Source organism: Macaca mulatta, chromosome 2 (assembly GCF_049350105.2).
Source record: "Macaca mulatta isolate MMU2019108-1 chromosome 2, T2T-MMU8v2.0, whole genome shotgun sequence".
NCBI classification, from domain to species: Eukaryota; Metazoa; Chordata; class Mammalia; order Primates; family Cercopithecidae; genus Macaca; species Macaca mulatta.
Genome location: NC_133407.1, coordinates 15,409,181 through 15,626,201, shown reverse-complemented (window position 1 = coordinate 15,626,201; position 217,021 = coordinate 15,409,181). Strand labels below are relative to the sequence as shown.

General features: G+C 44.6%; 3 protein-coding genes and 2 pseudogenes across 5 annotated transcripts; 3 read left to right on the top strand and 2 right to left on the bottom strand.

Annotated features, from left to right (window-relative positions):
* Positions 1–46,235: 46,235 nt before the first annotated feature.
* On the top strand, positions 46,236–49,610 carry CCR4 (C-C motif chemokine receptor 4). The gene is given in 2 exon segments (NM_001266020.1): positions 46,236–46,371; positions 48,066–49,610. A coding segment is annotated over 1 exon segment (1,083 nt). The 5' UTR covers positions 46,236–46,371; positions 48,066–48,116; the 3' UTR covers positions 49,200–49,610.
* Positions 49,611–94,690: 45,080 nt separating this feature from the next.
* GLB1 (galactosidase beta 1) lies at positions 94,691–204,985 on the bottom strand. 2 transcript variants are annotated; one of them, XM_028843605.2, is made up of 16 exons: positions 204,850–204,985; positions 179,987–180,156; positions 176,347–176,497; positions 175,758–175,818; positions 172,972–173,066; positions 165,643–165,823; positions 160,713–160,771; positions 158,503–158,624; positions 158,378–158,418; positions 152,764–152,876; positions 122,726–122,800; positions 119,731–119,820; positions 116,570–116,683; positions 114,853–114,984; positions 112,218–112,472; positions 94,691–95,302 (listed from the first exon to the last, which is right to left on the bottom strand). In XM_028843605.2, exons 1-16 carry the CDS (start codon positions 204,922–204,924, stop codon positions 94,988–94,990), a joined length of 2,049 nt encoding a protein of 682 aa, XP_028699438.2. In that variant the 5' UTR covers positions 204,925–204,985; the 3' UTR covers positions 94,691–94,987. The 2 variants fall into 2 exon arrangements, with proteins under 2 accessions (XP_028699438.2, XP_077847486.1); XM_077991360.1 differs by lacking the exon at positions 204,850–204,985 and adding an exon at positions 204,558–204,661.
* LOC709270 (protein SEC13 homolog pseudogene) lies at positions 140,880–142,085 on the top strand (annotated as a pseudogene).
* On the top strand, positions 184,391–184,924 carry LOC114676218 (small ubiquitin-related modifier 2 pseudogene; annotated as a pseudogene).
* Positions 197,459–204,985, bottom strand: TMPPE (transmembrane protein with metallophosphoesterase domain). 2 transcript variants are annotated; one of them, XM_015132384.3, is made up of 2 exons: positions 204,850–204,985; positions 197,459–202,141 (listed from the first exon to the last, which is right to left on the bottom strand). In XM_015132384.3, exon 2 carries the CDS (start codon positions 202,031–202,033, stop codon positions 200,672–200,674), a length of 1,362 nt encoding a protein of 453 aa, XP_014987870.2. In that variant the 5' UTR covers positions 202,034–202,141; positions 204,850–204,985; the 3' UTR covers positions 197,459–200,671. The 2 variants fall into 2 exon arrangements, with proteins under 2 accessions (XP_014987870.2, XP_001099016.2); XM_001099016.5 differs by lacking the exon at positions 204,850–204,985 and adding an exon at positions 204,558–204,661.
* Positions 204,986–217,021: the final 12,036 nt, after the last annotated feature.

Sequence of the window (217,021 nt, the reverse complement as noted above, 5' to 3'; positions counted from 1 at the left end):
CCATTGGTAAAAACTACTTTTGCTTGACACTTAACATTTCAAAAGTGCTATTTGTGGTCCCGAGATCTAATGCTGTCTCAGAACATGTGCCCTGTTGTGGCTGCAAGTGGCACTCAAGTTGACTAGAGCACAGTGACCTGGGCTGTACCCCAAGTGCACTAACTCCTCAATGCCCTTTTAAGTCTAACTTACTTGGGAAAACACGTAACAAAGGGTACCATAAACCGAATCCAGATTACGTGTTGGGCCAAAAATGTTGCCAGAATTGAGGCACTTTGTGATGGAGTTGCAAGAGAATAGCTTGAGATCGGCTCAGTCGGATTTATTCTAGTTAAGCCAAAGCTTAATTATTTGAGGAGGAAAGTCCCTTAGGCTTGAAGCAGCAAAATACTGTTTATATATATGTTGCCTTCCTCATTGGAAGATTCTAAGATTGCTCTGTTCTGGTAGGTGGTGAAAGATATGCCAAAGTTTTAGGCTTGTTTTTCTGATTTTATTTTATTTTTTAATCCAGTGGTGCCAAAAAGTATTTAGGGTATATTTAAGGTATATTTAAAACATCACTCTGAATGAGTTTCCAACAGTCTGGGGCTGTATAAAAGTCACACTCTTGTACTTGTAGGTGATGGTGTCACAGGGCCAGGCCTCCAGAGCTCTACGGCTTTCTCTGGCTTTCTGTAGGGCCAAGGGCATAGGACACAGCATTCCAGACCACACTGACTGCTTTTGTTGAGTTTCTACCTCACTTGTGGCAAGTCATCTACCTCATGTTAGCATCTGACAGGTCTCAAAAAGAATAGTATTAATCCAGTGGGGAGTGGGTGGGAGTGGGAAGCTACCTCTAAAAGAAATGTTACTATAAATCTACAACTGATTTCTCCCAGGAGAAATGTTTTATTTACCTTGAAAGAGAAATGTCAGGCAAATGTAGTCATAAATCCAAGTAGTTCTTCTCAATCTGGCCTTTTCCCCCTCCAAAAGAATTACGCATACCGTCACTATTGTTCAGTATTATGAAACTACTGGTTAATCTGGCCTATTGGAGGACTTAACTACAAATAAAGTTCTTTAGGTCTCTTTCTCTTCAAGAGAAAAATATTTTATCTATATTTCAAATGTCTGCAGATAATACCCTTTAGGAGCAATTCTAAAGGTCTAGTTCTTGGAAACATCAAATATTTGAAGGGAATGAGAATCCTCTTGACTTCATGATTGTATTTGTAGCTCTCTGGACCCAGCAGGACGTTCATCACCATGATGTTGCAGCAATCACTGTTTTGACTGAGCAGTGACTGTTGAAGTATGTATTGCTCTTTTGTTTTGTGTTTTGATTTTTTTCTACCAAAGGTAACATGTTGACGGGTTTTTTTTTTTTTTCCTTGTTTATTAAATACTTGATAAAGTTGAGAAGCACATTACCAGGATATACTGTATTGACCTTCCCACCTCTCTTCTGCCCTAATTTTTGGTTGGTTGGAAGAGAGGAGGGTCCTAAGACCACTGTCATTATCATGAGGGGCTTATAAATGTCATGGTGAAGAAATACCTCAATGATGTCTATTTTTAAAACTGATCTTACGGGTTAACAAGCCAGCCTGGTGGGATGTTTTCCATCATCATTTAACCAATAATGGTTCTAAAAGTTTTGTGTATCCACATGGTCGTAGACCTCCTTTTAATGATTGTATTAACTTGCAAGCTCAGGTAGTATTTTTCTGAAGACTCTTATCTCAGAGCACACTGACTGAATGTTGATGTGTGTAGCGAAGTGTTTACTTTCTTTAAATAACCAGCTCTGTAACTCTGTAAGTTCTTTGTGTTTCTAGCCGTCTGTGTAGTTGTCTTCTTCAGAGGAAGATTTTTCACATTTCTGGGATTTTCTTGCTTTTAGGGTGGTAAGATTCCTTTCTTTTTTTCCCATTTCTCCTAAAATCGATGCAGGTGAGGGTGGGTGGGTAAGGGGTGTTGTTTTTTAACTAGCATGTTAGTTATACTTGGGTGGGTGGGAGGGTTGTGAAACTGAATCTTGCTTAATACTGTCCATTAGCTCTCATGCCGGGTCAGCAAAATGCTTTAATTTTTAACTGTAGAACATATGACTCGGTTGAGTCTTTTTGTCTTTTTTTTTTTTTTTTTTTTTTTAAGTAAACACAGAGTTGGGGGAATTAGCCTGGGCATGTTGCCTTATGTTAGAATGACTAAGTTAAACCTCTTAATTTGTATTTGTCCAAGGCAGACATGATATAAGGAATATGCACTACCGTAGTAACTCCCCTGGCTGCAGAAACCACACTGCCAGCCCGTCCGGGGTGGGGTGCTGACTGCCGTTTGCCACTTTGAAATGGGCATTGCCATGGTAATGTGAATCCCATCAATTCAGTAGATGGGTGGGGAAATGAAGATTTCCCCCCAAATCTTTAGGCAAAAGTGAGTTTTTGTTTGGTTGGTTTTGCTTTTTCCCCCCCTCCTCTTGGCTTTCACATTTTAAATCTTAAATGTTAACTGTTGCAGGCCGCAGGCATGACAGGCAATGAGCAGGTGAAGAACCAATGGAAAAGTATTCAGAAACTCCTGTGTAAGCTAACAGGCTTCTGAATGTATCGCTGTGGTCCACAGAGAAGGCTGGAGAAGGTAGCAAGGAGATGCTGTATCAGCTACTACAGCCTTAAAACAAAGTTGGTGTCTCTTTGGACTTTAAAATTGTTCCTATGCAGCTTATTTTATTTTTGTTTAATCAAATAAACAAGAGGGTTTTTCCATGGCTACAGTGTGTCTGTGTGGTCCTTTAATCCATAGTAAATAAGGGTGTGTGCACTGTACTGGAGGGAAAGGGAGTCTCTGAGGTGGACAGTTCAGGGGCTGCACTGTGACTGCTGGGCCAGATTGGGCCGGTGCAGTGCCTTCAAAAAACGGTGATGGGAGCATTTTTAAATAGAGGAAATGTTAAAGAGCTTAAAAGTTCTGGATCATCACGGAATTTCAGACCTGGAAGCCCTGTGTGTATCTTCTCCCAAGGAGCTGGGTAGCAGATGTCGCCCTAGAGGCAAGTACGTGATTCCCAACTGCCAGCGCCCTGTCCCCCTTTTTCTGGAAGGTCTTGGCCTTATCACCTCTGCCTGAGTAGGGATACCAGAGAGCCATTTGGGGTCTAAACTGTGGCCGCAGGAGATGTGAGCAGCTCGTCCAACTGGCTTCTCCCTGAGCGGGGGGATACTGTAGATGCTAGGTGGGTCGACACTCTTCTCATGAGCTTAATGTGTTCAGAATTTATTTGGGGATTTAATTTTTCATTGGATTTCATTTTCCCAACTTTGCTCACCTATTTTCTTTCGAGTCATACAGCCTCAGGCTTGACTTTTGAATGCAGTATCTGACAAACTAGAGAAACCAGCACCCTTAGGTTCTGCTTTTCCTGGTTTTTTTTTTTTTTTTCCCTGTCCTGTGTTCCTTTCCTTCCGTGAGACGTTTACACAGGTTCTAATGGTGCTGGGTCTTACACTACAGTACAGGAAACACCCTCCTAAAAGTGCAGCGCCTCAGCACCTGGCTTGGGAACCACTGCTCTTTCCTTCACTCGTTCCCCTGTTGGTGTTGATACCTTCAGCTTCAACATTAACACATCCTGAGCAGTTGGAAAAAGACCCTGAAGTGTAACTTAATGGACTCCAAATTCTTGTCTCCATGATTCCATCTTCCATCTCACTTTCCCTTTTACCCATAGCTGGACACGGGAAGTGTTTTTTTGTTGAATATAAAAGTTGGGTGGATGCACTTTTTCTTTTAAATAAGGAGTCTTTTCTCTTTAATCTGTTAAAGACCTAAGAGAAGCTAATACAATGAAGCAGGACCCATTTCTGAAGGAAGTGCAGGGAAGGGAAGCATACAAAGAACACCGGATCTTCAGCCTCCCTGATTTCACAGCCTCTTCGACAGGGTGAGATGAGCCTTGAAAGGGCTTAAACTTTCTAAGAATGCCTATACCTCTTTGTAGCAGGCCGTTAGGCTTCCTTTCTTAAAGGTTAACAGCCAATAATAATACAGTAGTGAGTATTGGCAAGAATGTGGAGTAATTGGAGCCCTCGTATACGGTTGGTGGGATTGTAAAACGTTACAGACACTGGTTGAACACTTCTTGACTGTTCATCATAGTGTTAGACATAGAACCCAACAATGTCAGTCTTAAGCACATATCCAAGAGGATTGATGACATGTCCACACAAAAACTAGTATATGAATGTTCATAGCGACATGATTCATAATAGCCCAAAATGCAAGCAACCCAAATTTCCCTCAACTGAAAACTGGACAAACAGCAGTATGTCCTTTCAGGGGAAATATTATTCAGCCATGAGGTACTAATGCATGTTACAACGTGGGTGAACCTTGAAGTGCTAAGGGAAAGAAGTCAGGCACATAACTGATTTCACATGTGAAATGTCCAGAAGAGGCAAATAGTTGCAAATAGATTTGTGGTTGCCAGGGCCTTGGAGGTTGGGAGGAATTGGCAGTTTTCTTTGTGAAACTCCATGGCAGCCATGGGTGATGCAAGTGCTCCGGAATTGGATAGTGGTTGTCGTTTCACAACTGGTGAAAATACTGGAGATTCCTGAACTTTACATATTAAATGTAAAGTGCATTTTATGGTATATAGATTATGAGAAGGCACAGCAACAAATCAAATTTATATCTGACTGCATTAAAAACTTCTGTTTGACCAGGTACGGTGGCTTATGCCTGTAACCCCAGCACTTTGGGAGGCCAAGGCAGGCAGATCACGAGGTCAGGAGTTCAAGACCAGCCTGGCCAGCATGGTGAAACCCTGTCTCTACTAATAATACAAAAATGAGCCAGGCGTGGTGGTGGGCACCTGTAATCCCAGCTACAATTCAGGTGGAAGGGGAATTGCTTCAACCCGGAGGCGGAGGTTGCAGTGAGCCGAGATCACGCCACTGCACCCCAACCTGGGCAACAGAGCAAGACTGTCTCTGGGAAAAACAAAAAAGGCAAAAAACTTCTGTTAAGTGAAGAGGTTTGATTTTCTTTTCTGACCTCCATGCAACTAGTGTGAGCAGCAGTGCAGTTGACCCTTGAACAACACGGGTGCCGCATCGGCAAACAAACGGACGGAAAACATTTGTGGGATGTGAAACCGACCTATGTGGAGGGCCGAGTTTGTATCTACGGGTCCCGCAGACCATATGGAATACCTGTGTTCCACAGAGTAGCTGCATGGAGTATATGCAGGTTCCACGGAGTGGCCGAATGGAGCATGCGCCGTTTTTGGTAGCTGTGAGCGGTCTTGAAAGCAATCTCCCGTGGTGCTGAGGGATGGCTGTATTTCATTGCATCCAAGTGAACTGTTAGATCTCTCTTCACCTCCCATGACCACAGGCAGTATTCTAGTATTCCTGGTGGCAGGAAGTGTCATCAGCCTGGATCTGGGAGAGGCTGACACAGCAACACACCAGGCAACCAGGAATGCACATGTGATAAAAATATATACTCTGGTTGTGGTTTTATGTTTTAAAAATCAGTTCAATGAAGTACAGTAGGGAAATTATCAATAATGTATCGTAAATTTCAAAATAGAAGAGATTTGTGTTGTTCCTAGCACAAAGAAAAATGTTTGAGGTGATGGATACCCCAAGTACCCTGATTTAATAATCACACATTTTACAAGTTCAAAACTCATATGGACCCCCAAAATATGTCCAGCTACTATATATCAATTTTTTTTTTTTTTTTTTTTTTTTTTTTTTTTTTTTTTTTTGAGACAGAGTCTCGCTCTGTCACCCAGGCTGGAGTGCAGTGGCCGGATCTCAGCTCACTGCAAGCTCCGCCTCCCGAGTTGACGCCATTCTCCTGCCTCAGCCTCCGGAGTAGCTGGGACTACAGGCGCCCGCGTCCTTGCCCGGCTAGTTTTTTGTATTTTTTAGTAGAGACGGGGTTTCACCGTGTAGGCCAGGATGGTCTTGATCTCCTGACCTCGTGATCCGCCCGTCTCGGCCTCCCAAAGTGCTGGGATTACAGGCTTGAGCCACTGCGCCCGGCCCCTATATATCAATTTTTTTTTTTTTTTTTTTTTTTGAGACGGAGTCTCGCTCTGTCGCCCAGGCTGGAGTGCAGTGGCCGGATCTCAGCTCACTGCAAGCTCCGCCTCCCGGGTTGACGCCATTCTCCTGCCTCAGCCTCCCGAGTAGCTGGGACAACAGGCGCCCGCCACCGCGCCCGTCTAGTTTTTTGTATTTTTTTTTAGTAGAGACGGGGTTTCACCGTGTAGGCCAGGATGGTCTTGATCTCCTGACCTCGTGATCCGCCCGTCTCGGCCTCCCAAAGTGCTGGGATTACAGGCTTGAGCCACTGCGCCCGGCCCCTATATATCAATTTTTTTTTTTTTTTTTTTTTTTTTGAGACGGAGTCTCGCTCTGTCGCCCAGGCTGGAGTGCAGTGGCCGGATCTCAGCTCACTGCAAGCTCCGCCTCCCGGGTTGACGCCATTCTCCTGCCTCAGCCTCCCGAGTAGCTGGGACAACAGGCGCCCGCCACCGCGCCCGTCTAGTTTTTTGTATTTTTTTTTAGTAGAGACGGGGTTTCACCGTGTTCGCCAGGATGGTCTCGATCTCCTGACCTCGTGATCCGCCCGTCTCGGCCTCCCAAAGTGCTGGGATTACAGGCTTGAGCCACCGCGCCCGGCCTATATATCAATTTTTAAATTACAAAAAATGAAACTTGAAAAACTAATGAGCAGTATTAAAGAAGCAAAAGCATAAGCCTCAGAATGGGAGAATATAAAGGTATAACTAATAAAGGATTGCCATCCGGAACATTTAAAGAACTACAATAAGGAAAACATACTCCAATTACAAACAACGAGGCAAAGGATGGGGTTAAGTTCTTTCCTGAGCTCAACTGCCCTAGAACTCAGGGAAATACAAACCAAAGCAACAATAAGATACAATGTTATACTCATCCTTTTGATAGAAATACCCAAGTCTAATTATAGCAACTGTTGGTGAGAAATGGGAACTGTCCTACACAGCCGGTGGGAGGGAAAAGGAGTACAACCTCTTTGCAGGGGAATTTGTCCATGTCCAGTAAAGCTGAAGATGTAGACACACACATGGATCCAGTCATTTCACCTACAAAATACGCTGTGGAGAAATTCTAGCACAAACAACAGCGTAAGAAGAAGTCGCTGCCTGGTCGTCTAGAGCAGGTAATGCCAAGTATCTTGTCAGTGGGGAAATAGAAGAGTACCTTTGATATATTTATTCAGTGCAAGTTAAAGTGAATGGGTCGCTACATGTGTGTAGGTACATCTAAAAATCGTATTGAGTGAAATAAGTTCTGGTAAGATTTTACAGTATACCTTTTACATAACGTTTGAAAAAAAGTACAAAAAAGACTACGTATTTGCTGTGGATTTGACTTGTTCGGCGAGCATTAAGTGGCTAGGTGGATGGCATGTGGTGGGACCTCTTGCTAGAAGAGGAAACTGTAAAAAAAAAAAAAAACCAAATTCTTTATGGTTACTAAAAATGGAGGTTGAGCAAGTAGATTAAGAAAGCCTCAGAACTTTGTTTTCCCTCTTCCTCCCTTTACGACTTGCTCATAAAACATGACAATAGGAGACAGAAATATAAAAACAATGAGGACAGAAATCGGTGTTTCTAGAAAGAATGGAATGGGTACAAAACGGGTATATACCAGGGTATGAAGCAGTAAGAAATTGCCTTTCCGGGACAGACAAGCAACTGCCCCCACCTCACCCCCACCAACACTTCCTTTTCTTCAAAACATGTTGTTTTCTCTACCTTTAACAACAATATTTGTCCCTAAGTATATAGCAATAGACAAAAAATGCGTTTCAGGCCGGGAATCTGGCTGGGCGCGGTGGCTCACACCTGTAATCCCAGCACTTTGGGAGACCGAGGCGGGTGGATCACCGGAGGTCAGGAGTTCAAGACCAGCTTGGCCCACATGGTGAAACCCTGTCTCTACTAAAAATACAAAAAATTACCTGGGTGTGGTGGCACATGCCTGTAATCCCAGCTACTCAGGAGGCTGAGGCAGGAGAATTCCTTGAACACAGGAGGCGGAGGTTGCAGTGAGCTGAGATCATGCCACTGTACTCCAGCCTAGGCGACAGAGTGAGACAACGTCGCAAAAAAATACAAAGTTTCATGTCTCCCAAGCGACAATCCGAGTTTTTAAAATTTAATTTCTTTATTTGTTGTTTTTTTTTTTTTGAGACGGAGATGGTTTGAGCACCAGAATAGCACACTTGAAGCATATAATTTGGTGGAATATTCAGGCAATTCAACTTTTAGAGACTAGCATTTTTATGGTTTAGGTATACTTTACATACAATAAACAACACATTTTAGAACACGGTTCTGTAAATCTTAACAAAAACACAATCACATAACCAACACAACAAGCACCATCAGGGCAGAAAAGCCAACTTGGCTTCCTAAAGGAGACAGAAGCGAATGTCTCATTAGTTTCATGGCCATTATCCATGAGATTGTAATACATGCTTAATCTGTCAAAATCTTAACATTTTTATAAAATAATTGGTCTTTATTGTTCAACTATCATTGTCAATAAGACAAAGAAAGTGTTCCAGATTTAAAAAGAGAAAGAAAAAAAAAAGACCAAAGAGACATGGCAACTAGTGCAATACTGTACATGATCTTGCTATAAGAACAATTTGCAAACTGGAAAATGATCAGTAGATTAGATATGTGTTCTGTCAATATTAAATTTCCTAAATTTGATGTATTTAATGGTTATGTAAAATATCTTTTTATGAAGATTTAAAAGAGCATAATGAATGCATCCTACTCTCAAATGATTCAGACGAGTGTATATAAATACACAGGAAGAGAGAGGGAAGAAGAGAGAAAAGAAGACAGTGATAAAGCAAGTATAGCAAAATGTTAAAAACTGGTACATCTGGATGAGTGGAATATTTCTTAATACTATTTCTGCAACTCTTCTATAATTTTTAAATTATTTTAAAATCAATCTTTTTTTTTTTTTTTTTTTTTTTTCCTTGAGACAGAGTCTTGCTCTGTTGCTCAGGCCGGAGTGCAGTGGCATGATCTCGGCTCACTGCAACCTCCACCTCCCGGGTTCAAGTGATTCTCCTGCCTCAGCCTTCCAAGTAGATGGGTTTAAAGGCGCCCACCACCACGCCCAGGTAATTTTTGTATATTTAGTAGAGACTGGGTTTCACCATGTTGGCCAGGCTGGTCTCAAACTCCTGACCTTGTTATCCACTGCCCTCGGCCTCCCAAAGTGCTGGGATTACAGGTGTGAGCCACCAGCCCGGCCTAATAAATCTTTTTTTAAAAAGAAAGTTTAATGCTAACTGGTACTTTTTAAAAATTTTTTTATGAGTTTTTTTGTTTTGTTTTGTTTTGCTTTGTTTTGTTTTTTGAGACGGAGTTTCGCTCTCGTTTCTCAGGCTGGAGTGTAGTGGCGTGATCTCCACTCACTGCAACCTCTGCCTCCCGGGTTGAAGCCATTTTCCTGCCTCAGCCTCCCGAGTAGCTGGGATTACAAGCACCCGCCACCACGCCTGGCTAATTTTTCTAATTTCTTGTTTTAGTAGAGACAGGGTTTCACCATGTTGGCCAGGCTGGTTTCAAACTGACCTCAGGTGATCCACCTGCCTCAGCCTCCCGAAGTGCTGGGATTACAGATGTGAGCCACCACGCCTAGCCCTAACTGGTACTTATATACCCTTCTCATTGGTGCCAGTTCCTTAAAACACTAACACCGTTAATCAGCCTTCTTTGACTTAGATATCTTTGTTGACTGTATTTTAATATTCTCTATGTTCTTAGAACCCACAGAACATTACAATTGTTTTAAACAGTCACTATCCATTTAGATCAACCCACATATTTACCTCATTCTTTTTTCTTCGTACCTTCCCGCAACTTTGAGCTGCCTTTTGGGATCATTTCTCTCTGCCTGAAGAATACTCTTCGTTATTTTCTTTAGCAAGGGTCCATTGATGATGAATTCTCTCATTTTTCCATGTCTGAAAATGCCTGTATTTCACCTTTAATTTTGTAGACATTTTAGCTGGAAATATAATTCTAGGTTGAAATTTATTTTCTTTCAGCCTTTTTTAAAATTAAATTTTCGGCCAAGCTTGGTGGCTCACGCCGGTAATCCCAACACTTTAGGAGGCCAAGGCTCATGGATCACCTGAGGTCAGGAGTTTGAGACCAGCCTGGCCAACATGGCGAAACTCCGTCTCTACTAAAAATACAAAATTTAGCCAGGTGTGGTGGTGTGCTCCTGTAATCCCAGCTACTCAGGAAGCTGAGACAGGAGAATCGCTTGAACCAGGGAGGCAGAGGTTGCAGTGAGCTGAAATCGCACCACTGTACTCCAGCCTGTGCAACAGAGTGAGACTCCATCTCAAAAAAAAAAATTAAGTTTTTATTGTGGTAAAATATACATAATAAGCTGGGCATGGTGATTCAAGCCTGTAATCTCAGCACTTTGGGGAGGCTGAGGCAGGCGGATCACCTGAGGTCAGGAGTTAGAGACCCGCCTGACCAATATGAAGAAACCCCATCTCTACTAAAACTACAAAATTAGCCGGGCATGGTGGCACACACCTGTAGTCCCAGCTACTTGTGAGGCTGAGGCAGGAGAATCGCCTGAACCTGGGAGGCAGTGGTTGTGGTGAGCCGAGTTGGTGCCATTGCACTCCAGCCTGGGCAACAAGAGCAAAACTCCCATCTCAAAAATAATAAATATATATATATAAATTTACCATTTTAGCCATTTTAACATGTACAATTTAGTGACATTAAGCAGATTTGCAATATTGTGCAACCATTGCCACAATCTTTCAGCATTTTGAAAACAGTTTTTCTTCAGGCTTCTGTTGTTTCTGTCGAGAAGTCTGTTGTCAACTTCAGTATGGCCCCTTTGAGTGTAATTTGTCTTTTTATAATGGGCTCTGTCCCTTTTATGATCTTTGTTTTTGTTTTTGTTTTGGACACAGAGTTTTGCTCTTGTTGCTCAGGCTGGAGTGCGGTGGCGTGATCTCGGCTCACTGCAACCTCCACCTCCCAGGTTCAAGCGATTCTCCTGCCTCAGCCTCCCGAGTAGCTGGGATTACAGGGACCTGCCACCAAACCCGGCTAATTTTTTTGGTATTTTTAGTAGAGATGGGGTTTCACCATGTTTGCCAGGCTGGCCAGGCTGGTCTCGAACTCCTCAACTCAGGTGATCCTCCGACCTCAGCCTCCCAAAGTGCTGGGATTACAAGGCATAAGCCACTGCACCCGGCCTTCTGATCTTCTCTGGTTTTCAGATGGGCTTACTTGTTGATTTATTTTTATTTATCCTGCTTTGGATTCTTTGTATTGTTTAATTTGCCTTGACATATTTCATCAGTTTTGGAAAGTTTTGGTCAGATTCTTTTCAAATGTTTCTTCTACCTTATTTTCTTTTTCTTTTTGTTTTTTGAGATGGAGTCTCACTGTGTCATCCAGGCTGGAGTGCAATGGCTTGATCTCGGCTCACTGCAACCTCCAACTCCCAGGTTCAAACGATTCTCCTGCCCCAGTCTCCCAAGTAGCTGGGGTTACAGGCACCCGCCACCACACCCATCTAATTTTTGTATTTTTAGTAGCGACGGGTTTCACCATGTTGGCCAGGCTGGTCTCAAACTCCTAACCACAGTTGATCTGCCCACCTCGGCCTTCCAAAGTGCTGGGATTACAGACGTGAGCCACCGCACCCAGCCTCCTATTTTCACTTCTATCTTTGGGACTTCTATTAAATATATACTGGACTTTCTCATAAATCATTTTTGTCTCACTGAATTTTCCATCTTTTCCAAAATCTACGTTTTTGAGTCAGTCTTGCTCCATCATCCAGCCTGGAATGCAGGGACATGATCATAGCTCACTGCAGCCTCAACCTTCTGAGCTCAAGCAATACTCCTGTCTTAGCTTCCCCAGAATAGCGGGGACTATATGCACATGCCACCATGTCCTACTAATTTTTAAATTTGTTGCTAGAGATGGGGTCTTGCCGTATTGTCCAGGTTGGTGTTGAACTCCTGGGCTCAAGGGATCCTCCCACCTCAGCCTCTCAAAGTACTGGAATTATAGGCATGAGATACCATGCCCAGCCCAAAATGTACTTTTGAATTTTCCACGTTTTTTATTTTTCTGAGCTTTATTCTTGGATTTTTCTTTTTCTTTGAGATAGGATCTCATTCTATTGCCCAGGCTGGAGTGCAGGGTCACAATCATTGCTCAACCTCCTGGTCTCAGGTGATCCTCCCACCTTTCAGTCTCCCAAGTAGCTGGGACTACAGGCTTGTGCCACCATGCCCAGGTAATTATTGTATTTTTTTGTAGAGAAGAGGTTTTGCCATGTTGCCCAGGCTGGTCTCAAACTCTTGGCCTCAAGTGATCTACCTGCCTTGGCCTCCCAGAGTGCTGGGATTACAGGGTGAGCCACCACACTTGGCTTCTTGGATTTTTTAAACCTGTTCCAGTTCACAAAAATCTCTCTTCATTTGTGTCTAATCTGCTGTTAAACCCATCAGTTTTTTTTTGTTTTGTTTTGTTTTTTTGAGACGGAGTCTCACTCTATTGCCCAGGCTGGAGTGCAGTGGCACAATCTCGGCTCACTGCAGACTCCACCTCCCGGGTTCACTACTGCCTCAGCCTCCTGAGTGGCTGGGACTACAGGTGCCCACCACCACGCCCAGCTAATTTTTTGTATTTTAAGTAGAGACGGGGTTTCACCGTGTTAGCCATTATGGTCCCGATCTCCTGACCTTGTGATCCGCCTGCCTTGGCCTCCCAAAGTGCTGGGATTATAGGCGTGAGCCACTGCGCCTGGCCCCATTCAGTTTTTAATTTTGATTTTTATATTTTTCAGTTATTGAAAGTTTAGTCTATTGAATGTGGCTTTTGTTGCAAAGAAAAGAATAAAAATAAATAAATAAGGAAGTTTAATCTGTTATATCGTTTTACAGGTTCAAGTTCTCTGAAATTCTAAGTTGTGTCTCTGATCTCTTTAAATGTATTAGGAGTAGTTATGTAAAAGTGTTTGATAATTTTTTTGTTTGTTTGTTTTTGTTTTTGAGATGGAGTCTTGCTCTGTCACCAAGGCTGGTGCGATCTCGGCTCACTGCAATGTCTGCCTCCCGGGTTCAAGTGATTCTTCTGCCTCAGCCTCCAGAGTAGCTGGGACGACAGGCACGTGCCACTGCAACCGGCTAATTTTTGTATTTTTAGTAGAGACGGGGTTTCACCATGTTGGCCAGGCTGGTCTCGAACTTTTGACCTTGTGATCTGTCCACCTTGGCCTCCCAAATTGCTGAGATTACAAGACTGAGCCATCGTGCCGGCCCAATAATTGTTATTGTTATTGTTGTTGATGCTGACAGTGTTCTCTTTCTTGTCCTATTTCTTTGTGTACATGGTCACTTTTTTTTTTTTTTTTTTTTTTTTTTTGAGGCACAGTTTCACTCTGTCACCTAGGCTGGAGTGCAAAGGCGTGATCTTGGGTCACTGCAACCTCCACCTCCTGGGTTCAAGCCATTCTTGTGCCTTAGCCTCCCAAGTAGCTGGGACTACAGGTGTGCACCACCACACCTGGCTAATTTTTGTATTTTTAGTAGAGACCGGGTTTCTCCACGTTGGCCAGGCTGGTCTTGAACTCCTGACCTCAAGTAATCCACCTGCCTTGGCCTCCCAAAGTGCTGGGATTACACGTGTGAGCCACTGCGCCGGCCCTATTTCTTTGTGTGCGTGGTCACTTCGATCGTGTTAGATATTGTATTTCAAAACCTCTTTGGGGGCATTGTTTGAATCCTAGAATAGTGTCATCTTTATCTAGACTAGGCTAGAGAGTCAGAAAGTCTCACCAGACGCCTTGGGCACTAACAGTGGGGATCACCAGGTTTTGGGGCTTGAGATGATTTGGAGCTGGCTTCAGATCCATGAGGCCTGGTCTACTGTAATGCTACAGGGCAGCTCTTCAGAGTGCAAACTCGAAGTTAAGGGTGTTTACCAGGCATACCTTCCTCTAGAGGCCCCGGACTCGGACTTTTGTCCTTTTAGCCCTACAGGTAGTCAAAAGTGCAAAGAGCCTGTTGGCTACTTCTTGAATAATTGACAAAGCTCCCAAAGAGCTGAGTTAAACTTCTGGATTCCTGTTTTTCCTAAGTTCTAATAATTCTTCAGTAGTTAGTTAACTCTCTACTGTGGGATGTTTTCAGTATTTTTTCACCTTTTTTAGTTGTTCTCACTAAGATTGTCACTTGTTCCACTGGGGGGATAAAAAGTAGAGGAAAAAATTAAAGTTCATGAAAAAGAAACAAAGAGAGGTCTCTATGAGCTCCTGGACATCCAGTGCGGGTGGCATGAACTCTGCATGCACCAAGCACCTGCCCTCCATTCCAGGAGCATAGGCTATTGACTGTGGCTAACATGGCCAGGCGTGGTGGCTCACACCTGTAATCCCGGCACTTTGGGAGGTTGAGGTGGGTGGATCACTGGAGGTCAGGAGTTTGAGACCAACATGGAGAAACTCCGTCCCTTTTTTTTTTTTTTTTTTTTTTTGAGACAGAGTCTCGCTCTGTAGCCCAGGCTGGAGTGCAGTGGCCAGATCTCAGCTCACTGCAAGCTCCGCCTCCCGGGTTCACGCCATTCTCCGGCCTCAGCCTCCCGAGTAGCTGGGACTACAGGCGCCCGCCACCTCGCCCGGCTAGTTTTTTGTATTTCTTAGTAGAGACAGGGTTTCACCGTGTTAGCCAGGATGGTCTCGATCTCCTGACCTCGTGATCCACCCGTCTCGGCCTCCCAAAGTGCTGGGATTACAGGCTTGAGCCACCGCGCCCGGCCAACTCCGTCCCTATTAAAAATACAAAATTAGCCGGGCATGGTGGCTCGTGTCTGTAATCCCAGCACTTTGGGAGGCCAACGTGGGAGGATCACTTGAGGCCAGGAGTTCACCAGAAGCCTGGGCAACAAAGTGAGACCCCATCTCTACAAAAATAAAATACTAATAAAGTTTTTTTTTTTTATTTGTTTGTTTTTGTTTTTTGAGATGGAGTTTCGCTCTTGTTGCCCAGGCTGGAGTGCAATGGTGTGATCTCAGCTCACTGCAACCTCTGCCTCCTGGGTTCAAGCAATTCTCTTGCCTCAACCTCCTGAGTAGCTGGGATTACAGGCGTGTGCCACCATGCCCAGCTAATTTTGTATTTTTTATTTATTAATTTTTGGTATGGAGTCTTGCTCTGTTGTCCAGGCTGGAGTGCAGGGGCACAATCTTGGCTCACTGCAAGCTCCATCTCCGGGGTTCATGCCATTCTCCTGCCTCAGCCTCCTGATAGCTGGGACTACAGGTGCCCACCACCATGCCCGGCTAATTTTTTGTATTTTTAGTAGAGACAGGGTTTCACCATGTTAGTCAGGATGGTCTCGATCTTCTGACCTCGTGATCTGCCCGCCTCAAACTCCCAAAGTGCTGGGATTACAGGTGTGAGCCACCATACCCGGCCCTAATTTTGTATTTTTTTAGTAGAGATGGGGTTTCGCCATGTTGGTCAGGGTGGTCTTGAACTCCTGACCTCAAGTCATCCACCTGCCTTGGCCTCCTAAAGAGCTGGGCTTACAGGCGTGAATCACCACGCCCAGTCATAAAGTGTTTTAAGCATTAAAACTTACCTACTGTTTTTTTCTTCTTCTTTGCTTTTCTCCTTTACCTGTTTCTTCTTCTTACTGCTATTTTTTTTAACTTTTTATTTTGAAATAAGTTTAGACTTACAGAATAATTCCAAAGATAGTAGAAGAGAGTCCCTGTATATATTTCATCCAAATTCCACTAATATTAATGTCTTACATAACCGTGGTACGTTTATTCAAAACTGATAAACTGACATTTGTACAATGCTATTAAGAAAACTATATGGATTACACTTGTTTTCCTGCCTCCCAAGGAGCTGGGACTACAGGTGTGTGCCACCATGTCTGACTAATTTTTTGTATTTTTAGTAGAGATGGGATGTCACCTTTTTGACCAGGCTGGTCTTGAACTCCTGACCTCAGGTGATTCACCTGCCTTGGCCTCCCAAAGTGCAGGAATTACAAGCGTGAGCCCCCGTGCGTGGCCTTCCTTCATCTGCTCCAGTCTGGCAGTTTATTTAGTCTTTCCTAGTTTTTGATGACCGTGGCACTGCTGGGGTGTACTGGTCAGGTATTTCTTCAATTAGAATTTGTCTGATGTTTTAAATGATTAGCTGTGTTATGGAGTTTTGGGATAGAACGCCCCAGAGGTGATGTACTCTTCTCATTGCTGTTGCTATCAATGTTTCTATTGCTATCAGGGTGTACATACTCTCAAAATGATTTATCGTTGGTGATGTTAACCTTGATGACTTGGTCAAGGTGGTGTCTGCAAAGTTACTATTTATTCCTTTCCAAAATCTATTTGTTTATGTCTTATTTCCCCTTTAAGAATTATGTTTTACTGGCTGGGCGCGGTGGCTCACGCCTGTAATCCCAACATTTTAGGAGGCCAAGACTGGCAGGTAACCTGAGATCAGGAGTTCGAGGCCGAGACTGGCGGTTAACCTGAGGTCAGGAGTTCGAGACCAGCCTGGCTAACATGGTGAAACCCCGTTTCTACTAAAAGTACAAAAAATTAGTCAAGCATGGTGGCAGGCTCCTGTAATCCCTGCTACTAGGGAAGCTGAGGCAGAAGAATTGCTCGAACCTGGTAGGTGGAGGTTACGGTGAGCTGAGATGGCGCCATTGCACTCCAGCTTGGGCAACAAAAGTGAAACTCTGTCTCAAAAATAATTAATTAATTAATTTTTTAAAAGAATTATGTTTTATTAAATATAACTGTTATTTTGTCTTGGCTTTACCCATCACAACTGTGTGCTGCCTATGATATTCTCTTTGGTACTGATTGTTTCAATTGTCCCTGATAACATTACTCCCTGTGTCATTAAGTCCTGATAGTCTTCATAAATGACTCCAAAACTTCTCAACATTTTAATGTACTGGGACTTGAAATTTTCGTATTATGGAAAAATTGCCGGTATATTTTAATTGGAAATGTGGTTGGAATCACCATTTAAGGAATTATATTTACATGACTTTAGAAGCTCATGCTTATATTAAGACTTACATTTTTCATGGTGTTTACATACTGATCACCAAACAAGTATTAGTAAAATCTTGAGCACAAAAGAAGGAAAGAAAGAAGCAGTCTAAATTTATTTCCTTTATACCATACTACCCAAAATATATACAACAACAACAACATAGCATGAGATTCTAGGGTCCCCAGTGGCTGAAGTTAAGACTCTCAGGGGGCCGGGCGCGGTGGCTCAAGCCTGTAATCCCAGCACTTTGGGAGGCCGAGACGGGCGGATCCCAAGGTCAGGAGATCGAGACGATCCTGGCTAACACGGCGAAACCCCGTCTCTACTAAAAACACAAAAAATTAGCCGGGCGAGGTGGCGGCGCCTGTGGTCCCAGCTACTCGGGAGGCTGAGGCAGGAGAATGGCGGGAACCCGGGAGGCGGAGCTTGCAGTGAGCTGAGATCTGGCCACTGCACTCCAGCCTGGGCGACAGAGCAAGACTCCGTCTCAAAAAAAAAAAAAAAAAAGACTCTCATGTCGGCCGGGCGCGGTGGCTCAAGCCTGTAATCCCAGCACTTTGGGAGGCCGAGATGGGCGGATCACGAGGTCAGGAGATCGAGACCATCCTGGTTAACATGGTGAAACCCCGTCTCTACTAAAAAAAAAATACAAAAAACTAGCCGGGCGAGGTGGTGGACGCCTGTAGTCCCAGCTACTCGGGAGGCTGAGGCAGGAGAATGGCGTGAACCCGGGAGGCGGAGCTTGCAATGAGCTGAGATCCGGCCACTGCACTCCAGCCTGGGTGACAGCGTGAGACTCCGTCTCAAAAAAAAAAAAAAAAAAAAAAAAAAAGACTCTCATGTCCAGGTGTGGAATGGCCTTGGGCTTGGCCTGGACAACTCAGAAAAATGGCCTATAGCCCTATTGCTGTCTTTCTCAGCATCAACAGTTTGCTCCCTAAAACTCACAAAATGACGTGTCATTAATTGTAAGAAGTCAATCATGAGTTAGTGGCTTTTCTGAAGAAGTTAGTAAGATACTCTTTTTTAAATTTTAGGACAAAAATATTTTGGCCCACTTTCTTGATTTAAAAGAAATGTTTAGGCTGGGTGCAGTGGCTCACGCCTGTAATCCCAGCACTTTGGGAGGCCGAGGCTGGTGGATCACTTGAGGTCAGGAATTCAAGACCAGCCTGACCAACATGGAGAAACCCTGTCTCTACTAACAATATAAAATTAGCTGGGCATGATGGCGCATGCCTGTAATCCCAGCTACTTGGGAGGCTGAGGCTTGAACCGGGGAGGCGGATGTTGCAGTGAGCCAAGATCGCGCCATTGCACTCCAGCCTGGGCAACAAGAACGAAACTCCATAAAAAAAAAAAGAAATGTTTAATAAAATTTATTTATTGAAGCTTAATTTTGTCTGTTCATTGAGGTATTGTTTCCCAGAGCTCTTTTCTGGACCACTCTCACTGAGGAGTCTCCTCAGTAGTTCTGCCTTTGATGCTATTGTCCTTTTCAGAAATCTATGGGCTTAATTTTCTCGTTATTTGATATGATTTCATAGTGTCCTCTCAATAACCAACATTTCTTGCATTCAGGGTGAAGGGTGAATATTAGATGGTGTTGGAGGTAAACTATGTTGATAGACATAAGCAAAGCCAGATGGTCCATTTGGAGACTGAACTTGTGGCTGACCTCTAGCAGTTTCACATACAAGCTGGGGCCATGTTCCTACTTGCAAAATGATTTGTGGTGTATTGGCTCATTCCTTCTAAATCTTCATATTTAGGAAGAGTGGTAATTTAGTTTGGGCATTATCTAGGACATTCTGATCATTAGATTTTCCAGTAATGGAAGATGGGGAAAAAAGTTCACTAGAGTCCATTTTGCTAAGTCTCTTTCTGACAATTTAAAACAAATTACTGTCTTCTCAGTTAACTTACCATTTCCAGTGTATCTTTATTTTTCTCTCAACAAGACTTTTTTTTTTTTTTTTTTAACATTTTTATACCTTAAAGAAAGGATGAGACACAGTCTTGCTATGTTGCCCAGGCTGGTCTCAAACTCTCGACCTCAAGCAATTTTCCTACCTCAGCCTCCCAAAGTGCTGAGATTACAAGTGTGACCCACCGCACCCAGCCTTTTTTCTTTTCTTTTCTCTTTTATTTATTTATTTATTTATTTATTTTTTTGAGACAGGGTCTCGCTCGGTTGCCCAGGCTAGAGTGCAGCCTTGGCCTCCTGAGCTCAAGCAATCCTCCCACCTCAGCCTCCCAAGCAGCTGGGACTACAGGCATGTGCCACTATGCCCGAATAATTTCTTTTTTCAATTTTTATATATGTGCTGCCAAAGTAAGCACTCTTTAAAATTTTTCTAGATACAGGGTCTTGCTATGTTTGCCCAGACTGGTCTTGAACTCCTGGCCTCAAGTAATCCTCCTGCCTTAGCCTCCCAAAGTGCTGAAATCACAGGCACGAGCCATCATGTCCAGCAGTTTTATTTTTTGAAAGCAGCGTTATGGCTTATATTTATTCTTGATTCTCTATACTTAGCCTAGTGACAGAAATGAAGGCTCTCCTGGAAGAAGTGAGGAGGTTGGGAAAGGAACTCTTTTGTAGGGAGGAAGAAGACATATGGAGTGGAGTTTGGGGCTGGGTTTGGAACCTGATACTTTCTGCAATGTTGACAAATGTGACTATGACCTTTTGAGTCAAAAGTCATACAGATACATGGTTTGGCTGGGTAGTCACATGCTTTTGCCTGTTGAGTTTTGTGATGTGAATGTATTTTCTGCTGAACCAACCCCTTGGGGCCTGCTAAAACAGGTGGCTCAAAAACAACTTTGTTTTCTTGGGTGGAGTAATTTCCTGGTGTTTTTCTCAAAAGATGTCAACTTTTATTTTAGTGATGGAGGCTAATCTTGACAACTTTTATGGTCAAGCATTCTCAGTATGTTTTTTTTTTTTTTTTTTTTTTTTGAGACGGAGTCTAGCTCTGTTGCCCAGGCTGGAGTGCAGTGGCCGGATCTCAGCTCACTGCAAGCCCCGCCTCCCGGGTTCACGCCATTCTCCTGCCTCAGCCTCCCGAGTAGCTGGGAGTACAGGCGCCCGCCACCTCGTCCGGCTAATTTTTTTTGTATTTTAGTAGAGACGGGGTTTCACCGTGTTAGCCAGGATGGTCTCAATCTCCTGAACTCGTGATCCGCCCGTCTCGGCCTCCCAAAGTGCTGGGATTACAGGCTTGAGCCACCGCGCCCGGCCCTCAGTATGTTTTAAAATGGGTTTCAGGCAAGGTGTAGTGGCTCATGCATATAATCTCAGCACTTCGGGAGGCTGAGGTGGGAGCATCGCTTGAGGCCAGGATTTTGAGACCAGCATGGGTAACATAGCAAGACCCCATCTCTTCAAATAAATGAAAAAAATTAGCGGGGTGTGGTGGAACAAGCCTCTAATTCTAGCTACTCAGGGAGCTGTGATGGGAAGATTGCCTGTGCCAGGAAGTCAAGGATACAGTGAGCTGTGATAGTGCCACTGTAGTCCAGCTGGGTGACAGTGAGATCCCGCTTATAAAAAATTTAAAAACAATTTTTTTTTTTTTTTTTTTTGAGATGGAATCTGGCTCTGTTACCCAGTCTGGAGTGCAGTGGATGGATCTCGGATCACTGCAACCTCCGCCTCCCAGGTTCAAACAGTTCTCCTGTGTCAGCTGCTTGAGTAACTGGGACTACAGACACGCGCCACTGGCCCATCTAATTTTTGTATTTTTAGTAGAGAAGGGTTTCACCATACTGGCCAGGCTGGTCTCAAACTCCTGACCTCATGATCCGCCTGTCTCGGCCTCCCAAAGTGCTGGGATTACAGGCGTGAGCCACCATGCCTGGCCAAAACAATTTTTAAATTTAAAAAATGAGGCCGGGCACGGTGGCTCACGCCTGTAATCCCAGCACTTTGGGAGGCCGTGGCGGATGGATCACCTGAGGTCAGGAGTTTGAGACAAGCCTGACCAACATAGAGAAACCCCGTCTCTACTAAAAATACAAAAATTAGCCAGGCGTGGTGGCACATACCTGTAATCCCAGCTATTCAGGAGACTGAGGCAGGAGAATCGCTTGAACCTGGAAGGTGGAGGTTGTAGTGAGCCTAGATCGTGCCACTGGACTCCAGCCTGAGTGACATAGTGAGACTCCATCTCAAAAAAAAAAAAGGGCTAAAGACAGTATTTTCTCTGGACTGAATTAACTGGCACTAATCTGAAAATTATAACTTTTTACACTATGTCCTAGCCACAGGGAGATCCTATTGTACAGGGAGATTTCAACTGCACTATGGACCACCTTCTGCCAGATGAGGCACTGGTTGTCTGTGTGAGGCTGGCACTGGGATGAGTGCTTAGTGAGAATGGGGTAGGGTGGGGTAGAGACTGAAACACGGCCTCTAATCTGGACTCAGCAATCTGCTTTTGAGGTTTGGCAACTCGGTTTAGGAATGTGCCCACAACTTTAAGGTTTGTGATGGGAATGAGAAGAGAAGGGGTGAAGGACCCACCCAGAACACACTGTTCCCTGTCCCTCATGCAAAGAAGGGCTGGGCAGGTGCCAGCATGTCAAGGTTCCCAGCCAATTCTGGCAGATTCTCTGAGAAACAAGCTCTGTCGTGATTCCAGCACCACCCATTATTGCTACATCTTCCACACAACATGTCTCCTGAAAAGATCTCCCTCCAGGACATTGTTCCAAAAGCAAGGCCAAGACGCAGGCAGAAGTCCGCTTCTGAGGAACGAGAATGTGTGCTGGAGACACAGCAAGACCCTGGTGTGTGCCTTTTGTGAGTGGGGCAATTTGCCCAGTTGAGAAACAGGCCAATTAACCACCCTTGGTATTTGAAGAGCCACTCCTTACTCATCTGGGTTCTTTTCTGCTGTAAGTATTTTTATTCTTGATCGTGCCAGACAGGCGTGTGTGTTTGCACCGAAAAGGTCATTTTTATATTTGTCAGTTCTCCAGGAAACCTCTGCCACTACCAAATTCAACATGCTGTCAAACTGAACCCATCTCCTCTCTTCCCGCCGCTGGCTTCCCTTAGAAACCTCCTCATTCCTCCCAGGGAGGGCTTCCTTCACTGTTTCACTCTCAGACTAGAGGCTTTAGCAATGCTCCTTTACTTATTCATGAGCTCATTCAATATTCAAATACATATTCAAATACTTACTGACCATTTCTTTTTTTTTTTTTTTTTTTTTTGAGACAGAATGTCACGTTGTCACCCAGGCTGGAGTGCAGTGGTGCCATCTTGGTTCACTGCAACCTCTGCCTTAAGGTTCAAGCAATTCTTCTGCCTCAGCCTCCCAAGTAGCTAGAACAACAGGCATGTGCCACCACTCCCGGCTAATTTTTGTAATTTTTTTTGTTTTGTTTTTGAGATGGAGTCTCGCTCTGTCGCCCAGGCTGGAGTGCAGTGGCCGGATCTCAGCTCACTGCAAGCTCCGCCTCCCGGGTTCCCGCCACTCTCCTGCCTCAGCCTCCCGAGGAGCTGGGACTACAGGCACCCGCCACCTCACCCAGCTAGTTTTTTGTATTTTTTAGTAGAGATGGGGTTTCACCGTGTTAGCCAGGATGGTCTCGATCTCCTGACCTCGTGATCCGCCCGTCTCGGCCTCCCAAAGTGCTGGGATTACAGGCTTGAGCCACTGTGCCCGGCCAATTTTTGTATTTTTAGTAGAGATGGGGGTTTCACCATATTGGCCAGGTTGGTCTTGAACTCCTGACCTTGTGATCTGCCTGCCTCGGCCTCCCAAAGTGCTGGGATTACAGGCATGAGCCACTGCACCCAGCAAACATTTCTTTTTCTTCCTCTTTTTTTTTTTGTTGAAACGGAGTTTCACTCTGTTGCCCAGGCTGGAGTGCAATGATGGGATCTCGGCTCACCACAGCCTCTACCTCCCCAGTTCAAGCGATTCTCCTTCCTCAGCCTCTCGAGTAGCTGAGATTACAGGCATGTGCCACCATGCCTGGCTAATTTTGTATTTTTAGTCAAGACGGGGTTTCTCCATGTTGGTTAGGCTGGTCTCCAACTCCCGACCTCAGGTGACTTGCCCACCTTGGCCTCCCAAAGTGCTGGGATTACAGGCGTAGGCCACTGTGCCTGGCCTCTTTCTTTCTCATTTTTATTAGCAGTTATCACTAGCTTGAATTATCTTGCTTATTATCTTTTCTTTTTTTTTTTTTTTGAGATAGAGTCTCACTCTGCGCAGGCCGAAGTGCAGTGGTGCAATCTCAGCTCACTGTAACCTCTGCTTCCTGGGTTCAAGCGATTCTCCTGCCTCAGCCTCCCGAGTAGCTTGGACTACAGACACTCGCTGCCATGCCTGGCTAATTTCGTATTTTTAGTAGAGACAGGGTTTCACCATGTACCAGGCTGGTCTTGAACTCCTGACCTCAAGTGATCCACGCACCTCGGCCTCCCAAAGTGCTGGGGTTACAGGTGGGAGCCACCTCGCCTGGCTTGTCGTTTTTTTACCTCTTCCTCATTGAGCTCATTCACTGCTGTACTCACATTGCCTAATACAGTGTCCAGTATGGAATGAACGCTCAACACATATTTGAAGAATAAATGAACAAATCTATGGAAGATATTTGTAATTTAGTAAGCAATACCAATTTAATGAATTCTGCTTTTATTTATTTTATTTTTAAATTTTATGTATGTATGTATTTATTTATTTATTTTTGAGACAGAGTTTTGTTCTTGTTGCCCAGGCTGGAGTGCAATGGTGCAGTCTAGGCTCACTGCAACCTGCACCTCCCGGGTTCAAGCAATTCTCCTGCCTCAGTCTCCCAAGTAGTTGGGATTACAGGCATGTGCCACCATGCCGGGCTAATTTTGTACTTTTAGTACAGACAGGATTTCTCCATGTTGGTCAGGCTGGTCTTGAACTCCCGACCTCAGGTGATCTGCCCGCCTTGGCCTCCCAAAGTGCTGGGATTACCATGCCCAGTCTATTTATTTATTTTTTTTTTTGAGATGGAGTCTCGTTCTGTTGTCCAGGCTGGAGTGCAGTGGTGTGATCTCAGCTTGCTGCAACCTCTGTCTCCTGGATTCAAGTGATTCTCCTGTCTCAGCCTCCTGAGTAGCTGAGATTACAGGTGCCCACCACCATGCCTAGCTAATTTTTGAATTTTTTTAGTAGCAATGGGGTTTTGCTGTGTTGGCCAGGCTGGTCTCGAACTCCTGACCTCAGGTGATCTGCCCTTCTTGGCCTCCCAAAGTGTTGGGATTATAGGTGTGAGCCACCGTGCCCATTCTTTTTTTTTTTTTTTTTTTTTTTAGAGACAGGGTCTTACTGCTTACTGTGTTGTCTAGGCTGGAGTGCAGTGGCTATTCACAGGCATCATCGTTATGCATCACGTCTCAAACTCCCAGTCTCCAGACTGCCTCCTGCTTCAGCCTCCTGAGTAGCTGAGACTTGGTGTGTAGCACTACACCCCACTTTATGATGATTTTTGTTTCATCTTCCATCGCGTCACCTTGTCTGCTCACATTTTTTTTTTTTTTTTTTTTTTTTTTTTTTTTTGAGACGGAGTCTCACGCTGTTGCCCAGGCTGGAGTGCAGTGGCGCGATCTCGGCTCACTGCAAGCTCCGCCTCCCGGGTTCCCGCCATTCTCCTGCCTCAGCCTCCTGAGTAGCTGGGACTACAGGCGCCCGCCACCGCGCCCGGCTAATTTTTTGTATTTTTAGTAGAGACGGGGTTTCACTGTGGTCTCGATCTCCTGACCTTGTGATCCGCCCGCCTCGGCCTCCCAAAGTGCTGGGATTACAGGCTTGAGTGCTCACATTTTTTGAATGCCTTTATGTGCCAGGCATTATTCAAAGTACTAAGGACACTACAGTGAACACCACCAATAAAACTCTGTCCTCATGGAGCTCACATACTGTATTCCCTGTTTCCAGTCTCTCACCAGATCATTTGATTTGTCTTCCTCAAACGACCCCATCATTGGCTCTTTCCTCTTTTTTTTTTTTCTTTTGAGATGGAGTCTTGCTGTGTCACCAGGCTGGAGTGCAATGGCGCGATCTCGGCTCACTGCAACCTCTGCCTCCCAGGGTCAAGCGATTCTCCTACCTCAGCCTTCCAAGTAGCTGGGACTACAGGCGCCCGCCACCATGCCTGGCTAATTTTCTTGTATTTTTAGTAGAGACGGGGTTTCACCATGTTGGCCAAGCTGGTCTCGAACTCCTGACCTCGTGATCCACGCTCCTCAGCCTCCCAAAGTGTTGGGATTACAGGCGTGAGCCACCACGTCTGGCCTTAAAAGTGTTTCTATCAGGAAGTGTTCCCAGAAAAACTCTTTAAGGAAGTAGTGACATAAGAAAAGGAGAGGCCAGACACCGTGACTCACACCTGTAATCCCAGCATGTTGGGAGGCTGAGGCTGGGATAATATGAACCCAGGAGTTCAATACTAGCTTGGGCAACATACTGAGACCCCATCTCTACAAAAAATTTTTTTAAAATTAGCTGGTCATGGCTGGGCGTGGTGGCTCAAGCCTGTAATCCCAGCACTTTGGGATGCCGAGATGGGTGGATCACGAGGTCAGGAGATCGAGACCATCCTGGCTAACACGGTGAAACCCCGTCTCTACTAAAAAATACAAAAAACTAGCCGGGCGAGGTGGCAGGCGCCTGTAGTCCCAGCTACTCGGGAGGCTGAGGCAGGAGAATGGCATAAACCTGGGAGGCGGAGCTTGTAGTGAGCTGAGATCCGGCCACTGCACTCTAGCCTGGGCGACACAGCGAGACTCCGTCTCAAAAAAAAAAAAAAAAATTAGCTGGTCATGGTGGCACATGCCTGTAGTCCCAGCATTTGAGAGGCTGAGTGGGGAGGATCACTTGAGCCCAGGAGGGAGGCTGCAGTGACCAGTGATTGCACCACTACACTCCAGCCTGGTGACAAAGCTAGACCCTGTCTCAAAAAAAAAAAAAAAAAAAAAAGAAGAAGAAGAAAGAAAAGTTACTTTCATATAAATTTCTCATTTTTCCCTTAACATCCACCTTTCAAGATAAATTACCACAGCTAAACAAAGGCAGAGAAAATCCAGGCCTAAGACTCCAATTCTCCAGACCCAGGGTTGGGGTTGCAAAGGAAAAATGGCTCTGGATTGGGAGAGACTCTGGAATAAGTGGGATGAGCTTATTACATGGGGGAGGTGTGGGTGAGGAGGAACCCAGTTCACTTGGGCCCAGATTCCTGCGAAGACAAACGGGTTCTAAGAGAAGGGAAGGGGCCCTGGAGCTCATTTTGGTGGTTTTGTTTTATGGGGCGGGATAATAACGGGGTCGGGATGAGTGAAGTGTTGGAAGACTGGTTCTATTATTATTATTATACTATATATTATATATATATTATACTATATATTATTACTATATAATATAATGATGTATTTTATAATATATTGTTATATTCTAGGGTACATGTGCACAACGTGCAGGTTTGTTACATATGTATACATATGCCATGTTGGTGGGCTGCACCCATTAACTCATCATTTACATTAGGTATATCTCCTAATGCTATCCCTCCCCCAGTCCCCCACAGGCTCTGGTGTGTGATGTTCCCCACCCTGTGTCCAAGTGTTCTCATTGTTCAATTCCCACCTGTGAGTGAGAACATGCAGTGTTTGGTTTTCTGTTCTTGTGATAGTTTGCTGAGAATGATGGCTTCCAGCTTCATCCATGTCCCTACAAAGGACACGAATTCATCCTTTTTTATGACTGCATAGTATTCCATGGTGTATATGTGCCACATTTTCTTAATCCAGTCTATCATTGATGGACATTTGGGTTGGTTCCAAGTCTTTGCTATTGTGAATAGTGCCGCAATAAACATATGTGTGCATGTGTCTTTATAGCAGCATAATTTATAATCCTTTGGATATATGCCCAGTAATGGGATGGCTGGGTCAAATGGTATTTCTAGTTCTAGATCCTTGAGGAATCGCCACACTGGGAAGACTGGTTCTATTGCAGGTGCAGGAGGCCAAGGTGAGGGATGAAAAGCCAGAGACAGGTCCAGAGGGGAGAGTGGGAATAAGTGGGAAGATTGCCAACTAAGAAAATCTGAGTGAGGGCTGGGCGTGCTGGCTCATGCCTGTAATCCTAACACTTTGGGAGGCCAAGGCGAGCGGATTACCTGAGGTCAGGAGTTCGAGACCAGCCTGGCCAACATGGTGAAACCCCGTCTCTACTAAAAATGCAAAAATTAACTGGGCATGGTGGTGCACACCTGTAGTCCCAGTTACTGTACTCGAAGGCTGAGGCAGAAGAATTGCTTGAACCCAAGAGGTGGAGATTGCAGTGAGCCAAGATTGTGCCACTGCAGCAGTCCAGCCTGGGCAACAGAGTGAGACTTCGTCTCACAAAAAAAAAAGAAAAAAAAAAAGAAAAGAAAAGGAAAATCTGAGTGAGGATGTTAGTGGGGATCTGGAAGGCTTAGAGACACAGGTGGAGTTGGAAGTGGGAGAACAGAGCGATTCTGCCTCTAGTTCAGTATCTTGCCCAAGGTCAGAGAGGGGTCCGAGAACAGGAGGGTCTGGTTCCAGCCTGTGCTGTGATCTTTCTATATTTTGGTCCGGGTCCATCAACGGGGAGCTTTTCTCTTTTCTTGCCCAGCTTTTGTCATCCATCCCACAGGAAAAGACCCCTGTGGGTTGTGGCCCAGAAATCTCAGCCTTCAGAGGACTCTAATTCAGATCCTGCTGCCTCCTCCCGAAGTCTGAATTTGTCTTAACTTTTGGCTCACATTTCTCATCTTCCAAGCAAACCAAGAACCTTTGTGCAAATCACCAAACCCTTCCCTGTCTTGCCCCACAGAACTGTGGTGGAGTCCAAACAATTCACTGTGTGGGGAATGTCCTAAAAATGGCCTCAGGCTGGGAGTCAAGTATTGCTATCAATCTGCTGCAAAGCAAATGACATCAGTAAGAAGGGAAGGAGAAGCCCAGTTCAGCAATGATTTCAAAATCATCACTTACTAGCAGGGTGATCTTGGGCAGGTCACCTCTCAATCTCAATTCCCTCACCTATAAAAATGGAGATTATTAGCTGTTGTGCAGGGTCATGGCGAGAAGAAGTAAAATAATGGATGGAAAGGGCCTCACTGAGTATCTGGCTCAGTGTAAACCCTTGGTGAATGGGAGCCAGCGTGATGATGGCGGCTGCCTGTGTTAGGAAAGGCATTGTCTAGCGCAAGGTGTTGGTAAAGGCATAACACACCAGTGTAGGTCTGAAATTCGCTTCACATAGGAAGAATTTTTTTTTTTTTTTTTTTTTTTTTTGAGACGGAGTCTCGCTGTGTCGCCCAGGCTGGAGTGCAGTGGCCGGATCTCAGCTCACTGCAAGCTCTGCCTCCCGGGTTTTTACGCCATTCTCCTGCCTCAGCCTCCCGAGTAGCCGGGACTACAGGCGCCCACCACCTCGCCCGGCTAGTTTTTTGTATTTTTTAGTAGAGACGGGGTTTCACCGTGTTAGCCAGGATGGTCTCGAACTCCTGACCTCGTGATCCGCCCGTCTCGGCCTCCCAAAGTGCTGGGATTACAGGCTTGAGCCACCGTGCCCGGCCGGAAGAATCTTTTAAGACGGTGTTTTTTTTTGTTTGTTTTTTTGTTTTTTTTGAGATGGAGTATTGCTTTGTTGCCAGGCTGCAGGGAAGTGGCGCGATCTCAGCTCACTGCAACCTCCGTCTCCTGGGTTCAAGCGATTCCCCTGCCTCAGGCTCCCTGGTAGCTGGGACTACAGGCATGCGCCACCACGCTTGGCTAATTTTTTGTATTTTTAGTAGAGATGGTGTTTCACCATGTTGGCCAGGATGATCCCGATCTCCTGACCTCGTGATCCACCCGCCTTGGCCTCTCAAGTGCTGGGATTACAGGCATGAGCCACTGCGCCCTGCCTTTTTGGAGACAGGGTCCCACTCTGTGATTCAGGCAGGTCACCCAGGCTGGAGTATAGTGGTACGATCGTAGCTCACTGCAGCCTCAAACTCTTGGGCTCAAGTGATCCTCCTGCCTCAGCCTCCGGAGTAGCTGGGAATAGAGGCACCCATCACCACACCTGGCTAATTTTTAATTTTTTTGTAGAGATGGAGTCTCACTATGTTGACCAGGCTGACCTCAATCTTCTGGGCTCAAAGGATCCTCCTGCCTTGGGTTTCCAAAGGGCTGGGATTACAGGTGTGAGCCACTGCACCCAGCTAGGATGGTGCTGGATTGATAGACTGGGGATCTGTTTCACCACTGACACTGGGTGGCTGCATCACAACTGATGAGGGCCATTCACTGGTCACTTTTGTGGTGAAAATAATCAGACTCCTAGAGTCCTAGAGTTGGGAACATCTGGTCACCAAAGAAGATACACAGATAGCAAATACCCATATGAAAATATGTTCAACACTGGTCGAGCGCGGTGGCTCATGCCTGTAATCCCAGCACTTTGGGAAGCCGAGGCGGGCAGATCACCTGAGGTCGGGAGTTTGAGACCAGCCTGACCAACATAGAGAAACCCTGTTTCTACTAAAAATACAAAATTAGCTGGGCATGGTGGCGCACGCCTATAATCCCAGCTACTCAGGAGGCTGAGGCAAGAGAATAGCTTGAAACCTGGAGGTGGAGGTTGCAGGGAGCCAAGATGGCGCCATTGCACTCCAGTGTGGGCAACAAGACTGAAACTCCGTCTCAAAAAAAAAAAAAAAAAAGATGCCAGATGTGGTGGCTCATGCCTGTAATCCCAGCACTTTGGTAGGCTGAGGTGAGAGGATCACTTGAGCCCAGGAGGTCGAGGCTGTAGTGAGCTGTGATCGTGCCACTGCACTCCAGACTGGGGGGACAGTGAGACCCTTAGTAAAGAAAATAAAAAATAAAAAAGATGGAATTTATTAAACTGTATACAACATTTTTTTGGATAAATGCTTTAATATTTATTTTTACTTTTTTTTTGAGACAGAGTCTTGTTCTGTTACCCAGGCTGGAGTGCAGTGGCGTGATATTGGCCCACTGCAACCTCTACCTCCCAGGTTCAAGTGATTCTCTTACCTCAGCCTCCTGAGTAGCTGGGATTACAGGCACATGCCACCACACCCAGGTAATTTTTGTATTTTTAGTAGAGATAGGATTTCACTATGTTGGCCAGGTTGGTCTCGAACTCCTGATCTCGAGTGGTCCACCCATCTCGGGCCTCCCAAAGTGCTGGGATTACAGGCATGAGCCACCAAGCCTGGCCAAATGCTTTAATTTAATAGTAATTCCAGTTGGTAGAACATTTAAATTTTTTCAGCTTAAAAAAATGACAGAATTGCTATACCAAGGCTGTTGCTGTTCTTAGTATTCTGGATGACAAAATGAGAAGTTATTTTGGGCTACAGCAATTCTGCATACAGTGTGGTCCCTCAGTATCCAGTAGGGGATTAGTTCCAGGACCCCCCGTTGTTACCAAAATTCGAGGAGGCTCAGGTTCCTTGTATAAAATGGTTAGTATGTGCATATAACCTATGCACATCCTCCAAAATACATAAATCATCTCTAGATTACTTATTTTACCAAATACAATGCAAGTGCTATTTTAATAGTTGTTACACAGAATTGTTTTTATTTGTGTTATTTTTATTGTTGTGTTGTTATTATTTATTTGTTTTTATTTCAATAACTTTTGGGGTACAATTGGTTTTTGGTTACATGGATGAATTCTACAGTGGTGAATTTTGAGATTTTAGGGCACCCATCACCCAAACAGTATACATGGTACCCAATATGTAGTATTTTATCCCTCACTCGCCTCCCAGCCTCCCCAACCCGAGTCCCCAAACTCCATGATATCACTCTATGTCTTTGCATCCTCATAGCCTAGCTCTTACTTATAAGTCAAAATATATGGTATTTAGTTTTTCATTCTTGAGTTGCGTCACTTAGAATAATGGCCTCCAGCTCCATCCAAGTTGGCTCAAAATACATCATTTTATTCCTTTCTGTGACTGAGAAGTATTCCATGGTGTATACATACCACATTTTCTTTATCCACTCTTTAGTCGATGGATACCTAGGTTGGTTATCTTTGCATTTGCAAATTGTGCTGCTATAAATGTGTGTATGCATGTGTCTTTTTCATAGAATGACTTTTTTTCCTTTGGGTAGATCCCCAGTAGTGGAATTGCTGGATCAAATGGTAGATCCTACTTTTTAGTTTTTTAAAGGAATCTCCATACTATTTTCCTCTGAGGTTGTACTAATTTACATTCTTACTAGCAGTGTAAATGTATTCCCTCTTCACCACCTCCATGCCAACATCTATTGTTTTTTGGCTTTTAATTATGGCCATTCTTGTAGGAGTAAGGTGGTATCTCATTACAGTTTTAATTTGCATTTTCCTAATGATTAGTGATGTTGGGCATTTTTTCCTATGTTTGTTGGCTGTATGTCTTCTTTTAAGAAATGTCTATTCATGGCTTTTGCCCACTTTTTGATGGGATTATTTGTTTTTTTTTCTTGCTGATTTGTTTGAGTTCCTTGTAGATTCTGGATACCAGTCCTTTGTCAGATACATAGTTTGCAAATATTTTCTCCCACTCTGTGGGTTGTCGGTTTACTCTGCTAATTATTTCTTTTGTTGTATAGAAGCTCTTTAGTTTAATTAGGTCCTGATATGGTTTGGCTATGTTCCCACCCAAATCTCATCTTGAATTCCCACATGTTGTGGGAGGGACCCAGTGGGAGATAATTGAATCATGGGGGCAAGTCTTTCCCATGCTGTTCTCAGGATAGTGAATAAGTCTCATGAGATCTGATGCTTTTTTTTTTTTTTTTTTTACAGTCTTACTCTGTTGCCAGGCTGGAGTGCAGTGGTATGATCTCGGTTCACTGCAACCTCCGCCTCCTGGTTTCAAGTGATTCTCCTGCCTCAAGCAGCTGGGACTACAGGCACGCACCAACGCCCCCAGCTAATTTTTGTATTTTTAGTAGAGATGGGGTTTCACCATGTTGGCTAGTATGGTCTTGATCTCTTGACCTCATGATCCACTTGCCTTGGCCTCCCAAAGTGCTAGGATTACAGGTGTGAGCCACCACACATGGTGAGATCTGATAGTTTTAAAAAGAGGAGTTCCCCTGCACAGCTCTCTCTCTCTTATCCCTGCTACCCATCCATGTAAGACATGACTTGTTCCTCCTTGCCTTTTGTCATGATTGTGAGGCTTTCCCAGCCATGTGGAACTATAAGTCCAATTAAACCTCTTCTTGTTTTTTTTTTTAGACAGAGTCTCACCTGTCACCCAGGCTGGAGTGCAGTGGCATGATCTCGGTTCACTGCAAGCTCCGCCTCCTGGGTTCACGCCATTCTCCTGCCTCAGCCTCTGGAGTAGCTGGGACTACAGGCGCCCGCCACCACGCCCGGCTAATTTTTTGTATTTTTAGTAGAGATGGGATTTCACCATGTTAGCTAGGATGGTCTTGATCTCCTGACCTTGTGATCTGCCCGCCTTGGCCTCCCAAAGTGCTGGGATTACAGGCGTGAGCCATCACACCTGACCGAGATTTGTGGAACTTTAAACTTGAGATAGATGATTGAGGGTACTGGCAGAAGAAATTTCTAAGCAGCAAGGCATTCAAGAAGTGACTTGGGTACTGTTAAGGTGTTCAGTTTTATAAGGGAAACAGAGCATAAAAGTTCAGAAAATTTGCAGCCTGACAATGTGATAGAAAAGAAAGCCCCATATTCTGGGAAGAAACTCAAGGCTGCAGAAATTTGCATAAGTAACAAGGAGCCAAATGTTAATCCCCAAGACAATGGAGAAAATGTCTCCAGGGCATGTCAGAGGTCTTCATGGCAGTCCCTCCCATCACAGGCCCAGAGGCCTAGGAGGAAAGGATGGTTTTGTGGGCTGGGCCTAAGGTCCCTGTGCTGTGCATAGCCTAGGGACTTGGTGCCCTGTGTCCCAGCCATTCCAGCTGTGGCTGAAAGGGGCCAATGTAGATCTCGGGCCATGGCTTTAGAGGGTGCAAGCCCCACCCTTGGCAGCTTCCAAGTGGTGTTGAGTGCACAGAAGTCAAGAATTGGGGTTTGGGAACCTCTGCCTAGATTTCAGAAAATGTATGGCAATGCCTGGATGTCCAGGCAGAAGTTTGCTGCAAGGGTGGGCCTCTCATGGAGAACCTCTGCTAGGGCAGTGCGGAAGGGAAATGTGGGGTCAGAGCCTCCACACAGAATCCCTACTGGGGCACCACCTAGTGGAGCTGTGAAAAGAGGGCCACCAGATGCCAGGGTCCTCCAGACCCCAGAATGGTAGATTCACTGACACCTTGCACCGTGCACCTGGAAAAGCCACAGACACTCAATGCCAGCCCATAAAAGCAGCTGGGAGGTAGGCTGTATCCCACAGAGTCACAGGGGCAGAGCTGCCCAAGACCATGGGAGCCCACATCTTGCATCATCATGACCTGGATGTGAGATATGGTGACAAGGGAGATCATTTTGGAGATTTAAGATTTGACCGCCCCACTGGATTTTGGACTTGCATGGGAACTGTAGCCCCCTTGTTTTGCCCAATTTCTCACATTTGGAATGGCTGTATTTACCCAATGCCTGTACCCTGACTGTATCTAGGAAGTAACTAACCTGCTTTTGATTTTACAAGCTCATAGGTGGAAGAGACTTGCCTTGTCTCAGATGAGACTTTGGACTGTGGATTTTTGAGTTAATGCTGAAATGAGTTAAGACTTGGGGGACTATTGGGAAGGCATGATTGGTTTTGAAATGTGAGGACATGAGATTTGGGAGGGGCCAGGGGCAGGATGATATGGTTTGGCTGTGTCCCCACCCAAATCTCATCTTGAATTACCATGTGTTGTGGGAAGGACCTGGTGGGAGATAATTGAATCATGGGGGCAAGTCTTTCCTGTGCTGTTCTCATGATAGTGAATAAGTCTCATGAGATCTGATGGTTTTAAAAAGAGGAGTTCCTTGGCCGGGCGCGGTGGCTCACGCCTGTAATCCCAGCACTTTGGGAGGCCGAGGTGGGCGGATCACGAGGTCAGGAGATCGAGACCATCCTGGCTAACACGGTGAAACCCCGTCTCTACTAAAAATACAAAAAACTAGCCGGGCGTGGTGGCAGCGCCTGTAGTCCCAGCTACTCGGGAGGCTGAGGCAGGAGAATGGTGTGAACCCGGGAGGCGGAGCTTGCAGTGAGCTGAGATCGTGCCACTGCACTCCAGCCTGGGCGACAGAGCGAGACTCCGTCTCAAAAAAAAAAAAAAAAAAAAAAAAGAGGAGTTCCCATGCACAAGGTCTCTCTCTTTGCCTGCTGCCGTTTGTGTAAGACATGACTTGCTCCTCCTTGCTTTCCACCATGATTGTTAGACTTCCCCAGCCATGTGGAACTGTAAGTCCAATTAAACCTCTTTCTTTTGTAAATTGCTCTATCTCAGGTATGTCTTTATCAGCAGCATGAAAACAGATTAATATAGGCCCCATTTATTTATTTTTGGTTTTGTTGAATTTGCTTTTGGGGTGTTAGTCATGAATTCTTTGCCTTGGCCAATGTCCAGAAAAGTTTTCCAATGTTATATTCTAGAATTTTTATGGTTTCAGGTCTTAGATTTAAGTCTTTATACATCTTGAGTTGATTTTTGTATAAGGTGAGAGATGGAGATCCAGTTTCACTCTTTTATATGTGGCTTGTCAGTTTTCCCAGCACCATCATTTATTTATTTATTTATTTTAATTTTTTTTTTTTTTTTTTTTGAGATGGAGTCTTGCTCTGTCACCCAGGCTAGAGTGCAGTGGTGTGATCTTGGTTCACTGCAACCTCTGCCTCCTGGGTTCAAGCAATTCTCCTGCCTCAGCCTCCCAAGTAGCTGGGATTATAGGTGCCCACCACCATACCAGGCTAATATTTGTATTTTTAGTACAGATGGGGTTTCACCATGTTGGCTAGGCTGGTCTCAAACTCCTGACCTTGTGATCTGCCTGCCTCGGCCTGTAATCAAAGTGCTGGGATTACAGGTATGAGCCACCATGCTTGGCCTTTCAGCACCATTTATTGAATAGGGTATCCTTTCTCCAATTTATGTTTTTATATGGTTTGTTGAAGATCAGTTGGCTGTATTTGGTTTTATTTCTGGGTTGTCTATTCTGTTCCATTGGTCTAAGTGCCTATTTTTATACTAGTACCATGCTGTTTTGGTAACTGTAGCCTTGTAGTATAATTTGAAGTCCAGTAATGTGATGCCTCCACATTTGTTCTTTTTGCTTAGGATTGCTTTGGCTATGCAGGCTCTTCTTTGGTTTCATGTGAACTTTAGGATTGTTTTTCTAGTTCTGTGAGAAATGATAATGGTATTTTGTTAGGAATATCATAAAATCTGTAGTTTGCTTTGGGCAGTATGGTCATTTTCACAATATTACCTTCCCATCCATGAGCATGGTATATGTTTCCATTTTTTTGTGTCATCTATGATTTCTTTCAGGAGTGTTTTGTGGTTTTCCTTGTAGAGATCTTTCACCTCCCTTGGTTAAGTATATTCCTAGGTTTTTTTTTTTTTTTTCAGTTGTGATAAAGGGGATTGAATTCTTGATTTGATTCTCAGTTTGGTCATCATTGGTGTACAGCAGTGCTACTGATTTGTGTACACTGATTGTGTAAACTGAGACTTCATTGAATTTATTAGATCTAGGAGCCTTTTGGATAAGTCTTTAGGGATTTCTAGGTATACAGTCCTATCATCATCAAGCAATCCTCCCACCTCAGCCTCCCAAAACAATCCTCATATTTCGGCCTCCCAAAGTGTTGGGATTATAGGCGTGAGCCACTGCACCTAGTCTATTTTAAATTTGTTGTTGTTGTTGTTGAGACAGAGTCTCGCTCTGTTGCCCAGGCTGGAGTGTGGTGGCCGGATCTCAGCTCACTGCAAGCTCCGCCTCCTGGGTTTACACCATTCTCCTGAGTAGCTGGACTGAGTAGACTACATCAGTCTCCCAAGTAGCTGGGACTACAGGCGGCCGCCACCTCGCCCGGCTAGTGTTTTTGTATTTTTTAGTAGAGACGGGGTTTCACCATGTTAGCCAGGATGGTCTCGATCTCCTGACCTTGTGATCCGCCCATCTCGTCGTCCCAAAGTGCTGGGATTACAGGCTTGAGCCACCGCGCCCGGCACCTATTTTTAATTTTTAAATTTTTTTCTCAAATATTTTCGATTCTTTCTTGGTTGAATTTGAGGATGCAGAACCTGCAGCTATGATGTCCTGACTGTACTGAAATATGATGGTTGCCTCAAGAAAAAGTTATTGGGGCCTGGTGCAGTGGCTCATGCCTGTAATCTCACCACTTTGGGAGGACAAAGAGTGGGAGGATTGCTTGAGGCCAGGAGTTTCAGACCAGCCTGGGCAACTTAGTGAGACCCTATCTCTACAAAAAGTAAAAGAAATTAGCTGTGCATGGTGGCATGTGCCTGTAGTCCCAGCTACTTGGGAGTCAAAGGTGGGAGAATTGCTTGAGCCTGGGAGGTCAAGGTTGCAATAAGCCATGAAAGAAAGCACCAGTGCATTTCAGCCTGGGTGACAGAGCAAGACTCTGAAAAAAAAAAGAAAGAAAGAAAAGAAAAGAAAAAAAAAAAAAGAAAAAAGAAAGAAGGAAGGAAGGAAGGAATGAAGGAAGGAAGAAAGGGAGAAAGAAAAAGTTATGGATAAGCTGGGCGTGGTGGCTGATGCCCGTAATCCCAGCACTTTGGGAGGCCGAGGCAGGTGGATCACAAGGTCAAGAGTTTGAGACCAGCCTGACCAACATAATGAAACCCCGTCACTACTAAAAATACAAAAATTAGCTGGGCGTAGTGGTGCGCGTCTGTAATCCCAGCTACTTGGAAGGCTGGAGTAGGAGAATCGCTTGAACTCGGGAGGCGGAGGTTGCAGTGAGCTGAGATCGCACCACTGCATTCCAGCCTGGACGACAGGGCGACACTCCATCTCAAAAAAAAAAAAAAAAAAAAAAAAGAAAAGAAAGAAAACGTTCTTGGATAATTTAAGTTGTGAGCTGAAGTAGCATTTATTTCGTGGAATTCTTTTATATAGTTAAAAACATTTTCTGGGCCGGGTGCGGTGGCTCAAGCCTGTAATCCCAGCACTTTGGGAGGCCGAGGCGGGCGGATCACAAGGTCAGGAGATCGAGACCACAGTGAAACCCCGTCTCTACTAAAAATACAAAAAATTAGCCGGGCGCGGTGGCGGGCGCCTGTAGTCCCAGCTACTCAGGAGGCTGAGGCAGGAGAATGGCGTGAACCCAGGAGGCGGAGCTTGCAGTGAGCCGAGATCGCGCCACTGCACTCCAGCCTGGGCAACAGCGTGAGACTCCGTCTCAAAAAAAAAAAAAAAAAAAACATTTTCTGAAATGAAATGCTGTCTGTGAGTTTTAAAGGCAAAACTAAACTTATCATGAAATCAATTTTCTAAATAATGGTCAATCTAAATTGGAAAATGCTGCTGTACCTGCTGCCATCTGCTGGCAGCTTTCATTTCCTTAAAACAGCAATTTTCAAAGTGTGGTCTATGGATCCTGTGGGGAATGAAGGGAAAGAGGTCCCTGAGATCCCTTCCTGAGTATCCATGATATCAAAACTGTATTCCTGATAATACTATAACTTTATCTTTTTCACTCTGTTGGTATTTGCTCTGATGGTGGGCAAAACCACTGGGGATCTTTGGAAAAATTAAGGCACAACCACCAAACTGAACTGAAAAATGTACTTTCTTCATTGCTGTGCACTCCCAGAACCAGTTTCACTTAATAATGTCCTTGCAGGGCCAGGCATGGTGGCTCACACCTATAATACCAGCACTTTGGGAGGCCGAGGCAGGAGGATCACTTGAGACCAGAAGTTCAAGACCAGTCTGGTCAACCTAGCAAGACCCCATCTCTATAAAAAATAAATTAAAAAAATTAGCTGGGTGTGGTGGCACGCACCCGTAGTCCTTAGCTATTTGGGAGGTTGAGGCAGGAGGATCGTTTGAGCCCAGGAGTTCAAGGTTACAGTGAGCTATGATTATGCCACTGCACTTCAGCCTGGGTGACACAAGACTTTGTCTGTAATAATAATAATGATAATAGGCTGGGCGCAGTGGCTCATGCCTGTAATCCCAGCACTTTGGGAGGCTGAGGTGGGTGGATCATGAGGTCAGGAGATCGAGACCATCCTGGCTAACACGGTGAAACACCATCTCTACCAAAAAATACAAAACATTAGCCAGGCGTGGTGGCGGGTGCCTATAGTCCCAGCTACTCAGGAGGCTGAAGCAGGAGAATGGCATGAACCTAGGAGGCGGAGCTTGCAGTGAGCTGAGATCGCGCCACTGCACTCCAGTGACAGAGCAAGACTCCATCTCAAAAAAAAAAAAAAAGATAATAATAATAATCTCTTTGATAAAGTAGGAAAAAGTAATTTTGTTATCTCTACTCTTGAATTCACATGGAACTCCATTTTGCTTGAAAGAATGACAAACCACATACGAATTTTTTTTTTTTTTTTTTTGATATAGGGTCTGGCTCTGTCCCCCAGGCTGGAGCGCAGTGGTGGGATCTTGGCTTACTGCAACCTCTGCCTCCAGGGCTCAAGTGATCCTCCTTCTTCAGTCTCCTGAGTAGCTGGGACTACAGGTATGCACCACGACGCCTGGCTAATTTTTGTATGTTTTGTAGAGATGGAGTTTTCCCATGTTGCCCAGGCTGGCCTTGAACTCCTGGGCTCAAGCAATCCATCTGCCTTGGCCTCTCAAAGTGCTGGGACTACAGGCATGAGCCACTGCACAAGGCCCCTTTATGATTCTTTAAACAAGGTATTTGGTAGATATTTTATTGAAAATAAATAAAATAAGCTTGTCATTTCAAGTGAAACAACTGATAATGTTTGTCACCAATGATAAAATTTGAGTTTTCAAGCAAAAATTATAATCTAGGAAAATTTGTATTTGTTACCATGAATATGACAACTTGCCAGGAAGAATTTTCTGATGAGATCGGTGTGACATTACTGAATCCCATATGGTAGGCAGAATAATGGCCCCCAAGGATGTCCATGTTCTAATCCCCAGAACCAGTGAATGTGTTTCTCTACATTCCAAAGGAACCTGGGCTAGATGTAATAACAAGCGTCCTTGTAAAAAAAAGGCATGAGTTAAGAGAGGAGAGAAGATGCTATACTGCTGGCTTTAAAGACAGAGGAAGAGGCCATGAACCAAGGAATGTAGGTGGCCACTGGAAGCTGGAAAAGACAAGGAAACAGATTCTTCCCTAGAACCTCTGGAAGGAACCAGCTCTACTAACACCCAGAGAAACTGACTTCTGATTTTTGCCTGCCAGACTGTAAGGTGGTAAATTCACGTTTTTTAAGCTGCTGAATTTCGTAGTGGTGGTTTCGTACAACAGTAACAAAAAACTCTCACACTGAGATTTTGATATTGTATAATGACATGTGAACAGTTTCACATTTTTCTTAAATCTCACAATTCAACTTGACTGAACCTTAACCAAATTGATGCCATTCTCAATTATATGCAAGAAGGATCATTCACCAGCACTCAGTAATTAATGACATATCTCTTTTCCTTTTTTAGTAAACCAGGGGACTCAAAGAAATACATCTTGGAATTTTTAACCACGTGTTCATGTCTCATACAGGAAATAAGCCTGGATCCTAAAACGATGATAGATGACGGGTTTTATAATTGAGATATACTGTTGTGCCATGGATGTATTTTATTACATGAACTGATTACATCTGCTTGTTGTGTGTTATAAATATTGTTCACATAAGTGATTTTGGTTCTCAAAGGTATGTGTATACTTAGGCACACACATAGAAACACACTGTGGTTTGATAAGATGTTCCTGTTATCATTTTCGTGGTATTTTGTTATATAAAGTTATAAATATTTTCAGAGAAAGAAAGTTATTTTGTTTAAGTACCATTAATATTACATGAAAAAAATTATATATATATATTTTGAGATAGAGTCTTGCTCTGTTGCCTAGGCTGGAGTGCAATGGCACGATCTCGGTTCACTGCAAACTCTGCCTCCTGGGTTCAAGTGATTCTCCTGCCTTAGCCTCCCAAGTAGCTGGGATTACAGTCATGTGCCACCATGACTGGCTAATTTTTTTATTTTTAGTAGAGATGAGGTTTTACCATGTTGGCCAGGCTAGTCTCCAGCTCCTGACCTCAGGTGATCCACCCACCTTGGCCTCCCAAAGTACTGGGATTACAGGCATGAGCCACTGCGCCTGGCCTTTGAAAATATTTTGAATCAAAATAAATTAAGTTTCAACCAGGCACATGGCTTATTACTGTAATTCCAGAACTTTGGAAGGCCGAGGCAGGAAGATTACTTGAACCCAGGAAGTCTGAGTTTGCAGTGAGTACAGTGCACTGTACTCCAGCCTGGGTGACAGAGATACTGTCTCTCTAAAAAAGCTTTTTAAAAACTAAATTTCGCATTAAGTATCACTTATCTTGGAATGTTCTTTGGAATGTCCAAATGTCCAAATGCAGTGAGAGAACCACAGTGACGATGTTCAGCCATTCATATTTCATTTCCCTCTCCACACTGACATCTGGCACTTAGGAAGGCTTAGTACTTCCCAGCCCTTAACCCTGTGGTGCTAATATTTAAGCAGGGTCAGTGGCTGAGTGTTGATGTGGGAGTGTCCAAGAAATGACAGGGGCTAAAGGAGACTGAGGGAGAGGGATGAGGGGAGGAAAAGGATATCTACTCCCAAGGGATGGGAGAGACAGTATTTGACAGTATTTGACACCTGAGGACTCTGAGGAAGGAGTAACCCTAAGGGGCTGGCCCTGGGTTTCTTCTACTGTTTCTGAACAGGTTCACTTTTCTTTGTTGAAAGCCTGGGTTTTGTAGTTCATGGCCCCACTATTTGGCTCAACATGTTGCTATTATTTTCTTTTTCTTTCTTTTTTTTTTTTTTTTCTTTTTTGAGACAGGGTCTCACTCTGTCACACAGGCTGGAGTGCAGTGGCACGATCTTGGCTCACTGCAACCTCCGCCTCCTGAGTCCAAGCGATTCTTATACCTCAGCCTCCTGAGTAGCTAGGACTACAGGCACGCCACCACGCCCAGCTAATTTTTTGTATTTTTAGTAGAGATGGGATTTCACCATGTTGGCCAGGCTGGTCTCATACTCCTGATCTCAAATGATCCGGCCGCCTCAGCCTCCCAAAGTGCTGGGATTACAGGCATCTATTTCTATGGCCCTATTTAGCTACCCACCACAACATTGATGAGTGATATTTTACTTTTATTCACTTATAAGTGTTTTCTGTTTTCCATTGTATCTTCTTTGACATTCGGGTCACATGAACATGAAAATGTCTTGTCTAATTTCCAAATGTGTAGGAATTTTTAGTTATCTTTAAAAAAATTGACTAGTAATTTAGTCATTTGCAGCCTTCTATTTCCTTACCAAAGGTTTGTCTGCTTATTCAGACCTCCTTTGTAATATAGTTGTTGTTGGTTTTTAAATGCTGTCTTGACCCAGTTTTAAGGTGCTGGCTAGAGGCCAGTCAGTTCCCCTTTTTGAACAGCTAAGTTCACACCCCAATCACTTCCCTTATCAGGCCCTCATACTCAGGGGCCATTGTGCATTAGCTCTAATTGCCCTGAGGCCAGATACCAGGCACTAGGGACAGCCCCATTGCTCTGAACACACAAAATTATTCAAAATAGCCAATAGACAGAAAGCCCTTGAAATCCAAGTAACCTCACATGCTTGCCATACATGAACTGCCCGTACAGCTCTGGCTCATTGTTACCTTGTCCCTGTTACTCCTGGTGTGGCCCTGCCTGGCAGCCTTCTCTCATTTTGAGCTGTAAATAACAGGTTTGAAGGCTTAATCACCATAGCTCTGCAGCTAAGTCCTGTGGCGCTCCTTTTGAAGGCACAATTTCAGATATGCTGGTCCCTGTAGGTTGGTATTGTGCCCAGAGCCTGGGCAATGTACCTTGATGTCTTTGACCCTGAAATAAGGCTTGGTGCACCAGGGGGCGCTGTAGTCTCATGTTCCAGCTTTCCTTCGTGTTGGAAGCATGCGCTGCACTGTGTACCACCATGGTTTGGGGTAGGCTTTGCAGTCTTTTTTGTTGGCCTGCTCCTCTCTGCTTAGGTTTCAGAAACTAAGCCTAACGGAACATGTGTCCATGAAAATGTCAGGAGTGTGAGTGTAGCCCTGAGAGTGTCGCTGACTGGCTGGGTTGCCTTGAGCATACCACCTCCCCTCTCTGTGTTCCTACTTCTCCATCTATGAAATGAAATGGGCATTAATTAAAAAATGATTCTGGCTGGGCGCCGTGGCTCAAGGCTGTAACCTCAGCACTTTGGGAGGCCAATGCAGTTGGATCACCTGAGGTCAGGATTTTGAGACCAGGCTGACCAAAATGGTGAAACCCCATCTCTACTAAAAATACAAAAAAATTAGCTGAGTGTGGTGGCAGGCGCCTATAATCCCAGCTACTCGGGAGGCTGAGGCAGGAGAATCCCTTGAACTGGGGAGCCAGACATGGCAGTGAGCCGAGATCGCGCCGCTGCACTCCAGCCTGGGCAATAAGAGCGAAACTCCGTCTCAGTGGGGGGAAAAAAAAAGATTCTTTTTTGGGGGCTGAGGTCCTTTTTTTTGGATGTTTAATTTTGAAACCTTTACTGAAGGGACACCTACTTAGTATTTCTCCAGGACAGTAATGTTGTTACTTTGCCAACCTGAAGACTGACTATCTCCGGGGCGTAACCTCTGCAACTTGGAAACCTGAAACCTGCTTTTTACCTGAACCCTGACTTGGAAATTGAATGTGGCCCAAAAAGTCTAAATCCAAATATTTCCTGGGATCCCAGCAATGGCCAAGGGCACGCTCTGGGCTCAGCTATTTCAAGAGAGGAAGCTATTCCTGTGTATTGTATTTATCCTACTAATTTCTTGTTTTTTCTTTTTTTTTTTTTTTTGAGACGGAGTCTAGCTCTGTCTCCCAGGCTGGAGTGCAGTGGCCAGATCTCGGCTCACTGCAAGCTCCGCCTCCCCATGGGTTCATGCCATTCTCCGGCCTCAGCCTCCTGCGTAGCTGGGACTACAGGCACCCACCACTATGCCCGGCTAATTTTTCATATTTTTAGTAGAGACGGGGTTTCACCTGTGTTGGCCAGGATGATCTCGATCTCCTAACCTCGTGATCTGCCCACCTTGGTCTCCCAAAGTGCTGGGATTACAGGCGTGAGCCACCACACCTGGCCTATCCTACTAATTTCTAATCACTGCTAGTGCGTTGTTGAACACCTGTATGTACCAGGCACTATGCTAAGTGTTTTACAAACATCAGCTCATTTAATTCCCTCACAATCCTCAAGTATTATCATCCCTTTTTACAGATAAGAAAATTTAGGTTTACACAGCTAGTGAGTGGTGGTACTGAGATCCAAACTCAGACTCAAAGCAAGTCCTCTCAACCAATGAGGCCACTGGAGCTCAAACTCTGCCTCACTCATGGGACCAGGAGGTGTGTCACATGGCCAGGTTCAGTCAAGGGAGGACTAACTGGCTCTCCAGGGATCATCTATAGACCCACATGAATCAATGCTCATTTATGATGATTTGGACCTCTAGATAGCATATGTTCTAGAACCTTAACATTGCCCCCACCCAGGCCAGAGCTCATGGAGATGTAGGTGGTGTGCTCAGATGAACTTGCCCAGGCCCCTGCCGAGGCATGTGCTTTCCTGTCCTTCACACTTTGCCCCCGGCCAGCTCTCTAACTTGTATCTCAAAGTCTATAATTTAATGGCAGAATCTTCTTCAGGCCCCATGTTTCTGGAAATACATTCATTTTATAAATTACTCTATATAATGGGCATAGATTAGCTAGTCAAATACACGTGGGATGCTTTTATTGCAACTCCTTCTTCCAGAGGCTCAACATGATATCAGCATTGGAAGGGCCCCCGGAAGCACTGCAGGATGGAACTGTGTTTATCTTGAACCCAAGCCTACCGTTCCCCAGACCTACCTGAGCACCTGTCCCCATTTCTCTTTTGCAGGCTATCTATGAATCTGGTTCCACAGTTCATACTCTGGGGAACACTGCTCTAGTTCAGGGTTTCTCAACCTCAGCACCACTGATCTTCTTGGTCAGATAACTCTGCTGTGGAGGGCTGTCCTGTGCATTGTGGGACTTTAGCAGCGTTCCTGGACTCTACTCATTAGAAGCCAGTAGCAGGCCAGGCGTGGTGGCTCATGCCTGTAATCCCAGCACTCTGGGAGGCTGAGGCAGGCAGATCACCTGAGGTCAGGAGTTCAAGACCATCCTGGCCAACATGGTGAAACCCCGTCTCTACTGAAATACAAAAAAATTAGCCGGACGTGGTGGCGTGCACCTGTAGTCCTGGCTACTCGGGAGGGTGAGGCAGGGGAATTGCTTGAACCTGGGAGGTGCAGATTGCAGTGAGCTGAGATCATGCCACTGTACTCCAGCCTGGTGACAGAGCAAGACTCCGTCTCAAAAAAAAGAAAAAAAGAAAAAAAAAAAAAACCAGCCAGTAGTAACTCCCTCCCACCCCAAGCTAAAATGTCTCCAGATATTGCAGATATTGCTATGCCTCATAGGGACACAGAGCCTGAGTTGAGTGCCTCTACTCTCTACTCTAACTCGTGCATTCTCAGTAGAGGCGATATTGCCCCCAAGGTAAAACTTAGCTCTTGGAGGGAGAAAAATTTCTTACTCATTTTATGTATAAAGCACAGATACACATACACTGTATAAATAGATATACAGTATATCTGTAGCATTAAAATTTTATGAGGGAGTGTTAGGAAAAAAAAGTCTCAAAAGACTCCTTGGGGGAAGTGATAATGAAAAAAAAAGGGTTCTCTAACTCCATTCTAGCTCAGTGTTTTAGTTCCTATTTATGCCAATTCCTCAGAAAGAATGATATTTATGGCTCTTTTAAGTTGAACCAAAGAGCTAAGCAACTGTTGAAACACAGGGAAAGCATCTGGAAGTTGCCAAAAGCTGAGGCTATGAGAGACTTAGGGCTCATGTCCACTCCTTGGCTATGACTGCTACCCACATCCAAAGTGAACATCAAGACCTCAGCCAAGACCACGGCCAGCGAAGCTCCGCAATCTCCAAGCAGAAGGCGCTTGGGTGAGGGTCTTCCTGTTGCAAAAGGACTTGAAGCTATTTTGCCAGGTCACTTCACACCGGTTTGAGGCCGTGTTAACTACTGAATCAAACAATGTGGTTGGCTAATGCCCTCCAAGTCACTCACAGACACATACATTTGGACAAGTTTTTCTCTTCTCTCCTCTTGAATATCCTTTTTCTTGACTATCTCTGGCCTTCCTTCTCACTCTGGCCTCTCAGATCCCAGTTGTCAGGAGAACATGGCACATCTTGATTGCTGGTCCCTGCATATCCATGATGAGAAACTAACAAACAGGTTGCTGATTCAAAATGTAGAGATTGTTGCTACAGCATATGGCCAGTTAAATGGAATTTTTTTTTTAAACTAAAAAGCCAAAAAGCAGTGGCTGATGCCTGTAATCCCAGTGCTTTAGGAAGCTGAGGTGGGAGGATTACTTGAGGCCAGGAGTTCAAGATCAGCCTGGGCAATGTAGCAAGACCCCTATCTCCACAAAAAATAAAATTAGTCAGCCATGGTGGCTTGCACCTCTAGTCTCAGCTACTTGGGAGACTGAGGCAGGAGGATCACTTGAGCCTAGGAGTTCGAGGTTACAGTGAGCTGTGATTGCACCACTGAACACCGGTCTGGGTGACCCTATTTCTTTAAAAACATCTCTTTTTTAAAAGCCAACAAATACATTTTTAAAAACTAAAAATTTTCTTTTTTAAAAAGAAACTGACTTCATTTTTTTCCTTGATCTTTTCTTAGCACATCTTCTTGGCCTTCAGTCTTGGGAAATGACTAAGAATCATTTTCTGCTTCCTACTTCTATCAAAAAACCCCACTTGAACTCAGTACAATTGGGTGAGGGAGAGAACTCGTGCTCACAGGAAGCCACGCACCCTTGAAAGGCACCGGTCCTTCTTAGCATCGTGCTTCCTGAGCAAGCCTGGCATTGCCTCACAGACCCTCACAGACCTTCCTCAGAGCCGCTTTCAGAAAAGCAAGGTAAGTGGGGATGGGGACATTCTCAGGGTCTTGGGTCGCACACTGCTTTCTGGACCTGGCTCAGACACTCAGGCCCCTCGCGAGTCTAGGGCTTACACTTGGCACCTACCTTGCAGCCCACACACCTTCTACCTGTCCCCACACCCTCCGAGCCCTCATGTGATGGGCATTCATTTATGTGGGGCTCTCCTCCTGCACACATCTGGCCTGAGTCCACATGCCCAAAATAAATAGATCATTTTCATTAAAAATATACACTTGTCTGCTTCTTGCTTCTAGCAAGACTCCCAGGCAAGAAATACCACACACACAAGACCTACAGAATAATTCCAGACCCTTACCAGCTCTGTCTCCTGGTTTTTTGTTCTCCTGATAATTTCCTAACTCCTCAGCCTTGTTTATGCCTTTCATTTTTACTGGTAAATGGTGGAGAAAGAGTAGAATTGTTAGTCATTCAACAAACTTTTTTGGAGACTCTGCGATGCAACAGGTGTTCAGTGTCTATTTGCATGAGTAAACCAAAATCTTTTTCTTTTTTTCTTTTTCTTCTCTTCTCTTTTCTTTCCTTTTTTTTTTTTTTTGAGACAGGGTTTCACTCTGCTGCCCAGGTTGAAGTGCAGTGGTGCCATCATAGCCCACTGCAGCCTTGAACTCCTGGGCTCAAGGGATCCTCCCGCCTCAGCCTCCTGAGTAGCTGGTACTATCAACACATACCATCACACCCAGCTAACTTTTAAAACAATTTTTTTGTAGAGACAGGGTTTCCCTATGTTGCTCACGCTGGTGTGGAGCTCCTTGGCTCAAGTGATCCTCCCTCCTCGGCCTCCCAAAGTGCTGGGATTATAGGCATGGGCCACCGCACACCCGGTTTCAGAAGCTCTTTCTTGAGAAACACAGTTTGGGCATTGGGTGTGTGGTGGTGAGGGTGTGGGGAGAGATCGAATGTGAATTTACTGACGAATGTGAAAAGGATTTTAACAAGGAATGTGAGGGCCCCACAAAAGCCTCCAAAAGGAAGCAAGGGAGTGGCCTTGAGTCGGAAAGTCCTTTAGCCCTGAGTCCCTCTGATAGACATGTCGTCAGCATATGATAAATTTTAAGAAGATTTCAACCTCTTTATCTACCAATTGAGATAGGAGTGAAGGTGGTTGGGGAGATAGAGGTTTTACTTCTGCCTGCAATATGTGTTTTCTAGATCCATCAGGCGAATTCCCACTCTAATAGGATTCTGTGCATAGAAATGATTTTTATATGCAGTTTGACGATGATCATGATCATGATCATGCATATAAAATACACCCAATTGAGAATTGTTCAACTGATTTTGTCATCCCTGAAAGTGATTTCAGTAACCCCAGACTATGAAATATCTTTTTGAAATACATCCTTGAAGAACACTTGCTTGAAAAGGAGGTTTTACGATCCTCACTTACAAACGAGAGAACTGAAGCTCCTAGCAGAGAGGTAAGAACATTAGTGAGGGCCCGAACTGGAATCTGAAACAAACCTGTCTGCCTCCAAAGCCCAAAATTATTTCATCTGGCTGCAGGGTCCTGTGAGTAATCGAGCCCTTCATCTTGGGAAAGGCATATACAGACCTAGAGCAAAACAGTACGCAGCTATGCTCTGCATTTAGCAACACTTTGGTTTATTTTTGTTCTCACAAAAATCTCCTTTGCTCTTCCCCTCATTAGCTTCTTCAGGTTGGGCCCAGACCTGCCTTGAGGAGCCTGTAGAGTTAAAAAATGAACCCCACGGATATAGCAGACACCACCCTTGATGAAAGCATATACAGCAATTACTATCTGTATGAAAGTATCCCCAAGCCTTGCACCAAAGAAGGCATCAAGGCATTTGGGGAGCTCTTCCTGCCCCCGCTGTACTCCTTGGTTTTTGTATTTGGGCTGCTTGGAAATTCTGTGGTGGTTCTGGTCCTGTTCAAATACAAGCGGCTCAGGTCCATGACTGACGTGTACCTGCTCAACCTTGCCATCTCAGATCTGCTCTTCGTGTTTTCCCTCCCGTTTTGGGGCTACTATGCAGCAGACCAGTGGGTTTTTGGGCTAGGTCTGTGCAAGATGATTTCCTGGATTTACTTGGTGGGCTTTTACAGCGGCATATTCTTCGTCATGCTTATGAGCATTGATAGATACCTGGCAATTGTGCATGCGGTGTTTTCCTTGAGGGCAAGGACCTTGACTTATGGGGTCATCACCAGTTTAGCTACATGGTCAGTGGCTGTGTTCGCCTCCCTTCCTGGCTTTCTGTTCAGCACTTGTTATACTGAGCGCAACCATACTTACTGCAAAACCAAGTACTCGCTCAACTCCACGACCTGGAAGGTTATCAGCTCCCTGGAAATCAACATTCTCGGATTGGTGATCCCCTTCGGGATCATGCTGTTTTGCTACTCCATGATCATCAGAACCTTGCAGCACTGTAAAAACGAGAAGAAGAACAAGGCGGTGAAGATGATCTTTGCCGTGGTGGTCCTCTTCCTTGGGTTCTGGACACCTTACAACATAGTGCTCTTCCTAGAGACCCTGGTGGATCTAGAAGTCCTTCAGGACTGCACTTTTGAACGATACTTGGACTATGCCATCCAGGCCACAGAAACTCTGGCTTTTGTTCACTGCTGCCTTAATCCCATCATCTACTTTTTTCTGGGGGAGAAATTTCGCAAGTACATCCTACAGCTCTTCAAAACCTGCAGGGGCCTTTTTGTGCTCTGCCAATACTGTGGATTCCTCCAAATATATTCTGCTGACACCCCCAGCTCATCTTACACGCAGTCCACCATGGATCATGATCTCCATGATGCTCTGTAGAAAAATGAAAAGCTGAAATGCACAGTCAATGAACTTTCCACATTCAAAGCTTACTTAAAATTGTATTTTAGTAAGAGATTCCTGAGCCAGTGTCAGGAGGAAGGCCTACACCCATAGTGGAAAGATGGATTCTCACCCTGCAGGCAACTTTTTCTCTCCCACTAGACAAGTCCAGCCTGGCAAGGGTTCACCTGGGCTGAGGCATCCTTCCTCACACCAGGCTTGCCTGCAGCCATGAGTCAGTCTGATGAGAACTCTGAGCAGTGTTTGAATGAAGTTGTAGGTAATATTGCAAGGCAAAGACTTTCCCTTCTAACCTGAACTGATGGGTTTCTCCAGAGGGAATTGCAGAGCATTGGCTGATAGAGTAAATCCCTACCTTTTGCTGTGGCAAATGGGCCCTCTAGATTAATTTCTTGCTTTTGTGGAACAATATAGAAAACTGTTTTTCTAATAATATATCTCAGGCATAGTATATTCCATTGAGCCAGATGTATGAAGAAACAATTAGCGAAGTGATGAAACCAGATCTCAATTCTTTATTGTAAAGGATTATCTGTTCATTGAAGCCAAACTTTTTATACTGATATAAGGGTGAGGATATGAAGACATTAGAATGGTCTGATTTCTCAACACAAACTACAAGGCATTTAAAATCCAAACATATCTGTGAAAATTCAAACACAGTTTCTCACTTGTTTGTGGCCATGTTTTGTTCTAATTATAACAGAGGAATATTAAAAAGTTTTAAATAGGCTGGGCACGGTGGCCTGTAATCCCAGCACTTTGGGAGGCCGAGGCGGGTGGATCACCTGAGGTCAGGAGTTTGAGACCAGCCTGGCCAACGTGGAGAAAACCCTGTCTCTACTAAAAGATACAAAATTAGCCAGGCATGGGGGCACATGCCTGTAATCCCAGCTACTCGGGAGGCTGAGGCAGGAGAATCGCTTGAACCCGGGAGATGGAGGTTGCGGTGAGCCAAGATCACGCCATTGCACTCCAGCCTGGGCAACAAGACTGAAACACTGTCTAAAAAAAAAAAAAAAAAAAAAAATTAAATAATACATAGGCCAGGAATACATTTATTTGAGGTCATTTACTTGTTTATATTTTATCTTATTTTATTTTATTTTTGAGATGGAGTCTCACTCTGTCACCCAAGCTGGAATGCAGTGGTACTAGGTTCACTGCAACCTCTGCCTCCCGGGTTCAAGCGATTCTCTTGCCTCAGCTTCTCAAGCAACTGGGATTACAGGCAAGCGCCACCACCCCAGGCTAATTTTTTGTATTTTCAGTAGAGACAGGGTTTCACCATATGGGCCAGGCTGGTCTTGAACTCCTGACCTCAGGTGATCTGCCTGCCTTAGCCTCCCAAAGTGCTGGGATTACAGGCATGAGCCACCTCGCCCAGCCAAGTTCTTTTACTTGTTTATAAACAATGCCTTCGTAATTAAAATTAAGGATTAATAAAGCGTGACAATATCTCAATCATTTTGAAGTGCCTGCTATCAATTGAAATAAAAATAATCAACTAAAAGTTATTGTTGACATTGTACAAATATGGTTGTTAAAAAATTATGAAATTTGAAAAGTATCATCCTCTCTTAAAATATTGGCCCTAGTTTTTTTGTTTTTTTTTTTTTTGAGACAGAGTCTCGCTCTGTCGCCCAGGCTGGAGTGCAGTGGCCAGATCTCAGCTCACTGCAAGCTCCGTCTCCCCGGTTTACGCCATTCTCCTGCCTCAGCCTCCTGAGTAGCTGGGACTACAGGCGCCCGCCACCACGCCCGGCTAGTTTTTTTGTTTTTTTTTTAGTAGAAACGGGGTTTCACCATGTTAGCCAGGATGGTCTCGATCTCCTGACCTCGTGATCCGCCTGTCTCGGCCTCCCAAAGTGCTGGGATTACAGGCTTGAGCCACCGCGCCCGACCTTGTTTTTGTTTTTGAGACAGAGTTTTGCTCTTATTGCCCAGGCTGGAGTGCAATGGCATGATCTCAGCTCACCGCAACCTCCGCCTCCTGGGTTCAACCAATTCTCCTGCTTCAGCCTCCCAAGTAGCTGGGATTACAGGCGCCCGCCACCACGCCCAGCTAATTTTTTTGTATTTTTAGTACAGACAGAGTTTTACCATGTTGGCCAGGCTGATCTTGAACTCCTGACCTCAGGCGATCCACCTACCTCGGCCTCCCAAAGTGCTGGCATTACAGGTGTGAGCCACTGGGCCCAGCCATTGGCCCTAGTTGTTAACTTTTGGTTAGTCATTTCTTTTTTTTTTTTCCTTGAGATGGAGTCTTGCTCTGTCGCCCAGGCTGGAGTGCAGTGGCGCGATCTCGGCTCACTGCAAGCTCCGCCTCCCGGGTTCACTCCATTCTCCTGCCCGAGCCTCCCGAGTAGCTGGGACTACAGGCGCCTGCCACCGCGCCCGGCTAATTTTTTGTATTTTTTAGTAGAGACGGGGTTTCACCCTGTTAGCTGGGATGGTCTCGGTCTCCTGACCTGGTGATCCGCCTGCCTCGGCCTCCCAAAGTGCTGGGATTACAGGCGTGAGCCACCGCGCCCGGACTGGTTAGTCATTTATTTTTTTTATTTTTTTATTTTTATTTTTTTATTTTTTATTTGCATTCATCATCTTTTTTTTTTTTTTTTAAATCCCTCTGAAGTATGTTTTACAAAACAGAAAACTGAGGCTAACAGAGAAAAGTAACATGCTCAGACTAACAAAGGAATGCAGAGCTAGGATATTGCTCTGATGCTAGAGTCTTGCTCTGTCGCCCAGGCTGGAGTGCAGTGGTGCCATCTCGGCTCACTGCAAGCTCTGCCTCCTGGGTTTACGCCATTCTCCTGCCTCAGCCTCCTGAGTAGCTGGGACTATAGGCGCCCGCCACCTTGCCCGGCTAGTTTTTTGTATTTTTAGTAGAGACAGGGTTTCACTATGTTAGCCAGGATGGTCTCGATCTCCTGACCTCGTGATCCACCCGCCTCGGCCTCCCAAAGTGCTGGGATTACAGGCTTGAGCCACCGCGCCCAGCCGGTTAGTCATTTCTTACAAGTCATTTAAATAATATAATTAATCCTTTCATACTATTAAGATAAATTGCTATCTCTGTCCTTACAGCCTTAATTAAGCAAATACTCCAACAAAATCTGGGAGACCTCCAATTCCTCCCAAAACAAAAACTTATCTTGCAAGCTATTAATTGAGTTAACCAGTTACAAATGCTTCTGTTATGTTTATACATTCTTGCACGCTTTACATTTATAAAGAATGCATTTCCAGAAAATTTATTTTCAGTAAAGTGATTTTAAAGAGGGAAAGTTGATATTGTCTTCATAGAAAATAAAATAAAATAAACTCGTTTAAAGCCCCAGGGAGCATTTTTTTCCTGATCGTGTCTGTGTTAAATCTCCTGACGTGGATGAGAATCAGAGCTGCTGATGAGCCATTGCTTCACCACATGCTGTAGATGTGAACTCACCCAAGGGGAGGAATCAAAGCATTCACTGTTGCCATCTCCACTTTGGGCTGTGTGTTGCTGTCTCGCTGTAGGGGACTTGGAGACGAGAGCGAATAAGTTAAGGGGTGGGCATGGTGGCTCATGCCTGCAATCCCAGCACTTTGGGAGGCAGAGGTGGGCCTATAACTTGAGGTCAGGAGTTTGAGACCTGCCTGGTCAACATAGTGAAACCCCATCTCTACTAAAAGCACAAAAAGTAGCCAATGTGCTTGCAATCCCAGATACTTTGGAGGCTGAGGCATGACAATCACTTGAACCTGGGAGGCAGAGGTTGCAGTGAGCAGAGATCATGCCACTGCACTTCAGCCTGGGTGCAGAGTGAGTGAGACTCTGTCTCAAAAAAAAAAAAAAAAAAAAAAAAGATGTTAGGGATGGGCCAGTTCCTAGGCAGTGTTTCCTTAGACAACCTCTGTGAGGCGGGCTATGATCTGCCAAATCCTAGCTCTGCATTCCTTTGTTAGTCTGAGCATGTTACTTTTCTCTGTTAGCCTCAGTTTTCTCTTCTGTAAAACATACTTCAGAGGGATTAAAAAAAAAAAAAAAAGATGATGAATGCAAAGCACCTATGTTCCTAGGTCATAGATAAAGGAAAGTTTTGGATATGCCCAATCAGAAGCCTCTTTTCCTGGTAGAGCTGTTAATTTTATTCATTTAATCATAGCAAGACATAAACTTTAGGGCACCAAAATACAAAAGCTGGTCAAAGGGGCTTTACTGCCCCTTCATTTCCATAACAGGCTGTACCAAGTCTGTGAGGTGCAAACCAAGTGGCTTCCATATCTCTGCCTGAGAATGGGTCTTTCATTTTCTCAAAGTCAGTGAGAGCTCCTCTTATTCCAAAGTTGGAGAGAATATTCCCTCAGGACAGGAATGTAGAACCTCTGGTGACATCCAAACATAACCCTCTTAGAACACCCAAAATAAAGTTTCTTCCCATTAAGCAAAAGAATCATAGAAAGAAAGCCAGCATGATTTCTATATATATATATTTTTTTTTGAGATGGAGTCTTGCTCTGTCGCCCAGGCTGGAGTGTCATGGTGCGATCTTGGCTCACTGCAACCTCTGCCTTTCAGGTTCAAGTGATTCTCCTGCCTCAGCCTCCCGAGTAGCTGGGATTACAGGCATGCACCACCACGCCTGGCTCATTTTTGTATTTTTAGTAGAGATAGGCTTTCACCGTGTTGGCCAGGCTGGTCTGGAACTATTGACCTCAGGTGATCCGCCTGCCTCAGCCTCCCAAAGTACTGGGATTATAGGTGTGAGACACCGCACCCGACCAGCCAGCATGATTTCTAAACAAAGATGGGTTTAACTATAAATTTTCAGACATTAGATTCATGTCTTTCTTGTTGCAACATACCTAGCCTAGGTGTAATTTGCTCAGGAACAATAGAAGTGGGTTTGCTTTTGGGGTGATGTAAATGTTTTGGATCTAGATAGAAGGGTGGGTTGTACAATGTTGTGAATATACTAAATGCTACTGAATTGTGCATTTAAAAATGGTTCATTTTATATTATGTGAATTTTACCTCAACAACAATAACAATAAGAGTGACAGGAACTAGTCCAGCCAATATCTGTCCCATAGTAGGCTCTCAAATTCTATAGAATAAGTAAATTAATTTCATCTGCTTCTCATGAGAAGGAATAATACAGGGTGAAGCCAAAGGGTCTTTAGACCTTTAGGGAGATTATTTGCAAGAGACTCTTATAACAATTTGGAACGATTTCTGTTGAAATAGTTGCCTATTTTGTGCCAAGCAGAATGCTAGTTTATGGAACTAATAAAGGAATAAAGAAGTAAGTTCTGCCATTCATGGAATTAACAATCTGATAAAGGAAACACAAACAGGATTAACTATACTGCAAGCAAGACAAGTGTGATCATCGAGCCACAAGAAAGATACTTTGGGACTCCAGAGAAAGGAGAAGTTGATTACATTTCAAATCTCATAATATGATTAACTTTTGAAGTAGACCTTGTAGGAGAGGCATGATTTTGATGAAGGGAAGGGAGAAAGGGCTCCCCAGGCTGATGAAATAGCCTCTGAGAAGGCAGAGTGGTGTTAAGAGGGCACTGTGTGGTCAGGGGGTAGTTGTAGGGTTTTCTTGTAGTTAAAGTGCATGGGAGTGGGGCAGTGGAGCAAAGTAGGGAAAGGTGAGACCAAAGGAAAGTACAGAGCCAAGAGGCAGCAGCCTTGAGTCACGGACTGAGTCAGCTGCCATCCTGCTCTGCGCTTGAGACTGTCAGGGTGTTAAGGGGTGCTGTCCACACACCCACCAGTTCAGGACTGAAGCACTCACTCTACTAGTCATCGGGAATGTTGGCCCTGATAGCTCTCAGCTGGTCTCCCTTCAGGACTCATCCTCCCTGGGGGCAGCTCATATTCAGTGACTGGATAATAAGGAGATGCAAGCACTTGCCCCTTGCCTAGATTTGGGATAACTCTCAAGGGCCATTGCTACTCCAGAGCTCCAATAAGATTAGCTGAGGCCTCTGTTGCAACTGTGTTGCAGTTCCACGTTTCCCACTTTCTAAACTGCTTTCTTCCTTTCTTCCTTTTTTTTTTTTTTTTTTTTTGAGATGGAGTTTTGCTCTTGTTGCCCAGGCTGGAGTGCAGTGGTGTGATCTTGGCTCACTGCAACCGCTGCCTCCTGGGTTCAAGCGATTCTCCTGTATCAGCCTCTTGAGTAGCTGGGATTACAGGTGCCCGCCCCTAAGCCTGGCTAATTTTTTGGTATTTTTTAGTAGAGATGGAGTTTCACCATGTTGGCCAGGCTGGTCTCAAACTTCTGACCTCAGGTGGCCCGCCCGCCTTGGCCTCCCAAAGTGCTGGGATTACAGGCGTGGGCCACCACGTCCAGCCCCAGTCTGCTTTGTTTATGCCCTTACAGGTGTGGTTTCCAAGAGGACTCCCTACTAAATCTCCTGCATGCTAATCTCAGAGCCTCAGAGCATGCTTCCAGAATCCCAGCCTAAAACAAGGACTTTCTGATCACACTGGGGACAAGTGAGCACCTAACATAAATGGAAACTGACCTAGGAGTGGGAAAATGAGGAGACATAATCTTTGCATCAGGGATGTGTTTCATTCATTGTCTTCTAACCATCAACCTCACTTAACTGTTGGCTCCTGTTTTCCTTTGGCCCCATAATTTGCCTGTCTCAAGCCCTCAGGCATCTTTTTCCTACACATCTTTTTTTTTTTTTTTTTGAGACGGAGTCTCGCTCTGTCACCCAGGCTGGAGTGCAGTGGCCGGATCTCAGCTCACTGCAAGCTCCGCCTCCCGGGTTCACGCCATTCTCCTGCCTCAGCCTCCCGAGTAGCTGGGACTATAGGCGCCCGCCACCTCGCCCGGCTAGTTTTTTGTATTTTTTTAGTAGAGACGGGGTTTCACCGTGTTAGCCAGGATGGTCTCGATTTCCTGACCTCGTGATCCGCCCGTCTCGGCCTCCCAAAGTGCTGGGATTACAGGCATGAGCCACCGCACCCGGCCTTTCCTACACATCTTATTCCTGTTATCGTTACAGCCCATCTCTACCCTTGGTCATGCCACAACCATCTGTCATTCTGTATCCTGTACCCTACATCCAGTCAGAGACTGTCCACTCCATCTCCAGCCTTTCTTGACTCAAATGAACTAGACCTAAACTCCACCTATTTTTTGTGGTCATAATACTTTACCCCTTGAAAGCTTACAATAGCTCTAAATTCCCCTTTCAGAAAATCAGAAATCCAAGTGCTTTTATATATTGACACTCATTTTACCCTCTTCTTAAAGTAGATAAGGTTGATTTTATTACTCCAAGAAATTGAGGTTCAGGAGAAACAATATTTTAATCATGAATTAGACTCACTCCACCAAAAATACCCACCACCTAACTGCCTAGTAAAATGGCTAGCACAAAGCTCAATTATTTTTTACTGAATGAGTGGATTTCCTTATCTCTTAATCAAGTACTCTACACTGGCAATTCAAGTTTCTGTTTAACTACACAAAGTTCGCTAGTCCTATCTCCAAAATCCCCATTGTATTTCTAATAAGACTTTATGTGACCAAGTTCAAAGATTGACTGAATTGTTCCAGAAATACTGATGGGCTTTAGGTCAAAAATTACTTTGTTAAGACTTTTCATATTGAATGTAACTGCAAAAGTCTGCATTTTCACCTTTTCTGAGAAACTGTGAACCAGCACTAAGAAGAATGCATTTTAAAACCCCCAAACTGCATTTGCACCATACTTGGAGACAGAGATCCTTTTCGGACTCCAAAATACCTGGATGGTCTGCCCAAAGCAGCTGAGATCAGGCGAAACCTGTGTGGGATAGGGTGAAGTGCAGGGCGGTGAGAGATGCAGCAGGCACAGACGTCAGCAACACACCAAAGGCATTTCCTGAGCAGAGGGTGCACGGTGCGCTGTAGGAAGAGGGGTGATCAGCACTTGGGTCAGAAGTCCTCCTGGCCCCAGTTTGGTTCAGAGAAGCAGAGGGGGCAGGTTGGCCAAATTTCAAATTCTCAGGAGGCAGACAGTCTGTGTCTGTGGCAGCGGAACAGAAGAGAGCCATCGGGTTGTGAAGCCAGCTAGCCTGGAAAACTGCTGCCATTCCTTTCCTCCTAGGCAGAAACACGAACATAAGCACATTAAACAATGCAAAGACAAATACTAAGAAAAATGACACCATTGACTGTAATCTGGAGAGGAATACTAGAGAAATATAGGAAAATACAGAAAAGATTTCATTATCTTGATAAAATATGTCTATCTCAGCTGAGAAGGCGTCATAGGCCACTCCAGAGGCATTCCAGCTAGCTAAAAATAGGAAAGAATGCCTGTGATCTCCACTTCTGTATAACATTGCTCTGGAGGTACCAGCTCCACAAGATAAGGGGAATAAGTTAGAGGCATAGAAATTGTCAGTGGCTCATGCCTCTAATCCCAGTACTTTGGGAGGCTGAGGCGGGCGGATCACTGGAGGTCAGGGGTTTGAGACCAGCTTGGCCAACATGGTGAAACCCCGTCTACTAAAAATACAAAAATTAGCTGGGCGTGGTGATGCATGCGGCTAGTCCCAGCTACTCAGGAGCCGAGGTAGGAGAATCACTTAAATCTGGGAGGCGGAGGTTGCAGTGAGCTGAGATCCCGCCATTGCACTTCAGTCTGGGCGACAGAGTGAGACTACATCTCAAAAAAAAAAAAAAAAAAAAAAAAAAAGCGAGTCTGAGAAGCTGTCACGGCCAAGAGGAGCCTAAGGAGACAACTACATGTCATTAGTTCTGGATCAGAAAGAGGACATTAGCTAAACATTAAAGAAGCATGAATAAAGAATGAACATTAGTTAATAATTATCAATATTGGTTCAGCAAGTGTAACAAATGTAGCATTCTAATGTATGGTGTTAATAATAGGGGAAATGTGAGGTGCGGTAAATGGGAACTTTCTGTGCCATCTTCACCAGTTTTCTGGAAATCTAAAACTGTTCTAAAATACAAAGTTTATTTAAAAAATTGGAAAGGGGAAGGGAAAATATCTCCAGCTCCAATGATACTGTTGAATAATCGGAACACCCAAGAGAATTACTTGAAAAACTATTATTAACAATAAGATAATTATGTAAGTTAATGAGGGAAGATGTTAATACATCAAACTCAATTACTTTTATATTTACAAATAACAGTCAGAAGATGTAGGATAACAGACCCACATTATGAAAGAGAATAGAAATAAATAATAATTAAAATATATATTATCTATACATAGTATGAAATAGATAGAAAATATATGGGAACAACTTACTCTAAAACACTATTACAGCACTAGGCCAGAAAAGGCCTTATACAAGCAGGCTCAATGGTATAAAAAACGCAAATTATTTTCAGTTAAATTATTAAATACAATGTTATTCTTCAAGACATATTAATAGCCTTTTAATAATTACATATACCAATTTAAAAGTTTACGTAAGAATGAACAACAACAAAAATAGCCCGGACCACTCTGAAAAAGAAGAACAATGAGGATATGCATATTATAAATTAATATGTATGTTAAATTAATTAGCTAATTAAAATATACAGCAATGTTGCAGAAAGTCAAGTGAAACAGAATGGGAAATCTAGTTTAGTATGAGATCAAAATACACGTGAGAATTTGGTGCATATTAACGATGGCAACTTAAATCAAAGGAGGACTACAATAAACTATTCAGAAGTGGGCCAAATGTATTGGCATCTGGAAAAAAAATTAAGCTTGATTCATATGTTACACTATACATGGCTTAATTCCAAACAGAAAAAATATTTAAATGTAAAAATTGGAAAAATAAAAGTTTTAAAAGAAAACATGGGACAATTTCTTCACAATTTGTGCAGCAGGCAAAGCCTTTCTAAAAATAACTCAAAATTCAGAAGCCATAAGGGAAATTCAGAAGCCATAAAGGAAAAGATTAATAAATTAAACTCTGTGAATTAAAAATATGCATGACAAAAACATCCCCAAAGAAAAACTCAAAAGACAAATGACAAACAGGGTCATTTGATGGCAGTTAAATGCAACTGAACTTTTTTCAAATTAGCAAGTGGCACATGGATATTTGTTACATTATTCTTGGTACTTTTCTATATGGCTGAAATGCTTAATAATAAGTAAATTAACATATACTCATACTATGAAATATGGTGCCATTAAAAAGAATAACTTTCAGCTATATACCTATACCATTCACAAATGTCCATAATATCTTAAGTGCATTTTGAAAACCCGGAAGTATAAATCCCAAACAGCCATTTTATAGAGGAAAAAATTATGCTTTGTATGTTCTAGGCTTCTTTAATTCTTTAAGCAAACATGCATTACTTTCATAATCTGCCAAAGCAGTAGCAATATTTCCATTTTAGGAAAAAAAGGAGAACTTTATGATGATGGAGAACTGACTAAAATAAACCACACAGAGATATTCTAGAATATAGGGCTCCCAGGTGACTTGAGCATGTGAATGTCATCCTGATGTAACACCTGCCCACAGAGATGTGCAGTGCTTTGAAGAAGATGCTGACATCAGTCCTGAGGATGGATAGCTGAGTTTGTGGTATGAGATAGGTACCAGATAGCATGCTGAAGCCTGCAGAATGTTTGAATTCTTTTGATCATACTTGATATAAACAGATGATCATTGGGAGGGCAGCAGGCAGGAAAAAGATCTGCGTCGAGACTAGACTGTACAACCACCTCTCCATGGTTACCTTGGTTAGGGAGATTCCTCCTAATTGTTTTGATGTCACTAGAAAAATGTCAGACGCAAATAAAGTGAACGATGGTTCACATGGAGCATTATGTGATCTAGTTGGGCTCCTCTTCATGGAATGACCAGGGAAGAATTTGAGGGAGTTCGTGCAGTGGACAGAGGGTAAATATATGAGGGAATGAATTTGAGTTGTAAATACAAGAGTTGTTTCTAATCTGAGTCCTTAAGAACTTCTTGAGGGTTACAGATCTGTTCATTCTATTACTAGAAAGACTTCAAATTAAGGTGCAGTAAAAAGTTCACAGTTTGGGGATCTTCCTGTTTTCTAAAACTAATTGAAATGTGATAGACAATATACAACAACAGAAGCCTGATTGATGTCTGGGTACAAATGCCACTTTGAAAAACTGTTAGACAACTCTGTGTAAAGTTGAATATATACCTATTTTATGATCCAATAATTCTATACCTAGGTATTGATCCAAGAGAAATGAAAACTTTGGTCCATAAAATGACTCATTCAAGAATGTTGGTAACATCATACTTGATATGATTTTGCTGTGTCCCCACCCAAATCTCATCTTGAATTGTAGCTCCCACAATCCCCACGTGTCATGGGAGGGACCCAGTGGGAGGTAATTTGAATCATGAGGTTAGGTTTTTCCCATGCAGTTCTTGTGATAGTGAATAAGTCTTATGAGATCTGATGGTTTTATAAAGGGCAGTTCCCCATACACACTGTCTTGCCTGCTGTCATGTAAGATGTGCCTTTGCTCCTTTTTCACCTTCCACCATGATTGTGAGGCCTCTCCAGCCATGTGGAACTCTGAGTCTGTGAAACCTCTTTCCTGTACAAATTACCCAGTCTCAGATATATCCTTATTAGCAGCATGAGAACAGACTAATACAGTAAATTGGCACCAGGTAGTGGAGCACTGCTGTAAAAACACCTGAAAATGTGGAAGCGACTTTGGAACTGGGTAACAGGCAGAGGTTGGACCAGTTTGGAGGGCTCAGAAGAAGACAGAAAGATGTGGGAAAGTTTGGAACTTCCTGGAGACTTGTTGAATGGCTTAGACCAAAATGCTGATAGTGATATGGGTGATAAAGCCCAGATTTAGGTGGTCTCAGATGGAAATGAGGAAGTTCTTGGGGACTGGAGCAAAAGTGACTCTTGTTATACTTTAGCAAAGAGACTGGTGGCATTTTGCTCCTGGCCTAGAGATCTATGGAATATTGAACTTGAGAGAGATGATTTAGGGTATCTGGTGGAAGAAATTTCTGAGTGGTAAAGTGTTCAAGAGGAAGCAGAGAATAAAAATTTGGAAAATTTGCAGACTGATGATGTAATAGAAAAGAAAAAAAATTTTCTGGGAAGAAATCCAGGCCTACTGCAGAAATTTGCTAAGTAACAGGAAGCTGAATGTTATTCACTAAGATAATGTGGAAAATATCTTGAGGGGATATCAGAGTCCTTTGTGTCAGCCATGGTCATTACAGGCCTGGAGGCCTAGGAGGGAAAAATGGTTTCCTGGGCCAGGTCCAGGGTTCCCCTGCAGTGACAGCTTAGGGACTTGGTGCCCTGCATCCCAGCCACTCCAACCATGGCTAAAAGGGGCCAAGGTATAGCTCAGGCTGAACTTCAGAGAGTGCAAGCCCCAATCTTTGGCAGGTTCCATGTTGTGTTGAGACTGCAGGTGCACAGAAGTCAAGAATTGAGGTTTGGGAACCTTGCCTAGATTTCAGAGGATGTATGGAAACTCTGGGATGTCCAGGCAGAAGTTTGCTGCAGTGGTGGGGCCCTCATGTAGAATCTCTGCAGTGCAGAAGGGAATGTGGGGTTGAAGTCCCCAAACAAAGTCCCCATTGGTGTATTGCCTAGTGGAGCTGTGAGAAGAGGGCCACTGTCCTCCAGACCCTAGAATGGTAGATCCACCAACAGCTTGCACTGTGTATCTGAAAAAGCTGCAGACTCTCAATGCCAGTCTGTTAAACCAGCTGGGAGGGGGCTATACCCTGCAAAACCACAGGGGCAGAGCTTCCCAAGGCTGTAGGAGCCCACCTCTGGCATCACCATGACCTGGATGTGAGAAATGGAGTTAAAGGATATCACTTTGGAACTTTAAGGTTTAATGACTGCCCTGTTGGGTTTTGGACTTGCATGGAGCCTGTAGCCCCTTTGTTTTGGCCAATTTCTCCCATTTGGAACAGCCGTATTTACCCAATGCCTGTACCCCCATTGTATCTAGGAAGTAACTAACTTGCTTTTGATTTTACAGGCTCATAGGTAAGAAGGGAGTTGCCTTGCTTCAGATGAGACTTTGGACTTGGACTTTTGCATTAATGCTGGAATGAGTTAAGACTTTAGGGGACTGTTGAAAAGGCATGATTGGCTTTGAAATGGAAGAACATGAGATTTGGGAGGGGCTGGGGCAGAATGATATGGTTTGGCTGTGTTCCCATCCAAATCTCATCTTGAATTGTAGCTCCCATAATCTCCATGTGTCTTGGGAGGGACCTGGTGGGAGGTAATTGAATCATGGTGGTGGATTTTCCCATGCTGTTCTCATGATAGTGAATAAGTCTTGCAAGATCTCATGGTTTTATAAAGGACAGTTCCCCTGCATATGCTCTGTTGCCTGCTGCCATGTAAGATGTGCCTTTGCTCTTCCTTGCCTTCTGCCATGATGGCCTCCCCAGCCTAGCAGCATGAGAATGAACTAATACAATACTTAATGGTGCAAGATGGACTGCTTTCTCCCCAGGATCAGTAACAAGACTAGGATGTCTGCTCTTCCATTTCTATTCATATTGTATTGGACGTTCTCATCAGGAAAAAATCACCAAGAAAAAGAAATAAAAGGGATCTAGATTGAAAAGGAAGAAGTAAAATTATCTCTTTTTGTAAATGATGTGATCTTATATGTAGAAAATTCTAAGAAATCCACTATAAAACTATTAGTGAGTTTTATAAATGAGTTCAGCAGGTTGCAGGATACAAGATCAATATACAAAAACCAATTGTATCTACTTTGGGAGGCCAAGGCAGGCAGATCACCTGAGATCAGGAGTTAGAGACCAGCCTGGCCAACATGGCGAAACCTCATCTCTACTAAAAATACAAAAATTATCCAGGCATGGTGGTGCGCGCCTATAAACCCAGCTACTTGGGAGGCTGAGGCAGGAGAATTGCTTGAACCCGGGAGGTGGAGGTTCAAGTTGGTATGTGAATTATATATCTTCCCCTACCCACAAACTGCTTAAAAGGTAACTTTTAAGTTACTTTTTGTTTGGGGCTCAGTCCTTTGGATGTTAATCCAACTGGGTTGGTGCACCTAAATAATAAATATCCTCTGAACCCCATCGGTCTCTCTGATTCCTTAAAATCCTGTTATATTTCTGGGAACTCACCCATGATTGGAGACAACAGATTTACTGTCTCCTTTGTCTGTGGGACTAGAGCCCCAGGGCCAGTGAAGACCTGGCATCCAAGGTGTGTCATGGGGGAGCTTCACCTGGATGGAAACAAGCTCTCCCTGTGTCCCAGCACCCTGCCTGGTAGCGCAATGGAACCGGGGATGGGGCTGCAGGACAATACCAGCACTTTGGGAACCATGGTAAGGAGCAAGGGCCCAAGGCAGGGAAGCCCGTCCCATAAGGACAAAGGGGAGCTTTATCACCTCCTGGGGAATGACCACTAATCCAACGCCCCCAGCCGCGGCAGGAGTGGCTTTCCAATTTGGATGAACCTCGTGTCCCCACTAACAAAGTGAAAGTGGCTACCAAGGTGTACATTAACCGAGATCAGGAGGCAAAGAAGGAGGCTGATCGGAAACTTAAGAAAGGCTAATTTAGGCTGGGCGTGGTGGCTCACGCCTGTAATCCCAGCACTTTGGGAGGCCGAGGCGGGCGGATCACGAGGTCAGAAGATTGAGACCATCCTGGCTAACACAGTGAAACCCTGTCTTTACTAAAAATACAAAAAATTAGCCAGGTGTGGTGGCGGGCGTCTGTAGTCCCAGCTACTCGGGAGGCTGAGGCAGGAGAATGGCCTGAACCCAGGAGGCAGAGCTTGCAGTGAGCCGAGATCACGTCACCGCACTCCAGCCTGGGCGACAGAGCGAGACTCCGTCTCAAAAAAGAAAAAAAAAAGAAAAGCTAATTTACTAGCAGCAGCTAGTAAAGAAGAGAAGCCTGCTTTGCAAGGAGGCATGGACATGGGCGTGAACGCAGTCATGGAAAAGGCTAGTCTGGACAGGAGTTTAAAAGCTGGCCGAGTCTAGAGAGAGCTTAATGTGCATGGTGCAAAAGGAAAGGACATTGGAAGAATATATGTCAAAAGAATAAGGAGAATGGTCAAGGCCATGGTATGAAAAAAACACTGGCCAAGGGCTACTGCACCCAGGAGAAACCCAAGACCCCCTGCACCTGCTGTGGAAGGCAGGGTATAAAGTGTCAAGAAAAAAAGCTCAAATCTGCTCTAAAAGTGTCCAACATTTAAGCTCTTATATAAGCCAAGAGAAAAGATGGCTTAGTAATGAACAAAAGCAGGCTGTTTGTGCACTTCCTACTCCAACCACCTGGTGTCAAATAAGAGAGTTCCTAAGAGCAGCAAGGTTCTGCTGCATTTAGATCCCAAATTTGTTGCTCATGGCTAAGCCATTACACAAAGCCACAAAGAAGAGGAAAGAAGGAGGCCAACCAGGAGAAGGCTTTTAAAGAAATCAAAGAAGCCTTGACTCAGGCCCCAGCTTTAGGACTGCCAGATCTAACTAACTAAGCTTTTCTTCTTGTATGTCCACAAATGAAAGGGAGGCCAAAGAGGTTCTAACTCAAGCCATAAAGTCATGGCATTGCCCAGTGACATACTTACCCAGGCAATTAGATTCTATGGCACCTGGATGGCCTCCTGGTTTTAAAGCACTAGCTGACACTGCCCTACTGGCACAGGAAGCTAATAAACTGACTTTAAAAACTGTGAATAGCCTAAACCCGGCTACTTAGTTCCTCACTGAGTCAGTCTCAGGAGGCCCCTTCATTGCTGTGTGGATGTGGTAGATAAAGTGTTCTCAAGCCATTTCACAGACTGGCCCCTTAGGGACCCAGACATTGACTATTTTACTGATGGAAGCAGTTTCATACTAAAGGGAGTCCGTCGAACTGGGTATGCATTGGTAACTTTGGACTCAGTATAGCGGTGCAGTCTTTGTCTACAGAAACTTCTGCTTAGAAAGCAGAGCTAATAGCTCTGACAAGAGCTCTCTGGCTAGCAAAAGGCCAAAAAAACAAATATTTACACAGATTCCAAATATGCTTCTGCCACTTTGTATGTTCATGAGGTTACTTTTTTTTGTTTTGTTTTTTTGAGACGGAGTCTCGCTCTGTCGCCCAGGCTGGAGTGCAGTGGCCGGATCTCAGTTCACTGCAAGCTCCGCCTCCCGGGTTCACGCCATTCTCCTGCCTCAGCCTCCCCAGTAGCTGGGACTACAGGCGCCCGCCACTTCGCCTGGCTAGTTTTTTGTATTTTTTAGTAGAGACGGGGTTTCACCGTGTTAGCCAGGATGGTCTTGATCTCCTGACCTCGTAATCTGCCCGCCTCAGCCTCCCAAAGTGCTGGGATTACAGGCTTGAGCCACCGCGCCTGGCCCATGAGGTTACTTATAAAGAAAAAAAGACTTTTAACTGCTGGAAGTAAAGAAATAAAGTAACAAGGAAGAAATTCTACAGCTCTTAAATGCTGCATGGGCCCCAAAAGAGGTGGCAGTGATGCACTGCAAGGGGCACCAAAAAAAGCAAGAACACTAAAGGCTAAAGAATACAGAAGGGCGGACAAAGAGGCAAAGTAGGCTGCAATGACAACTCCACCTTCTAAAGAAGAAGCCTTAGCTATGCCTCTCCTCCTGGAGATTCCCCTCCTGGAGATCCCAAGCTACACTCCAAATGAGAAGGCTTGGCTTGCCCAGGAAAAGAAGAACTACATTGAAGGAGGATGGTAAAAATTCTCCAATGGGAGGCTAGCCATACCTGAAATAGTGGTCCCCAGATTTGTAAAAGAGTTCCACCAAGGAACTCACATGGGAAAAACAGCACTAAAGACATTATTAAAGGCATCATTTCTATGTGCCACGACTCACTGCTATTACTTGAGCCATTTGTAAACAGTGTTTAACTTGCACTCAGAACAATCCACAAAAAGGGCCTACTTGGCTCCCGGGAGTTCAGGAAACAGGAGCCATGCACTGTGAAAAACTGCTTACGGACTTCACCAGATTGCCCTGAGAGGGAGGCTATCAGTACATGTTGGTGTTCATTTGCACCTTTTCAGGATAGATCGAGGCCTTCCGCACCTTGACAGAGAAGGCACTAGAGGTGGACCAAGGTGTTAAGAGACATTATTCCCAGATTTGGACAGCCTCTAACTCTAAGATCAGACAATGAACCAACATTTGTGGCTGAAACAGTTCAGGACTTAGCTCGACTATTAAAAATAAGGTAGAAATTACATAGAGCCTACAGGCTGCAGATCTCAGGTAAACTGGAGTGCATGACTGAACACTCAAACAGATGCTGAAGAAATTTTGTCAAGAAACTCATGGTGGGATCAAGGTCTTGCCCATGGTCCTCCTCCGAGTCAGGTGCACGCCCACCTAACAAACTGGGTATTCGCCCTATGAGATTTTGTTCAGCGGCCACCCCCCATGATAAGTCAGATTAAAGGTAATCTCTGTAAACTAGAAAAACTAACTTTAAAAAGGCAAATGCAGGCTTTAAGTATGGCCACGCAAAAGATGCATGGCTAAGGTGTGGAAAAGAATGCCTGTAAGTCTAACAGACCCATACACCCTTTCAAACTTTGGGACTTTGTTTAGGTTGAAAAACAGAATCCAACCACTCTAGGACCCATATAGGACAGGCCCCACATTGTGATCATGTCTACTCCCACTGCTGTTAAAGTTGCAGGTGTCACACCTTGGATTCACCATAGCTGGCTGAAACCAGCAGCAGCAGTGACTCCTGACGATGACCAGTGGATTGGCCAACAAGACCCAAATCGCCCCACCCGAATAGTCCTACGGCGAAACCTAACCACCAGTAAGAAGGACAACTGCCCTGCTCTGGCCACACCGGAGGCTGGTCAGTCTATGCACGGCTGAAGCTTGAGGATCCTGCAAGCTCTGCTCTAGTCACATCCAGGAACCTGACTAGTCTATGCACAGCCAAAGCTAAAAGAACCCTCTCCAGATATACAGTTTATAAGCCTAGCTATAATTCTGTCAATACTGATTGTTCTGTTGTTATGTTATTACTGCAAATGCTGCAAATGTCTATGCCCGGAAGAAGGTTTGCTGTGCCTATGTGTAGTGTAAGCATGTTTCTATTACATACACTAATGTTGTTACCATTTCTGCCTATACTTTTTTTTTTTTTTTTTTGAGGCGGAGTCTCGCTTTGTCGCCCAGGCTAGAGTGCTGTGGCGCGATCTCGGCTCACTGCAAGCTCCGCCTCCCGGGTTCACGCCATTCTCCTGCCTCAGCCTCCCGAGTATAGCTGGGACTACAGGCCCCTGCCACCACAACCGGCTAATTTTTTGTATTTTTAGTAGAGATGGGGTTTCACCGTGTTAGCCAGGATGGTCTTGATCTCCTGACCTCGTGATCCGCCCACCTCGGCCTCCCAAAGTGCCGGGATTACAAGCGTGAGCCACCGTGCCCGGCCCATTTCTGCTTATACTAAAAGGGGAGAAATCTCTAGAAGGATGCCCACACTGTGTACACACTACCTGGGTAAGGAGGAATACCATAGTTAAAACTCTACTGTACCATACCTACTATGAATGTACAGGAACCAAGTTAAGAACCTGCACATACAACCAGACCACCTACTCAGGCTGTGACCCAGGAAATAATCAGCTATGTGTATGTTATGACTCTAAGCTCTTACCCTATGAATTCTGGTTTGAGGTACATATTAAATCAGAGGGAGAAAAAGAAAGAAAGCTTATAGCTCAAACCAAAGAAGCCCCTCCCTCCTATAAAGAGCCTATTTCCTTATACTTTGATACCTGCCATGTCATGTATGTTCATAATCATAAAAAAACCAGAAGCAGTCTGCAATGGTTTGACACAAGAAAAGCTTAGCAGCAACAGTCCTAAACATCTGTGTGGAGAACCACAAATCGGACGCCCAGACTGCAACATTCAGTGGTCTACGCTAACACAGCTCCAACATTTATATTTAGGAAGGACTGCTCTACTAAATAGTAGGTCAACCAAACCAGATTGTAAGACAAGGACATGCAATCCTTTAAATTGTACCATCTTAAAGCCAGAGCTACCTTTTTGGTCTATAGGACAGACAGCACTATTATGAGTTGATAAAGGAGCAGGCCTTGGAGTTCCACTACTAATTGTCAAAAAGACTAGAAGGACTCAAATGCATCCAACCCCACAATTCTGGGTCCATAAGTCATTCTATAAGCATTTTAATCAGCCAGTGCCCAAGCTTCTTCCATCAACCAAAAACTTATTTGCTCAGCTAGCTGAAAACATAGCTGGCAGCTTAGGAATTTCCTCATGTTATGTATATGGAGGAACTAATATGGGCAACCAGTGGCCATGGGAGGCAAAGGAATTAATGTGGCCATGGGAGGCAAAGGAATTAATGTGGCCATGGGAGGCAAAGGAATTAATGCAGCCGTGGGAGGCAAAGGAATTAATGCCACAAGATAACTTCACTTCCCCTAACCCTGCCAGTAAATCAACAGCCTCACCCCATGTTTGGTTGTTCAAAGCCTCCATAATTGGAAAGTACTGTATCGCCTGATGGGGAAAGGCTTTCACAGAGGCAGTAGGAGAAACAACCTGCCTAAGGCAACAGCATTATGATGAGACTAAAAACAAAACTCTATGGAGACACACCCAGAATGACTCCTACTTACCAGATCCAAACCTTTCTCTTGGTTCTCTACTCTAAGCCACTCTTGGCATCAGCTAGAGGCTCCAGCTTCTTGAAAGGCACCCTCTGGCCTATATTGGATCTGTGGAGCACGGGCATATCGGCAACTGCTGGCTAAATGGAGAGGAGCATGTGTGTTAAAAGCAATCAAGCCATCCTTCTTTCTAATTCCTCTAAAGCAAGAGGAACTCTTAAGATATCCAGTTTATGATAAAAAAAAAAATAAAAACTAGAAGAAGCATAATCACAAAAATAGACACAAATATCAAAAAGAATATGGACATAGGAAACTGGAAAGATAACGAATGGCCTCCTGAAAGAATCATTAAATACTATGGGCCAGCTACCTGGGTGCAAGACAGGTCATGGGGGTACCATACCCCCATTTATATGTTCAACTGCATCATAAGGTTGCAGGCAGTCCTTGAAATCATAACCAATGAAACATCAAAGGCACTAGATTTATTGGCAATCCAAGCAACACAAATGAGGAATGCTATATACAAAATAGGCTGGCTTTAGATTACCTGTTAGCCTCGAAAGGAGGAGTATGTGGAAAATTTAATTTAACCAACTGTTGCCTAGAAATCAATGATAGTGGCCGAGCTGTCATGGAAATCACAGTTAGAATGCTCAAGTTAGCCTATGTTCCAGTTCACACTTGGTCCGGGTGGTCCCCAGATTCCTTGTTTGAAGGATGGTTCTCAGCCTTTGGAGGATTCAAAACCATCATTAGTGGGTTCTTGCTTATTCTTGGCATCTGCCTCATCCTCCCTTGCCTTTTACCCCTGTTTATTGGTAGTATTCAGTCAACTATGGAGGCAACAGTAGTCTGACACATTACCGCGCAGTTGATGACATTAACCAGATATCAGCCGCTGCCGGTAGAAGAAGCAGCTCAGCTCTACGAGGAGGTGGCAAATAGTGGTGCTTTCTGTTAACACCTCTGTTATAAAAAAGCACCACAGGGAGGAATGGAACACGAATTAAGAGAAATTGAAGAGTGCGTAAGCAGAAACTCAGTTGTATGTGAGAAAACCCAACTCCACCTGCGAAAGAGAAAGCGCTGGAGTCCTTATTTAAAAACTGCCTGTTTTTCTGTGGCTAGCGAGCCTTATCTCTCCTCCCTTCCCAGGCATTGTGAAGACCCTGTTTCCCTAGTTGTGCAGCTGCAAGGTCACTAGACAGATAAACTCAAGTCGCAAAACATGTTTTTCCTTGAAACATAAGAAATGATGTAATGCATGTCTCAACTGAATAACTGTCTTTGTTTCTCGCTTCTGTAGTATGCTTCCCCCTGCACAGATCTCCCCTCACCCAAGAAATGCTTAAAAGGTAACTTAACTCTTTGTTCGGGGCTCAGTCCTTTGGATGTTAATCCGACTGGGCCGGTGCACATAAATAATTAATAAATATCCTCCTGAACCCCATCGGTCTCTCTGATTCCTTAAAATCCCGCTACAATGGAGTGCAAGGGAACACTTTGGATGATGGAAATTCTCTATCTTTTGGATGTGGGTGACCTGTGTGTGTGTGTGTATATATATTTGGTTGGTGTAAACATAATTGCATTTTTTTTTTGAGATGGAGTCTTACTTTGTTGCCCAGGCTGGTGTATAGTGGAGTGATCTATGGCTCACTGCAACCTCCACCTCTTGGGTTCAAGTGACTCTCATGCCTCAGCCTCCCCAGTAGCTAGGATTACAGGTGCATGCCACCATGTCCAGTTAATTTTTGTATTTTTTAGTGGAGATGGGGTTTTACCACGTTCGAGACCAGGCTGGTCTCGAACTCCCAACCTCAAGTGATCCACCCGCCTCAGCCTCCCAAAGTGCTGGAATTACAGGCATAAGCCACCACGCCTGTCCTAACTGCAGTTTTGGCCATTACTTTCAATGACCAAAACCACAATTATGTTTGCACCAACCTAATATAAATTTATCAAAACTCATTGTACTATACACTTAAAGGTCTACATGTTTTATGGCATGTAAATTATACACCAATAAAAAATAAACACTATGTCAAACAAACAAATAGGATTAAGCATCTTTGAGGTCAAGAACTAGGGAATAGAAGCAAAGTGTTGAGCAAAGCTGAGATTGTAAGTCCTCTGGGTCTTGGCACCCAAAGCAGGTAGCAGCTGCCAGGAGCTCAGATCCTGTAGGGTAACTCTGCTGCATCTAATATGGAGAGGGGGGCTACAGTCAGAGGTTAGGGCAAGGCAGAGTTATTCCTCATCTGCAAGGAGACAAAGAAACTGCTGGTTGGCAGCTGTAGGCTTGTTAGGCTGGAGGATAAACACAAACTCATGACTAAGATTCGAAGCAACCCCTGAGCTCACTGCTCAGCAACTAGAACTGTGGTATGCCCAGACCCTTACAGGATGCGAGATTCAAACCAACAACAGAAGACCTGATTTTGGATTGCAACTCTAGGCTGCTAACTGGAAGGAGTCTTCGACTGGGTTCCTGAGAAGCAGAACCTGAGGCGGGGATTCTAATGCAAGTAATTTATGGGGGGTGCTTCCTGGAGAGGGGGAGGGAGGGAAAGAAATAAGACCAGGAAAGGGAAGAAGCTAAGTAAGAATGTGCTCTGTATTAGGGTTCTCCAGAGAATCAGAATATAGGATATATATCTACATCCATATCTATATCTATATCATCGATCTATGTGTATCTATAACCATATCTATATCTGTGTCTATATTATGTACTATATCTGTAAATTTATAAATATCATAAAAAATTTGCTCACATGATTATGGAATCTGAAATGTCCCAATGCCTGCAGTTGCCAAGCTGGAGATCCAGGAGAACTGAGGATGTGGTTCCAGCCTCAGTCCAAAGGCCTAAGAACCAGGAGAGCCTATGGTGTAAGTCCAAAACCTGGCCATCTTGAGACCCAGGAAGAGTTGATGTTTCCACTAAGAGTCTGAAGGCAGGAAAAGACTGATGTCCCAGCTCAAGTCAGTCAGGCAAGAGGAGTCCCCTCTTACTCATGAAAGGGTCTATTCAGACCCTCAATTAATTGGATGAGACCCACCCACATTAGGGTGGGTGATCTGCTTCACTCAATTTACTGATTCAAATGTTAGTGCCATACAGATACACCCACACAGACACACCCAGAATACTGTTTGACCAAATGTCTGGGCACCCTGTAACCTAGTCAAGTTGGCACATTAAATTAACCGTCACAAGTTCCCTGCTGGAGTCTAGCCTCAGCCTGATCTCATGGAGATTTTGGAGCATGAATTACATGACACAATGAATTCCACTTTGAGGCAGTGTGTCACCTCTTTATTTTTATTTTTAAGACAGGGTCTCACTCTGTCACTCAGGCTGGAGTGCAGTGGCATCATCATGGCTCACTGCAGCCTCAACCTCCCAAGCTCAAGTGATCTTCCCACCTCAGCCTCCTGAGTAGCTGGGACTACAGCCATATACCACCATGCCCAACTAATTTTTAAATTTTAATTTGCAGAGATAGGGTCTCACTATGTTGCCCAGGCTGGTTTTAAACTCCTGGGCTCAAATGATCCTCCCACCTTGACCCCCCCAAAGTGCTGGGATTACAGGGGCGTGAGATACCGCCTCTGGCTGGGTCTTGCCTTTTTTATTCATATGTCAGTGAGGCATCTTCCCATTAAACAAAGAGTAGTTCTCTGGGGGAAGGGAGTAACCAACCCTTACAGCAGGTAGGGGAGTCATGTACAAGCAGCTATAGGTTTTTTTGGTAGGACATCAACAATACCCAGTACCGGGGCAACTTCAAAATTCCTATACAAAGATGGATTAGTAGAAAAGGAGAGAAAGAGGGAAAGAGAGAGAGAGACTGTGAGAGAAAGAGCAACAAATATTTACAAACAAATAGAAAATCTCCCATTTAAAATGAGTGTGCACAGCACAGTTCCATAGCCTAAGGAAGAAATATAATTCTAAAACAATGAACGAGATCAACAATCCAAACAGCAGTTCACTTGAGATGAAATCACCATAACAGGATAGTGTGGAAAACACTTTTAAATAAATATGCCGACCTATCTGGAGGAGAATAAAGTAACACCCACTAAGAAAGAACGAAAGATTGTAAAACATTTGCTGACACCAGGGAGGTGGCTCCTGATCAAGGGTGTTAGGAGAGAGAAACATGGTTGTCAACGGTAAACTTCCTTCTAGAACTGAACTTCATTTTTATTTTCAGACCTCATTTCCCCCAGAAGGCAGGGGCTTAATCTCAGTCAATTCAGCATTTCACCCATCCCCCCTTTCCTCAGTAACATCTGGTGTTGCAATTTTGCGAGTGTGACTCTGGTCTTTGTGATTTGCTGATGTCAGCTCCTGCCTGTAACTGCATCCTGTCTGGGTTTCAACCATCCATCCATGAAGTCACCTGCTAAGTTGATCCATTCCCACATACCGGGCTATGTCTCACTCAGATTCCCTGGCACTCCTTTTGGGACATGGGAAATGCTCTATTCTCTCTTGCTCTTCTCTGTGGCCTCAGAAGACTTACTGGAGCTATCAAGGGCTTTTTCTGCTTCCTGCTGCTCAGGTTGGTGTGGGAAACCATCCTACTCTCTCCCCTCCATGGCTGGTTCATGGGAACTCTTGCAGGCTGCCTTGGTCCACATGCAGATACAACCTGCACTGTGTTGCATCTGCCCTTGCACTGTGATGGGGAACTCAGGGATCTTGCTTCCTCCCCAAGCTTGAAATTGGGAACGTGGCCCAAAAGCCCTATTTTCTCACATCCCAAAATCTGAGTGGGGATTTTATTGTGCTTCCTTATCCCAAGGGCTTGGCCATGGGAGGCAGCAGTGCCCGGACTCTTCTCTGGGAGGCTCCCAAGCCTTCTGCTTTCTTTCTGACTCCTCTCTCCCTCCCGCCTTAGCCCGTGGAAGCCTCATGCTTCTTAGGGCCCCTTCCTCAGAAGCTGGACCTGGAGAAGAAAGGCGAGGATGTGTCATTTCAGGAATACAGATGGGACAGCTTTAATTTTAAAATTATTTGAAATTCGGAGGTGGGGTTGGACAAAGAAGAGAAGAGTGAAGACAAAAGGATGATCAAGAAAATGGATGGTGGTAGAATATCTTTTACAAACTGGGATATTTGACAGTCAATACTATTGAGCTTGTGCTGTGACAATGTAGACTGCACCTCCTCCTCCATCGCTTTAACGCTTCTGTAAAGTTTTTACACATTAAAGAGGCCTAATGTGGATAAGCTTTTTGTGAAATTCAAGGGACTCTGTTCCACATTTGAGTCAAGATACTGCAAAATAATGTGTAGGATGGTGAGATCATTCATGAACTGAATGGATTTAGTGGAAGCAGAGGCAGAATGTCTAGACCGAGGAAACCATGAGAAAGTGAGTGCTCCCGGGGTTCACAGAAATTGTGGGAAAGTTTTTAAGACAAACCTTATCTAGATTTTTTTTTTTTTTTGAGACGGAGTCTTGCTCTGTGGCCCAGGCTGGAGTGCAGTGGCATGATCTCGGCTCACTGCAACCCCCATCTCGGTTTGGTTCAGGTGATTCTCCTGCCTCAGCTTCCCGAGTAGCTGGGATTACAGGTGCCCACCACCACACCTGGCTAATTTTTTTTTTTTTTTGTATTTTTAGTAGAGACAAGATTTCCTTCCTTCCTTCCTTCCTTCCTTCCTTCCTTCCTTCCTTCCTTCCTTCCTTCCTTCCTTCCTTCCTTCCTTCTTTCCTTTTCTTTCCTTTCCTTTCCTTTCCTTTCCTTTCCTTTCCTTTCCTTTCCTTTCCTTTCCTTTTCTTTTCTTTTCTTTTTTCTTTTCTTTTCTTTTTTTCCCCCTGAGATGGAGTTTCTCTCTTGTAGCCCAGGTTGGAGGGCAATGGCGTGATCTCGGCTCACTGCAACCTCTGCCTCCTGGGTTCAAGCAATTCTCCTGCCTCAGCCTCCCGAGTAGCTGGGATTACAGGCATGTGCCACCACGCCTGGCTAATTTTGTATTTTTAGTAGAGACAGGGTTTCTCCATGTTGGTCAGGTTGGTCTCGAACTCCCAACCTCAGGTGATCCACCTGCCTTGATCTCCCAAAGTGCTGGGATTACAGGCATGAGCCACCGTGGCCAACCTAGAGATGGGATTTCGATGTGTTGGCCAGGCTGGTCTCAAACTCCTGACTTCAAGAGATCTGCCTGCCTCGGCCTTTCAAAGTGCTGGGATCACAGGAGTGAATCACTGTACCCGGCTGTGCCTAGGTTTCTGTTTGCTGCTGACTGGCTGTATGATTTGAGCCTCTGTTTCCCTTCTCTGGAACTCAAAGTTCTCTGCCTGAGTTCATGATATAGATTGAGAAGTTGAGTTCCCTTACAGTTCTGTCCTTCTGAAACCCAATAAAGTCACATTCATTGTTTTAGAGGGTGGATCCAGACTTTCCTAATAAAGAAAGTTTCTTTAGCTCTTAGGCTAAAACACTTACAGAGGTGAGGAAACACTTTTCATCCCTGAGTTTATCAACTTATGAGTCAAAATAAAAAACTGTTGACTTTGTTGATGTTCTCTATTGAATATGTATTTTTCTATTTCGTTATTTTCTGCTTTTACATGTATTACATGTATTTCTTTCACATTAAAAAATTCTTTTTTTTTTTTTTTTTTTGGTAAGAAATGGTAGATTTTTATTGTCAAAACGGCACGCTTGGCCGGGAGTGGTGGCTCACACCTGTAATCCCAGCACTTTGGGAGGTCAAGATGGGAGGATTTCTTGAGAATAGGACTTTGAGAACAGCCTGGGCAACATAGTGAGACACTGTCTCTACAAAAAATAAAAAATTAGCTGGGCATGGTGGCATGTGCCTGTTGTCCCAGCTACTTAGGAGGCTGAAGTGGGAGGATGGCTGGAGCTCAGGGGTCAAGGTTGCAGTGAGTTGTGATGGTGCCACTGCACTCCAGCCTGGGTGACATAGTGAGACCCTGTCTCAAAAAAAAAAAAAAAAAAAAAGAAAAGAAAAGAAAAGAAAAAGAAAAGGAAAAAAAAGAAAAGGAAGCTTTTAAGAGATTAATTTTTTTCTCTGAAAAAAATTAATTAAAAATTGTAATTGACACATAATAATTGTACATATTTATGGGTATAATGTGATGTTTCAATACATGCATACTTTGTGTAATGATCAAATCAGTATAATTAGCATATCCATCACCTCAACATTTGTCTTTTTTTAGTGAAAACACTCAAAATCCTTTCTTCTAGCTATTTTGAAATATTCAATACATTATTGTTAACTATCGTCACCCTACTGTGCAATAAGGACATCAGCATTTATTCCTCATAATATAACTTTGAACCCGTTGATCAGCCTCTTTCCATTCCTGGCTTACTTACATTTTTTTAAAATATAAGATCTTGCTATGTTGTTCAGGCTGGTCTGGAATTCCTGGCCTCAAGTGATCCTTGCACCTTGGCCTCCTAAGTAGCTGGAATTACAGGCATGAGACACCACACTTGGCCCTCCTTACTTCTTGAAGATGTTTTGCTCATTAAATTTCAGACTTTTTTCTCTAATAAAAACATTTAAGGCTATAACTTTCCCTCTAAATATAGCGCTAGCTGTATCTCACAAGTTTTGATATGTAATGCTTTCTATATTCCTCAGCTCAAACTGTATCCTAAAATCCTTAATTTAAAACCATCAGCTTTGGGAGGCTGAGGTGGGTGGATCACAAGGTCAGGAGTTCGAGACCAGCCTGGCCAGCATGGTGAAACCTTGTCTCTAATAAAAATACAAAATTTAGCCAGGCATGGTGGTGCACACCTGTAATCCCAGCTACTTGGGAGGCTGAGGTAGGAGAATCGCTTGAACCTGGGAGATAGAGGTTGCAGTGAGCCAAGATCATGCCACTGCACTCCAGACTGGGCAACAGAGTGAGATTCCCTCTCAAAACAAACAAACAAAAACAACAACAAGAAAACAACCAACCACCCAAACAAACAAAAAACAAAAAAAATCAGGGTCAGGTACAGTGGCTCACGCCCCTAATCCTAGCACTTTGGGAGGCTGAGGCAAGTGGATCACTTGAGGTCAGGAGTTCGAGACCAGCCTGGGCAACATGGTGAAATCCCATCTCTACTGAAAATACAAAAATTAGCTGGGAATGGTGGTGCACACCTGTAATTCTAGCTACCTGGGAGGCTGAGGAAGGAGAATTACATGAACCCAGGAGGCAGAGGTTGCAGTGAGCCGAGATCACGCTGCTGCACTCTAGCCTGGGCAACAGAGCGAGACACCATCTCAAAAACAAACAATCAATCAAACAAACAAACAACAACAACAACAACAACAACAACAACAAAATCTTCTGGGCCAGGTGTGGTGGCTCACGACTGTAATCCAACACTTTGGGAGGCAGAGGTGGGCGGATCACGAGGTCAGGAGTTCGACACCAGCCTAGCCAACATAGTGAAACCCCACCTCTACTAAAAATACAAAAATTAGTTGAGTGTAGTGGCATACACCTGTAGTCCCAGCTACTCGGGAGGCTGAGGCAGAGTCCCTTGAACCCGGGAGGTGGAGGTTGCAGTGAGCCAAGACCACACCATTGCACTCCAACCTGGGTGACAGAGTGAGACCCCATTTCAAAAAAAAAAAGAAAAAGAAGAAAAGAAAAGATCTTCTGTATCTCTTTTTACATTAGATATTTTGCCTGATACTGACCGGGCACGGTGGCTCCCATCTGTAATCCCAGCACTTTGGGAGGCCGATGTGGGTGGATCACTTGAGACCAGGAGTTCAAGACCAGCCTGGCCAACATGAGGAAACCCCGTTTCTACTAAAAATACAAAAATTAGCCAGGCATCATGGCACATGCCTGTAATCCCCGGTACTCGGGAAGCTGAGGCAGAGACTCGCTTGAACCTGGGGGGCAGAGGCTGCAGTGAGCTGAGATTGTGCCACTGCAATTCAGCCTGGGAGACAGAGCGAGACTTCATCTCAAAAAAAAAAAAAAAAAAAAAAAAGGATATTTTGCCTGATGCTAACAAAGTTACATCAGTTTGTTTTTTGGTTTGAATTTGCATGGTATACTTGTTTCCATCTTTTTACTTTCAACCTCTTGGTATTCATATGTTTTCAACTTGATTTCTAGTAGACAACGCATAGTTTATTAAGGACACAATCTGACAATCTTGGTCTTTTCACTGTTGCATACACCCTATTTTATATTAATGCAACTTCTGATAGTCCTGTATAAATCTTATTTCCTTCGGGTGCGGTGGCTCATGCCTGTAATCCCAGCACTTTGGGAGGTCGAGGCAGGTGGATCAACTGAGGTCGGGAGTTTGAGACCAGCCTGACCAACATGGAGAAACCCCATCTCTACTAAAAATACAAAATTAGCCAGGCATGGTGGTGCATGCCTGTAATGACAGCTCCTTGGGAGGCTGAGGCAGGAGAATCACTTGAACCCGGGAGGTGAAGGTTGCAGTAAGCTGAGAGGGCACCATTGCACTCCAGCCTGGGCAACAAGAGTGAAACTCAGTCTCAAAACAAAAAAAATCTTGTTTCATAGATTATATTTGTACCACCTGTTACAGGTTTCTTTTTCTTTCATTCTTTGCCTTTTTGGGGGAGTATATATAATTTTCAAAGTTTAAAATTAACCAATTACCTTTGCCCTTATTACAGACATTAAAAAAAAAAAAAAAAAAACAAAACCCAAAGACAAACAACAAAAGTAGAAGTTTTAACTCTACTTCTATTGTTCCTGTCTTATAATTCTTGTTTTCACGAGTTGTAATTTACACAATTACAATGGTATATTGTAATTCAATCTTATGAGGTCCACTAACCATTATTATTGTATGTAATGAATTTAATATTTATTTACATTTATACACAGGTTTACCACTCTATTTGCTTTTCAGTCTTTTTTACATCCTAGAACTTTCTAGAATCATCTTCCTTCTGACTGAGGTACATACTTTAGTATACCCTTCAATGAGAGTCTCTGTTTATGTGTATCATAAAATGTCATCATTTTGCCAACATTCTTGAGGGAGAATTTCATTGGATATAGAATTCTAGGTCCGCATTTGTTTCCTTTCAGTATATTGAATATATCATTGTATTATCTTTGGTTTTCTGCTTTTACTTTTGAGAAATCCTCTTTGAGTCTACTGCCACTCCCTTGAAGTGGCAGTAGACTATCCTCTGGCTGCTTTTAAGATGCTTCTATTTGTTGTTGGTGCTCTTCAATTTTACTTTGACACGTCTAGGTGTGAACTTCAATTTAAATGTTTGGTATTTGTTGGGCTTCTTGAATCTAGGGACTGGTGTCTTAAACACTGATTCTAGAAAATCCTCATCTATTATTTCTTCAAATACTACCTCTACTTCATCTTATCTTCTACTTCTGGAATTCGGATTAAGCACATGTTTAATCATTTCACTTTATCCTCCGTGTCTCTAAACGTTTCTCTCATGTTTTCCTTTTTGTTTGCTTTCCATGCTACATTCTGCATCATTTCTTCTGATCTACATTCCACTTACTGATTCTCTCTTCTACTGTGTCTAACCAGTTCCCAAACCCATATGTTGTGTTTTAAAATTTGGTTATTTTATTTTGCAGTTCCAAAAGTGCTATTTTGTTCTTTTGCAAATCTATGATGCTTCCTTGTAGTTTTCTCTTCCTGTAAATATTTGCAAGGTTGTTTTATTTAAGTATTGTAGGAATGTTTATTTTAAAATATGTCTCATAATTTCAATATCTGAGGCCTATGTGGATTTGTTTCTGTGGTCCTTATGTTGCTTTGTTCCATTGTGCCTTTGATTATATTTGGCTGGGGCTACTCTTTGACCTTGAAAATAATAATAATAATTATTATTATTATTATTGTTTTTGAGATAAAGTCTCACTCTGTTGCCCAGCCTGGAATGCAGTGGTGCAATCATGGCTCACTATAACCTTGATCCCCTGAGTTCAAGTAATCCTCCCACCTCAGCCCCCTGAGTAGCTGGGACTATAGATGTACCACCACCAAGCCCAGCTAACTAAAAAATTTTTTTTTGTAGAGACAGGGTCTCCCTATGTTGCCCAGGCTGGTCTTGAACTCCATGGCTGAAGTAATCTTCCCACCTCAGCCTCCCGAAGTGCTGGGATTACAGGCCTGAGCTGCCACTCCTAGCCTGACCTTGAATATTGTTTGAGAGGATTTCCCAAGTTTAGGATAAATATACCCTTATTCCAAGATGATTTTGAGTTTGCTTCTGTCAGACACGTAGAAGCAATATTAGTTCTGTATAATGCTCTAATTAATCACCTTAAGTTTATTGGACTAATCCTGTGACACAAATTTAGAACATAAATCCACACTAAGGCTGGCCTGTGCTTACAACCAATCAGAGATGGGTTGTTAGTTATTCCTGCCTTGCTCAGCATCAAGGTACTTGTCCCTACATCCCCCTGAGAATTCAGAGGGGTTCCTCTGAGGGGAATTCAAGGGCGTTGCTCAGGGGAGAATTCAAGGGGTTTGCTTTCCATCTGTTATACTCCTACCCTGACAAGTGCATCCCCCAGCTAGAGCCACTCAGCTTAATGTGGATCAGTTTCCTATTAGACTTCTCAACTTTGGTAAACCCTTCCAAACAGAGTTTTTAGTTTCATACTTACTTTACTTTGGATAATAAAATGTAAACATGGCTGGGTGTGGTGGGTCATGCCTATAATACCAGCACTTCGTGAGGCTGAGGCAGGAGGATCACCAGAACCCAGAAATTTGAGACTAGCCTGGGCAACATAGTGAGACCAAGTTTCTATTAAAAAATTTAAAAATTAGCCTGGTGTTGCCGGGTGCGGTGGCTCACGCCTGTAATCCCAGCACTTTGGGAGGGGAGGCTGAGGCAGGTGGATCACGAGGTCAGGAGTTTGAGACCATCCTGGCTAACATGGTGAAACCTCGTCTCTACTAAAAATACAAAAATTAGCTGAGCATGGTGGCACGTGCCTGTAGTCCCAGCTACACAGGAGGCTGACGCAGGAGAATCACTTGAACCCAGGAGGCAGAGGTTGTGGTGAGCCGAGATCACGCTACTGTACTCCAGCCTGGGTGACAGAGTGAGACTCCATCTCAAAAAAAAAAAAAAAAAAAAAAAAAAAATTAGCCTGGTGTAGTGGCCTGCATCTGTGGTCCCAGCTATTTGGGAGGCTGAGGCAGGAGAACTGCTGGAGCCCAGGAGGTTGAGGCTGCAGTGAGCTGTGTTCATGCCACTGCACTCCAGCTTGGGTAACAGGGTGAAACTCTGTCTCAAAAAAAAAAAAAAAAAAAGCAAAAGTGTCTCTGGGCCGGGCGCGGTGGCTCAAGCCTGTAATCCCAGCACTTTGGGAGGCCGAGACGGGCGGATCACGAGGTCAGGCGATTGAGACCATCCTGGCTAACACGGTGAAACCCCGTCTCTACTAAAAAAATACAAAAAACTAGCTGGGTGAGGTGGCGGGCGCCTGTAGTCCCAGCTACTCGGGAGGCTGAGGCAGGAGAATGGCGTGAACCCGGGAGGCGGAGCTTGCAGTGAGCTAAGATCCGGCCACTGCACCTCAGCCTGGGCAACAGAGCGAGACTCTGCCTCAAAAAAAAAAAAAAAAAAAGTGTCTCTGAATGATTTATTTATCTCTTTCTTACTATTCCATCAGCTTTTTAATACCATACAATGGAGGATTTGTCATTTTTTTTGTGGTTGTATAAATTTTCTTCACATATTTTGTTTTATGCATCTGCATGTTTGGAAGTGATGTATCTTTATATTTTTAATTTTTTTTTTTTTTTTTGAGATGGAGTCTCTCTCTGTCGCCCAGGCTGGAGTGTAGTGGTGCAATCTCAACTCAGTGCAACCTCTGCCTCCCAGGTTCAAGTGATTCTTCTGCCTCTGCCTCCCAAGTAGCTGGGATTACAGGTGTCTGTCACCACTCCTGGCTAATTTTTTGGATTTTTAGTACAGACAGGGTGTCACCATGTGGGTCAGGCTGGTCTCAAACTCCTGACCTCAAGTGATCTGCCTGCTTTGGCCTCCCAAAAGGCTAGGATTAAGGTGTGAGCCACCATGCCTGGCCTATATTTTTAATTTTATGATGTACTTTTATATATATTTTATTTTATGCATATGCGTGTTTAGTATTGATGTGTCTTCTTGATAAATTGGAATTATATCACTTTTGTGATAACTCTCTCTATGTATATTTTTTGAGATGGAGTCTCACTCTGTTACCCAGATTTCAGTGCAGTGGCATGGTATCAGCTCACTGCAACCTCCATCTCCCGGGTTCAAGAGATTGTCATACCTCAGCCTCCCAAGTAGCTGGGACTATAGACATGCACCATCATGTCTGGCTAATTTTTATATTTTTTATTAGAGACAGGGCTTCCCCATGTTGGCCAGGCTGGTCTTGAACTCCTGACCTCAGGTGATCCAGCTGCCTTTTCCTCCTGAAGTGCTGGGATTACAGGTGTGAGCCACCGCATCTGGACAACTCTCTATTTTTAATGATGCTTTAAAAATTAAAATGTGTTTGTTTTTCTGTTATCACTTGCAAGTGGAGCTTTAAGTCAGTGTGTAATTTTCCATGTTCCTTTTTGCCTGCTTTGGCAATTGTGGAAGCAGTGCTTGAGGCGGTAGCTGCTCTGTCAGCTGCCCCTACTCATCGTTCAGGTCTCAGTTTGGAGACCTGTAGCAGATGCTGCTGATGCCCGTCCAAATTTCCTTTATGGACTGGGTCCCAGAATCAAAACACTGGGCAATAGAGAGCCCAACTGATTGGCAAAGGACATGTAGTAAGGATAAGAAATACATCTTTTTGTTTTAAGCTACTAAGATTTGGGTGCTGCTTGTTATGTAACATAACTTAGCCTATATTGACTAATACAGAAATATTGGGCAAATACTTCAAAAATATTTTCCTTCTTACACAATCATACAAGACCCTGCACATCAAGCTCCCTGATATTATTACAGCCCCGTGTGTTCTCAACACTGCCCGTCCCCATCACCTATGTTGCTGTGAATGGTCTTGCTCTCTCTTAGTTCTGGCCATCTGCATAGACTGTTTCTCTCTTTTTTTGAGATGGAGTCTCGCTGTGTCTCCCAGGCTGGAGCGCAGTGGCATGATCTCGGCTCACTGTAACCTCTGCCTCCCGGGTTCAAGTGACACTCCTGTGCCAGCCTCCCAAGTAGCGGGGATTACAGGTGTGTGCCACCATATCCAGCTAATTTTTGTATTTTTCGTAGAGGTGGGGTTTCACCATGTTGGTCAGGCTGGTCACGAACTCCTGACCTCAGATGATCTGCTCGCCTCAGCCTCCCAAACTGCTGGGATTACAGTCATGAACCGCCGCTGTAATAGACTGTTTCTTTAACCTAGAATTCTCTTCCCCTGCTGGTCACCTGACCAACTATTGCTCATCACTCAAGTCAGCTTGGAGGCCAATCCGATAGCAGATGCTGATCATGCTCACCCAACTCCCCTTTGTGGACCGGCGTACTCAGTCCCCAGCTACTGTGAGCGTTGGCTGCTAACAGCTCACAGATGCCCTCTTCTCTTTTTTTTTTTTTTTTTTTTTGAGACAGAGTCTTGCTCTGTCGCCCAGGCTGGGGTGCAGTGGCCGGATCTCAGCTCACTGCAAGCTCCGCCTCCTGGGTTTTAGACCATTCTCCTGCCTCAGCCTCCCGAGTAGCTGGGACTACAGGCGCCCGCCACCTCGCCCGGCTAGTTTTTTGTATTTTTTAGTAGAGACGGGGTTTCACCGTGTTAGCCAGGATGGTCTCGATCTCCTGACCTCGTGATCCACTCGTCTCGGCCTCCCAAAGTGCTGGGATTACAGGCTTGAGCCACCGCGCCCGGCCTCTTCTCTTTTTTTATGGCCAACTCCCTACTACCTTCCCACAGTACAACTAGTCCTCCCCTCCCATCAGTGGCAGCCTGCAGCCAGTGGCTGGCTGACATGGATGGAAGGTTAAAAGACTGGCCCCCTTGACTCAGGGTGCATCCAATTTTGTGGTGAAATTAATATGTGTGAGTTTCTCTGGAACTAGCAGCCTGATCTGACCTACCCTAGATACATGAGGGAGCCAAGCCAACCTCAGTGGAGCCTGTTCCAGACCAGAAGAACCACACAGCACAGTCATGAACTAAACAGTTGGTTTAAGCTGAAAGTAGTCTCCTTGCTTACCTTTATTCTCTTGCCCTGCACCCTTCCCTCACTCCCTTTCTCCTTAGAGCATCCCCTCCATAAACCACGTGCACAAAAAGCCCTGTCTTTGGCTCTGCAGTAAGACAGAATGCCTGGCTGCCCAGGCCTGGATTGTGAACCCCCCTTGTGCTGCTCTACCACTCTGTACTGTCTCTCACTATGGTGCCCATGAGACTGCACTGACTGTCTATTTACTTATCTCTCCTACTAACTAAACCTTTTCAAGGCATGGGTCATGTTTTTATTACTATTGCTATTGGTAGTATGTCAATACTCTTTTAAAAAGAGACTGAGCGATAGGGTGATTAAGTGGTTATCATTTTAATCTCAATGCTTAGCATGTATTAGGTACACCCTAATAGTTGAATGAATTAATGAATGAATCAAAGTTGTCCTGGATTTAACAAAGAGATGCAGGCTACAGGCATTTTTGTAGAGAATATTGGAGCTTAATAACATTTCCATAAAGAATGGATCTTAGAGGCTGGGCATGGTGGCTCGCGCCTGTAATCCCAGGACTTTGGGAGGCTGAGGCAGGCAAATCGTTTGAGGTTAGGAGTTCAAGACCACCTGACTGACATGGTGAAACCCCATCTTACTAAAAAATACAACACAATTAGCTGGGTGTGGTGGAGCATGCCTATAGTCCCAGCTACTTGAGAGGCTGAGGCAGGAGAATCACTTGAACCCAGGAGGTGGAGGTTGCAGTGAGCCAAGATCACCTCATTGCACTACAGCCTGGGTGACAGAGCAAGACTCCATCTCCAAAAAAAAAAAGAATGGATCTTAGAGACTTTTAAGGTGCAAAGACCAAGGACTTAAGTGATAGGCTCACTGAAATGAAGAAGGGGAAATTTCAGTGTACAAGAACATGGGGTGGGTGGGGACAGGCGTGGTGGTTCACGCCTGTAATCCCAGCACTTTGGGAGGCCAAGGTGGGCGGATCACGAGGTCAGGAGATGGAGACCATCCTGGCTAACATGGTGAAACCCCGTCTCTACTAAAAATACAAAAAATTAGCCGGTTCTGGTGGCGGGCGTCTGTAGTCCCAGCTACTCGGGAGGCTGAGGCAGGAGAATGGCGTGAACCGGGAGGCGGAACTTGCAGTGAGCTGAGATCGCGCCACTGCACTCCAGCTTGGGCGACAGAGTGAGACTCCGTCTCAAAAGAAAAAAAAAAAAAGAACATGGGAGCAGCAAATGGCAAAATTTGGTCACTAAGAGAAAGAGAAACAGTTGGGACCAATGTATTGTTGAAGTGTCCTGCTCAGTGAGGAGGAACTGAAAGTTCAGTTCACATCTGCTGTATGGTATTCACATTCTACATATGTTGTTACTATTCAGATAACATGGGCACTGAGGTTTTATATCAGAGTGAAGAGTTGGCTGCTCTCAAAAGCATTGCTCTATCTGAATTCTTGAGATGGGTGGCTTCTTCCTAGCTATTAAGAGGCAAAATTCTGGTGCCCAGAGTGGAAAGAAAACCATACAGTTATCTCAGTCTCTTTTCTCTATCCTCCACTTCTGTCTCCTGAGCAATCAGAATTCTGTCTTTTACCAGGTTGGCTTCGGCAGAGTTTGCAATGAACTGAGATGAATCTGCAGGGACTTCAGGACAGGACTCTGTAATATGTATTTCAATAATACCTTCCTGTTATCAGCCTATCAGGCAATCACAGAAGCTTTTAATAGAAAGCTAGATAAAACTAGTCCTCCACCTAACAACTGTCTCCAATCTAGCTCTTTTTTCTCGTAGATATTTAGTACTGCAAAAATCCCATCTAGTGGAAGGCTTTGGCATGGTAAGGTTGGGTTCCAGGTAATCACAATTTTGGAGTACAAAATCATGAAAGACTTATCAAGATCACTGGGGTGGGGGTGGGGTGCTAGCAGCAGCACAGTGACCTCTGGTCCACTACAAATAAACTCTTTGGTGAGTTTCTTGAGTATCTTACCATATTTGTTCTTTGGACTTTGCAAGTGGTTTGTTGATATCCGCCGATCATGGCAGACAGTGGACAGATGAACCCAGTTGCCCACCAGGGAAGTTGTGATGTTCTTAGCATCAGAAGGCCTCAGGTTGATGTCAGTCTGTGGTGCTTCTCTCTCTCATGTCTCCTCAGCCCCTGTTTCACGTCAAGGAAGAGCTCCCCTTCAGAGAAAAACCGAGAGTCATCATTTGCCTGCTCAACTATGAATAAAGTTCCGTGTACGTTCTCTCTGCTCACTTCTTTCAGAGGCACTTCTGGCTCACGAAACTCTTCAGCTAAGTTGTTGGGGAATTTGCTGAGTGTCAAAACATGAATTAAACCAGAAGAGATATGATAGTGGGTTTTGTCTGAGAGGGATGCCCAGCCTTGTGAACAAGCCATCTTCCAGGGTGGGGGATTACTTGCTCCCTGACCTGTGTCCACTGGGGACCCACATATCCTGGGCATTCTGCTCACCAGGGACACACACAAGACTCATGGGTCAATCACCAAAACCTGGGGCCACAGCTTAGACCTGATCTGTCAGGGCTACTAAACCCACCTACTAAAATAGTTAAATGCTGACAACAAGGCTGAAGTATTGTTCTTCTGTGTTGTGAGTTTTCTCAAATACAGTACAAAACTTTCTCCTTGCAGCTCAATCAAGGCAATCTGCATAGTGAGAAGAGAGTGGGATTTGGAGGCAAGAGACTTGGGTCCAAGTTTCAGGCCCCTGATTTTGTGTAAATCACAATTCTTCCGACTTCTTGATTTTCCTAAACTGTAAATTGAGCTGCATGTCACCTGCCCTATTTCTTCAAAAGGTTCTTATAAAGACTGAATGAGATACTGTATGCAAAATAACATATTAAAGCCACTTTATGAATGTTATTATTCTTATTAAGCACCATCAAAGTTGAAGACATGAACCTAGAAACTTCAGAGGACAAAAGATGTGTGAAGATAACCAATTTTTCAGGATACTACAATCTGGTTGGAGATGGCTCTGATCCCTGCATCTCTCCTGCCTCATCTCTGTTCATTCCAACCCCAGCCAGACTGAGGTGCATGTCACGAATTTCTGGAATTCTCCATTGTCTTTCCAGACCCTGGATCTTTGCAGATGCTGCTTCCCTCTGAGAAGCACTTTCTGCTGTACTCACGCCTATCTTTTCTCCTTCTTCTCTTATTCTTCACCTGGCTCAGCTCCAGAAAGCCTGCCGTGACCAGTCTCTGCTCCACATCAAGTCTAAGACTGGATTCAGCATGCTGACAGCCCTCTGATCTCATCCCTGTCATTGTCTACCCCTCACAATACTGCATTGTTCATTAATAGATCTGTGTGCTCCCTGAGGGGCAAGAAATGTGTCCCACACAGGTGGCATGGGGTGTAGAGTAAGTATTGAATGAATGTCTATTGGGTAAATGAAAAAACAAAAACAAAACAAAACCCACCTACTAAAATAGTTAAATGCTGAGGGGCTTATCCGTCACACTAGAAGGGATATGACCTGAAACCCTGGGGACTCCTCACTGGGCACTGCTTGGGACACTTTCTGATTTCAAAGGTCCCAGAAAAGAGCACAGATGGTCCACGACAGCCAAAGCACTCTGGTAAAAATATCCTATTGCGGCCGGGTGCGGTGGCTCACATCTGTAATCCCAGCAGTTTGGAAGGCCGAGGTGGGTGGATCATGTCAGGAAATCGAAAACATCTTGGCTAACACAGTGAAACCCTGTCTCTACTAAAAAATACAAAAAAATTAGCCAGGCATGCTGGCGAGCACCTGTAGTCCCAGCTACTCAGGAGGCTGAGGCAGGAGAATGGCATGAACCTGGGAGGCGGAGCTTGCAGTGAGCCAAGATCGTGCCACTGCACTCCAGCCTGGGCAACAGAGTGAGACTCTGTCTCAAAAAAAAAGAAAAGATCCTATTGTTTAGTAAAAATTAAAGAAAGTTGAAGTACATTGGACAGACTGCACCTCTTGATCAGAAATCAAATCATAAGATTTCACCCAAAGAAAAGAAACAAAGAAACCACACTGAGCTTTGTGTGCAGTGCCCAGCATCTCATACCTCCATAGACTCTGACTGTTCGGGAGTTCACACAGTGGATTTCCTGCCGGTGTCAGTTCCCCTCAGTTAATATCTGGTGAGACCACCAGGGGCCTGGCAATTTGCAAAAGAGACAAAGGGATCCAATTCACTAAACACAGGCTAAATGAACCACTTAGCCAATGGCCTCCTGTTCCTTACCAGTGGGGCCTTGGACCTCAATTCATGCTTTCTGGGCTTTCAGACCTTTAGTGAAGTGGACAGAAATACACAAATTGGAGTGTGCAACAACACAGCACTGGGTGCACATGTGATGATTTCTTAAAAATGGCCACAAATTCTTTTTTTTTTTTTTTTTTTTTTGAGACGGAGTCTTGCCCTGTCACCCAGACTGGAGTGCAGTGGCCGGATCTCAGCTCACTGCAAGCTCCGCCTCCCGGGTTCCCGCCATTCTCCTGCCTCAGCCTCCCGAGTAGCTGGGACTACAGGCGCCCGCCACCTCGCCCGGCTAGCTTTTGTATTTTTTAGTAGAGACGGGGTTTCACCGTGTTAGCCAGGATGGTCTCGATCTCCTGACCTCGTGATCCGCCCGTCTCGGCCTCCCACAGTGCTGGGATTACAGGCTTGAGCCACCGCGCCCGGCCAACACAAATTCTTTGTTACTTCTCCCAACAAAGAATGGGGGTCTGTGTTTCCTCCCCTTGAATCTGGGTTATGACTGTTTTGGCCAGTAGAGTACAGCGGACTGATGCTATGTGACTTCTGCCTCTAGGCCTTGAAGGGCCATGCGGCTTCCACCTGCTTCTGTTGCAGTGTTCACTCTTTGGAAGCTCCCTTCTGGAACACGCCATCAGAACCCAGCTACTGTGTTATAAGAAACCTGAGTCACATGGAAAGATCACTTGTAGAGGCTCTGTTGTCCTAAGTGACCTTAAACTTCAAGTCATCCCGGCCCAAACACCAGGCAAGTGAGGGAAGGAACTGCCAGATGGTTCTGGTACCCAGCAGAAGCCCCAGCGTCACAGAAAAGACAAGCCGTCCTCGCTGGGCTATCCAAATTCCTGATCCATAGAATCATGGGCATAACAAGAGTTGTGCTTCTATGCCATTTAAGCAGACTTACTGGTTTATTATGCAGCAACAGACAACAGCACACACTGCAGCACACAATGATGAGAAATGTCCTGTGGGCAAGGAATTCAATATGCTGGCACTGGAAAGTTGCTTACGTTTGGAGAACAAGCCAACAGAATCTTTAGGAAGCGGAGCACTGAAGAAGTCCACACTGGGGACTTTAAGCCCAAACCCTGGATCTCGAGTCTTTTCCGTAGGCTCACGCTGCCCTCCAGCAGTCTCTGGCTAATGCTGGAGAGGCTTGGTGAATGATGCCCCTTCACCGTTTCTACAGCACCTCTTCCTCCCTGTCGGGTCTGGTCTGTGTCATGTTTTATAATAGACTGTCTCCTTCACCTTTGTGTCCTCAGCTAAGCACAGGGGCTGGTCGGGAGGAGACCCAAATTGTCGAACTGAACACAAAGGGATGCAGGGAAAGGATGGAGCATCCTCGGTGTCATTTCTTCCCTCTTGTCCCCCAGATTTCCAGATGATCAGTTACCTGCTTCTGTGGCAGAATATGATAGGAAAGACTCAAACTAGCATTTAGTTAGCAGCCACTACATGGCAAATGCTATACAAGGTACTTTTATGGTGACCTCATTTAATTTTAAAACCCCACAAGGTGGGCGCCACATTTAGGAGAATAAGAAATTTAGACTTACACGATTCCCTTGCCCGAGACCATGCTGATGGAAAGTGATGGAGCGGGAACGTGACCCTGGGTTTCTCACCCCAAAGCCTGTCCTGTTGTATCTTAGGAGACAGTGCTGCTGGTTTGGAGTTTGGAGGAATTAAGCTGGTGGGAGGCCTGCTCACATGTGGGAAAGCCCCTTGCAGTGCAAGTAGAGCAACTGTCTGGTGAGGAATCAGTTCAGAATCTTCACCGGGCATTTGCAGACAACCAGAAAGCTGCTGAGCATCCACTTCTAACAAAGGTCAGGGCCAGTGGGCTGAAGGGCAAGGGACACCTGGGGAAGTATTTGCTCAGTCAGACCAAGAGCAGGGGCTAGGCCAAAACCCAGAAACCACCTGGCCCCACTGTCTGGACATCAGGGCAACTTTCCTTGCAGCCCATGTGCTGATGGTCCACACTGGCTATGTGTGCCACCACAGACCAGTCAGGATCCCTCAGACTGACTCAAACGGTGATTTCAGAAAATGACTTCTTTTTCATAAAGGAGAGAAATAAAGACCACATGAGATCATTTCCTATTTGTGTCATTTGACAGAAGACATATTTCTTGTTGGGGAAACAATGAAAAAAAACCCCACCTCGGATTAGCACTAAACAATCTCATTCTGAATAAACTGGATTTACTGAGAAACAAAGATAAACAGACTGACAATGACAGATAAAGAAAGTAGGTAGTGTAAGGTGGAGAAGGGAAGAGAGAGAGGACAGGAGAGATGATAAGTCTGCAAATTCTAAGTGTAATTCTTCTTTTGTTTGAGACAGGTCTGGCCCTGCCACCCAGGCTGGAACGCAGTGGTGTGATTTCAGCTCACTGCAACCTCTGCCTCCCGGGCTCAAGCGATCCTCCTACCTCAGCCTCTCGAGTAGCTAGGACTACAGGCATGCACCACCACATCCAGCTAAATTTTGTTTTGTTTGTTTGTTTGTTTTGAGACGGAGTGTCACTCTTGTCACCCAGGCTGGAGTGCAGTGGCGCAATCTTGGCTCCCTGCAGCCTCTGCCTCCCGCTTTCAGGCGATTCCCCTGCCTCGGCCTCCTGAGTAACTGGGATTACAGGTGCCTGCCACCATGCCCGGCTAAGTTTTGTACTTTTTAGTAGAGATGGGGTTTCACCATGTTGGCCAGGCTGGTCTCGAACTCCTGACCTCAGGCGATCCACCTGCCTCAGCCCAAAGTGCTTGGATTGTAGGTGTGAGTCACTGCACCTGGCCTAATTTTAGTATTTTTAGTGGAGATGAGGTCTTGCCATATTGCCCAGCCTAGTCTCAAATTCCTGGGCTCAAGCAATCCACCCACTCGGCCTCCCAAAGTGCTGGGGTTACAGGTCTAAGGGTAATTCTGCCTCTTCTTCATTATTCACTGTCTTCAAAAAAGATATTCTGAAATTGTTTAATCGTTCCTTAAACAGTTCAATATAAATTACTGTATGACTAAACAATCCCACTCATGGGCATCTGTCCAAGGGAAATGAAAACGGATGACTACACAAAGAACTGTATATGGATGTTCATATCAGCAGTCTTCATAATAGTCAAAACTGGAAACCATTCAAATGCCCATCAGCTGGCAAATGGATAAACAAAATATGGTACATTCCTACAACGGCATGCGACTCAGCAACACACAGGAGTACATTCCTGAACACGCTACAACATGGAACAAACCTCATGGTATGCTAAATGAGAGAGACCAGACACAAATGACTGTATATTGTGAGGCCGGGCACGGTGGCTGAAAGATAAATTTCATATAAAAGGTTTAGATAGTAGGTAATAAAGGTACTCCCCTTATTATTTTCCAAAGGTAGCATCCATAGAGAGAGTTACATCTTCAATCAATTCGTGGACAGATCTGAAATAAGGTCATTCAGAGAAATCAGGAATGGCTGAAGGTACATCTTATTTTAGGAAGAACACTGTAGCAGGCAAAATGTGTGCCCATGAGAGGCAGCATAGAGTTGGAAGGGCTGAGTCGAGTCCAGAGTCCAGGTGGCACTATCTATGTATTAAGATTCTGTTTTCCGGCCGGGCGCAGTGGCTCATGCCTGTAATCCCAGCAATTTGGGAGGCCTAGGTGGGCAGATAACCTGAGGTCAGGAGTTTGAGACCAGCCTGGCCAAGACAGCAAAACCCCGTCTCTGCTAAACATACAAAAATTAGCTGGGCATGGTGATGCACGCCTGTAATCCCAGCTACTCCGGAGGCTGAGGCAGGAGAATTGCTTGAACCCGGGAGACGAAGGTTGCAGTGAGCCGAGATCACGTCACTGCACTCCAGCCTCGGCAACAGAGCGAGATTCTGTTTCAAAAAAAAAAAAAGGCCGGGCGCGGTGGCTCAAGCCTGTAATCCCAGCACTTTGGGAGGCCGAGACGGGTGGATCACGAGGTCAGGAGATCGAGACCATCCTGGCTAACACGGTGAAACCCCGTCTCTACTAAAAATACAAAAAAAACTTAGCTGGGCGAGGTGGCAGGCGCCTGTAGTCCCAGCTACTCGGGAGGCTGAGGCAGGAGAATGGCAGGAACCCGGGAGGCGGAGCTTGCAGTGAGCTGAGATCCGGCCACTGCACTCCAGCCTGGGCGACAGAGCGAGACTCCGTCTCAAAAAAAAAAAAAAAAAAAAAAAATTGATATATAGGGGCCGGGCGCAGTGGCTCAAGCCTGTAATCCCAGCACTTTGGGAGGCCGAGACGGGTGGATCACGAGGTCAGGAGATCGAGACCATCCTGGCTAACACGGTGAAACCCCGTCTCTACTAAAAATACAAAAAAAACTTAGCTGGGCGAGGTGGCAGGCGCCTGTAGTCCCAGCTACTCGGGAGGCTGAGGCAGGAGAATGGTGGGAACCCGGGAGGCGGAGCTTGCAGTGAGCTGAGATCCGGCCACTGCACTCCAGCCTGGGTGACAGAGCGAGACTCCGTCTCAAAAAAAAAAAAAAAAAGATTCTGTTTTCCAAAATCTTCCTGGGTAAGGGGTGGCAGAGTGCTGTAGGTGGGAAAACCCATCCAAATTCCCTCACATTGATAAGACAAAACACTGGCTTTGGAGGGAGGTGGGCCAGGTTTGAAATCAACTCTGCCTCTTGCCAAAGTTTTAAATATTTTCAACTGTAAAATGGATTTATTGCTACTTGACCTGACAGTGTAGTTCTGAAGACTGAATGAGAGACATATAAGGCAAGTGTACACATTGATGAGGCGACCACACTCCACTGCTCATGCCTTCTGGAGATTCTCTGCTTGTCTCTGGCACAGGGGAACTGCAATTCACCAGTGTACATATGCACACGCTCCTTTAAAGGAGTCATTTCACATTTCTTTCCAAAGCTTCTCACTGTTTGGCCATGGTTCTTGAGTATCATTTTGTGTTTTTGGTAACTGTGCAGTGGAGGAGTAATGAAATGATGGTAATGGTCCATGTAGAACCTCCTTCGCCCTGTGATCTGCCCGAACATCAAATGGTGCAGAACATCTAGAAAAAGGTACTACAGAAAAACGTCCTCAATGTCCTCAACTAAGTTCCAGTGTTTGTTTCAGCTCATCTATGCCACCTGCAGCTCAACCAGCGTTTAAAGACTCGCTGTTCAATCTCAGATATTTCTTATTTGCGCCTATGAGAGAGGGGAAAATATACCACCAAGAAAACATTACAGATTGACATAAAAAAACTTTCCTTTCTCCCTCCTTAAAAAAAAAAAACAAAAAAACCCCTACAGGGCTGGGTGCAGAGGTTCATAACAGTAATCCCAGAACTTTGGGAGGTCAAGGCAGGAGGATCACTTGACGCCAGGAATTCAAGGCTGCAATGAGCTACGATCGTGCCATTGCACTTCAGCCTGGGCAACAGAGCAAGACCCAGCCTCAAAAAAAAAAAATTACATATTCTTGGTATATAATTAAAAATACAGATAAGAAAAAGCAAGCAATCTCTCAAATGCTTACCATCCAGATATAATTATATAAACATTTTAAAGTTGTTCCTAACCTTTCTTGTGCAACACAAGCATGTATTAATATTCTGTGTATGCAATATATACCCAGACACTAGAGCCAGACTACCTGGGCTCAAACCCTGTCTTGCCACGTACATCTGTGAGATCTGGTAAACTGGCAGGATGACAGTATATTCCTCAGTGTTCTTGTGAGGGGCAAGTGAGTTAAACACACCCTCAGAACTGTGCATGGCATAGAACAAGTCCTTGACAAATGAGAGCTACTGTTCCATGTCAGGACGGGAATATCAGAAACACCATGTCCTTTCCTATCTGTGCACATACACAGCACACACACACGTGCATGCCTAACTACTGATATGTGTATAGGCCTGTACTGTGTGAATATGCGAAGTTCTTATGTTGAAACACACAAAATGGGATCCAATTTAAGGTAATCTGTTTTTTCATGTATCAGGACATTTGCATATAAGTATAGATCTCTCACCATTTTAGTGGCTAAAATACTATGCTTCTATATAGATACACCATACTATGTACACTGTGCAACTGTGAATCACTTAGATTGTTTGCATAATTGTTTTGAGCTGTATTTGTCAGTTATCTAATCCAAAAGCAAGCCAAATAACGATCAGAAAAGCAGCAGTCCGCAGATCAAACAAAGACTATTTTCCATCCTTTTGAACTTCAAGTTAGTGAAGTGGTTTATTCAGCCCACTCAAGTCTAGTTATGATTTAAGTCAGACCATATAATTTAATACCTGCACATTAAAAACAGTGACATTATCATTTGAGTACAGATTTTATTTAACAAAAAGGCAACATGATTCTTCCAAAATACAAATCACTACCACCTTTAAAGCTCCCATTCCAACCCTGCAGATATGTATGCACGTTACTGTGCTGTTAGCCCCTCACACATTCCAGGTGGTCCCTGAAGGTGGGGCTTTGGCACTGCAGGGATGCAGGGAAACCTCAGGTGAAAATCCACATCCGAAATTCCTTTCCAATTCCACACTCCAATCAGTGCAATGTGGCATGACAGGGAGGATCTGGGAGGTACATTCAGAGTAGAATCCCTCAAAGTCACAGGCTTTCATCATCATACATGCTCCAGCCACGAATCTTTGTTTTTTTGGGGGGTGGGGCCATGAGTCTTTGCTCAACAGGTTTGGAGAGATGATCGTAGATCTGAGATGAGCCAATAACTGGCCTGTCCACGAACTCCACAGCACACAGTTCTGGACCATCACTGCTGCAGGGTGCGCGCTCCAGTTCCAGCACGGTGATGGTGTTTGGGGCTGAGGTCATCAGGATGTGCTGGGGCACAAACAAGGTCAACTGAGGGCCCCGGGCTGGCCAATAGCGGCCAAGGTTAAAGCCATTAATCCAGACCTGGCCCTGGAGGGAGAGAGAGACAAAACCATCAACCCCAGATGCAGCGAAAGCCCTGAGGAAGGTGGGGGCCCTGATGTAGGGCAGGTCAGCAGCAATGGAGGAAAGAAATGCCCCCAGAAAGGTGGGGCTGACAGCCAGGCCCATGCCAGCCTTGGTTTCAGCTTCCTGCTGAGATAACTGGCCAAGGTGGGAACAAGGTGGATGGGGGATAACAAAAACTTGCCCCAAAGACCCACCCCTGCTTCAGGAAAATACAGGTTTGGTGCCTCTGACAGACTTCAGTGGCCACAGATGTCAGTACCAGAGAACAGTGTGGAAGTTTCTGAATTTCATCCCGGTTCCAGGGTGCTGCCTGTCCCCACAGACCAGCCTCTCCCTGACTTTTCTGTACACAGAAGACAACTGCTGAACTGCTTCCTTAAATAGATCTTTTCCTTCTTCATTCTCTTTTCTTAGAGGCAGGTCTTGACCTCACTATCTGCTGCACACCCGGTGAACACAGGGCACATAGGACTCCAGGGCCTGCATCCTGAGGTCAGACAGGTACCAGGAGTGGTCCCCAAAACAACCCCTCAAGAGGGATACGGGGTTTGGGTGAGGGAGAGGAAGAGGCTCATCCAGTTGGGTATCTACATTACTGCTATGTTTTAATGACTCTTACAGGGTGTGGATTCCGTTTGGTTCAGGAGCAGAGATGATGCTATAGGCTGCAGAAACAATCTCTGTGAGTAGGGGAAGCTGCTTCCCATAACAAAACTGAAAGTGGAGGATAAACTCCTAAAAAACAGGGACCCTGTTTAGCTTTGTCTACACAGCCTCTCTATACGTGCTAAAATTTGCTTAAAGGGGCTGAGTGCAGTTGTTCATGCCTGTAATCCCAGCACTTTGGGAGGCCAAGACGGGCAGATCACCTGAGGTCAGGAGTTCGAGACCAGCCTAGCCAACATGCTGAAAACCCGTCTCTACTAAAAATACAAAAGTTAGCCGGGTGTGGTGGCACATGCCTGTAAACCCAGTTACTCAGGAGCCTGGGGCAAGAGAATCACTTGAACCCGGGGAGGCAGACGTTGCAGTGGGCTGAGATTGCGCCACTGCACTCTAGCCTGGGTGGTGACAGAGCAAGACTGCGTCTCAAGAAAAAAAAAAAAATTGCTCAAAGATAAAGGCAAGGATCAACAGTTGGCTAAATAGATGGAACGTTCTATTATAAAGAAAGAAAGTGAAGAAGGGGAGATCACATATATGCAAAAGAAAGAGAAAATCTGGGAGAGGAAAAGAAAACATAAAGGGAGAAGGAAGAGGAAAGAGGAATGGAACAAGGGACGGAGGCAGGAAAGAAACTGCAACCCGCAGTGGCCCAGATATCCTAGGAGACAGCTGGGAGGAGGCCCAGCTATGGCTGACACCTGCTGAGCCCTAATCCTCATCACGTTCTGCAACACTACTGCTGCTGCTCACCCCAGGGATCCTCAGTCTTCTTATGTTTGGGTATTTTTCAGCCTCCAAGTGTCCCCTTTATTTTAGATCCTTCTGAATTTCCTACCTGGGTTCATATCTGTGTCCTGCCACTTACTAGCTGTCTGACCTTGGACAGGTCTCAACTGAATTTTTCATACCAGTCATTGGGGACAATGATGATGAAGGAACAGTGTGTGGCCTGTAAGTGGTAGCACTCCTTACACGATTAAAGTGAAAAGATATTGGTGTTCACATGCCTACAAAAGAATGGGGTCCGTGATTAAAAACCACCTGTCTGTTGGATTAAGTCATTTAGAAAGAGGACGACAGTTTCACAGTTCTCAGAACTATTTCACTCTTGTTTTTACGCTGGGATATGTTATCTCATTCCATCCTAAAAGGTATATACAATGACAGCTTCACCAGGTTTTTATCAGCTTAAAATCTGCCGGCGCCTTGTTTTTGCAGTATTAGAGAACAGTAGCACTTTACTTTTGCGGTCAAGGGGGAAGACAGAGAAGTGGGAGGTCTTCGTGAGCAGCACCTGAGGAATGGCACGCATGACTACAGGCTTCATGCTATGCTCAGGACACAGGCCAAGTCAACTCCTGACCAAATAGCAGGTGATCAGAGTGGAGGTTTGGTCCTTTCTCAAACCTCAAGTTCCATTTCATAAGCATCTAAGAGATGGGCCCTCATTCGCTGGGTGGACTGTGCACCTGGTAGGTAAGCTGGGAATTGTTTTCCCTGGATCCCCTTCCCTGGATGGTTCTGGATAAGTGTTGGTCAGAAGGGGCCCTTGCTTGAGATCGGGAAGGTGGAGGGAAGCAGCAACCATTGCTCTGGGTGCAGTGGTGCAATCCTGGCTCACTGCAGCCTCCACCTCCCAAGTTCAAGAGCTTCTTGTTCCTCCGCCTCCTGAGTAGCTGGGAATACAGGCGTGCACCACCATGCCCAGCTAATTTTTGTATTTTTGGTAGAGATGGGTTTTTGCCGTGTTGCCCAGGCTGGTCTCCGACTCTTGGCCTCAAGATATCCGCCCACCTCGGCCTCCCAAGTATTGGGATTACAGGCATGAGCCACCAAGCCTGGCTTTTTTCTTCTTCTTCTTCTTTTTTTCCTTTTTGAGGCAAGGTCTCACTCCAGACACCCAGGTTAGAATGCAGTGGCACCATCAAGGCTCACTAGTGTCAACCTCCCACATAGCTGGGACTATGGGCATGTCCCACCGTGCCTGGCTCATTTTTGTATTTTTTTTAGAGATGGCGTTTCGCCATGTTGCCCAGGCTGGTCTCAAACTCCTGGTCTCAAGTGATCCTCCCACCTCAGCCTCCCAAAGTGCTGGGATTACAGGCGTGAGCCACCACGCCTGGCCATGCACATGTTTCTTACAGGAGGGCAATGCTAGGAATGGAATTGCTGGGTCATGGGATATGCCTGTGTCCAATTTTAGTGATACTGTAAAGAGTAGCTATTTTTTTTTTTTTTTTTTTTTTTTTGAGACGGAGTCTTGCTCTGTCGCCCAGGCTGGAGTGCAGTGGCCGGATCTCGGCTCACTGCAAGCTCCGCCTCCCGGGTTCACGCCATTCTCCTGCCTCAGCCTCCCGAGTAGCTGGGACTACAGGCGCCCGCCACCTCGCCCGGCTAGTTTTTTGTATTTTTAGTAGAGACGGGGTTTCACCGTGTTAGCCAGGATGGTCTTGATCTCCTGACCTCGTGATCCGCCCGTCTCGGCCTCCCAAAGTGCTGGGATTACAGGCTTGAGCCACCGCACCCGGCCAAGAGTAGCTATTTTTTAAAAAAGTGTGAAGGAGGAATTGAATTTTCATATGTGGTTAAAAATGAACATTCTTTTTTTTTTTTTTTTTTTTTTTTTGAGACAAAGTCTGGCTCTGTTGCCCAGGCTGGAGTAAGGTGGCGCCATCTCGGCTCACTGCAACCTCCGCCTCCCGGGTTCACACCATTCTCCTGCCTCAGCCTCCTGAGTAGCTGGGACTACAGGCGCCCGCCACCATGCCCGGCTAATTTTTTGTATTTTTAGTAGAGACAGGGTTTCACCGTGTTCGCCAGGATGGTCTCGATCTCCTGACCCTGTGATCTGCCCGCCTCGGCCTCCCAAAGTGCTGGGATTACAGGCGTTAGCCAGCATGCCCAGCAAAAATGAACATTCTTATAAAGAATATTATACAAGGCCAGGCGTGGTGGCTCACATCTGTAATCCCAGTACTTTGGGAAGCCAAGGTGGGCAAAACACTTGGGGTCAGGAGTTTGAGACCAGCCTGGCCAACATGGTGAAACCCTGTCTCTACTAAAAGTACAAAAATTAGCCAGGCATGGTGGCGGGTGCCCGTAATCCTAGCTACTCAGGAGGCTGAGGCAGGGGAATTGCTTGAACCTGGAAGGTGGAGGTTGCAGTGAGCTGAGATTGCACCACTGCACCCCAGTCTGGTGATAGAGCAAGACTCAGTTTGAAAAAAACAAAACAAAACAAAACAAAAACAATGTTACACAAGAAGCTACTGCACTGGACTACAGCGCTAAGGTATGGTGAGATCCTAGTGGCTTCATCATTAGACCATGATCTCTCCATTTCTCTCCATCCTCGCAGCCTGACTTCCAGAGCGAGTCATAAATCAATGTTGTCTTAGACTGCTGCGGCTTCCTCATAGTCTCCTGACTCTATTAACTCTAGAATCTAGGCTCTGCATAGCTGCCAAAGTGAAAATAGGATGCTTTTCACACATTTCTGTTTCTAACCTCCTTCCTGTGGTCCACAGCCCATACCTTCACCCTTTCCTCCTTGTCTCTGCCGCACTCCCCCTTGCTCACTCCACTCTCCACTACTTTTCTTTCTTTCCTTTTTTCTCTCTCTCTCTCTCTCAGGCTATGTTGGAGTCCAGTCGCTATTCACAGCCACAATTCTAGCACAATACAGCCTTCTGCCTCAGCTTCCCAAGAAGCTGGGTCTTCAGATGTGCACCACCACACACAGCTCCCCAATTACTTTAAGTTAGTCTCACTAAGGCTGATATCAGCTCGTCACCATGCGCGAACACTATTCACCTTGACCTGAAGCCTTCTCATCACTCAGGCAGGGCCACGATCCTCCTCCTTAATGCTGGGTTTTCCATTCCAAGTCACTCACTATCCTTTAATTTTTTCTTTTTCTTCTAGTTATTATCATGATTTGAAATTCATATCTTCTGTTTGATGACTAGTTTAGGAGCTATTTCCAGCTATAACACAGGCTTTAGGAAGGGAAAGGCTTTGTCCATTTTGTTTGAGGCGAGATTCTCCACATGCAAGAGAGTGATACTCAATATACACTTAGTAGCACTCATGGCTGCTGATACTTGTTGATAATTTTGCCAAGAAAAGATTCACTGAAGAGGTGACGTGAAGCCCTTCTGAAAGAGTTCTTTACGTTCCTCTGCTCCCAGTTCAAGAGTTTTAAAGAATATTGTTCACTCAAAGAAAAACATTTGCCTTCCCTCCTTGATTAGAACCAATGAAAAACACATTAATATAATTTAACTTTAAACATTCTATTTAAAAAAGATATACATTGATCTTTATTTCTCTTTAAAAAGTTATGCTTTTGCAATTATTTTTGGTGGGGAGGTATGCACGTGTTGCTGAATATGATCTAAAAGTTGATACACTCTTAATGAAGTTAGCCCCGTGGGGGCCAAGCATTTATACAGTGAACACCAGTGGTTTCCGGGGCTGCCTAAGGCAGTCTCAGTTAAAACAGTTCCATGACAAAGTGACTTTCTCTGACCATGGCTTGACCCTGGCAGATTCCCCACCCTTTGCTGTAATCACCAAGGCAATAATAATAGTTTCATAAATGTGAGGTTCCTGGAAATGCCTGACCTACTTTTTTGTTGATCAGACAGATTCATGTGTTTGTCTGTTTTAAACTATCTGGATAAATGGAATTTAAAACAAAAGTTTTGTTTCCTTCCTTCCCCTCCCTCCCTCCCTCCCTCCCTTCTGAGACAGGGTCGCACTGTGTCATTCAGACTGGACTGCAGCCGCACTATCATAGCTCACTGCAGCCTCAAATTCTTGGACTCAAGCGATCCTCCTGTGTCAGCCTCCCGAGTCGCTGGGACTACAGGTGTGAAACTATTTGTCGGGGGAGGCCAGCACGTGTTGTTGTTAGCCATCATGGCCAGCTAACTTAAAAACCATTTTTTAAAATAGACATAGAATCTCACTATGTTGCCCAGGCTTGTCTCCAACTCCTGGCCTCAAGTGATCCTCCTGCTTTCACCTCCCAAAGTGCTGGGATTACAGGTGTGAGCCTCTGTGCCTGGTCTTACTATTGTTTTAAGTTGTAGTTTAAAATTTTCCAAAAATTTTTGGGAGCTCCTTTAAAAGCAACAATAAGCTTAGGGTGGATGCTGCCTTTGTCACTCTCTGAAAGAAAACATGTACACACTTGCAGGACTTAAAATGGAAAAGACAAAGGTACAGTTAGTTCCCAAAGTTAGAGGCTCTCACACACACAGCTCATGGATCACTGTGATGCTCACCTGGGAGAAAGAGAAGAAAAAGAGGAGAATTGAAAAGAAAAAAGGTAAAAGCCTCTCACAGGGCTTGCTTAGAAATAAGATGTTAAATAGATCTCACTGAAATACACAGGAGAAGATTAATTCTCCCCTTCCTTCAGAACCCCAAAGGGCTCTGCAACTTCCTCTTCAGTCTTAGAGTAATAAAGTTAAATCACTTTATGGTTTCTCTATATTTTGGGACAGATCCAAACAGAACTGAAGCCATCAAATGCATACAATAATAGCATAAAACATAGATCACTTCTCATCAAATCCCAAATAAAAATTCTTTTTCCTTCTCAACTCCCAACAGTTCCACCATTGCTAGACCTTTTTAATATAATGCTCACCTAACAACAGTCGTCAAACCACCTCACATATCTGGAACCAAGCTAGGAACTGATAAGCAAAACTACTGCCTTATGTCATACTTTTTCTAAAGTTCACAACCTAAAAATTGTAGGAGACCTTCTTTCACTTCTAGCCTATTTACTCATCTACAAAAGTTCTAAGAAGTTTTGTTACTAAATTAATATAATATTTGTTGAGAGAAGTCTGATGGTCTAGTTTCAAAGTTCACGGGACTTGTGACTGGAAACAGTGAATTAGATGGAAATAGTGGGTCTTGTAGGATGTAAGCGTAATTACAAATTAGATAAAAAAGAAGTTTAACAAGCATATCAAATTTAGGATGAAAGTAGGGTCCAGTAGTGTTAAGACCTGTGGCATATTGAAAAGATGGCCCCAATTCTTAGTGGTTCCGTCTGTCAAGAAGTAGAATCTGTCTGGGCATGGTGGCTCCCTCCTGTAATCCCAGCACTTTGGGAGGCCAAGGTGGGTGGATCACCTGAGGTCAGGAGTTCCAGACTAGCCTGGCCTACACGGTGAAACCCCAACTCTACTAAAAATACAAAAATCAGCCAGGTGTGGTGGCACACGCCTGTAATCCCAGCTACTCAGGAGGCTGAGGCAAGAGGATCGCTTGAACCCGGGAGGTAGAGGTTGCAATGAGCTGAGATTGCGTCACCACGCTCCAGCTTAGGCGACAGAGTGAGACTCCATCTCAAAAAAAAAAAAAAAAAAAAGGAGTAGAATATGTTTCTCCATTCCTTGGATCTGGCTGGTCTAGTGACATATTTTGGCCAAACAACGTGGAAGAAGTGACATGTGAATCCTGACTTGGGCCTTAAGATGCCTTGAGCATTTGCATTCTTTCTTTGAACACGGCTCAGTCGCTATGTGAACAAGCCCAGGCTAGCTTGCTGGATGACGAAATAGACGTGGTCTCATCTTCTCTGTTGCCTCAGCTGACAGATGGCTAACACCCAGGTGGTCATGCCCAGCTGAGACCAGCAAAACCACCACTTGGTCTGCCAATACTTAAAATAGTGAACCAAATAAACTGCTGCTGTTTGAATCCACTAAGTTTTGGGTGACTCGTTACGCAGCAGAAGCTAACTGATACACATCTCCATGGTCAGAAGGTGCCTAAGCATGCTACTTTTCAGGAAAGTGAGTGACCTTTAAAAACTCAATTTAAAAATAGTAGAGCCATCCACTACTTAGTTCTGCTTTCACTGATCAATCACCAAATCCCATCGGGGCTTCCTCAGCCATGTCTGTGCCTTTCTCAGGACGGCTGAGAACAGCTGGCTGAGAAGACACCTGTGAGCACTCAGTACAGTGGCCAGCACAGCAGATGTGGCTGGTACTGCTATTATTTCCTGAACCTGGACCGCCCTCCCTCCCTACTGCCACACTCAAGTCCGGCTCTGTTTCTTCTCCCTGGACCACTTCTCCAGCAGAAGAGCAGCTTTCAGGGGTAACAGGGAGAGAGTTCTGTTTTATACCTATCAGGCTGGAGGTGCCTATGAGACCCCCAAAGGTGGGCTCCAGAGTCTTGTAAGAGCGGAGCTGGAAAAGGAAACGTGAGCAAGTCCAGCACATCTGTGAGAATGACATCCCCCAAAAGTGTAAAAAGAGAGCCCAGGACCAAGTCCTGAGGACTGCAACATAGGAGCTGAGAGAGAAGCCTGAGAAGGAACAAAGAGAGGGAGGAAAACCAGGAGAAGTTTGGGCATGCAAGTCAGGAGAAGCGATCCTCCCACCTCTCACCGGGTAGCTGGGACTGCAGGTGCCACCATGCCCCTATAACTATCCTAGAGTTATCTGGGGCACCATCCTAAGTCGCCTCATTAGCATAAACCCAGGTGTGACTGAAAGGGGCTAGTTACAAATAACAAAAGACACTCCTACCACTCAGAAAATGCCAAGGGTTTTAGGGCCCTGGAACCAGGGACAAAGACCAAATATATTTCTTATTATACTATTCCCTTGAAAAATGTCAGTCCCTCTGCACAAAATGTCCTTCCCACTAGGTGGACCAGACCTTTCCCGGCAATCTTAGGCACTTACAATTTCCTCCTCTCCAAGGCCCAACTGCATGGTTTACAGATCTCTTACAGACTCTTATAATTCTCTTGGGCTCTGTCTATACCTCTATCTCTCCAAATGGATTGAGACCAAGTGACTAACATGGATAAGGTTTTAAAAGATTTACATACTCTTTGGTGGCATCATCGTGTCTCACTGCAGCCTAGACTTTCTCAGCTCAAGCAATCCTCCCATCTCCCACCAGGTAGCTGGGACTACGGGTGCGTGCCACCAGGCCCAGCTAATTAAAAATAAATTTTTGTAGAGATGAGGTCTCATTAAGTTGCCCAGGCTGGTCTCAAACCCCCGAGCTCAAGTGATCCTACCACCTCGGTCTCCCAAAGGGCTAGGATTATAGGTGTGAGCCATCGCATCAGCCAGAAAATTTCAAAAGCAAGATGTAACAAATAGTTAAAAGAAGGAATTTCTTTCAGCTATTTATTGTACATTGTTTTATTTCATAATTATTTTACATCTTGAAGGTGGGATAATTTATCTTTAAAATACAGAATTACTTTTGATCAGTATTCTATTTTGATTCTTGGCTCTTTAAAGCATAATTTTGGTTGAGGAAAAATGGGACACTATCCCACTCACTACCATGCTCTGTCATGCACCTAAACCTACCACAAAATGTTAAAGGCTGGAAGGCTGCATAGGATATTGACATGAGACTTATCCACACCCATCTGAAAGAGAGGTAAATAGCAGAAGCACTGCTGTGCTGGCAGGACATGACATTTCAGGTTTGGCATATAGCAGGGGTCCCCAAACCCCAGGCCACAGACTGGCCGCGGCCTGTTAGGAACCAGGCCACACAGTGAGAGGTGAGTGAGCATTACTGCCTGAGCACCACCTCCTGTCAGATTGACAGCAGCATTAGATTCTCATAGGAGCAGGAACCCTATTGTGAACCGTGTACATGAGGGATGTAGGCTGTGCCCTCTTTATGAGAATCTAACTAATGCTTGATGATCTGAGGTGGAACAGTTTCATCCCCAAACCATTCCCATCCCCTCTTACCCCCCACAGCCCATGGAAAAAGTGTCTTCCACGAAACTAGTCCCTGATAACAAGGTTGGGGACCACTGGCATACAGGACACATCGCGGAAAGCACTGGAGGAGAACGCTTCCTGTCTAAGGGACTTTCTCGTCAGATAAGAACTCAGTGAGGTCAAAGCGTTGCCCTGTGTCTCCTGGACAGAGCAGAACATGCCTGACCCCTTTCTACTGAAGTCCCAGTTGATATTCATTCACATTTGGCATTAACCAGAAAGCCACATCTGACTCAATAAAGCCAGTGTAAACAAAAGTGATTTTTTTAATCTCATGAATCGCCCTTATCAGTGACTTTGCCCTCTAAATCAAGGTAGTTTCTTTACAGTGAAATGAATAGGAAGAGCATAGAGTCCTGTGCCAGGGGCTTTGACAAGGGCCTCTCCTGATGAAGGATGTGGGGGTTAGTGCACAGCCTTAGAAACAGCTGGGGCTTAGGGATCATTTTGTCCACCCCCCACCACAACGGCCAGCTCCCTGCATTCAAACTATGTGCTAATGTGTTCATCCTTTCAAATGTCAGAGCTTAGCACTCAGTGTGGGAGTGTGATCTGCCTGTTCTGAGGTGGCTGATCATTTAGAAGCTCCAGAGCTGGCCTGGGACTGTCCTCGGCAGCAGGGACCTCTGTACACCGAAAGCAGAAGCCACATCAGTCCTGTGTTAGGTAGGACGTGTGCGTACCCTTGGACCTTCACACCCATTCACTCCAAAGTCCACAAACTTCTTGGATGGGCCTTTGTGTGTGTGTGTGTGACTTTATTGACCTAGAATTCATATACCATACAATTCAGCAGTCTTTAGTATACTACAGAGCTGCACAACCATTACCACGGTCAATTTTAGAACATTTCATCACTCCATTAAGAAGCCCTGTACCCTTTAACATTCTCTTCCCATCTGACCAACACTCTCTTTTCCCTGCTCTAGGCAGTCACAGATCTTCCTGTCTACATGAATTTGCCTGTTCTGGACATTTCATGTAAATGGAATCATGCAACATACAGTCCTTTGTGACTGGTGTCTTTCATTAGCCCAATGTTTTCAAAATTCTTCCATGTTGTGACATGTATCAATACTTCATTTCTTTTTATTGCCGAATCATATTGCATTGTATGGATGTAGTACATTTTGTTTATTGATTCCTCAGTTGATGCACATTTGGGCTGTTTCCGCCTTATGGAAATTATGGATAATGGTGCGATGAATACTTGTGTACAAGTTTTTGAGTGGACATATGGATTAGATGGGCTTTCGGGGGTCTGAACCCTTTGACACATTCACAAATACTGTGTGGAGATGTACTTTCAAGCCTGGAGATGCAGAGCATTCATCAGACTGATCAAATAAGTAAAGAGCCCCAGCCTCGATAATGAGTACGAGTTTCTCGCTGGTTCTCAATACCACCTGCTTTTTCACATGGGGCTCAGGTACCTGTGCCACTGAGCACTTCTGTACCTCCTACAAGTTACTTAGCTCTCTAAGCCTCCAGCTACTCATCTGCAAACTGGAGATAATGATCCATCTACCACAGGAGCCTCTTTTGATGGCTATGGAGATAGTGTCTATAAAGTGTTGAGCAGAACTCCTGGGTCAGTAACTCTTGCATGTGACACCTTTATGATTTGATCAAGATGAACGTCCCTCTGACCTCCAACATGTCCTAGTTTCCATTTGTCTCTACTGCATTAGGAGGGGAGGAAAAGAGGGATCGAGGGATCGAGGGATCGAGGGAACAAGAACATGCTTGCTAGCTAAAGGGGAAGATCCAGGGAGGTCTTTGTTTTTAAGTCCTAGAGCTCCTAGTTACCGCTTTTTGGCTGAAAAATGGGACTTGGCAGAAAGATGGAAAGGGCTGACAAAATGCAGGTAGGGGAAGTATGAGAACAGGGTCTTGGCCTGGAGGAAGACAGTGGGGAGGGGATTCAGAACTCAGACTTCCTCCTAGATACCACTGGGCAGGAAATGAGGGCGGAGGCAGAGAGATAAATCTGACAGGAAGCTGAGGGAACAAAGGAGTTACACCTGATAGCAGTCAAGGAGGATGAGGTCTTCAGGTGGCTTTAGGAGGGTGGTGAAGGTTGAAAAGGCCAGTGGGGCAAAGGAGCAGAGAGAGACCAAGGACTGCTGAGCAAATCTGAGGGCTTCTGGAGGCTGGCAACAATGAGGGGATGGTAGCCACGATGAATGCGCTAAGAAGCCCCTCAGCTGTGCTCAGTGACTGGTGAACCAGCAGAGATGCCAGCAGTGGATCTACATGGAGGAGGAATGAAGGAGGCAGAGTAGAAAGGCAAAGGGGCAAGGCGGGAGGCAGACTGATGGCTCTCAAAAAAAGATCACGGTAGCCGGGCGCAGTGGCTCACGCCTGTAATCCCAGCACTATGGGAGGCTGAGGTGGGTGGATCACCTGACATTGGGAGTTTGAGACTGGCCTGACCAACATGGAGAAACCCCGTCACTGCTAAAAACACAAAATTAGCTGGGCGTGGTGGCGCATGCCTGTAATCCCAGCTACTCGGGAGGCTAGGCAGGAGAATAGCTTGAACCTGGGAGGCGGAGGTTGCAGTGAGCCGCGATTGCGCCATTGTACTCCAGTCTGGGCAACAAGAACGAAACTCAGTCTTAATAAAAAAAAAAAAAAAAAAAAAAGATTGTGGTAAGGCCTAGGCTTGGTAGAGGAAGAACTGTAGCCTTAATGGTGGAATGTTTTAGGTCATTAATAAGATTTAAGGCTGGGTGCAGTGGTTCACGCCTGTAATCCCAGCAATTTGGGAGGCCGAGTTGGGCGGATCATGAGGTCAGGATTTCAAGACCAGCCTGGCCAACACGGTGAAACCCCTTCTCTACTAAAAACACAAAAATCAGCCAGGTGTGGTGGCAGGTGCCTGTAATCCCAGCTACTCGAGAGGTTGAGGCAGGAGGATCACTTGAACCCGGGAGGCGGAGGTTGCAGTGAACTGAGATCGCGCCATTGCACTCCAGCCTGGGTGACAAGAGCAAGACTCCGTCTCAAAAAAAAAAAAAAAAGATTTAAGAGTGAGGTTGGTAGGCATGAGAGTTTGGTGCATAGAAACAAGCAGCCAGAGAGAGGATATAAAAGCCTAAAATTCCAAAGGTATGTTCACCAAGATATATGCCTGTGCTGGGCCATAAAATAAGTCTAAATACATTTAAGAAGACTGTGCAGCCATCATTCAAGTTAGTTTCAGAACATGTCCATCAGCTCCAAGAGAAACCCTATGCCCACTTAACAGTCACTTTCCATTCCCACCCTCAGCTCTAGGCAACCAGTAACCTACTGTCTGTATGGATTTGCCTTTTCTGAACATTTCATAGAAATGGAGTCATACAGTATGTAGCCTTTTACTTTTGGCTTCTTTTACTTAGCATAATAGTTTTCCGATTCATCTGGGTTGTGGCATGTTATCAGTACTCCATTCCTTTTTACTGAGGAATCGTATGGATATACATGCTTTCTCCACTTGTCAGGTGATAGACATCTGAATTAATTATAATTTATAGTTATTATAATACTGCTGTAAACACTTGCATGTAAGTTTTTATGTGAACATGTTTTCCTTTCTCTTGTGTAGTATCTAGGAGTGGAATTGCTAGGTTCCATGGTAATCGACGTTTAGCCCTTGAAGAAATTGCCAAACTATGCTCCCAAATGTACCATATTATCTTTCTACCAGCAATGTGGGAAGATTCCCTTTCCCCCACATGTCCTTTCCTACATTGCCTATTGCCTCTCTTACTATTATAGCCATCCTGGTGAGTGTGAAGTAGTATTTCATTTTGGTTTTGACTTGCATTTCCCAGATGATTAATAATGTTGAGTATTAATCAGCCACTAACTTTAGTTTATAACAGACATTTTACCAAAGAAGGTATACAATGCAAATGTACTTAGCCATCTTATACCTTCTTTGGTAAAATGTCTATTCAAGTCCTTTGCTCATTTTGTGACTGGGCTGTTTGTCTATTATTGAATTGTAAGAATTCTTTATATATTCTAGATACAAGTCCTTTGTTAGATATATGATTTGAAAATTATTTTCTCCCAGTTTGTGGCCTGGATTCTTATTTTCCTAATAACGCTTTTTGAAGAACAAACATTTTTAATTCTGACAAAGTCCAATTTATCAATTTTTGTTCTTTAAGGAAGGATAATGCCTCAGGTGCCAATTCTAAGAGGTCTTTGCCTAACCCAAGGTCATGGAGATTTCTCTCCCTAGAGAGAAATGTTAGAAGTTTTATAGAGGAATTCAGTTACAAATTAATAATTACAAGATATTTTTACAAACCCAAAATCTGTGGAAATTAAACAGCATACTCTTTTTGTTTGTTTGTTTTTGAGACAGAGTCTCGTTTTGTCACCTAGGCTGGAGTGCAGTGGCATGATCTTGGCTCACTGCAGCCTCTGCCTTCCAGGTTCAAGAGATTCTCCCACCTCAGTCTCCCAAGTAGTTGAGATTACAGGCACTCACCACCATGCCTGGCTAATTTTTGTATTTTTAGTAGAGATGGGGTTCTGCCACGTTGGCCAGACTGGTCTTGAACTCCTGGCCTCAGGTGATCCACCCACCTCAGCCTCCCGAAGTGCTGGGATTCACAGGCGTGAGCCACTGTGCATAGTAAAACATACTTTTTAATAATCTATGGGTCAAAGAAGAAATCACAAGAGAAACTAGAAAATATTTCTAACGGGCTGGCTGTGATGGCTCACGCTTGTAATCCTAGCACTTTTCGAGGCCAAGGTGGGCAGATCATTTGAGTGAAGTGGGTGGATCACTTGAGGTCGGGAGTTCGAGATCAGCCTGGCGAACATGGTGAAACCCCGTCTCTACTAAAAATATAAAAAAAAAAGTAGCCAGGCGTGGTGGCGCGTGCCTGTAGTTCCCACTTCTCCGGAGGCTGAGGCAGGAGAATCGCTTGAGCCTGGGAGGTGGAGGTTGCAGTGAGCAGAGATCATACCATTGCACTCCAGCCTGGGTGACAGAGTCCATTTCAAGAAAAAAAAGAAAATATTTCAAACAGAATAATAAAAATACGTTTCAATAAATTTTAAACAAGCAATATATAAATAAATAAAAAGTCTTTTTATTAAACACACACCATGTACATCTTTTGCCCTCTCCTCCTCCAGCTATTAACATAATTTTCTCCTTTTCTTCAGAGTTAAATTTCTCAAAAAGAATGTTTATATTCAAGTACTCATGTTCCTATTCCTTACCCTGCTCTTCCCTATAGAATGCAATCTGGCTGGGAGATGCTTCACTCCACTGGAACAAGGCTTATTGATTCCCAAGGGCCTCCTTGCTTCTAAATCCACCGAATCGCTTCTGTCTTTATCTTATTTGTACTCTTGGCAGCAAAAATGTTGGTTTTCTATTTGTTTGGTCTCTCCTCTTCACTTTTCATCATGTTTTTGTCCCTCAAAGATCAGCCTTAGGTCCTCTTTTCTTCCCTCTGCATCCTCTCTCCTTAAGGGACCTCATCCAGCCCATGTTTTTAACAATCATCTATACAACAGTGATATTCTACATACATTTCCAGCCCAGACCCCTGCCCTAAATTCCCAGTCTGTAGATCCAACAGCCCTCTCCTAATACTGTCTTTCACAGCCATTCTCCAAGGCCTCTGCTATGGTCTGAATGTTTGTGTCCACCCAAAACTCATCTGCTAAAATTCTAGCCCCCATGGTGATGGGTTAGGAGGCGGGGCCCCCTTTGGGAGGTGATTAGGTCATGAAGGTGGAGCCCTCATGAATGAAATTAGTGTCCTTATGAAAAAGACCCAAGAAAGCTCCTTTGCCCCTTCAGCCATGTAAGGACATAGAGGGTGCCGTCTATCAGGAAGTAGACTCTTACCAGACAGCAAATCTACCGGTGCCCTGATCTTGGAGACTTCCTAGCCTCTAGAACTGTGAGAAATAAATGTCTGTTGTTTATCAGCCACCCAGCTTATGGTATTTTGTTATAGCAGCCCAAATGGACTAAGGCAGCTTTTCAAACACAATTTGTCTAAATTCAAACTCATGACCCCCCTCTCTAAGCCCAAGTCCCCTTCTGAACCTGCTTCTTTTAGCAAAGGGTACCATTCTGCCTAGCTGCAAGCTTGAGACCTGAGTCATCCAAGACATATCCCTCTTCCCAAACCCTCATGTCCAGTCCATCGTTACAATTTATTGATCCAACTTCAGACATCTCTCAAATAGTTGATGTCATCTCCATCTTAGATACCACCATCCCAGTTTCTCAATGAGACTATGGTCCAGCCTCCTAGATGGTTTCCTTGAATCTGTAAGTGTCCTTACCCAAACCATTCTGCACAATGGGGTCAGAGGAGCTTGTCAGATCACAGCCTTATGATGTCACTCTCCTGCTTCAATGGCTCTCAACACAAAGACAAAACTTTAACGTGGCCTATAAGACCGGTCCCAATCTAGTCTCTACCTACTTTCCACACTTGACATTTCCCCCTCCAACCCCATGGCCTTTGCACACACTGTTCCCTCTCCCAGAAACATGCTTTATTCCCTTCTTGCCATGTTAATTCTTAGTCATCCTTCATATCCTGACAAGCATCGCTATCTTAGGGAAGGCTTCCCTGACCTCCCTGACAAGGCCAAATGCCCCAATAATTATCAACCCCATAGCCCTTCTTAGTATCCATCACAGCTATGGTTTTACTGTTTAATATAGGTCTGCCTCCCCGACTAGACTGAAAGTTCCATGAGGGAAAGGACCATGTCTGGTTTTATTCACGACTGTATCCTTAGTGCCTGGCACACACCTTGGGCACATAGTGGCCACAGAATGAGAAGTGTGTTGAATGAGGGATGGTAAGACGATCTAGGATGAAAACAGGATGTAAGGGAGAGGAGAAGGCGGTGAAGGAAGATATGGCAGTGTCTTCAAACAACAAGGGGCAGTGACTGGGAAGTGAAATGGATGAGGAGGGGAGGAGGAGCAGACAGACCGTGGCAGGAGCCTCAGGGGTGCGGGGCTGGATGCAGGCGGGGATATTCTGGGAGCACTGGGCTTGGCATAAATGAAAAACAGACAGACTCTCCCAGAGGGATCCACCCCTTTGTCCAGACTGGATTTTCCTCAAGATAAAGAGAAAGCACCCCTATAATCGGTATCAAAGGGCGTCATGATTCTTCTTGGAGGAGGCAGGATGGTGTCATTCACTACAGGAAACCAATGACAAGGGGGCAGATGGCGCCACCTCTGAACACTGAATCCCCGAAGATCTGCCACAATCCACCTCCTGAAGAATGTCCAAAACGCCACACTCAAAACCGTCACATGGTATCTTGCTAACGGCTCTTTGTGATTCTTTCTCAGACACTAACAACCAAAAGTTTGAGGCCTGAATTCAAACCCTTGCCATGAAGACACGTACCTTGGTCCATCCAGGAAACTGGATAAAGGTGTCCTGGGGCAAGTCTGGGATCCCACTGGGAATGGAGAAGTTCCCCACATAAAAGGCCGGGAGCGTGTAGTTGGATGAGCTGTGGGCCCAGGCTTCATCGTGGCGGCCACTGTCACGGTGTTCCCAGCCCCCGAGGTGGCTGCGCACTGCATCCTCAGTGTCCAGTGGGAAGATCGTCCAGCCGGTGAGGATATTGGAATCGAGGGTCAGGTTAGAAACCAAACCCTGCAGAGCAGAAACAGAGCACAGTGAGCTGGGGAGGGAAGGAAAAAGGCTGTACATGTCTCTGCATTCCATGGAAATGGGAAAAGCAAACCGGGATACAAAACATCAACAGGAAATGAACCTCAAAATATTTGTACATCAAAGTAACACAGATCTAACTGGAGGTTGAATTACAAATCCTTGGGAAGAGATATATTCCCCAAACTATAACTTTCTCCTCTGCAGGTCATGATGTCTCCATAGAAGGCCCAGAGTTTCTGCTTCTACAGAAAGGGCATTGAGCTGCTAGAGTGATTGATCCCAACTTCCCAAATTTTCAGAGCTTGGCTGAGAGTCACTGCTAGAATAGAGAAAGATGGGCACCAAAAAAGATGGGCCAGGTGCAGTGGCTCATGCCTGTAATCCCAGCACTTTGAGAGGCCAAGGCAGGCAGATCACTTGAGGTCTGGAGTTCAAGACCAACCTGGTCAACATGGTGAAACCCCATCTTTACTAAAAATACAAAAATTAGCTGGGTGTGGTGGCAGGTGCCTGTAATCCCAGCTACTCAGGAGGCTGAGGCATGAGAATCACTTGAACCTGGGAGGTAGAGGTTGCAGTAGCTGAGATCATGCCACTGCACTCCAGTCTGGGTGTCAGAGCAACACTCCGTCTCAAAACAAAAAGGGATCCAGTCTCCACAAGACATACAGAAATTGGCCTATGCACCTATAGTCCCAACTACTTGGGAGGCTGAGGAGGGAGGATTGCTTGAGTCCAGGAGACAGAGGTTGCAGTAAGCTGAGATTGTGCCACTGCACTCCAGGCTGGGTAACAGCGAGATCCTGTCTCAAGATGGAATCTAGGGACAAAAGGAATGAGTGAGTGGGGGATACAAAGGAACAGTCACCCCACTGTGGATGCAGCACGCACGATGGATGCAGCCAGGAGAAATATTGGCCTTCAGCACCTCAGCTGTCGTCACAGGGAGGACCACACCCGAGTCACTCACCTGTTATGAGGGCCAAGTGAGATAACATACATGAGAATACTGTGACACCTTAGGAAGATAGGAAGGGTAATGATGATGATGGCAAATCTCAGACCTGAATTCAGAAGCTGCTCTATTTGTTCCACACAGGCCAGGGCTGGGCTGTCAAGGCTCAGCTAACTTCCCCTTCCCTGGCTTGTATGTAGGGAACTTCCCCATTCCCAGTAGAATCCCAGATACCAAGTCTCGATTGCTCATTTAGTAATTTGATAAATATTAACCAGGTGGCTGTGTGTCAGGCTCTTTGACAGGTACTGGGGACCCAGAGACTACACTCCAGAGTCGAGTCACTCTCATGGGTCAGTGTGGCCTCTGAGAGCCAGGCAGGAGGCCACGAAGTCCACCCTGAGCACAAGAACTATGAGAGAGACATTTATACTGGAGGCAAAGGTGGCCTGCATACAGCTATTCCCGGAGTTCCCTAAGATGTAATTGCCTGATCCCAAGAGGGTCAGGAAATAGCCTAGACACTTGTCCTGTCCTAGCCTGGGTGGTGCCATTGTTTCCTTGATGAGGTGTTCTCTCCTCTTGTGGAGGGTGAGCTCCCTGAGAGGAGCCTGTCTCTTGACACCTTTGCATTCCCCAAAGCACCTGGCGGGGCATGTTGCGGAGCGGGAGCTTAACAAATGCTTGCTGAATAATGCTCTAAAAATATGTGTTAGAAAAACTTATTTGGGCTACACATCTGGACACAGGAGTAATCAACAGAGGTGATAGCCAGTGCCCCAAGGGAAGAGGCTTTCTACAAGTGAAGAGTTTGCCACGGACTAACCATCCAAACCCATAAAACAGGGCAGAACAGAGGCTCAGCTGGCTTTGCTGGCAAAGGAGTGCCTTCAGTGAGCTCGGTGGTCTTTTTAAGCAGAGGAAGAGCATGGTGGACGGGCTTCCTCTTTCTGTTTCTTTCTATAGGATGACCAAACTCAAATACAGGGGAAAAGTTCTGTTTGCAAAGCTCCACTTTCTCATCACCTACAGAGGAAAACAGCTCTTCAAAATAGCTCAACTACTTCTTCTTTTTTTTTTTTTTTTTGAGACAAAGTCTCACTTTGTCACCCAGACTAGAGTGCAGTGGCATGATCATAGGTCATTTTAATCTCCAGCTTCTGGGCTCAAGCAATCCTCCTGCCTCAGCCTCCTGAGTAGCTGAGACCACAGGCGCACGTCACTACACCTGGCTAAGTTTTTTTTCGTAGAGGTCTCACTATTTCACCTAGGCTGGTCTTGAACTCTTGGCCTCCTCCAAGGCAGGAGGAGTGCTGAGATTACAGGTGTGAGCCACTGTACTGGGCTTCAACTTCTAAGCTGTCACCCCTTGAACCTTAGTCTTGACAGTGTGGTTTGTCCTACCTTAAAATCGTTGATATATGCGCCATAGTTCACACGTCCCATATTCTCTACCAGAAGGTCCAGAGTGGCTCCAGCTTTCCCTGTTATGTTCAGAGTGATCACCCTGTTTCGCTCAAGGACTCCCTGGGGGATCTGTGGGGTTCAAGACCAAATGACAATTGAATTGAGGGTAAGAAGGTCAGCAAGGAGAGGCAGCATGCTCAGTTAATTTAGCACTCATTTTCTTGCCTTGAAGTGTCACCAGACTTGGAAAGAAATGGTTTGATAGCATCTTAGCCCAAATTACTGGCCAGGTCGGAAAGTTCCCCCAATCACTGCTTCCTGTTTAGGAAAATTGCCAGACACAGCTGAGAGCACAGAATGGTCTAAGCTGGTTTCCTTTGCCCTGGAATGTTTTACTGCCATCTACTTTTAGTGGAAACAAGAGGGAGACAAATTCCAGGGGAGGATTCTTATTAGAGGAGCTGCTTCGTGTTCTGACAGCACAAAAGTCACTTACAAAAAATTGCTTCTGAACAACATGGAGAGATAAGACAAAATCAGATAAACGAGATAAAATCAGAGAGTTAGGTGGAGTATTTTCACCTCAAAATACTTGACATGATGCATTAACCACGAACATTATATAATAGAATGAGGAAAAACAACAGGTATTTGATCAGCAACATATTCCTAACTTTTTTAAAGGTTAGACTTTTTAAATTGACCGTACAATGATCGTAATTCACTAAGACAACACCCAAGTTAGAAGCGAAGAAACAGTCACCATCAAAAGAGTAGAATGTCTTAGTAATCTGCTCCCACTGAAAAGAAAGCTGTTGATTACAAGAGAATGGGAAATATTTTAAAATCTTCTGAACACATTTTCTTGGTGAGGAAACTCTTTTCCGGTGTTCCTTCCTGTGACCATTTCAGTGAGTGGACTGGAAGTCCTGAACTGCATCTGCTTTTGTTATGAAACACGGTTCTTTGTGCATTTCAGTAATAACTGTCACCAGCAGTCCTTTAGAATATAATTTCTCATGTAGGATAAAGGCACGAAGTTCAACAAACTTTGTACAGTGGCAGGTACAAAATTGAATTGGAAATGGACCCCACCCTTAAGGAGCAAAGAAGGCACAGGCAACATCAGTCAGAGAAGGGTGACCTTGGTTGGGGAGACCCAGAGGCTTCTGAGAGGGTGGGGTGTCAAGCACAGCCCTCTGGGTTAAGATGGTGGGTAGGGTGGATTCCAGCAAATGGCACATGCATGAGGCCTCACAGCAAGCAAGAGGCACAGCTAAGGGTCACCAAGAAGAAGGGTGGTGTGGTGGCTCATTCCTGTAATCCTAGCAATTTGGGAGGCTGAGGCAGGAGGATCACTTGAGCTCAGGAGTTCAAGACCAGCCTGGGCAACATAGTAGGACCCTGTCTCTACAAAAATATCAAAACATTAGCCAGGCATGGTGGTGCACCCCTGTAGTCTCAGCTACTTGGAGGCCGAGGTAGGAGGATCACTTGGGCCTGGGAGGTTGAGGCTGCAGTGAGCTGTGATCACACCACTATACTCCAGGCTGGGCAACAGAGCAAAAACCTGTCTGAAAAAAAAAAAAAAAGTGATGGGAGGAGCCTGAGGTTGAAGAGGTGAGCAAAGCCCCCAAATACTGTGTTAACAAGTGCAGGCTGCTCATCCCCACCCTCACCGGGACAAAACACACAGTTCAGAGATGATTCTTACCCCATCCACAGCAACATACGCTCGATCGTGGACTCCATTGAAGGGTGAAGAGAGAGGTGTTGAGTTGCTGCAATCTTGAGGAAGTGTTGTCCGGTATAGCACAAACCCATAATACTGGTTAGAAAAGGATTTAAGAAAAATACATCACTATTGCCATTCGTTTAGAGAACTTGGTTACCCTAGTCCTGTATGAAAGCGATGTTTTGGAAACCATAAGGAATGAAAATCTTCCCCCACCTCCAGAAAAACATACATTTGAAAAAGGAAACTGGCTTACATTTTTAGCTCATCAAAGATCTATCATAATAGTAAATTGCAAGGAACCGTGAACAGTGTCTTATCAAGCATCCCTTTCCCATAAGAGGAACCTGGACCCTGAATGGATTAAGTCACTTGCCCAGGGTCATACACGGGATTGTATCATACATAGCAAAAGTTATGGATGTTAGCTCCAAAAACAAAACTAAGTAAAACCAACAGCAACAACGAAAAAAACAAGGTAAACAAACAGCAAAGCCAAGAGATGAAGTTCTGCTCAGCAAAACTGTCTCCAGTTTCTTGGGCTAAATCTGCTTGAACATACAAAACCAAAGGCAATGAGCTGGGTGTAGTGGCATTCACCTGTAGTCTCAGCTACTTGGGGGGCTGAACTGGGAGGATCTCTTGAGCCCAGGAGTTCGAGGCTAGTCTGGGTAACATAGTAAGACCCCATCTCTAATAATAACAACAACAACAACAAAGTCCATCAGAACCGTTTTAAGTGGAGGCACAGGGGAAAGAAATAGTTAAGAGACTAGATTGTAACCGACCACTAAACCAGAAAATATTTTTAGATGCTGATATCCCTGGTCCAAAAGGAAAGCCTTAAACAATCAGCCTCAGCAGGAACGGAATTATTCACAGATTATAGTTATTGACATAATAATCCACAGAATTATAGTTATTGACTTTGCTTACTTACTTCCTGCTGTGGACATTATTAGCAAGGCTGAGCTGGGACAAAATCCTGAGTTATGGAAGAGAATGCAAATAGAGATCCAGCATGGAACAGAGAAAACGTTCCCTATTTCTAGGGCCCAGAAAGAAAGAAAGTAAACTTCAGGCAAGTGGAAAGGTGACTGGGAGGAGCTGAGGAAAGCATTAATCCACCTTCCTGTGTTGCAGGAATGAGCTGAGCACAAGAAATGCTAAGACCACACAAACCTTATAGCACAAGAACACCTCCCGCCCAGACTCCACACCTCCATCTCCTTTTTGTTTATTTATTTACTTATTTTGAAAACTAGCTAAAGTGGTAAGTTTCCTCAAGGGCTGAGGAAAGCTTTGTCAAGGGCTTCCAGAAGGAGGGGTAGAAGCTGTGATGCTCTCCAGGCAGGTGTGGCTGAGGCTCAGGGGGTCCCTGCAGAGACAGTAGGCTGAGCCCCACTCCCTGAAGTCTGTGCCCTTTGGGTTTTTTTCCTGGAAATATATATTCTGTGGACTTGTCCCAGATCTGAAATAGCCAGGGCCCAGGAAGCCCCACCCAATCTGAGACCACTGCCTTGGTCAAAGATCAGAAAGCAGAAGGGGTCTGAGAAAGAACAATGGCTGCACGTGTTCATATATAACCTGAAACTCCCTCCCCAGGCTCCACGTGCTCTTGGATCATTGTCTGAAGTGCTCAACAGCCCTGCAAAGTGCAGGTAAGTTCCATTTATAGATGTGGGTGCTAGGACTGCAGAGTACCCTATACAATGTTCATAAAACAGTGAATGTGTGTGTGTGTGGGGGGGACTTAATTATTCATTTTATTACAAAATAGAATGGTTGGAATAAAATCACAGGTGTAAAAATAGCAACTGATGGCAAGCTTCACTAAACTAAGATTAGATATGCTGTTATTGTTTTGCCTTACTGTTCAGACTCCTTCCAGAAGGTGATCACCACAGAAAATCAGAAAGGAGGACGTGGATAACCTTCTATTTCAAAACATGGGGCTGAGATCCTAAGTGATGAAGCTTAACATTGCAGTGAAGGGACAAGCTGGTTTCATGGGCATCCTGCTATCATTCCCTAAGAAGGACACATCACCTTCGTTGTGTTCATGCCCAAAATGTTTTACTGAATCTAATCAGTGAAGCAAAGTCTGCAAACACCCTGACCTTTTCAAAAATGTCCACGTCATGAGAGAGAGACTTAGGAACAGTTTCAGACAGAAGACGACTAAGGAGAATATAACTAATGGCAATGTGTGATTACGGATTGGAAACTGGATTGAGAAAAGATTAAGCTGTAAAGGACATTATTGCAACGACCAGGGACACTTGACTATAGAATTTATATTAGATTATAGGATTGCATCAATATTAAATTTCTTGTGTGTGATCATTGTATTGTGGTCCTGCAGGATAATGTTCTTTTTCTTAAAACATGTATGCTGTAGTATTTAAATGTGGAGTGACATGGTGCTGACAATTCAAATGGTTAGAAAAAGAAAAGCAGTTGACTACATACACATGGAGAGAAAAAGGCAAGGAAAGCACTGTTAACGATTGGTGAATCTAGGTAAAAAGTATATGGGTGTTTATTGTACTATTCTTGCAACTTTTTTTGGATTTAAAATTTTCCAAAACAAAACGCTGGGAAAAATTAAAAAAAAAAAAAAGAAAGACGAGGCAGTGTCTGGAGATCAAACACACACATATAGAAACACTAAAAAAAAAAAAAAGATGTGCTCTGTTCTCTTTAAAAGCAGGAAAAAGAATCTCAAAGAACCCAGTCTACCAAAAAACACAGTCCTTATGCCATTGAGCTAAGAACAGACAAATAATTAAACTGTCTGTTTTGAGTATTAAAACAGTGATCTTCCACTGATGCCTAGTAAAAAAGATTAATTAGATTGGTCAGTGAACTAAATTTATAACTTGCACAGAATTATGGTGAAGCAGGTTGGGCTACCTCCTGCATGAGTGAGAAGTGGGGCAAAAAACATAGGCATGATCAGCCCACCATGCAGCCCTTCAAGCTAAAGAGACCCTGGAAATTCATGGTTCATTTACCTGGGATCTGATGCATTTGTTTACCATTTTGGCCCCTGAACTCAGAATGGGCACTGCAAGGCAGTGCAGAAAGCACATTTTTGCAAATAGAAAACTGGCGAGCCATTACCTTTGAAGGCCTACCTGTTTCACCTGGATAAATGTCAAGGGATAAAGGCTTTTGATGGGCCCAGAGGGGCACAGAATGTCCAGAGCTGCTCCCACTGTCTTTAACTGAAAAGAAACAAAAGCAGCATTGAGACACTGCACCCCTCACTGGTCATCAGGGTAGAGAGTAGTGCCATTTCCTAATTAGGAAAGATATCAGTGGGTTTGACCAAACCCCTAAATAAACGTAAATCATTCAGATTCCACTCAATATTGCTTCCCAGTCTCCTTCAGTCCTCTCCATCTACTCCCTGAAGAAAACTATGATGATGGTAGTCTTTTTTTTTTTTTTTTTTTTTGAGACGGAGTCTTGCTCTGTCACCCAGGCTGGAGTGCAGTGGCCGGATCTCAGCTCACTGCAAGCTCCGCCTCCCGGGTTTACGCCATTCTCCTGCCTCAGCCTCCCGAGTAGCTGGGACTACAGGCGCCCGCCACCTCACCCGGCTATTTTTTTGTATTTTTTAGTAGAGACGGGGTTTCACCGTGTTAGCCGGGATCGTCTCTCGATCTCCTGACCTCGTGATCCGCCCGTCTCGGCCTCCCAAAGTGCTGGGATTACAGGCTTGAGCCACCACGCCCGGCCAATGGTAGTCTTAAAAAAGGTTTCAAACATACCTATTCAGAAATTCAACCTGCTCGGAGACCTATAAAAGGCTCTTAAAATGAATGAAAACCAAGGCTCAGATGCGGCCTCCTTATAAACCCTCTCTGAACACTCCCAAGTGAAATAACTAAGAAGTAAAAGTAGTAACCAGAGGCCAATTACATTCAACTAAGATTAGATACACTATTATTATATCACCTTAATATTTAATACTTCCTAGTTACTTCACCCTCCTCTGAACTTGTGTGTGGCATATTTTCCATGCCTGTATCACTTTTCAGTTGTTCATCTTTGTCTTCCTCACCAGACTGTCAGCTCCTTAAGAATAAGATATGTTCCATACTCAGCCCCAATGCCTAGAACACAGTAGACGCTTGGCAACTATTTATTATATTCAATCCAAAGGACTGGTTATTTTGGAACCCAGGATACTTATTCTGATGCGATAACAACAATGATAATAACAGCTACCAGTCATTGCCTGTCTACACACTCCAGAAGAGATACAGCGTTTACAAGCACTAGCTCACTGACTACTCACAACTACCCTGTGGGGCAGGTGCTACTGGCCTCCCTGTGTTGTGGAGACTCACAGAAGTCCACTTGAGTAATGACAGAGCCAGGATTTGTAGTTAGATTTGGCTCCAAATCCCAGGATTTTCCATGACATAATACTGGTTAGGATTTTTTTTTCTTTTTTTGAGAGAGTCTCACTCTGTCACTCAGGCTGGCAGGCCAGAGTGCAGTGGCGTAATCTTGGCTCACTGCAACCTCCTCCTCCCAGGTTCAAGCGATTCTCCTGCCTCAGCCTCCTGAGCAGGCACGTGCCACCATGCCTGGCTAATTTTTGTATTTTTAGTAGAGATGGGGTTTCACCATGTTGGCCAGGTTGGTCTTGAACTCCTGACTTCAGGTGATCCTCCCGCCTCGGCCTCCCAAAGTGCTGGGATTACAGGTGTGAGCCACCATGCCCAGCCCATTTAGGAATTTCATAAACACTTCCCACGGTTACCTTGCTGATGTGCAGCATTAAGGAAAAAAATCTGATTTACAATTTCATCAAGCCAGCTACTCATCTGGGTGTTTTCCCGCCTGGACACTAAGCAATTCAACTCACGGTAAAAACCTGTTTTCCATATAACTGGGTTCTACATAAAGTTAATTCAGTTGTATGCTGATTTGCTATCTTCAATTGTATATATTTATTTAAAAATAAAAAGTCATTTCTGCTCACATGATTTTCTTTCACGGTAAACAGAATGTGCTTTTGGTACTAAGCTAGCTTTGTTTTAGCAATGTTGTTGTTTTGAACATTTGGAGCTATTTTCTGTTGCATAAAAATAGATTTGTCACGGCTCTGAAACAAACAAACCAAAGTTTTCCTTAAGTAGCTGTAGCAATGAACAGGTAGAAGGTGCTCCCTTTACAAGAATGACTAAAGTCTGATTAAACTAAAGAAAGATCCCTATCAGAGAGAAAGACCACATTCTTTGTAGAATGTAGCACATGTATCTGACACTACGTGGAAAATGTTACAAGAACTCAACCAACCAACCATGTCAAAGGGCTTCTTGGATGGAAAAATTATATAATCATGTTTGGCATTTTGCTTGAAGATAAAAACTTATGATACTATTTTAGGATATCGAGATTCTTAAGAAATAGGTAATGGTTCTTTTTTTTTTTTTTTTCTTGTGAGTTAATACATGTAGGAGTTAGGGATTATAAAAGGGGAAAACCTGAAGACACAGATGGTCAAAACAAATTGACTTCAGCTATGTCACTCCTCTGACTATTAAGTAAAACCTTTTTTCTTTTTCGCTTTTCCTAGAATACATTGCCCTTAACTCCTATTTATGATTGATTTCTAGCTTTTTCTCCAGTGTCCCCATTTAACATATAAACCACAGACCATAAAAATTAGGACACAACTTTGAGATGGAGGGAAGTATATAATTTAGGGCAGAGATCTATCAAAATGCCTGTGATTTTGCGGAACTCCTAAAAAAAGGTAAATGACGACAAAGAGCCTTGACAGCCAGAACAATGAGGTGGCATGTTATTTCCACAAAGGAACTTGACACTGTTTATACCACTGATAAAGGAACCAAGATGACCCAAATGATCCAAGAATGCCTACTACTCCCACCTGTGTCCCATCTGCTCATCCTGTCAACAAGCATAAGTATCTTCTCACAGCTCTCTCCCCCTTTTCCCAGAAACATCATTTACCCCATTAGGCTCGCAGAAAACAAATTCTCAGAAAAATAACGACCAATTCCTCCAGCACAGCACTTTCACTCACTGCTGCTAAATTCCACTTTCTCACTCCCATCTCTCACTTTCAAAGTTTCTGTTTTTTCTTACCTTTTCCAGAGAGACCTTTCCATATGCAAACTTTGGTGTAGATGGAGGGATAGGACCTTCTGGTACTTTTTCAAACTATAAACCAGAGTAGAAAAAGAGAGAAAAGAAAAAAAGCTGTTAAACCTTCAGAAACATATTCAAAAATTTATTTTTTGAAAGGAAGGTCAAAGACTCAACAGTGCCAGTGCTTTTTTTGAAAATCAAAGGAACTAAAGAGTTCTACAAAAGCAGGATCTGGTAAATTTTTTACCTCAAAGTGTGTGTCTGTGTTTTAAGCTTCAGGAATATCCAAATAAACCGAAAGACCTCAAGACAAAAGAGCAAAAACAAGTAGAGAGAATGAGGGTAAACAGCAGAAGGCTAGGGAGTGGGAGGAAAAAAGGAAACAGGTACATGACAGACAGACTCTGAAGGGAGATAGCCTATCATAGGAAAAATATTAATCTTATTGCTAAAGTGCTGTATCAATGTTAAATTTACTGTGGTCATGAGACAGAATACATCTCCATATTATTATGAAACATATAATAAAGTATTTAAAGGTAAAGGCCATGATGTATGCAATCCTCCAATGATTTAGAAAACACACACACACATACACACACACACAGAGAAGAAACAAGCCTATGCACAAGTGATGAAGCAAGTAAAATGTTGATGCAGATGAGTCTGGGTGGAGAATATACAAATGCTTTTTTTTTTTTAGCCGGAATTTCGCTCTTGTTGCCCAGGCTGGAGTGCAATGGTGCAATCTTGGCTTGCTGCAACCTCTGCCTCCCGGGTTCAAGCGATTCTCCTGCCTCAGCCTCCCAAGTAGCTGGGACTACAAGCATGCACCACCACACCTGGCTAATTTTGTATTTTTAGTAGAGGCCGCGTTTCTTCATGTTGGTCAGGCTGGTCTCAAACTCCTGATCTCAGGGGATCCGCCCACTTTGGCCTCCCAAAGTGCTGGGATTATAGGCATGAGCCAGCGCGCCTGACCACAAATGCTTTTTTTAAACTACTTTTACTCTTGTAACTTTTCTGGAAGTCTGAAACTATTTTAAAAAATAAATCCTTCTTAAATGTTAAATATTATATATGGACATATACACATGCACACACATATATGTGCATGTATGTATATAATTATGGAGTAAGAGGATCTGGGAGAAAGTCTCACGTCTTAGAAATGTCTGTGGCCATCTGCCTTTTCAAGTAGAGTGTACTGTGAACTCTCAGGATCCTTCTATTTCTTTCTTTCCTTCTTTTTTTTGGTTTCCCTTTCTAAAAGACACAATGCTGGCAGCATCGCCTCTTTATGGCCCGGAGCAGCTGCTGCCATCACGCTGGCTGTGGCGGAAGGAGGTCGTGGGCAGTGGCGGTGGGAGCAGCTGCAGGGCCAGTAGGGGCAGCGGGGAGGACCCCTGTGCCCCATAACCCCAAGGCAGCTGACTGTGCAGTCCCCAGCCTCACGGGTCCAGGCAGGATCTACTCCCAGGCCTGGAGCCTCTGCCGCTACTGACCCCGGCCCCGCATCGCTGCTCTTGCCTGCTGCTGCGGTGGAAAGGGTGCAGCAGGGAGGAAGTGGACAGTCCCTGAAGCCCGCCACGATGGGATTGGGCCGAGTCACCTGCTGGTGGGGTAGCAGCGTGGTTGGGCATGGAGGGACGGACAGAGAAGGTCCCTGAGGTAGAGCTGTGCCCGGGGCAGTGCCATGATCCACGGAGCCAAGCAGGAGCTGGGCGTGGCTGCAGCTACCAAGCTGCAGGGGCAGACGGAGGCATCTCTGCTCTCTCGGTGCCCGGGAAGGCCCCCGTCCCCCGAAAGGCTAAGAGGTGTCTGCTGCCACTGCCTAGCCTCTCTCTTCTCCCAGTGTCACTCCGATCTCGAAGCAAGGATGGGGCTGAGTGGCCCACGTGCTGTCGCACGCTAGCTGGGTGTGCAAATGCTCAGGGTAGCACTGATATGCCAGCCTCCTGCCACCTCAGCCCCCTCTGGACTTTGGGCACCGATGAGCACAGGAGGGAGGCCGAGGGGGCGCTGAGGGCAGCTCAGTACTGGCCTGTAGGTGCCTCTTGGCACAAACAGCCTGGGCGCCATGAATGGTGGCAGGAGGTAGGCAGGCTCCTGGATGGAAGTGGGTGGGTGATGAAGCCCCACCTTCAAGCGGGGGAGGGCTGGAAGCCTGGGGTTCAAGTCACTGGTCTCACGGACCAGAGGGGTAACTGGTGGTGCTTTTCCCTGGACCCGCCAATGGCCGCCCATGGTCCAAGCCACACTTCCTCCCCACTGAGGCCCCTAACATCCACAAGCTCAGCAGGACTAGAAAATGGAGACACAAGGGGAGACAATCAGCTACAGAGAAAAGTTATTCTCTCTGCTGAGAGGATGGAGAGAGGATGGGACAATCTACCCACAGAGAGGCACCACCCTCTTTGCTGAGACCTGAACACTCGCTGGGACACCCTGGCTATGGAGAGGAGCTACCCACTGTGGGTCTCCTCTGAGCTGTTCTATCACTCAATAAAGCTACTCTTCATCTTGCTCACCCTCCACTTGTCTGTGTACCTCATTCTTCCTGGATGTAGGACAAGAACTCAAGATCCGCTGAATGGTGAGGCTAAAAGAGCTGTGACACAAATAGGGCTGAAACATGCACCTTGCTCACCACGTTGTGGGGGAAGAGAAGGAGAGAAGAGCTGTGCAGACCTGGGAGCTCCCAGAGCTGGGGCTGTGACTCCCTTTTTGGGGCCCTGTGGTTCCTGGCATCTCCAAGCTTCCGGGCACTACTGCGTACCCTGATGCCAGCCAGAGAAGCTGTCTGCAGTGTGCCTGGCCCAGCTGCAGCCTTGCAGAGGGCTGGCGCCTGTGCGGACACCTGGAGCTGCTCACCCTGCAGCAGCAGCCAGTGTGTCTGACGGTGCACAGTGGCTCAACCACATGCTTGCTCACACACCCCTTGCCGTTCTATGCCTGACTTGTCTTTGGCAGGTATGGGATCCAGGCAGGAAGCATGAGCCAAGTGCAGCCTGCCAGGCCAAACGAGCAGAACGAGCCCAGTGGGCCCAAGCAAAACTCAGGCAAAGGCGCCACAGGCCACAGAGGTTTCCAGCCAGAAAAGCAACACCCCAAAGATCCTGCAACAATAATAAAAACTAATAATTTTTAAAAGGAGGAGGACAAGGCCTGGCACGGTGGCTCACGCCTGTAATTCCAGCACTTTGGGAGGTGGAGGCAGGCAGATCGCTTGAGGTCAGGAGTTTGAGACCAGCCTGGCCAACATGGTGAAACCCCATCTCTACTAAAAATACAAAATTAGCCAGGCATGGTGGCACACACCTGTAGTCTCAGCTACTTGGGAGGCTGAGACATGAGAATTACTTGAACCTGGGAGGCAGAGGTTGCAGCGAGCTGAGATTGCACCACTGCACTCCAGTCTGGACGACAGAGTGAGACTCTATCTCAAAATAAATAAATAAATAATAAAATAAAATAGGAGGACAAAAGACTGTTATGGTGAAAAGCAAGAGTCCCCTGCCTCACTTTTTTCTTAGTTCTGTCTTTCAGAGGAAGCCATTTAAAAATTATCATTTTTTATTATTTTATTTTGAGATAGGCTGTTGCCCAGGCTGGAGTACAGTGGCACAATCATGGCTCACTGCAGACTCAACCTTCTGAGTTCCAGCGATCCTCCTGTCTCAGCCTCCTGAGTAGCTGGGATTATAAGCATGCACCACCATGACCTGCTAATTTTTATTTTTATTTTTGTAGAAATGGGGTCTCATTATGTTGCCTAGGCTGGTCTCAAACCCATGAACTCAAGCGATCCTCCCATCTTGGCCTCCCAAAGTGCTGGGATTACAGGTGTGAGCCACCACGCCCAGCACATTTTAAAATTATTTAATTGTTCCTATTTTTGCTTCTTCTGGTCTCTAAGTAATATATGTGTACTGCTTTTTCTTATCATTGATTTCCTTAACACATGAGAGTACAGCCCAGAAGATAAAGAAAGTTTATCTTCCTTTCTTGCTATTATGTTTGTATCAACATTTTCAGCTTCTCTCCTAGTTACCTTTAAAATAATATCCTTATATCTTTATTTCTTAGTTCCATCAATTAGCATATTACCCTATGTTGCCTCTTTTTGTTTTGTTTTGTTTTTTTGAGATGGAGTCTCGCTCTGTCACCCAGGCTGAAGTGCAGTGGCGTGATCTCCACTGCCTACAACCTCCACCTCCTGGGTTCAAGTGATTCTCATGCCTCAGCCTCTTGAATAGCTGGGATTACAGACTCACATCACCATGCCTGGCTAATTTTTGTATTTTTAGTAGAGACAGGGTTTCACCATGTTGGCCAGGCTGGTCTCAAACTCCTGGCCTCAAGTGATCTGCCCACCTCAGCTTCCCAAAGTGCTGGGATGATAGGCATGAGCCACAACACCCAGTCCTCTGTCACCTCTTTATTCTCAATGTCCTAAAATTTCCCAGAAATACATCTGACTATGTACCTTCTTTGCATTCCTTATGTTCAACAACTCAGATATCCCTTTCAATTTTGAAAAAATTCTGTATTACTTCTTTGACATTTTTTCTCCAATTTTTTCTTTCTTATCAGTAACAAGTTGGACATCCTAGATTGTTCCTCATTATCTCGTATCTTTTCTGATTTCCATCTCTGTATTCTGGTTCTAGTTTCTAGGAGATTCTTCTTAATATCCAAGAACTCTTGTTCTCTAGTAGCTTCTTTTTCAAAGTATCCCATTCTTACCTTATGGATGTAATATGCCTCTGAAAGACATTAACTTAATGGATTTTGTTTTTTGTACTTAAGATCTCTCCTGTCCCCTGAATTCTTTGTTGCCTCTACAGTCACTCTTCTGTTTATTTCATCTTGGTCTTTCTCTTTCCTGTTGCAGGTTTTATGGTTGTCCTCAGTGTCTGCCCATGCTTGGTTGTTCATTCCTATTTAATGGTAATGCAAATGAATGCCCCAGCATCTGCATAACTGTCTTGTCTCTAACAGTGCTTCCTGCTCTGTGCACAGGAGCAGGGCTTGTCCTCTGGGTTTTTTTTTTTTTTTGAGACCGAGTTTTGCTCTTGTTGCCCAGGCTGGAGTGCAGTGACACGATCTCAGCTCACTGCAACCTCCGTCTCCCAGGTTCAAGTGATTCTCCTGCCTCAGCTTCCTGAGTAGCTGGGAATACAGGTGCCCACCACCATGTCCAGCTAATTTTTTTGTAATTTTACTAGAGACGGGATTTCACCATGTTGCCCAGGCTGGTCTCGAACTCCTGACTTAAGGTGACCTGCCTGCCTCAGCCTCCCAAAGTGCTGGGATTACAGGCGTGAGCCACCACGCCCAGGTCTAGGGGTTTTGTTTTAGGGTGCTTTGACAGAATCAGATGTAATGGGGAGGGTCTTTAATCTGGGGCTGTTTACTTTTTTTAATGTTTTAAGGAAAATCCCCTGTGATTTTCTGACTGGTAGAAAGATGCCTCCCTGGTGGACGGTCTGTGTTTGAGACTGAGGTGAAGGAGCGGAGGACCTAACAGAAAATACGTAAGGTTTAATTAACCTTCTCACTGTCAGCTCCATTTCATTCCTATCTTTTGCCACTCATGTATTTCCAGGACCTGGTCTCCGTGGTTCTTTGAGACCAGTCTACTCCCTGCTCTCTGTTCCTGTAACTCTATTCCACACTCACTAGGGACTGAGATTTCCTTATCCTACATCCTCAGCCACCACAGATCTTTTGAAATCTGTTATGCATGAACAACTCCCCCTTTACTGTCTCCATTTTTAAAAAGATGCCCATGTTTTGAAAGAAGTAACATTTTGGAAGGGAGAAGAGATAAGGAGGTGGTCAGTTGGCCATCTTGCTCTGGAAAGTGCTTTGTACCCACAAGATGAATCTATTATCTCTATGAAACTTTTAAAACATAATATTAAAAGAAATAAATGTGGGATCAAAGAGTTACTATTTATCTTGGAAAGTGAAAAATGTTGTAAGATCTCTTTTCCCACTTTCCCTGAAGTCTAGACCACACTCCTCCGCTAGCCGTTTACCCATCCCTTCTCACTCCCCATTCTGGCCAATAAAAGCAGAAAACACAAATTCACAAAGAGGGACCTGAGAACAGTATGATCGGTTTCCTGAGGTTCCCTACTTACCCGCACATATTAGTGACCATGTCATTTATCTCTTAAAGTTCAAGGCGGATTCCAATTTAACTAGGACTGCAATCTTTTCTACCACACTGGAAGAAAAAGTCATCGTATGGACATACTTGTTCAACCTACACTCAGCTCACTTTGATGCAGTGCTTAGATGCCTGTACTGTTATCTCATGTACTACTTCCAAAGGCTCTCATACCTAGTTATTATATTTCCTCTTTAGAGAGAAGACTGAGAAACTAGCTCGAGGTTATAAAGAGAACAAGGGAGGGAGTTGGTACTGTGGCTCCAAGTCTAGCGCTGTTCCCACTGCTCCGCCCTGCCTCCTTATTGTTGTAACAATAGAACAGAAAGTATTAGGCCCAGTGTGGTGGCTCATGCCTGTAATCCCAGCACTTTGGGAGGCTGAGGTGGGTGGATCACCTGAGGTCAGGAGTTTGAGACTAGCCTGGCCAACATGGCAGAACCCCATCTCTACTAAAAATACAAACAAATTAGCCAAGCACAGTGGCACGCTCCTGTAGTCCCAGCTACTCAGGAGGCTGATGCAGGTGAATCGCTTGAACCCAGGAGGCAGAGGTGGCAATGAGCTGAGATCGTGCTACTGCACTCCAGCCTGGGCGACAGAGCAAGACTTCGTCTCAAAAAAAGAAAAAAAAAAGAAAGTTTTTTCACCCACAATTCCAAAAACAAAACAAAACAACCCCCAAAGCCACCACAAAACCTTCTCTTCCAGTTTCCCTCCTAGACTCTCCCCTTATGCATACATGTAACATAAACTTAAGAGATAATTTTGTAATTTGCTACTGCCACTTACTAAAAGCACTTTTGACATGGTTAAATATTGAAAACAATTTTACTTATTGCATATTATAGTGTTTTGTGTGGATATGACAGAATTTACATAATCCTTCCTATGTTAGGGGTTGAATTGTTTCCAATTTTGATATCATAAATATCAAAATTTATAAGTTGCAACAAACAACTTCATGTCTATAGCATTATCCTTCTTTTAAATTTTTATTTTATTATTTTTTTTTTTTTTGAGACGGAGTCTCGCTCTGTCGCCCAGGCTGGAGTGCAGTGGCCGGATCTCAGCTCACTGCAAGCTCCGCCTCCCGGGTTCGGGCCATTCTCCTGTCTCAGCCTCCTGAGTAGCTGGGACTACAGGCGCCCGCCACCTCGCCCGGCTAGTTTTTTGTATTTTTTTAGTAGAGACGGGGTTTCACCGTGTTAGCCAGGATGGTCTCGATCTCCTGACCTAGTGATCCGCCCGTCTCGGCCTCCCAAAGTGCTGGGATTACAGGCTTGAGCCACCGCGCCCGGCCTAAATTTTTATTTTTTAAAAGTAACGCCCCAAGTGTGGGGTGACTAGGTCAAAGGATATGAGTATTTTATATGACTCTTAAAATAGTGTATACCCACATTTTCACCAAGTATCCATACTTGTTTATGTCATTTACCCTTTTTTTTTTTTTTTTTTTTTTTTGATACGTTGTTTTGCTCTTGCTGCCTAGGCTGGAGTGCAATGGCACAATCTTGGCTCAGTGCAACCTCCGCCTCCCAGGTTCAAGTGATTCTCCTGCCTCAGCCTCCCGAGTAGCTGGGATTATAGGGATGTGCCACCATGCCTGGCTAATTTTTTGTATTTTTAGTAGGAACGAGGTTTCTCCATGTTGGTCAGGCTGGTCTCAAACTCCCGACCTCAGGTGATCCGCCCGCCTCAGCCTAAGTGCTGGGATTACAGGCGTGAGCCACTGCGCCTGGCTGTCATTTATCCAATTTTCTATGTAGATCTTGATATTCTGATCAGTGGTATTAGCTCATTATAATATAGATATTAAGCTTTCATCTGTCTATCCCATTTATTACAATTTTCTAACTTTTCATTTTAATATTGATTTTTCATTGATACTAGTTTGATTATTATATAGCAAAATCCTCATCTTTACCTTAGCTAATTAACGTTTCAGAAAAGAAATGAACAAATATACCAAAATGCTATACTTCTAAACCATTATTTTTCCATAACAATTTGTGCTTTAATCATACTATTCAGAGCAATTGCAAATGTTGCTTCTCATACTTAACTGGACAAATTCAATACAGGAAGCTGCTCTTTTCCCTGTGGAATCCACTAGATTCAGTGGTGACCAGCTTTTCCTTCACCAAGACCTTTAATGTTTTCATACATTCATTCAACAAACTCTTATTAAGAAAATACTTTGTGTCAGGTCCTATGCTTGGTACTAGACTTATAAACAGCTCCTATTCCAGAGAGTAAGAAATGTGTATAAATCAGTTATATTAACATACCATGAAAAGTAGTATTTTCAATAGCAAAGACACGGAATCAACCTAAATGACCATCAATGTAGACTGGATAAAGAAAATGTGGTTTATATACACCATGGAATACTACGCAGCCATAAAAAAAGAACAAGATCATGTCCTTTGCAGCAACACAGATGGACCTGGAGGCCATTATCCTAAGCAAACTAATGCAGGAACAGAAAACCAAATACTGCATGTTCTCACTTATAAGTGGGAGCTAAATGATGAGAACACATGGACACAAAAAGGGGAACAGAATCAGGTCCTGTTTGAGGGTGGCAGGTGGGAGGAGGGAGAGGATCAAAGAATGACCTATCAGGTACTATGCTTATTACCTGGGTGACAAAATAATCTGTATACCAAACCCCTGTGACACACAGTTTACCTACACAACAACCTTGCATGTGTACCCATGAACCTAAAAGAAAAGTTAAGAAAAAAAAAAGTTTTTAAAAGATTTCTACAATATAAGGGATAGAAAACAAAATGTGACTAACTCAGCTGACAAGTGGATCAAAGAAGACTCTGCAGATAAGGCAAGTGAGGTGTGTCTTCATTTCCAGGTGAACAAAGGCAGAGGGTGCAGAGACCAGGAAGTATAAACAGCACTGTCTCATTCATGGAATTGTATATAGCTCCATCTTAGGGCCAGGGAGTCACATCTAAGAAGGGAGAATTGAAAGATGAGGCTGGAAAAATATAGGGGCCAAGTCATGGAAGGTATCCTGACCGTATCAGTGTTTTTGATACTACACTTGATCTTAGCCAAAAGACTGATAAGTGATCACATCAGTGTTTCAGAGAAATCACTCTGGAAGATGGACTAGAAAAGCCAACTCTACAGGAAATGAAGAGATCAGTAGGCACTTTAAAAGACGATTTAACAGTTGCTAAGTAATATTCCCTTTATTATCTGTAACATCAGACATAAAACATTAGTTTTCACCAGCACTACACGTCAGGCCTCTGAGCCCAAGCCAAGCCATCGCATCCCCTGTGACTTGCACGTAACTGAAGAATCACAAAAGAAGTGAAAATGCCCTGCCCCGCCTTAACTGATGATATTCCACCACAAAAGAAGTGAAAACTTTGTGAAAGTTCTTTTCCTGGCACATCCTGGCTCAAAAACCTCCCCCACTGAGCACCTTGTGACCCCCACTTCTGCCCGTCAGAGAACAACCCCCCTTTGACTGTAATTTTCCTTTACCTACCCAAATCCTATAAAACGGCCCCACCCTTATCTCCCTTTGCTGACTCTCTTTTCGGACTCGGCCCGCCTGCACCCAGGTGATTAAAAAGCTTTATTGCTCACACAAAGCCTGTTTGGTGGTCTCTTCACATGGGCACGCATGTCATTTTGGTGCCGTGACTCGGGTCAGGGGACCTCCTTTGGGAGATCAATCCCTTGTCCTCCTGCTCTTTGCTCCGTGAGAAACATCCACCTATGACCTCTGGTCCTCAGACCAACCAGCCCAAGAAACATCTCACCAATTTTAAATCAGGTAAGTGGCCTCTTTTTACTCTCTTCTCCAACCTCTCTCACCTCTTTCTCCTTTCAATCTTGGTGCCAACCTTCATTCTCTCCCTTCTCTTAATTTCAATTCCTTTCATTTTCTGGTAGAGACAAAGGAGACACGTTTTATCCATGGACCCAAAACGCTAGCGTTGGTCACGGACTGGGGAAGGCAGCCTTCCCTTGGTGTTTAATCATTGCAGGGACGCCTCTCTGATTACTCACCCATGTTTCAGAGGTGTCTGACCATGCTGCAGGGATGCCTTCCTTGGTCCTTCACCCTTAGCGGCAAGTCCCGCTTTTCTGGGGGAGGGGCAAGCACCCCGACCCCTTCTCTCCCTGTCTCTACCCCTTCTCTGCTTTTCTGGGGGAGGGGCAAGAACCCTGACCCCTTCTCTCCCTGTCTTTACCCCTTCTCTGCTTTTCTGGGTTACGGGCAAGCACCCCGACCCCTTCTCTCCCTGTTTCTACCCCTTCTCTGCTTTTCTGGGGGAGGGGCAAGAACCCTGACCTCTCATTTTTGTGCCCAGAACTCTTATTTTTGCACCCCAACTTATTTTTGTACCCCAATCCTTTATTTCCGCACCCCGACCCCTTTCCCGCTTTTCTGGAGGGCAAGAACCCCAAAACTCCTTCTCTCCATGTCTCTACTACTCTCTCTTTTCTCTCGGCTTGCCTCCTTCACTATGGGCAACCTTCCACCCTCCATTCCTCCTCCTTCTCCCTTAGCCTGTGTTCTCAAGAACTTAAAACCTCTTCAACTCACACCAGACCTAAACCTAAATGCCTTATTTTCTTCTACAATGCCGCTTGACCCCAATACAAACTCGACCGTAGTTCCAAATAGCCAGAAAACGGCACTTTCGATTTTTCCATCCTACAAGATCTAAATAATTCTTGTTGTAAAATGGGCAAACGGTCTGAGGTGCCTGACGTCCAGGCATTCTTTTACACATCGGTCCCTCCCTAGTCTCTGTTCCCAATGCAACTCGTCCCAAATCTTCCTTCTTTCCCTCCCGCCTGTCCCCTCAGTCCCAACCCCAAGCGCTGCTGAGTCTTTCTAGTCTTCCTTTTCTACAGACACATCTGACCTCTCCCCTTTGCCAGGCCGAGCTAGGTCCCAATTTTTCCTCAGCCTCCGCTCCCCCATCCTATAATCCTTTTATCACCTCCCCTCCTCACACCCGGTCTGGCTCACAGTTTCGTTCCACGACTAGCCCTCCCCAACCTGCCCAGCATTTCCTCTTAAAAAAGTTGCTAGAGCTAAAGGCATAGTCAAGGTTAATATTCCTTTTCCTTTATCTGACCTCTCCCAAATCAGTTAGCGTTTAGGCTCTTTTTCATCAAATATGAAAAACCCAGCTCAGTTCATGGCTCGTTTGGCAGCAACCCTGAGACGCTTTTCAGCCCTAGACCCTGAAAGGTCAGAAGGCCATCTTATTCTTAATATGCATTTTATTTTATTACCTAATCTGTTCCCGACATTAAATAAAGCTCCAAAAATTAAATTCCAGCCCTCAAACCCCACAAGAGGACTTAATGAACGTTGCCTTCAAGGTGTACAATAATAGAGTAAAGGCAGCCAAGTAGCAACTTATTTCTGAGTTGCAATTCCTTGCCTCCACTGTGCGACAAACCCCAGCCACATCTCCAGCACACAACTCCAAACGCCTGAACCGCAGCTGCCAGGGGTTCCTCCAGAACCTCCTCCCCCAGGAGCTTGATACAAGTGCTGGAAATCTGGCCACTGGGCCAAGGAATGCCCGCAGCCTGGGATTCCTCCTAAGCCGTGTCCCATCTGTGCGGGACCCCACTGGAAATCGGACTGTCCAACTCACCCAGCAGCCACTCCCAGAGCCCCTGGAGCTCTGGCCCAAGGCTCTCTGACTGACTCCTTCCCACACCTTCTTGGCTTAGTGGCTGAAGATTGACGCTGTCCCATTACCTCGGAAGCCTCCTGGACCATCACAGACTCTGGATAACTCTTACAGTGGAGGGTAAGTCTGTCCCCTTCTTAATCAATATGGAGGCTACCCACTCCACCTTATCTTCGTTTCAAAGGCCTGTTTCCCTTGCCTCCATAACTGTTGTGGGTATTGACGGCCAGGCTTCTAAACCTCTTAAAACTCCCCAACTCTGGTGCCAATTTGGACAACATTCTTTTATACACTCCTTTTTAGTTATCCACACCTGCCCACCTCCCTTATTAGGTCAAGACATTTTAACTAAATTATCTGCTTCCCTGACTATTCCTGGGCTACAGCCATGCCTCATTTCTGTGTTTTTTACCAGTTCAAAGCCTCGTTCGCATCCTCCCCTTGTATCCCCCCACCTTAACCCACAAGTATAAGATACCTCTACTCCCTCCTTGGTGACTGATCATGCACCCCTTACCATCTCATTAAAACCTAATTACCCTTACCCTACTCAATGCCAATATCCCATCCCACAGCATGCTTTAAAAGGATTAAAGCCTGTTATCACTCGCCTGCTACAGCATGGCCTTTTAAAGCCTGTAAACTCTCCTTTCAATTCCCCCATTTTACCTGTCCTAAAACCAGACAAGGCTTACAGGTTAGTTCAAGATCTGAGCCTTATTAATCAAATTGTTTTGCCTATCCACCCTGTGGTGCCCAACCCGTACACTCTTTTGTCCTCAATACCTTCCTCCACAACCCATTATTCTGTTCTGGATCTCAAACATACTTTCTTTACTATTCCTTTACACCCGTCATCCCAGCCTCTCTTCGCTTTCACTTGGACTGACCCTGACACCCATCAGGCTCAGCAAATTACCTAGGCTGTACTGCCGCAAGGCTTCACAGACAGACCCATTACTTCAGTCAAGCCCAAATTTCTTCCTCATCTGTTACCTATCTCGGCATAATTCTCACAAATACACACTTACTCTCCCTGCTGATCGTGTCCGACTAATCTCCCAAAACCCAATCCCTTCTACAAAACAACAACTCCTTTCCTTCCTAGGCATGGTTAGTGCGGACAGATTTCTTACACAAGAGCCGGGACCACGTCCTGTAGCCTTTCTGTCCAAACGACTTGACCTTACTGTTTTAGCCTAGTCCTCATGTCTGTGCGCAGCGGCTGCCACTGCTTTAATACTGTTAGAGGCCCTACAAATCACAAACTATGCTCAACTCTCTACAGTTCTCAAAACTTCCAAAATCTGTTTTCTTCCCCCAACCATCGCTCAGGACAATGCTTATGCTGATAAGTTAACTAAAAAAGCAGCTAGTGTTCCAACTTCTATGTTTTTCTTCTTCACATTGGCCACTCCCACCTACTCCCCCACTGAAACCTCTACCTGTCAATCTCTTCCCACACAAGGCAAATGGTTCTTAGACCAAGGGAAATATCTCCTTCCAGCCTCACAGGCCCATTCTATTCTGTCGTCATTTCATAACCTCTTCCATGTAGGTTACAAGCCGCTAGCCCGTCTCTTAGAAGCTCTCATTTTCTTTCCAACATGGAAATCTATCCTCAAGGAGATCACTTCTCAGGGTTCCGTCTGCTATTCTACTGCCCCTCAGGGATTGTCCAGGGCCCCTCCCTTTCCTACACATCAAGCTGGAGGTTTTGCCCCCGCCCAGGATGGGCAAATTGACTTTACTCACATGCTTCCAGTCAGGAAACTAAAATACTTCTTGGTCTAGGTAGACACTTTCACTGGATAAGTAGAGGACTTTCCCACAGGGTCTGAGAAGGCCACCGCGGTCATTCCTTCCCTTCTGTCAGACATAATTCCTCAGTTTGGCCTTCCCACCTCTATATAGTCTGATAACGGACCAGCCTTTATTAGTCAAATTACCCAAGCAGTTTCTCAGGCTCTTGGTATTCAGTGACACCTTTATATCCTTTACCGTCCTCAATCTTCAGGAAAAGTAGAACGGACTAATGGTCTTTTAAAAACACACCTCACCAAGCTCAGTCACCAACTTAGAAAGGACTAGACAATACTTTTACCACTTTCCCTTCTCAAAATTCAGGCCTGTCCTCGGAATGCTACAGGTTACAGCCCATTTGAGCTCTTGTGTGGACACTCCTTTTTAATTAAGCCCCAGTCTCATTCCAGACACCGGAACAACTTGAACTGCACCCCAAAAACGTAGAGCCTAAAAACTCACCAACCAAGCAAGTAATTATGCTGAACCCCCTTAGGCTCTCTCTAATTAGATGTCCTAGGACCTCCCAATTCTTAGTCCTTTAATACCTATTTTTTCTCCTTCTTTTATTCATACCTTGTATCTTCCGTTCAGTTTCTCAATTCATCCAAAACCATATCCAGGCCATCACCAATCATTCTATGAGACAAATGCTCCTTCTAACATCCTCACAATATCGCCTCTTACAAGATCTCCCTTCAGTTTAATCTCTCCCACTCTAGGCTCCCACGCTGCCCCTAATCCCGCTTGAAGCAGCCCTGAGAAACATTGCCCATTCTCTCTCCATACCACCCCCCAAAAATTTTCGCCGCCCCAACACTTCAACACTATTTTGTTTTATTTTTCTTATTAATATAAGGCAGGAATGTCAGACCTCTAAGCCCAAGCCAAGTCATCGCATCCCCTGTGACTTGCACATAACTGAAGAATCACAAGAGAAGTAAAAATGCCCTGCCCTGCCTTAACTGATGACATTCCACCACAAAAGAAGTGAAAATGGCTGGTCTTTGCCTTCGGTGATGACATTACCTTGTGAAAGTTCTTTTCCTGGCACATCCTGGCTCAAAAAGCTCCCCCACTGAGCACCTTGTGACCCCCACTCCTGCCCACCAGAGAACAACCCCCCTTTGACTGTAATTTTCCTTTACCTACCCAAATCCTATAAAACAGCCCCACCCTTATCTCTTTTCGTTGACTCTCTTTTCGGACTCAGCCCGCCTGCACTCAGGTGATTAAAAAGCTTTATTGCTCACACAAAGCCTGTTTGGTGGTCTCTTCACAGGGATGCACATGTCACTATACATCAGCAAGAGACAGCTGTGTCTGCGTATCAAGCCAATGGCATTCCAGTCATGAACAGAGCAGGATGATCAATCAGCCAGTGTAGACAAATCCTGGATCAAATTTCAAACTTCATTAAGCTTTTGAAGTACAGAAAAATCACTGTGGCTCTTCTCCCATCCCCTCTTCACCACTAAGCCCAGTTACTACCTTTGGGAATCCCAGAATCCACTCCAATTATCAAGATCCTCAACTACCAGTTGATTAATTTTTACAGTGACCCGTTTCCAAAAAATCAGCGGAACTCTGACTTTGATGGAATCCCTATAAAGAACAGAAACAAAACTCTTAAAATGGGTCTCAGTTGATTTGACAGCATACAAAAATAAACTCACCACTGCCCCTCTCAGGAATCAGTAGGGAAGAGGAGGTCGCTGCCCTATATTTTAATGGTTCATCCTCGAGGTCAAAGTGTTAACCATGTTTGGTTGAGTTTTACCCACACCAAAGCAAATGCCTTTTAAAATGCAAATGTCATGAGCTTTGCCATGCCTTGAAGATTCTTATGAAGAGAGCCGCCTGGGGGCCTTCACCACTGAGCATAGGCTTATGCAACCTGCTGGGAGATTATCCCCAGGAGTCCATGTCAGTGAAATATATTGCCCATCACCACCTAATGTGCTCTTGAAATGGATTAAAGAGGAGACGTATTCCACTTTTTGAGTCTTTGATGAAGGAAGGAGGCAGGTACAGCTATATATAGGGGATATTTACCATCCAATTCCCTTACTTGATGCAAGCAAATATTTTGACGATCCTTTAACAAATCAGCTAATGGAATATCTACAAAGTCTCATAAGAAAGAGCCCACTGGCTGGGTGCAGTGGCTCACACCTGTAATCCCAGCACTTTGGGAGGCCGAGGCGGGTGGATCACTTGAGGTCAGGAGTTTGAGACCAGCCTGGCCAACATGGTGAAACTCCGTCTCTACTAAAAATACAAAAATTAGCCATATGCATTGGTGTATGTTTCTAATCCCATCTACTTGGGAGGCTGAGGCAAGAGAATCACTTGAACCGGGGAGGTGGAAGTTGTCTGGGTGACAGAGCAAGACTCTGTCTCAAAAACAAACAAAAAAACAAAAACAAAAACAAAACAGATATATCTCCACTAAATCTTGTAGTTAATTTCTCTTTCAAACCAGAAATATCAAAGAGGGAAAATATGACATGTTAAGCTGCAATCTATCATAAGCTATTGAATTACGTTCATTTCTTTTTTTGTTTTGTTTTTGAGACAGAGTTTTGCTCGTCACCCAGGCTGGAGTGCAACAGTGTGATCTCGGCTCACTGCAACCTCTGCCTCCTGGGTTCAAGCAATTCTCCTGCCTCAGCCTCCAGAGTAGCTGGGACTACAGGAGTGCACCATTCCAGCTAATTTTTTTATTTTTAGTAGAGACGGAGTTTCACCATGTTGGCCAGGCTGGTCTCGAACTCCTGACCTCAGGTGATCCACCCACCTCAGCCTCCCAAAGTGCTAGGATTACACACATGAGCCACTGAGCCTGGCAATTTCTAAAGACTCTGTCTCCTTTGTGGGTTCTCTTACTCTGCCCAGTGGTTAAAGCTTTGGATTCCCCAGGTTTGTCTTTTGCTTGGCCCATCGTCCTCCTCAGTCAGTTCCCCATGTGCAGCCTCAACTTCTCCCTGGACTTCGGTTTCCATTTGCACTGATGGCCCCAGAATCTGCGCCAGCCTTTCAGACTTCTCCCTGGAGTGTCTTACTATAAGTGTTGGTGCTTATGGAGAAATCTCTCTACCTGGATGTTCCCGGAAACACTGAGCTGAACAAGCCCAGAACTGAACTTGCTTCCCCTGTCCCTGCCAGGGCCTCCTCTGCAATCCTCTATCTTAGGTGCCCATCCCAGTACCCACCTAGTTATCTAACTAAGGTTGTAACCTGGACAAATCAACAATTCCTCATTCTTTCTCACATCTGTGTTCAGTCAATCACCGAAATCCTATCAATTCTACCCCCTGAACACTTTTCTTTCCTAATTTAAATGTTTTAATTTTCTTGTGGAGACAGAGTCTCACTATGTTGCCCAAGCTGGTCTTGATTTCCTGGCCTCAGGCGAACCTCCCACTTTGGCCTCCCAAAGTGCTGGGATTACAGGCAAGAGCCACTGTGCCCAGCCCTAAATGTTTTTCAAATTGATTGCTTCCTCTCCACTCCCTGATGACCCTGCCATCGTCTCATTCCTAGGCTACCGTGGCAGCTGCATCCAGAAGTGCCCCAAGGGAGGAATCCCACCAGCATGTTCACACTGTCATATGTTTTTGTAAAACTTGCGAAAGTAATATAATTTGACCATAACAAGCTAACATCCTTGTCTCTTTCTGCTCCAGCTTCCCTGTGTCAAATGTCCTCTTCCTTTGGGAGGTTTTACAGTTGCTATAGGCATTTTGGCGACCCAACTAAAAAACAGTTAAAGTAGGGATTTACTTTACATGGGTACAGTAGGATATATTGATATGATTCCTGGTTACTTCCATGAGTAGGTAAGTTATGATTAATAGATCATCCCTCCACTCAATGTGCTGACTCACTTAGCATCGTAGTGCGATATAATCATGCCTGAAGGCACCCAGCCCCGGAAGTACATGGGTTGTGGAGAAGCAAGGTTTGAACTGTATGGGGTCAGAACCTGTCTGTGAAAATTTCTTCCAAAAATTACAGCTCATATATGAATGAACTGGAGAGATAGTTCCCCAATTTTGATTACAATCTTAAACATTTATACAATATTATCAGTAACAAAATGTGAAGCTTTTTTGTTTTTCTAAACTATCAATACTAAACAAATTTCAATCAGCCAGGCTAAAAAGAAAGATTCCTATTCTCTCCAGAGGAAAAGATTACAAACACTGTTGCCATGTGAAGAGGCAAACACTGTTGCTAAAAAAAGGTGATAAGAGGCCAGGTGGGGTGGCTCACGCCTGTAATTCCAACACTTTGGGAGGCCAGGCAGGCGGATCACTTGAGGTCAAGAGTTCGAGACCAGCCTGGTCAACATGGTGAAACCCTGTCTCTACTAAAAATACAAAATTAGCTAGGTATGGTGGCACGCACCTGTAATCCCAGTTACTTGGGAGGCTAGGCAGGAGAATCGCTTGAACCTGGGCGGCAGAGGTTGCAGTGAGCCAAGACTGTGCCACTGCACTCCAGCCTGGGCGAGAGAGTGAGACTGTCTCAAAAAAAAAAGGTGGTAAGGAATGGGGAGGCACCACCAGGAGCTGCCACGTCCCTAGAGCAGCCACGCTGCAATCATGGTGTCAGTAATTAACACTGTGGATACCTCCCATAAGGACATGATTCATGATGCCCAGATGGACTACTATGGCACCCACCTGAGCAACCTGCTCGTCAGAAAAATCCGTCAAAATCTTCAAAGTGCACAATGGAGGGCAGATCCTCATTGCCAACCTCAGAAGTCATGAGAGTCCTTGTGGCATGTGGCCTGGGCTCACCCCACATATGGCAATATCCTGGCATTGTGCTCCTACGATTGGAAAGTCATTATCTGGAAAGAGGAAAATGGCACCTGGGAGAAGACCCACGACCCCTCAGGATATGACTCCTCAGTGAACTCTGTGCTGGGCCCCCCATGACTACTGCCTAATCCTGGCCTGTGGGAGTTCAGATGGGGCCATCTTCCTGCTGACTTATACAGGGGAAGGCCAATGGGAAGTGAAGAATATCAACAACGCTCACACCATTGGCTGCAATGCTGTCAGCTGGGCCCCTGCTGTTGTACCTGGAAGCCTCACAGACCAGCTGTCCAGGCAGAAACCCAATTATGTCAAGAAGTTTGCATCGGGTAGCGGTGACAACCTCTTCAAGGATGGCCAGTGGAAGGAGGAGCAGAAGCTGGAAGCACACAGTGACTGGGTTTGAGATGTGGCCTGGGCCCCCTCCATCAGCCTGCCCACCAGCACCGTGGCCAGCTGCTCCCGGGATGGTTGTGTGTTCATTTGGACCTGTGATGATGCCTTGGGAATATATGGCCTCCCATATTGCTGCACAAGTTCAATGATGTCATGTGGCATGTGGGCAGGTCCATCACAGCCAACATTTGGCCATCTCTGGTGGAGACAATAAGGTGACCCTGTGGAAGCAGTCGGTTGACGGGCAGTGGGTGTGTATCAATGATGTCAACAAGGGCCAGGGCTCTGTGTCAGCTTCAGTCATAGAGGGCCAGCAGAACGAGCAGTGGCAAGACAGGTGGAGCCTCCCACCTGCCAGCTCCAGGACTGCCCCATCCTGAGCCAACTGACTGAGCAACTGTGAAGAGCTCCCAACTCCAACGAGATTCTTTTCCTAGGGGTAGTTACAAATGCAACCACAGATTGATCATCTAATCTGTCTAAACATGATCAGAGATGGTTTGTAATCTACTGTCCAGCTCAAAGCATTCATGTTATGCGGCAGAAACTACAAATGATGTTCAAATCTATTATTTTAAAATATTTTAAGCCATTTTTATGTAACTTTGGGTTCAGGCATTATTTGGGAGGTTTTGCTTCCAAAGTCACTAAATAAAGACATATTGCTTATTAAAAAAAACAAAAGGTAAGGAATGAAGAATGGTAGAGGTTTCAAGCAGTTAATAAAACCAAATGATGTTTTTAAAAAAAAGTTGTAGGCTGGACACAATTGCCCATGCCTGTAATGCCAGCACTCTGGGAGGCCAAGGCAGGAGGATTGTTTGAGGTCAGGAGTTCGAGAGCAGCCCAGGCAACATAGGGAGACTCCGTTGCTACAAAAAAATTTTTAAAAAGTCAGGTGTGGTGGTGCACACCTGTAGCCCTAGCTGCTCAGGAGGCTGAGGCAGGAGGACCGCTTGAGTCCAGGGGTTTGAAGCTGCAGTGAGCTATGATTGCACCACTGCACTCCAGCCTGGGCAACAGAACAAGACACTGTCTCAAGAAAAAAAAAAAAAAAAAAAAAAAAGTGATATTTGTGATTATTTTAATCATTTAATCTTTTTGTTATGGACTGAACATTTGTGTCCTCCCACAACTCATATGTTGAAATTCTAACTCTTAAGGTGATGGTATTATGTGGTAGGGACTTTGAGATGGGATTAGTACCTTAAATGAGATCCCAGAGAGCTCTTTGGCCCCCTTTTTATAATTAAGGATCCATTTAGAAGTCAGTGCTCTGCGGTGTGGAAGAGGGCCCTCACCAGAACCTAACCATGCTGGCATTTCACCCTCCAGAACCATGAGAAATAAGTACCACCCAGTCTGTGGTACTTTGTTATTGCAGCTCAAACTGACGAAGACACTTGGAATTTGTAATGATTTCTTGATTCATTCTAACTACACATTCCTTTTTGTTGCCTCATCCAATAGTCATTTTGAAATGCATAGCCGATTACATCATTTTCTTCTTTAAACTAATTCAAAGGCACCATTACCTATAATTCAAGCTCCTTAATTTGGTGTATTCGATAGCATTTATTTTCTTGGTGAAGTAGGAGACAGTGTCTCCTGCACATTAGGATAAAGTGTAAGGGTGATGGTTTATACTAGACAGTGAGAAGAAGAAATGACAAAGGGCATAAAGAGAACTAGAGATCATGAAAGATCCAAATCAGACTGGAAGTAAGATCCCTTCCCAGCCAGTCAATACTAAAGTTTAAAATTCTTCTGCCTGGCTCTGGTTCCAGAGTGGGACAGTCAGAATGGTCCCAGCAGTGGTTCATAGAGCAGGGCCTCTTAAACAGCCGCATACAGACGGATTGAGGGTGATAGTGTAAGACTATCCACCATCGATCAGAAGAGCAAGGGAAGGTCAAGAAAAGTGTGTGGAGTTTCAGGGATAGGGGATGGCAGGAAGAAGTAGCTAGAAGTATGAGAGAATAAAAATGTGCTGTTATGATGAGGCCAAATGTAAAGTGATATTTTACACAATAAAGCATATGTAAATAAGTGTTGTAAAACTTGATTTGATTTTTTCCACATTAGGAAAGTTCACTATTTCAGAAAGAAAATAATTCTAAAAATAAGCCTACCAGCAACTTCACTTCTAGGTATGTCCCTAGAGGAATGACAAGCAGAGACTTATTCATAATGATTCTCGTATTCTGATGTTCAGGGCAGCATTATTCAAATAGCCAAAAGATGGAAACAACCAAAATGGTCGTCACCAGATGAACAAAATGAATAATTAAAAATACATCTATGCATACAGTGGAATATGAAGCCATAAAAAGGAATGAAATTCTGACACATTACAACATGAACCTTGAAAACACTGTGCTAAGTGAATTAAGCCAGACACAAAAGGACCAATATTTTATGACGCCACTTATATGAAATATCTAGAATAGGCAAATTCACAGAGACAGAAAATAGGCTAGGAGCTACTAGAAGCTGAGGAGAGGGTGACTGGGGAGCTATTGCTTCATAGTTACAGAGTTTCTGTCTGGAAGGAAGAAAAAGTTTTGAAAATAGATAATGGTGTTGGCTGCATAACATTGTGAATATAACTAATGGCACTGAATTTACATTTAAATATGGTTAAAACGGCAAATTTTGTTTTAAATATATTTTACCAAAATTTAATTTTTTTAATTTTAATTTTTATTTTTTTTTGAGACAGAGTCTCGCTCTGTTGCCCAGGCTGGAGTGCAGTGGTGTGATCTCAGGTCACTGCAACCTCTGACTCCCAGGTTCAAGCGCTTCTCCTGCCTCAGTCTCCCGAGTAGCTGGGATTACGGGCGTGCACCACCATGCCAGGCTAATTTTTGTATTTTTAGTGGAGACGGGATTTCACCATGTTGGTCAGGCTGGTCTTGAACTCCCGACCTTAGGTGATCTGCCTGCCTCAGCCTCCCAAAGTGCTGGGATTACAGGCATGAGCCACCACGCCTGGCCTAAAAAATTAATAATATACCAAAAAACAATGAATGGTGTACTTCGAATGGGAGAAATGTATGTGAATTATACCTCAACAAATCTGTTGAGAAAATAAATAAACCTGAAGTGGATTGTGAAATGAAGCAATAGTCTATAAAAGAAATAAGTCCACAGGCGTTATAATCAAATCAAGTAAATCAGTAGTCCTGGCTGATAGAAGACACCCAAAGTAAACATGGAACAGTAACTCTTATCTAGAAAAAACTACAGTGCTCATGTCACACTCTCTGTAACAAGATACCCTTTGGGTCTGGACACCACATAAAAACTAGTAGAATGGCCGAGTATTACTTCCTCCTTGATTTTCTCGGGAGCAATTGAGCAATAGTGATTACTGCAGCTACTAAAGGGAACTGTCCACAGAGGCTTTGAGCATAAGTGGGCATGACTTTCCAGAGGAATATTTAACTCTAGTTTGAAATTTTACAACGACATAAGTGAAGAAAAACAGTATTAAAAATAACTGCTATGTATTCTTCTCTGAGAAGACGTGCTAACCATATTGCACAGATGTGGAAAGAGGGTACCTTGCCCACTAAGTACTGGAGTCAACACTCAAGTTTTGTTCTGTCCCTCTCCAAAGCTTCTCCAATCTGTGACTCTACCTCTCACACAATACTGGGTGACTCCTCAAAAAAAAAAAAAAAAAAAAAGCCAGACTGGTTTTTACATATCTGCCATATCTGCCAAAGATATGGCAGAAATTACATATCTGCCATATCTTTAAAACTTGCTTAAAGGTGATTTCAGTCTATCTGGAGAAACTCTGGAGTAAGAGGGATGCTTAAAGAAAAAAATTCTGATTGATCTCTTCTGGGAGCCCCTCCAACAGAGGACCATGGTAGACTTACTGCTCACCTCTCTAGCATTTAACACAGCATCTGCAAGACTGGTGCTGAATGTTTGTATAATGATTAAGTGGATGATCCACAGATCTCAGAAAAATCATTTGTGAAAGGTTGTCCCTGTGCTCTGAAGGTTAACACCTTTGTGGATAGCAAATTCTGGAGAATCTCTTAGGGAGTAAATAAATCTCTGAAACTACGTTTTTGTTGACAAATCTTCCTGTGGAAAACATCTGGAACAATTGTACAAGATGTTTTAAAATATCTGTTTGAAGGTATCAGAAAGCTACCAAAGTAGAAAGGAATTAAGTGGTTACAATTCCAAAAAAATGGAAAATGCCATGATGCAAGTCTGATATTTGTACTAGTTTTCCCATCAAGGTATTTGCCAATTCACAAAGGCCAACTGAGAGGCTAGAAGCCAAACACAACTTCTGGGAGTCTTCTAGGGCTGAGAAGATAAAAATGGGACTTCAGAGATCATAATGGAGAAGGAACCCTGGTAAAGACTTCAAGTTCTCAGTTGAGACCCCTAAGAAAGTGAACCACAAGCAGACCAACCCTCAAGAAGACAGAAGCCCACTTTCAAATTAGCTTAACTCCTGATTGCATGAAGATGGTCTCTCTCTACTCTAACTGCCTGGTAGAAGTAAAAGTAAATCTCTTTTGGAAGAAAAAACATATATAACCCAAATTATCTCTTTCTTTTTTGTTTTATTGACTTCTGGATGAGAAAAAACCCAACATATAGGAGACAACACTATCTGATCAAAAATGAGTAGAAAAAAAAGCCAAGGCTGGGAGTGGTGGCTCACGCCTCTAAGCCCAGCACTTTGGGAGGCTGAAGTGGGCAGATCATGAGGTCAGGAGTTTGAGACCAGCCTGACCAACATGGTGAAACCCCATCTCTACTAAAAATATACAAAAATTAGCCAGGCATGGTGGTGCATGCCTGTAATCCCAGCTACTCAGGAGGCTGAGGCAGGAGAATCACTTAAACTCGGGAGGCAGAGGTTGCAGTGAGCTGAGATTGTGCCACTGCACTCCAGCCTGGGCGACAGAGCAAGACTCTGTCTCAAAAAAAAAAAAAAAACCATTGAAACAGACCCATAAGACTTCATGTTATTGTACTGTAATCTGAAAATAGCTTAAAATAATGCTGATAAACATACAACAAAACAAGATGAGGAATCTCAGCAGAGAACCGGAAACAATCTTTAAAATCTAATGGAAACTTTAGAACTGAAAAATGCAATCACTGAAATTGAGTCTGTAATATGAGTTTCACTCAGTTGAAAAGAGGATTAATAAACTAGAAGATAGGTCAGAATAAAATCTAAACTAAAATATGTTGGGGGGAAAGGATAGAAACAATGGAAGCGCTTAAGAGGTACACAGAACACAGGAAAAAACGTCTAACACACATACCACTGGTGTTCTGAAAGGCAAAGTGGGAGAATGAAGTAAACATAACATTGGATAATAGCCAAGAATGTTCTAAAATCTACAAAAGAAGTAATGCCATACATTTAGGAAGTTCAAACACCCTCAAACAAGATGTATATAAAGAAAACTATGCATAGGCATACCATAGGAAAATTCCTAAAAATCAAAGATGAAAAGGAAATCTTAAAAGCACTGGAGAAAAAAGACCTATACCATCAAAGGAAAGCCAGTGACAGGTGATTTTTCAAAAGAAATGATGGAGGTCATACATACAAATATGGAATGGCATCTTGAAAATGCTGATTTTTAAAACCGTATAAACTGATAGAAATAAAAAATAGCCCTAGGAGTAGCTTAGACACAACATCTATCTAAGCCATTCCTAGATCCTTCATCCTACGAAACTGTAATATAATAAATATTTGTTATGTTGAATTACTAGGTTTAGGGGTTCTTTGTTACATGGCAATACGTAAGGAGAAAACAAATATGCTTCAAAAATTCATATTCACAATTGGCCCTCAGATATATTTGTAGCTAAAATTCACACTGCTTCTGTAGTACAAAAAATCCCTCAATTTAAGATTTTAATTTAAGGTGTAATGTTCCCTGGTATCTGCCAGAAGCAAATGCTAATTCTCTCTGGAAGAACCCACGTTCACCCCAAATCTCAAATAATTCCTAAAGATAAAAGTTCTGGCAGGGCGCGGTGGCTCACACCTGTAATCCCAGCACTTTGGGAGGCCGAGACGGGCGGATCACGAGCTCAGGAGATCGAGACCATCCTGGCTAACATGGTGAAACCCCGTCTCTACTAAAAATACAAGAAATTAGCCGGGTGTGGTGGCCGGCGCCTGTAGTCCCAGGTACACGGGAGGCTGAGGCAGGAGAATGGCATGAACCCAGGAGGCGAAGCTTGGAGTGAGCCGAGGTTGCACCACTGCACTCCAGCCTGGGCCACAGAGCGAGACTCCGTCTCAAAAAAAAAAAAAAAAAAAAAAAATGATAAAAGTTCCACGAGTGAGCCCAGGAGTTCAATACCAGCTTAGGCAACATAGTGAGACCCTCGCTCTACAATAAATAAATAAATAAATAAATAAATAAATAAGCTAGGTATGGTGGCACATGCCTATAGTTCCAGATCCTCAGGAGGCTGTGGCAGGAGAATCACTTGAGCCAGGGAGGTTGAGGTTGCAGTGAGCCCTGATTGCACCACTGCACTCCAGCCTGGGCGACAGAGTGAAACCCTGTCTCTAAGAAGAAGAACAACAAAAACAACAACTACAAAAAGTTCCAAGAAATTAAGCTCAGTCAAAATCACAATACACACACAGAAACAAGGCATCATAAGCAAAAGCTCACAGAAACAACAAAAAGCAGAATGAGACACAGAAAGACTCTGCATACTGAAATGATCAAATAGAGATATATAACAGAACTATCTCTAGTATGTTTAAAGAAATAAAAGAAGAACATGTATACATAAGGAAAAAGCAAGAGAATTTAAAAATGGCTGAGTAAAATTCGAACTGCCAATGTGAACTTATAGAATGAAAAATATAATTTCATAACTCAATGGAAAGGTTTTAATCTCAGAATTTATAGCTGCTAAAAAGAAAACAACAATTGAAGAACATATTTGAAGATAATCAGAATGCCGTACAGAGAAAAAGAGATTATAAGCCGTGGAGGCTAGAATCAGAAGCTCTGACAAATTATCTAATAGAAACAAATATTTGAAGACATAATGGCGTAAACTTTTTAGGACTAGTGAAAAAAGATACCAAGCCACAAGTTCCAAAACTACCAAGTGAGATAAACGAAAAGAAAGTCACACTTAGATTCATCACACAGAAACTATACAGCATCAAATATAAAGAGAAAATCTCAGAAGCTGTCCAAGAGGAAAGACAGATTATCTTCAGAAGAGTGACAGAGTACAGCAAACTGACTTCTCACCAGCAACAATAGAGGCCCGAAGTCAGTATGCTGAGAGAAAACTGTCAGTCTAGAAAAACTACATTTTGAGGCTGGGCATGGTGGCTCACACCTGTAATCCCAGCACTTCGGGAGGCTGAGGCATGTGGATCATCTGAGGTCAGAAGTTCAAGACCAGCCTGGCCAACATGGTGAAACCCCATCTCTACTAAAAATATAAAAATTAGCCAGGTGTGATGATGTACACCTGTAATTCCAGTTACTTGGGAGGCTGAGGCATGAGAATCACTTGAAGCTGGGAGGCAGAGGAGGGCAGTGCGCCAAGATCTCACCACTGCACTCAGTCTGGGCGACAGAGTGAGACCCTGCCTTACAAAAAAAAAAAAAGAAGAAGAAGAAGAAGAAAAGAAAAACTGCATTTTGAAAATGAGGGTGAAAAACAATTTTCAGACAAAGAAGAATTACTATAATTTGCTCACTAAGTGAAATTCTAAAGAATATGCTTCAGGCAGAAGAAGTGTGACCTCAGATGGAAAGACTGAGCTGCAAGAAGGAACAAAAGATAAAGAAAGTGTGGTCCTGGGACAAAGGTACCAGACCTTTGTCTCAAACTGTGCATTCATATATCCACTGCTCACTCTACATCTCCACTAGGACATATACTAGACAAGTCTAACTTTGCACAGCCAAAACTGAACTCCTGACCTTCCCCCACATAAACGGTAACTCCGTCCTTCGAGTTGCCATTTATAACACTTTAGAGTCACCTGTCTCTCCTTTCTTTCACACTCCCCATCTGAAAATTACATTAGCACTAGTTTCATAATATATTCTGAAACTGCCTAGTTCCTACTACCTTCACAAGCCACAATCACCTCTCACTGAGATGGCTGCAAAAGCCTTCTAACTGGTCTTCCTACTCTACCCTTGCCGCACCTCCCAGGGTCTAGTCTCAAAACAGCAGCCGCATTCTGCTTTAATGGAATGCTTAAACAATGGTTCGCTCAACTCCTCAATGGACTCCCATTTCATTCAGAGTAAAAGCCAAAGTCTTATGATGGCTTGTAATGCCCCATGTGATCAGTTCCCCATCTATCTCCTTGACCTCATTTCCTACTTCTTACCTCTTCATTTACTGAGTTCCAGCCACACTGGCCTCCTTGCTAGACTCTAAAAATGCCATATACCTTCCCAAGTTCTCACTGGTTGAATTCTGCCTGGAATGCTCTTGTCCTGGTGGAGATATTCCACATGGCCCTCTCACCACCTTAAAGTTTCTGTTCGAGCTCCACCTTCTCAGGAAAGCCTACATACACCAAGCAGCTAAAACTGCACCTGGAGCATGGAGAGTACTTGATAAATACTTGTTAAATCATTTGCAAATAAATGGACTATGTGGGTCAAGTGAAATACTATCTGAAGCCATTATAGTAATGCCCCATGGGTTTCATTTTTTAAGGAGGGAACTAAAATACATGAACACTAAACCCAGAGAATTAAAATACATGACAATAATAACATACAAATCAAGAGGGGTGTAATTGGAGTTACAGTAAGTTAAAAAGGGATGCAATAGGGAAAAAGTAAAGACATTGATTAATTTTAAACTATTACAAGACAGCCAGACACAGGAGTGTATATTGTAGGAACTTGCTGCCTAAAAACAAGCAAAACGAACCTCTGGCGATAGAGGTAAGGCCAGCCGTGAGCTCAGGGATGGGTATGTGTGTTAATGACTAGAGAGAGGTATGAGAGGGGCTTCTGGGGAAATGTGTGTTGGTTACAGGGCTGTGCTCCCTTTGTCTGAATTCACTGAGCTGTGTACTTATGAGTTGTTTTTTTCTGGGGGTATATATGTCACACTTAAATGGCAACCACTAAAAAAAATTAGAATGGAGTGAATAACTTCCGAAGTAGAAGAGGGGGGAAAGAAATAAGAGGAATAAAAACCAAACAAACAAAACAAAAAACCTCAATCTAAAAGAAAGCAATAAAGGGAAAGAAAAAGTTGAAAAGGTAAACAAACAGAAATTATAAAATAATTGAAATTAATCTATGTATATCGAGTACAATGAATGAGAATGCGTAAATATACCAGTTAAAAGACAAGAAATTTCAAACTGATATTTTAAAAATTCAATTATATCTTTTTTGTAAGAGACACATGTAAAGAGAACAAAGGATATAAAAAGGTTGAAGTTAAAGCATTGGGAAAGATATTTCAGAAAAATACCAAGCAAAAGTATGCAGGTAAATGGTGTTAATGAATAACAGACAAACAAACAAACAAACAAAAAGGTTCCAAGCAAAAAGCCTTATTAGAAATAGGGGGTTATATAATCCCTTTACTATTAAGTACTGAAGGATTTAATTCTCAGTTTGCCCACCTAATAACATAACCTCAGAACTGGCAGAGCTACAAGGGGAAATACATGAGGACAACTCTTAATAAATAGTAGACTGATCTGACAAAAAATTAGGAAGCAGATCAAAGATATCAATGGCACCATTAATAAACGTAATCTGATGAACGTGTATGTAGAATATAGTCAACAACTGTAAAGTATACTTTCTTTTTATGCACACATTGACCATTAATATTGGTGTATGTCAGGCTCTAGGACTAGGCTCAATAGCTTTCAAGGGATTGGTATCACACAGATTATATTCTCTAACCAGAATGCAAAGAGGCTAGAAATAAAAAAAAACAGAAAAGTACTTATTTCTAGTGATTTAAAAAATATGCTTCTGCACATATCAAGGGTAAAGAGAAATCAAAATAGACATGTTTAGAAGCAAACAGTAAGAAACAGATTGCACATCAAAACTTATGAGATAAAGCCACAGTAGTACTTGAAGGAAATTTATAACCTTAAATATTTATATTAGAAAAGAAGTAAGGCTGCATTAAAAAGCTAAGCTTCAAATAAAGGAAGAAAATAATAAAGACAGGAACCAAAAGCTTCAAAACAGAACAAACATATGAGAGAGCTTGGGAGACATTACTATAAATTCTGTAGAGGTTAAACCCATAATAAAGGAATAGCATAAGCAACATTTTAACAATACATCTGAAAATTTAGATGAAATGGACAAATTATAAGTGTGGTAAGTCTAGATTATATTATCTTTAAAAAATGTGTAATATTCATTTTAACACATGCTTAAAATTAAGACGACATCATACTTAAACAAAAAAAACCCCATACCATTTATAGGCAGAAAACCTTTGTTTTTTAACTTCAAAACTCAGGTGACTGAGCAGAAAAACTGTGGGTTTTTTCTTTTAACCCACAGCAGAGACAGGAAACCCCACCTAGGTGCATTAGGTGCCTCAAAATGTTACAATGCTAGCAGGACTAAGCAGTTCAGGTGCAGTCCAGAAGGAAACAGCAATCACTTGCTCCATATAGAAAAATGAAGCTTCACTGACAGCTGACATCTGCACCATGCTTCACAGTGTCTGAAGATTTGTTTTCCTATGTACATCAGCTTTTTAAGTAGACACACATTTTCTTACATGTAAGATAAATAATAGTTAACAGCTACCACTTATTAGACATGTATGTGTCAGGAACTGTCCTAGATGGCTTACATACATTCTTTTCAATCTTTACAACACAACCAGATGCTGTAATCCCAGTTTTACAAATTAATCATCAGCAGACTGATTTGCTCATAGACTCATTCTTAATCACGTGGGTACAAGACGCAAACCCAAGGCTAGCTGATGCCTCCCTTCATCCATCCTTTTAAACAGGAGGGCTCCGGGCAGGAAGTTGTCCACAGAGCCACAGTGAGTTCAAGAGAGGCTCTGTCCAAGATCAGCCCACCACAGCTCATACAAAGCACCCACCTTCTGGATAACGTTTCGCAGAGCAAAATACTTCTCAGTGAGGTCCCCGGCCTCACTCAGTGGGGCATCATAGTCGTAGCTGGTGGGCTGGGCTGCATAGGGTGAGTTGGCCCCTAGAAGACAAAAATGTGCCATTAGTTATTACTGATGGCCCAGCTCTGGGACAAGTTCTTTGGGATCCATGAGCTCAGCACTGTGGAGAGAGAAAACTAGAAGACACACTAAAACCAGTTGTTGGGAGACACAGATGTGGCCCTCAGGATGCAAGGTTTAGAGGAAGGAGTTTCTTTCTAAAGGCAGCACTTACCAGGCACCTTTGCGTTTACCAAGCGCGCTTTCCATCCACTCTCTACGGAAGCCCACAGCTGTGATTCTCACAGGTGTCACCCCCACTGGACCAGCAGGGAATCTGAAGCTCCCCACAAAAATCTGCTAACACCTCACAACCAGTAATGGCAGGGCTTATGATGTGACCCCCATCTCCGACTGCTCATCCTGTCAACTCTGAACTTCTTCATGTCCTCAAGCTGTGGCTGAGAAAAGCTCAGTGGTGAAGACACAGATGACTAGGCCATGGATCGGCAGAAAACCGAGGGCTTATTAAACCAAACACAGAGGGAGACGACGGCAGACCCACATCAGCCACAGAGGTTCAAACGTAATCCAAGGGCCTCTGTTGCATCGAAGACTGTCGATGGGGCTGTGGTGCACCTCCTGGATCCCCCTTTAGAACCAGGGCACTTGCTCATTCTCCCAGCAGCTAGGGCTGTTGTCTGCTGACATTTCTCAGATGTGTCCGTCTCTGGGTGCTGGCCTCTGCTAAGCTGCCTCACCCAAGGTTACAACCCTTAGGGATAACCCACACCCAACAACTGACCAATGTGCCTCAAACAGTCATCCCAGCTGCAGAGCTCCCTCTGAGATTGGTTGAGGCCACTTGTGAAGCCCCACTTCTCCCTCTTTATCTTACAGGCATTGTTCCAGAGAGCACACTCAGTAAGCTTTCTGCCAGGTAATCTCGGAGTCTGTTTCCCTGGGAACTTGACCTACAACAAAGGCCAAAGGATTGTGCCAATACTGAGTACACAAAAGGACTAGAAAAACGAATACTCCTGCAATTACTGTGCAAGGGGCGGTATCTAGACCAGAGGATCCCAACCTTGTCAGGGATGATGTTCACAGGTATGAGGTTGTCTGCAATATTGGGCGGTACTTCCAAAACTTACCGTGCTTAAGTGTCACACGGAGAGCCTGTTAAAACAGATTCCTAAGCCCCATCCCAGAGATTCTGATTCAGCAGGTCCAGAGTGGGGCCTGAAACTGCATTTCTAACAGGCGTCCAGGTGATGCTGATACTACCATCCATAGACCAGCAAGGCTTTGTGCCTTCCTTCTCTACTTCAGACAGCATATTGCAATGCACGTGTGTGAGAGTGAAGTTATTTTTAGGAATAGTCTTTTGTCCAACCTAATTTGTACAATGAGGCACAAAACATGATAGTTTACCTAGGATTAGTAATAAATTCCTTGGATGCAGCTCACCAATGATGGAGCCACCTTGGGTGACCTACTGATGGTGGAGGTGACAGATGAGCAAGGCTGAGGATCAGATCAAGCAGGTCAGCTCCAAAGACCTTTTCATTAGTTCTCTGCACAGAATCTAAACTTTGAAAGATCTGGACCACTCAACCAACTGAATTGATCTAGTCATACCATTTCTCCCATTTCTTATTAATCAGAGACAACTCACAGTCAACAGGTCTGCCTGCCTTAAGGGATGCATAGGTTAAAACACATCCCTTCCTGTGAGACACAAAGAAAAAAAAAAAACCCACATCCGCTGCTGCAAGGAACTCACCTTCTTCGTGGCCCTCGTCTGCTTCTAATGTGGTAGCCACCCATGCTGCGCTGTGTTTCTTACTTGTATGTCTCTCTCCACACTACACTGCTTGCACCTGAGGGGCAGAGACTGCCTCACTTGCCCTTGAGTCCTCAGCCAGAGCCCGGCATGGAGGGGGTTGCCAGGTTGAGTTGGGAAAGTATGACCTCCAGAAGCACACTTTACAGGCCGAGGGAGCCCAGGCTGGGAAGCTGTCCAGTGGGTTTCAGGATGGACTGGAAGACTAAGTCTTTGTTCTAGTTCTACTGGCAGAATCTTACTTTGGGTGTTTTTAGACCACCATAGGGCAGCATCACAGAGAAATGGTGCAGATTCAAGCCTCCTCTGGCCACCTAAGAGGGGTGAGGTGTGAAGGCGAAAGAAATGGTGAGACTTTGCATTCACCAACATTCCACATTGTGTGAGAAGTACAGGAGCGCCTGGACCCTGTAGGCAGCCATCACACAGCTCTGGACACACACAGTCAAGGAGACACATACCTGCACAGGCAGGTGCATGTTCCTGTGGGTGGGATGGGCAGTGAGCTCCCCACTCCCTATAGTTTTCTCTCCCTGCTGACCTCTGGGAAGCCGGCCTGAAGAACAGCTGCTAAGTACAGATTGGCCTTCTCTTACTTCCTCAAAGAGACAGGGCAAAAAGGCAGCTTCAGAGAGGCTCGGCAGAACACAGCGGGGCGGGTGTGGGGGCTGGTTCAGGGGCTCCAGGGTGCAAAGGGTGATCCAAAGGGCAGTGACTCTGGCTCACCACTACCTGAATTCCAGTCCAAGCTCCACCCCTTGTCAGCTGAACAGAAAACGTGTGGACTTTTTTTTTGCATTCGGTTATTCTTATCTGTAAAGTGGTGTTGATAATCTCTAATTAAGATGAAGCTAATATGCAGGCTAACTAAGACAACAGAGGAAGAAAGAGGAATTCTATGGATTATGGCAGAGGGAGCGGCAGGGAAGAGGATTAAGGACAACTTCTATGTTCTGACAGTTTCTATAATGTCCAATTTTTTTCTAAGATGAATGTGTTATTTTAAGTATAACAGTAAGATTTAAAAAAATTTGTGTCATGAACCATAAAGCTCCAAAAACGATGTCTTTTTTCCTGGATTGGATGATTGGTCTCGATCCTATCAATGGCAGCTAGGGGGAATCACCATCTACTGAATTAAAAAGGTACCCACCAGGTCTCAACTGTTCTCATAAGATAAACACAAATATCAATTTGGGATGATCTAAAATATCAATGACCAACCTTGGCACACTATTATCTTTTCTTTTTTTAAAATTTAATTTAATTTTAAGTTCTGGGATATATGTGCAGGACGTGCAGGTTTGTTACATAGGTAAACGTGTGCCATGGTGGTTTGCCACACCTATCAACTGGTCACCTAGGGTTTTTTTTTTTTTTTTTTTTTTGAGACAAAGTCTCACCCTGTCACCCAGGCTGGAGTGCAATGGCACGATCTTGGTTCACTGTAACCTCCGCCACCCGGCTTCAAGTGATTCTCCTGCCTCAGCCTCCCAAGTAGCTGGGATTACAGGTGAGCGCCACCACAACTGGGTAATTTTTTGTATCTTTAGTAGAGATGGGGTTTCACCATGTTGGCCAGGCTGGTCTCAAACTCCTGACCTCGTGATCCACCCACCTCAGCCTCCCAAACTGCTGGGATTACAGGTGTGAGCCACCGCACCCAGCCTGGTCACCTAGGTATTAAGCCCTGCATGCATTAGCTATTTATCCTGATGCTCTCCTTCCCCTCATCACGCACCCCAGACAGGCCTTGGGCACGCTATTATCTTATATGCAGTGACATTTGAGTTTTGCAATATCTTCATTTCTTGGCTCTAATAATAGTATTAAAATTGATAATGCTTGTAAGCAATGTCTTCTCCTAGCCCATCTCAGCCTGCAAAAAAGACAGCAGTTCAAAGGAGAAACTTCATTAAGAGCTGACAGTATCCAATTTCAGATCCTGAGAGATTTAGGCCCAAACTAAGCCTTCAAAACTCAACAGCTGGGCATCCTCCATGATTCAGAGAGAAAAATACACATACAGAGACAGGTAGGGAATGAAGCTTAGAGAAAAGCCAGTACAGCATCATTTGTCTTTGCAAAAAGACAAAAAAAAAATCAAAGACATTGCAGAAAAATTTTGTCATAATTTTTCCTATACAAAAAAAAATATAGAAATGTAAACTGGTGTGGCCATTTTGGGAAACACTATGGCAGTTCCCGAAACTTGAAACATAGAGTTACCATATGACACAGCCATTCCACTTCTTGGTATACACCCAAAGGAACTGAAACAGGAATTCAAACAAATCCTTGTACATTAATGTTCAAAGCAACACTCTAACCAAAATGTGGAAATAACCCAAATGTCCATCAACCAATGAATGGATAAATAAAATACTGTACATCCACACAAGGGAATACTATTCAGCAATAAAAAGGAATGAAGCACTGATACATGCAACAACATGGACGAACGTTGAACACATTGGGCTAAATGAAATAAGTCAGACAGGTATATATACATGGTTCATTTATACGAAATGCTCAGAATCGGCAAACCAACAGGGACAGAAAGTATATTATTTCCAGGGACTGGGAGGAGGGAGAGTATGGAATGAATGCTAATGGGTATGGAGTTTCTTTTTGGGGTGATAAAATGTTCCTGAATCAGATAATGGTAATGGTTACACTACTTTGTGAATACAGTAAATACCACTGCATCATATACTTAAAAACTGCAAATTTTATGGTTTGTAAATTATACCTCAACAAAATAAAATGTTAAAAGAAAAAGACCACAGTAGAATATTTGAACAAATAAGCTATAGTTATAGACTGTGACTGAAGCCTGCCCAACTAGCCTGGTTTAAAACAGTAAGGCTTCTAAATGCTCACATTTATTTCCCTTAAAAATTATTTTGTTCAGGCGTGGTGGCTTACGTCTGTATTCCCAGCACTTTGGGAGGCCGAGGCAGGTGAATCATGAGGTCAGGAGATCGAGACCACCCTGTCTAACACGGTGAAACCCCATCTCTACTAAAAATACAAAAACAAAAATTAGCCGGGCATGGTGGTGGGTGCCTGTAGTCCCAGCTAATAGAGAGGCTGAGGCGGGAGAATGGCGTGAACCCAGGAGGCAGAGCTTGCAGTGAGCCGAGATTGTGCCACTGCACTCCAGCCTGGGCGACAGAGTGAGACTCTGTCTAAAAAAAAAAAAAAAAAGAAAAAAAATGTAAGAAACATTATTTTTAAAAATTATATTGGTAATCCTTACATGTTAGAAAATTTAGGGCCAGGCACGGTGGCTCACACCTGTAATCCTAGCATTTTGGGAGGCCAAAGTGGGAGGATCACTTGAGGTCAGGAGTTCAAGACCAGTCTGGCCAACATGGTGAAACCCCGTCTCTACTAAAATGCAAAAAATTAGTCAGGCATGGTGGTGCGTGCCTGTAATCCCAGCTACTCGGAGGCTGAGGCAGGAGGATCCCTTGAACCTGGGAGGTGGAGGCTGCAGTGAGTTGAGGTTGTGTCACTGCACTCCAGCCTGGGCGACAGAGTGAGACTGTCTCCGAAACAAACAAAAAAAGAAAATTTAGGAGAGGATAAACAAAAAAAAGAAAATAAAATTGTCTGGGGGCACACCCCTCCCCAAATTAATCAACTGAAACATTCTAGCATAAGTTTCTACAGATGTTAAAGTGCTCTTACCATTCCAATAGGCAAAATTGGTCCCACCTATAAACATGTACCTACAAGGAAACAAAAGAACACAGTACTTTACTGTGAACCCACGGCTACTGAGGGCACCCGCCCCTCAGGCAATGAACACTCACAAGTTCACACTCGCCCCACGGGCAAGTATATCATACAGGGAGGAAGCCACCACTTCAGTCTTGATTGTGGAGTGAGGTTGGCCCCAGTGGTCTAGCCAGCCAGTATAGAATTCAGAATTGATCTAAAACAAAAAAAGAATGTGGCCCTTAGGATAGACTTATGACCTTCCAATGCCAGGGCTTCCCTGCAATGCCCCATCTATGACAGGTGGAAAAGGGGTTGACATGCACTGCTTAACCCAGAGTTGGGGTACCAATGAGCACTTCCAATACCAGCAATGCCTATGTTCAGTCCTCAGGTTCCAGCCTAAAGTGAGATCTCATCTTACACAATGTAAATATTCCTGAAAAGTGGTGCCTACATTAAAATTTAGATAGCTGATCCCCTGTTTTAAACACAGTAGAAAAGTCTTGTTGGGCAAAGAAACTGTATAGCAAAATAGTTTCATAGAATAACAGCTCCAGGCCGGGCGCGGTGGCTCACACCTGTAATCCCAGCACTTTGGGAGGCCGAGGTGGGCGGATCACGAGGTCGAGAGATTGAGACCCTCCTGGCCAACATGGTGAAACCCCATCTCTACTAAAAATAGGAAAATTATCTGGGTGTGGTGGTGCGCCCCTGTAGTCCCAGCTATCGGGAGGCTGAGGCAGCGGAATCGCTTGAACTCGGGAGGTGGCGGATGCAATGAGCCGAGATTGCACCACTGCACTCCAGCCTGGCGACAGAGTGAGACTCCATCTCCGAAAAAAGAAAAGAAAAAAAAGAATAACAGCTCCAAGTTCGCCCTTTGTATGGGTCCAGATTTTCAGATCTCAGGTTGATGTATAATGAGGTAGACTTGTCCCAGTATTCTGCAAAGCAGGCCTCAAACACTTCATGTTTTTCTCGGGCATTGCCCTGCCAAGTCTTGGTCTAGAGAACAAAAAAGAAATCTGGCCCTTCTCGTGGGCACTTCTTGTTTTAGGTTCCAGGAAATAAGCTCCACCCAAAGTCTATGCAGAGACTGGACTCAGAAAAGGTTGTTTTATAAATCAGGCTTGTACACAGGTGGGGCAGTCTGACCTGGTACAGAGAAGGCACAGGATATTAACCCCTTAAACTGGGCTGAGCAACTTCTTGTTTAACTTCCCCTTAAACAAGAAGAGCAACTTCAGCCAAAGACTGGAAGAATGGAGACAGAAGGATTGATAGATTGTTTACAACCACCTGCATCTTGCCACCATCCCCTCCTCCTAGCAGCCTACACTGTGTGCCATGAAGCCCTGCAATTCGGCGTGGTCAGCAAACCTACATCCTCAAAGCCACCTGGCTGTTTATTAAAAATAAGAATCTCAGGGCCAGGCACAGTGAGTCACACCTGTAATCCCAGCCCTTTGGGAGGCCAAAGTGGGATCACTTGAGCTCAGGAGTTTGAGACAAGCCTGGCCAGCATGGTAAAACTTCGTCTCTACTAAAAATACAAAAAAATTAGCTGGGCGTGGTGGTACACACCTGTAATCCCAGATACTTGGGGGGCTGAGGCACAAGAATCACTGAACCAGGAGGCAGAGGTTGCAGAGAGCCCAGATGGCACCACTGCGCTCCAGCCTGGGCAACAGAGCAAGACTCTGTCTCAAAAAAAAAAGGAAATGAGAATCTCAGGCCCCAGCCCAGACCAAGCAGATCAAAATTTGCTGTGTTTATGAATCACGTGAGGATTAATAAGATCCCCAAGTGATTTGTAAATACTTTAAAGGTGGAGAAGCTCACAAAGAGTCACTTAACACAGACTTGAACTCAGATCCTGGCCTAGCCACTCACTGGCTATATGACCCTGGCAAGTGACATAGGTTCCCTGAGCCTCAAATGGAGACAATAAGACCACATAGGTTCCCTGAGCCTCAATAAAAATGGAGACAATAAGACCACTTATGAGAGTTGCCCTGAGGACCAGAGGAGACCAGGATGCAGAAGCACAGAACCTGATGTGTAACAGGCTATTCATGTTGGTCCCCAGTCTGCTCCACCCCAGTGCAGGAGCTCAATTTCAAATAGAAACATTGTTTCTGCTGTCATTCACATGTCCAGAATGGCTTTGACTCCACAATCCCATTAGCTGCTGACCCCAGAGCCAAAAACATCAAGTGCCTGCTGCCCAGTCTCAGCAGCATGTAACCTTTCTCTCCTAACAGCTGCAACGGTCTCTCCACACCTCACCCTCGATTCTTACCAAGGGTCCTTTGGGCTCACACTTCCTCTGGATTTGGAAAGCATCTGTGATGTTGCTGCCTGAAAATTTTAAGAGGGAGAAGCCAGGTCAGTCATAGAAATGACAAGAAGTTAAATAACAAGAGCCCTTCATGGGACTCAGGCCTGAAGCCCTGCTACGGTCAGAATGTTGGTATCCCCCTAAAATTCTCATGTTGGAACTTAACACCCAATATGATAGTATTAAGAGGTGAGGCCACTGGAAGTGATTGTCATAAGGGCTCCACCTTCATGAATGGGATTAGTGCCCCTATACAAAGAGGCTCCAGCCTGGCATGGTGGCTCATGCCTGTAATCCCAGCACTTTGGGAGGCCAAGACAGGTGCATCACCTGAGGTTAGGAGTTCGAGACCAGCCTGGCCAACATAGTGAAACCCTATCTCTACTAAAAATACAAAAATTAACTGAGCGTGGTGGCACACACTTGTAATCCCAGCTACTCAGGAGGCTGAGGCAGGAGAATTGCTTAAACCCGGGAGGTGGAGGTTGCAGTGAGCTGAGATCATGCCATTGCACTCCAGCCTGGGCAACAGAGCGAGACTCCATCTCAAAAATATTTTTTTTAATTAAAAAAATAAAAATAAAAATAAATAAATAAATAAATAAAAAGAGGCTTAACGGAGCTTCCTGGCCACCTGAGGGCACAGCAAGAAAGCATGGCACCATCTTTGAAGCAGAGAGCAAGTGCTTGCCAGACGCTGAATCTGCTGGCATCTTAATTTTGGACTTCACCACCTCTAGAACTGTGAGCAATAAAGTTCTTTTGTTTATAAATTACCCAGTCTAAGGTGTTTTGTTATAGCAGCCCAAACTGACTAAGGCAGGCCCCTTTCCCTTCCCACACCCCATGGGACTGGAATACTTCCAGGCTAGCTTCAGATTGGACCCATCTGAGGATGTGTGTGAACCCGAGAACATTACTTCCTCTCTGAGGAGGTCCCCGTGGCCTTTCCTGTCTGCACAACAGTTCCCTTCACAGGCCTGTCTTCTTTACCTGTGTTTCCCCAGGGCCTGGATACATATCTTGTGTGCTTATCTCTTCACAAGAACATCTGGTTGACCTGGATGCACCCCACAGGATGAGCCTGGTTTGAAGACACTTACAGCCTCCATAACACCATACACATGATAGTGCCACAAATATTTGCGAGTTAATTAACAAATCAAAAGGATGTGGGTGCTGTAGTTGTGTTTACCCCTGGATATTGGAATACACTCTGGATTCTAATTTGTACATTAGCCATTCCAAACCACTTGCTCTCAAGTCTTCCTCATGAAATATCCCATTAGGGGTGTCTTGTCTTTCCTCTTGTGTCTTCCATTTTCCCTCCCTCCTCTAAAATGAAAAAGAGGCCAGGTCTGGTGGCTCAAGCCTGTAATCCCAGCACTTTGGGAGGCCGAGACAGGCAGATCATGAGGTCAGGAGATCGAGACCATCCTGGCTAACACGGTGAAACCCTGTCTCTACTAAAAAACACAAAAAACTAGCCGGGCGAGGTGGCGGGCACCTGTAGTCCCAGCTATTCGGGAGGCTGAGGCAGGAGAATGGCAGGAACCCGGGAGGCAGAGCTTACAGTGAGCTGAGATCCGGCCACTGCACTCCAGCCTGGGGGACAGAGCGAGACTCCATCTCAAAAAAAAAAAAAAAAAAAAAAGAAAAAGAATTTCTCCACAGAGAAGGAATGGGCTGCCAAACACTGGGGAAAGAGGAAGCATGAGCAGTGTCCACAACAACCCGAGCAGAGGACGCCCTGGCCCCACACTTCACGACCCAGTTCCCACAACAGGTATCCCAGGGTGGATGTGGCCCCAGCCAACACCCTCTGATAATCACTTGCTCTGAGATGGGCATTTGGCTTCTCTGTAAGGCCAGCTTTCAGGACAGAATATGCTGATCGAGAAAGAGCAGAATCTCATTGGCTGTCTTTTTCACTATTAAGCATTAGGTGGCATTCAGATCTTTAAACACTGTTCTCATGAGACCCACCGGGCAATGCCCCTCTCCCACACAAAGCAATGAAGCTGGCAAAAGTCTCCGACTGGAGGGTCTGTCTGCCCCAGGCACCCTGGCCTTGTGGTTGTCTCTTCTCCAACCCCCAGCAGTGACAGTCATACTGTCACCTCATACGAATTATGCTTAAAACACATTCATAATCACCTTGAATTTGTTCTTCCCGACAGAAAAATGTCATGCTTTTTCGTCCCTGTGATGAGAAGCCTGGCCAAAGCAGGAGGAAACCGGCACGTCGCTTCCTCTGCAGCACTTTGTATTAGCTCGGTGCAAAAGTAATTGTGGTTTTTGTCATGGTTTTCTTTTTTTTTTTTTTTTTTTTTGAGATGGAGTTTCGCTTTGTCGCCCAGGCTGGAGCACAGTGGCACGATCTCAGGTCACTGCAACCTCCGCCTCTTGGGTTCAAGCAATTCTCCTGCCTCAGCCTCCTGAGTAGCTGGAATTACAGGAGTGTGCCACCATGATTTTTATACCAGCTAATTTTTTTATCTTTAGTGGAGATGGGGTTTCACCATGTTGGCCAGGCTGCTCTCAGACTCCTGACCTCATGATCCGCCTACCTCAGCCTCCCAAAGTGCTGGGATTACAGGTGGGAGGCACTGCACTGGGCCCATTTTTTTTTTTTTAAGGCAAAAACTGCAATCACTTTTGCACCAACGTAACCAACCTAACGGATGAGTCCTTTTATCACCAATTGCTCTCGAAACACTCCATTCACTTAAGGTCAGTTCTTTTCTGTTCTTCTCTTTTTTGATATGGTAGAAGAACCTCTTTTAAAATGTGACTATAGACTGGGCGCCGTGGCTCACGCCTGTAATCCCAACACTTTGGGAGGCCAAGGCAGGCGGATCACGTGAGGTCAGGAGTTTGAGACCACCCTGGCCAACATGGTGAAACCCTATCTCTACTAAAAATACAAAAATTAGCCAGGCGTGGTGGCAGGTGCCTGTAATCCCAGCTACTTGGGAGACTGAGGTAGGAGAATGCTTCAACCTAGGAGGCAGAGGTTACAGTGAGCTGGGATCATGTCATTGCACTCCAGACTGGGCAACAAGAGAGAAACTCCATCTCAAAAAAAAAAAAAAAAAGGGACACCAGGCTAATTTCCTCATTTCAGTCTTCTGTACATCCCTCTCAAGAGAGGCAAGCATTGGATGTGCAATGTGCATGAAGTGTCTTATACCTCAGAGGGGAAAACATCAGGGTCTTTATGCTACTCAAGGAACTGGTCTTTTGTGTGTGTGTGTTATCTTTTTTTTTGAGACGGAGTCTTGCTCTGTTGCCCAGGTTGGGGTACAGTGGCACGATCATAGCTCACTACAGCCTTGAATTCCTGGGCTCAAGTGATCTTCCTGCCTCATCCTCCCAAGTAGCTACGACTACAGGCACTTGCCACCACGCCTAGCCTGTAACTTTTTATTCTGCAGTAATTTCAAACTTACAGAATGTTGTAAGAATAGTACAAAAAACTCTCCTATTCCCTTCACCTAGATTTCCCAATTGTTAGCATTTTACTAGATTTACTCTATCAGTGTCTCTATAAAAATATACATTTTTCTGAGCCATCTGAGAATAAATTGCAGATGTGATGGCCCTTTATCCCTAAATACTTCAGTGTTCATTCCCTCAGAACAAAGGCATTCTTTAAATAAACACAATATACTTACAAAAATCAGGAAATTACACTGATACAATACTCTTATCTAGTCTACAGACTTTATTGAAAGATTGCAATTGTCTCAATAATGTCTTTCATAGCCGCACACACACACAAAAGTCCAGTCAGACATTTAGCTGTTGATATGGTTTGGATCTGTGTCCCCACCAAATCTCATGTTGAATTGTAATCCCCAGTGTTGGAGGTAGGGCCTGGTGGCAGGCGACTGGATCATGGGGGCAGAGTTCTTGTGAATGGGTTAGCACCATCCCCTCAGTGCTATTCTCCTAAGAGAGAGTGAATGAGTTACGAGAGCTGGTTGTCTAAAAGTGTGTAGCACTTCCCCTCCTATCTCTTCCTCCTGCTCTGGCCATGTAACATGTACCTGCTTTCCCTTTGCCTTCTGCCAAGATTTTAAGTTTCTTAAGGCCTCCCCAGAAGCTGTTGCCACCAGGCTTCCTGTACAGCCTGTAAGTCAACTAAACCTCTTTTCTTTATAAGTTACCCAGTCTCTGGTATTTATTTGGAGCAGTGCAAGAATGGACAAATACAGCTGTCATATCCTTTATGAAACATGCTCTCCTAAATGAAGACTCTCTTAATATTACTTATGGCCAGAAGCATCGTAACCACATTGCCCGCCCATCTGTGACTTTCACTTGCAGCATCTCCACAGTTTACCCAGCACTGTGTAAGGAATCTGGCACAGCTTTTGTAGCATCTGCCAAACCATCTCCAGCCCTGACAGTTCGGTGTTCTAAGTTATGCAGAAAGGTGACAAAGCGTTCGGTAAGTTCCCAGCCAGTGGCTGACCTCAAGGTTGGCTACAGCCAAGACATAACCCCGAGTGGGAGGGCAAGGAGGGCAGAAAGAGCAGAGAAGCAGGTCCCAGACACAGCCTCAAAGGTGACTGCCTCAAGGTAGCGCTTCTCACAGCTGGAGCCGCCCACCTGCTTCTTCATCTCGGGTGGGCCAGCCCAGCCCCTGAGACTCCATGTTCCAGGCTAGCTCCACCAGCGCTGAAAATGCAGCTACCCTGGAAGCTCTTGGCCTACAGATGACCCTGTTACTGAGGGGTGCAAGTATTCTATTCTAACTGTTCCTTGAAAAAGGAAGTGAAAAATCTCAATCTGCCCATGACACTTAAAACAACAGCTGCCCAGAGCAACTGACTGAGGAAAAAGCTGATGTGAAGCTGCAATTTCTGTTACTACAAACACCAACCTGGTCCAAAGTCCACCGTGGTGTAGAGGCCCTGCAGGGCCCCACATTGCAGGAACGTCTCATGTGCGCCGTCCGTGGTGAACAGAACCACATCATCCCCCAGATGGTGGTGAAAGCGCTTCTGCAGGAAGCGCAGGTAGTCAAAATCACAGGCGAAGTAGCTGCCATATTCATTTTCAACCTGTGAGTGAAAAAAGAGCAGGGAAAAATGAGGAGATCCCAATGTAGCCATCCTAATGCAGGCTTTTGTGTGGGAAAATATCTGAGCATCTGCTAAGATGACAAGGCTTAATGATTGCCAGAAAAACTTCCTTCACTCAGACCTCAAAACTGACTAAAAAAAACCACCAACAATTCACCATAAAACTTTACCTCCTATTAACCCTCTCCCACCACTGAGAAATAAGAAAAACAAAAAAACACCAAACTGGTGTTCAGATAGTAGTGGTATTCTTCCCTAAAATAGAAAGTAGATACTTTAAACATCACATAAATAATACCTTCCCATGGTAGAAATGCTAGAAAAATGAAAACAGGAAAAGTATCCATTAATTCCATTGCCCAGAGATAATCACTGCAAGCCTTTTAGTATACAGCCGTCTAGATTTACACAGACCCACACACTCCCCAAATATACACAAATAATACACAGCAGTGTTTTCTTTCCTCAAAACTGGCATCATATTACATGCACCGGTTGTAACTGTGTTTTCCCTTAATATACTATGCAAAATCTCCATGGCAATAAGAAGGGTGAATGCCAGGGACAGACACGGCATGTTTATTCGACCTGCTGTCACACACACACTGGTGTTCAGTTTGTGCTCAATAACATCAGTGGTTCTCAACCAGGAGCTCTTTAGCCCCACAGGGGACATGTGGCTATGTCTGGAAATGTTTGTGATTGTCACACCTCAGGGGACGTGCTCAGGGCATCCAGTGGCTAGAGGCCCAGGGATGCTGCTAGACATTCCACAGTGCACAGGGAAGCCCCATAGTGAAGAATTATCAGGTGCAACATGGCAATAGTGCTGAGGGCGGGGTCCCTGCTCTGAAGCATGCATTCTCAATGAGGTGGGTAGCATCCCCGAGGGGGTAAAAATGGATGCTTTGGGGATAAAATATATTAAACACACACACACACACACACACACACACACACACACAGAGCAAATAAACCAATACACAATATCTCAGGTATTAAAATTTCATGGTGAAGAGGAGAAGGCACTTAGAAAAAAAGTTTAAAAGGGATCCTTGGCAATGATGAAAAAAAACAGGTTAAGAAACATTGCTCTCGGGCAATAAAACAAATGAACTTCAGCTCTACCCAATACACCAAAGAATCTTAGGAATATAATGTCAAGTGAAAGAAGCATGACACTGAAAAATACATACAGTACAATCCCCTTTAGAGAAAATTCAAAACAATCAAAACCTAACTATAAAGTCTGAGTACACACATAGGTGGTAAAAGTATAAAGAAAAGCAAAAAACTGATGGCTATAAGAGTCAGCACAGTGGGATGAAATGGTGTATGATCAACGAGGACACCTGGGAAGCTTCTGGGGCACTGGCTACGTGCTGTTTCCTGACCTTGGTTGGTGTTTATGTGGGTGTTCACACCATAGTGATTCATTACACTGCACATTTATATATGTATGCTATATTTCATTTATAAAAATTTTAAAAATGCCCAACCATAAAATTTTAACATACACATAATACAAAAATATTTGAGATCCTGGGAATACGTGATCTTTAAACATAAGCACAAGAAACTGTGAGTCCCCAGAAAAGAGGTGCTTAGCCTGAGTGGCTGGGAGAGATTGGTAGGGAAGGTTCCTTGGAGGGACAGCCTGAGGTCGCTCTAGAAGAAAAGGCTCTGAACTTGGGAAGGGAATGGGAAGAGGGTATTCCTACATATTTGATATCGCCAACAGCTCAATTTCGTCCATGTGCAGAGTTGGAGAGTGGGAGAAGAATGGTGAGTGATGAAAATGAACTAAATGCTGCCGTCATTATCTGCACAGTCCTGCCTCCCAAATGGTTTCATGAATGATCCTTCTCTCAGAGAGGATCCCTCTGGCAATACTTTCAGAGTTTGGGTTCAAGAAGTAAAACAGACCGTAGCATGCATGCCCAGGACAGAGACTTCACTGGTCATGAAACCATCCTGGAAGAGGACGTATTTGCTGCTTACGCAGAGTAGAAAACTCCCATTGATGAGTTCCATGAAAGTTCCTTTTGCAATAATTTAGATAAATGCTAAGAAAAGCTTTGTAAATACTGGCAAGGTTCTTTCCTCCTCCTTTATAAGTGCTACTTACATGACTATGTCTCCTTTTTATCATCTGGCTGTCAAGAAATTCAGAGCTAAAGATCTTAAAAGTCAGCTCCAGCAACTAAATGGTCTCACAGCCTCTGCACCTCGTGTTCTCTTCCGCCCACCCCCATAACCCAACCCAACCTTGGTTTTCTTATCATCTTGCTTTTCCAGATCTTATTTATCCATTATCATCATTGTATCATACACCCTAAAATAAACAGGCTTGTAAAAAATGTATACACATAATTTGGTTAGGTTTTGAGAGAGCAAGAAAAGCACAATTGTGAGGCAGCTTAGAGTTCTAGTCACGGGCATGGCTGGCAAAGGCCCAACCATCTACATGCAAATCTGAGCTCTGCCACTTCCTACCCATGGGACTCCACCTGTAAAGTGTACCTAACTTGATGGGTTATCACGAGGATTAACTGAGTCAATACACGACTAGAACTTTGCACAGATCTGGCATCTAGTAAGTGTTCAAAATGCTAGCAGCTAAGACTCTACGCAAGTTCTATGTTACTACCAATTAGGAAAAAAAAGATGTGTGAAGGCTGGGGGTAGGTGAAACATACAAATGAAAAGGCTTGAAAAACCCATAGAAAAAGTCATGGCTAGGTTCAGAGGAACACTGATGTTTCTAGAGCAGGAGTCAACAAACCTTTTTAATACAACACCAGGCCGGGAGTGGTGGCTCATGCCTGTAATCCTAGTACTTTGGGAGGCTGAGGCAGGTGGATCACTTGAGGTCAGGATTTCAAAACCAGTCTGGTCAACATGATGAAACCCTATCTCTACTAAAAATACAAAAAAAACTAGCCAGGTGTGGTGGCAGGCGCCTATAATCTCAGCTATTTGAGAGGCTGAGGCACAAGAATTGCTTGAACCTGGGAGGCAGAGGTTGCCATGAGCAGAGATTACGCCACTGAACTTCAGCCTGGGCAACAGAGTGAGACTCCATCTTAAAACAAACAAACAAACAAATAACCACCAAAGAGTAAATATTTTAGGCGTTGCAGCCATAGAGGTCTCCATCTCAACTACTCAGCTCTGCCACTATAGTACAAAAGTGGCCACAGACAATATATAAACAAATAGTGTGGTGATTCCAATATACTTTTACTTACAAAAAAATGTAGGTGGTGGCCATAATTTGCAGGTCTTTGTTCTAGAGCAACTGTCTCCATTCTGTAAGCTCCTTAAGACCAGAGACTTTTAAAGATGTTGCTATTCCAAACAGTCATAAATAGGCTTATTACCGCATGATGAATGCCCTGTTAATTGGATGAAGTAAAGTTGTGGGTGGAAGGTCGTCCACTCCTAATTATTTTCACCTTGGATATTATCAATGGCTTTAGTTTTTTCAGGCAGAAACTGAGATAAACATCCACATATGCAAACCATCATAGGTGGCACTGGCTCAGCTAATCCCCCCAAAAGAGAAACATCTGCATATCTGACTGAATCATGAGGATGAATAAAGGCACAGACCTGGCTTCCTGTATCTGTAACACAACAGTGTTGAGGGCCCTAAATGTTCTCAGACAGGGATTTGAGCCTTCTGGTCTGACTCATTTTTACCCTGGCTGCAAACACGTAGCTCCTCCCTGGCCATTTCAAACTCTGAGCACTGAGAGAGAAAATTAACATCAAGAATTGAGTAAAGCCACCATTTTCTACCCTTCAACATGAATTAAGACAGACACAGAAATTGCCTTTTACAGAAATCTTTATTTTTTTGAGACAGAGTGTCATTTTGTTGCCCAGGCTGGAGTGCACTGAGTGGTGTGACCACGGCTCACTGCAGCCCCAACCTCCCAGGCTCAAGTGATCCTCCTGCCTCTGTGCCCTGAATGGCTGGGAACATAGGCGCATGCCACCATACCCAGCTAATTTTTAAATTTTTTGTAGAGATGGAGTTTCACTATGTTGCCCAGGCTGGTCTTGAACTCCTGGGCTCAAGAGATCCTCCTGCCTCAGCCTTCCAAAGTGCTGGGATTACAGGCATTGAGCCACCATGCTTGGCCCTTTTACAGAAATCTTTACAGATAGAATTACTGTCTACAGGCCTGGGGCAGTGGCTCATGCCTGTAATCCCAGCACTTTGGGAGGCCGAGGTGGGTGGATCACGAGGTCAAGAGATTGAGACCATCCTGACCAACATGGTAAAAACCCCATCTTCACTAAAAATACATAAAATTAGCCGGTGTGGTTGTGCACACCTGTAGTCCCACCTACTCGGGAGGCTGAAGCAGGAGGATCACCTGAACCTGGGAGGTGGAGGTTGCAGTGAGCCAAGATCGTGTCACTGCACTCCAGCCTGGTGACAGAGCAAGACTCTGTCTCAAAAAACAAAAATAATAACAGCAACGAAAAGAAATACTGTCTACAAATCCCCCAGTTCCTTCTTATCAAGTCAATCAGCTTCTATTCCATTCCAGAGCTGTTTGGTGCGTATGTGATGTGCACAAACACATGATGTGCCCTCATGGCTGCCAGGCAGAGGCGTGGGGGGCCAGGAGACTAGAGACACAGTGTGTCAGGGATGAAACTGCTCCCACGTGTGCTTCACAAAAGGAGGCACCAGTGACGGTTCTGAAAGTCTTATGGAAACCAATATGTCAATTGGGACGGCTTCCGGACAGAGGGAACACATATAGGAACTGTGCGTCGGAAGGTAAGTAGGACAACCATGAAAGATGATGAAAGAGTTGTTAACGATATGAAAAAATGCTCATGACAAAGAATGAAGCAAAAAAAGCCACACAGAAAATAGGTCACAGAGAATGAACTTACTCTGTAAGAAAGAAGAAAGAAAAAAGGCATAGAAAATATTCAAGGAAACTCCCAAAAATGTGAAGCGCTTTGCTATGGCTCCTGAGGTCTGAGTAACAATTATGTTTTTTCTGCTTTCTTATGTCTCTCTACACTTGTTTATTTTGTAAACAAGGGATAAAAATGATTAGGTGGGATTCAAGCATGTGGAGATGGGAAGGGGAGAGGATGAGGAGGAGGAGGGCAGAGTCAACTGGCAGGACTCAGGGTCAAGTTAAAGTCATCTGAGGTTGCTAGGGATGGACACAAGAAGAAATATCTCCACGACAGTCAACTTCACCTCTGCAGAATTAATACTTGATTATACTTTTCATGGCATTTCCAAAACCAAAGGGGCAGAAAAGTTGTGAGCAGAAATTGAAAGTGATTCAAGGAGAAGCAGAGACTGAAAAAAAGAGGGCATCTAAAGAGGGTTTGCACCTGAGACCAGAAGAAAGGAAGACAACATAGCCATGCAAAGCAAAGATGCACCCAAGTTTCAGACTTGATATCTTCATGTAGGAAAATGTGGTTCCTATTAGCTGAACCAGTACAGACTCAAGACGGTAAAAGATAGGGGCATGTGGGGCGACTCACACATCCCGCCGTGAGCAGCAACCTGGCCTCTCTCAAGAAAATATCTCCTCCCACCGCAAAGCCTCAGAACGGACACCCTGGCCAGTGCAGCCCTCTCAGCACCTCTGTCCACCCACACCTGAAAGGCGAGGGAGTGCCCATGCTCCCGCCCTACCACGATCCATCCCCACAAGCTGCCTATAGTTCATAAGAAGGAAGCCTGGCCCACACTCCCCTAGGGAGTGCCACTCTGCATCCCTGGGATGTCCAGGATGCAGCCACCTTTACATAACTTTACTCTTTTCCATAAAAGCATCCTTGGTCATGGCCATGAGCAGTGGCTCATGCCTGTAATCCCAGCACTTTGGGAGGCCGAGGTGGGTGGATCACCTGAGGTCAGGAGTTTGAGACCAGCCTGGTCAACATGGTGAAACCCCACCTCTACTAAAAATATAAAAACATAGCCGGGCATCGTGGCGCACGCCTGTAATGCCAGCTACTTGGGAGGCTGACGCAGGAGGGTCACCTGAACCCAGGAGGCAGAGGCTGCAGTGAGCTGAGGTCGTGCCACTGCATTCCAGCCTGGGCAACAGAGCGAGACCCTGTCTCCAAAAAAAAAAAAATCTTTACTCTTTTCCATAAGAGCATCTTTGGTCATGGCCAGGCACAGTGGCTCATGCCTGTAATACCAGCACTTTGGGAGGCCAAGGCAGGCAGATCACCTGAGGTCAGGAGTTTGAGACCAGCCTGGCCAATACGGTGAAACCCTGCCTCTACTAAAAATACAAAACTCAGCCAGGCGTGGTGGCATGCGCCTGTAATCCCAGCTACATGGGAGGCTGAGGTGGGAGAATCACCTGAACCCAGGAGGCAGAGGTTGCAGTAAGCTGAGATTGCACCACTGCACACCAGCCTGGGCGACAGAGTGAGACTCTGTCTCAAAAAAAAACAAAAAGCATCCTTGGTATCCTTGGTCAATGCCCAATGAACATGGTTTTATGTTTCACCTAAGTAATTTTACCGACACCAAAAACTGTTGAAGTTCAATGTACCCCACAGTATACTAGTTCTTGCAGAGCCAAGAACACATGGAAGAAGGAGAATGGGGCAGAAAGCAAGAGAGGAAACATAACAGCCCCAGTTGACCACATCCTTTTCCATTCCAGGTTTATCTGACTGCTGAGGCAGTGCCGATACCAAAGTGTTTCAGTCCATGCTGCATTACTGCTGCCAGAAAATAATATTGCAGGAGAGACAGAGAGACAAACCCTGGAATCCGCAGAATTAGGATGCTATCCTAATTCTGCCACCTGCTGGCTGGTTGACCTTGGCCAAGTCACTCAACCTTTTCAAACTTCCTCATTGAAAAGAGACAGTGGTTGGAAGAATTGAATAGCATTTACAAAGCACCCAGCAGAAAGCCTGCCACATAGCAGGCATTCAAAAATGGTAATGCCTTCCCAAATGCAATTTAACTAAAAGCACTATCTGCAGCATTATCTGTTAAAGAAACAGATCTATGAGGCTCATGTCTGCATCACTCCTATCATTTATATAATATAGATGGATGGGAACCCCTCCCCCAATCCATCCATGCTCAACTCCAGGGTTACCTGCACTGTTATAATTGGCCCTCCATTCTGATAGAGGAGAGGCTTCATCTTGGGCAGAAGGACTCCCAACCACTTGTCCACAGCTGCCAGGTAATCTGGAAAACAAGAAAAGTTTAACACAAGCTTGTCCAACCCACAGCCTGCAAGCCACATGCAGCCCAGGATGGCTTTGAATGTGGCCCAACACAAATTTGTAAACTTTTTAAAAACATTCTGAGTTTTTCGGCTGGGCACGGTGGCTCAAGCCTGTAACCCCAGCACTTTGGGAGGCCAGAATTTCTGCACTCAGAAATTCACTGCATGTGGCTTGCAGGCTTTTTTTTTTCTTTTAGCTCATCAGCTATCATTAGTGTTAGTGTATTTTATGTGTGGCCCAAGACAATTCTTCTTCCAGTGTAGACCAGGGAAGCCAAAAGATTGAACACCCCTGGTTTAACACCATCACACACCTTTTAGTACAAAGAGACCCCAATGCAGCCAGTGCAGCTTTATTACACCAGGGCTGGCAGCAGAGATCAGGATATACGGGACTCAACAAGTACCTTCTGAAATAAAAGTCTCATAAAAGTCGTCCTGCATGTAGTTGTCTCCTCAGCTGAGCTCCTCAGGGGACAAGGACCAGCGTGCCTGTATCTGTCTGCTACGGCTGGAATGTTTGTCCCCTCCGAAACTCACGCTGAAACAGAATCCCCAGTGCGGGAGCACTGAGAGGTGGGGCCTTTAAGAGGCGTTGGGTCTTGAGGGCTCAGCCCTCATAAGCAGATCGATCCACTCGTGGATTAATAGATTCATAGGTTAGTGGATTCATGGGTCATCATGGGAACGGGACTCGTGGCTTTATAAGAAGAGGCAGAGAGATCTGAGCTAGGACACTCAGTCCCCTCACCATGTGATGCCCTGTGCCCCCTCAGGACTCTGCAGAGTCCCCACCAGCAAGAAGGCCCTCACCAGATACAGCCCTTCCACTTTGAACTTCTCGGCCTCCATAACTGTAGGAAATAAATGCTTTTCTTTATAAATTACTCAGCTTCAGGTATTCTGTTACAAGCAACAGAAAATGGACTAAGACACCATCCTTGCCATAGGACGGACACAAAGCCTGGAGCATAGAACATATCCAAGCAACGTTTGCTGAATGAAGAAAAGAGTCACTGAACAGTGTGTCCTCTTCTCAGTCACAGGAAGATTTTTTTCTGTATAAAATGAAGTTCTAACAAATTATATAGTTATATTGTCAAATAGGAATAATAAAAGTACATGCCACATAAAGTTGGCATAAGGATTAAAGGAGTTACTACATATGAAAACACCAATAATATGCTAAGTGTGCAAAACATGAAGGTCCTGGAGCAAGACAAAGAAAAAAACCATCATTTACACATTGCTCTGTAGAAGTAGACAAAAATAGAAGGCATTGCAGCTACCAAGCAATCCAATGACACCATCCCAGAAACTGTCATTTTGTTTTTATTTCTTTTTTTTTTTTTGAGACAGAGTTTCATTCTTGTTGCCCAGGCTGGAGTGCAATGGCGCAATCTGGGATCACTGCAACCTCCGCCTCCCAGGTTCAAGCAATTCTCCTGCCTCAGCCTCTCAAGTAGCTGGGATTATAGGCATGCACCACCACACCTGGCTAATTTTTGTATTTTTAGTAGAGACAGGGTTTCTTCACGTTGGTCAGGCTGGTCTCGAACTCCCGACCTCAGGTGATCTGCCTGCCTCGGCCTCTCAAAATGTTGGGATTACAGGTTTGAGCCACTGTGCCCGGCCTTATTTCTTTCTTTGAGACAAAGTCCCTCTCTGTTGCCCAGGCTAGAGTGCAGTGGTGCAATCATGGCTCACTGCAGCCTCAACCTCCCAGGCTCAGGCAATCCTCCCACCTCAGCCTGCCGGACTACAGGCACATGCCAGCACACCTGGCTAATTTTAAAATTTTCTTAGAGATGGGGTCTCACTATGTAACCTAGGCTCGTCTCAAACTCCTGGGCTCAAGCGATCCCTCCTCCTTGGCCTCCCAAAGTCCTGGGATTACAGGTGTGAGCCACCATGCCTGGCTTGTCATTTTGATTAGCTAGGTGCTATCATTGGTTGTGGAATATGCTAAGTAAATAGGAAGAGAAAGCATTGAAGTCAGCTGGTCAACCGCAAACAGGGCTCAATGCCAATTCAAAGAATTACCAGTTTATCAGTAAGATCTGGTTAAGTAGTTCAGAGCCTAATTTCCTAGAGGTTTAGTTTGGTGCTATGCACTGGACGGTGATAAACACTCAGACTTTCAGTAAACTTTCAAAAGTATTTGTGCAGAGGTACCCCAAACTTCAAAATACCTCCCCCTTTCGATAAAAATTGTTGAAGCTTTTTTTGTTTGTTTGTTTGTTTTGAGACGTAGTCTCGCTCTGTCATCCAGGCTATAGTGCATTAGCACGATCTCGGCTCACTGCAACATCTGCCTCTGGGGTTCTAGCAATCCTCCTGCCTCAGCCTCCTGAGTAGCTGGGATTCCAGGCGCCCACGACCACGCCCAGCTAATTTTCTGTATTTTTAGTAGAGGCGAGGTTTTGCCATATTGGCTAGGCTGGTCTCGAACTCCTGACCTCAGGTAATCCACCCGCCTCAGCCTCCCAAAGTGCTAGGATTACAGGTGTGAGCCACCGCACCTAGCCAGAAGCTGTTTTTCTTTTTTTTTTAATTTAATTTTATTATTATTATAATTTAAGTTCTAGGGTACATGTGCACAACGGCCTGAAGCTTTTATAAATCTTCTCAAGACATCTGTAACAACTTACCTGGGTCGGAAGAGCGGAGAAGAATAGCCTCTTTCTCTAGCAGCCAAGCAGGTAATCCTCCCTAGGTCAGGAAAAATAAGCCATTATAATGTCCATTCTGTGAAGGGAGCTCAGAGGAGACAGAAATTACTATTAGCAGTTATGGAAAAGAATAAAAGCTTCAAGGGACAAGAGGTATTTGAGCTGGGCTTTTTGGTTTATAACTTGCAGGGAAATTAGACATTGGAATGTAGTACAATTAAGATCACTCTGCATGAATGCAATGTTTTGAGGACCAAAGCCTTTTCCATAAAGATTGTTCAATTTAGTTTCACAACTACCTGCGAGGTAGACAGAGAAGACACCATTAACTGCTTCTTACAGACGAGCAACCTGAGTTATATGAGTGACCACCAAGAGGAGAGCCCATGCCCTGACCCCGGCCTGCTTCTCTCTGCCTGGGTACCTTGCCAAGGTAAAAGACACCTGTGTTGGGTACAGTCCCAGGCCCCATGCTCTCTGGAATGCAGGTCTGCCTTAATGCCCTTTGCCCCAGGGCTGCTGCCTGCCAACTCACACACCAGGCAGAACCCAGTCTAGCCACACTCACCATTTCCCACTCCGCACAGATGTAGGGTCCGGGCCTCAGGATAACCAGCAGTCCCAGCTCGTGAGCCAGCCGAAGAAAATATTCCACATCATGGTCCTCAGAAAACTGGTACTGTCCTGGCCAGGGCTCATGAAAGTTCCAGGGCACATACCTGCCAAGATACACACAGCCCCTTCCTGGATACTTGGCAGAGTCAAGAAGAAGGAAGAGTGGGGAAGGGGCCTCATTATGACTATTGCTAACACAAGGATAAGAGGGAGAAGGTGCTTTGGAAGAAAAATGATCCAAGGCTGGCACGTGGCTCAGGCCTCTAATCCCAGCACTTTGGGAAGCCACGGTGGGCAGAGCCCAGGAGTTTGACACTAGCCTGGGCAACGTGGTGAAACCCTATCTCTACAAAAAAAATTAGCCAGGGTGCATGCCTATGGTCCCAGTTACCCTGGAGGCTTGAGGTGGAGGTTTGCTTAAGCTCGGGAGGTTGAAGCTGCAGTGAGCTGTGATTGTGCCACTGCACTCCAGACTAGATGACAGAGACCCTGTGTCAAAACAAATAAAGAAAAGAAAAGAAAAATTATCCAGAATTTGGATATAAGGCAAAACAGTGACTGCATTTCCTTTCCATGTTATAATGGAGGACTGTCCAATGGGCCCACTGAGGCTTCTTTCATTCTCCAAGGGAAATATTTTGTTTGACTTACTATTTACTATTGATTAAGGGAAGAACTTTGAAGTTACAGATTAATTTGTAGATTATTGCCTGGGAGAGAAACAAATGATGATTGTCATACAGAGAAGACAACTCCAAAGGTAACTCTTTCATTCATTGCCCTTTATGATATTAACCAGTTTTATCTCTAAAGATAACTTTATTTGAACATGCCTTTCTTGACTGGCTGTAAACCTCCCTTCCTCAAATTCTCCTTTGAATTGGCTTCACCATATAGCTAGTTTCCTCGGTAACAAGTTAAATAAATTTTTCAAAACTTTTATTTTAGGTTCAGGGGTACATGTGCAGGTTTGTTATACAGGTAAATTGCATGTCATGGGGGTTTGGTGTACAGATTATTTAGTCACCCAGGTAATATGCCTAGTACACGATAGGGGTATTCACCCTCCTCCCACCCTCCACCCTCAAGGCCCCGTTGTCTGTTGTTCCCTTCTTTGTGTCCATATGTACTCGAAGTTTAGCTACCACTTATAAGTGAGAACATGCAGTATTTGGTTTTCCATCCCTGTGTTTGCTCAGGATAATAGCCTCTAGCTGCATCCAGGTTGCTGCAAAGGACATCATCTCATTCTTTTTTGTGATTTTGTAGTATTCCATGGTATATATGTACCACATTTTCTTTATCCAGTTAAATACATTTCTGATATATGTCCGTTATATATTTGTTTGTAAGTCATGTTTTAAGCTTTTTATAATTATATTTTGCATAAATAATTGAATTGAGGTGCTCTGTGGAAGGGGAAAGAGCTCAAAAATCCAGATCTCCTACATAAATGTCTAAACTGTTTGTAGAACCATAAACCACAGGACACACAGACTTTCCCATTTGGCAGCCTCTTGGGAGGGGCCTTGTTATGAATTTTTACAGCAGCTCCCCAAGCTAATCAAACTTGGTGGGGACACTTCTTAAAAGCAACAACAACAACAGAAAATTCCAGAATTATATCAGCACTAATTCCTATTACATAACAATTATAGCTGGGCACAGTAGCTCACTTCTGTAATCCCCGCACTCTGGGAGGCCAAAGCAGTAGGATCGCTTGAGGCCCGGAGATGAAGACCACCATGGGAAACATAGTGTAACTTCATCTCTAAAAACAAAACAAAACAAAAAAATTAGCTGGTGTGGTAGCAGTGCCTGTAATCCCAACTACTCAGGAGGCTGAGGTGGGAGGATCACCTGAGCCCGCTTTAAGGTTTCAGTGAACTATGACTGAGCCACTGCATTCCAGCCAGGTGACAGAGCAAGACCCCAGCTCTAGAAAACTGTTTTGATAAATAAAAATAAAAATTATATATGCCCACGTAAGGCTTAGGAAAAATAAAAATATTTTGCTGAAAAGTAGTAAGAGACACATTTATTTTTTGAAGAAATAATTTTTAGTAAGTGTAGGCAAAACTCCAATCCCCAGATCCTCTGACAAAAGATTTTGTCAGGAATCATGTGGCAGGAGGTAAAATGACAAAACCTTCTATCAGCTCCTCTGTCTACCCACAGACAGACAGATACAAAGTTAAATATGAAGCCATCCATTACCATCACAAAGCTCTCTTTGAAGACCCTGGTTTGTGTCATTTTGTGTGTGTGTGATCCCATGATTTCAGGGTTCCCTGGAACAGTCTTGGTCTTCCAGAACTCAGTGTCAGAATTATAAACAGGTGAACTCTGCCAGTGGCCTTAGAACCAGAATAATGAGTGGGTTCTCCCTCACTATCTATCTTTGGAATCTGCCTCTGGGTTTTCTCACTCTTTATCTTTGAAAAGTTATCAGCAATCCACATCAGCACTGCAAAAGCCAGAGCGGCCAGCCACACCAACTTTCTTCCCTGTTAGTTACTTTGCAATAGCAGAAGAGATGCGGAGAGGTAACTGTTGGGATAATTCTATACCCTGAAGTTATACAATTACCCCAGCAGAACCACAAAGCCAAACTGGGTTTCAGAAATCTACCTAAGCACAAGGCTTATTCTGTTATTGGGGCTCAGAAAACAATACCCCAAAGTATGGCACCTTGGCATGCTGAGTCCTTTGAACTAAAGGAGATTGGAAGGCCTTAGGAGCACATCTTCTTTCTCTGACCTTCTGCTCTTCTGTCTCCCACCCCTTCTTCTCCCCTGAAGCAAGTCAAACCAGAATTCCTCCCAGTGTGGGTCATAGAAATTAGAAGCCCTCTCTCCCAAAGCAAGCCATGAAACCTAGAAAAGTCGCCTCTCCCTTCTCCCTTCTAGATCCTCATTGCAGAGGGGTCCTGCTCCATACCCAGAAGGAAGGAATGCCACCCAGAAAGGCCAAGAAGTATCCGTTGAGGCAGGCCTTGTGGGGTTTCCCGCTTCAGTCTACTACCGCTAGGTCATAGAACCTAAGTGTAAAAAGTTTTCCTTGGGTCTTCTTTTCTGAAGACTCTCATGTCAGATAAAACTTACAGATCTGTGATGCTTTTCTCCTGTTAGCCTATCTTTGTGTATGACTACAGCCATACCTGCGCTACAGCTGCCTGCATGCCTTCCCTTCCCTTCCAATACTAGCCAAAGATATGGCCTTAGGCAAATTTCAGCTTCACCAGCTATAAACAGGAACAATAATACCTATCTCAAGGGAATGGAATCATTCGTATAAAGTACCCTGGATCTGGTAAGGGCTCAATCATTGTTACTTCTGTTTGCTTCCCCCATCCTTTGCCTTTTTAAGCTATTTATTTAATGACTTCTGATGATTAAAATTGAAGACTGGAAGAAGTAGTTGATGATTTGAAAAAGGGCCAGTCTGGTTCATGACAAGCCCCTCCCAGCACACCACACTGGACTATTTCCCATTTCTGAGCAACCAAATAGCCACCCTGAGAAACACAGTTGTATCCTCTCTCCAGAGTGGGTGTTCTGGCCTAGGTGACAGCCATGTGCCCTCCTACTTACGTCTGGATGGTGTTCAGCCCAGCCATCTTCATCTTCAGCAGCCGGTCCTTCCAGTAGAAGCGGGGGACGCGGGAGTAGTGAATGCTTCCTGAGATGTAGCGAAACGGCTGGCCATCCTTGAGGAAGCGGTCCTGGCTATAGGCAATTTCAAACACCCTCCGGGTGGCATTCTACAGAGCAAGGATGGGGTCACATGAGAACTTTCACCTTCTGCATTTCAGAAGCCGATCCTTTGACAGTGGCAAGTGACTCTCTGCCTATTTAATTTATGTAATGTGCTGATGGACTTAATGCTTGTTTTCTGAGCTATCATACAAACCATTGCTAAGCCAGGTCCACCAGAGGTACTCAGGTAAGAGAAATTATCAAAGAGGATCCACAGGCAGGATTCCATAAGGCTCAGCTTCTAGAGGCCAGCACTGAGCTGACAATCAGTGGCTGAGATGATATTCCACTGCGCTGTTCATGGGGCTGGAGAACACACACACACACACGCCCTTGTTGCTGTGACCTGCCTGAGCACTGGATGCACCTCAACTGTAATGTCACTGGGATAATCAAGATCCATTAAGAAAATTCTAAGTGTAAAATACAGGACAAAAAGCAATGGGTTAAAACTCCAGAGCCCCGACGCCCCATCCTAGGTATTGCGTGAATCCCAGAGTGACCTGGGTAAGTCCGTCTCTAACCCTACCTATCTTCATCTATAACTATCCAGGGTATTGGATTAAAAGAACTTTAAGGCAATATTTTTCGAATTGTGGGGGGTGACCTGATTTGTGAATAACAAACTCATTTTTGGTGGCAATAAGCACCTTTTAAAAATGAAAGAATTGTCCAGGCATGATGGCTCATGCCTGTAATCCCAGAACTTTGGGAGGCTGAGGCAGGTGGATCACCTGAGGTCAGGAGTTCAAGACCAGCCTGGCCAACATGGTGAAACCCCATCTCCACCAAAAATGCAAAAATTAGCCAGGCATAGTGGTGCACGTCTGTAATCCCAGCTACTTGGGAGGCTGAGACACGAGAATCACTTGAACCCAGGAAGCAGAGGATGCAGTGAGCTGGGATCATGCCAGTGCACTCCAGCCTGGGCTACAGAGCGAGACTCTGTCTCAAAAAAAAAATAATAAGATAAATAAAAATAAAAATCAAAGAATAGCAGGCGCAGTTGCTTATGCCTGTAATCCTAGCACTTTGGGAGGCCAAGTCTGGAGGATCGCTTGAGCTAAGGAGTTCGAGACCAGCCTAGGCAACTCAGCAAGGCCTCATCTCTACAAAAAAAAAAAAAAAAAAAAAAAAATCAGGCATGGTGGCACACACCTATGGTCCCAGCTACTTGGGAGGCTGAGGTGGAAGGACTGCTTGAGCCCAGAAGGTTGAGACTGCAGTGAACCATGTTCATGCCACTGCACTGCAGCCCGGGTGACAGAGCAAGACACTTGTCTCAAAAAAAAAAAAAAAGGGCAAGAAAGAAAATAGAGGCCAGGTGTGGTGGCTCATGCCTGTAATCCCAGCACTTTGGGAGGCTGAGGCGGGTGGATCATGAGGTCAAGGGATCAAGACCATCCTGGCCGACATAGTGAAACCCCATCTCTACCAAAAATAAAAAAATTAGCTGGGCATGGTGGCACACGCCTATAGTCCCAGCTATTCGGGAGGTTGGGGCAGGAGAATCGCCTGAACCGGGGAGGTGGAGGTTGCAGTGAGCCAAGATCATGCCATTGCACTCCAGCCTGGCAACAGAGTGAGACTCCGTCTCAAAAAAAAAAAAAAAGAAAAAGAAAGAACAGTGTATTACACATAGGAAAGTATTACTTTATAAAACTTTTGTTATATATACATATGTGGAGTTGCACATGTATGCACGTATATTTGGTTGCAATGTAAGATTTATTTCTATCAAGCAAAATTTTAAGAAACACTGTTTTTGGGTCACTTCAGGAGCTAAAATGCTAGGATTTTGAAAGGCATGACCTCAACGGGTGGTAGGGGTTGGGGTTTGACTTTAAGCCGAGTGGAACACTGCCCTCTGGTGGATAAGGCAGCAACAGGCCACAGGTGCCAATAGAACCAGGGTTTTAAGAAGCCATCAACTAGTGCTCTCCATTATGGGTCAGATTCCTTGTGCATCTTTAGGCTTTTGAAGGTCACAATACTAGCTTTAGTCACAGTAGCATCCTAGTCCATGGTGGCTTTGGGGGTTACCCTTGAAGCTGTATTTGGAAGCAGCTGTGGCAGCATGAGTCCTACATCACACATGCCTGAAATCTAACCGGGGAGCTGAAGTTAAACAACTCAGAGAAGAATTCATAGGGGCAAATGGAGAGCTTTACTGTATGTGAATTACATCTCAATAAAGCTAAATAAACACAAATAACTAATTTAGGAATCATTTTTAAAAGGGCAAGTGTCAATTTAACATCACTTTATTCTTCTAGTAAATAAGGCTTTAATTTCTGTTCAAAGGAAAAGTCTCCTAAACTCACAAAAATATAAAAATTATTTCTTACACCAGGTGCCTCAATGGATGCTCTTGGAAACATTCTCATAGTATATACACGGCTAAGTGTCAAATAAGGGTTCCCCACAAGTTTCCTAAGTTCAAAGGTGGCCCATGAGGTGGGAACATTCATCAGACAGGTAGAAAGGAGGTCAAGCAACTTCTGGTAGAATTGGGAAAAGGGTAGAGCTGTTTGAAATCCACCTAAGTGAAAGAGTTCAGAGGAGCAGAAGATAAGGCTGGAAAAAAAGATGGTGGGAGAAAATGGAATCTGGCCTTTGTCCCATACATGGTGAGACACCATCTCTACCCTCCAATGACCTCAAAGTGCAGTCTAAATATCTCCTCACCATTCACTGACAAATATAATATTACCAAGCACCTATTACATGCTGAGTAATCACAGACAAGAACCACACAGATGTGGCCACAACCCATATGAAGCTTCCATCTAGCCTGGAAGAAACCCAACGGTTAACACAGTGAGGTCGAGGCGGGGTGGAGGGGAGGGGCAAGGGCAAGTTTCTCAAAGGAAGAAACATCCCAAACTGTGTTTCTCAATCTTGGCTGCATGGCAAAATCACCTGTGCAAGGTTTTAAAAATAGCAAAGTTCTTTGGGAGGCTGAGGCGGGCAGATCACAAGGTCAGGAGATCGAGACCATCCTGGCTAACATGGTGAAACCCCGTCTCTACTAAAAATACAAAAAAAAAATTTAGCCGGGCATGGTGGAGGGTGCCTGCAGTCCCAGCTACACGGGAGACTGAGGCAGGAGAATGGCGTGAACCCGGGAGGCAGAGCTTGCAGTGAGCCAAGATCACGCCACTGCACTCCGGCCTGGGCAATAGTGTGAGACTGTCTCAAAAAAAAAAAAAAAAAAAAGCAAAGTTGACCTCAACCCCAGACATTCAGGTTTTAATCGGTCTTGGGAGGAACCCAGACACTGGAATTTCTTAAAGCTGCCTAGATGATGCAACGTGCAGGCAAAATTAAGAACCACTGGCCTGAGCCAAGGCCTAGGATGAAGTGAAGTTAGCCACGGGGGAAGGTGACACAGATGGAGAAAACATTGTGTGCGAGGCCTGGGAGAGGGAGGGCAGGACTACAGGCCAGGAGCCACACAGCCTCGATACAGATAAAAGATGGCAGCTGCTGAGGCGGAGGAGGAGGCCAGGGCCAGATCCAATGAGCCCTGAAGTCCAGATTCAAGGGCCCGGACTTTATGCTGACAGCCATGGAGAACCACTGAAATGAAAGAAAGACAGGACCAGATACGTGTTTCCAAATGTTTGGCTTTTTCCTGAATGGGCAAAAAAGGCAGAAGAGATGTGGCTGTGGCCCATGGTGGTGACAATGAGGTGGGCAGGAAGCGGAAGGAGGAAATGACAGGACGGTGGCCAGTTAGATGTCAGGCACAGGCGCAAACCTGAAGAGGCTCCTACTGTTCTTGGGGTGAAATTTGAGTATCAAAATGAGAGAGAGAGAGAGCACGTGAAAGACTTAAGAGATATATCAATTAAAAAAAAATATGACTACGTGTATATTAACACCGATCAGTTCATCGTAATACACAAGGAGAAAAAATTCATTGGTCACCTTTGGAGACTGCTAGAGTACCAACTCATTACTCTGTGATAAATACAGAGAAAGAGCCAACCAGTTTACTTCCCGTTCACATAAAAGCAGTATTTCAGGGTTACCAAAACATTGACAATGGAAAATTCTCCACTGGATCCCAGTTAATTAAATATAGAAGGGCCTGGACACAATGGCTCATGCCTGTAATCCCAGCAATTTGGGAGGCCGAGGCAGGAGAATTGCTAGAGCCCAAGAGTTCAAGACCAGCCTGGGGAACATGGCAAGACCCTGTCTCTATTAAAAAAAAAAAAAAAAAAAGCTAACAAAATTAGTGTCTCCTTCATCCACCGCTGCCACCTCCTTCTTCTTCCACTCCTGGTGCTGCTTATGTACTCATTCGGTGCAGACTTGGTACCTCTTTTGTGAAGCGGCAGCTGAGACTCCGGCGCCTGCCATGGCAGACAAAAAGCCCAAGGAAAGAATCAAGACTGAGAACAATGATCATGTTAATTTGAAGGTGGCGGGTTCTGTGGTGCAGTTTAGGATTAAGAGGCATACATCACTTAGTAAACTAATGAAAAGCCTATTGTGAATGATAGGGATGGTCAATGAGACAGATCAGATTCCAATTTGACAGGCAACCAATGAAAGAGACAGACTGCCTCAGTTGGAAATGGAGGATGAAGATACAACTGATGTGTTCTACCAGCAGACAGGGGGTGTCTACTAAAAAGGGAACCTCCCACTTCACTCCAGAACTCTGTTCTTTACAGACCAAGATTACACTCTCAATTAGAAAACTGCAATTTGGTTCTACCACATCCTGACTACTACAGTATAGTTTTCTCTATTCTTTCATTTCCCCCTTCCCCATTCCTTTATTGTACATAAAGTAACTGGTATATGTGCACAAGTGTATATATACATATTTTTTTACTAAACAGCCAATGGTACATTTTGACTGATATCAAGTGGAGATGGGATGGGGAAAAATACCGATTCTGTTAAAATACTCCCTTTTCTTCATTAGTGGCATGCTCATTCCGCTCTTATCTTTATATTTCAGTAAGTTATTTGGCTGTTTTAACAAAAAAAAAATATATAAAAATTTTGCATACCTCGTTCAATTGTAGAATGTTAATGTTTTTCATTTATCATTGTAAAACCAAGAACAATTTTATAACTTCATTGTACATAGCTGTTACATGTAGGACAGTTTGTCTTTAAGTAGGGATAAATTAGTCTAAAAAAAAAGGAATCCTAGATAGTTTTTTCTTCAAGTCAAGAAGCTTGTTGTTTAAATTTCTTGTTTAAAATAAATAAACAAACAAACAATTAGCCAGGTGTGGCGGCAGGCACCGGTAGTCTTAGCTACTCAGGAGGCTGAGGCGGGAAGATTGCTCGAGCCTAGGAAGTCAAGGTGATGGTGAGACTTAATGGTGCCACTGCACTTCAGCCAGGTGACAGAGAGGGACCCTGTCTCAAAATAATAATAAATGCAGAAGGAATAAAAGCATCTGAAAAACACCTCTTTCCCAACACTTAATGAAATGGATTTAAGCTATAATCATCAACAGATGCTAAAACCATTAGAAACACTGATGGAAATTGTGTGAAGGACTGGGCATATTTTTTTGTGCTCCATCTGCTCAATTTCAGCCTCAATAAAAGTGGAATAGCCAGACATTATGTCTGTCATGTTATGATTTAACACGAAGTACAGTCTCACCTAGAAAGTGGTCCTCATTATTGAATCAAAATCACAATTGAACCCAAATCTAACAATACCGTAAGGAAGCAATAAGCCAAATCCAAAATGTGGGACATTTAAAAAGTCCAATGATTCAGTTGTTCCAACAAATCAATGGTATCAAAAGAAAGAAAGGGAGTATTTTAGAAATGAAAGAACTTCAGAGGAATCATCGCCTAATGATTGCATTAGATCATTATATGTGATATGGTATGTGTAATAAGGTATGATATGATATTTGTAATATGACATGATACGATATTCATTAGGTCAGCGTGAACCTGGTTTGGATCCTAATTCTTTTATTTTTAGTACTTTTTATTTCTTATTATAATTTTTTAAGATTTTTTGGATACAGGGTCTTGCTCCGTCACCCAGGCTGGAATGCAATGGCTCAATCACATCACGTTGCAGTCTTGAACTCCTGGGTTCAAGTTATTCTCCTGCCTCAGCAAACTATGGCATATGTATATGATGGACTACTACTCAGCAATAAAAAAGAACAACTACTGGTATTTGTAATAATGTACATAAATCTCAAAAATGTTGAGAAAGAAGCCTTACACAATTGGGTTCATACTGCATGAACCTATTTATATGAAGTCCTGGGAAAGGCAAATCTAATCCATGGTGGGAGAAAAAAATCAGAATAGTTAACTCTGGGAGAGTGGAGGCAGGTATTGCCTGGGAAGGGACATGAGGGAACTTTCTGGGGTAATGGTAATGTTCTACAGCTAGATAAGGGTTTTGGATTATGCAGGTGTAGGCATTTGTTGAAACTCATCAAATGGTACATTTAAGATATGTGCATTTCATTGTATGTAAATTTTATCTTGGGGAAAAAAGGGGCTATTAACAAACACTGACTGCTAGTTAATGATATGCCTGCTGAAGTATTTATTTTAGCAAGAGGAGGGCACTGATATCTGCAACTTATTTTGAAATGCATCCAAAAAATAAGATGAATTGATAGATGGAGGGATGGACTGACAGTAATATGTTAAAGGTATAATGTTTCAACTCTCTCTGAATATTTTTCCTAGCAAAATGTTGACACAAATAAAAATGCAGACTGATAAAATGAATTAGGGTTTATACTGTATGTGTATTGTACATGTATGTTTGTATATATACAAATACACATACATGATCAAACGTATGCAGCTCTGGAGAGTATGCAGCCCTTGCCAGTGTGAAATGGTCTCTGATGGATATACGGTGAAGGCAGAGGAGGAGAGTTTTTTGTTTTTGAGACAGGGTCTTTCTTGCTCAGTTGCTCTGGCTGGATTGCAGCAGCATGATCATAGCTCACTGCAGCCTTGACCTCCTGGGCTCAAGTGATCCTCCCACCTCAGTCCCCAAGTAGCTGGGACCACAGGGGCGTGCCACCATGCTCAGCTAATAATTTTCAAATTTTCTGTAGAGACAGGATCTCACTATGTTGCCCAGGCTGGTCTCCAACTGCTAGCCTCAAGCAATCCTCCCACCTCATGATCCCAAAGTTGTGGGATTGCAGGCATGAGCCACCGTGCCCAGCCTGAAAGGTGTTTTTTTGGTTTTTTTGGGTTTTTTTTTTTTTGAGATGGAGTTTCACTCTTGGGGCCCAGGCTGGAGTGCAATGGCGCAGTCTCGGCTCACTGCAACCTCCGCCTCCCCGGTTCAAGCGATCCTCCTGTCCCAGCCTCCCGCCCCCACGCCTGGCTAATTTTTGTACTTTTAGTAGAGACAGGGTTTCACCACGTTGGCCAGGCTGGTCTCGGGCTCCTGACCTCAGGAGATCTGCCCGCCTCAGCCTCCCAAAGTGCTGGGACTACAGACATGAGCCACCACGCCTGGCCTTGAAAAGGGTTTTAAAAACATGCCTACATCAGCTGTAGCTCTGTGAATGGTCTTGTGCCAGCTCAGTATGCTTTGTGCTGATTGTCTCAACTCACACTCAGATCTCAAGTCTTTTTGCCTTCCTGCCCCAACACTGGGGGAATGGGTTCAGCCCAGAAGTCCAGGGGCGCTGGGTAGTCCATGCCCCGGGGGCAACCTTCAGCCAATGAGGGATAAAGAGGGTGGAGAACTGCATTCTCTTGTCTTTTAGGCAAATCATTCTGGAGACACTTTGCGCACTTTTCAGGAAGTCTCAGAAGAATCATGTCCCGGTTCCCAGAGTGATAACCCCGATATGCATTCTGACCCAGGCTGTCCCTTCTTTCCACCTATCCCTCGCTCCTATGCTCTGGGATCACTTCTCAAACCACCTGCACCCAATGCTCTGCTTCTAGAGGGACCCAAAGTATGACAATTGGTACCAGGAGTGGCCTCAAGAGCAGATCATCAGGATGTGAGTCTGTACCTTGTTGTCTCATGAATGTCAAATAGCAAGAACCCTATAGCTAAGGGGCATAGTAATGCCTCAAAGACAAATACCAAGTCCCTCAACTATGCAGGACTGGGAGGAGGCATGGAGAGAAGGGGAGCAGTTGGTATCTGCACTGGCTCCACCCCTGGAGCAGGGCAGAGGTGGGGGTTACTGGTCATTGAAAAGAGTGTGAGGTTAGCTGGCTTTTATTAAGTGATTTGGAAGCTTTGAAGACAGTGACTGTTTGATAGGCTCAGGTGAGCCATCCACTCAGGGCATCCTATGAATGTCAGAGGCTTCTGTGGCAGTGTTTAAAGAGACTCACATCTCCAGCCAGAAAAGTAAGACCTAACCATGGGGGTCACTGAGAATGGACCTTGAGGGGGAAGATCCCAGGCCAGATATGGGGAAGTTACTGGTAGGGTGTATTCTCCCATGACCCATATTCTATTGGTAAGAGCCCAGTCTCTATGCTGTTGGGAGGATCCTTGGAAACTAGACATGACACTGGTTAACAGGAAATGAGGTGAGGATGCCAGGACTGCATCCTGAGAAATGGCTCAAGAGGTGGGAATGTAGAAAGGATGACCAGAGACCCCACTACCTGGCTCTATTCCCCAGGAGAGCCCAGAGAACTCTCCCTTCAGGAAGGAAGGCACTGGTGAGGAGGGCCCTGGCATGCTTGGGAAGCCCATCCTTTGCAGGCAAGAATGACGGGGGATGCTGCCATGGCAAGGGACGCTCTAGTGTCACTGGGGATGATGAGGTTCTGGCATAACCAACGTGAGACCGCTTAACCATCAGAAGCAGGAAGGCACAATTACCACAACGACCACCAAGGTCACAGTGGCAACCAGGGTGTGCTGACCTGCGGACCAGGAGTGACCTTACCCGGTGGCTTGTAAGACACACATTCCTGTGGGGTGAGATGGCCAGGCAATCGACAAGAGTACTGCTTGACATATTTAAAAACTTGTGAGCAAAAGGCTAATGTCAACAACTGCATGGAAAATTGAGATTCCTACATCCAATTCCTAGCTTTGAGCCAGTTCTCCAACATAGAGTCAACAAAATTTGACTGAAGGAAAGGCTGGATGGATCCCCTTGAGGAAGGCCCCTATAACACCACCCCAAGTCCACACAGTGAATATTCCTCCAGTCCTTCCCAACAAGATTCAGGGTAACTGTGTCCTAAGAAAAGGGGCACCCCAAGGCCACCCCCTTCTGAGGACTGTTGGATACAGTGTGAACTGACATGGTAGCACCAGGGAACCTGAAATGCCATCACTCTCCCTTATCACTCTTAGGGAGGCCAGGGATAAAGGGAGCCTTGGCCCCAGTCCTTTTCACAGAGAGTCCAACAAATCAGAGGATCCGTCACATGGTTATTTCCCTGGCTCTGAGCTCAAAGTGGGATGGTTTTACATAATGGCCCGCAGAACCCTCATCATGAGTAGGAGCCACCACGAATCAAGGGGAAGCTCTGGAACTGCCCACTCCCCACTCCCACTCAAGATAAATCTGAAGCAAGACCACAATCCTCTGGGAATTGTAGCTATGAGTGCCCCCTCCACAAAGACTTAAAGATCATTTCCATCATGTTCATTCAAATTGCCTGTGAGCCTCTGCCAGAAAAAACAGATCATGGTACATGATGGTGGCCACTTAATTAACTGAGTAGTAGCTCCAACAGCAGCTACCACGTGGGTGTGGGATTACCACTGGGACAGAACAACACAGCCTCTGATATTTGGTTTGCAATTAATGTTCTAATCTTTTCAAATCCTACTGATAAAAAGGATTGAAAACAGTTCGTGAGTGGGCAGGATAGCAGTATATTCTCCCTCTTGCCTGGGGCTGTGTCCACTGCCCTGCTGTATCACATGAGACCTGGACTGTCTGTGCATTCATGGACCGTCATGGTCTGAGACACGAACACCACCATGTTATTTGAACCAGGTGAGCAGGGGACATGTCTCTGAAACAAAAACCTGGAAAAGCCGCAGAGAGGGGATCGAGATGAACAGCTGCAGGCAGTATCAGTTAAAAGACAGCTCATCATTGTTGACTGTCACAACTAAAGTAAACAGGGACAGTCCACTTCATGGACCCGAGGTGACCCCTCTCAAAAGTTACGGACCTAAGAAGATCCCACCTAAAGAGCCAGCTTCCTTTGAGCTTCCTCTGAGCTGTGGCACCACTGACAGAAGGCGATCAAAAAAAGTGGGAATAGGCCAGGCGCAGTGGCTCACGTCTGTAATCCCAGAAATTTGAGAGGCGGAGGCAGGTGGATCACGTGAGGTCGGGAGTTCGAGACCAGCCTGATGAACATGGCAAAACCTCATCTATACTAAAAATACAAAAATTAGCTGGGTGTGGTGGCCCATGCCTATAATCCCAGCTACTTGGAGGCTGAGGCAGGAGAATCCCCTGAACCTGGGAGGCAGAGGTTGCAGGATGCCAAGATCACACCACTGCACTCCAGCCTGGGCAACAAGAACAAAACTCCATCTCAAAAAAAAAAAAGTGGGAATAGGAGGAAGAAAGAAGGAAAGGAGGAGGAAAAAGGAGACAGAGAGAGAGAGAAAACTGTCTTCATAGTGTATTCCTCCCAAATGCAAATAATGCAAGATTTGACCTGAGTGCAAATTATATCCTTCTAAATGAACTGGCGCAGGAATGCAATACTGAAGACACATACTTTTATTTCATACTTGCAGAAGTGTGGAAGCATCAGTATTTAGTGCATGAGGTCACAGAAAACTTATAAAAAGCAATTCTGAACAAACCAAAATTCATAACTTCTTAAGGCCCCCCATTAACGCATCCAATACTGGAGGGAAAAAAACCCAGCAGTACAAACAAAACACCAAATACATACCAGGAACCTAATACTGGCCAATGTAATTTTAAAAAAGTTATTTATTCAGGTTAGATTATTTCAGTAATAAATAAGCATCTCTTTTAAAACAAAAATTAAACACAACACAATATTGACATCATCAGGTAATGTGAACACCCCCCAAGTTCCCTAATCCCTGGGATTAAAAATAATTATATTTGTATTACTTGTGCACATTCCTTGACTAAAGAAATAAAAGAAGCCCAGTGACATCGCAGATTCTGGGTCATGCTGATTATGTGAAGATGATCTGTCTTCAGGTCCCTCAGTGTAACTCTGGTAAGCACCTACTCAGCAGATCTCAATCCCCAGCACCCTACACACCCCTACAACTCACCTTCGAGACTCAAGGGCCTGGGGGATTCCTGACACGAGCTGTTCAGCTCCAGGATGGCAGAGACTCAGTCCTCTTAGACTGCAAGCACCCTGGGGCTGAGGGAACATGGATAGAGGCAAGGGGAGAGGGAACGGGCTGGAAGGCTATTTGCATACCATGGACTTCTCAGACCCCTCAGTTCATAGAACATAGAGAAAGAGAAGAAATGTTTCAGGTGACTATGGGTCAAACTCTGACTATGTCAGAGCTAAGAGCCTTCCAAACACCACATGCCATGGAAGCACCATTCCATCAGATAGGCTGGAGAAGGAAAACAGGTGCAAGCAATGGTGATAATCTATATGGAGATGGAGGAATCTGTGGATAATCTGCTGTAGCTTATGCTTTCAATTTTTATTAACTTTATTTTTTCATGCCTGTCTTGTGCCAAAAACATTTTTGTTCAGCATTCCAAAAGACTGGGTAAAGAAGACAAATCACAGTGGAAGAGGAGGAGAAGTGAGCACAGCTTTGGACTGATTCCCAATCCTCACGGACTCTGGACATGCACAGATTTAAAATATGTGCCCCCTCATCTCAGAGAAAAGGTAAATGCGCAGTTTAAAAAAATAAAAATTAAATTTAAAAATATATAATTTCTTTAAAATTAAAAACATACAGACCTAACTTTCCACACTACATTGACCATATTTGGCCTAAGGATAAAAATACAGCTTAAATTGCATTCAGGAAGAAAACAAAAGCAAACTGCATTCAGTAGACTTCATCTTAATAACCACATTGACATTACTATTTTGGTTCTGTTATATATGTAGTAAGATAAAAAAACTAAGTAACTACATTAGGTTACTAAGAACCAAATTTTTCAGTATGAAAGAGAAACAGGCTGGGTGCAGTGGCTCATGCCTGTAATCCTAGCACTTTGGGAGGCTGAGGTGGGCGGATGGCTTGACCCCAGAAGTTCCAGCCTGGGCAACAAAATGAGATCCCATCTCTATAAAAAATAAACAAAAGTTAGCTGGGTATGGTGGCACACGCCTGTGGTCCCACCTACTTGGGAGGCTGAGGTGGGAGGATTGCTTGAGCACAGAATAGTTGAGGCTGCAGTGAGTAGTGATGGCGTCACTGCAGTCCAATCAGAGTGACAGAGCAAGACTCTGTTTCAAAAAAAAGAGAGAGAGAGAGAGAGAAACAAACATAAAACCAAACAAAATTAAGAACCCCATAATCAAGAGATACAGGAAAATCTCTGTACCTTCCCCTCAATTTTGCTAAAAGGCTAAAACTACTCTAAAAAATATAGTTCATTAAAAAACAATAAAATCCACAATCTCTCATTTGAATTGGAAATACTAGTACACATTTATGATTTGTTTTTTTCTCCCTAAAAAAGTATTGCATTTCCTAGCAATACCCACAGACACAGTTTGGAAATGATATCAGCAGGCAGCAATCTAATCTAAGCAATCTAACCCATATAGTGCCTAAATTGTGGTCTGCAAACATTTCCCACTAAAAGTAACCAGAACTGCTTCTTCAACAAATTAGTTAATCCAAGTCTGTGGCATAAGATGTACAAAACAGCGCTAGAACTATTAAAAACAAAAAACAAAAAACTACTAGGGTCTCATCAAAACAACAAGATGACAGGGCTCCAACCAGCTCAAGTGCAGTGGTTCACACCTGTAATCCCAGCGTTTTGTGAGGCTGATTACAGGTTCACACCAGTAATCCCAGCATTTCGGGAGGCTGAGGACTGCTTGAGGCCAGAAGTTTGAGACCAGCCTGGGCAACACAGAGAGACTCTGTCTCTACCAAAAAAAGAAAGAAAGAAAGAAAAAAAAAAGAGCCAGGTGTGGTGGTGCGTGCCTGTAGTCCTAGCTACTTGGAGGCCAAAGTGAGTGCATCGCTTGAGCCCAGGAAATTGAGAGTGCAGTGAGTTATAGTCACACCACTGCACTCCAGACTGAACAACAGAGCAAGACCATGACTCTAAAAAGTAAAAAATGAAAAATGAAAAGGTCCCAACTGGCTAAAGATGGGCTATTTTGAGTATTAAAAGATGTAACACTTTGATGAACTAAAAAGCATCAGACATATAAAATATCTAAATATCTAAATTCCTAACAATATTTTCACCCACTCAGAAGAAAAGCTTATTAGTCATTCTTGGAGGCTGCTGTGGTATCAGCTCATTATGCTATAAACTAAGGAATCAAGTGAAAGAATCTAGTATCTGTCTTGCCTTTGTTATAGGCTTTTTCAGAGTAACCACACAATTGATGAGGAGGTTCTTTGTAAAGGATCCATAGCTAGTAAATGCAGGGGAAAAAAGGGTAGAATTTTACGAATCATCATTTTGCAATCTTTAGTGAAATAATGACATTAGGCAACAATCACCAATGACTGCTGAAACATTAAATGGAAAGATAATGAGGAATTTTCTAGTGGAGCGATCAAGCTGACAACACCTGGGCCGACAGGTCAATCTTAGCATCACTGAAGCAAAGGTCTTCCTACCCAAAAAGGGAAAAGGTTGAACCTGAATCTATCCAGCCTCTAGCTCTAACCTTTAGAGAGCTTTAGCTCTACGAACTCACAGAAAATATGAACATGTTAAACGACACCAAAATCCAAAATGCATAAAATTTTAAGACATACGACCCAGATAACTTGAACAAATAAATGGCATAAAATAAGGAAAGGGGGATGTTATAGACTTAAGGAAACTGAAGAAACATAACACAGGCAAAATATAGACCTATTTTTCATTCCTGTTTCAAACAAAGTAACTATAAAAAGACAATTCCATAAGAAGAAGAAGAAAAAAAAAACCCAAAGCTAGCAAAAGACAATAAAAGATTAGAGCAGAAATAAACAAAAGAGAATAGAAAGATAGTAGAAAAAAAAAAACGAGTTGGTTTTTGAAAAAAAATCAACAAAATTGAGAAACTTAACTAGATTTTAAAAAAAGAATATATAAATAAATCAGAAATGAAGAGAGGGCATTATAACTGATGCCACAGAAATAAAGGATTGTAAGAGAATAGCATGAATAACTGTATGCCAACAAATTGGATAACATAGGAGATATGGATAAATTTCTAGACACACCCAGCCCACCAAGACTGAATCATGAAGAAACAGAAAATCTGTACAGACCAATAGCTATTAAAAAGATTGAATCAGTAATCAAAAACCTCAAAGAGGCTGGGCACGGTGTCTCCCGTCTGTAATCCCAGCACTTTGGGAGGCGGAGACGGCCAGATCATTTGAGGTAGGAGTTTGAGACCAGCCTGGCCAACATGGTGAAAACTCATCTCTACTAAAAATACAAAAATTAGCCGGGCGTGGTGGCGCGTGCCTGTGGTCCTAGCCACTTGGGAGGCTGAGGAAGGAGAATCGATTGAACCCGGGAGGCAGAGATTGCAGTGAGCCGAGATCACGCCTCTGCACTCCAGCCTGGGCGACAGAGCGAGACTATGTGTCACACACACACACACACACACACCTCAAAGAAAAACCTAGAACCAGATGGCTTCACTGGAGAATTCTACCAAACATTTAAAGAAGAATTATACCAATCCTCCTGAAACTCTTACAAAAGTTGAAGAGAAGGAACATTTCCAAATTTATTCTATGAAACCAATATTATCCTAATACCAAAGCCAGAAAAATACATTACAAGAAAACTATAGTACGATCATATTCCTGGTGAATATTGATGTAAAAATCCTCAACAAAATACTAGCAAACTGAATTCAACAATGCATTAAAAGGATTATATACTATGATCAAGTGGGATTTACTCCTAAAATGCAAGAATGGTTTAACATATAAAAATCAATGTAATACACCAAATTAACAGAATAAAGGGCAAAAACCACATGATAATCTAAATTGAGGCAGAGAAAGCATGACAAGATTCAACACCCTTTCATGATTTAAAAAAACCCAACAACTCAACAAATGCAAAATAGAAGAAAACTACCTCCACATCATAAAGTCCACATGTGAAAAGCCCATAGCTAACATCATACTCAATAGTGAAAGACTGTAAGCTTTTCCTCTAAGATCAGGAACAAGACAAGATGTCTGCTTTTGCCACATCTACTCAAATAGTTTTGGAAGTCCTAGTCAGAGCAACTAGAAATAAAAGGCATTCAAATTAGAAAGGAGATGTAAAGTGATCTGTTTGCGGATGACATAATCTTAGATGAAGGAAACCCTAAAGATTACACACACACACACACACACACACACACACACAACACTGTTAGAACTAATAAATGAATTCAGCAAAGTTGCAGGATACAAAAGCAACACACCAAAATCAGTTGCATCTCTATACACTAAAAATGAACAATCCTAAATGGAATTTTAAAAAATTCCATTTAAAAAAGCATCAAAAAGAATAAAATACTTAGAAATAGGCCTAACTAAGGTGAAAGACGACACTGAAAACTACAAAACACTGTTAAAAGAAATTAAAGAAGATACAAACAAATGGAAAAAACATCCTATGTTCATGGAGTGGAAGATTCATATTGTTAAGATGTTCATACTACCCAAAGCGATTTACAGATTCAACACAATCCCTATAAAAATCCCAATAGCATTTCTTGTAGAAATAGAAAAATTTATCCTAAAATTCATACAGAATCTAAACAGACACCAAATAGACAAAACAGTCTTGAAAAAGAAGAGCAAAGTTGAAAGACTCATACCTCCTGATTTCAAAACAAAGCTATAGTAATCAAAATAACATGGTAACGGCATAAAGACAGACAAATAGAGCAATGAAAGAGAATAGAACACCCAGAAATAAACCCTTGTGTATATGGTCAAATGATTTTCAACAAAGATGCCAAGACCTCTTGATGAGAAAAGGACAATTTCTTCAGAAAACAGTGCTGGGAAATCTGGATATTCGCATGCAAGAGAATGAAGTTGGACCCTTATCTTACACCATACACAAAAATTAATTCAATATGGGTTAAAGACCTAAACATAAGACCCAAAACTATAACACTCCTAGAAGAAAACATGGGAAAAAAAGCTACATGATATTGAATTTGGCAATGATTTTTTGGATATGATGCCAAAAGCACAAACACAAAAGTGAAAATAGAGAAATGGGCCTACATCAGACTTTAAAACTCTGTGCATCAAAGGTCACAATAAGTGAAAAGGCAATGTACAGAACTGAAGAAAATATCTGCAAATTACATATCTGATAAGGGGTTAATATCCAGAATACATAAAGAACTCCTACATCTCTACAACAATAAATTAAATAATCTGATTTAAAGATAGGCAAAGGACTTGAATAGACATTTCTCCAAAGAAGGTATACAAGTGGCCAACAAGCCCATGAAAACATGCTCAACATGGATAAACAAAATGTGGCATAAAAATACAACAGAATATTACTGTGGTCCAGCCTTAAAAAGAATAGAAATCCAGTCACGTGCCACAACCTTAAGGTCATTATACTAACTGAAACAAGCCCGCCACAAAAAGACAAAAACTGCATGATTTCACTTCTATGAGGTACCTAAAGTAGTCAAAGCCATAGAAACAGAAAATAGAATTGTGGTCACCAGGGGCTGGAGGAAGGGGGAAATGGAGCCTTGTTGCTCAATGGGTATAGAGTTGCAAGATGAAAAAGTTCTACAGATCAATTAGATCAATTTCACAACAATGTGAATATACTTAACACTGTTGAACTGTTCACTTAAAAATGGTTAAGATCAACAGCAACAAAAAGAACAAAAAAAATGGTTAAGATAGTCAATTTTTTGCCACAATAAAAAATATAATTGAGATAATCACGAAAACTAAACACTAACTCTTCACACAATTAATTGCATTTGAATCCTATACTCATTTGTGACAGATACAGCTACTTAATACTCAGACAGTGGAAAGAACACTTCTTTAAAGAGGTCGAAAATCTGGCTACTAGCCCCAAATCTCCTAACTAGCTATTAGATAATATTCAAGAATCACTGTTAATTTCATTGGATATGATAATGACATTATAGGTATGCTTTTTGAAAAAGGATTCATACTGAAGTAATTTTGGGGTAATGTTATGTTTTCTATGATTTACCTTAATTATACTCCAGCCAAAAAATAAAGAGTACAAGTGGGGCAGGGGTAGCCAAGAAATGATGGCAGAATGGTCTTGTCATCCTTGTGAAAGCTGGGAGATAGGTACATGTACGAAAAGTTTAAAACAAACCAAACAAAATACGAGGGGAAAAAAGCATGGATAGGTATTTGGTAGGAATGGAAGCAGGATTAATTTATTATTTTGTAACAGCATCATATACTACAGATGCTATTGCTAATCTTCAAAAAGCATTGCATTTCAATTTGCATCTAACAGATTAAAAATAAACAAATGAAACTGAAAGAATGATCAAGCTTCAAGTAATGTCTCTCACCACCTCCCCCAGCCACAAACAAACAAAAAAAAGAAGGTCAATGGTTTAAGAATGTTGAACAGAGGCAATAAAGGTGTCATGGAGTCCTGCCCACCAGGGCCAGAATCTGGACAGTGATGGAGAAATTTCTGCTGGAAAAATGTCCGCCGAGCCAGGGAATACAAACCAGATATGAGAGGGTGTTGATGTTGTTTCTCAGATACATGGAATGGACCTGTTTTCTTTCTGCTAATAGAAAGCAATCAGTCAAGCAAGGACTTCAGAGTGGATGAAGGGTATATAAGACCACACAATGATGGCATTCAAGAGAAAGAAAAGAGGTAAGGATGCAAAATTAAACAACAAAAAAAAGGACTTCATGAAAGCTAATTTCATCAAGCCCAGGTCACTGATAAGAAAGATGCAAAATCAAGAAATCAGTGAAATAACACACGACAGGTGAGTCAAACATTACCAGTGGCACCAAACAGTGGAAGTGAAATGGCACCATGGAGCCCACCTAGTGAAATCCAAAGCGAGAACTGAAAGGAAGGATGATTCACAAAATGCAGTCGGGTCACAAGAAAAGTGAGTTTGGAAGGACAGGGAAGAGAGAAAAGAATAAGGAAACCACCAAAATTTCAACTCAAAGATACATTTTAAACTGCATGGGATGGCCCACTGTCAATACTGTGGCTGCCTGGGAACAAAAAGGGTGGTCTCCAGATCCCCCAGAACCGCACTATACACCAGGAAAACAAAGAGGAAAGGAAGAAACCCCCTTTGCCTGCCAGAATGCGCACGAGGGGAGGAAGGCAAACCCCCAGCAGTTGCTGCTTTGACACATCACCGGCCCCAGCAGCAGGCAACTCGTTACCCACTCACATTCCTCAGGACTGGCTGCTTCATGAATCCTCCGGGCACCTGTGCCCAACACAGTTCCTTAGCAAGCTCCACTGGAAAGCTGAAAAATTAACATTGAGTGTTCACTGTGCACACTGTGCCATGTGGAACTCATGCACAAGGCTTGATGGATCCCTCCTGACAAAACAATCTTGAGGTAGATGTGATAATTATCCCCATTTTAGGGTTGATGGAAACCAAGGCTCAGTAAGGGAAAGTTACCCACCCACCGCTGCCCAACGAGTGAGTAGCAGGGTTAGCCTCTCCAGTCAAAGCGAGTTTCTTCAGTCCCCATCGGAGGAAGACTATCCATCACAAGCCTAAATCACCCAGCAGGAAACTGGCCCAGCCCTGTCTTCTCAGTGAGGCCTTTTCTAACACAGGTGCTTATCTCCATCTCAGGATCAAACGATCTGTTGCTTCCGGCAAAAGGGCCAGGCCAACAGGGTCACTCCAGACATCATAATCCCTGCCTGGTTTTTCTATGGGTCTAGAAGCCAGTGGGGATGGCCCTATCATTTCATGGCCAGAGCCCAAGGGCAGCTCTTAAAGGGTCAAGCAAGTGGGTTGGAAGCCACCTAGCAGGAAGAACAGTCTCTGCATTCCACAGCCAGGCCCAGGGAGAGGAGTCTGCAGGCCCTGCCAGAGGCACACAGCACTGCCACTCCCATGCAGGCCTCATCTCCCCCACTGACAGAGTGAGCCCGGCTGCTCACAGAAAAATCAAACCCAAACGTGGGGTCGGAGGTGGAGGGTTCCAGTTTCCTGACTCTTCTTCAAATGTAAGACATCCTACACTGAAACTAGCTGACTCCCTTCCAGGCTCCAGTCCATGCCGGTATGGGTAAGTTGAAATCAGCCTCAAGCAAACCACTTAGAAAGAGCATGGGGTCCTAGGCCCTTGTTCATTCTCTCTGCACTGTGAATTGGTGAACTGCATTTGAATCCCGCGCTCACCTGCAACAGACCACCTGCAACAGATGCAGCTACTTCATCAACACATGGTGGAAAAGCACCGCTTTTACTGGGAGGTAAAAGACCTGGTTTCTAGCCCCAAATCTCCTACACATCTTGTCATATTGCCTGTGCCCTATCTCTCTTTGCCTTGGTTTCCTCATCTCCAAATAGGGAAAAGCAGCCTGTCCCCAATTAGCTCCCCAAAGGGTTGTATAAAATGAGGCAAGGGAGGCAAAGCCTTCCGAATTCCTAAGCAGCCACGTTCCCACCATCACCGACCACGGCGCCCATCATTCTTCTCCCCCGACCTTGCCCCCAAAGGCCCAGGAGCACAGACAGTTAAATAGCATCCCTCAAGGCCTGGAACAGGAGGAGCTTTGCATTCCAGTAGATTTTGCTGATGCCCTCAATAGAGGTGATCCTGATAGAAGCAGAGGAAAAGAAAATATTCTTCTCTAGCAGCCAAGGGGCCCTTCCATCTTGCCTATTCTCCCAAATTACCTGGCAACACTGCCCCTTCCCCAGAACGGCTCTGGATCAATGATTCTGGAAACCAATTAAGTCCTAAAGACAGTTTTAAAACACCAAGAGAAAAATGCTCCTGCTCCTCCTCGGCCCCACCTTCTAGAGGTATTCCTTTCTAGCAACCCCAAGGGGAGGTTCATCCCTGGGAGCTCTGCAGGAGAAGGTCCCCACTCCACACCACCTGGAAAATAGAGGGGAGTGCTCATATATGTGACCTTAGTGATCTCACAAGTGCATCAAAAAAAGCAACCGGCCAAGGAAACGGTTAAACCAGCCTGAACATGCCAGGCAGCCCCACCAGGAGTCACTGTTTGAATCAGGCTTGTGACCAAGGGTGTGTAGGCAAGGCTGGGTGGGCCAGGCTGGAGGGGAAAAGCAGGCAAACCACTCTGAAGCAGGATGGAGGGTTGAGGGCAAGGGCAGGGCAGAGGTGCACAGGGCAGGGCCGGTTCAGGGAGACCGCTGCAGGATGAGCTCTGTGATCTCCGCCCTGCTACCCAACCTCATGGGTATCCCGTAGTAGGCTGTGCCCGGGCTGACATATACGAATGTAGCCTGGGCCACTTGGTAGAGACCAGCAAAGAAGGGATTCAGGAGATAGGCTGCTACGTTCAAGGGGAAGATCTGCCCAGCATGTGTGTGCCCAGAAAGGATCAGGTTAATATCTGGCCGAGCCTGGAGAGCTCTCTTGGCAGCCAGGGGCTGGTGAGCTAGCAAGATGATTGTATGGTCTGGGCTGCAGCCCTCCAGGGCCTTGTCAAGATCCATGCCATGGCCAGAGTAGTGCAGGATGTCTGCTTCAATATCGTCCACCCCAGCCAAGCAGATCCAGTCTTCATCCTCACTCCCACCGCCACTGCCACCACCACCACGTTGGGCCCGTGTGGCGGAAATCTTCACGTTCTCATTATGAAGAGGCTGGACATGCAGGGATTCCAGAAGTGCAAACCAGTTGCTGACATCTGACGTGTAGTACTCATGATTGCCTGTGACGAAGTAGGCACCGAGACGTGAATGAAGCTGGCCCAGAGGAGCGACAGCCGTCCGCAGGACCGAGGCTTCCGAGTCGGAGAGGTCACCCACGATCACGGTGACGTCTGGTTCCAGCACATTCACCATCCCCACAAACATCTCCATCTTGGTCCTGCCCACTGTGGGGCCCAAGTGAATGTCTGAGAGGAGCACGATCTTGAGGTTGTTCATTGAGGCGGGCAGCTGATGGATGGGCACCTCCACAGTTTTCACAGCCGGGGGCTGCGCAGCATTCAGAATCCCGGCCACGCTGAGCACAGCAGTCACTCCCACTGCCAGGGCAGGCCTGAGCACCAGCTTCCTTGTCTTGTCAAGGCTGCCCACGACCCTACCACTGCGCCAGGCCAAGAGCTGGTAGGCCTGCTCCATGCCGCTGAGGATGCAGAGGAAGAAGAGCATGATGATGTAAGCACCCAGGCAGGAGTAGGCTGCCAAGGAAAAGAGATAGGGCTCCTCGGCCACTAAAAAAAACATGGTGAAGAAACTGGAATGGGCCAGGGCCAGAAATGCCAGAACCACCACCTTCCAAAGCTGAAAACAGGTCGACTCCGCAGCTGGGGAGTGGCAGAGGTTGCTAACTGTGCTGCGCCAAATGTAGAGGGAGCCAATGAGCAAGAGCGAGTTGACAAACAGGGCAAGCTGCAAGCGAAGCAGCCAACGCCAGGCCCTGAGCTCAAGGCTGTCTGCCAGATACGAGCGGGAGGCGATCATGGACACGAAGACAGTGACGGCAGCCAGGGTGGCCTTCGCGCCTAGGGACAGCTGCCTGAAGATGGCCATTTTCTCTGCTCCTAGGAGGCTCCCCCACCAGTTCTGTGCTGGTGGACTCTGGAAATGAGTTCTTTAGAAAGGACAGTGGCCAAGGAGAGGTTTCCAGGTCAACTCCGCCTGCAACCAGGAACCAGCATCAGCTTTGTGGGATATTAGAGCATCCTTGTACCCATTCAAAACTCAAAGGCCACTTACGTCTGCCCAACCCACCTTGAATCCAAGCCACTCAAATACCAGTGAGTTGCTAGCTATACTTTATGATTCAAAAAGAAACTCACAGCATTGTGACATGATGGGCAGTTTTCATTTTCTTACCACATTTTCTATACGTTTAAAGTTTCTCTACAGTGAGCATGCACTTGTTTTATAAGAATGTTCCAAATCAGCGGTATTCAAAGTGCGGTCTGGAGAGAGCCCTTCAGGGGTCCAATTAGTGAAAACTATTTTTATTATAATTCCAAGCCATTACTGCCTTTTCCATTCTCACTCTGTCCTGAGGGTGGAATTTTCCAGAGGCTATGTGACAGGTGATATGGCAACAGATTTCATGCAGAAATAAACATGAAAATTTGACTGTCTTCTATTAAGAGACATTGAAAGAGATTTGCAGAAATGTAAAACAGTGCAACTCTTCACCCTAAAATTTGGGGAGAAATACTATTGTTTTTCAAATATATACAGTTTATTAATGTATAATGATGTATTATTTCTTAACAAATAGTTTAAAATATTCTCTAGGGCTGGGCACAGTGGCTCACGCCTATAATCCCAGCACTTTGGGAGACCGAGGCAGACAGATTACCTGAGGTCAAGAGTTCAAGACCAGCCTGGCCAACATGGTAAAACCCTGTTTCTACTAAGAATTCAAAAATTAGCCAGGCATGGTGGCGGGCACATGTAATCCCAGCTACTCGGGAGGCTGAGGCAGGAGAACCACTTGAACCTGGGAGGTGGAAGTTGCACTGAGCCAAGATCATGCCACTGCACTCCAGCCTCGGCGAAAGAGTGAGGCTCTGTCTCAAAAAAAAAAAAAAAAAAAAAAAAAAGGAAGAAAATATTCTCTTAATTTCTAGGACAGCTAAAATTTAGTTAAAATTTGAGAACCGCTGGGTCACGAGGTCAGGAGATCAAGACCATCCTGGCTAACACAGTGAAACCCTGTCTCTACTAAAAATACAAAAAAAAAAAAAATTAGTTGGGTGTGGTGGCGGGCACCTGTAGTCCCAGCTACTTGGGAGGCTGAGGCAGGAGAATGTCTTGGACTGTAAAGAAATGTAAACAAGGAGATAATGAAAAGCTAGACTGCTAGTATCTTTCTTCAGCTGTGGGCACAGGAGCCCAAGAGGGACACCTAGGCACCTGACATGAGAATTCCTGGGGTGATGCCAGCGTCCCTGTGTGGGCCTCAGGTATGGTAGCCACAGGGCATCCACCCTGACCCACTGATGCTGCACTAGACTGATAAGCTTACATCAGACAGACTGACCCTGTCCACCTGCTCCTGGTTCATAAATCCTTCTCTCTCTCTCTACCCCCACTCCCAGATACTGGTTAAAATCTGCCTTTCCCCCAGCCCCTTACCCTGCCACTGTTCTCCTGAACTGTGCCCCACTTCCACCTTCCCCAGTGGTTCTCACAGCTGGCTAGCTCTGACTCCTAAGGTCCTACGGGCCTTGTGGACAAGAACTCTGTCTACATAACTGGGGTAGGGGAACCACAGACGGGGTGAAGAGGGAAAAGTAAATAATCTGTGCTGACTTTTTCCCAAAATGAAAACATTTTCAGCAGCTGTTTTCCAAATACTTAAGATGTTCAATCTTGGTTGCAGATAAATGTACCACTTTTCTCTGCACTAGGCGCGTTATTGAAAGCCCTATTAAAGGGTGTAACTTACAAGTCCACGGTGTCAAACGCCACCAGCTCTTACTTAAAGCGTGCTGCAGGCTCGGCCCACCTACACCCTGAAGGAACCAAAGTTGGTCCGCGGAACGTGCAGAGGAGCAGCTTGCAACTATCCACTCTCCCTTCCGCAGGTCTGATGCAAACCTCCCCAGGCAGCGCTTAGGAACCCCCTAAGCCCGTCGCCTCAGCTCGGACGAAGCGAGTGAAGCTGCCCTTACTCTCCCACCAAACGTGCACGCCCCGCACCTCACCTATTCGCCTCGCCAGCCCTCCCCCCATCAATGCTGGGATCCCCCGGCAGCCTGCCTATTCCCCCACGCAACCTGGACCCCCAAACGCCGAAGGAAAAGGGTCCCACAAATACGAAGAAAAACCGGAGCCAAAGGGCAGGCGACGGGGAGTGGTGAGAAGGCAACAAGATGCACGAAGAGGGCGAGCACCCAGAGGGAAAATAACCCAGTGCTCCCACAGCAGGGGCCTCTCCTGACCCCATTTTTCTCCTTCCGGAGCGCTCCGCAGAGCACGGACTGGGAAAGCAAGGGCGCCCCAAACCAGAACCCGAGGCACCCTCTAACCCGCGCAACTTGGAATCCCCTCCCGGAAAGCCAACTAAGGAAATCTTTAGGCGCACCTCGTCTCACCACCTCGTTACAGATAGGGAAGTGGGTCCAAGCGCAGAGGGCAGCCGGAGCGGAACGCACAAGCGACCGAGCTGCCTGGAAGGACGCGCGCCCCGCCCGGCCCGCCCCCGACGGGAAGGCCGGTCCACTGCCTGCGTTCCGCCGGCCGCCTGCCTGCTGGGGGGCACTTCGGGGCTCAGGCTTTCCGCCCTGCGGGACCCCGGGTGGCTGCGGCCCGAGCCCGGTTCCCCGCCAGCCTGTCCCCTAGCAATGCCTCCCCGTACCCGAGTCCCGCAGACTTACCCGCAAGCCGCGCGTAGGGCCCAGAAGCAGCAGAGGCAGCAGCAGAGGGAGGATGCGAACCAGGAACCCCGGCATGACCACCAGCCTCCCGGCTCTGCAGTCGGCGCCCAGGCCGGCCGCTCCGCGTCACTTGACTAAGGACCCGCGGCCTGGCACCGCCCCTCGTCCGCCCAGCAGCCAGCCCTCGCGCCTGCTCAGCCCCGCGCTCCGCCCCGCTGTGGCCGAGCCGGGCGGGTCGGGGCGGCTAGGAGGCTGCGCGCGGCCGCGTGACTCCAGGATAGTACTATCTGGGTTTTGCAGGCGTCTTGCCTGGGAGGGGACCCTTTGTAACGGCAATCGGGAGGCCCTGCTTTCAGCAGCTTGATAACGCGCCTCGGAGATTGGACATGAATCATGGTCTCCCTGTTTTCTGGCTTCCTTGAGAGAGCAGAAGAGGGAAATTGTTAATTACTAAACCTAAACGCCCTAGATCAAGTCCGCGTATCATATACGGGCTCTTTGAATAATTCTAAACTAGGGGTTAGCAAAATGTGGTCGGTCCCTGGAGCCACTGTATCAACTCACCTGGAACTTGTTAGAATGAAAATTCTGCACACGCCTGTAATCCCAGCACTTGGGAGGTCGAGGCGGGCGGATCGCCTGAGGTCAGGAGTTCCAGACCAGCCTGACCAATATGATGAAACCCCATCTCTACTAAAAATACAAAAATTAGCCGGGCGTGGTGGCATGCGCCTGTAATCCCGTCTACTGGGGAGGCTGAGACAGGAGAATCACTTGAACCCAGGAGGCGGAGGTTGTGGTGAGCCCAGATCAAGCCATTGCGCTCCAGCCTGGGCAACAAGAGTGAAATTCCGTCTCAAAAAAAAAGTTAAAAAAATAATAATAATAACCTTAGTTTGTGCCTTGGTGTTCCAAAAAAGCCTTTTACATTGTATAACAAAGTAGCCAAAAATTCTATTTGTTCACTCCTTTCTCCTTTCCTACCGGACATTTCCTTGAGAGATTAAGAAAGTATCAGTCACTGGCTTTTCTTCCTCAGGTTTTTGTTTTTTGGTTTGGGGTTTTTTTTTTTTGTTTTGATTTTGTTTTTTTGGGACAGGTTCTCACTCTGCCTCCCAGGCTGGAGTGCAGTGGCGCGAACACGGCTTACTGCAGCTTTGGCCTCCTGGGCTCAAGCAATTCTCCCGTCTCAGCCTACCAAGTGGCTGGAACTACACCACACCCGGCTAATTTTTGTATTTTTTGTAGAGGCAGGGTATCACCACGTTACCCAGGCAGGTCTTGAATTTCTGGAATCAAGCAATCTGCCTGCCTGCACCTCCCAAAATGCTGGAATTACAGACATGAGCCTCCGTGCCTGGCTTCTTTTCGTGCCTGGAGTACCAATTCCGTGTGCTTGCACTGTGAAGTCCTTTCCAAGCTCTGCAATTCTAGTTCAGTATTAAAGAACAAGGGCTCTGGTGGCAGTACACTTGAGTTGGAATTCCATCTCTGCCACTTACGATCTGTGTGACTGTGGGCAAATTAACCTCTCTGAGCTTAGTTTCTTTGTTGGTAAAACAGGGATAATAATATCAAATTCACTGGATAATTGGGGAAATTACTAGCGATGATGACGATAAGAAGCTTGGCATATACAGGATGTTAGTGGGACAGTTGCTGAAATCACAATTAGACTTGTAGGCTAGATTAGTACCATGCATCAATGTTCATTTCCTTTTTTGGGGGTGGGAGGACAGAGTCTCACTCTGTCACCCAGGCTGGAGTGCAGTCGCACAATCTCGGCTCACTGCAACCTCCGCCTCCCAGGTTCAAGTGATTCTCCCGCCTCAGCCTCCCAAGTAGCTGGGATTACAGGAACCCACCATTAGGCCCGGCTAATCTTTGTATTTTTAGTAGAGATGGGTTTTCACCATGTTGGCCAGGCTGGTCTTGAACTCCTGACCTCAAGTGATTTGCCCACCTCGGCCTCCCAAAGTGCTGGGATTACAGGCATGAGCCACTGTGCCCGGCCGCATCAACGTTAACTTTCTGATTTTGATAATGTTACACGCTCTAAATATGAAATAATAGTTTTGTATTGGTGTATTGATTTGGGTAATGGTAATGGTAATTTTGGTAATGGTTATATAAAAGAATATCCTTGTTTTTTAGGAAACAAAAGGGCATCATCTTTGCAACTGAATTCTCAAACAGTTCACACACACACACACACACAAATAAAAATGTAGAGAGAGAGAGAGAGAAATGGTATTCCAGGCATGAAAAGAACCTGAGAAAGAAAAGCAAATGTGGTAAAATGTTAACATTTGGAAAATCAGTGAAGGAGTTCTTTTAACTTTTTTTCAACTTTTTGTTTCTAAGCCTGAAATTATTGCAAATGAAGTTTAAAAACAAAACAAAACAAAAATCCTTACCACAAGGCAGATTCTACTTTTTCTACCTTCTTTCCTACTCTGTACACTCAAGGTTATCATATGCAATAGGTATTTTTCACTAAATTGAGGTCGAAAGGGTTTAGAGCAGGAGTTGGCAAACTAAGGGCAGAGGATCAAATCTGGCCTGTTGCCTGTTGTTTTCTTTTTTAAAATTATTTTTATTAAGAATCTGCACAATTTGCTGCCAGTTTTTCTATGGCCTGCCAGCTAAAAATAGTTTTTACATTTTTAAATGAATGAAAAAAAAATCAAAAGAATAATATTTTATGACATTTGAAAATGATGTAAGTTTCCTGTGTCATTGTCCATAAATAAAGTTTTGTGGGGTTGGTTTTTGTTTTTATGTTTTTCGTTTTTTTGAGACACAGTCTTGCTCTGTCACCCAGGCTGGAGTGCAGTGGTGCGATCATAGCTCACAGCAGCCTCGAACTCCTGGGTTCAAGCAGTCCTCCCATGTCGGCCTCTTGAGTAGCTGAGTAGCTGGGACTACAGGCGAGTGTCACCATGCCTGAATAATGTTTTTTTTTTCCTAAATATGAGATCTTGCCTTGTTGCCAGAGTTGGTCTTGAACTCCTGGCCTCAAGCAGTCTGCCCACTTTGGCTCCCAAAGTGCCAAGATTACACATAAATTGTTTTCTTAGAACACAGCCACCTGCAATCCTCTGCATATTGCATATGGCTGCTTTCACGCTACATCGGCAGAATGGAGTCATTGCAACACAGACCTTAGGACCTACAAAACTGAATATATTTATGTTCTAGCCCTTTACAGTATAAGCTTGCCAAAGGAATATAGATTGTAGTTTGTTTCTGAGATTTTTAGTACTTGACTATGTATTGTAGTTGAAATAGCAATAGTAGTAATAGCCGTCGTCGTGCTGAATGCTTTACCAGTATGTGTCACTATTGCTCCCAATCCGAGCTACATGCTATTATCCGCATTTCACAGATGAGAAAACTGAGACCCAGAGGAGTTAAATGACTTGCCAGTAGCCACAGAGTTGGGAAGTAGTCGAGTCTCTAAAGTTACATTGCCTGATGTTAGGGTCTGAGTTATTTTCACCAGGCTATGCTTTTGCCCGTAGTGTACTGTTTAGTTCCCGTTTAAATGCACAGAGTGTGCTGGATGCAAAGTCCCTGCATACTAGAGAATATGAAGGGACCATGAGAAGGCTGTCACCCTGCAGGAACTCATCTGTAAATGTGGTACATGCTCTAATATAGACCAGTACTTCTCAAAGTCTGATCCTCAGACCAGTGCTGTGCAATAAGTACAGAAATTCAGCCTAGGCACTTAGAAACTTGGAGCAGTTTAAGAAAGTAAGTCTATCTGTTGAATCTAATAATGAAGAAAATTATTATACATCTATTTTTATTTCATTGTTCTAGTTTTTTTTTTTTTTAGACAGAGTTTCGCTTTTGTTGCCCAAGCTGGAGTGCAATGGCGCGGTCTCGGCTCACCACAACCTCCGCCTCTTAGGTTCAAGCGATTCTCCTGCCTCAGCCTAACGAGTAACTGGGATTACAGGCGTGCGCCACCACGCCTGGCTAATTTTATATTTTTAGTAGAGATAGGGTTTCTCCATGTTGGTCAGGCTGGTCTCAAACTCCCGACCTCAGGTGATCTGCCTGCCTCGGCCTCCCAAAGTGCTGGGATTAGAGGCGTGAGCCACCGCGCCTGGCCTCTAGTAGTTTCTGTTTGCTTGTTTGTTTTTGAGACAGAGTTTCACTTTGTTGCCCAGACTGGAGCACAGTGACATGATCTTGGCTCACTGCAACCTCCACCTCCTGGGTTCACGCAATTAAACCTCAGCCTCCTGAGTAGCTGGGACTACAGGTGCACACCACCATGCCAGGCTGATTTGTTCGTATTTTAATAGAGATGGGGTTTCACCATGTTGCCCAGGCTGGTCTTGAGCTCCTGAGCTCAGGCAGTCCGCCCCCCTCAGCCTTCCAAAATGCTAGGACTACAGGCATGAACCACCTCACCCGGCCTATTTTTCTAATAATTTATTTTTATTGAATATTTTGGAAAGGATCAATCCTTGATAGACAGGAAAGAGCACTAATAATTTAGAAAACAAAACAACAACAACAAAAAAAATAAGGCCGGGCGCGGTGGCTCACGCCTGTGATCCCAGCACTTTGGGAGGCTGAGGCAGGTGGATCGCGAGGTCAGGAGATTGAGAGCATCTTGACTAACATGGTGAAACCCGTCTCTACTAAAAATACAAAAAATTAGCCGGGCGTGGTGGTGGGCACCTGTAGTCCCAGCTACTTGGGAGGCTGAGGCAGGAGAATGGTGTGAACCCAGGAGGCGGAGGTTGCAGTGAGCTGAGATGGCGCCACTGCACTCCAGCCTGGGCGACAGAGTGTGACTCCATCTCAAAAAAAAAAAACCAAAAAAAAACCAGAACTGATCTTTTACCAAAGATAGTTTGAGAAGCACAGAGGCCTCGTCAGTAGCATAAGAACAATGAGAGGGAGAAAAACGTGTGGCCCCAAAACATAGGAAAACTTTGTTTTTCTGTCCTAACAGGGCTCTACACACAAGTTAAGAATCAAACTCAATTTCTTTGATCTATTTTCCCTTATGGAGTTTTCCTACTCAGCAAATTTTCATTTCCAGTGTCAACTCTGACCTGCATTTCAGTAAAAAATGTTATCTAACCTCCCTCCCTCCCTCCCTTTCTCTTTCTCTTTTCTTTTCCTTTCTTTTCTTTCTTTCTCTTTCTTTTTCTCTCTTTCTCTTTCTTTCTTCCTTTTTTCTCTTTCTCTCTCTCTTCTCCCTGTCTTTCTTTCTTTTTTCTTTCTTTCTCTCTCTCTGTTTCCTCTTTCTCTCTCTCCCCACCCCCTCTTTCTTTTTTTCTTTCTTGTATCACTCTGTTGCCCAGGCTGGAGTGCAGTGGCATGATCATGGCTCACTGCAGCCTTGACCTCCTGGGATCAGGTGATTCTCCCACCTCAGCCTCCTGAGTAGTTGAGACTACAGGCACAGGCCACCATGCCTGACAAATTTTTCTTTTTTTTTTTTTGTAGAGATGGGGTTGCCCCATATCATCCAGGCTGGTCTTAAACTCCTGGGCTAAAGCAATCTGCCCACTTCAGCCTCTCAAAGTGTTGAGATTACAGGTGACAGCCATGGCACCTGGCCTAATTTTATATTTCTAATATTTTTTAAATGCCATTAAAGTGATTATAATTTGGAGTAGGTTTTAAAAGAGTATTAAATTACACATATTAAAGGCAAGAAAAATAAACAAGATCTCCATTAGAAAGACATGACAAATAAATGTGATACGCTGTCCTAGACTGGATCTTAAACCAGGAAAAAAAAAAATCGGTAAGAGCATTATTGGGAAAATTAACAAACGTTGAATATAGACTATGGATGAGAAAATAATATTGTGTCAATATTAAGTTTTCTATTTTTGATAAGTGATATTGTGGCCATGTTCTTTGGAAATACACCCAGAATTATGTAGGAGTAAAGGAGCATTATGTTGCCAGGTGTGGTGTTGCACGCCTGTACTCCCAGCTACTCAGGAGGCTGAGGCAGGAGGATTGCTTGAGTCCAGGAGTTCTGGGCTGTAGCATGCTATGCTGATCGGGTGTCTACACTAAGTTTGGCATAAATATGGTGACCTCCTGGGAACAGGGGACCACTAGGTTGCCTAAAGAGGAGTGAATTGGCCCAGGTTGGAAACCAAGAAGGTCAAAACTCCCGTGGTGATCAGTAGTGGGACTGAGCCTGTGAATAGCTGCTGTGCTTTAGCCTGGGCAACATAGCAAGACCCCATCTTGAAAAAAGGAGCATAATGTCTACCTCTTATTCTCATATAACCATAATAATATGTTTATACTTTCATACTTATGATTATATATTACACATAATACACATGTACATTACATGAAAATGGTGGGAGACCAAGTGATAGAGCAAATAAAGCAAAATGTTAACAATTGATGAAGTAGGTAAACGGCATACAATAATTCTTATGTCAAAATTAGAAGTTATTTTAAACACTGAAAATAACAAGGTCTCTGGCCTACAAATGTGAGCAATTCTGCTGTGCAGCAATTCCTTAGCCTCCTCACATGTCTTTGAGTTTTCTGATGCAAAAAGTCCTGAAACCTAACTTGTCCTGGGGTTAAGTCGTGCAACCAATTTGATGGGTGTGGTTATGAAACAATAAAAAAATAAAATTATGAAATCATCAGCCAACAGTTTCCCCACAGTTCCCAATAAAAGTTGATAGTTGTGATCAGGTACAGGACTATGCCTTATGGTAGTCACGGGTTTTGAGATGGCTTTGTCCCCATGGTTACCCTCTAGGAGTCTGAGATATCTGAAAACATAAAATGCCTCAAGTGAGGCCTGCCTTAAGAAAAAAAATGATGTTGCTTCAAACATTCTTTTCTCCTGTCTTCTTTCTGTCACCTTCCTATCTGTCATGGACATCTGCTCCCCAGAGTCTCTCAGATGCATCTTTGCAGGGTTTGTTTTTTCTTTCTTTCTTTTTCGAGATGGAGTCTCATTCTGTTGCCCAGACTGAGTGCAGCGGTGTGATCTCAGCTCACTGCAACCTCTACCTCCCAGGTTCAAGCGATTCCCGTGCCTCAGCCTCCTGAGTAGCTAGGATTACAGGTGCACACCACTACGCCTGGCTAATTTTTGTATTTTTAGTAGAGACGGGGTTTTACCAAGTTGACCAGGCTGGTCTCGAACTCCTGACCTCAGGTGATCCACCCATTTCAGCCTCCCAAAGTGCTGGGATTATAGGCATGAGCCACTGCACCCAGCCTATTTCTTTATTCTGTTTCTCTTTTCCCCCTGTCTCATATCTAGTCTACCACCAAAGCCTGTCATTTCTTTTTCACCTGGACCCCCGGAGCTAGCCCACCTCTTTGTTTTTGTAGCCATGCCTGCATTTGTGGCTCCCTCCTTCTCTGAATGATCATAGTAGTTTTCTAGCTAGATTGAAGGTTAAAACTAGATGTGGCCAGAAAAGCTATTTGATTTGACACTGTCCATGTTGATCCACCAGTGTTTTTGATTGTATTTAATTACTGTAGTTGTCAACATTTAATTGGGGAATTGACATAATCTGGATTTCCAGTTTCTCTTAGAAGATCAGAAGGTCTGGCCACACCAGGCCCAAGATCCCATGAGGTAACAGTACTCCAGAGATACGCGTTGGGACGTTCCTTAGGCAGAATATATCTCTCCAGTTGGCGGCCCTCTCCATCTGATTCACTTTATTTTATTTTATTTTTTTGGGGACAGGGTCTCACTCTGTTGCTCAGGCTGAAGGGCAATGATAGCTCACTGCAGCCTTGAACTCCTGGGCACAAGATATACTCCTGAGTAGCTAGGACTACAGATATGCACTTTTAAAATTTTTTTAATTTTTGTTTTATTTTTAGAGATAGGGTCTTGCTATGTTGCCCAGGCTGGTCTTGAGCTCTTGGCCTCAAGCAATCCTCTCACCTTAGCCTCCCAAAACACTGAGATTACAGGTCTCACACCTAGCTTTGGTTTGCCTTTTGTTTTGACATGAACTGCAGTAGGCCCCAAGGCAGAATAAATTGAAATTTGCAACTTCTGGGTCAGAGAGTCTCAGTGGTAATTTGGTCGAACCTCCATGATTGCTGTATACGACATACTATATGATGCCCAGATTCTCTAGTCACCTTTCTGCTGAACTCTTAGCTGCCCCTCTACCATAGCTACTGCTGCAGCACATCTGCCACCCAAAGTCAACCATCTGGAGTCTCTGGCTCCTCCAGACACTTCTGGACTCACTGGAATGAGGCACCATGCTTCCCAAGTGGCTGCCAAAGAGGCTAGCTAGGTGGTGCTACCCCCAAGGGCAGGTAAGTTAACTCCCACATGGAGAAGCCCAGTGCAATGGAAGACCAGAGGCGAGCCAGTAAATAAATTTCCTCTCCCTTCCTCCCTCTGCTGAAGTATTTCAAGGTGTGGTTTCTCTGACCACAGACATTCCACATGGTATAGTGGGTGCACCTGCCAAGAAACTGTCTCCATGCCTTTAAGGCTGGCATAAAGCACTAGTCTGCACAGTAACTCACTATCTGGTACTACTTTTCCTCCTTTGCTGCCTCATTTCCCTTTCTTTTCATTCTCACTGTCGTGCACTGTACCTCCCAAATACAAGATTAGCATTTAGTTCTTGCCACAGGCTCTGTTTCCTAGAGAGTTCAAGATGAGATAATCATTTGCTCAACATGATGAACTATTTGAGCTTTCTCCAACCTATGCACTTCTTGAGCTTTCTCCAGCCTATGCACTTCTTGAGCTTTCTCCAGCCTATGCTCTTCTTGAGCTTTCTCCAGCCTAGGGTTTTGGGGAAGTCTGTTAGATTTTGTTTTTAGGATTATGGGTTTACAGGTCATCCCCAATTCAAACCCCAGATCTAATGCCTTTTTTAAAATGAAGTAATCACTGATTGCACTAGCTAAAGGAGTTCTTTCCTTCCAGAAATTCTCATAGTGTTCTACATACATGTAACTTTGACATTTATTTATTTTTTTGAGATTGAGTCTTGCTCTGTCGCCCTTGCTGGAGTGCAATGATGTGATCTCAGTTCACTGCAACCTCCGCCTCCTGGGTTCAAACAATTCTCCTGCCTCAGCTTCTCATGTAGCTGGGATTACAGGCACCCGCCACCACGCCCAGCTAATTTTTATTTTAGTAGAGATGGGGTTTCACCATGTTGGCCAGGCTGGTCTTGAACTCCTGACCTCAGGTGATCCACCTACCTCGGCCACCCAATATGCTGGGATTACAGGCGTGAGTCACTGTGCTCAGCCTAACTTTTGATATTTATTTTTTTTCTCTATCTGTGTTATGGGTCTTTATGTTCTGTGCTTCAATTCAGGCCCTCACATTTCTTGTGGGAATCACTTCAGGAGTCTCCCATACTGCTTTATGGCTTCCAGGCCCAACACTTTCTTTCCCATAAGCCTTTGCATATGTTGTGCCCTCTGCCAACAATCTTCTTCCTTTTCCATTTTTATCTCCAGTCAACTTCTATTCTATCTTTTCATACCCTTTAAAGGAATTCAAGCATGGCCTCTTGGAGAAGACATTCCAGACTCACCTTCAGACTAGATTACCCATCCCTCTTTGGGGCCCCCACAAGTACTTTGTCCACATCTCTATTCCAACTCTATCAGTAGGGTAATTAAAGGTTTACTTACCTGTCATTTCCTAATTTTGAGTTCTCTGAGGCAAAAGTTGATACTATTTCTTTAATATAGCATCTGGAATATAACTTATTATAGGTTTATGTAACAAATGAAACAATAAATAAATATTGTATTTCCTCTACTACACAGTCAAGGAAGAATGTCTGTTTCATCTTTGCATTTCAGCACCAAGTGCAGCACCTGGTATAAGGTAGATGCTGAACAGTGTATTGAAAGAATGAATAAATTCATGATATAAAAGAGAGTTTGTCACTTAAGTCACCTGGGGGAATACTGCCTTCTTTGGTGAGGAGACACCCTTAGACAAAGCTCTAATGAGGCTAAGCAGCCACTCAAGCAGAAGGCAGCACGCTAGATATCTGGTTTCATTTCCTTTTACAAATTCTGTTGAATTGACTAGGCATGGTGGCTTACACCTGTAATCCCAACACTTTGGGAGACTGAGGTGGGTGGATCACCTTAAGTCAGGAGTTCGAGACCAGCCTGGCCAATATGGTGAAACTCCATCTTTACAAAAAATACAAAAATTAGTCAGGCGTAGTGGTGTGCACCTGTAATCCCAGCTACTCAGGAGGCTGAGGCACGAGAATCGCTTGAACCTGGCAGGTGGAAGTTGCAGTGAGCTGAGATCGCACTACTGCACCCCAGCCTGGGCAACAGAGTGAGACTCCATTACAAATAAAATTCTATGGAATTATAATGGAAAGCAACTGTTCCCTCCACCTCCACCTGTCCACCGACAGCCTTGCTCCTCAAAGGCAATTCCACCTGACTTCTGCCGGTCCACACTCCCTTTCTTTATGCTTTATGCTCTCTCCACAGTGGCCCTCTCTCAGTCTCTTGTAATCTTTATGTCTCCTTCCCCCCATCTTCTGTGGGAGCAATGCATTGGCTTGTGATATTTGGAGGTAGCCTGGGACCCAACCAGCTCCCTGAGATTCCCCAAACTCCATTGTCAAAGTTGAGTGGTCTGGATGTAGCACAGAGCTGATGGACCTGAGGGGCCTTGGCTAAAGGGGATGGGGAATGACTTATCAATGGTGACCATCCAGGACCCGACGATGTTTCAGCAGAGGCCAGAGTGCACATACGACAGTCTCTCCCCATCAATCCCACCAGGTTGACTCAAACTGACTTCAAGGACAAGAGAAGGAGCAATATAAGAAGAAAGGACAGTTATCCTTCTTGAACTTTTGGCCAACGCATCTATTAGCTAGTGTTATGTAACAAACTACCTCCCAGACTTAGAGGCCAATAGCAATCTTTTTTTTTTTTTTTTTTTTTTTTTTAGACATGAGTTTCACTCTTGTTGCCCAGGCTGGAGTGCAATGGCACGATCTCGGCTCACCACAACCTCCGCCTCCTGAGTTCAAGCAATTCTCCTGCCTCAGCCTCCCGAGTAGCTGGGCATGTGCCACCATGCCCAGCTAATTTTGCATTTTTAGTAGAGATGGAGTTTCTCCATGTCAGTTAGGCTGGTCTCGAACTCCTGACCTCAGGTGATCTGCCCACCTCGGCCTCCCAAAGTGCTGGGATTACAGGCGTGAGACACCGCGCCCAGCCAGCAATTGTTCATTTAGTTCATGATTCTGTAGGTTAGCTGAGTGATTCTTCTGGTTTTCGCTCTACTGGACTTCCCATGTCTCTGCAGACAGCTGGTCAATCTCCTGGTGTGGAATGATCCAGGATGGCCTCACGCATACAATTGAGAAGTGGCAGAAACAATGGAAAGACAATTGGGTCACATGTCTCATCCTTCAGCAGGCTAGCCTACGTATAAGCATATCAAGGAAGGGCTCCCAGTACCATGAAAGAGGCAAGTCCCAGTGCACATTTGGGACCTTTTCTGCTGTCTCATTGACAAAAGTAAATCACATATCCAAACCCCATCCAAAGGGTGGAGAAACCAACTCTCCTTCTTGGTGGAGAAGCTCCTCTTGGTGGAGATTGCCAAGGGGCATGGAGATGGAGAAGGCAGGAATTTAAAACTTTTTTTTTTTTTGAGTCGGTATCTCACTCTGTTGCCTAGGCTGGAGTGCAGTGGCCTGGGCTCGGCTCACTGCAACCTCCACCTCTCGGGTTCAAGCGATTCTCCTGCCTCAGCCTCCCGAGTAGCTGGGACTACAGGCACATGTCACCATGCCAGGCTAATTTTTTGTATTTTCAATAGAGACGGGGTTTCACTGTGTTAGCCAGGATGGTCTCGATCTCCTGACCTTGTGATCCGCCCACCTCGGCCTCCCAAAGTGATGGGATTGGGATTACAGGTGTGGCCACCTCACCCGGCCTTTTTTTTTTTCTTTTTGAGACAGAGTCTCATCTGTCGCCCAGGCTGGAGTGCAGTGGCACAATCTCGGCTCACTGCAACCTCTGCCTCCTGGGTTCAAGCAATTCTCCTGCCTCAGCCTTCTAAGTAGCTGGGGTTACAGGTGCCTGCCCAGCTAATTTTTTGTAGAGAAGGGGTTTCACAATGTTGGCCAGGCTGGTCTCAAACTCCTGA

What these genes read in the sequence shown, in the direction of transcription:
- GLB1 (XM_028843605.2), bottom strand. Translation starts at nt 204,924, where the DNA reads ATGCCGGGGTTCCTGGTTCGCATCCTCCCTCTGCTGCTGCCTCTGCTG. An exon ending in GCCCTACGCGCGGCTTGCGG is followed by an intron (nt 180,157 to 204,849) that starts GTAAGTCTGCGG and finishes CTTGCTCTGTAG; the next exon opens with AATGCCACCCGGAGGGTGTT. An exon ending in AGTTTCCTGGATGGACCAAG is followed by an intron (nt 95,303 to 112,217) that starts GTACGTGTCTTC and finishes CTCTCCCTCCAG; the next exon opens with GGCCAGGTCTGGATTAATGG.
- TMPPE (XM_015132384.3), bottom strand. Translation starts at nt 202,033, where the DNA reads ATGGCCATCTTCAGGCAGCTGTCCCTAGGCGCGAAGGCCACCCTGGCT.